This window comes from Spermophilus citellus (assembly GCF_964194105.1).
Source record: "Spermophilus citellus genome assembly, chromosome: 11".
NCBI lineage: Eukaryota > Metazoa > Chordata > Mammalia > Rodentia > Sciuridae > Spermophilus > Spermophilus citellus.
In genome coordinates this window covers 84148730-84437087 of record NC_138192.1, presented here as the reverse complement: position 1 = coordinate 84437087, position 288358 = coordinate 84148730, and the positions used below count along the sequence as shown (strand labels likewise).

General features: G+C 36.6%; 3 protein-coding genes across 4 annotated transcripts; 2 read left to right on the top strand and 1 right to left on the bottom strand.

Moving 5' to 3' along the window:
* Nucleotides 1-39088: 39088 nt before the first annotated feature.
* Nucleotides 39089-40159, top strand: NEUROD1 (neuronal differentiation 1; the record flags this gene model as incomplete). Its single annotated transcript, XM_081262367.1, has 1 exon — nt 39089-40159. The coding sequence occupies one exon, from the start codon at nt 39089-39091 to the stop codon at nt 40157-40159; it is 1071 nt and encodes a 356-aa protein (XP_081118493.1).
* An 18678-nt stretch (nt 40160-58837) lies between these two features.
* CERKL (CERK like autophagy regulator) lies at nt 58838-183965 on the top strand (the record flags this gene model as incomplete). The annotated part of the gene is made up of 12 exons (XM_081262467.1): nt 58838-59075; nt 106879-107121; nt 133841-133972; nt 140847-140910; nt 150054-150196; nt 171285-171359; nt 172151-172328; nt 172404-172468; nt 173186-173294; nt 176408-176504; nt 182797-182972; nt 183860-183965. The coding sequence occupies 12 exons, from the start codon at nt 58838-58840 to the stop codon at nt 183939-183941; spliced, it is 1602 nt and encodes a 533-aa protein (XP_081118593.1). The 3' UTR covers nt 183942-183965.
* A 140-nt stretch (nt 183966-184105) lies between these two features.
* Nucleotides 184106-267564, bottom strand: ITGA4 (integrin subunit alpha 4). Of its 2 annotated transcripts, XM_081262465.1 has the most exons (28): nt 266837-267564; nt 266339-266460; nt 246469-246575; nt 246248-246377; nt 244142-244209; nt 242784-242913; nt 241460-241545; nt 240588-240650; nt 240362-240499; nt 237014-237125; nt 231207-231301; nt 229917-230007; nt 229318-229363; nt 228784-228938; nt 223583-223737; nt 207453-207602; nt 205603-205679; nt 197522-197672; nt 196298-196393; nt 195552-195631; nt 195092-195178; nt 193353-193443; nt 191185-191292; nt 190168-190293; nt 189371-189490; nt 187699-187797; nt 187217-187336; nt 184106-186805 (listed from the first exon to the last, which is right to left on the bottom strand). In XM_081262465.1, the coding sequence occupies exons 1-28, from the start codon at nt 267031-267033 to the stop codon at nt 186707-186709; spliced, it is 3099 nt and encodes a 1032-aa protein (XP_081118591.1). In that variant the 5' UTR covers nt 267034-267564; the 3' UTR covers nt 184106-186706. The 2 variants fall into 2 exon arrangements, with proteins under 2 accessions (XP_081118591.1, XP_081118592.1); XM_081262466.1 differs by lacking the exons at nt 184106-186805; nt 187217-187336; nt 187699-187797; ... (14 more) ...; nt 231207-231301; nt 237014-237125 and having other exon boundaries at nt 240366-240499; nt 241465-241545.
* Nucleotides 267565-288358: the final 20794 nt, after the last annotated feature.

Below are 288358 nucleotides of genomic sequence, written 5' to 3'. Positions count from 1 at the left end.
TCACACCATCAGAGTTGGCAGAAACATTGTTTTCAGCCTCTTAATTACCAAACAAGATGGAGTCAGGCTCACTGGGTAGAAAGTGTTCTGGTAAGACAAGCTTGCAGTTCAGTCCAAGATGAGCTTTTAACAAACTGTCCTGAAGATGGCGCCACGTGCTTAGCTATGGGACAGCCTGTAGCTTCCTGATCTCTCTAAAGCTAGTAAGTAACAGGACAGATTTGCAGAGACCTGTAAGGAATGCTCCCTTAAAATGATATTCCTGTATGGAAATATAAAGACAAAAAGAAGTCACCCACAGAACAATATGATTAGATCGTCTCTAATTTTTTTTCAGCTAGGAGAAAGAATTACAGAAAATAATACAAGGAATGCTATTTTGAGTTAAATAAATGGCATGTTCTGAAAGTCAAAGCCATCTCTGACCTTGTTGCTTCTCCTTTGTTCCCTACTTGCAGTCAATGGCACCACCATCCATCAAGTTGTCCCAGCCAGAAATCTGAATAACACACGTCTTTGATCTTTCTTTCATTTTAACCTTCTCCATCAGCAACTCCACATCCAGTCACCCCTAAACGATAACCCCCAAATGTCTTAAACATGTCTGTATCTCTCCATTCCCACTGCCACCAGTGAAGTCCAAAAACCCAGTCACCTGCTCCTGCACCCCTGCAGAAATGTGCTGTTTTCCAGATCACAGCATGCTCCTCTCAATCTGCTCCCCCACTCTCCATCTAGAGTGACCTATCAAAGAGACAAGCTTGGTTCATCATTATCCGTAGCTCTCTAGTGCTCCCAGGTAAAGTCCAAACCCTTATTTTATAATATAGCTACCCTCCACTCCCTAGATTCATCTTGAACACTACTCTTTTACCTTAGCCACAAGACTCCTTTTCAATTCCTAGTATGTTCCCAGAATGGCTGTTTATTCTTCCTGTTCCTGGGTGTGCGCCCAGCAGCAGCTGCAACCCACTGCTTGCCTACATGACCAGCACCACACCTGCATCCACCTAACTCACGTTTGTCCTATAGATCTCGACAGAAACGTTATTTCTTCATGGAAGGAGACCACTACAGTGCATTAGGACCTGCCATTCTAGGATTTTATAGCATCCTTTACTTTCCTGATTTTAAATAATTTCATCATAATTATTTATTTTTTACCCTACTATATTATAAACTCTGAAATTAGGCAAAGTGTCCTTATGCAACATTCTAGCCTTATACCATCTGCCTCTCATCTTAACCTTTCTGACTTTATTACCTGCATATATTTCTCATCCCTTTGTTTCAACCTCCTTGATCCTTCCTCTACACTGCTACCTCTGACGTGGCCTCTTCACTGTTCCTCTGGCTTTCAGTCACAGTCCTGTCTCAGGGACTTTGCACTTGCTCTTTCTTCTGCCTAAAATGTACCTCTCCTAGCTTTCTGTATGGCTAGCCCCCTAATCTGCTTCAAATTTTTAATTCACATACTAGATTCTCAGTGGAGTCTTTTCTGACCATCTCACCCATTCCTATTTCTCTCCCTGCTTTATTTTTCTCCTTAGCTCTTGTGGTTGTTTAATATTCTTTAATAGTTTATTATTGGTCTCTCTCTACTGGAATGTAAGCCCCATGGGGACAGGGACTTTTGTCCCTTGGATTTGTCACTGTATTTCCTCCAGCAGAGTAGCATGAAGTAGTCAGTGGAATTGTGCAGCCCAGTCTCACCCTAGAGATTTCACAGACTAATTCTTTTCATCTATTTTGGTACTAAATCATTCTAATATTTGGGTTAGGAGAAGTTAAGTTCAGCTGGAGAGTCTTCTCTCTCCCTGATTAATTTCCTGCCTATGAAACTAATCTATCTTTTGGGGGAACAGGAAGCAGAAAAGGTTTGGAGAAATCAGAACTAAAAATAAATCTTCCTGTGAAAGTATAAAAGTGAAAAATTTCCAGTACTCTTGAAGTTTCATTTTCTTTCAAAAAATATTTTCTGAAAACCGAGAGAACATTTGATGTGAGGTCAGAGCTACCAGTCTTGGTTAAAAATGTTATAAACCTGGACAGCTCCTAGAGCAATGGTTCCTTACATCTCAGGAAATGGATTCCCTCAAGTCACTGGAGCAGCTTTTGTATTGAAGCAAGCATAGTTGCCTGGCTCTATGACCAGCTTGATTGTTTGGGTAGAAATGTGAGGTTTCTAAAACCAAACCAGATGTGCATTTGGACAGAGCCCAATTTCCTAACAAGGAAATGGCAAAGAAGATTCAGGTTTAATGACTACAAAATGGGTATACAGTTATTTTCTAAAACTCCAACAGCCTGCAATGATCAAATCCAGAGGAAAACAACATTCGGTCTCACAATATGTAAGGCTGATTCATGGCTAATGATTTATCAAGGATGTTTGATTCAACTTCCACTTTCAGAGTTATAAGATAAGCTAACAGATGCTCACGACTCTTAATTTCAAGAGAATATCATCGCAATTGCAATTAAGTACAGTTTCTATATGAATATGCAAAGTATTTTATAGAGAAACAGAATGATCATTTATAATAGGGATTTTTTTTTTAAAAATGTATTCTTTTAACTAATGCATAAAAACATACAATTCTACATATTGATGGGGGGTACCATGTGATGTTTCCATATATGCATACATTGTACAATATTCAAGTTAGGGTAAGTATCTCCAGCTCCTCACACATATATAATTTCTTTTTGGTGAAAACACTCAAAATTCTTTCTTTGGTAGAAGATAAATATCCTAGTTTATTAAAGCCAGAAGGAAGAGGGAAAATTGGATGCAAGGTCTAAATGACCAACTCATGCCATTTAATCATTACAAAATAACGTAAGACTTACTAACAAAAAGGATGCCATGTATATACGGTGAGAAAAAAAAACAAAAAGAGCTGAAGAGGCTGCTACTGAGAGGTATTCTGATGGGTGATATTTGGGCTATAAAGAGTTAAGACAAAGTTTGAGGAACAAAACAAGAGAACAGTAGTTATCAATTGGGTATTTCTGGACTGTGGAATTCAAAGTCTATGTGGTAATTTAATTAACATGAGCATCCAGACATGCAAAAATGGAGGAAAAGAGAACTGTGGGATTTAAAAGGATGACATCCAGAATAATCCCCCATAAATTGGAGAGATCAGATCAGAAGGGAAAAATTGTGGTCAGAGTTCAAGAGAACAATGAAATAGGTGGTCAAGGAGTGCCCCAAATTACATAAATTTATATAATTTTCTTCTTCATTCCAAAGGACTGATCTCTGGAATTGGTTAAAAGGAATATACTTTCAAAGATTCTTTATACACAGAGAAAGATGAAGACCAGGCAGAATGGGACAGAGCTTCTGGAAAATAAATGTACTTTAAAATTCTAATGGAGATTCCACTTAACAGACACCCAAATGATAAAACTAGAATTATAACTAATGGCCAGGAAATATAATTATTCCTATTTGGTCTTGAAAGTAATTATGTAAGGGGGAAAATATATGAGTCCCAGACTTGGTCCAAAGACAAACCAACCGGAGGAGTGTGTTAAGTCTTGGAAAATATCGCCTGGCTGGTCTCGTGATGGGAAAACTTGTATTGATACTGTTTTTTTAAACCCACAGTAAAAGCTAAAATGAAACACTCTGACCCTTTCTACCATGTGGAGTCCAAAAATGTGACCAAATAGAAATCAACTTTACCAAAATATATACCACTGAATTTTATTGTCCGGTCAAACATATTGAGGAATTCTGAATTAAATAAAATTTGAAAGGTTTTATTACTATTAGAAGAATACAGTCCTGGAGCATCCCTGTATGTTTTTGTGGGCTATGCTGACATTGCAAGATCCTGATTACATTTTCACCCACTTTCTCTTATGGTTGTATTTTCCATGAGCAACATAGCAATAGGCAATCTTGAGGAATGAGGTAAAGTCTTCCTGTGGGACAAGAGCAATCTTGTAAGAAAAGAGGTGTAAAATTTCTCAGCTCAAATGCAAACCTACTGTATAAACAGCATCCTTTAGGTGCCCTCTGCACCTTCTTTAGAGGCAGGGGAAACGAAGGTGAATGTGACATTTATACTTATTGCTGTGCTATAATAAAAGTCTTTGTCTCTGACTCAGTATTCTCATGTTTTCTGCCAGCATTCATGAAAAGGTGACAGAACATCTTGTTAGCTGAAAGTGAGTTAAGTCCCTGACCCTGGTAATAACTACAGGGTTTCCTAGGCCTTCTCTATTCAAGCCATTAGGACCCAAGAAATGGCATGGCACAAACCATTTCCCAAATTTATTTGATCAAGCAAATTTGTTCTCTATGACAAAAAAAGCTAAGATTTTGCAACACATACCTCAGGGAACCCTAGTCTGAGAAGACTGGTTCAGATCTAGGTGGACCAAGGACAGAATTTGGAAAAAACTGCCTTCCCAAATACATCTTTCTAAGGAATGCTATGCTACCCATGATTCTTACTACTATGTGTTATTTCCAAAGGCCCCTATTAAAATGCAAACATGGTACCCGGAGGTGCAAAGTACAGGAATATATTAACATGGTTGGAGGTGGACTCTGTGGGAAAATGGAAGGTGGGCTGTAGGTTAGGAGATGTCCTGAAATTTGTGTCTGGGTCACAGACGAGGCAAAATAGAAGTACTGTGGAGATGAGTCCACCTTTTCCTCCCATCTCCTCTCAAAAACAGTACTCTGGGTCAAGACTCATGTTTAAAATAAATTGCAAAATGCTGTGTTGTTCTTTTTTTCCTGCTTTATTAATTTTCTCTTTGTGCTTAAAATTAAATGTAAATTTGTCATTATTACCAAGTGGGTAGGTAAAGATTTGAATATAGTTTTTTAAAGGGATGCTTGAACCAGCATCATTTTGGGGAACAGGAGAAAGGATGGAGAGACTGTATGACAGATATTTCCCTGAGGACACCTTTGGAGGTGCCAATGCAGGACAAACAGGACGCTGACTTCAGGCTTATATTTCCTGACTCTGCCTGATGCCAGGCCTGGTGGGGTGTGTGTGTGTGTGTGTGTGTGTGTGTGTGTGTGTTTAATTGATGTTTGCTTCATTATATTGGGGGGTTTTTGGTCTTAAAATAGAAACTAGGAGATTTACAGTAGGTACAACTTGATACTGCTTTTAATTATGACCATTTCTGCTTGAAAACTGCATATTCTAATGTTCTTACTAGACTCACAACTTTCTAGAAGCTATTTATCACAGTTACTTAACTTGCACTTGATTTTGCTATGTTCTCATCACCATTTTGGAAAAGTTATTCAGAGTGAATGCACTACGAGTTTTTGTATTTGCTCCCTTTAAAAAAAAAAAAAAAACTTGTGCATAATCAACATGCAGGGCATTGTGCTACAAGGAACTGAGATTTTTCCATTTAAAAAGTCTTTCCCTGTTCTATACATATCAGGTTTTATATCAGAGCAAGGTCCAACACAGTATTGATCTGACAATGGTATCTTAAACATTACCATGCCAGATGGGCTGTCACAAGAAATATGTAAGTTGTTTCAGAATAGCCAATTAACATTCTTTGTGTTTTATAGTCAAATCTAACATAATGTATTTTCTGCTGAAGGAAGTATCTTTGGATCAACCAGCTTTCAGTTTTTCTGTCATGTCAGGGTCATTTTCATTCACAGGAATCCTCTGAAAGTTCAGCAAGAAAGCATGACCCTTGGGATGGACAGAATAGCCAATGCTGGGGTCACTGGACTCTGATGTATTCCAACTCATCAATACACATCAGCATCTATCAACATAAATACTCTTTTGAATTCCTACAGGTTAAAATTTCAAAAACAATGAGAAGTAAATATGACTGCATATGGGCTAACTGGTTATCAAAGCAAACTTCATGAGCATGTTGTGAAAGTTAAGAATATCTGCAAGGTATTTTCATTTTCTGTTGCAGGTGGCACTCCTTTGGATCAGTGTAATTCACATGATAATGTACTAACCCTTACAGGAATTTAACTGCATTTTCTGACACTGGAATGCCATATGATGTTGGCATTGAATCTATGATAAATCATCCACTGAGAAATTATTATCAAATATAAGTACTTTCACTTTACCCTTCAAAATCTCAAGAGAATTTTCATTGAAAATCTTCCTTCTGCTGAAGCAAATGTAACAAAGAATTTAAACAGTGGATAGAGTTTTTGTTGCTTTGTTTCATTTTCTCTCAAGGACTATTTTTTTTTAACAATAGTTTAGGTCTATTCAGAATTGAGTTAGTAGTGAAAGCGAGAGCTGCTTTTCAAATGCCGCTGAAGTTTCAATTCTACAGCATGATGTTACTGACTTTGAGGACAGGTTAAGACCTCAAAATCCAGTATGGCTGATGTCTAAGGCTGCTGGAATGCTGTAAGTCACTGCAAATATCTTGTTTGGTTCAGAATCATCCCTCAGTTCTGTCTCCTCTTCTGTTTCTTCTTACTCTTTTCTTGAGACACCCATTTTCATCCCGTAGCCTTCCAGGCTTTGATTAAACTTCCACAAGGCCGTTGATGCTTGACCCATATCTTGCACCTTATCATTATGGTGTGTGCTGGCCAGATTTCCCACTGCCAGTGCTTGTACCTCATTGCAGAGTCTGCTCTGCCCACGTGCATGGGGCAGTCTTCAGCAATGACTGACAGAACTTGAGGTCCACATACCCCAGTTCTCTCACACTTACATAGAGTAACTCTGAGGTATTAGTTTTATAATGGCTCCCTGGTTTCCCCAGCAGTATGAAGCTCCAGTTATCCACAGTAGTGACTGCCTGATAACACATCCTTTATTAACTTTCTTTATTTTCCTACATAATTTTTCCTCCCCTTCCACCACCACATATTTCTTAAAAGTACTTTCCAATTAACTAAATTTTTGTCTTATGGTATGCTTTCAAAGGGAATGCAAACCAAGATACTGATGTTAGATTTCCAAGATTATTGCATGATTTCAGCCTACATTCAAGTGATAACATACCCTATTGTTAAGCTAGGCAGCCGGATAACTTACCTGCTCTACTTATCTTTGGGTAATACTGGGAGTTACATTGTCACATTTGTACTTGAAAGGTATAATTCTATATGCTATATTCATTGCTTTTACTGTGTCTTTATCTCTCTAGATAAAGTGTACTAATGTGCTAAAGACTCCCAAGTCTGTGTCCCCAGGCCTGAACTCTTTGTTAAATTTTGAACATGTATATCATATGATCCATGTGTCATCTGGATATATCCATGTCCATGAAACTTGGCATAAACATCCTTCAGCCCAACAAATTTCCTGTTAACCCTGCTCTACTGCCAGGCTTCCCTGTACCATTGACCAAATTTTCAAGTCAGAGAGAGAAAACACTTGAGCACTTTCATTCTACCATGTCAGATAGACATGCTTGTCTGAAGTAATAGAAAATTCAATTTGCAATAGCTTAAATGATATGACTTTCTTTTTCTCACATAACCTGTAGGTTCAGAGAAGGTGGCTGTGGTATTGATTCAATAACCTAAAAATGTCCAGCCATATTTCCATAACTCAGATGGTGCTCCCAATGGAATCAAAACAGAACCACATCAATTTCACCTTCAAGGAAAATGGAAGCAGAAAGAAATTACAGCACCCAGGTGAGTCTCTTTTACCAGGAATGACAGCTGTGCCCACAGAACCTCCTGGCAGACTATTTTTTGCAGCTCATTTTTCAGCACAGGCTAGTAACTGCCCCAGCTGCAAGGGAGACTGAGAAACAGAATTATCATGATAGAATTACCCCAACCAAGATCCATTGACTTCCCCCAAAACTAGGGTCTCTTTAATAGGGAAAAAAAGTGAAAAGAGATACTAATTAATAATTTATAGCATCTGCAACAAGCCCCATCTTCCTTCTACCCACTAAATCATTTCCAGTCTCCCTATGAATATCTCTGAAGTGTGTCTATTTCATCACTACTGAACCCACTTTATTGTAAACTACTATCATCCATGTTCAGGACTACAGAAGACTGCTGTTAATGGCTGTTCTGCTTGATGTCATAATTATTTCCCTCCAACTTCATGTAGAATGATGTTTCTTGTAGGTAAACCTGAACTTATTATTTATTGTCTTAAGCCCATTCGGTGACAAACACCAGGCTACTCTTTACCTCTGCTCATCTTCTCTCCACTACTTAGTTCCTGCTACACTCCTTCTCCTACTCCCACTTACCCACATGCACCTGATTCCTACTCATCCCTCATGGTGCTTTCACTCTTAGCCTCACCCCTCAACTCTAGGTTGAGAAAGGTGCTCTCTTATACCTTCTTAAGTAAATATTTGTACTGTGTAATACAATATTCTATCATCACTATCTCATTATAAAGATGTCCCACCATCAGAATGTTGCTTTAAAAGAAAAGCATTTGTTTCATTCACATCAGACTCTTCTTTACTGAGGGTTTAATTAAAACTCATTGAATAAACAGATTGATAAATTAAAGAACATTTTCATACTGTTGCTGATTGTGAAATTCATGTGTTGATTATTTTCCTAATCCCTGTGATATGAGAATGAAAAAGAGACAGCATAACAAGTTATTGAGAGTATGGACTCTCTGTTTCCCCTGTAGGTTTACTAAACAAGGTCAGTCCTGTGACTTTGAGCTAGTTAATCTCTTTGTGCTAATTTCCATATGTGTGTACATATATATAAACTGTTGGCCAATGATACTTAAAAGTTTGTTATAAGTATCAAAATATTTAATGCTTATAATTCCAAGTTAATACATAGATTAAAACACAGTAAAATATAATAAAAGTTTTTTCAATAGGTAAATAAAACAGTCATGATTCATGTACCAACGGAATTTATAGTCTAGATCAGGGCTTTCTAATGATGTATAAGTTTAGCCACATATTTCATTAAAATTTCCTAGTAGTTACACTTAAAAATATAATTATAAATGAAATTAATTTTAATGATTTATTTAATCCAACATATTGAAATAGTATCATTTCAGCATATAATCAACCTAAAAAGTTATTGCGATACTTTACATTCTTTATTTTGTACTGTCCTCAAAATTCAGACTATTAAAAAGAAAGAATGTAGGTAGACAATTTGTAAAGACTCATGGTCGGTTTGCTCAGGATCACTAGGCAATGCTGAGCTGATCTGGATCTGGGGCGAACAGTCTGGGCCTCTCAGAACACACACTGAGCCCGGATCGGCTGAATTCAAGCTCCCATTCGCCTGCTTCCCGCAGACAAACAGCTGTGACTCAGCACTAATCCATCCTGCTGAAACAACTGGTCAGCCCTTCTTATCCTACGGAGGCAAAGGGAAGCGAACTGTCACCATTTGCAAGAGATACCACCATGGCAGAGAACTGACATCATCAGACTGCGGCGGAGGAGATAACTTCATTGAAACCTGCTGCTACAGGTGTGTAATTCCCTAGCCTTCCCTCTCCACACATCGGGGAAAACTTAAGGGGCCCTCCCAGCTCTCCCGTGAGCATGATAGCCAGACCGAGGGAATCAGAGGTGGCGCAGGACCCATGGCGCGGAACTACCGCTCCCACCAGTGCTGACACCTGAGGTCTCTTGCACCAGCTACCCTTGAACCAGCTACCGGGGATGTGGCTACCGGAGGGCAAGTAAAATTCGCTGAGGATTCTCAGCCCCAAGCTCTACAAACTTAGGGTCTGAGGGAATGGCAAACATGGAGAGTGTGCCCAGTCGTTCATGAAAACAGGGCTCCCGGGAGCAGCAGACCTGGCGTGTAGCCAGTATTGTGGTGAGCAGCACCCGTGAGAGGGACCTGGCTAGAGGAAAAGTGGAAAGTGACTAGACACAAGAGGAGGCCCTAGGCACTCAGGATTGGAGACTCGCCCAGTCTGGGAGGAGCTGCTGCACAGTGATTGGTTCCCACGTATTGACAGGAGAAACTTGACCTGGTGGGCACAGCGCCACCTACTGGAAGAGAAGTTAATCAAACTGTAAGACTGCATTTATTAGTTTTTTTTTCTTTTTTTTCTCTTTTTTTTGATTTGGGTTTTTCTTTCATTTTCATTTTTCTTTCTTGTTTTTTTAAATTTTTTTTTACAATTTTTTTTTAAAATTTTTTTCTTCTAATTTTAATTTTAATTTTTTTATTATTTTTTTTTAATTTTTTTTCTTTTTTTATTTCCTATTTTTTTCTTCTTTTGTCTTTTCATTTCTTTTCAATTATCTTATCCCCCCTTCCTTGAATTCTACCTGCTTACTCTCATTCTCTTTAGTGACTTCTTCCCTTCCCTTCTAATACCTTTCCTCCCAAGCATCTAATAAATTTATAGGAGTAAACAGTAACTCAGCAGTCAAACAGAACAAGAAGTAACATGAGCAGCTTCAAAAAGCAAGGAAGAAAAGGAGTACAAACAATGCAGGACAGCCTAAATATTCAGGAGGACCTAGAGTCATCAGAAAAATGGTCATATAAAGAACTCAAGGAACACCTTAGACAGATGGAATGGAACCTTAAAGAGGATATGAGACAGCAAATTCAAGCAGCGAAAGAACACATTGAGAATGAATTACATAAACAGATAAAAGAAGAAGTTAAGCACTTTATCAGGAGATAGAGATTATAAAAAATAATCAAACAATAATTCTAGAAATGAAGGAAATGATAAACCCAATTAAAAACTCAATTGAGAGTATCACTAACAGAGTGGAGCAAGTAGAAGCCAGAACGTCAGATAATGAAGACAAAATATATCATCTTGAAAAGAGTCTAGCCAACTCAGAAAGGCTGGTAAAAAATCACGAGAAAAACATCCAAGAGTTATGGGATAACATAAAAAAAACAAACTTACGAGTCATTGGGATAGAAGAAGGTACAGAGATTCAAACCAAGGGAAGGAGTAACCTGCTGAATAAAATAATTACAGAAAACTTTCCAGAAATAAAAAAGGAAACAGATATACAAATTGAAGATGCATACAGGACACAGAGCACACAAAATCACAGTAGACCAACGCCAAGACACATTGTTATGAAGATATCCAATATACAGAACAAAGAGAAAATATTAAAAGCTGCAAGAGAAAGGAGACAGATTACATTCAGGGGTAAACCAATAAGGTTAACAACGGATTTTTCATCACAGACACTGAAAGCAAGAAGGTCATGGAACAATGTATTTCAAACACTGAAAGACAATGGATGCCAACCAAGAATTCTGTATCCAGCAAAATTAAGCTTCAGGTATGACAACAAAATAAAAATCTTTCATGATAAACAAAAGTTAAAAGAATCTGCAGCCAGAAAACCAGCATTGGAAAGCATTTTGAGCAAAGCACTACACGAGGAAGAAATGAAAAACAATAACCAAAACCATCAGTAGGAAGTGCCTCGGTAAAGACAGAGGGCGAGGGGAAGGATAATCATGGAGAAACAAACTAAATTTTTTAAAAAAAGGATAAATAATCAAACATGGATGGAAGTACAAACCATATATCAATAGTAACTCTGAATGTTAATGGCTTAAACTCTCCAATAAAGCGACATAGGCTGGTATGATGGATTAAAAAAACAAATCCAACAATATGCTGCCTCCAGGAGACACATCTGATTGTAAAAGACATAAACAGGCTGAAGGTGAAAGGATGGGAAAAAATATACCATGCACACGGTCCTCGTAAGCAAGCAGGGGTGGCCATCCTCATATCGAATAAAATCGACTTCAAGACTAAGTTAATCAAAAGGGATAAAGAAGGGCATTATATACTGTTAAAAGGAACCATTCACCAACAAGACATAACAATTATCAATATTTATGCACCAAATAATGGTGATGCGACATTCATAAAACAAGTTCTCCTCAAGTTCAAGAATCAAATAGACCACAACACAATAATTATGGGTGACTTCAACACACGTCTCTCACCATTGGACAGATCCTCCAAACAAAAGTTGAATAAAGAAACTATAGAACTCAATATCACAATCAATAACCTAGACTTAACTGACATATATAGAATATATCAACCATCATCAAATGGATACACTTTTTTCTCAGCAGCACATGGATCCTTCTCAAAAATAGACCATATATTATGCCATAGGGCAACCCTCAGTAAATATAAAGGGGTGGAGATAATACCTTGCATTTTATCTGATCATAATGGAATGAAACTGGAAATCAATGATAAAAGAAGGAAGGAAAAATCCTACATCACATGGAAAATGAACAATATGTTACTGAATGATCAATGGGTTACAGAAGACATAAAGGAGGAAATCAAAAAATTCTTAGAGATAAATGAAAATACAGACACAACATATCGGAATCTATGGGACACAATGAAAGCAGTTTTAAGAGGAAAATTCATCGCCTGGTGGTCATTCCTCAAAAAAAGAAAAAAAAAACAACAAATAAATGAGCTCACATTTCATCTCAAAGCCCTAGAAAAGGAAGAGCAAAACAACAGCAAATGTAGCAGAAGGCAAGAAATATTTAAAATCAGAGCAGAAATCAATGAAATTGAAACAAAAGAAACTATTGAAAAAATTAACAAAACAAAAAGTTGGTTCTTCGAAAAAATAAATAAGATCGACAGACCTTTAGCCATGCTAACGAAGAGAAGAGAGAGAACTCAAATTACTAACATACGGGATGAAAAAGGCAATATCACAACAGATGCTACAGAAATACAGAAGACAATTAGAAATTATTTTGAAAACCTATATTCCAATAAAATAGAAGATAGTGAAGACATCGATAAATTTCTTAAGTCATATGATTTGCCCAGACTGAGTCAGGAGGATACACACAATTTGAACAGACCAATATCAATGGATGAAATTGAAGAAGCCATCAAAAGACTACCAACCAAGAAAAGCCCAGGACCGGATGGGTATACAGCGGAGTTTTACAAAACCTTTAAAGAAGAATTAATACCAATACTTTTCAAGTTATTTCAGGAAATAGAAAAAGAGGGAGCTCTTCCAAATTCATTCTATGAGGCCAACATCACCCTGATTCCGAAACCAGACAAAGACACCTCAAAGAAAGAAAACTACAGACCAATATCTCTAATGAACCTAGATGCAAAAATCCTCAATAAAATTCTGGCGAATCGAATACAAAAACACATCAAAAAAATTGTGCACCATGATCAAGTAGGATTCATCCCTGGGATGCAAGGATGGTTCGATATACAGAAATCAATAAATGTTATTCACCACATCAATAGACTTAAAGATAAGAACCATATGATCATCTCGATAGAAGCAGAGAAAGCATTTGACAAAGTACAGCATCCCTTTATGTTCAAAACATTAGAAAAACTAGGGATAACAGGAACTTACCTTGACATTGTAAAAGCTATCTATGGTAAACCTCAGACTAGCATCATTCTGAATGGACAAAAGTTAAACGCATTCCCTCTAAAATCTGGAACAAGACAGGGATGCCCTCTATCACCACTTCTATTCAATATAGTTCTCAAAACACTGGCCAGAGCAATTAGACAGACAAAAGAAATTAAAGGCATAAAAATAGGAAAAGAAGAACTTAAATTATCACTATTTGCAGATGACATGATTCTATACCTAGAAGACCCAAAAGGGTCTACAAAGAAACTACTAGAACTAATAAATGAATTCAGCAAACTGGCAGGATATAAAATCAACACGCATAAATCAAAGGCATTTCTGTATATCAGCGACAAAACTTCTGAAACGGAAATGAGGAAAAACACTCCATTCACAATATCCTCAAAAAAAATAAAATACTTGGGAATCAACCTAACAAAAGAGGTGAAAGATTTATACAATGAAAACTACATAACCCTAAAGAGAGAAGTAGAAGAAGATCTTAGAAGATGGAAAAATATACCCTGTTCATGGATAGGCAGAACTAACATCATCAAAATGGCGATATTACCAAAAGTTCTCTATAGGTTTAATGCAATGCCAATCAAAATCCCAACGGCATTTCTTGTAGAAATAGATAAAGCAATCATGAAATTCATATGGAAAAACAAAAGACCCAGAATAGCAAAAGCAATTCTAAACAGGAAGTGTGAATCAGGCGGTATAGCGATACCAGATTTCAAACTTTATTACAGAGCAATAGTGACAAAAACAGCATGGTACTGGTACCAAAACAGGCGGGTGGACCAATGGTATAGAATAGAGGACACAGAGACTAATCCACAAAGTTACAACTATCTTATATTTGATAAACGGGCTAAAAGCATGCAATGGAGGAAGGATAGCATCTTCAACAAATGGTGTTGGGAAAACTGGAAATCCATATGCAACAAAATGAAACTGAATCCCTTTCTCTCGCCATGCACAAAAGTTAACTCAAAATGGATCAAGGAGCTTGATATCAAATTAGAGACTCTGTGTCTCATAGAAGAAAAAGTTGGCTCCGATCTACATATGGTGGGGTCGGGCTCCAAATTCCTTAATAGGACACCCATAGCCCAAGAGTTAATAACAAGAATCAACAAATGGGACTTACTTAAACTAAAAAGTTTTTTCTCAGCAAGGGAAACAATAAGACAGGTAAATAGGGAGCCTACATCCTGGGAACAAATTTTTACTCCTCACACTTCAGATAGAGCCCTAATATCCAGAGTATACAAAGAACTCAAAAAATCAGACAATAAGATAACAAATAACCCAATCAACAAATGGGCCAAGGACCTGAACAGACACTTCTCAGAGGAGGATATACAATCAATCAACAAGTATATGAAAAAATGCTCACCATCTCTAGCAGTCAGAGAAATGCAAATCAAAACCACCCTAAGATACCATCTCACTCCAGTAAGATTGGAAGCCACTATGAAGTCAAACAACAACAAGTGCTGGCGAGGATGTGGAGAAAAGGGTACACTTGTACATTGCTGGTGGGACTGCAAATTGGTGCGGCCAATTTGGAAAGCAGTTTGGAGATTCCTGGGAAAGATGGGAATGGAACCACCATTTGACCCTGCTATTGCCCTTCTCAGACTATTCCCTGAAGATCTTAAAAGAGCATGCTACAGGGATACTGCCACATCGATGTTCATAGCAGCACAATTCACAATAGCTAGACTGTGGAACCAACCCAGATGCCCTTCAATAGATGAATGGATAAAAAAAATGTGGCATCTATACATAATGGAGTACTATGCAGCAATAAAAAAATGACAAAATCATAGAATTTGCAGGGAAATGGATGGCACTAGAGCAGATTATGCTTAATGAAGCTAGCCAATCCCTAAAAAACAAATACCAAATGTCTTCTTTGATATAATGAGAGCAACTATGAACAGAGCAGGGAGGAAGAGCAGGAAGAAAAGATTAACATTAAACAGAGACATGAGATGGGAGGGAAAGGGAGAGAAAAGGGAAATTGCATGGAAATGAAGGGAGACCCTCATTGCTATACAAAATTACATATAAGAGGTTGTGAGGGGAATGGGAAAATAAACAAGGAGAGAAATGAATTACAGTAGATGGGGTAGAGAGAGAAGATGGGAGGGGAGGGGAGGGGAGGGGGGATAGTAGGGGATAGGAAAGGTAGCAGAATACAACAATTACTAATAGGGCATTATGTAAAATTGTGGGTGTGTAACCGACGTGATTCTGCAATCTGCATTTGGGGTAAAATTGGGGGTTCATAACCCACTTCAATCTAATGTATGAAATATGATATGTCAAGAGCTTTGTAATGCTGTGAACAACCAATAAAAAAAAGACTCATGGTTAATAAGCATATTTTCTATTAAATATTCAGTCTGTATTTTATACTTATAATATCTAAGTTCACCTCGCTTAATTTCATTTGTATTTAGATTTCATAAACTTATAGTTGAAAAAAGCATACTCACATACCTAAGTTCTTACATATGTACTTTAAAATTTTACAATGTGATTTAGTTATCAGTTTTAAACTTAAACTTTCTACAACTAAGTAAAATCAAGAACTCAATCCCTCAGACACACTAATTACATTTTAGTGTTAAAGAGTCACACAGTGAGATCAGCATTATAATGATGTACACCTATAAACCCAGCAACTGCACAGACAGAGGCAAGTTCAAGCTAGATTGGGCAACTTAGCAAGACCATGTCTCAAAACAAGAAATAAAAGGACTGGGGATGTAACTCAGTGGTAAAGCACCCATTGTTTCAATGCCAGTACCAAAATAAATACATAAATAAAAATTTTTAAAGAGCTATGGAGTGGACACTTCCAGAGCAGAGGAAATGTGATAAGTACACAGATAACTATAAATTAAGTGCCATGTCAGGGTGAGGATAAAGTGCTCTGGGAGCATGTTAGAGCTACTGATGTAGCTTGGCAGAGGAAATTTACCAATTTTTGAGAAAATGCTGTCTATCCTGAGACCCCAAAGGCAAGCCAGAGCTAGCCAGGTGATAAGGAAGAAAGAGCATCTATCAGAAGAAATCATGTCGCAAATAAGAAAGAAATATAGCATTTCCACAGACATGAGCAGGTTTAAGAGTGACTGATGCATAGAGTGCACATGTGTGTATACTTAGTAGATGAGGGATTAGAGAGGAGGAGTAGGAAAAGCAGCTGTTGAGAGACTAGGAAAGTTAAGCAAGGGAGAAAATAAAGAAAGTTTTCATAAGACATATTAAGAAAGTCAGACCATCCTGAAGGCAATGGAGGAGCCATGAAGTATTGGAAAAGCGTAGTTGAATGATCCTAATATGTTTTATTAATGATCTTTGAAGCTATACTATGAAGATAGATCATAAGATGGAAAACAAAGTTTAGAATCTCACACCCATTAAGATGGGTACTATAAAAAATATAATTAGGATGTGAAGAAATGGGAGTGTAAAACAGTCTAATCACTGGAAAATAGTATAGCCGTTGCTCAAAAAGTTACAAATATAATTACTAAATGATTCACCAATGTCAGTTCTGGGCATATACCAAAAATAATGGAAAGCAAGATCTTGAAGAGATACCTGTACATGCATGTTCATATCCACGTTAGTCATAATGCTAAGCTAAAATGAAGAAGCAAACCAGGTGTTTATTGACAGGTGAATAGATAAGCAAGATATGATGTCTGTCCACAATAAAACATTATTCCATCTTTAAAAAAAGGAAGGAAAATAACATATGTTCCAACATGGATGCATCTTATGAACATTGTGCTCAGAGAACTAAGCCAATCACTAAAAGGCAAATATCACTTAACTTCACTTACATGAGGAATCTAGAGTAGGAAAATTTGTAGAAACAAAGTAGAGTGATGATTTCCAAGGACTAGGAGGGACAGGAAAAAAGAAGTTATTTGTTTAATGGTTACAGAGTTTCAGTTTTTCAAGATGAAAAGAGTTCAGAGATGGATGGTGGTGATTGTTGAACATGGTATGAATGAAGTTAATATTGTTGAACTGTACACTTAAAATGGCAAATATGGCAAGTGTAATGTTTTGTGTATTTTAACAAACTTTTTGAAAATTAAAAACAATGGCTATTTATCAAGTTAAAAGAGGTTATTGCTATGATATAGGCAAAAGATAAAGATGGGAGCTGAAGTGGGGTAAGAGAGAAATTTTTTTTTTTCCAGTGATATTAGGGGTATAATTAACAACGTATGAGAAGAGGAAGAGTCAGAATTTAAGCTATTTCCCAGCTTTCTAGTTTAAACAATGGGGTCCACCAGGGCAGTGATGATATTTGTTGAGAGAGGAAACAAAGAAGAGACATCAGCTTGGCTGAGGTTGGGGATAGAGAAATAAGGGGTTCACTCTCAGATATGTTTATTGTGAGGTGCTTGCTGGGAGTCAAAGAGGAATTAGCTAGAAAGGAGTTGGGAAACAGGTCATTTTCTAAAGCCAGATCTGAGAGCTACTCTCATGTGGAGAACAATTAAAGCTGTAGGAGTGGATGGCCACTAAGGATATGCCATGGACATCTATAGTTTGTCTGCCACACATTTCCTCTGATTTTCTGCTGAGTACTTTAGACTTCTTCACCAAGAGCCTGTGTGATTAGAAGACAACTATCAGATCCCATATGCCTGGCTATAGTCATTGGGGTGTAAGGAAGAGCAACCTGAGCTGGTAGAATAAGTGCAAGTCTGAAGACATGTACATGAGGACTGATTTTAAAATGAAAGTTCTACTGAATTCAACTTCACTGGACTAGAACCTGGGAAAGTATGAACATAGATTTTTGAAGTCATTTTGCTACTATGGGGTGAGGGCACTGGAGGCCATCACATGGAACCCCAAAAGGAATTCAATACATAAATTTACGGTGAAGAAAAACTGAGTTCATTTTATTGCATTTCAACCCTAAATCCAGCCATGTTTGGACCAAGACAAAACATTTGACATTTCAAGTATGTAAGCCGATTAAGTGCCTTTTTTTTATTTTTTAAATGCCAGCACTAGGGTTTTTTTTTTGTATTTGCATCATAATCAATACAGGCAATCCTAGCTTTGCATGGTAGCTCGGGACTATAAGAGTGACTTTGCAAGCTGAAACATATGAAGTAATTTTAATAATCAACTGGAAGTTACAATTAGTCTGTGACCTTCAATTTTTTTTTTGACAAGGCATTGAAAACTCTCTTATTGTTGGGAATTGAAAAAAATATACAGCTAATATTTAGTATATTTAGTAGACTGAAATTTAGAACATTAGATACAGAGAATTAAAATATTTGATTTATTTGTAAAACAAACAAAGAAATAAACAAAGACAACTTACCAAAAGTAGTTTAAATACTTTGGGCCAAATCTTCTCATTATACAACTTAATACAGAGATGAAGCATCTTTTCTATGCCTTGTTGAATTACTGTAACTCTTATAAATTTGTATCAGCTTCTGGCATTTTGCATTTTTCCACATTCAATGCCATGAAATATCCCTGATATTTCCTTTAATTTGAGAGGTTTTGACTTGGCTGGGTCACTTCTTCAAGCACATCTTCTTTTTTGTTAAACCACTTCCTCACTTGTGTTAATGTATTTGCCTTCATTGAGTTCCTGTGACTGCATGTCTAGTCTTTCCAATAGTGATAATATGATAATATCGACATCCTCCTGGTAAGAAATATCTACTATAACTTCATTTATATTCAATTTGAATTCTGTAAAGTCTTGTCAATTTCTGAAATGCTGAAACCAGCCTTTACTAACAGTGAAATGTCTCTCTTTAATCTTGTAATTACTGTTTTCTTTCAACACAGCATCTAAATTCAATGCTTGGCCTACATGGTCGTCATACTGATTGGTTTTTACTTGCATTAGAATCTTTAATCCAAAATAGATGCAAATGCTTCATTTTCACCATAAGTGGATTTCTCTTCTAATACAACTTAACCTAAACTATATTGAGACTTCTTTACTATATATTTAATTTATCTGACTTTTTCATTATCATTGGTTCAGCAGCTTCATGCAGTGCTAGGTCTTGTCCTATCTTTACTTTCTTATCTGTTTTCTCAAATCTAATCACATCCAGTTTCACTTTGAGCACTATCACTTCAAACTTCTTCACTGCACTTTCACTTTTCCTCACCAATTTCTCTATTATTCATTTTTGTAAAATGTCATATGAGTTTAATACTGGAAGACAAGAATGTAACCCAACCACAGCCTTTTGTTTTATTTTACTTATCCAGTCTCAGTCTATTTGACAGAGCACATTTTTCCTTGCATCTTTCATTTGCTGAAGCTGTATCCTAACCATGCAAATAATTCATTTTCTTTTACTATAAGTCATTATGGTCTCCTTATCCTACATTATATAGAATTCATTAAAATTATCCAGAGCATTAGACCTCTCTTATTTCAAGTCATTTTTTCAAGCTATTTATAAAATTTATATTAAAATTCCAAGTAAATATGCATAGGAAAAAATGCCTGTATTTACCTTCCTTTCTTTTTAAATTGAATTTAATTATTCCAATTTGATAATTTTTGGATGAAAACTATTAATCTTAGCCATCGGAGGTACAAAGTGAAACAAATTGCCTTTTACTTTGGAAGAAATGTCTGTTTGCCCCATTCAACTCTAAACGTTCCTCAGATTCACTTCTCACCCACTAGCCATCATGAAACATTTTGATGGAACCAGAGTATCTGCTACTTTCTACATCCAATATCTATCACTATAACATCATTGGTATAATGATAGAACATCAATGGTCATTTGTATAATGGACAAGCATAATGTTTTATGGACTGGTAAGATGACCAAAAATTTCAAGGCAAATTATTACATAGAGTGGAAGAATTAGTATAACTAAAGTATAATGCGTCGAATCATGCTGCTCTGGTACTCTCTGCTCCCTGGGGAAAAAGAAAACATTTGTCAAGAACAATAGCTGAATACCAAGAGTCAGGAATTTACTCAACTAGAGAGATCATAGAAATAATACTGACCTTAAATCAAAGGCATTCCTGTATATCAGCAACAAAACCTCTGAAATGGAAATAAGGAAAACCACTCCATTCACAATATCCTCAAAGAAAATAAGATACTTGGGAATCAACCTAACAAAAGAGGTGAAAGATTTATACAATGAAAACTACAGAACCCTAAAGAGAGAGATAGAAGAAGATCTCAGAAGATGGAAAAATGTACCCTGTTCATGGATAGGCAGAACTAACATCATCAAAATGGCGATATTACCCAAAGTTCTCTACAGGTTTAATGCGATGCCAATCAAAATCCCAACGGCATTTCTTGTAGAAATAGACAAAGCAATCATGAAATTCATATGGAAAAACAAAAGACCCAGAATAGCAAAAGCAATTCTAAGAAGGAAATGTGAATCTGGAGGTATAGCGATACCAGAGTTCAAACTGTACTACAAAGTAATAGTAACAAAAACAGCATGGTACTGGTACCAAAACAGGCAGGTGGACCAATGGTACAGAATAGAAGACACAGAGACTAATCCACAAAGTTACAACTATCTTATATTTGATAAACGGGCTAAAAACATGCAATGGAGGAAGGATAGCATCTTCAACAAATGGTGCTGGGAAAATTGGAAATCCATATGCAACAAAATGAAATTGAATCCCTTTCTCTCGCCATCCACAAAAGTTAACTCAAAATGGATCAAGGAGCTAGATATCGAATCAGAGACGCTGCGTCTGATAGAAGAAAAAGTTGGCTCCAATCTACATATGGTGGGGTCGGGCTCCAAATTCCTTAATAGGACACCCATAGCCCAAGAGTTAATAACAAGAATCAACAAATGGGACTTACTTAAACCAAAAGTTTTTTCTCAGCAAGGGAAACAATAAGAGAGGTAAATAGAGAGCCTACATCCTGGGAACAAATTTTTACCCCTCACACCTCAGATAGAGCCCTAATATCCAGAATGTACAAAGAACTCAAAAAATTAAACAATAAGATAGCAAATAACCCAATCAACAAATGGGCCAAGGACCTGAACAGACACTTCTAAGAGGAGGACATATAATCAATCAACAAGTACATGAAAAAATGCTCACCATCTCTAGCAATCAGAGAAATGCAAATCAAAACCACCCTAAGATACCATCTCACTCCAGTAAGATTGGAAGCCATTATGAAGTCAAACAACAATAAGTGTTGGCAGGGATGTGGGGAAAAGGGTACACTTGTACACTGCTGGTGGGACTGCAAAATGGTGAGGCCAATTTGGAAAGCAGTATGGAGATTCCTGGGAAAGCTGGGAATGGATCCACCATTTGACCCAGCTATCGCCCTTCTCGGACTATTCCCTGAGGACCTTAAAAGAGCGCACTATAGGGATATGGCCACATCAATGATTATAGCGACACAATTCACAATAGCTAGACTGTGGAACCAACTTAGATGCCCTTCAATAGATGAATGGATAAAAAAAATGTGGCATCTATACACAATGGAGTATTATGCAGCACTAAGAAATGACAAAATCATAGAATTTGCAGGGAAATGGGTGGCATTAGAGCAGATTATGCTAAGTGAAGCTAGCCAAGCCCTAAAAAACAAATGCCAAATGTCTTCTTTGATATAAAGAGAGCAACTAAGAACAGAACAGGAAGGAAGAGCATGAGGAAAAGACTAACAGTAAACAAAGACCAATGGGGGGAGAGAAAGGGAGAGAGAAGGGAAAGCATATGGAAATGGTAGGAGACCTTCAATGATACACAAAATTATAAGAGGTTATGAGGGGCAAGGGGGAGGGGGGAAAAAGGGGAGAGAATTGAACAACAGCAGAGGAGGTAGAGAGGGAAGATGGGAGGGGAGGGGAGGGGAGGGGGGATAGTAGGGGATAGGAAAGGTAGCAGAATACAACAGTCACTAATATGCCATTATGTAATAATGTGAGTATGTAACAGTTGTGATTCTGCAATCTGTATTTGGGGTAAAAATGGGAGTTCAAAACCCAATTGAGTCTAATGTATGAAAGATGATATATCATGAGCTCTGTAATGTTTTGAACAATCAATAAAAAAATTATTACAGAAGGAAAAAAAAAGAAATAATACTGACCTTTATAATCACCACTTGATTAAGTTTATAGCATTCAACTTACATTCTCCAAGAGCCATTTGTCTTTTGCATAAGGCAAGGAAAGGGGATGCAAGCTTTTAATGGGGCTATGAGAAGAATTGCCACCTCTACTTGTTAGCATATAGATTCAATTCCTGCAGAGATCCAAATGGTACAGATTTTAAAATAAATAAATAAATAAAGACTTATCTCTCACTCAAGTGAAAGTTCTTGTGTACGCACACTAGAGCTTAGGGGCTCTATGATGGCTCAAATTCTTCTATGTTGTTGACACATTGTCCCTACAGTGGTGCTTTGGTCTATATTTCAATCAGCACAAAAGGAAGGAGTAGGCACATCAATCCACTTGATTGACAAGATCCAGAAATTTCTCTCATCACTGTCACTCACATTCCCTGAGTCACAACTTAGTCATATGGCCCCATGTAGTGTCATTTGGCAGGAAAATGTAGTCTGTTTTTCAGAATGCCTATTTTCCTAGCTAAAATTTGAAGAAATATTGTTATGAGATAAAAGGGAAGCAGAGCTCTTGGTAGACAATTAGTAGCTGCTGCCATGTCACCTAGTATCTTTTGAATCTTTGATGATGGACTGATCTCTGCACTTCCTCCAGTGGGCAGTTTTACTTTTGGTAAGGGCAAGAAGCTCAATATTTGGCCCTTGGTTGCATCATAACCCACATTTGAGGGCCAAGGAGTAAACATGGATATTCAGTCATTTCTATATGTGGGAAATGTGAAAGAAATCACAGTATAGATTTGCAGACCCATAGGTACTGTTGTGACAGAATTAGAACCTGCTGAATCTAATCATCTCCTAACCTTCATATATTATGATTCTTTCAGGTAGATCATGCTGAACATTCTTTACCTTATTAGTTCATAGTTAGGAGTCAATACTCCATGAAAGACCTGCCTATTTTCCTTTTCCCACCATATTGTTACCTTGGCAAATGGTCAAAGATACTTTTAGAGGGGGCTGGTAGAAAGATTTTTTTTTCGAAGAGAGAGTGAGAGAGGAGAGAGAGAGAGAGAGAGAGAGAGAGAGAGAGAGAGAGAGAGAGAGAGAGAGAGAATTTTTAATATTTATTTTTTCGTTCTCGGTGGACACAACATCTTTTGTTGGTATGTGGTGCTGAGGATCGAACCCGGGCCGCATGCATGCCAGGCGAGCGCGCTACCGCTTGAGCCACATCCCCAGCCCCATGGTAGAAAGATTTATGGCATGTGCTTGTGATGACATCACAAGGTTCTTCAGATTTCCAGGCTTCCTTTATATTCAAGGCTTAGACTTAGGTCTAAGTCTGAGAATTGGGTGATCGGCCATTAAGACATCATGGTGATTTGTGACAACCAAGGTTTTAACCATTCATGTGTTATTATTGTTTAGATCTAATTTAATTGCAGAAATCTCATGAAAGCTTAAGATATTGCTTTTCCTGTGTTAAATCATTCTAATCACCAGTACTTTTCTGCAGTGTGTTAGGGTAAAATTCCCAACTTGCCTCTGACTCTTATGTGATGCTTCCTAAAAACCCAAGTCCATAATTACTATTAAGATTCCTATGTAGTAGTAATATTGTCTATATCCTTTCTCTTCCTGAAGAGATTTTTCAAAGATGCTGTCATTTCCAAAGCACACATTAGGCATTGTTAGGGGGTGAATGAGAAGTTTGCACAAAATTAATTCACTTTTCTGCTTTAAACTTTGAATTGCTTTTTTCACATCATGTCAATAATTTTTTTTGGTACTTGAGTGCCATGCAATATAGGTCATCTTTTGCTCATAGTACATTAACTTTATGAGCAAACACTGGGAACTAAACACAGAGGTTTCATCAGCACTTTGAATCCAGAATTACTAATGATTATAGCTATGTTCATAAATTTAACCTGATTCTCCCTAGGCTAGCCTCTTCAAAAGCTAGTTTTACATTTGCTCCCACCATTTAGGGCAGTAAAAATGAATAAGACCTTGAAATTACTTATTAGCCTTCTCCTCAGGATGAAATTGTTCTTGTCCTAGCTGAGCCTGGTTGGGATCTGACACTAGTCATAGGTTAGAGAAAATGAGAAAGAGGAAGGGAGGGATATGAATAGAATTCACATCCTCCTGCATGTTGAGTACTTTAGAGGAAACCCAGACCCTGACTCTAAAGATACAGGACAAGGGAGTGTTTATTTTGAAAAGAAAACTTTCCAGTGGAATATAGGAATTTAAAATAGTTGCAGCCATTTTAATCCTCCCAAATGTTGTCCCTAAATTTCTCAGTTTTTATCCCTTTCCCATCAGCAGGAGGATGTGGTGGGGCCTTGGAAATCATTAGTGTTTCTCAAACTCTAGTGTGTATCAGAATCACCTGGATGTCTTGAAACTGTGGATTTCTGGGCTCCAACCCCAGAATCTCTCTTTTCTTAGTTCTGGAATGAGACTCAAGAATTTCCTCTTTCAACAAGTTTCCAATTGTTACTTATGCTGCCAATCCAGGGACCACAATTTGAGCATCAGCCAACTTCTCTGTAATTCAGCCACCTGTTTGGTAACAGGCTACATCAATTCTATAAAATGATTAGAATTTACTTTAGAGAATTTATAAAAATTTCCCAGGATTTTTTTCTTTTCTTTTCTTTCTTTTTTTTAATCGTGCTTGAGTGAGATGTGTACTTACCTGAAGTTATTCTGAGTAGTTGAAAGCCGGTAGCCCACCTCTATGTTCCTTACATAGTCCTTGCCCATCGCAGTAGCCACTCAGTATGGCACTTTGTCCCATATAACCATGGGTGATAAATTAATCAACTAGTTGCTGGGTACCATAGATTAATAGCAACTTCTCCTTTAACACTTTTGAACCTAATTCATTTCCTTAATCAGTTGATCATATATTCCCATGTTCTTACTGTTCTGTTACCTATAGCACTTCTGGTCCCAATTACCAAACAGGAAAAAATTCTTAATTGCAGACTATATAACTCCTTCTGAAATCCATACAAATATATTTCATGATAGGTATATATAACTCAAAGAAACATTAGAAGACTTGAAGAAACAGGCTTTAGACTGAGATTCCAGGTATGGTAGTATCTAAAACCATATCATAAAACTAGGTTGTTAAGAAAGTATCTGCCTTTGCTAGAGTCAAGGAACTGACATATCAGAAAGCCAGCACCACACATTCTGGCTTCAGTACTTTGTAAGCATACCTGAGCCAGCCAAATAAATCTGTTCTATCACTCCCCCATGTAAACTGGTTCTAAACTAAAGTATAACACATCTGATTGCAAAATATATGCCATATTTAGGGAGCATAGGAGATGTTTTGTATTAATTTCTTTGTTTTAGTTTTCCAGCCTATACATTCTAGTAAAGCATGCAAGAATGTTAGTATGGGTGTTGAGTAAACCAATCCATAGTGTCAATTATAGATGAAAAATACAGCATGTATTTTGTGTGACTGTGTATGTCTGAATGAAAGTACAGGATTGTAAAGAGAAAAGGAAGGAGGATCCAGAATATAGTGCATTACAGTTTCCCAATATGCATATTAGTCTTCACTCTTAATTAGATTGGTAGTCACTTCATCTAAATAGAATAAAAGTAAAAAGTTAAAAATGCTCCACACTCTTCTAGATATGTAACTTTGGACAAGTAACTTATTCCTTCTCTGTGTAATGACAAAGATAGCAGCAATACCGATTCATAGAACAGTTTTGAAGTTTAAATGAGATAAACTTTTCCATAGTATTTAGTGTAATCCCCAACAGATGAATCGCAGTTTAATGTTTACTGTGAGGCGTAGTTCATGTTAAACTTGTTGAAACACTGTATGTATAGGATATTGATAAAAAGTCTCACTTGTAAAGATTTTTTAAATTAATCAAACATCAAACTCTCAAAGCAATCTGGAAAAAATGATTTTTTTAATAATAGCATATCATGTATCTATTGTTCTTGGTAAACCACCTGAAAACTAGTGGATTAAAGCACAAATATTTATTATTTCCCATCCATCTATGGTCAACTTAATGCTTCTGCAGGGCTTGGCTGCATTTGCAGCATTCTCTTGTGTTCCTTCTCTGTTTTTATGTTCCCTGGTATACTTAATTTCACAGGACTTCAAAATTAATGGTCTGTAGGACTCTCTTCCTTTGTGTACTGATATTGATGATTGATTATATGCAGTAGTTTGTGTATACTCATATAATCCAAATAAGTTAAAATAGCCACAACTACCAAATTTTAATCTTAATATTCATTCAAAATATTTATTAGCATGGGTTAATCCTTAAATAGAAAAATGTACATGTAAAATATGTTTATTTCCAATGAAAGAATTTTACTACATTGAATACAGAAATAATTTTTTAGTTCAATCATGAATGTGAAAAAAACAGTAATTCCTCATATAGTATATACTGTAGTTAAGCAAAACTTTTTCTGAAGTGGTGGTTTATTCAAATATTTAAGAATAAAAGTTATACATGTATTGAAAGATTAGCCTTTCCTGAAAAGATCATGGAATGAATGTGAAAATATCCAAAATTTTATATATATATATATATATATATATATATATATATATATATATATATATATATCATAAATGTGTGGAGAGAAAGTGGATGAAGGGGGCCTGATGTATATAGGTGTACATGTAAACTAAGATAAACTGGTACTTAAGGTACAATATGACCCTGAAGGTCACATTCAGTGGACTTTCTGAGATAGACAACTTTTACAAAATGGTTTCCATAAAACTGAAAATGACTATCTTCAGAGCAGTAAAGATAAGCTTTAGTTTTCTTCTTTTAAAATGATTTATTTGAGCTGGGTGCTGTGGCACACACCTGTAATCCCAGTTGCTTCAGAGGATGACGCAGGAGGCTGCTGAAAGCAAGCCTCAGCAAAAGCAAGGCACTAAGCAACTCAGTAAGACCCTGTCTCTAAAAAAAAAAAAAAAAAAAAAATACAAAATAGGGCTGGAGATGTGGTTCAATGGTTGAGTGCCCCTGAGTTTAATCCCCTGTATATTAAAAAAAACCCCAAAACTATGTATTTGACACACCTGTTAATCAACTACCCATATTTAAATGCATGTATTATTGCTTATTTCCCATGTTTCACATGTTTAAAAACTAAGAAGATAAGCAATAAATTAATAATACTGATAAGAGTCTTTCCCTTTCCCCATCCCAGGTGAAAAAAAAATGTTCCTTTGTAAGCTTTTAGGCAACAAATATGCCTTTTAATAAGTGTTGGGTTGTAATTAAATAAGATTTATTTTACTAAAAATACAAAAATATTCAGTTCCTTATTAAAGCCATACTAATTGAATATTTTTTTTATTTTGAACCAGATATGACCAGAGCCAAAACAATCTGAACCCTACCAGAATAACAAGTTTGAGTAAATTTTTTTCTTTTCTGGTACTAGAGATTGGAGCCAGAGGCCCACTACCACTGAGCTACATCCTGATCCTTTTTAACATTTATTTTGAGACAAGGTCTTGCTAAGTTGCCTAGGGTGGCCTAGAATTTGTGATTCTTCATCTTCCAGATAGCTGGGTTTAGTAAATTCTTGAATAATGAACTTTTAGTAGAAAGGTTATAATGTAGAATAATTTACTGTGTTGTATCATCCAACATGATAATTTCTCAACAATTAAACTAATTTACTACAAAACACGAACAGATGTCATTGACTCACTTTCCCATTACCATTTCCCCATTTTTATTTTCAGAAAGACTCGGCAACTGATATCACAGTTGTGTGTATTTTTAGATTAATGACCACAAAACGTCAAGCTTAAACTATTTCTTAGAAACAAACAAAATGATTTTTACAAAACATAACTTGTCAGTAAATCCTGGTCAGATCCTTTCCCTGGTCTGACATAAAACCTCAAAGGCAGAAGCTTTGGAGTCTAGCAGAGTATACCTCTGCACAGATTAGCTAGGTGGCATCGGGCATGTTACTTTACTGGTGTAAACCTAATTTTTTTCAACTTTCAAATGAGATAACCATAACTGTTAATTCAGTGTTCCTAGAATGTCTTATGTAGATGTGTGCTGTTGCTGTTGTTATTTCCTATTGTGCAAAGTAGTTATGTTGTGGGTAATTATTGGTGATCTAAATAAAATTTGGTATGTGATTTCTGAGGAAATAATAACATTCACCCAAGATTATAGATAATCATAGATTTTTGGAAGGCCATTTGGGTAACTTGTACAAAATTAAACTGTGCTTTCAGGGTCATCTTTCTAAATATCTCAGAACTACATTCTCTAACTTTGTCCATCTCCTCTACAACCAGCTCAGTCCAAGTACCATCACCTCTTGCTACTGCAGTAGCTTCCCCAAACCAGCCCTGTAATCAGTTTTCTACACTTGGGTTAAAAAAAATTCATAAAAATATAAATCTTTCCAAAGTCTCAGCCACACCCAGTTCAATAGCTCAAATCTCTTCAGTGGGAAGCAGGTCCCTGTCTTCCCTGGTCATCTCTTCTCTTCCCATTATCCTTCCTCTTCCTAATGCTATACTGGGTGAGTATCAGGTTCTCGAACTCCCTAAACTCCTCTGGCTCAAAGCCTTTACAGTGTTTTGCACCCCAGCTCAGCCCCCTTCACCTGGGTAATACCCCTCCCCTTTCCTTAAAGCTCCACTGCCAGCAGTCTTGGCCAGGTTCCTTTCTTCTCTGCTTTTGTGTACTGGTGAGTTTGTTTTTCTTTTCTGTATTTGCTTCAATTTGGGTGGGTATACTCTCAGTATTGAGTGAACCTTATTAAATCTTTCTCACACTAGATGGAAAGCTTTAAGAAAGCAAGATCTAATGTCTGTATTTGCCCCTGTGCTCCTAACAACTAGCAGCATAGTGCCCGGCACATAGAAGCATGCAATACAGATTTGCTGCATTACTTGCAACCTAGTGAAGCAACTGTTTATAAAAGGAGGTGACTGAGAAGACAAATTCTAGAAAGAAAAGAAAGGAACCTTAATTGAAATCAACCCTGACTTTCTATGTAACTACTATATTCCTGCATTGTGGGAAAGTATGAAAATCTAGGCTATTTTTTCTCATCAGAGATCATCAATCTTGTCCATGTGAAGCCCTAAAAAATAGGATTCAGGAATCAATTCAAAGGAGAGAGAAAAGCATATTCAACTTAACTGATTTGAATTATAATCTCTTTTTTCAACTTTTGGAAAATTTATTCCTTAAAAGTCTCCACCTTGCTAGGGGCACAATGGCACATGCCTGTAATCCTAGCAGCTCAGGAGGCTGAGACAGGAGGAGTTCAAAGACAGCCTCGGCAAGGCTCAGCGAGCACTATGTGGCTCAGTGAGACTCTGTCTCTAAAATACAAAATAGGGCTGATAGGGCTGGGGAGGCTGGGGATGTGGAACAGTGGTCAAGTGCTCCTGAGTTCAATCCCCAGTACCAAAAAAAAAAAAAAAAAAAAAAAAAAGAAAGAAGAAAAAAGAAAAAAGAAAAATCTCCATCCTCCACCTCTAAGATAAATAAATTAAAGGATCACAAAATGCATAAACATTCCCTTACAACATCAAATCATCTGAAAGATTAGGGAGAGAGAAGGGTGGGAAGAGAACCTCCCTAAAAGGCTACCTATCATCACCCCAACCACATCCTTAGTCACCCAAAGACAGGTCTTGAAGGTAGACAGAGGTTGTGACCTTTGTAACACTAGAATGGAGTATCATGCCCCAGCTTCCACCAAAAAATATATCTCCTTTAGCCTTCATCATGTTGAATGTCAATATTACATGTTTATTCTTTTTTCTTTGTGCTCTGTGCAAGCACTCCAGATAGAGACACCAGATCAAACATCACCCTCTTCCACCCTGTCCCAACCTCTTAAAATGCATGAATTTATGGGTTCCTTGCAACAGGTAAATGGGCAGGGAACAGAAAGAGCTTAAAGGAGTTGAGAGCACCTGAGAGGTCTTGGGACAGCGTCACCAATAGTAGGATTTACAAGGGCATGTAAACAGTTGGGGAGCACAGAAAACACCTGGGTTCAATTCATAATCTTGGCAACACTGGTTGTAATCTGCCTCATCAAATTAAACAGCTTTCAAGGGAAAGGAAAGGAGTTGTGTAGATGCTCACACAGAAACCAGTGGGGAGAGGAGAATTTGCCTGACACCAGGCAACTGTGAGTGCCTGGTTCACAACTTCTCATCCTATGCTAAGATGGCAGGAGTAGCCAGTTCCCTCTGTGATGGCTTCTGACATTTATATTTCTCTTCCTCCAGCTTTTATGGACCGTTTATTTTTTAGAACTAGCTTGAGTGTACAGGGACAGAATAAACCAGTGAGTTTGAGTTATGAGTCTCAGAATATCAGGAGTAAAAATATCACAGGAAGAAAATAGACAATGGTGTTTATCAACAAATTGGGAAGTTGTTTTTAAATATCTAGTCTTATTACAAACAGATTCTCTGTCATAACATTTTTGTCTACAAAATGAGTAAGCTTAGGCACATTTATGTCAAGTATATATGTATGTGTTTAACTATTTATCTGTTTATTTATTATTAGAACTTAACCTCATAATCAGATTGTTCTGTTTAGGCCCCAAAGCAACTTGTCACTGACTAAAAATAATTTCCCATGGCAGGTGCTCCCAGCAGGTGGCTGCTCATGGTACCTGCATTGGAAAGGTAGATTTAGTCAGAGATTTTATTTTAATATGAAATCTGTATTGCAGCCTGAGCCACCACTGGGTGATGTGCCAAAATTCATGTCTGCAGCATGATTTATTATGTGAAAATACCACAGAACTAATCAGTGGAGTTACTAATTAATACAAATCTGCATTTTTTGCATAAGCAATTAGTGCAAGGAGAGAGCAGTGAAAGAGGAAGTTCAACTCCTTTAATCTCAGTGCCTACTCAAGCGGAAAGACCCACCAGGGCCAAACTCCAAGATCTACATTTGGAATTTTCCCACTTTGATTAGTTAAAGACATAAAAGGTCAAATTATCAATATTTAATTCAAGTAGAAATGCATTTGTTAAAAGGAAAGAAAACATTTTATTTAAAGAAGGTGAGACTCTAGGGGTGAATTCTTGAATCAAAAATAATTATATTTTCCATTACAGTGAAGTCTGAATAATCTAAGAATTTTGTTTGCTAATGATGACATTTTGAAAATTACATAAATTGTGTGTGTGTGTGTGTGTGTGTGTGTGTGTGTGTGTGTGTTGGGGGGATATGGAATATATTTATAAGATATTTAAATTTCTAAAGGTATTTGCTCTTCTTAGAGTCAGATCTCTACTATTCTTCCTGTGTATTCTGGATAAGTCATGTGTACTAATATACAATGTTTGAATTTGGCATGATTTAGATAATTGTGTGGTTCACTGAGGAAATAATGACATTTAGCTTCTGTAAGTTTATTTTCCCCATTAACTTAAAAGAAAGTATTTATAATATAAAATAACTAGAGAGGTGATAGGATGATAGTGATAGGGAAAGATTTGTATTAATGTATACTCCATAAAACAAAAGCAAAATTTAAAAAAATCATTCTAGAGATATTTTGCTATTTCTATGGATAGCAAAAAATAGATTTATTTCACTTTTAGAGCTTTATAGCAAATGAGCACAAATGTTATAATGACATTTTAAAAAATTGTTCAATTTGTGATTTCTTTGTTTCAGACTTCATCAGCTTTAATTATAGTTTAACTCAAGCCCCTAAAACCAGATATCTAGTGTTATGGGAAACTTATTCTGATAAAGTGGCTAATTAGATACAGACTTACAGGGCTCTCTGACCAAAAATTCGGGCATGTTGACCAATGGTTTAGCGAAAGAAAGTGAACTGGAAAAAGCGAAAGACTGCCCAAAGGGGAGTTGTTGCTCCTTCTCAATAGGACGAATTTCAGGGCCAGCGTGTGGGAATTGTCCACGGTGCTGATTCTTTCAGGAAGTCATTTGCCCTCCAAGCTGCTCTAAGCCTGGCTTGCCTGCGTTCTTCTCGTGCCTTTAGGAACTTGTCCAGGTTTTCTTTCCCAGCCCATGGTAATAGTTATTGTTCAGGGGACACCCAGACTCCGTCAGTGTGACTTGACTCCTGAACCTGCCCAACTACGGGGGGATTTTTGTTTGCTTAGTCTTTTTTTTCCCCCTGTTAAGGCAAAGGCTGGCAAACATTGGGTGCTTGGCAAGTCCCCTTTGGACCACAAGCTGCTTCTCATTTCCCGAGAAACAGGTGCAGACCCTCTGTTCACGTTCCTCACTGGTGAGTAGGTATGGCCATGAGCACACACTTACTCATGCACACTTAAACCCACACACTTATACATGTTCCCACAAATACAAATATAGTCACTAATACAGCATTCACCCGCTCAAATGCTCACATACACACTAACAATCACGTGTATATATTCACATACACCCACGTTCACATTCACACACAATTTGACACTGGATTATACTCACAGATTCACACACTTTTACACTCAATTACAATCACAGGCGAACATACATTTGCATACACAGACTTTCTGACGCACAGGGCCTTAGACAATTGTGCTCCAGACCCACGTCTGCTTGCTCCGTCTGTGATTATTGAATGTTGTTGATTCTGTGTGTTGAACGGTTTAAGGAAAACCCCTCGATTCTGACAGGGAAGCAGAGATGAAGTCCCTTAGAGGTCTCTGGACACCAGGAGGGGAGCCACCAAGGCCCTGGTGGGAAAGAGAGGACGTAAATAATAAATAAAAGGGCCCAAGCAGGCGGAGCTGGGGAAGCCCAGCACTAAATCACTCTCCAAATCACAGCCGCGTCGTGCTCCATCCAATAGCTCTAAGCAATTTGTGGGGTTGGGGGTTGGAATCAATTTTTTTTCCGTTCTCGCAGGTGCAATATGAATCAATTATCTTAATTAAGATTATGCCGCAAGCCCAGGAGATTTGGGGAGGACGGGTTTTGCGCTCGGGGCTATGGCGAGGCATTTTAATAGCGTCTCTTTTGCTCCTGGCTCTCCCCCGCCGCCTGCCTGTCGAGCTGGGGTAGCTCTAGCCTCTGGCCGGGACTTGGGAGTCGGGAGCCCAACCGCCTCCCTGGAGGCGAAGGAGCAAAGCCCACTCTGCGCCAGCTATCTAGTCCTTACCAGCATCATCCTTCTCTGGCTCCCAAGAACCTTCCAGATAGTGGGCCTGAGAGGGAACGTTCCCTATAGCTCTCAGCTCTCAGCTCTTTGGCCCTCTGAGCCCCACGATATCCAAATACCCTCAGTGCCCTGCATCCCCGGCCTCCTGCCCCTGGAATGCGTGGAGCTGGGACGTATCCCCTGCTGCGAGAGGCCAGGAGGGGACGCGGGCGCCGCTCGAGATCCTAGGGGCCACCCTGGTCACACTAGGTCCTTTCTTTGAACGCAAACCTCTATTGGCAAGAGCAAGCATCTGTTTCCCCGGGAAACAGGTCACCGCCGGGTACGTCGGCCGGCCTCTGCTCTCTTTATCTTAGCTCTGCGAATGCGTCGTCCCTACCCCACCCCCACCCCTAGCCGCCAGCCACACGCTTCCCACCTCCTACGTCCGGGCCACACGCCTCAGTCCCCTTTCTTCTCCCATCCCTGCACGCGACCCCCTCCCTTCCCCTCCGCCCCACCCAGGACGCACTCCCCTCAACACATCCCGGGCCACACGCCTCCTCCCGCCCCCCTTCCCGCGGGCGCTCCGGCTGCCGCTCTAACGGCCCCGACGCCTGTCCCGCGCCGCGCGGTCAGTGCAGGGACCCGGGGGGCGGCAGATTTAGGGCATTGCTCGAGGGCAGTGAGTCATGAAAGCGGCTTTTGTTGCCTGCGCGTGCGGTTCGCGTGCCGCTCGGCAGCCTACAGCGTCCAGTGGGGCGGGAGCTGGGGGAGTACAGCTAACCAACAGCGTGGAGAAAGGAAGAGAACTTGGGAAATCAGGAGGGTGAAAAGTGTGGAACCGTCCAAACAAGTCCAAAGAGAAGGAAATTTAGGAGGCGTGGCGGGACCACGGAGACCCATCTTCAGCGCTGAGCTCTGCGGAACCTCGGTTCAGTCTTCTCTAAGCATCCTAGCTACCTCTATTCTACTTTCTTGCCCCTTCCCCATACAAGAAGCACCTTGATCCAAGTTCTTTTGGGCTCCTCCCTTACCCGCCTATCGCGGGGCGGCTGTCTCCCCGGCTTTGCGAGCACTTGCCGAATGCCATGGTACTGGTGCTTTGGGTAGCCATTCTCTGCGCAGAGGCTGGTGCACAGCAGTGGCTGCAGGCCGGGAAGCCCAATAAGAGTCACCGTAACACCAGACTTCAGCCAGATCTCCGGAACTTCCCGGAGTGACTCTTCTTTTGTACAAAAACCCAGGCCTCAGTGTAAGGACGCGTAGAGGGAATTCCAGGTGGATTTAATCATTGGCAGAGGGTAGAAACGGGTCTAGCATCTCCCGCACTTACATTTGAATCTTGTAAGGGAAACACCCGGGTCGTCTTCTTGGCCAGGAATATCTGACTCCACTAAGATTTTCCTGTATTCCACAGAATGTCTCGAACTGGAGAAGTTTTTACTTCTGGGGGTGGGGAGGTCTGTAAGACATCTCTGGGCCTCCGGGTCACCTGGAATCCTCTTTCCCACTCCTCCCACAACATCTCCTCTCCAGCTCCCCAAAAATAGATAATAGGGAAAGTGGCAGCTCTTAGGCACTGCAGCGAACCTCCTCAGACCTCCGGGTTGTGGACCAGCCTTTGCGAGTCGTCACTCTTGACATTTAAACCCAGCACTGAAGGCACAGATGGTATCAGAGTAAATTCCATGCTCCTTAGTGAATTCTTTTATCTTTCTGTGCGCTCTTTGTCAGCTGACGAATCAAAGTAGAAAAGCAAAAGTCCATACAATTCTTCTCCAGAACCTCAGAAAGATTCATTTTATGCTTGTGGCCACTGGTCAGACCTTACAACTGCTCTCTTCTTTTGGATTTGTGCTGGACAGGAATGGTTGCAATCCCCCACCATCCTTACACATGCAATCTCGTTAGGACCCTCTTCCCCCATCCTCACCCTTTCCCAGATGTACCCCACTTCAGCAGCTCAACCCTGACATTGTTTGCAAACTCGAGGGACATTTAGGGCAATTGCCTTTAATAAGCAATTCAAGTCAGATGCATTCATTGAGAAGGGCTTCAGGTTTTCGAGGGAGTAAGAAGTTAATGGAGGATTAAAAGAGAACCTAGGGGAGAAAGAGTAAACCCGGATTAGTCGAGCTCTTCTTCCTTTTTTCTTCCTTTTCTTTCCTTTCCCTTGCCCGTCTTCTTTCTTTCCTCTCTCCTCCCTTCCAAGGGGGGGGGGGGAACAACTATCATTCTGGAACATGTCATGGTCAGAAACATTAAATAATTGTTGTTTAGGAACAAACATGACTTCTTCAGAATTAATCAAATTTATCAGGAAGTCCAGTAGTCTTTGCTTGAAGGGGAAGTGGAGGTCATGTCAAATGGAGGCTTGGATGCTACAGAGCCATTCCAAGGGTTGTTCTAATGGCCTTTTTGGAAAGAAGGGAAAGACCTGTTTAACATAGGCCTGTTGCAACTTTTTAAAAATTTTTTTTAATTTTTTTTTATTTTTTTAAAGAAAGCTCTACTGAACCAAGTACCTACTTACAGACCAGAGATTAGATACCAAGAGCACTGGCTGGGCTGTGATAGGGTGCCTATCATCTCACTAGTGGTCAGTGTTGGGCAATAAAGCTGAGCCATGGGAAGTCTGCTCCCCTGTCAACCACAACTTCCCCCAGGACTGGCTTCTTTGCAGCGACCTAGTGTCCCCTGTAAAAAGGTAAAATCCAAGCATCAGAGAAGCCCAATTCCCACACTTGACTGCTTGATGCCAGGGAACTCAAGACCTGACAGAACGAACTAGCTTGCTTTGAGCACAAAATCCTAGTAGGTGGAAGGGGGAACTGAAGTAGAGAGGGGTCTCCGGAGAGGATAGCTAGCTGCTGGTCAGAGCACACAGATTGGCAATATATAGTGGGAGTAAAGTGGAAGGCACAACATTTCTATGCCTGTAGGGGTTAGGTTGGGGTGATCTGGCTAGCGAACTAGTCTCAAAGCTGCTTTTACAAATGAAGTAATTTTTATATGGAGTATGCATTTGCCTGGAGGGGGCTGATGGACTTCAGGAAAAGCCAACCTTTGGTGCCAATGAGCAAAATGTTGGCCAAAGGGCAGAAACTAAGAAATGGGCTTCTCGGAGAGCGCAGAGTCATGCTGCCCCGGAGGCTGGTGCCAGGGCGAAGACTCTTCACTGCGTGCCTCAGTCTCCCAGCTTTCTGACCTTTTCTCTTGTGCCTTAGTTCCCGCGCGAACTCAGGCTTCTCTTTCTGACCTAGACCCGGTCATCTTTAGCTTTCCCGCTCCTTTCCCTCAAATCCCTCTCCTCTCTATGCCCTCTTCCTTCTGCTGCCAGAAAGGGTTAATCTCTCCTGCGGGTAAAAACAGGTCCGCGGAGTCTCTAACTGGCGACAGATGGGCCACTTTCTTCTGGCCACAAAGGGGCCGGAATGGAGCGCTCTGCGGCATACAAATAGGCAGGTCACGTGGTTCCCGGCTCTTGGCTGGACTGGGAAGACCATATGGCGCATGCCGGGGAGGAAGAAGAAGGGGAGGGGGTTAGGGGTAGAGGGTGAGGGGAGCGGTTGTCGGAGAAGGGCGGGAGGAGAGCAAGGCTGAGGGGGGAAGTGGGGGCGGGGGCAGGGAGCGTACAGCTTGGACGCGTGCGCAAGTGCCAGGCGCAAGGACCTGCTCGCTGCTCAGCTCATGGCCCCGCCCGCTCTCAGCATCACTACCTCGCCTATATAACCTGAGCACCAGCGCAGCCGGGACATGAGGAATTCGCCTACGCAGAAGACACGGCGTCCGGAGGCCCCAGGGTTATGAGATCATCACTGCTCAGGACCTACTAACAACAACAGGTAATTACAACCCCTTTTCCTTTTTTTTCCTCGAGAATAAAGCAGTAATTGAAGACCTGATGTACCTACATACTGTGTATGTGCGCATTTGAGAGTGTGTGTATGTGTATTGAGACGAGTATCCCTCCCTATAATTGCCCACAAGTACTCACTAATAATGAATCTGTGTTTAAATACCCCCTGCAGGCTTTCTAATTAAATTTAAAATTTTTAATAGTATAGGAGTTTCGTGGATTAAAAAAAAATAAACAGTAACTGATTATTTGCTGGCGGTGATTTGTTTAAAGTCCTAGAAACAAATAATTATTTCACTTGCTCACTTCTTTTAGTAAGGAAAGAAAGGGCGGGGGGAGGGGGGAAAGAAAAAGAAAAAGAAAAGGCAACTGCTCCCAAAATTTGTGCTTATATATCTTATGCACATCGGGAGGGTCAACCTATCTTTTCAGTGAATGAAAAGGATGTGGGCATCTTGCGTATACACAGTCTTGAAAATAAAGCTGGGTCCAAGTTAAGTTTAGTTGAAGCGGGGAAGTGGAGAAAGGGAAAGAAACCACTACTGCTACCTGTTACTGCTCCAGAGGCGGTCAAGTCACCATCATCCACTGCTGGAGCCAAAAATTCAGTTGTTTTACTAAAGGCTCTTTATATTCCGTATCAGAAGCGGCAACTTTGTCATTGCCAATCGCTGACCATTATAATTACTCAATCTTTTAAAGGCAGGTTTGAGGCGAACTTTGAAAAGCCCCAATAAAGAGCGGGCGGCCCTTTCAATGGGCTGTTTATTAGAGAGGAGCCTTCCGCACCTGATCCCCAGCGCGTGGGAGAGCGCTCTGCGCCGCGCCCCCAGCCATCGCCTAGTTGCGAGAGCTTTTGTACAAGGTGGAAATTTAGCGGAGGGTGAGCGATGGGAGGCGAGAACAGAAAGGCGAGGGAGGGAGGGATGACTCCGGTCCACGTTTGTTGTAAATCTTTCGTTAGTGGTGGAATAATTTTGTAGAAACTACTTTTCCTCTTCCGTGCATTTGCTCTTCAATCTCTATTCGATATAATCTTCTTTAAAAACACTGCCAGTGTTAGCAAGTTATGTAATCGCTCTTCAATTTAAACCACTAAGTACCCAGAAGCCAGAATAGAGATGGGAACTGAAAGTGCGATTTTTCAGACTCTCCATTTTTTGTAGTTATGAGTGATTTTGGACACCTGCAGATAAACATGAAGTTACTGAAATATATGCTCATTTCCACACACATTATCCTGCCGAGAAATCCCCATAAACAGTTGAATAAATCACTAGAAAACATAAATGCATGAATGATAATCACATATATGTATCCAGCACTATCACCACCCATGCCCAGTCCTGTGTTCTACGTACCAGCGGGGCACGCACAAGCCATTATGAAACACAGCACTTAACTTTTCTTCAGAGTCATCCATTTTGTAATGGAGTGTACTTCTGTTCACTTGTATTTGTGCAGGATTAGGGAGTGGAAGCTGAAGGCTTCTTTATCTGGCTTTTGAGTGTGGCATTTTTCTCCTTTTCTTTCTACTTGCCTCTCTCCCCTGTTGAATATAGGAAACTGAAACATGACCAAATCTTACAGCGAGAGCGGGCTGATGGGCGAGCCTCAGCCCCAAGGTCCTCCAAGCTGGACAGATGAATGTCTCAGTTCTCAAGACGAGGAACACGAGGCAGACAAGAAGGAGGACGACCTGGAAGCCATGAATGCCGAGGAGGACTCCCTGAGGAACGGGGGAGAGGAGGAGGAGGAAGATGAAGACCTGGAAGAGGAGGAAGAAGAGGAAGAGGAAGATGATGATCAAAAGCCCAAGAGACGCGGTCCCAAAAAGAAGAAGATGACCAAGGCGCGCCTGGAGCGTTTTAAACTGAGGCGCATGAAGGCCAACGCCCGGGAGCGGAACCGCATGCATGGGCTGAACGCGGCACTGGACAACCTGCGCAAGGTGGTGCCCTGCTACTCCAAGACGCAGAAGCTCTCCAAAATCGAGACATTGCGCTTGGCCAAAAACTACATTTGGGCTCTGTCGGAGATCCTGCGCTCAGGCAAAAGCCCTGACCTGGTCTCCTTCGTACAGACTCTCTGCAAAGGCCTGTCCCAGCCCACCACCAACCTGGTTGCAGGCTGCCTGCAGCTCAACCCTCGGACTTTTCTGCCAGAACAGAACCAGGATATGCCTCCGCACCTGCCGACGGCCAGCGCTTCCTTCCCAGTGCACCCCTATTCCTACCAGTCTCCGGGGTTGCCCAGTCCGCCCTACGGTACCATGGACAGCTCCCATGTCTTCCACGTCAAGCCGCCACCGCACGCCTACAGCGCAGCGCTGGAGCCGTTCTTTGAAAGCCCCCTGACTGATTGCACCAGCCCTTCCTTTGATGGACCCCTCAGTCCGCCGCTCAGCATCAATGGCAACTTCTCTTTCAAACACGAACCATCCGCCGAGTTTGAAAAAAATTATGCCTTTACCATGCACTATCCTGCAGCGACCCTGGCAGGGGCCCAAAGCCACGGATCAATCTTCTCGGGAGCTGCTGCCCCTCGCTGCGAGATCCCCATAGACAATATTATGTCTTTCGATAGCCATTCACATCATGAGCGAGTCATGAGTGCCCAGCTCAATGCCATCTTTCACGATTAGAGACACGTCAGTTTCACCATTCCCGGGAAACGAACCCACTGTGCTTACAGTGACTGTCGTGTTTACAAAAGGCAGCCCTTTTGGTACTACTGCTGCAAAGTGCAAATACTCCAAGCTTCAAGTGATATATGTATTTATTGTTACTGCCTTTGGAAGAAACAGGGGATCAAAGTTCCTGTTCACCTTATGTATTATTTTCTATAGCTCTTCTATTTTAAAAAATAATAATAATACAGTAAAGTTAAAAAAATGCACCTAGAATTTGGTGTAGCTGTATTCAGATCGTATTAATTATCTGATCGGGATAACAAAATCACAAGCAATAATTAGGATCTATGCAATTTTTAAACTAGTAATGGGCCAATTAAAATATATATAAATATATATTTTTCAACCAGCATTTTACTACTTGTTACCTTTCCCATGCTGAATTATTTTGTTGTGATTTTGTACAGAATTTTTAATGACTTTTTATAATGTGGATTTCCTATTTTAAAACCATGCAGCTTCATCAATTTTTATACATATCAGAAAAGTAGAATTATATCTAATTTATACAAAATAATTTAACTAATTTAAACCAGCAGGAAAGTGCTTAGAAAGTTATTGTGTTGCCTTAGCACTTCTTTCTTCTCTAATTGTAAAAACAAACAAAAAATTGCACAATTTGAGCAATTCATTTCACTTTAAAGTTTTTCCCTTTCCCTAAAATAAATCCCAGATCCATAATTTTCAAGAGGATGGAAAAAAAAACAAGAGATGCATTCCTTATCAAAACATATCAATTCAACAATTACTTGCACAAGCTTGTATATACATATTATGAATAAATGCCAACATACACTTCTTTAAATCAAAAGCTGCTTGACTATCACATACAATTTGCACTGTTTCTTTTTAGTCTTTTACTCCTTTGCATTCCATGATTTTACAGAGCATCTGAAGCTATTGATGTTTCCAGAAAATATAAATGCATGATTTTATACATTGTCACACAAATGGTGATTTGTCATATATTCATGTAATAAATCTGAGCCTAAATCTATTCAGGTTGTTAATGTTGGGATTTATACCTATTGTAGTCAATTAGTACAGTAGCTTAAATAAAATTCAAACCATTTAATTCATAATTAGAACAATAGCTATTGCATGTAAAATGCAGTTCAGAATAAGTGCTGTTTGAGATGTGATGCTGATACCACTGGAATTGATCTGTACTGTAATCTTGTTTGTAATCCTGTATATTATGGTGTAATGCACAATTTAGAAAACACTCATCCAGTTGCAATAAAATAGAATTGAAAATCAGACCAATTGTTATATTTCTTCCTAAAGTAATTTTTACAGTATAAAATTATTCTTAGGGGAAATAATTGTTTTATTTGCTGAATTAAAAAATAATAAACATTATTTGTAGAATAAAGTAAAAAGAAAAAAATACTTTGGTATATTTTCTAGTCTTTTTATCCCCATTAAAGAGTCAGCAGTTCTTTGTAGGTAATGAAAAGACCTAACTAATGTTTCATGATTTGGATTATAGGGTTGCAGGATGAGGGGGATGAACAATGTATTTTTGCTTTTCTTTGTTTAAGCACCTTCACCTTTGGTGGGGTTGGTTCTTATTCTTTTAAATGATTGTGTTATTCTTTCCTTCTCTTTTAAAAAAGTGAATTAGTTAATTATTAACAAGCAATACATAAATAAGTGCCCATAGTTAGTCTACACACTTAAAATATTAAAATCTTAACTATTTTATTAGTGCTCTGTTACCTGTACATTTTCCTGAACTGATCAGCTCAGGATATGTTTTGCAAAAGATACTGTCCCAAACAGAAAGTTACACCTTAGAAAATACCAGGGGGAAATTGTTCAATTAATTGAAAGAAATAGAATTTTATAATTGTTGTATAAACATCTTGCAATATTTCAATAATTTCTCAAGAAAAAGGGTCAATTATTTATATGTATTTAAGAAGACATTGTTTGTACTATGTTTTAGGAAGGTGTAATTGTTTCCCATCCCCCAGTGGGGCACTATGCTCTTGTTTTATAAACACAACTCACTGGAAAAACTTACAGATAATTTTGTTCATTGTTAAGTCCACTTAAAAAAATAGTTTGGCATTTCCTTTTTGAGAAATGACTGACAGTCATGATTCCTAGGGAATAACATTTTGGCAACTGTGGTCTGGCTCTACCATGGTGCTCTGATTACTGTCATTAGTAACTCCATTGTTCCTCCTCGGATTTGGATGCCACATTGGATGACTACCTCCCTTCCCAAGCTTGTTCCTTTAATCTTCTTCTCATTGGTGATTTAAGGGTTCCAGAAAGCTGACCTCATTTAGCAAGCTGCTCCAGAAAAATGTGAGTAATCTAATGGACAGGAACAATTAGCCATACTAATAACATTGCCAATGGGGCTGCATCAAGCTGTGACAGTAGCAGTAAGGAACATTTCAACATTAAAAAAATGTTTGAGTGCAATTTAAAATATATCATTTTAACATGTTTTCCATCAGCCTTCATCACATGACAGAAATACATTTAAGTTAGTCCCAACTTTATCCCAAATGCAGCAATCTCATTCCAAGTGAATCAGAGTTGTTATTTTGGAATCAAGCTGTTGCTTCCACTATCCCGGATTGTTCTCACTAATCTTACTTTAAGAGACATAACACTGATATTTAAACAATGCCAGTCTTCCAGCATAGATCACAAAGTGAACATTCAGATTTGATCTGATCTATTAAGCAGCTCAATTTCACCTGTAATTAAAAGTAGATGTATTCCTGCAAGTTAAAAATTGTTGGTGTAGTGAACAGAAAAAATAATGAGAGAATGACATTTCAAAAATTCCAGCTTCTAAAACAGCAAGTGGAGAAATCTAGACCCTGAATTAATTCTTCTTTCTTTCTTTCTTTCTTTCTTTCTTTCTTTCTTTCTTTCTTTCTTTCTTTCTTTCTTTCTTTCTTTCTCTTTCTCTCTCTCTCTCTCTCTCTCTCTCTCTCTCTCTCTCTCTCTCTCTCTCTCTCTCTCTCTTCTTGGTAGAAATGATGACTGAAAGTTAGTTTTAAGTGATTTTTCCCCCTATATTGCCTGCACAATTTCATTCTAAAACATGGGGATTCTTTCAGTCAGTCAAGAAGTAACTCACATGCCACCATCTTTTATTCAAAGGCAGGCACAGATGTTCCTTCTGCAGGGGAGGTTTTAATTTATGAAAATGATATTGTTTATGCATGAATGAACTGCATGCACTCTGCATAACACATAGCACTTCCATCTGATCAGAGAAATACCACAGAACCAGTGCCAATGTCAGAAACATATTCTACAAATTTACTCACTTAAATGTTTAATGAATATTTGGAAGGCATTTTCAAACCACAAGAAACCTTTTAAATGATCTTCTTTCCTTTTATGAATTACTACCTATATTTAAAAGAGACTTTTATAGTTTTTACAATTGGCTAATGCTTTTATCTAGCTAATAAGAAAATGTTTTGCTTACTGAAAACCAACCAAAAAGAAAATGCTGGCAACTTTGACTTTATTAGGAAAAATATTGTTTTTAGTTTTGCCACATAATGCTTGTTACAAGTAATATGTAGTGTCTCTCCTTCCTTCATCTTGAACAATTACTATTTCAGTAAAATAAGATACTTAGACCTATATATTTAATGTTAAATCCTGAGCTAGTTCCAGAAGAAGGTGGCATTTAAAACCTGTAGGCAATTTCATAATAGGAGAAGAAATTTGGGTGAATATTTTAACTGGTGCATCATTTCTGGTGTTGAATAGGAACACTCTGCATAACTTAAATTTCATTTATATCATCAATTGCAATTATACAACATCATCTATCTACTTTAAGTCCTTAAAAAGACAGTTATATGCAAATTTAAATGGAGATTCATAGTATCTCTGGAATAGACTACTAATTTTAGGTTTATAATATGTTCCAGTAAGATAATACTTGAAGCAAATTTTAGGTGTTGCAATTTATTGATTTTAAAAAGATCTCCTAGTGTTTTCAACATTTGAAAGTCTATATGCATTTTCAGAAAATTAATGCATTTTCTGATAGAAGCTAGCAATTACTAAAATAATATATGGATCATTAGCTAACAGTTTGAAACAAGCTGTTTTAGTTCTATAATTATACAAGAAATTTAAAGTGAAAAATCTATTAAACAATTAATAAAACTAGATTTCAAATCATAGGCTGATTTTGTCCTGATGGGACATATAAAATAGCAAAGCTGTTTCTTAAATTATACTAAAACCTCCTGTCTTGTCTTTTTCTCTTCATCTAGTAACATTTATTTCCTGAAAACAATCTGAATAAAATCTTTAATTCCAGGGTCTGATGAAAAATAAAAGAGCCAATGCAACATCTTGTGGAACACCAGGACTGAAAACTCTTGTTACCATTGCAAAGAGGAGTTCTGGCGTCAGATGCACAGTGATTTGTATGGTGGCATAATCACTGGCTCCTGGCCAGGCATTATGTTTCTGAGGACACTATTGTCAAGAACCATTCAACTAGAAATCTGCACTGTATGCACTCAAAAGTTGAGATCATCTGCCTTTCTATGTCAGGAAGAATTCTGTGCTGGCAATTGACTCATGGACTCTCTTCACACACACCAACACTTGGTTCAATGGCTCTGATGGAATTAACTGTGTAACCAAACTAGTGGCGTTGACAAGGCCACTGACTCTGGGGACTTCTGGTTAAATTGCTAATTTTAAAATGCCTTAAAATGCAGAGTATTATGTTAATTCTGGACTAAATCTTCATGTATGTGGATTTGGCCATCCAGATATTATTGTGCTATTTATCCAGCTAATTCAGAGGTAGAAAAATATTGACAACATCCATCTTCATAGATCTCCATGTTTGGAGCAGTCCAAAAGGATGGATTTGGTTATGAAATTACATTGAGAAATAAGAGAATAAGTATAATCTAACATATATATATATATAGGATTTGGGGCAATTTACTCTTAACAAATTAACCCTGCTTTTGATTTTCATGTGTAAGGATACCTAATCAGAAAGATGGCCTCACACACTTACTAGGTCTGTGTTAGGTGTCATGTCATTTACACATGACATCACCAAAACTGCCTTGTGCCTTATTTTACAAATGGGGAGATTGCAAGAAGCTGGGATACCCAGATATTTGCATTCTGGCTTTCTTTCTACAAATAGATTCTTTTTCCAATGCTACTTCCTCAAAGAAGCCTTTTCTGATCCCCATCTAATGTAGCAACCACCTTCAACCCCACTCACAGCACCAAAATATCACCCTTCCTTTTTTTCAGAGCATTTATCTATCCAGTGTTATTTTGTGTACTTATTTGTTCAGTTCATTTTTAATCTATCTCTCATAGTAGGATGTGGGCTTCACAAAGATAAGAATCTGGTGCTTAGAAGATCTGTAATAAATATTAATTTCTAAGAGAATCAGGTAATTTTAATCTGATGCCAAAGCCTGTTGCCTTAACCACTATGGTATAAATCAAATCAGTGAAGGAGTATCCCAGATTTTCAGTTTCATGAATGTTGTATACATTAATTCTATAAAAAAAGAACCATTGAAACTAATTTCTTATCATGCTGCCTGGCATTGAACTCCCTCCTCCCTTTTCAGGATCAGTAATCATGAATTATCCCTTATCTTTTCTTTATTTGATACAAATTTGTTAAATATAATTTTGAATCAAAATAAAAGAACTCAAATACTATAGGCTTTTTCCAGACCGTGTCTCTTTTTCCCCATTCATTAAGAATTCTCTTGAGTGCATGCTACCCTTTTCCTTTCTGTTCATCACTCTTTCAGCAATTGCTCTAGTTTTATTTTTAGTGGTGTATAAAATTACCGTGCCTGTGCTTTTAAGTGTTCAATGTATAAACTTAGCACATTAATACTATTTTTTCAGTGTTCTCTTTCAATGATGTCAGTTGGGGTTTCAGTGACGTCAATGAAAGGATATTACAATGCTTAAGAGAGCTGTTAATTGCTTTCCACTGGCATTAACAGTTGTAGGGCTGCTCAACTCATACTAGGGAATATAAAGTCTTAATCTGTTGTAAGTTGCAAATACAAGACCAAATAATGTTTACATCAAGAACAAAGAAGATAATAGAATGTTCTAAAAAGATGGGGGAGAAGATTACTTATTGTTAACAGATAACTGAATAATCTTTATTTCAGCCAAAGACAAAATATATAGTTAACAGTAACAAATGAATATAAATTATAACTAAATCTAAGTAGTAATATTAATTACCACTATTTTTTAGAGAGAGAGAGAGAGAGAGAGAGAGAGAGAGAGAGAGAGAGAGAGAGAGAGAAGGAGAGAGAGAGAATTTTTTAATATTTATTTTTCAACTTTCAGTGGACACAACATCTTTATTTTATTTTTATATGGTGCTGAGGATTGAACCCAGCACCTCACGCATGCTAGGTGAGTATGTTACCGCTTGAGCCACATCCTCAGCCCCACACAATTTTTTTTTTTTTTTGAGACAAGGTTTCATTAAGTTGCCGAGACTATCCTTGAACTTGCAATACTCCTGCCTCAGCATCCAAGTCAGGGATTTCAGGTGTGCTCGCCTGGTTTTACATATTTCTGTACTAAAAGAATTTCTTAGTTACTATTTGTTTGTATATTTTAAAATGCCAACATGAGGTTTTTGGACAAAGGAATTCTATTTTAATGTTTCTTTAACTTAAACTAGTATATTAAAATGAAGTAAAGGGATATTTTACTTCCCAGGGTTTTATTTTTGCCTAATTAGCTTGGAAACTCGGGGTAGCAGTCTGCTCATGCCTTCTCAGGGCATAGAGTCTGCTCATGTCTTCTAGGTTTTGGTGCATTTATCTTATTTAAATATATATTGCCAATGGGGGAATACATATAATATATATTATATAGAAAAGAATATTATGACTCTTCTCACCCCTCTTCTACCTAAAAATCCAGAACCTCAGAATGTGAACTTTTTGAGAAATATTATCTTTCTAGATGTAATTAAGATGTAAGATGAAAATTAGGATGAAGTCATGTTGGATTAAGGTGGATATTAAGTCCAATCATTGATGTCATTATAAGAGGACAGGATATGTAAATGCACAGTTTGAAGAAAGAGTGGCATGTGGAGATGAAGAAAGAAATTGGAGCAACTGTCTATAGACCAAAAGACTTCAGGGATTGTGGGTGACCACCAAAAACTAGGAGACAGGAATGAACAGACTCCCACTCTCAGTTTCCAAGAAGAACTCACCCTTATGTTGGACTTCTGGTCTAAACCTATGATACAATGCATTTATGTTGTTTTAGGCCACTCAGTTTGTGGTAAATTGTTATGTCAGCCCTTGCAAGCTAGTGTATATGTTAAGTCTACCATAACTGATATTAAATGTAGGGAAATTTGTTCAAATTCTTTTAAAAATGTCACTGGGAACATTTAATGACATGAGAGATAACTACCATCATATTTGAGTGAGTACTAGGTTTGATATTTGAACAAGTTGGCCAATAATAGCTATTTAATAAACATCCAAATTACATTTAAGTATTTTTATTCATATGAATAAACTTAAATTGACATCTAGATTTAACCAAGGGTGACATAAAAAATCCCTATTCTGTATTTTTAAAACATACAAGGGCTGGGGATGTGGCTCAAGCGGTAGCACACTCGCCGGGCATGCGTGCGACCCGTGTTTGATCCTCAGCACCACATACAAAGATGTTGTGTCCACCGAGAACTAAAAAATAAATATTAAAAAAATTCCCTATCTAAAAAAATATTTAAAAAACATACCAAATATCATTTTTCATTTAATCTTCATGTGAAAAATGCCACATATATTTGATTTGTGGGACAGCATGTATATAAATAAATAGAGCCTCTGAAAAAACAAAATTTAACAACATGCAAAATTATATAATTGTTTACAAATAAATTTAAAGTGCCACCACTTCTAAAAGTTGTATTCCCCTTTTCAGGTCTTTTAGGAACTCGAGTCAGTACTCACCTCATAAGCATAAAATCCAGAGGCTAAGACTCCATCCTCAGTTGGGGGCTCTACATATGATTATTTGACTGTTCCCATTGGTCTAAACACAAGTTGGTTTTTATTTTCTCTGAAGACATTCACTTAATCAGAAGTGTTGCTTCTGTCTCTCATTTGCTTTCTTTCTAGTTTCTTGGTCACTCTTACTCAAACATGAGTAAGAACATGAACAAGGGGGAGGAGTTGCTTCTTGCTTTATATTATTTGAGCTGCTGAGTCTCATCTTTGTCCAATTTGGTTTTATTTTTTAAGCCGGTTTGAGTTGGACTCTTTTTTTTTTTTTTTTTTGCCACACACAATGAGAATTGCCTGATAAAAGAGAGACTGTAATTTTACTGTTGCTTGGTCATCTTTGTACACTAAGATGAAGAAAACACTGGATCAAGGGAAGATGAAATTGAGTTAAGGTGTGGGTATGATTGATTGAGAAAAGTGTTGGGTAATGTAAAGGACAGGCCATAGGCAAACAATTACATGGAATAAGAAGAATACTTACTTCAAGAGACAAGTCAGGATGGGAAAGAGAAGTTTAGGAGAAGAGGTACGAAAGTAGTGGGAATTTATGCTTATGAAGAATTTTATAATAAAATTTCATGAAGATAGAGGCATGTTCATTCTCTAAGTGAGATGGAGTTTGTCAACTTTTCATTACTGTGATCAAAATAACTAAAGAGAATAAGTTGGAGGAGGAAAATCTTATTTTAGACCATGGCTTCAGAGTTCTGAATACGTGCTCAACTGACTTCATTGTCCAAGTGAAGCAGAACATCATGGCAGAGGTGAGCTACTCAGGTCGTGGCAGCAAGGAAGTAGTGAGAGAACAGGGGGGTGGCAGGGACAAAATGTAAACTCCCAAGCACCCCTGGTGACCTACTTCCTCCAGCCATACCCCGTCTGCCTATACCTCTATTAATCACCCAGTTAATCCACTCAAATTATTAACCCCCTCATAAGGATCAATCCATTGATTAGGTCACAGCTCTCATAATCTAATCATTTCACCTCCTGCATTAGCACAGTAGCTTTAGGGGGACACTTCATACCCAAACCATAATGGGGTTGAAGGAGAACACCAGAGGTCTAGTTTATCTTCTCTGGGGATCAGAAGGGGAGGCTCCATTAAGACTAATCAATATTAGTACAATAGGGCTTAGGGCCAAGCAAAGTTCAGAGACCATGATATTATAGTAGTTTGTCATAACCTCAGTCTATCTTCTACAATAATAGCTTTCAGTGGCCCATATTTCAGTGTGAGAAAAGCAGATAGATGCAGTATTTTATGGAGTTTGGACAAGAGAGATAAAAGTGCTGCTGAGAGTGAAGCTGAAGTGATATGACACAGGACCCAGTAAAGGAGAAGTGAATCCATCTGGTATACGGACAAAGATGGCCCCATCAATTCTGTAGTAACTTGGAAGACAAAATATACCTAAGGAGCTTCTATATCCAGCTACGGATATTTTCAGCAGAATATTGCAATTGCTAAACAGTTTCTTTTAGCCACAAAAGAAAGTTTTTCAAGAGAGAAATGAGCAAGCATAATATAGATGTAGAGAGCACAGGATGGATTCCTCTGGATAGAAAAATATTCTAAAAGCAAGAAATGACCCCAAAGATGAAAAGCAGGGTGCTTACTGATAAATATGTGTCCAATCAAGCTCCAATCAAGGGTGCAGATAGAACACACAGCTTACCTCTTCAAAAATATTCCTATGAATTCCTATGAACATATACCACAATAACCTGACTTGAACCCAAAGTAGACAGAAACCAGTCTTGAAGAGATTTGTAGTAATAACTTTTGTATAATATGACACTTTATATATTTAAATGCCACATTGTATATGTTTGTCTTCAGTTTTCTCATACAATAATCTGACACCAAATGTCTGGGTACTTTCATACCAACCAGTTTTCCAATTTTTGGTGGACACTGACTGGATGTCCTACAATTTAACTTAATTCTAGCACTACTCAGAATCAGTGCAGAACTACAGTCTAATGGTTCAGTCCCACCAGACTGCCCTCCCCTGCAGATGTCATTTGCAAGTCCAGGTTTCCTGTACTCCAAACTGTCTGGCTACAAATTGGAGGAATGTCCTCCTTAGTTCAATAATTTGCTACAATTGCTTACAAGACTCAGGGAAAAGTTTACTTATGTTTACCAATTTACCATAAAGGATACAACTCAGGAAGAGCCAAATGGAAGAGACATATAGGGTCTGTGTTAGGGGAATTTCCACATCTTTTCCAGGTGCATGGCCCTCTGAGCACCTCCATGTGTCACTAGCCCAGAAGCTCTCTGAACTCCTTCTTTTAGGGGTTTTATGGAGGCTTTATCATGTAGGCATGATTAACTAAATCACTAGCCAATGATGATCAATATTATCCCCTGTCCTCTCTCAGAAGTCAGGGATGAGGCTGAAAAGTTGCAACCCTCTAATCACATGATTAGCTTTTTGGGTAACTATGCACTGTTCTTAGGGGTTTTCCAAAAGTCATCTCATTAACATAAATCAGATATGGTGGACAGAAGTTTGCTATAAATAACAAAAGACAGCCCTTTAACCTTTATCTCTGTGAAGCTACATCAGGAGCCAGATATAAAAGTCTAACCAAATAGAGAGCTCAAAGCATTTGACAATAACTGCTAACAATGCTCTACTGTAGAAACTCTTTTTAAAATATTGTTTTTAGTTGTAGATGGACACAATACCTGTATTGTGTGTGTGTGTGTGTGTGTGTGTGTGTATGGTGCTGAGTATTGAATCCAGTACCTCACATGTGCTAGGCATGTGCTCTACCAGTGAGCTGCAACCCCAGCCTTGTACTGTAGAATCTTAAGTTAGGTATAACCAGGCACACAAAGGAAATAAAGAAAGAAAAGAAAGTAAGAAATAAAACAACCTCTTAAGAAAAGTTCCCATTTTTGCTTTAAACACTTTTATAGAGATGATATCCTAGTACCCTAGCATATTTCTGGAAGCCACCAGAAATATGTGGAGTTCTTTTTACCACATGGGGATTTTAAAGTAGACAGTTGCAAAACCCCTGATATCTTAATGACATCACATTGGATGAGCAAACCCAGGAACAGTCTGACTCCAGACTTCTTGATAAATAGTTTTTTTTTTTTTTTTTTGCATTAGAGATTGAGCCCAGAGCCTCACACATGATAGGAAAGCAACGAACCACATCCCCAGCCCTTTTAACTTTTTATTTATGATAGTGTCTTTCTAAGTTACTCAGATTGGCCTGGAACTTGGGATCCTCTTGTCTCAGCTCTCCCAAGTAGCTGGGATTACAGGCATGCAACACTATGTCCAACTAATATCTTTTTATGTGAGAAATAAAATATTATTTAAAAACCACTGCTATGTATATAAGTGGTATACAGATTCACACCAAATGGTGACAGATTAATGAAGTAATCATCAAAGACAGTGAATCCAGGATAAACTCTTAGATGCCCAGGAGTGAGAAGGCTGAAAGCAATGATCCATTTTCAATAGTGAGTAGGGGCATTGCATCTTTTCTATAATGCATTTTCATAGCTATAATATAAACTGTACCCATAGTGTGGAAGTTGAACATAGGTCTCTTATTTAAATTTCTGATTTCATTTGTGTGCCTGGTTATATCTAATTTAAGATTCTACAGTACAGTATTGCTAGCAGTTATTGTCAAATGCTTTGAGCTGTCTATTTGGTGAAAATACATTTGAAATTTTGACTACAAGTTTATGAACATCAGAACCCACCTAAGAGGGGGGATTTTTAAACACTCAAGAAAGGGAGAGAGCCTATTTCATTGTTGCCCATTGAAACGCTAAAGATCACATTGGGTGAGTGAGGTATATTCTAGAACATTGCTGAGCAATTTGTTTTAAACAGAGTTTCAGTCTAAGTACAAAAAACTGGCACATGCAAAAATTTTGATATTATGACTGTGGGATTCTAGGATTTGTTCTATTTTTTTTTTCCTGCCATTGTTGCAGGGACATATGGACCTGTACCTTTTAGGCAGCAGGAACAGAGAAGCAGGAACATTCTGACAAAATCTCCACTCAGCGTGAGAAGGAAGCTGTCCCCTTGATACCTTGACAACATGCCCATTTAGCATCAGAAATAGCCAAGAGGCGGACACAACTAAAACTCACCTCACTCAAAATAGATGTTGACATGGAAAAAATAAATATGGCCTGCTGTTGTGAATTTTTATTCTCACCCATAAGGCATAATGGGCTCAGCAATATCAAAAATCAATACAGGAGTTCAATTTGAAAAGTTAATTTATTCATCACGCATTCAACACATTTATTGAGCATCTGTTATATCAAAAGCATTGTTCTGAACACAAGAGATAGGGCCATAAATAAGCAGACGAGGTCATTGCTTTCACAGAGTTACTGCCAATTTGATGGAAGAGGGAAGACAGAAATAAGTAAACAAATAAATCAACTGCATACTTTTATGTAGCAAAAAGTGAAATGAAGGAAAAAACATTAAATAGGGATCAGCTTTTACTTGGTTGGACAGGGAAGATATTCTGAGTGGATAAGGTGACATCAACCCAGATATTGAGCAAAGCCGTCTGATGTGTGTTGAAGGCACTACCTGGTGCATATGCTCATGTCAGTATATACTGAGTCATAAAATAATTTCAAAAAGAGCAATGCAACATAGAAAATGAATGGGACTGTATTCTCTGAGAAGAACCATGCCCTCAAAGGAAAAGGAATTTAAAAAGCAGATTTCCATAACAATTAAAGATTTCAGAATAAAGTTAGTGATGTAGTGTGGAAGTTGTCCATCTATTTTGGACTATCTCTCTGCAATTGCCCATAATCTATCACTATGACACATTTTTCCAAATGTTGAATTTTCATTTTGGTTTCCTCCCTTTTTTAGTTTTTTTCACCTATTTTAAATTTCTAGTATTACTCTTTGTAATTTTCTCCGATGCATGTTTTATCTTTACATCATTTTCATTGCCATACGTATCCATTTTGTAAAGATTTTTAGAGACTTCTAGTTTGTTTACACATTTTTAAAAAATTGACTACAGTTATCATAATGTTGACTTTGTGTGTAAACATTGTGCACATAAAACATTGAAACTTCCTCAAAAAATGAACAGCTCTCTGTTTTGTACATCTGCATTTGGGAAAGATTTTCCTGAGATCTCAGCTCTTTGGGCAATTATATATGTGAAGCGACCCATTGTAGTTTTCAATTGACATCATCGAAAGACTTAGATTGTCACAGTATTTCAAATGACTGCAGTCATAAATCTAGGTGCTCACAATTACGAGTTATAGTGCTAGACATTTGTACATTTCACTTTTTTCATGCATTTTATTATGAATATGGTTTGTTTGCTCATAAGTGCTATAACTGTGCAACTGTTTTTAGTACACCTGTTTATGCTTGCCAAAGTGTGTTATTATTATCTATTTTATTATAGAGTGGCCTATGAAGTATTCACTCATATCTTCATGTTTCTCAAATACATCCCTTTTAAAAATGTAAATAAATATATTTAAAATTCTTTGAAATTATTTTTTTCCAAAATTATACTTTTGGGATATTTTAGAATTTAAGCCTTTAGGAATTTTCATCTTTTAGGAATGTCAACATTCATTTCTTTGTCTTTTGGGATTTGGGTCCAAAACTGATTCATATAAATAACATGTGAATGCATAAAATTATTTTCAAAAGATCTTTCAGGGAGCTTCCTGAACATTGTTTTTCTTGCACTGGTTGTAGCTTGAGTATTTGTTTCCAGAGCATTAAACAGCAAGGGTCCTAGTTTAATAGTCAAATAGTCACTTTATGTTTAGGGATTTGGTGAAGTCAAGAGACAGTGTCTCCATCCATGTTTCTTAGAAATCCAAGTCTAAAAGGAAGACCATGAAAATCTCTGCTATTTTAACATTAAGTATGCTCTGCAAACAAAACACCCAAGCTTCCAGGAGAAGCAAGGCAAAGCTCAGGGACCTTACGCCATGAGTCAGCCTCTTGAAGTCACCTTCTCAGTGCCACAGATGGAGGCTGATGAATCTGCACCCAACAGAGATAGTGCAATGGGAGAAGTAGGTGTAGTTCTGGTCCAGACCTACTGGTATAGATCTGCACTTTGGCCAGTGGATATTCAATCCTATGTCACTCCCTTTGGTCTCCCAAGTCTGTTGGCTTCCAGGTTTGGAGTTTGTAAGGCAAACAATTGAATGCTTATGGTTATCAAATTACCATCAACATAGATCCTTTTCAAACTCTAGTCAACAGTATGTATTTTATTAAGGAGTGGTCACTGGAGGTGGAATAAAATCCAAGCTCACACCATGACCTGTGTGACCACATGTGCTTTACTTCCTGCCCACCTGCTCAAAACCCATCTTCGATTATGTTTCTTCCATTCTTTCCTACCCATGTGTCCTACCACACTGGCCCTTATTCTCTTCAAATAGCTAAGCCCATTTTCATTCAGGGTCTTTGCTGTTGCTATTTACTCTGTCTGGTACATTTTTCAAGTAAATTATGTAATTAACTTTTCATCTTACTGCATGCATTATTTTTGAAACAATAACTTTGCTAGCTTTTTCAGGCAAGTGTGGCTTTAATTCATTAAAACTTCCTGGAGTTTCCTCAGCTAGAAGAAATGGCAATGCATACAAATGACAAATTCTAAAACCAAAGATTTTGTCATTGACATAGGCAAGAAAGGAATGGACAATCCCGTTCTCAGAGTTTGGCTTTCTATTCCTTTTTATGCAGCTCCCCCCACCACACACACACACACACACACACATTTTTTCCCCATGGGAATTATGGTCTTGGGGATTTGGGGCTTTCAGGATTTATCATTTGGGATTTTAATCTTTCAGGATTGTGATTTTTGGGATTTTAGTCTTTAGGGATTTTAGACTTTATAGATTTTGATCTTTTAGGATTTCAACATTTAGGATTATGGCATTTGGGATTCTATCTTTTGGCATTATGATTGGCACCAGCATGGATCACTTATGGGACAACTTATCTTCAGGAACTAAGGGGAAAAATTGAGGTAGCTTGGCTTTATTGTTACATATAAATGTTGTAAGAGTTCATTCATTCTTTCAGAATTTTTTTTTTAGCACTCACTATGTATTAGGATCTGTACTAGATTCTGGGAATTTAACAGTAAATAGGATAAACTCTGTGCTATTAAGGAGTTTATACTCTATCAATAACAACATTCGATGCTTATATTCAATACCCAGTACATTGACTCATTCAGTAGGGAAGCTGGACCAATAAAGAAGTTAACATACAAGAGATAATAATAATTGCTGTAAAGAAAAAATAAAGAAGGGCATGGTACAGAAATGAATACAACCTGAACATGTTTATGTTCCAATCCTCAGATCCTGTGATATGTTATTTTATATGGCAAAAGGGACTTTGCAAATGTAATTGAGTTAAGGATATTCATGTAGACCTCATGTAATCACAAGATATCAGAGGGAGAGAGAATGGCCAAAGTCAAATGTCAAAGAAAAAGAGAACTAAGGACAGAAACAAAGAGGACAGAATGTGATTAATAGGTGGCTTTGAAGATGGAGAAAGGGACTATGAGCAAAGAAACACAGATGATCTCTAGAAGCTGGAAGGAGTGCATTCTCCCCTGGAGCCTCCAGAAGGAATGCCTCTTGGCTGACACCTTGATTTTACTCCAGTGAAGTTGATTTGGATTTCTGACCTCCAGGAATATAAGATAATATGATTTTTTTAAGCCCTGAGTTTGTTGTAATCCATTTACATCAGCAGAAACCCAATACACAGTGTTATAGAAAGTAGATTATCGGGGTTACTCAGAAATGGCCTCTTGAGGAGGTGAATTAAGCAGAAAAGTGTGCAAAGTGGGGAGTAAGACATTTGGCTGGCTATGGGAGTGGACAGAGGGAGCATTCCAGCCAACGGGAACAGCAAGAGATAATGCTCCAAGAAGGAAGTATGCTCAGTGTGTCTGAGTACCAGAATGAACAAGAGGAAGAAGTTAGTAGATACCTTAGGGAGGTAGCTGGAGGCCAGATTATGTAGAACTTTGTAGTTTTGCTAAGCATTTTGATTATATTCCAAGAGTGATGAGAAGTCACTGGAAGGTTATAAGCAGGGAGTGACATGCTCTTGTCACTATTAAAGACATGATATAAATGCTAAGTGGAAAATAGATTCTGAGCTGGAAGTATCAATACACCTGATAGGTGCAGAACCATAGGCTAAGATGAGAGGGGGCTGAAAAGAGTATATATTGAAGATGAAGTGGACCAGGTTTGCTAGTTGATTGGAAGTGATATATAAGACAAAGTGGGAGATAAGAATGATATCAGAGAGTCTGATAACACTATTTGCTGATTCAAAATATTCTGGGACTATGATGAAAAATCAAGAATTTTGTTTTAATGCTATTGGATAAGTCAGTAGAGGTGTCAGGTTGGCAGTTGGACATAATATCTGGAGTTTAGGAGATTAAATTGGATGGATGCCATCTCTTTTGCAGCATAGGTAGTGTATAAAGCATGGAACTGACGTCTGTAGATAGATCTTGAGCACAGAGCTCTGGGGCATTGCATTTTAGTTCCCTGGAAGAGGGCATCTCATCTATGGGGGAAAAATGGAACATGGTCCTTATTACTTCCATATTTAAGGCAATTCAATGCCAATTTTTTTGACTTCTGGGCTGACGGAAGCTTGAAAAATGGCAACTTGGCCCTGTGCAAAGGTCTTAAGAAGTAGTCATTGCCTTGGCCTATTTGCCCTGGCTCTCAGTGAGCTTTTAAAATGCCAGTGAGCTCTAATCCTGTTGATTGACCCACAGCTGTGAATACAAGATGCTGACTCCAGAAGTGCAACTCATTCTGGAAAGGGCACTATCCCTTTCCCACTAAGGACTGCTGAGAGAGCCACCTGAAGTCTGCATAGGCTTAGCAGCAGCTGCACTTCTACTCAATCAGATCAAACTGAAGTTCTTTTTTGCTTCCTGAGGAACCCTGGGTATTTGTTTTTAGAACACTGAACAGTAAGAATCCTCGCTTAACTGACACACAAGTGCTTTATGTTTGAAAAGGATTTGGCTAGGCCTATGTCTTACTAGAATGGCTGGAAAAACTCCTGTTATGGTTAGGTCTTCTTTCTTAATTTGCTGTTTGATGGTGAGGACAAGAAGAGAAGTGGCTGCCTGTCTAATGGAATTATTTTGGCACTAGCACACCAGTACTAGATTCACAACTCTCTTTAACTCCTGATTTTTTCTTAGAATTATAATGACCCTATATAAAGCCTCCTGCTTTACCTCCCAGTCTGCTCCTCCACTGGGGACTAACTTTCTCCCTGCATGCTTCCCCACCACAAATTACTCCCTGTGTTGTTACATTTCTTAAAGCAGTTATTCTCAGCCTTTGCTAAACACTGGAATCACCTGGGGAACTTTAAAAAATCCTGAAGTCTGGGTCCTATCCCCAGAGATTCCAACTTAATTGTCTTCCACTATGGCCCAGACAATTGGATTCTTAAAAGCTCCCTAGGTGACCCACATACAGCCAGGATTGAGAACCACAGGCCTCCAGACTCTATGTTTTCTAGATTAACAACCACCACCACCACAAAAATCGAATTTTAGGAACTCAAACTATGAAGGTTAAAAGTGAAGGCCCCAGGGATCCTCCTCTTTTACAGATGACATTACTGAACAGCAGTAGCCTTTTGGAGAACAAATGATGCTGCTTGTAATCTCTACAGTACTGCCAGATCCAAACAAAGGCAAGAGTGCAGAGAAGGTAATATCTTGGGAAAAGTATGACCCTATATGCTAACAGCATGGGGACAACTTCCTTTAAAACTAAATTTGTCAGAAGCAAATTTGTGTATGCAAAGCAGAAGTTTCAGGAGATGAGTTCCCACTCTGTCCCAACTGTCTACAGATCATCTCTCCTAGGCATGCAAAAGGAGTCATCAAGTAGCACCTCTGCTCTTCAGGAAGCTCACTGGAAAGGAGGTGGACAGAGCCTTCCACGCTTCCAACTCGAAATGTGCACTATGGCCAGCAGCCCTCATCTTCATCTAGTAGCTTCTTAGAAATTTAGTATTCGCTGGGGCTGGGGTTGTGGCTCAGTGGTAGAGTGCTCGCCTAGCAATTTAGTATTTGGGGCCCCCTTCCAGACCTACTCAGTAAGAATCTGCATTTTAACAAGATGCCCATGCAATATGCAATTCAAAGTTTGAGGAGCATTGGTTCATAGGACTCCAGGTAATGCGACGCGCCTAATTCTTTCGAACACCCAAGGCCCAAATGGAGGCCGTCACTTATTTCTCCTCCCGGAGTGGGTAGTCTTGTGGTGAGTGGTGGAGAAGCTTGGCAGGGCAAGGTGCAGACTAGGTCCAGGGCGGTTCCTCCCGCGCCACGCCTCACTCCTGGGTCTCAGCGGGACGCGCCGTTGCTGTGGCAGCGCCTGACGCAGCAAGAGCAGTGGCTGCTGTGGCCTCCTCCTCTTTCTCCAAAGGCCTCCCCGGACCCCAAACTCGGGCCCAGCCTAGGCTCCTCCATGCCACGGAGGAGACGCCACAGCCGGGTGAGCGCCCAGGAGGGCGGCCGGGAGGAAGAGGCGCCCCCAGAAGTGGCAGCCTTGCTCTCAGCGCAGTCGCAGTCCCCACAGAAGTTCCAAGAGACCGCCGATCCGGTTTTGCTCCGGGGCATCTTCGAGATCCGGAGGGGCAGCTGCGACGTAGTACTGAGCCAACGGGCCCTGAAGTGGCGGCCCATTCAGCCTGAGCGCCCGGCGGGCGGGTGAGTGCCAGTCCCGGTGCCACAGTCTCCCAGGCAGCATAGCTCGGGTGCTTCTGCTCCGCCTCCTCTTCACTCCTCTGGCCTCCCCTCTCCTGCTGTGCCCGGTTGGCTACAGTGTCCTCCACAGTGCCTCCTCCCTCCCAACCGGGGAAATGTGTGCAACTCCCCTGTCTCCACCAGCTAGGCTTTCCCTTCCAGGGCACTTCCCGACAGACGTCACGTCACGCTCAGTTCCTGCAGAGCGCAGAGAAACTTGAACCCGAAAGGGGAGGTGATTTACAAGTGTGGGGGGAGGTGATTTACAAGGGGGGAGGACGCCAACTACTCCACCCCCACTTAATTGATGCTTCAGTCCAACTTCTGAAGGTACACTGATAGTATAAACCGTTCACAAAGTGTCTACCACATGGGTTCTGAATTCAACTCTCATTTTAATGTCTCATAACCCCAATATTTTGGGGTTCCGGGATTTGCCCACCGTCACATTCGTTGCCACTGTGGAGCTTGTTCAGGCTGTCTAGAAACTCGATTTGGGGTGTTAACTCAAAATCTGGTTTCCTTGGATTTGCCTTTATTCATTTAAAATTTTAGTGCTGTAATGCTGCAGTTTACAATAGAAATATTTCAAGTCTTAACCCAGAGACGACTCAGTAGAAAATGTTGGAATTTGATACATAAGCCTGTTTTAGTTAAGTAAAAAAAATTTAAAAATTGCCTTTCCCTAGTGGTAAACTAGACATCATGGGCTGTTGATGTTATAGAAAGCAGCAGTCACTGTTTTAAAGTTTCTTGTTCAAAAGTCTAACAAAATGAAACCCTCTAGTTGGAACCCAGCATGGGTTATGGATGGGAATTCTGTATGTGCTGTCTGTCATGCCCCTTGCTGAACTAAATCTGTCTTTGACTTTGATTAAAATGTTTTCAGGTGTTTTGAAAACCAAAGTGATTTATTTTCTCCAACCTTTGAAATTAAAAGCCAGCAAGATGATTATGGAATTATTCTGTGAGTCTTTAAGTTAGCTTAAGTTGTGTGATATAGAAGTTTATAATCAGAACCCTAAGAGCCAATTTAACCTACAATAAAGCTAAAATACTATAGAATTAGAATTAGACATTGTGTGATGAGAAACCACACAAATCAATGTTTCAGTACTGGTACATGGAAAAGCAAATAATGACATGAAAAAAGAAATGTCATTTTATATTGAGTGGTGATTGAGGAAAAGTAGGTTTAATTAGCTCTCCTGGTAATGGAGTTTAAAAAGACAACTTGACAGTTTCATAACTCTAAAGGTTTCAATACTGATTCTTTAATTTCACCCGAAAACCTTTTGGTTTTCTTTCCTTTATATGAGTGTACTACTTTTTCTTTGTAATTAATGCCTGACTTTTAAACCACTTTGGTCCTCTAAATTTGGAGCCACAGAAGTTGAATTAATTTAAACTGAACAATGAAAACTAATGAATGAATTTGATTGGAACTGGTGAATTTGGTCAGAAAATGGAAGATAAAACATATCAAAGTTATGGTACTTGGGAGGACATGGAATAAGGTGGGGGAGACCATGTCCATTGATGGTTGATGGGTGACTTGCTGTCCCAGGAAAGGATAGGATGAAGATGTAGAAAGGTCTCTGGGCATTATTAGATCAAACATATGGAATATTTTAAGACCACCCAGTTTTAAACCTCATAGTGTCTTAGTTGTTTTCACTGAGATAAGATACCATGCAATCTTTCCCTGATTTCCTATCTTGAGCAATGTGAGCAAAGACACTGAAGTGTTTTATGAGGGCTATCACGGCCAAAATTGTGACTAATTGATGGTGTTGCTGGCAGAGTAAATGAGGATAACTATAGTGATTTATATGCTCTTTATTGGGTTCAAGGGTAACTTGGAATAATGACTATTACCCTTCCTCACAGAAGTGAGGCTTGTGTGGAGAGCATAAGTCAAGGTGGGAGGTTCAGAAGCATAAACACTCATCTTTGGTATTATTTTTTAATGGAAGCAATGTTTCTAGTATATTAGTTCTAGTCAATGAATATGTTAACCTAATCAGCAGTTACTCTATTAATGGATATTTTGGTACTTATGCTAAGGTGCTTTGCTAGATGCTGTGAAGATGAAAAATGACCTGGTATATTTTCCTTCAGGAAATTGTACTTTTCAGGAAAGACATGTGACTCCAATAAAACTCTGTGTCACCAAACATTAGGAAACTAATAACTTTTTTTGTTAAGTGATATAAAGATCCATAAGTTGTGGGCCCTGCCTCTAAGTATTTCAATGTGTTTAGAGGGGAGGAATATGTTTTTGACAGGACTCTGATCATGCAGAAACAATTTGCTGTTTAAGTCACTACTCTCCCCCTCAAAAAATAGCTGAAAACTGTTTCATGAAGGGTTGTGGTTTTGTATTATTTTCCTAGGGTTGTAGTAACAAATCAGTACAAATTTGGTGGCTTAAAATGCAGGACTGTATTTTTTTTCATAGTTTTGGAGGCTACAAGTCACTTAAGATGTCATTAGGGAGCTGAGTGCAGCTTGGGTTAAGTGCTTGTTTGGCATGTGTGAGGCCTGGTTTCCATGTGCACCCTCCTTCTGAAAGCTTGAGTGGGTCCTCCTTTGCCTCCTTCAGTTCTGGTGGCTTCTGGTATTCCTCTGCTTGTGGAAGCAGAACTGTTGGCTGTGTCTTCACAAGGCCTTCCCCTCCTTCTCTGCATGCCCTATTTTTAAAGGCAGAAATTATTGAATTTAAGATTACCCTAAACCCAGAGTGATCTCATCTTAAAATCCTTAATTACACGGCAAAGATTTTCTTTCCCAATATGGTCATATTCTGATGTCCAACTGCATTGGAGTTTTGGGGAACACTTTTCAATGTAGTAAAAAGATGTAATGGGTATGGGAGAAAAATTTTAGGTTGAAGTAATAAAGGAAGAAAATAAAAGGCTGTCTTCTGGGAATAGTGACTGATAGAGCCTGTCAAAATGTAGGAGTAAGAGAATATTTTACAGGCAAATAGACTCCTGAAGACACAGGTAAGAAGTTTGAGTTTTATTAGTAGGAAGCAGGAAGTTTTCTCCTGGTTTTTCTTCTACATTTATTTAAAACTTTTATCTGACTTTGTTCCCTCTTTATCCCAATTCCTGTCATTGCTGATGGCCATTGCTCTCTGACCTTCTACATCTCTTCCCTTTTGGTGACTTTCACCTTCATTCCAGTTTGCTACCTGGCTCCATCTTCCCTGGGACATGGATCAGCCCCCTGTGCAGCAATACCACTAGTCAACCTAGTAAGCATGGGTGATTGTCATCTCTCTTCAAAACCAGTCCATCCCATCTCTCCCACCTTTTCTAGGCAGTTGTCTCCTCTCTTGTGCTCTCCTTCTTAGGTCTGCAGCCTTTTTTCTCCTCTAGCTCTTTTACCTCCCATTTTGACATTCCCTACCTTGATCTTCTAAATTCCTCTAGCTGATGCTCTGCCCCTTCTCACTTGCTTTGAAAAAAAAATGGTTTATTCTCACTGCCTCTTACCTATTTCTCTACCATCTGAGACCTGGCCTCCTTCAATCAAATGAGAAATTTCAGGTCCCACCTATTTGGATTTTTATTTCATTTAACTTTGACTTGGCTCCCTCAGTTCTGTGACACCAGGAACACCTCACTTATTGGTTTCAGATGGGATTTCTTTCTGTCTGCTTGTCAAATGTGGCATTACCAATGAACTTGGTTGGATCTGGTTAATTGTGTACTTTCTGATTTGTGTTGCCCAAAATTATCAACTACCATTAGTTATCATCAGAAGTGCTATAAATTTTGTATATCCATAAGAAAAACAACTTTTCTTGCTCTTGGTCTTGTTCCCTATCAAGAATATGGAAGTCAGTAATCAGTTGTCAGTATATTTAACTTTGTTTCTCAGGTTTATGTAAGTTGTGGTGGAATGTTTAGATGGAGAACAAGAATTTCTTATACCTTACATTGGAATCATGAGATTCCATATAGAAGTAATAAATACTTTGGTTCAATATGTAAAGGACTGTTTAGGCAGCCACCTGGAATCTAAATGAGGATTTCAAAGGTAATCCCAGCTTGGATGTCCCTCACTTACTACTTTAATCAATCATCAATCCTGCTTCTTCTGTTTGCTAAGTGTTTCTCACATATACCTTCCTTCTCTGTCCAGTCAATCATAACCTTAGCTCAGGCCTTATGATCTCACTTGGGCTCCTCCTTTACCTCCCTTGAGCTTGTGCTTAAATGTTACCTTAAAAAGGTAACATTTTGTCTTTTGCTTTTTGCCTCAGGTTGACAGGAAAACCTAAGTGGTTTTCCCGATGCCTATCTAAAATTCCCTTTTGCACATTTCCTGGTTCCTTTTACTGCCTTACATTATTTTGATGACATTTATACTCTCATATATGATATGATTTCTGTTGTCTGTCCTTTAAGACCACCCACTTTAAGAGGACAGGATTTTTTTTTCTATTATTGACTGCCCTAATAACAAACAAATGGCATTTCATATTAGCGTGATTTGAAGAGTTTTTAAAAGGTAGTTCAGTATTTATTCTTCCCTTATCTGAGTTTTGTTTTCATGGCTTCAGTTACTCACAAAAATACTAAATGGAGAATTCCATAAAAGATTCATAAGTTTTAAGTTGTATGCTGTTTTGAGGAGTGTGATAAATCACGTGCCATCGGCTCCATCTTCCCTGGGACATGGATCATCCCTCTGTGCAGCATATCCCTGCTGTTCATACTGTCTAGCCAGCAGTCACTCAGTAGCTGTCTTGGTTATCAGGTTGATTAGTAGTATTGCAGTGCTTGTACATAGGGTTCAGGATTATCTGCAGTTTTAGGTATTTGCTGGGGATCTTGGAACATATTCCCCATGGGTAAAGGGGAATGACTGTATTTTTAAAGGTGTAGGAAGAATATAAGAATCTTGAAATACTCTTGGGACTAGTGATAAATTGACAAGTAATACCATTTGTAGGCCCAAAATTGTAAACTGAGAGAGCAGGTGCTTGAGCCTGGATTCAGAGACTATGTGGAGAAAGTTACCAGATAGCTCCTTTTGGCTTTTGCCTCAGGTTGACAGATTTCCTGAGTCAATCCTGCAGGAAGGGAGATAGGAACTAAATTCCCAAGCTTCTTCTCTTCTATCCCATACCACAGACTATAAGCCAACTAGAAGGCAGAGCACAAGGGAACACTTGATGACTATATAGAGTGGCTTGCCAGGACACAAAGCAGGTGAAAAAGCATGGAGACAGTCTGGCTGGAAAAAATATATATTCAAAACATCTGTTATGTTTATTGTTGGTACCTTGAAGAGTACTTGGCACATAAGCAATATTTGTTGAATGAATGAATTTGTGACTGACTTACTGGTCTCCTGAACTTTAGTTTTACTAATTGCTTTGTGACTTGATTACTACACTCCTACTTAATACTGACCCATCATCAGTATTAAGCAATATCTTTTCCCTCCTCCCAATTTTTACTAAGCATAGGAACAAAACATGGATCTCCAGTATATAACACATGAAGGCAGAGGTCTCTTGATAGCAGTGGATTTCCTCTTCTCCTAGTGGAGATATGATCTCTATTGAGGAAGGGAGTGGGATGAGAGATATTTTGCATGTGATCTTCATGCTTGGCACCTGCCTATCTCTGCATCTTTATTCCCTAGTACTTTTCTCATTGTACCACCCCATAATAGAAAGGATTACAAAAATAGTTCTCCATATACTGTTTTTTCTTAGCTTTTATAGCTACAGGGAATTGGCTTCCTTTGTGCTGTTTTTTGATGCTTACATGTTTAAATTCATTAAAACCAATAAATAAAGGTTTATTATAGATTTCTTTTTCTCTTTAGGCATAACTGGATCTCATACACAGACACTGAATAAAACTTTGTTGTATTTTCAATTAGATGATAAGCTCCTTGAGGGTCTTTCAAATTTGTATTATTCTTGTACTTCTATTTTAGGAGTTAATGTTGGTCCATTCTCTACTATGAGGGACAGGGCAGGAATGTTCCATTTTGCTCAGCTACAGGGTAGAACGCAAGGAGCAGGAAGTAGACAAGAATGCCACCACTATAATAGAAATTTTCTACCAAAATGCTTTTATTTAATTGTCTGCAATTGTGCCTGATGATCTATTGGAATTCACAATTATGGCCATTTTGCGTGTGGATCTTACATGATTTTATTCACAGTAATATAAGTAGTTGTCAAGCTGTCTGTGACCTAGGAGGGAGAAAAGTTCTGAAGAGATGAAAGAAGCATCTGATGATGTTTTTGAGGCCAAACATGAAAGGTCAAATCAACCTGGGTCAAGGGATTCTAAGGCAAAGCAGGTCAAGTACAGGGCCCAGGGTGCACAGCTCCCCATGTTGTGCCAAGATTGGATGTAAGGTACCAAAAAACAAGAAGAACGTTTGGACAGGGTACATGGGCAGATGCCACAAATTAATTTGTATATTTCATGATGTAACTGTTAGCTTGTGCTGTTACTGGATCCAGTGTTTTCAGAGTTCAATATTTTAAAAACCACCAGTGGTTGTCTATTGCATTATCCTCAATCTCAACCAAGGACAAATCTTCTGAAATATGTCCTTATTAGGAAGTAAGCTTTTATTTGAAATGTAAGATTGAAGCAGAATATAGCATCCTCAAAGCTGCACGTGTTTACTGTCTTATGTGACTGATTGTTTTTACCTAGGTCCCATAAAGCCAAAGCTATTGATGGAGAGAGGAAGGAATGGGTGGGATTAGATGTTAAGCTTGTATTTTAGTTCATTTAAGAATGATCCACTTAGGGATCTCTGTGACACATGTCAAATGTCTGCAATGCTGTCTCACGATGGTAGCATGTGTCTCCACACAGTCCTCTGAAGTGAGAGCCCTGTAGGGACTAAAAAGTACTGTACATATTTCTGTGCCAGCATGTGATTTTCCAAAACAAAAGTTTCACAAAACAATTCTCACCATTGCTACGTGAGTCACTCCGATGTTCTGTTTTCATTATAAACATGCTGATTATGACTCACTAAATTAACATCATAATTTCATAAAAGACAGCACCTTGAAGTATGAAAAAGTGCTTCTGAGTGTTTTATAGCCTCTCTCCCCCAGCTGTCTGTAGTCTGCTCCCATCTGTGGTGTAGGACAGATTTCAGGAGTTGGCAAAGGCCCTGAGATCATGTCTCTACAAATAGCAAGGTGTGCAACTGACTCAGGCAAATGACCCTCTGAATTTATTCACCAGAAAAATGAGGGATTTGTATTATATTATGTCTAAACATTATCAATTTTGACCACCTGTGAAGTTGCATTTTAAAGAAAAAAAACTGGGCATGTTGTCAAATAAGAGTAATCTGAGCAAGGTTTGAATGGTCAATGGGGTCAACCGTCTGGTGTGTGTGCAGGGGTGTTGTATTTTACAGAAGGAACTTCTCAGCCCTAATGAGTTTCTAATTAGAAGAACCCCATGGGAAATATGGGCCCTTTACTTCTCTGCCTCAGCTTCAGGGCCTTCTGATGAGAAGTGGGCAATGGCTTCTTAACAGGTCTGGTCTTTGGAGCAAAGAAACCACTTTCTGGAAGAAAAGAGCTGGTCAAGGCAAGTTGTAAGCAGATTTTTTTTTTCATGAACAACAAAAAGGACTAGGTCGTCTGTTTTTGCATTCCATTTAATTTTCCTGTAATCTTATAATTTCTGAGCAAATTTTTTGTTTAGTATTAGAATATTGTTTCAAATATTTTATTTTTAAATGAGAGTTTCAAATCACTAGCGTGGTTTACAACTCTATTTTTTAACCAGGTTGCACAACTTCATGATGTAATTTTAAAATAATTATTACCACCACAACTTTGAGTTCAGCTGAATTGGAGGAGTGACCAGAAAATCTGAGAAATCTAGGCTTCAAAATATGGTCTTGAAAATGTTTCTTACTGCTATGAGTCAAAATTGGTTTCTTGAGCTTTGGGTTTATACAAACATATTTACTTTCTAAAAAATTGCAACATGAAAGGTAATGTGGAAAAATGTGAAAATGAGAAAAAATCAATTTGAGAACAACAAGAGTTAGTGATTATGTGGGACTTAGCAGAGCAGGGTATATTCTAAGTATTAATCTGCCTAAGCTGTTTGGGAACAGATGTACGTGAAACAGATACCCGGTGTTCTGTTGTGTACATCCAAAGTGAGACATCTGTCGGTATACCCTGTGGTCAGAAATAATGGAAGCAGGGGTTAACCCCCCAAATGACCTATTACTCATGTGAATTATTGAAGAACTAATTATTCAGTAAGACTTGATGCTTTGATTCATCAGTCCACATATTAATAAGAAAGTACCTACCTAAAAATTATTAGTGTATTCCAAAGCTGTCAAATTTGAAGGAATTTTTAAAAGATGATGTGAAGATTCAAGTTTACCTAATAACTGCATACACTGTACGCTTACAAAGTTTTAAAATTATTAATAGTTTTAAAATGTTAGAAAGGTCTATGCTCAAAGGTTTTACTTTTTATTTAGATAAAATTTTCACAGAAAAGCAAACATAGAGTGACTTTTCTCAAGCAGGCCTGCTAGTTAGGCTTCCTATAAGTATAGCAGTGCTTGCATCTGAATTGGTCAGTATAGGTGCCACCAGCCACTCGTGGCTAGTTGAGAAGCAAAAATATGGCTAGTGTGACTGATGAACTGTATTTTAAACAATATTTAATTTTAATTAAATTTAATAGCTACATGCAGCTAGTGGAAACTGCTTTAAACAACACAGCTCTAATACATGAAAAACTTAAAGTGTTTATTTCTGGACTGAGGTTGTAACTTAATGGTAGTGCACTCAACCAGCATGCAGGAGGCCCTGGATTCAATCCTCATCATGGCAAAAAGAAAACAAGTTCATTTTCCTTTATTCCAAGGTTTTAGTTTTAATCTTTATTTCTATATAGAATGGAAGATATAATTTTCAAAAAAAATTAACCCCAGTGTAGAACTGATGAAGTTGTACAATTTGAGCAACCTATTTATAGACAAGCAAATGAGTTCAAGAGCTATCAAAGAGATAGAGCCCTTTAATATATTTTGTATGTACACAAAATATTATTTGTGAATTAGTAGGAAAGTTGGTTTTGTGTACAAAAATCACTGTGTTTTTCACAATCATTGAGATTTATTGTTTAAGCTGAAATATGGCAAATGCAATCTCTTTCAAGGATTGTTCATTTGAAATCATCACTATCTTAGCTGGTACACTCTGACTCCATGGAAGTTGCAGACTAATGTTATTATTAACTGGGCCACATCCATGTGGCACCATATAAAGAATAGTACTTCTAAAAATGTATTACCACTTTTGTTTTCCTTTTGTCTCTCCTCTCTTCCTACCCCACGGGGCCCTATGTGCCTGGAATTGGTACAGAAGTATCCCACTAGGAGTAAGGAATAGCACTTTCACTGAAACCAAGGGACAGGCAAATGAGACTCTGATAGGCTGGGCCAAGGTCATTAAACCAGAAAGGGTGATCCAGATGGGACTGTCCAAAGCAGGAGGTCCTGGAGTGAACAGCAGAAATATAAACATGATCAAAGAGGCAGGGCAAGGGATGTGGAGAACAGAGCAACTGAGTATGCAGGAAGATACTATTGCCTACTCTGGCCACTTTTTGTAATTTGGAAAAGTGGACCACTCTTGTGTAAACTGCCAAGAATGTGGTAGGTACACCTCACTGCAGTTGTGTCATCTCAGTATCAGACTATTCATCAGAACTTTATTGTTCTTAACTAGGTTAGTGTATTACTTAACTAGGTTATTAGATTACATTTCAGACAGTGACAACTACTGCTAGGAGCCACAAGCAAATATACGATGTATGGCACCTTTGGTTGTAAGTGACGCCAGCTAGCCACTGAGATATGATTATGTTAAGATTTACATTCATTTAAGGTCCTCAGGGAATAGTCCGAGAAGTGCAATAGCTGGGTCAAATGGTGGTTCCATTCCCAGCTTTCCCAGGAATCTCCATACTGCTTTCCAAATTGGCCTCACCATTTTGCAGCCCCACCAGCAGTGTACAAGTGTACCTTTTTCCCCACATCCTCGCCAGCACTTGTTGTTGTTTGATTTCATAATGGCTGCCAATCTTACTGGAGTGAGATTGTATCTTAGGGTGGTTTTGATTTGCATTTCTCTGATTGCTAGAGATGGTGTCCCTGAGGACCTTAAAAGAGCGCACTATAGGGATACGGCTGCATCAATGATTATAGCGGCACAATTCACAATAGCTAGACTGTGGAACCAACCTAGATGCCCTTCAATAGATGAATGGATAAAAAAAATGTGGCATCTATACACAATGGAGTATTATGCAGCACTAAGAAATGACAAAATCATAGAATTTGCAGGGAAATGGATGGCATTAGAGCAGATTATGCTAAGTGAAGCTAGCCAAGCCCTAAAAAACAAATGCCAAATGTCTGCTTTGATATAAAGAGAACAACTAAGAACAGAACAGGAAGGAAGAGCATGTGGAAAAGACTACAGTAAACAAAGACGAATGGGGGGAGAGAAACGGAGAGAGAAGGGAAAGCATATGGAATGGTAGGAGACCTTCAAGGATACATAAAATTATTCCCTGAGGACCTTAAAAGAGCGCACTATAGGGATACGGCTGCATCAATGATTATAGCGGCACAATTCACAATAGCTAGACTGTGGAACCAACCTAGATGCCCTTCAATTGATGAATGGATAAAAAAAATGTGGCATCTATACACAATGGAGTATTATGCAGCACTAAGAAATGACAAAATCATAGAATTTGCGGGGAAATGGATGGCATTAGAGCAGATTATGCTAAGCGAAGCTAGCCAAGCCCTAAAAAACAAATGCCAAATGTCTGCTTTGATATAAAGAGAAAAACTAAAAACAGAACAGGAAGAAAGAGCATGAGGAAAAGACTACAGTAAACAAAGACGAATGGGGGGAGAGAAACGGAGAGAGAAGGGAAAGCATATGGAAATGGTAGGAGACCTTCAAGGATACATAAAATTATAAGAGGTTATGAGGGGCAAGGGGGAGGGAAAAAAAAAAAAGGGAGAGAATTGAACAACAGCAGGGGAGGTAGAGAGGGAAGATGGGAGGGGAGGGGAGGGGAGGGGGGATAGTAGGGGATAGGAAAGGTAGCAGAATACAACAGTCACTAATATGGCATTATGTAAAAATGCGAATATGTAACAGATGTGATTCTGCAATCTGTATTTGGGGTGAAAATGGGAGTTCAAAGCACAATTTGAGTCTAATGTATGAAAGATGATATATCATGAACTATGTAATGCGATAAATAATCAATAAAAAAAAAATTAAAAAAAAAAAGGATACATAAAATTATAGGAGGCTATGAGGGGCAAGGGGGAGGGAAAAAAAGGGAGAGAATTGAATAACAGCAGGGGAGGTAGAGAGGGAAGATGGGAGGGGAGGGGAGGGGAGGGGAGGGGGGATAGTAGGGGATAGGAAAGGTAGCAGAATACAACAGACACTAATATGGCATTATGTAAAAATGTGAATATGTAACAGATGTGATTCTGCAATCTATATTTGGGGTGAAAATGGGAGTTCAAAACACAATTTGAGTCTAATGTATGAAAGATGATATATCATGAGCTATGTAATGCTTTAAATAATCAATAAAAAAATTTTAAAAAAAAAGATTTACATTCATATGCAAATTGGACTCCCGCTGTTCACCTTGGCCTGCTACCGGACTCATGTTACGGACTCATGTTACGGGACTCATGGAGAGTTCCCATTGGTTGGGGAAGGATAGTAGGAGGAAATTCCGGGGGAGGTCCGGGGGACCCCCGGTTCCAAGAGACGTGAGGTTCCCGTAGACGCCCGCGTGGGAGGACCGGGTTTGGCTTGCCGGCGCCTACAGAGTATTGGCCACCTTTTCAAAATAAAGTTTTGTTCCTGCTTGAGTGGCTGGTGATTCTGTGCCCAGCCAAGACTGCGGCAAACTACAACTCTACATGTATCATCAAACTCATACACACAAACCTCTCGAAGGCCTTCCCATATAACTGAATTTATGCCCCCATTTTGGAGGTGCTGTGCTGGTGATGGGGGCTGTATCTGCTAAGCAAGTGAGTTCCGTGCATGAGTGTATATGTATGTGTGTGTACATGCAGGTGTGTGCTCCTGTGTTAAGTAAAGGGAAGGAGCTCACAGTAGCTCTTGTGTTTTTCAAAGATAAGTATGTGCTGTAGGAAGTAAAGGAAAGAAGGAAAGGAACAGAGTACTGGGAAATTACGCCCTATACTAACTTTTGCCATACCAACCAGTAGTTAAGATCCTTAGTGTAATAAATGACTGGATCCAGAGGTAGCAGGCAAGTAGGTAATATACATATAAAACTAAAACAAGGAAAAAAGACACAGTTGGTAATTCTTTCTTTTCTTTTTTCTTTTTCTTTCTTTTTTTTTTTTTTTTTTTTTTTTGTATAACTGGCATGGTGCTACGGACTTATGGTAAGCCTAAAGATAAGTCTAAAATAATGTACCAGCTGGCATCAGGGAATTCCTATGTATATTCCAAGATTTTTATCAGAAACAGTATCATGGAAACTACCATTGCTGTTACACAACAGTGCCCAGAGCTGACTGAAAATACTGAACATGTATTGGTGTTTACTCTGCTAGGTCCTATGTTAAGTATTTTATGTTGTTTAACCTTCTACTCTAGTTCAGATAGGATTTTTACCCCTAGAGCCCTGAGGTATTAAGTAACTTGTCCAGGGTCATACTTGTAATGGAATAGCTGGGATTCAAATTCTAGTAGTCTGACCAGAGAGCCTGCCCAGTACCTGTTAGGTTATGCTGCTTCCTCAAGATGAAATTCTCTTACTACCTTCAGGAGCCTATCCTTCATCCCAGTTAGTAATAGTGAAGCATCATGGTCTAAACCAAAATTAAAAAACAAAAACAAAAATTAAAAAAAAAAAACCTTTAAAATAGAGTCATCTGATTTCCTGCAGCCTCTGAGACAGTTGTACCAAAAATAGATAATTCCAGTTCTCTGGTCTCTGAAAATTTCCTAGTAAACAAACAAACAAACAAACAAACAAAAAGGGAACAATAGATGGCATTTTTTAAAACAAGATTTAAAAAAAACAAATATTTTTTGAAATAATTTTTTAGTTGTAGATAGACACAATACCTTTATTTTACTTATTTATTCTTATGTGGTACTAAGAATTGAACCCTCTGTTCACACTTGTGAGATGAGCACTCTACCACTGAGTCACAACATCAGCCCCCAGACCAAATATTTTATTATAGAAACCATCATGTTTTCCCCACATACAGCTCTAAGAGGGGTGAGGCTTTATGTAGCACACTATGGAGTTTAAACAATTTTCAATTTATGGCTACTTTTGCTTCACTTATGCCCTATCCATATCTCTTCTTTCCCTGGAATCATTGGAAGCTATTACACAGCATCATAAAATTTCATCTGTATACATTTCAGCATGTATTTCTAGGAGATGAGGATTTAAAAATGTAACTACAATGCCATTATTCTAGTGTATATAATCTTTTATATCTTTAAATATTCAGTTACTATTCAGATTCCACTGATACTTCTTATTTTTTATGTTACCACTGAAAAGAGGTTTATATTGTAGTTGCTTGCTGTGTGTTTTAAATCTTTTAATTCAGATTGCTCTTCCTTTTTTTTTTCCTTGCAATTTATTTTTTGAGCAAATGGGTTTGTCTGGCCCATAGTTTTCTGAAGGAATATGAAATGTTTATTGGCAGCAAATGCCTATAAAAGAGAAAATGATGGGGAAGCCAATTGGTCAGGGATTCCCTTCAGACCATTGGCAACCTGATACCTATCAAGAGAGAGGAAGCAGACTGGGGAAGGGAGAGACTCAGCCCAACATGCAGATTTGACAAAGTCTTGGCTTACCTGTGGAGAGAGCTTTCCAGAAAAGCCTGCCCATTAGGAGACTCATCTTGGTCATAAATGGCCAAACTTCAGCTGTATTAACCCATGGCCTGGAAAGGTGTCACCTGAGGCTCTGGAGCTCAAGTTGACAGCAGCTAACTGTACTCCCTGCAGTGGAACAGGGAGTCTCTCCTCAAAGAGGATTCCAGGAGCCACAGTGACCAATGAGGTTCATTACCATTATCATTATCATGAACTCAGGGAGTTAGACATTTTAAATGTACTATATTTCAGTTCACAGCAATGACTATTCTGACTGGTTCTCAGATGTATCCAACTTTAGATTTTTGATTCAAAGGGAGCCTCTTCAACTTCTGTTTCATTTTGACCTTCTCTCAGCTGTCTTTCTGGAATGGTAAGATATTCCAGGCTCATATGGGATATTTCAAGCCTCAGACAGGGAATTTCCCTATCATGGAAGACTTTTTGGGTAGTGGTTTGAATACTAAGTTTGAGTACTAAGCGCACAGTTTGAGTACTAAGTATACTCATTGCTAAAACCTTCCATGTATGAGTCTTGTTACCAGGTTTTATAGACAACAGAGCTAGGAAAAGTGTTTTGGGGTGTGTGTGTGTGTGTGTATGTGTGTATGTGTGTGTGTGTGTGTGTGTGTGTGTGTGTGTGTGTGTGTGTTGGCGTGTGGAAGGTACTAGGGATTGAACCCAGTTGTTTTGTTTTTAAAGAGAAAATACCTCATGAGATTATGGTGATACTTCGAATTCCAGTTCAGGACTAAAGTGTTTCTTACTGTGTGTCCTTTCCTCTATTAAAATCCTAACTCCTAATGACAATACTCATTTGTTTATCCTGCCTAACAAACATATATACCTAATAGAATATTGTTATATCAGTGTTATACAATAATATAATTACTGAAAACCATTTAAGTTCTGCAATTTTTGTTGTTGTTCAGAGGTGTAGTCAAATTACTGAACACACTTGGAATAATTCCTTTCTGAAGGTATAATTGTTTCACTTTGCTTTTGAGTTTTACACACTGCTTTTCTTAAAATCCAGTTTTATTTTATAACTATGTGTAAAAGATTTTATTATTCCAAAGTTGAATTTATTTAGATTCGAAAAAGTATAACTTTCATCCATGCCCTTCTACTCTTTTTCTTCCTCCTTGTAATAGGTAAACTTATTTGTTTTGTCAAGTATTTGGTTTATTCTTTCCACCTCAGCCGCTACTTTTGAGTTCTCATGCTACTTTGGAGTTCTCGTGCAGATTCCCCGAGAGTTCCCATTGGTTGGGGAAGTGTAGGAGGAGGGATTTCCGGAGGAGATATTTCTGGTGGCTGGTTCTTGGATGAGCGGCGTGGAGTTCTGGAGAATTCCCCGGGAGCGTGTGTCAAGTGTTTTCTTGCAGTTCAAAAAAGTTTGTTCCTGCTTCAGTGGCTCGTGTTTTGTGCCCAGCCAGACTGTGGCATTCATTAGCCCAATGTCTCCCTCTACGGCATCGTGGGCAAATACCTACTCCTTCGAGACCTAGCTTTGTTAAACCCTCCTCCTATGGGGCAATTCCTTTTAAAATGTCCTGTTTGTTCACAATTGTAGCATGTTTTTGGCCTGGCATCTAAAGCCTGTTGTACTGCAGCTGCCAAGACTTGCCCTTGTTCATTAATGTCTCTACATAATTTAATATATGTGTTTAAATCTCCATGTTTCCATGGTCTAATGACCTCTCTGCACCAACGATTTGCTTGCTCATAAGCCAGTTGTTTTATTAATGGCATTGCTTGTTCTGTATCCCCCAAAACTCTGGTAGCTATTTGAATAAGCCAATCTACAAATTCAGCGTAAGGTTCATTAGCTCCCTGTATTACCTTAGATAATTGACCTTGCAAATCTCCATGTCCTTGTAAAGTCTTCCATGCCCTAACTGCATCTGCAGCAATTTGTGCATATATAGCAGGATGATATTCAATTTGTCGCCGTTGACCCTCATAAGGTCCTTTTCCTAACAACATACCTAGATTTCTTTGAGGGTAACCAGCTGCTGCATTTCGCCTAGCCGTCTCCATGCAAAATTCCTCATTGGCAACCTTCCATAACAAATATTGTCCTCCATTTAGCACAGATTTACACATACTAGCCCAATCTGCTGGCATCATGTCCAAGTTGGTAATGGATTCGACCATGCTTACAGTGAAGGGTGCTTGAGGACCATAGGTTGTTACAGCCTCCTTTAACTGCTTCACTGTTTTGAAATCTAAAGCATGGTGAATTCACTGCCCTCCTGCCTGCTCAAGTACAGGGCATGCTAATCTTTGAGGTCCTGTCTCAGGATCCCATCTATCAACTATGGGGGTTGAGGGCCACTCAGCTATCTCCATAGGTGGAGCTATTGGCTGAATTACACCCTCTGGTGATAGAATGGTGTTAGTAGCAGCCTCCTGTTGTAGCCTTTTCCCTAATAGCTGTTTCTCCTCTAAGCTTTCTTCCTTTAAATTTTCTTCCTCTGTCTGACTGGCTCGAGAGACCTTCTCTTTTGCTTGATCTAAAATGTCTTTCTCCATGGTCTGAACCTCTAACAATTTACTTAACACTCTTTCAGTTTGTTTTTTTACTAATTTCTAATCTGTTATAAAGATAACGTAACCCAATAAGATAACATAAAACAAAACCGAAACAGAATGAAACAAAAACGGAACAATAATTGTTGTATCAATTTTCCTATTTTCTTGATATGTGCATTTGTGGTCTATTTCTATCTCTTCCTCAGGGGCGAACAACTTCAAACCTTGAGCCAACCACTTTTCCCAGTCTGCCTGAGAAAGTTCTAGGGATAGGCAGCTTGAAACAAAAACAAAACAAATCAAAACAAGAACACATTGTTTTTTAAAATGGTCACCCATTCTCTTGCCTTCCCTTAGGGGCGAGCAATTTCACTTACCCCCAAGCTTCAGATGTTCCCCGCACGGGCCACCAAATGCCGCAGTCTGGCTGGGCATAAACCATGAGCCACTGAAGCAGGAACAAACTTTATTTTTGAACTGCAAGAAAACACTTGACACACGCTCCCGGGGAATTCTCCCGAACTCCACGCCGCTCATCCAGGAACCAGCCACCGGAAATATCTCCTCCGGAAATCCCTCCTCCTGCACTTCCCCAACCAATGGGAACTCTCAGGGAATCCCCGGGAATCCCCACGAGAACTCCAAAGTAGCGTGAGAACTCCAAAGTAGCCACCGAGGCGGATAGTAATGCCTTGCCTGTCAACCAATACTGTTGGCAAAATGCCAGGGGCCATACAGACTCGGCCGTGGCTCTCAGCAATTCTTAAAAATTTAAAATATAGACATGTATATATTCTTTTTATTATCCACCCCCACTGACCTCCTTAAATACATGACAGAGTACATGATTTTTCTACCTTGGTTTTTCCTTCATTAACAATATACCCAGATGATCACTCTTTTGCACTATACACTGATTTCCCATTTCCTTTTATAACTGCGCAATAATCCAGTGTGTACTTTAGTTCACTGAAGCAGCTCTCTACTGAAGGGGTTGGGTTGTTTACAGTCATTTTTGCTATTGCAAATAGTGGTGTAATGAAAAACTTCATGTGTCCTTTTCATTTTTTTTTTCAGTGTGCTTTTAAGGCAGATTCCTATCAAAAGAATTGTCTGACACATAGTTTTCTGAAGGAATGTGAAATGTTTATTGGTAGCAAATGCCTATAAAAGAGAAAATGATGGGGAAGCCAATTGGTCAGGGATTCCCTTCAGACCATTGGCAACCTGATACCTATCAAGAGAGAGGAAGCAGACTGGAGAAGGGACAGCCTCAGCCCAACATGCAGATTTGACAAAGTCTTGGCTTACCTGTGGAGAGAGCTTTCCAGAAAAGCCTGCCCATTAGGAGACTCATCTTGGTCACAATTGGCCATACTTCAGCTGTATTAACCCATGGCCTGTAAAGGTGTCACCTAAGGAATTAAAAAATAAATGCCTATGTAATTTTGATCAAAATTGTCAAATTACCTCAAAAGGATCTTGCTATTTTGCTTTTCTATCATCATGTGTTAGGGCACATTTGCTGAAAGTTTTTGCAAAAGAATATATTGTCAAACTTAAAAAATTCCAATAAGCAAGAAATGCTTTATCAGCATAGCATTGTGTTATTCTTATTAAATCATTTGTTTTTAGTTTACTCCTGCTAACATTTAGGGAGCACCTGCTATATGTTGGGTGTCTGGCAGATTCTAGGGGTGCCATAATCAATATAACATAATTTCTCCCCCAAGATATTTGTAACTTCCAGAAGGACAGTCAGCCAAAGAATAACTATGTGATCTATTTTATGTGCAATTGAGGTATCACTTATAGGGCATTTCAAAAAACCATGGGAAATTGGCTAAAGGGGGAAAAAGAAGATGTGGGTCAATGTAGAGCTCTTCCCTGGCATGCATGAGACAGTTTGGCCCCAGCACTACAAACAGAAGGAAAGAAAGAAAAAAAAATCATTGTATGAAGTGGGCAGAAAGGGATTTCAGGAAAAACAACAGAAGAGTTTGAAGGAAAATTTGATTGTGGACCCTGGCTCCTGAGTAGTAGATAGCAACATAGACAAAGGAGTGAGACACTGTTCTAGGAATAACACTTGGAAAAAATAATCTCATTGAGTATGTTTTGGTCTATTTGGAAAATAGCATAGTGTGAGGGGGAGGGAATATGTTTGTGGAGGGCCAGGTGCTTTGTGATTAGTCAGTAGTATACAGGACCTCAAATACCATGGTAGAAAATTCTTAACTTGTGAGTCAAATAAAGGATAACAAAGTCTAGGTGTTAAAGGAGATAAATTTTTGTTGTTATTTTTTTGGTGAGTTTGGGTTTTAGAAAGGCAACTGTGGTAGCAGGATAGATGATCAATGGGTTTCACAATGAAGAAGCCAATAAGATGACCAACATCCAGAAGATCAGAAGGCAATGTGTATGTGACAAGGGGAATAGAGAGGTGAGAGTAGGAGGAAGGGATATTGTCCAAGAGAGTTTGAGGATGTGGGGCTAGAGCGAAAGGGATGAAACACTGGTGATGCTGAGCTTTTCAGCTTGGGCAATGGAATGAATAATGGACACTATCAACTCTCAAATCTGCAGAATAAGAAGCATCTTAGTTGAAATATTTTCTACTAAGGTTTAGCCTCAAATGTGCCAGTGACTGCCATAATGTCTAACAGAGGGAAATTGTTTTAAAAAATGCATAAGCTGAAAATGCATAAACAGCTCCTAAAGTTGTTGGGCTAACAACTATGATTTTCTACAAGGCTCTATCTTTCTCCTTCCATCCTTCCATATCCTGTTTCTTAGTAGAATAGAGGCTGATTAAGAATAATCATAGCTTAAGACTTTTTTTTCAGACAATATTCATTAGATATTGGTTAAAAAAGTTGTGATCTTTGTACATTTTCAATATTTTGGAATTATTGAAAAGTAAAATAGCAAATTATAAATGTCAATTTCTACATGTAGAAAATAGCTAACATTTTAGACTTAAAAATAATTCTTCATTTTTAAAATCTCCATTGGTATATAGTTGGTCTGATGCAAATTATTAATATTTACCCCAACTGAGTTTAGTTTAATTTTTTTGTAATTGTAGATGGGCAGAATGCCTTTATTTATTTTTATGTGGTGCTAAGGATCAAACCCAGTGCCCCACACATACATGCTAGGCAGTGCTCTTCTACTGAGCTACAGCCCCAGCCTCCCCCAGTTGAGTTTTTAAGTTTACTAAATGTTACAAACATGATTCAAAGTATTTTTAGTGTCCATTTGTGCAGGCAGAATGGAAAAATAAAATCAATAAAATTGAACAAATGTTAGTATATATTGGTTTTCTTATATTTTAAGTCTATTTTCATGTTTTGAAAATGTGAAGGAATGATAGTATGTTTTGCTTTTTCACTATATAGATCAAAACTTTACTAGAGTTAAAATCTTGGTAAATGAAATATATTTTAAAAAGTCCCATTAATAACTCACTTGTATTTAACATTTCATTAAAATACTTAGGTAATATTTTATTTGAATACTTTCAGTAGGGGTGTGTGTTTTGGGGATTGAACACTTTACCACTGGATTACATCCCCAGTTCTTTATATTTTTGAGACAGGGTCTTGCTAAGTTGCTGAAGCTAAATTATGATCTCTTGCTTGAGTCTTCCAAGTATGACAAGTTGTTGTTGTTGTTGTTCTTCTTCTTCTTCTGGTTAGGTAGAAATAAAATTTTCTGTAAAAATAATTTTTATTAAATTTAGAACTTTTGTATTCAGGAAAATAACTTATGTCTTGGAACCCTATCTTCCAGTTAAATGGAGCTAGACCAAAAGCTACTTTCATTGGAAATATCTTGGAAACAAGAATATCTCTCATAGGTGAACTTTATTTTCTAAGAGCCTCTTGGTATTTGAGTACCTTTTTATGTGCATGCCAAAATCTTCTTTCATTCACTTCTTCTGCATGGAAAATAGGTGCATTGAAATTCTGTGTGTATAATAAGAATCCCAACAATTAGTGTAGAAAGCTATAGAATGCCTTTTGGCTTTGACTTTTTAAAGACCCTTAGTCAATAACATTTAGTTAGCAGTCATTGTGTACACTGCCATCTTTTGGGTGATGTGACTAGATAGATCCAAAGGAAAATTGTAGATGATCTCCACCATGTGAGATTAAAGATGACAGTATGCTTACTAAGTCATATGCTACTGTAAGATAAAATAATGATTAACTAGTAGATATAGGACACCAGGTTGAAACCATTAACGTTGCAATAAAGAATTCTATTCATTTTCATATTCTAAACTAACCAAGTATTATTATTGGCTTTGAGAATGCAACTAGCTTCACCATTCTTGGGTAAACTGAAGGGGGAGAGGACCTTGTTGGAAGTTCCTATTTAAAAAAAGAACGATTTTTATTTGGTTAGTGATCTATCTTTGTAATAGTCTCAATCTGATTGCTTTAACACAAACTCTAAACATTCAAATTGTCTATCATGTTCAATGTTCAATTTATTGTTAGTGATATTATGGCCTGGATAGAGCCTAATTCTATTTTTTCAACTTAGTGAAAGCACCGGTCATTTCTGCTGCTCGGGCTGCTCTTTTGTGTGCACATACTGTTGCAACATAATGTGTTGTGCATTTGATACGGATATTACCATATTGCCATAAGGAGCTGCTATTATTTTAGACACCAACTGATTCCATGATAGTGTCAGATTTCTTTAACATATGCTTTTGTTTTTGTACAAATGACCCCAAGAAACATCTGCTAGTTTTGTGGTGGTATCTACTGTTTCTTTTTTAAAATTTGACTTGTCAGTTGCTTTTTAAATGTGAATCTACAATATTTCATTAGGTTAAATTCCTTTTCTTGTTTTTATGTTATTGATATTAATTAATAATATTGAGTCAGTACTTTTATGGCATAATTCAGAGATAAACCAAAGCTTTCAAACCTGTGCATTTCATTTAAAAAATACATTTTCATGACAGTATGTTTATTTTTTGTCATTGGGGATACTTTAAAAAGTTCCCTTTTTATGCATCTTAAAGGATCCAAGATGTTAAGCCCCAAATAGATTTCTATTGGACCTGAAATTATTCTTTGAATATGACAAAGTGTGTTATAATTGGGATGTATCATTGGTTGGTTTATACTCTTTCTTAGTGTCTTTGATAGGTAAAAGGGAAAAGAAAATGGAAATAAAGTTTCTGAAATCTTTGCTCTATGAGAACTAAAGAAATACGTAGATAACAGAAACCATTATTGTACTACAGTTGGAATCCCTTCTTTAAACTCACTTTGGTATGATCTTGATTAAGAACAGTGACAATCAAGGATTTTAGTTGTCTCACTATTTTCTGTTCTACTTCCCTCTTTGTAAAAATAGCTGTTTATTCAAAGAAAGTATTTTTGAACTTTATTGTAATCAATTAAATCTGGGATATTAATTAAATGAAAACAAAAACTTTCTTTGATTAGCAGTATGGATCCATGTTTTCCAGTGCATGTGAATAGATTCTTTCTACCTTCCTTTATGACAAGACATGCTCAATAAAATTTTGTATTACCTACACACTTAATACCAGACTTAAATCCAGTGAATATACATGAAAGGTATAGATCTTAATCTACAGTCTACATTCCAGTCTCTCCCTGGGTTAACTAGAACAGTGTACTTTGATTTTCTCCTCATCTCTTTTCTATGCACTAGCCATTGCCCCCCTGCCCAAGACTCTAATCATGTCATCATTTACATCTCCATGCTCATTCATTCATCCTGGCTGCTCTCAGTCCTCCTCTGTCCCTTGGGTGACTTATGTCATTAAGACAACCTTCTGTCCCCCTGCTTGCCACCACTTGGCTGAAACTGAGCTGAGGTCTTTGCCAGTTATCTTAAGTGCTGTGCCTTTTGTGGCTCCATTTTGGCCTCTGTGTGTGCCTTCTACTCCAACACTCAGTTTTACCAGGGATGACAGGATTACTGAAAGCCTTCGTTTTGATGATAAAACCCAAGCAAGGTTGTGCCAAGTACCTAAGAAGCTTTTCACTCAGGCCTGAAATAGAAGAGCGAGGGGCCTCTATGTCCCTTGAGAAAGAGGGATTTACTTCAGCCCTCTGGGCCCAACACTCAGCCATTTAAGTAGACTGGATCCAAAGGGGAATGCAATTTCCCCAAATTGTGGTTTAGTTTCCCTCTGTGTACAACTGAAGTAGGACCAAATAAGGGAAGTCCCCAGTGACTTTTGTCTCTTGTAGAGCAGGTCATTTACTTCATCAAGGCTTCCCACCTCTCTGTTCTCTCTCCCCTATTCAAGGCAATTGAGGAGCCACAGGATGTGGAAGGACATTTTTGAAAAGACACATTAGGCACTGGGTGCATCTGGAGTAATATTTGGAATTATTATTTGAATGACTATTTAGCCATTTTAATTCAATGTCTATTACTCTGTATACTATTTGGTGCTGGTTTTTAGTAGAGTGAATTTTGTTTGTGCTATCGAAGGGTGGGGGAAATAGAAATATATTTCCATTGACTTTGTGTTGTGCCTCGTATGACAGCCTGAACAAGTGGGCCCATAATTGTTTACTTGATGCTCTTTCTAAAAAGTCAATTTTATCTTGGGAAATTGAAAAAAATGGCAAAATTAATTTGTTTAACATTCTTTAGGAAATCTCACATGCGTGTTCACTAGAGAAACATTGAGCTTCTCCCTGAAAGGACAAGGCTTTGTTTTGTTTTTAATAAGACACACTCTTTATAATTAAAACAAAATCCCAGTGTTAAGGGATTACTGTTTTAAATAATTGGATTTCTTTCCTTTGTTTCTCTGATCCCTATATATGAGAACAATAGTGACTTAGGATAATAAATATTTCCAAATTAAAAGTTCTCTTAACCACTGCATTTTAATAATGGTGCTCATAGTTTATGGATGATGATATAGAAGTAGTATAAGGTCAGGAATTTACTTTAGGTTTGGGAAAGGCAAAGATGCAAAAATTGGTTAAGAGCAACAGAGATGTAGAAATATATCTAAAATGGTAATGTATCTTTGCAATACATTTTTTAAAATATGAAAACTCTTTATTCATATTCCTCAAAATACTAAATTTAGTACTTCATATTCTTCATTTCAGATAAATGCCTTCTTGAAATGGGATTTTAATGTCTGAAGATGGTTTAATTTAAAAACGATTAGAGCTAAGAGGATATAGGAAGAAGCAAACTATGAATCTAGCACTGTTGCTTTAAGGAAGAAGTTGCAACATAAGCTCCAGTGCCCTTCCCTTTTCTTCTTTCCATGCTGGAGCCTTTATTAGACTCTTCAACCTTGTGTGTGCCTGTTAGGGTGAGTGGTAAGAAGTGGAGAGAATGCCTTGCTTGAGGCAAAGTCTGCCTCCATATGGGACCTTCTTAATACCGTCCCTTCAGCCCCTTAAACCAGAACTTGAGCTCCCAGGAAAGACACAGTGCCAAGAGCAGCACTATCAGGGGAGGGGAATGAGTTGTGGTGGCTGAACTTCACTTTTCTAGTTGGTCCCTTCTGGGCTTCTGTGTGCCTTTTCAAACTGACCCATTTCTCTACTCAGTCTGGAACTAGTCTTGACTTACAACTTTTCAGGTGTTAACTATCATAGCTGCTTCTGGGTTTGGAAGCTCAAAAAAGTACTGGTTTTAGTTCTAGTGCAAGAATTTTATTAAAGAATCACTGGAAACCTGAGAGGAAAATATAGAGACTTTTGACAGATTTTCAACTTGACCCTTCAGGTGAGCAATGTGAGAAACATTGTAACTGATACTTCAACTCTTCCCCAAGTTTCTCTCCATTACTATTGTCTGTCTCTCCTTCCCTCAGACTATATTGCATCCCTTGCTATCTTGATGAATTGCTACCTAAAATAATTTGGTGGCCTCCCAAAACAACTCCAGTATTTTAATTAATCATAAATTGATTACTTAAATATTTTTTCTCCCTTTGGTATTAAATAGTCTTCAGTGTCACATTTGGAAATATTGGAACATGGATGTGAAAAAGGGAAATGATGAATTTCTTTGTTAGATTTTTTTTTTCTTGATACAATGCTATGACAGTAGATCACCCAGGGAAGAAAATTCAGAAATGCCATAGAAGAAATTGAAACTGAAGACAAGTCGAGGAAGGATGGTGTATGAGTCTGCTTGGGCTGCCATAACAAAACACCATAGACTGGATGGTTTAAACAGAAGTTGATTTACTTTCTCATGCTTTGGGAGACTGAAAGTCTAATGTCAGGGTGCTATTGGGTGGTTTCCAGTGAGGCCTGTCTTCCTGACCCGCAGAAGGCTGCTGCTTGTGGTGTCCTCTGCAGCCTTTTCCCTAGGCTCACCTAGATCTGATGTCTCTGTCTCTTATAAGGACACCAGTTCCTCAGATTAGGATCCTGTTCTTAAGATTTCATTTAACATTAATTACTGTGTTAAAGGGTCTGTATGGAAATAGTCACATATGGGATTAGGACTTTCATGTGTGAATTGGGGAATGCAATTTGGTTCCTAACAGGTGAATTTGCTATAGTACTGCTTTACCTCAATCTTTTGCCGATCCTAAAAGTGGTTTTTATTCCTCCCTCAAATTTCTGTTAACTATGAGGTGACGCTTTTTTAAAAAATTTTTAACATAATGGTCAATGTACAGTTGCTTTATGTTTTGGTAGATAGAACCCAGGTGTGCTTTACCACTGAACTATATCCCCAGTCCTTTTTATTTATTTTTTATTCAGACAGGGTCTTGCTAAGTTGCTGAGGGTCTCACTAAGATACTAAGGCTGGCATTTAACTTGCCATCTTCCTATCTTGATCTTCTGAGCTGCTGGAGTGAAAGGTTTACATTATTTTTCTGGGCCAATTACTTTAAAAATATGTAAACACCAAGAAATAATCACTAGAATTATTAAATGAGATAAAACACTAAGATGGGTTGGAAAGTAGGGTTATATTTTTTATTTTAAGTGGGTCTACTTAACTCTAAATTTCTGTGGAACTTGGTCAATCAGTCTAAATGTAGCACAAACAAGACCTTTTAGTTATACAGGCTGGAGAAGCAGAAGCAGTAACAACTTTCAATGGTAATGAAATAACAGTGAATACCACTGACATGTTCATGAGTTTTCTTGTCCTCATAAAGTGTTCTGAAGGACCGATGAATTCATAACTGCAGTTCTTTGCCTATGATTATTAACATCTGGGGACAGATTATTCTCTGATCTCCCCCAATTCATTACTAATTTCATATTTTGGTACTAAAATCAATGTTCACATTTTTCATAAATCTTGCCAATATTTACCGTGTGTATTAGGACATGCTTAGGACCACCAAGTTGTTGGGGGCAACCTGAAAAGGCCATGCAGAGAAGTGACTTCAGTAGATAATGCTCTTCTTTATTCAAATCTGAGCCATTCATTTTTCTAGTGCAATCAGAACACTGACCTATATTCACACTAACAGCCACGTGCTATCGTTATCTAAAGCCACTGTGCTTTTGAGGGGTGAAATATAGAAAAGAGGCCACTAGTGTTTTTTTTCTGTTGCCCTTGATTATAAGTGATTGCCTATTAAAGGTGCTCCATAAAAGAGCAACCTATGAGGTGCTCTGTTTCTGAAAGATAACTAAAATAGAAAATTTACTCAAATTCTTATATGAAATCATAGGAAAGAAAAGTTTCAGAATTAAGTAAGAGTATTGAAAAATAATAGAAGAGCCATGTCAAAAAGTGATCTAAATAGGGATTCAAATGAGTTATTTCTATCTGGAAATAAAGTTAGCTTCTACTATTGATGAACACTGCTTTTTTTGTTTTGTTTTTTAATCTTCTGAGTATTTAAGCTTTTACTACTTCAGCTATTCTCCCTAAAGTAGACATCGAAGCGTGTGTGCTTATCTTGGTTTTTTAAGGCTCTGAAAATGCAAAGCAACAGATGTTATACCCAGTGTAATTATATGTATCCTGGAAACACATCTATATAGAGTGGGATTGGTTCTTGGGAAAACAAAAATTTGGCAAACAAAGGGTATTAACTTGCTGATCTCAGCAGTAATTACTTGGGCTAGATTATAATAATCTTGTGTAGGTGGCAACTGCGTGCATGTGTTGGAAACATACTCTAAAACACATTAAAAGGAAAATGAACTCAAATAAACTTCAGCTCACTTACCCCCCAAAAGACCAGAAAAAGCTCTCGCTTTTATTTCTTCAAAGTTCTTTTGACAGCCTTTTTGAAGAGGTTTCCAGGATTCCAAATCCTAATGTAGTCAGATTGTGGCTTTTGACTATATCCCCTGTAGGTCACTGCTTCCAATAAATAAATACATACATACATACATACATACATACATACATATATAAATACATAAATAAATAAAACAAAAATACAAGGAATAAAACCTTTATCCACTGGGGAAAAATAGCTCCCCCTCCTCACGAATAGCTTAGGGCCTCACTAAATTGCTGAGGCTGGCTTTGAACTTGATATCACCCTGACTCAGCCTCCTGAGCCAATGGGATTACAGGTGTGCACCTAATCTCTGATATTCAAACATCCCAGTAACTCTGAAACAAATTTGGCACTATGAGATCCACAGTTATTTGTACCAATGGCTGTACTAGAGCAATGATTTCTCTAAGTTTTGGTCTCTTCATTCCAGTGACACCCTATTTTTCATCTCCAAAAGATAAAGCAAAGTAGAACCGCTTAGATCTGTTATGGAAGAATAATCTGAGAAACACTGTGTCAACCATTTCTTAAATAGGTAGGTATAGAACTGTGAAGGCCCTTCCAAATTTCCGAAGTTGATAGTGTCAGTTTTTGTAATCTGAAATTTAAATAATTAGATTTCTCAATGGTCATGGTCTGCATAGCCACTTAGCACCAAGATCATCTAAATATAGAATTGTTTAGATTTTTTTCTTACAGATTTTGAATACTCATATGCATGTACAAATATGTAACAATGAATCCCACTATGATGTGTAGTTATAATGTACCAATAAAAATGGAAATAAAAGATTTTAAAAAATGAAACCTTTCAGACATAGATTTGTTTGCATTATGAAAATATTCTGAAGCACAGTGTATTTCTATACAGAACTTAGGATCCACAGGAGAACACCAAGATGACAAAACCAGGTGATTGTAAGCAAGTTTCTATTCCAATCACATGGTCATTAGTGTTTGTCAAAAAGCTAGCCATCCCTGGGTTGGGATTCATGAAAAACTTTTCATTGTGGGTAGGGTGTGACATGCCCCCTCTTTTTTTATGAATATAAACTATACTCAATGAATTTCTTAGAATCCTTTTACCAAGGGAATTTTCTAGTCTGCTAGAAGCCCACCACCCTTTTTTTGTAGAGATAAGAGTCTGGAGTTTCACATGATGGTCAGCTACCTATGGTACTTCTGTACCCAGAACTGTTCCAGGGAAAGAAACATATCTAATCATCCTAAAATCATCAATATTTAGGTCACAAAACACCTAGCATATAATATATACTAAAATCTTGAAACTAGATTATCTATAGAAGGTGCATTTCTTGTCTTTATAATTTATAAAACAGTACGATCTCTAAATCTTCAGAATACTGGGAGAAATACTAGCTATATGCACAATTCCTCACACTGAGAAGTCCAGTTACTATAATATCACCATTCTCTGTTGAAAAGGAGGAAAGATAAACCACCACCCATCCAAAGAGGGTCCACAAGTGCCCAGTCCTGGCTGGAGGTACAAATGCAAAGGGAAAAGCCAGATACCATTGGCTCAGGGTGACTTCAATGGCATTAAGTTCAGGCAACTCATCTCTGAATCATTTCTCCTCTCTATTCTTAAGAATTTCACCTCTTTTTCCCACCCTTAAAAACTGCTTTCCTTTTTAACAGGTTGTACCAACATGTATGGGCAAAACATCTAGATCTCCTCTCTGAATGTTTAGGGGGCATATTAAACATACCTGACAGGCATGTGGTATGCACTGGGTCACTCACCACAGTTGCCATCCACAGGGATATTGCTTTCCCTGCTGTGCCCCCCCCCTCCACCGCCCAGCCTCTTTTTTGTTCATGTTACTCCACAACGATGTTTTAATTTTTTTTTCTTTATATGGCTCTTTACTTCTGCAATTTCTCTTTCATTATTCTTTTTTCTCTTGTTTCCCATTTTAAATAGAGACCCACGGAGTGGGAAAAAAACAGATGGGGGAGTTACACATGAGTACAACGAGGTGTGATGATAGTGTACTCTGTACTGTTGAGAACCATTGAAGGATTGTTTTGTGGAGTTTGACTCTTAGAATGTAAGCTTTGTCTTCCTCTATGTGAAAGTGCAGAAAGCTATTTGAGTTCAGATCATCTGCCTCTCCCCTCCAGTCTATAAAATGGGAGGTACAATGGCACCCATTTTATGGTATAGTAAGCATCCGGGGACACTATGAATCTAAACCTCTTTGTACTACATAGAACAGAATTTTTGTCTATTAATATTTAATAAACAACCACTATAGCATTATAGAGATGAAAGAATCTTCAGATCAAGTTTAATATTTTGTCATCTTTCTTATTAAAGGGCAAATTTCTGCTTTGTTCATCACTATTTCTTTAAATCCTAGAACATTTTACAGAAAATAGGGACTCAATAAAATTTGCCAAAAGAATAAATTAATCCATTCTAATCCCCTTATTTTAAGGATAAGCTATCAAGCAAGCTAAAATGTTAGGGCATTTCCCTAAAAATTGGTGACAGAAAAGGGTACTACGATCTTCTAGTTCCACGCTAATGTCCTTTCTGGGAACACATGCTGTTTTCTCAGTAGTTATTTTTTTTGTGTGTGTGTGTAAAACTGATAGGAAGTTATGTGGTCGTATAAGAGGATAAACTGATAATCAGATATATTTGGAATAAAATTCTAGCTTTTTCATTAAAATTATTCATACACTAGTTATAATTTCCACATTCCCATCTGGGAAGTAAGACAGTTTCTACCTGATAGAACTATTATGAGAATAAATTGAGGTAAATCTTTGTAGAATACTTGCTCCCATTTCTTTGCCACTAGCTAGATTTATTTTACATGTGCTTTGTCTCATTCTTTCTTAAATTTTCTATGATATTCCATAGCTTTCTTGTCAAGGTAAATCTCCATTTGACTTGACCTGTTCAGAATTTGACAGTCACGCTGTACTCTTTTGATAAAACTTTCTTCACTTACCTCCTAACATGGCATTTTTTGGTTCTTCTATCTCACTGAGCTACTCCTTCCCAATCTCTTCTCTTGGCTAGCCTCTTTTTCTCATGTCTGCCCTTTGACCTCTTATTGTCTTTTCCCAATTCTCTCTGTTTGAACCTCCTTTAGTTTCTGGCTTCTAATACTATCTAAATACTGATGACTTTCTAATTTATATATCTAGTTTATACTTCTCCTCTGAATTCCAGGTGTATAAATCTAACTGCTTTCTTAAATACTGACTTTGAGTTCTAATAAACTTCTCAAACTTATGTTCTATAGCAAACACCACATTTCCTTGTGCAGCCTCTAAGTATGTACCTCCTGTCAATTTTCCCATCTCAGTAAATGGGACTTCATTCTTCTAATTGTCCAAGCAAAAACACTTGAAAACCTGCTATATTCTACTCTTTCTTTCTTCTACACCCAATCCATTAGCAAAATCCTGTTGCTTCTTCCTTTGAGACATATCCAACATTGAGCATCGTGATATTAGATACCATAATTTCTCACCTGGAATATCATGCTATCTTTTTACTAGTCTTTCTCCAACCATGTCCCTACCTGTCCATTCTCTATGTAGCAACTAGATGTTTCTTTTAAACCTGATATCAGATGCATTATTATTCTGTTTGTTCAGGGTAATATGCATGTCTTTACTGTAGTCTACATACTCCTATGTATCTACTTAATTCCAACCTTTCTAATCTCATGTCTTGAATCTCTTCTCTCTCTCTCTCTCTCTCTCTCTCTCTCTCTCTCTCTCTCTCTTTCTTTTAAACTAGCACCTGTCACATTTTGCTGTTCCTTGAACATTACAATATGCTCTTGGCACAGGACAATCTTATTGTTCCCTTTACCCCAAAACCCTGGAACCTGCTGTGTGTTAAAATTCAGATATTTACTGATTTTAGAAAGCTAAATATGGAGTATATGTGATGTATTCCATAACCCAACTGGCCTGGGTAGCATCTTATAATCAAATAGCACTATTTTTTGAATGAAATATTGAGAATACTCAGGCCAAGTGGGATTAATGAAGACTTACAATCTCATAGTCTGTTCAGGTCCAGTTTTGCTACAGAATGGGGTCAATTTAGGATTTTTTGCTCCCAAATGATTTAAGAAACATATGGACAGTTTTCAGAGTTTGGGGAACTTTGGAATTACATATGAAAGACCTTCTACATGGCTTGTTTCTTTATTTTTTTCTGATCTTTGCTCAGTGATTATTTGAGTAGTTAGGGGAGATCTTTAACAAAAAGGCTTCTTTCTGTTGTGTGTAAAGTGTCCAATTAACAGTTTTTGAAAGAAGGAATAGAGCTTAAATCAGTTTTCACCCAAATGTGTTATTTAGAAAACATTGTGACCTATTTCAAGATAGGAACCCTTTTGGGAAACAAATTACTGTTTGATTAGTGATAGTTATACACTTATCAGTACTAGGAATATCAGAAATACTTAATGGGCTCCGAGTCCATAGATGACTCATCCATTATCTCCTTCAGTGCCTAGTAGCCTAACCAGTTGGACTCTTTCATTGATCTGTTATTGATTTGACATGAAACTTTAAGTTTCATTTTAGTGGAACTTGATACTTTTCTGGTTACTGTGGTTTAAAGCATTTTCAAACACATTAATAAAAGTTCTCACCATAATTAAAAATAATTAAAATTTATAATGCTTAGATTTATTTTAAGTACTATTTATGTAATTAATTGAAAATAAAAGATGGTATAATAATTATCTGTAAAGATTATGTGAAATTTTAACATTTATCTATATCCCTTTACATAAAGGAACTTATTTATCTCTAAAAAAAATAAAGTACTATAATGACATATGTCTTGTTTTGGTTAAGAATCCATAGAAGAATTTAGATCTGAGTAGTAATTTTTGTAATTCCACTTTTTGAAAAGTCTTTGGCAAGAAGGATTTTAAGTGCCTCCAGAAATTAATATTTTTTTTTCTTTTTTAGAGCGTTGGGGCCATAATTGTATTTAAATTGCTAATCTGTTTTAAGGGTACATAACAAATCATTTACCATTTGTATTCAATCAACTATCACTAGTATTATTTTTTTCATAACATTTAAAAACTAAATTCAATAGAATAAGGAAAATGGAAATATTATAGCTTTCCCGTATCCTAAAACCTTGGCACCTGATCTACTGACAAAAATCCTCTTCATAATATTTTTTGTTGTCTTTCTCCCAAAGACTAGATAGAACAGGTGTGATTTTGTTTTTTAATTCACAGTATGGAAAGAACTTTGTTTTGGGGGGCTTTATGAAAAGTATTTTATGATGGTAGTTATACTTCAGTTGCATAAGAAAATATTACTGAATTTTAAATATGTGTTAATTTTCTTGAATCTCTAAAGTTAGAACACATGCCTTAAAATAGTCAATATTTTTTGAAGGGCTTTATTTCTGATTGCCTGATTGCATGGATTATATTCAATGGTGCTCATATTAGTGAAATACAAATGGAAGCCTCTTCAGCCACAGAGGCACAGGTGGGCATCTTGGTAGCAAGCCCCATGCAGTGTGACACATGGCACAACCCCACATGGGGGCAAAGAGCATGCAGCTTGAGCTAGGAGTCATTTTATGGCTACTTTACTGTAGATTTGTGTTTTTCTGTGGAGTAGTGATTTTTTTTTAAATTTATATTGTATTTTTTTAAATTAAATGTGTTTTTATTTTAATCCCATAAAATAGTCAAGACATGATTAATAGACTCTATTTAGAAACCAAAGTTCCTCCACCCCACCCCTTGCTATCTATATAAATGATATTTTTGACTCTGTCCTTTATAATGTTGGCACCCTGTGCATATTAGATGTAATCAGGGCTGAAAGGAAACTTGAATCCATCTGGAAGCAATAAACTTTTCTAAAAGACTGCACAGTGTTATTTAATCCTGTGACTTCTTACTGTGAGTGAAATTAAGGTTTGATGCAGTTGTGTCACATCGTATTGATATCAAATTTATCTTTCTAAAAAAAGTGACAGTAGTATTACAGCACAGTGGAGAAGATGGCTTGCTGTAATCCTCTAAGCTATTTTATGTTGATTACATGCTACATGGTGTAGCTAAATATATACAGGACTTGATCTAGATTGTTTTAAGTTTTCTCTAAATTTTTCACATCATCAGGTGATACTTCTTACCTTCGCCTTTAAATTTGGCTTCTTATCATAGGACTGTGTGGTATAAATCATGATGAAAGTCATGGAGAATAAACTATTTTAAAACCATTTTTAATTTGGAACATACTTGTATGAGTACCATATATATATAGAAAAGCCAAATTTTAAACATTAAACTTCTTTGAATAACTAGACCCTTTTAATCAATTTAAGACCTTTTCACAGGGGAAAAAAATGACCCCCTCTAATGTCTTCTCCAAAATGGCTTTAAAATTTTCATTTTAATTATTAATATTACACTTCATACTTATATAGAAAATTATCACAATTCCATTGGTTTACTCATTTTTTAATGTTTTATTTCTTACTCTTTACTAAATTATAGAACATCCCAGGGCAGGGGCACTTCATAGGCATTCAAAATATTTTTTTTAAAGAAAAAATAAATGTCTCCCAACTTTTACTCTAAAAATTTTTTTTAAATTTTATTTAAAATATATATGTAAGTAGGGTAAGATATTATGTGTGACTAGGAGCCTAAATTGTATCTATCAAAGGACAAGTAGCATAATTTATGAAGTATGTGTTTATTAAAACAAGTTTTAATAAGACAAAAACATTACTTTATTAAGAAATTTTTTGCCTCACATTTGCTTAAGTCCAATTGAAAATAATTTAGAGAAAATTTGACTACACTTTATAGATAATTTCCTTATGCTTTTTCTTGGTGAATCATTCTTACTGCATTTACTTTTTCCAATGTCAAAAACAAACCAAAACCCAAACATATTTGTCAATGTTTTAAATAATGGAAGTGAAACAAAGGATCATCACCCATGTGCCTAGCATATTAAAAATAAACATGAACTTTGTCTTGAATGTTATTAAGTTGGGTTTTTAAAATAAAACCATGATAAGCTATATTAAAATTGCTTATCTCTTTGCCCTTGTCTCCAGCAAGTCTAGGCCTGAAAATACTCATCAAATAAATAAATGCTTACAATACTTTTTAAAACATCTTGAATTACATGTATTTGTCTGACATTTACTTTTAATTTTTAGTATATACAGCCTCTGGCAATTTCTCTTTAATCTTCTCTTTATCCTCCCTCTTCTCCTGCCACCCGATCCCCACAGTGATCTCTTGTCACAGTTGCTCTGCCCAGGTGTCAGGAAGGTGGACTACTGAGATCAGGTGCCCTGGATGCTGATGAGGTGAATCTTTTCCAGTTCTTTTCTGTATTGTTGGGATTTTGGCATTATGTTCCTAGCTGTTTTGGCTTCTCAAAGGAACTTCATTCTGGTACTAGAACCAATTTGCATCAGGGAAAATAAACTACTTCTTTAATATGTCTGGTATTGGTTCTGCTCCCTCCAGCAACACTGATCTGCCTCTGCTGAGTTCAAAAATCCCTGGACTTTAACTATTTGGAATACTTTTTACCTTAAGATCAAATTAATGTCTTTAAAGGAGAGCTGAAGGAAAGTGATATAAAAGTGAGCCTTTTAGTGTTTCTAACAAAACCCTCTGGGTAATCTAAAGGGCTATATGATATACTAGGATATACTCGCTGTGACTACTGTAAGGTACTCACTACTGCGAGTACCAGCATAGGTACTGCATTGGTTGGCAGGAATGGGCAGAAGTAATAGCAAAGAAGCTGTTACTATTCTTGACCTCAGAAAGAAAGCACCTCAATGAGCTTAGACTGAGATGTAAGCCTTTACCTAGCAGGAAGCCCATGCTCAGACTTTGTCCTTGGACCCTATTTCTAGAAGCTATCATTGTGGCTTAGGTCACAGTTAGGCAAGTTCTAGGCCACAAAAAAATTAATAACTCTTTATTTGTTGTTCTCATATAGACAGTTACCAATGGGTATTCAATTACAATAATATGAGCATTTAAAAGTATACACAAAAGTGCCTGGAATATAGCAGGTGTTCAAGTATGTTAAATTAAATAAACTTTTGATCTCAACTTAAACGACTAGTCTCTACACCTCTACCACCACTTTTAACCACCACAAATTAGTGTGTAGAGTGTTTGTGTTGTGTGTTATGTGTATGGCTTTCAAAGATTTGTGTGCCCTAATTGGCTAAGCAGTTGGTAACTTCTGATATGTGACTATTGTGTCAACTGAGCAGTACTTGGTGGTGAGATTTAAAGGGATTCATAAATGAAGGATATTTTTTGGGAGAATGGCTTAATATGCTTTGACATTTGGTTAATGTTTGAAAAGACTGGAATCGAGAAGTCCTTTCATTTGCCAGGAAATGAAGGAGCAAAGGTTCGGAGCTAGAAGTACACATAGTGTGATTAAAATATCATCTGTTCTTAACTGTTTACTATCAAACTTTTGTTGGAAGCCTATTCTGTGTTTGAAAATAGAGCTAGGTGCTGGGATACAGAGGTGAGAGGTGAGAATAATAATAACTCCATTGTTAAAGGAAATTGTTGAGAAACTTGGTGAAAAGGAAGACCAGTTACCATTCTTCATGAATCTATAATGGTCATCTGGTGTGATATGCATGAGCTGCCTGTATAAACTGATATACATATCTGAAAATATAAAATGACCACATTTTAAGATTAGGATGAATCCTTCAAGGTCATGTTTACTGTTGGTACCATTCTCAGAGCCTTCCCACACTTCCATTTAGAAGTGTTTTTATGAAGGAATTAGATATATAAAAGAGCAGGCATAGATAAATATGTAAGCACATAATAGCTAAATAATAAGTGGTTCCAAAAGAAATAGCACATTAGTGTATTTCCTCAAGTGAAAATGACAAAACAAATCACATTCAATGATAAAGTCATGTATGGAATCTGAGATATTTTGATCTTCTATTTCATTATATTTCAGATATAATAGGGATTTGCTACACCAATCATCCAAAAAATAAATAAAACCTTACAATTATTGATCAAAAGTGACAAAAGATAAACTCATGCCATTTTTAGGCTATACTTTCTTAAGGTTATGCCTGTCTTTACTACATTATATACTAGGAGTTTTCACACTTTTGGGTCTTGGGACCCCCTTAAACTCTTAAATTATTGAAAAATACCAAGAAATTTTATATGTTATTCAAATTGATATTTATTATGATAGAAATTAAAGGCATTTAAAAATGTTAAAAGGCTGGAATATGGCTCAGTGAAGGAGCTTTTGTCTGGCATGCACAAGTTTCTGGGTGCAGTACTAGAATGCAAAAAGCAAAAATAAAAATAAGTTAATATAAATGTTAACATAAATAACATTTTTATTAAAATAACTGTTTTTCCAAAACTATCTAGAAAAGAAAGCAAGTGCCACTCATCTCACTATTTTCTATTTTTGAAAATCTCTTTAATGGTTGGCTTACTAGAAGAGCCGACTTTTTAAATTGCTTCTGCAGTTACTATTTTATGACTTTTTTGTTTTGGTCAAAGTATACAAGGAAAAATCTAGTTTCACATAGATGTACAGTTAGAAAAGGGAAAGTCTTTTAATAGGTTTTTATATAATTATTAATATTCTCCTTTGATACTATAGCAAAACTTGTCAGGTAATTTACTTTTGTTTTGCATAAGAATGTCTACTATTTTTCAGGTTTTAAATATAAATTACATAGGTTTAAGTTATGCAACATGATTTTTTTTCCTTTTTGTTTTGTAGTTGTACTTGTCAAGTAAGACTTTTTTTTTTAAAGTGGCAGGTGTTTTTTTTTTTTAATTTCAGAAGTTATTATCTTACAAAGGAGCATAGTTAAACAGGTAGGAAACAGATTCCCCATTATGAACAAATAAATCAGTCAAATCAAGTACTAATATCTTAAAGGCTAGATATATAATGCAGAATCTGAAAATATTTCAAATTTTTGTAGTTTACTATTTGAAAAATGATCTGTCTTGAGCATGCACAATCTTAAAACATCCTGCATTGGCCATTTGAAAATTTGAGTTACTGAATTGTACATAGCTTTAAATTGTTTTATTGTACAGTATTTTAAAGTCAAATATAATATCACTGCCAATTTTACTGGAAAATTCTCTAAAACAGAGAAGCTGTTGAGCTCATTGTGGCATGCACAAGATTTACAAAATTGAAATTTTGCTGAACCTTGTATTTTCTCATTGAGAACATTCCTAGTTGCTTTCTTTGGCTCCTTTTGTTCATTCTCTAGAGAATATTTGCCAAATAGTAATGTCTGAATATCGCAATCAGTCTTGCCAGTGGATATTCTGAGTAAAACAATGTTCCGTGAAAAACAGGTAGGTAGCTGCAAATTAGATGGTCCCTGGCTTATCCTGGAAAAAGCTACCACTTCCACCCATGGCAGAGATGCTATCTATATACTTTGCAATAATATTTAAAAGAAATTCAGGCAAGGTAGAGATTTTTAAAAACTATATTACTGCTTCATCAAGGACAAGTATGTGAAATTAATTCTTAAAAAAACTGAGTTGAGGAAATGAATGCAGTGATTATTAGTAAAAGTTGATGTTAGTGATTTTATTGGTTTTATCCACCATGGCTTTTGCACCATCAGTACAAATGTCAACATGGTAGAAAAGACAAATACCATCTTCAGTGTCATAGAAATCATCTTGCCCATATGTACCCTGTGAAACTACACACTGAGAACTAGAGGTAATTTGCTTTGTGTTAAACAAAATGATTTGTCAGTTTCCCAAAGATTGGTCTATATAAAAATAGCACTGTAGGCATAGACAGACCTTTTTGTAGTGGTAGATATTTAGGGAAAAAAATTATCTCAGAGCTACTTGGAACATATCTATCAAGAAAAAAAGCTTTAGAACACAAGGTCATTTATGATTGCAAGTCAGGTAGCTTAAATTTTCACTTATACTATTCTCCTTTTCAAAATATTATTTCATATGTGACATTTGCAATTGAACAGACCATGTATTTTTAAATTGCTAATAGCACTTCTTATAATGTAGGCATTAATTGTTCTGAATAAAGAATTATCACTCTATATTTCAAAACCCAGAGAATAATATTTGCATGTTCTTGATCATTTCATTAGTTCATTTTGGACCTCAGACAGAAACACCTGCATATCCTCAAGTACTTGGATTCTTAAAAGGAATATCTTAACAATTTATACCTGACAGAAATAAATGGAAAAATTACATATAGAAATTCAACATTAATTTTAATCTGATCTGGTAAAATACAACATTTGTATATGGATTGCCAATTTCTATTTTTCTCTAAAAATATGAATGTTCACTCATTTTTTACTAGATAAGAATGCTATTTACTCATTGTCATTCTTGATATATGTACATATTTAGGAACTTAAGCTTTTCTGCTAACAAATGTCATGTCATAATTCTCAAGGATAGTAATACATTGTGATGGATTTTCAGTACACTACAGAAGCAGCCCTATTTGTTTAAACCCTAGTTTAACCTGATTATTAACAATTAAATTGTGTTTTCTTCTTACAATTAAAGTGTATTCAAATTTATTGGTCCCTTGCTTCACAGATTTATCTCAGTATGTGGTGTATTCAAACAGAATTTTGTATTTTTAATTAGGGGATTAGATAAGTAATTCTGAAGAGCCAAAAAAAATTGTTAGACATCACATTGCTTAACCATCTAATATACCATAAGTGTGTGTATACACGATGTTGTGGAAGCCATCTATCAGGCAGTTCTGTTTTTCAGGCAGTATTTTAAAAAGTGGACATGTGCAGAAACTGTGAGCACAATTAGCACCAAGCAGATAAATCCAGCTCTAATCCTGTTTACGGTCTGCATCAGACAGATGTGCCAAGATTGATTTAGACAAGCCCTAGGCTTACAGTAATATTTTTAAAAGTGCCATTCACTGTTCTATTTTTGTTAAACCTTTGCTAAATATTCTTAAGTGTTGTTGGTTTTGCTCTTCTTGTTAGTCACTGTAACCTACTTTAAGCAGGTCCTGCTTTGCTCTCATGGTGACAGGGTAACCTGCCAGGAGAGGTTATCTTTATTCCCTGTAATTAAATTGACTTTTTCCCCCAAGAAAATACAACAATAGGAAGTGGGTGCTGAATTAAATAAATAGCATGATATCCAATAGACGTATACTTAAATCCCTTGCAAGAACAGATGGTCCCCAGTATCTGTGTAAGTAATGTGAGAGGACAGTTAATGTTCTGAAACAACTAGCAATAACCAATATGATACTAATGAACCAATAGATTTCAAATAATAAACCACATGCCACCAAGCAAAGTTATATAGCATTGGTAAAGATTTAATTTTCAAAATCTGCAAAAAAAGTGTCTATAGATTTCCATATTTTTATCTACTCATCAAATTTTATTCCATACTTCTTACCAGGAAAAGGTGGGTTTTAGTATTAAGATAAAAGTAAAGTGATATTTAAAATGTATGCCTTAAAATAAGTGTTTTATGAACTTGCTTTTAATCTGCAGTCTGTGTGTGTGAAGTCATACATGGAAATGTATCTTCTGCCTACAATTATGAGAGCATTTGCTTGTGGCAGAAACTAATACTATAACAGAGTTGGCTGGCATGAGATAGCAGTTATCCTGTGGAAGGAAATTTAAGCAGAGATAGAAGACCTAACATTTTTTTTTCAGTATTTAGAAATAGTTTTATTTGTAAAAGGTGGGTTTTAAATTCATTTGGAGCACAGAAGGAGTCTTACTTATTCTTTAAGTAATACTGAAAACGGGCATAGATAAGTGGCCAATTTTTATAGACCCAGAACAAAGACTTCTCTTATGGTTTCTTTCCCCCCACCTCTAATTATTTTGTCCTAAATATTTATGTATTTTAGGAGTGTCCATAGAGTAAGTGTTTTGAAGTGAGGGTTGGGGAGAAATAATGGCCTCCTTAGATTTTTAGTTTATCTTATCAGATGCTCTCCAAAACCTCCATCCTTTGCAGAGGTTGGCCTGTGGCTTCCACCAAGAAACCAGAAGATCCTCTTTCAAGCCTAGGAAGCCAGTTGTTCTGCTACCCCACAGAGTTCAAATAGCCTAGGAACTTCAAAAACAGAGACACAAACACAGCAAAGCACCTTCTAGTCTGATGACTGATTAAACAATATTTAGGTCCAGACCTTTAAGTGAAACCATTTTTATTTCAAGTTCACATAATTCTAACAAGTTTTGTCTCTGAAGTGAGAAAAATTTTCCTTAAAAATAATGTTATATGCACCTTCACTTTAGGCCATAATTATATTAAAAAATCAAGTGAATCCTGTGAGTAGAAAAGTAAAAAAGTAGATTTAGTGATACAACATAAATGATTAACATTACTGAAATGAGTAAGAGATCAGAATTTATATGGAAGATATTTACACCTGAGAAATTTACATACCTGCTGAGAAAAAGAGTACCAAGGAACATTTGTCTATTGCTAGACATTTGTAAAACCTTTTTCCTTCACAAGTCATTTATACTTATTTTCATTTCAGACAAAAACTAAACCTTCTCAATCTGTAGTTCTTCCCCTTAGTTCCTTCTTTTCACATTGGCAAAAGACCAATTATGTGAAAAATTCAGATTTTAATCTGCAAGCAAATGCAAGGGAATAGATTAGAAGTCTCTGCTAGCAGAGAGAAGAGGAAGTGCCACTCAGATCCATACAGGGATTTTTAGAATCTCACTGCTGGCTGCTCCTGGTTGCTACAGTCTAATCGACTTTTTCCTTGAGGGATATAATTCAGTGTCTGATGAAACTCTACTCAGTTAATTTATACATTTGGTGCCTTGCTGTTTTCTTAAGGACTGACTGACCTACTGTTTTGAGTAGATTAAAAAAGGGATAATTTCACTTGTAAGTAGACTCTAAGTAAAGTCTAACTCATAGAAGGAAAGAGTTGGAATGGCATTACCAGGACCTGGGAGAAGGAGAGGCACTGGGGAGACATTGGTTAAAGGGTATATAAGCTTCACTGAGGATAAATGAGTTCTGGGTCTATTGTATAAAAAGTTGACTGTAGTTAATGTATTGTATTCCTGAAAATTGCCACAAGATTAGATTTGAAATGTTCTCACAACAACAGAAATAATTCAGCTTGATTTAATCATTTTACTTCATACACATGTTTCAGAATATCACATTGTATACCATGAATTTATACATTTTTAAATCTGTCATTCATACATTAGTAAAAGCAGGAAAAAAAAGAAATCTAATAAGAAGCATTCTAAAACCAACAGTTGGATATTGGTCTAGGTCAGATCAATAAATTCTTGAAGGAGAGGCATAAATAGTTTTGTTTTTAATAACATGATCCTTCCTTATTAATCTTCTTTTTAATTTCTATAATTATTGTTCCCATCAATCCAAATATTAGAGTGAAGTGAACCAGATGCAAAATAAACACTTTCTACAAAGTTCTAGAAAAAAGCAAAATAAGTCAGTAATAATCTAAATGGCGATAGTGAGGGATTAGCTGGAAAGTGGCTTGAGGGAACTTTCTAGAATAATGAAAGATTATTTTTATTGAGATAATGATTGTAAGTGTATATATTTGACAAAATTCAAACTATAACCTTAAAATATCTGCATTTGATTGAAATGAACTTGTGCCTCAATAACGGGCAGGAATGATGAAAGGGCCAATAAGTGTTTCCTTGAAGAAAGTCCTTATTGTCAGCCCGGCATTGTAGAAAACTTGTAAGGTCAGCCAAAATGCCTGTGTTCAAATCTTGGCTCTGCCCCTGTCATAAGTATGACCTTGGACAGTTACTTCAATTCCATCTTGAGTTTCTTCCTTTTCAGAAAAATATAAATACTTAATAGGATTGCTGTAAGGATTAAAGGAGATGATGCATGTAAAGTACTTAGGGTATTGTCTGGCTAATAGCATGTGCTCATTAAATATCAGCTACCCTTCTTAGGGAATGGGATTTTTTAGATTAAAACAAAATGATCAGAAACAATTTTAGGATGAGCAATTACAACTAATCATAACTATTTCATTGTAAAAATAAATTTATGTCAGCAAAATTAAACACAATCTCATTATATTACCAAGTTCTCTCATGCACATTAATATTTATAAGCATATAAAATGTATTACTCTTATGTTTTATATTCAATATACAGAACAGAATGGAAATGTATTATGCTATTTTGGATACTTTTCTACAAGTAATACATTTTAATTGATCTGTAGCATTCTGTTATATAAATATATTTTACAGAACCAGTACTTACAGCACATTTAGGTTGTTTCCAAATTTTGCCCAAATAATGCTTGGGTAAGCTTTCTTTTAGCTAATTGTGTGTATTATTTATTCTCTTCTGGTAAATTCCTGGAAGTAAATTGCTCGACCAAAACTATGCATATTTTAAAGCATTTTTATTTTCCATATTCAAATATGTAATGTTGATTATTGGAAGAGAAAATTATAGAGGTTTATAAAAAAAATCTAACCTCACATTCTCTATCTCATATCTCCCTCCCACTTTCTCTCTCACTCTCAAAAGAAAATTATGGAGGTTTATAAGAAATCTAACTTTATATTCCTTTCTCCCCCTTCTCCTCCTCCCTCCCTCCCCATGTCTCCCCCTGGGATTTAAATGCAGTGTCTGATACATGATAGGAAAAGCTCCATCACTGAGCTACACTGCTTAAAAGCTACATTTCTCTCTTTTAATAGGTGTCAGTGTTAAATTTGTTGTGTAATTTTGCTTAGATTTCTTTTTAAAAATCTCTCGAATGAGAGTGTGATCAAATATCTCAAACTACTTTTATAACTTTTATTCCTTTTATTCATTTCTCTTAGAATTAATGCTTTTCCAGACCAGCGTACAGAGCTCACACTGGCTCATTTGAGTTACAGAAGACGACTATGATTTCTTCAGCCATCCTCCCATTGAAGGACACAAATGTTTCTTTAAATATTTTTGCTATCATAAATGTTGCTGTAATTAACATTTTGAAATCTTTTGATACATATTCCCAACTTGTTATTCAGTAGTTACCATTTTTCATTCCTAGCAGCACTGGGACTGCTTCCCTTTAGCTGTACCATCATTGAGCCTTATTTTTGATCTCATGCCAATCTAAAAGGCAAAAAGTGGTATCTTGTTGTTTTAATTTGCATTTCTTTGATTACTAATTAGGTTGAACTTTTTCATATGTTCATTGGTCAATTTGCATTTCTTCTTTTGTGAAATGCCTGCTTGGGTCTTTTATGTGCTTCTCCATTAAAGTGTTCTTTTCTTGATTAAATAGATTATATAATCATCATGTGTTGCAAGTATTTCTGTTCATTTGGCCTTTGCTTGTGACTCCCTTTTATGGGTCTTTAGGACTTTGTAGGCATTGAATAATTTTTATGTTAATTATCTTGATCTTGGAATATCTGTCTGCCTTTGCTGTTATGCTTAGGGCTTTTTTATTATGGTTACATACATTTCTAATCTGGAAATACTGGTGCATATTATGAGATGGGGCTCTATTTTTTTCTTTACAAAAAATTAAATCAATTTTTTTAAAGCCCCCTTTACTTTTTCCCAGTAAGCTTAGATTCTACCATAACACATTAGAGAATTTTAAAAATCATATAAATGTTTCTCTGGTCCATTCATTTCTCTACTTAAAGACGTTTTTAATTATCATAACTTTATAAAATATACTTGACAGGGCACGATCTTCCCTTCATTATTTTTACAACATTTTTTTTTTAGTTAATGTAAGACATTTATTCCAAGAGAATTTGCAAATCACTTGATTAGGTTCCTTGTTCCTCCTTACATCAAAGAATATACCATTGAGATTTTGATTAAAGTTATATTATAGTTATTAATAATGAGATTTCTGTCATATAAAACATGTAATTTTGGAACTTAATACATCTCCATTTAATTCTTTATTCTTAGTAAATTATAAATGGCTTTTCTCTCATTCAAGTCCAGCATCATTTCGCTAATTTATTCCTAAGTATGATATGCTAATGGATATGGTATCTCTTTATATCCATTATGTCTCCTTGAGTATAGACACATTTGTAACGAGCTTCCTTACTGAATATGTTTTATTAGGTTTAATGATTAGGTTGACTCTTTTTGTTTTTACAAATATATTGTGATATAGTTACAATTTCAGCTTCCTCTCCCTCTACCACCAATTATTGTCTTTTATTTCATTTTCCTTATGGCATTGGCCAGAATGTCTAGAGTAACTGGGAACAGTGAAGATGATTCTATAGGTATTCTGTTAGGTATTCTTATTTCTGGAAATTAGTCTGTTTTTTATTGTCATGCAATATTGGCTATTGGTCAATATCTTTAAATTTTCAATTTTTCTAAGAGGTTTTAAATTGGAATAGTTATTGAATTATTTGTTAGCCAAAATGAAGCACATGCATATGAAATAATTCCAGACTACACTACAAAACTTCAAATTAAAAGAAAAGAGTTTATTTTGCCCTAATTTTTCTTTCCCTCAATGGCTGCTTTTTCTTCTCTTACTTTTCTTCCTTTTTTCCTTCCTCTGTGTTCTTGTTTGTTGTATGTTTTCCCACATAAAATGAAATTTATATGTGACACAAATTGTTGTAAGATTAGCCTAGAAGTTATTACCAACATAATGTGTATAAAGGGTTTAATTTTGAGATTATTTAAAGGATTTCTGCAAGTGACTAAAAAAACAGACAACTAAATAGAAGTAGGGAAAAGCACATATAGAGGCAACTCTTGAGAAACTAAAATGGAAAGCACATGAAAAGATGTTCAACTTTGCTAATTGCTTGATTTTTTTTTTGAAGAATACCCACAGATATAGCCAAAATCAAGTTTATTTAGGCAGGACTATGGTGCAGCTTATCTACACATCCAGCTGTGTGAAGCAGACACCCAGCAACATCCCCATACTCAGACAAACTTCCCCAGCTTCACAGGACACTGTTTACCACATACTTCTTTATATACTACAGAGTGAGGAGTTTCCAGGACCTTGGACAGGCCTGCTCCATTCATTGTTGAGAGTACTGGAAGTAGGTAAGATATCACTGAACTTTCTCAAGTGTTCTGTGAGGGAGGCCACAGGCCTCCCGGTTCGGAAGCATCTCACATGATGATCATCAGAATGGAGAGAGAGAGAGAGAGAGAGAGAGAGAGAGACTCTGCTTGCCATATACAAAATATATATCCCTAAGGCACACCCCTAATGACCTACCTCCTCCAGCCACATCCTACTCACCCTCAGTTACCACTCAGTTAAACACTGATTGTGTTAATGCTATCATAAACCAATCATTTCACTTCTAAATATTCTTTCATTGTCTCACAGATGAGCTTTTGGGGACACCTCACAATCAAACCATAGCAATATTACTAACTTATTGTGAATGAGTTAGGTATCATATCCCTCTGGCCAGCTTTTCTAATATATTCTTCCTTATTAGAACTGGGACTCCTTGAAAAACTCAGATGAACTTGAAACCCTATGCTGTTATAAGAGGCTATTTTCAGAGATAGGTTACCAAGGTGCTCAACTGGAGAGACTTACACTGATCAGTGGGTGATATTAAGAGGGAACCAAAAATTTTAGTTAATTGGAACATTATCTGGAAAAGGACTTAACTTCATAATATGATTAAAGGGCACAAATGATCTAAAATATGCTAAAGCAGTGTTTTCAAAGTGTGTTCCAGGGACTTTTTCAGGGATTAGTAAAGTCAAAGCTGTTTTTATCATATTACTAAGAATGTATTTGCAATAGTCACTCATTGTCTCCCAAAGGTACAGTAGAATTCTGCAGAGATGAATATGTCTGACATCCTTGCCCTGTAGGAGTGTATGCATTGTTTTCTTGTTCTTTGAAAAAAAAAATCTCAATTTCAATTTCTAGTACAACAAATACAGATACTTATAACCTACACAAACAAGTTATCTGGGGTTTTTCATTCTTTAAGAGTACAAAGGGCTTCTGAGACTGATAGCTTGAGAACTGTACTAGAGAAAAGTCAATCTTACAATACAGATTAATTGATTAGTATTTATAGAAAAGGGAAGTCAGGGTGAATCATTCAATTCATAAAGGTATAAAAAGGTTTTGGCTCAAATACGTGCACTCCTTTGGTTAAAGTGATTATAATAATAGTGATGATTATTTTCTGAGATTATGAAATGTTTTGCTACACAAAGAAAAGCCTGCTGAATTGATATGTTGGGGGTCTTGTGTCCCTGAAGGATGGAAGTGGATTATAATCAGAGCTGAAACCTGAACTTTCTAGAGAATGTCAGGCCTGAAAAATGGACTTTGGGTTCCCCCTATCCTACTAAACAATAGGATAATCTTTGAGTGAAGGTTTTTCTATTCTTTTCTTTTTTAGTGGTACCTGTGCTTCATAATCAATCAGGCTATGATTTACAGAATGATTAGAGAAGGCCCAAAACTCCCAGAAATATGCAGACAATGAGTATCTTGGAGTGCCTCAAAGTCCTCACTCCAGTCTGAAGACAATTGCATACTTAAAGGAATGAAGAAGCTGAGACAAAGCTTCTACTTTCTATTGTTTTATCTGGTTCTTAATCTGTTTTTATTCATTACTTTTTCTATTGTGGTACACATATTTTGCATACCTAGTTATTGGAAGTTGGATGAAAAATATTACAAAACTTGCAGGACATTGTTACATTTCTATGAATATTCTTGTGCTTTGTTAAGTTACTTGGAAGCAGAGTAATGCTTTTGTACCTTGTTTTTTAGGCTTGTTAGGTGGCAGCCTTTGGTCAGCTCACTGATGGGACATTACTCTTCTAAATATTCTCCCCATTCTCCCATGAATTTCCATGATTTTCCACTTTGGCTGGTTGGATGCCTATATAATCTGAACACTGTTCTCATAGTCCTGTGAGTAGTTCTTTCCCTGGCCTCACGTGTTGACCAATACTTGCTGAAGACTTGACACCTCTACAGATATTAAGTGCTCTCTGTGAAGACTTTTCCTTTCTGGTAATTAGCCTTATGAATCCTTGTCACCTTGATATCTTGGACCCCTAATTCCCTCTCAATCAAGAAAGACCACCAGGGTTCCCCTGCCTCCATTGTGGACTGGACACACTCTCCTGTAGTAGATTGGGGCAATCATGTGGTGCATTTTGTTTGTCTTCTCTTAGGGACCACTGTCTTCCTTTATTACCTGAGGTCCAGTGTCTTAAACACTGCTTCTTCAGGTATCGCGTGTGGTTTTGTGGTGTTTCAGGTAGAAGTTATAAACAGTCCATGTCATTCCATATTGATCAGAAGCAAAAGTTTTGAAAGTTGCTCACACACACACACACACACCACTTTAAAAATAAAGTCTGATTGTGGTTAAGATTTTTGAGTGCTTTTCTAGATTGGCAGGAATTCCTATGTTTCCTATTGACAGTAATCATACATGTACATCTTTTTTGAACATGTGTTACTTTTCCAGGAGGGTTCATTTCCTTTTCTTTAAGATTGCCTTCAACAAGTTGGCATAACTCACTTCTGTGAGTGAATTCTGTGGGTTTTTTTTTTGCATTACTTTGTCACAAATAGTACAAAAGAGCCCTTGCATGATATTAATTTATTACTACAGTGTTGCTCAGAATTCTTCATACATTAAATGTTCTGATTCTGAATATTGTAGGCCTCATGTGGCAGAAATGCCCTTCATTCATCCTATTTTTCCCCCTCATTTTGGAAAATAGACCCATTTTTTTTCTTCCCTTCCTGTCTCATGCAGGGACAGATGCAAAGGGAAAGCCACATAATTAAAAATGATAAAGATTTTCTGGGTCTTAACTATTGTGCATACATAGAAGATATGGATGTAATGGTTTTGATTGAAGAAAATAAATTTTCTTTTCAGGTAATTATAAATTTGATTTGCTATGTAAAGAAGAATCTCTTGAGCTCAAAAACATATTCTCTGTGAAGCTGAAGCGGCGTTGCTCTGCTAAGCAGCCAAGAAGTGGGACTTTACTAGGCATCACACTTTTCTTCTGCCTGAAAAAGGAACAGAACAAATTAAAAGATTGCACCCTTGATCGTATTAATTTAAGTGAAGACCACTGCGATGTATGGTTTAGACAGTTCAAGAAAATTTTAGCAGGTAAGTACTCCTGGGAGTTGTTTGTTTGTTTGCTTTTAGTTGTAGATGGACACAATACCTTTATTTATTTATTTATAAATGGTGCTGAGGATTGAATCCAGTGCCTCACATATGCCAAATGAATGTTCTACCACTGAGCCACAACCCCAACCCCATCCTGGGAGTTTTGTCTATTTGATGTAGATTATGAATATACACATGTTATATTTATGGGTACAAACAACACTTGACTCTGTTGATGGCATCTTTCTATTCCTAGTATGTTGAATGTGTTTATTATAAGAGGGCATTGAATTTTGTCAAGTGCTATTTCTACATCAACTGAGATGATTATCTTTTCCCCCTTTATTCTGTTCATGTGGTATATTACACTGATTTTTCATGTATTTAACCATCCTTGCATTCTAGGAACAAATCCCAATTGGTCTTGGTGAATAAGCTTTTAATGTGCTATTGAATTTATTTTGCTCAAATTTTATTAAGGATTTTTACATCAACGTTCATAAAGGATATTGATGTGTAGTTCTTTTTTAGTATCTTGGTCTGGATTTGGCATCAGGTTAATGCTGGCCCAATGGAATGAGCTAGGGATTGGCTCTTGAGTGACCACATTCACAAAGAAGCTTCTATAATCTCAAATAGTTTTTAAATAATTTTGTTCACTTTCAAGTTACTTTTAGAAGCATATTTTTATATTCACATCTTTCAGCTTATTTTAGAACTTTTTTCTTCTAGGCACATATTGACAGCATAGTTTGTATTGATGCCTTGGGCATTTGAAAATAAGAATGTTTTGAAGATAATCTTTAAGGGACTTTACTTTTTACTGTGTCAATTGAGAGTTGTCTATCTTAGGGTAGATTTTTCTGAAGGTGAACATCTAAGAACATGCTTATTAGAATATATCTCATAGATGGACTCTGTATCTGAAATTTCTAAATGACACTATTATATTTTGCACACTAAACAAAATAATAAATACAATGCAATTTGGATTTTTAAATGTTATCTAGTTAAAATATGATCTGATTTTTAGGGTTGATTTATTTTTTTTGTCCTCATAGGTTTGAAAATATTGCTTAATTTCCTTTTAGCCCACTTTTTTTCCTTTTTGCCAGATTGACCAGGGTAGTGGCAGCTGGTACTGCTGATGGTTTAGTTTGGGCTTGGATGACTCAGGAGAAAGATGGGTGCCAGATAACGAGCATGCACACAGAGATGTCAGAAATATTCAGGTCCAACATCTATGATCAACATCATGAGGACCCATGCTGGTCACTGGCAGGCCACTGCTAAGGTTATACCCATAGAAGATACCAATAAGCTGACATGACTGCATTAAAACTGGGAAACTCTGCTGCTAAGTAGCCCCATCCTTCTTCATTATCCCCTTTGGGATCTTCAAAGAGACCTGATTCTTTCAAGAGGGCAGGAACCCACAGAGGCCATAATTTAGTTCATTCCTGAAAATGGAGAAAAATCAGTGTAATTAACTAAAAGCATTCCACTTTAACAGTGGGACTTTTACACTGTTATTCAAATTCATGTGAAAAGATAAAAGGTTAAAAATGAAAAATGAATCATTTCAATTACATTTATTAACATGACTAGTTATTCATTGGACTTGCATAGTCTGTAAAAGAAGCATCAAACTCTTCCTCACTCTGAAATCCTGATAAATCTCCCAGGGAGCTTATAAAAAGATGGCTAAAGCAACTTCTTTAATATATCTCACCAATAAAGCCAAAAGCAAGTAGCAGAAGATATCACAACAAAGCTCAATTCAGTAAAAGCAATTTTATAGGAGTGTGCCTAGCCATAAGCAAACAAAACAGCCCCCGATACACTGTCCAGATATTCAGCTTAATGATGTTTTGGTTTAATTTAATGTTAAAATCTAGACAGATTACAGAGATCACTAAACAACTTATTATCTAGGCTATCATCCTTTGGGGATATTACTTCTTGTACTTTTGATTTTGATAAGAGTTGGAGACAGTAAAATATATAAGGTCATAATCTCTGCATTGGTCCTGGAGTAGAGTTAATTTGCTGATTAAAAGCAAATAGACTGACTTTTAAAACCAAGCAGTGCAAACAAACAACACAGGATTGAAATATTCTAATGAAAATGAAAACCAAGACTATCTGAATAAATGACTGTCTCATCTCTACATCCAAGGAACAGGGAGTCCTTATAGGAGGGGTCAACTTCTTATCTCCACTCAAAAGCAGTTCTGGGTCAACTTCATTGTGCACAAGTGAACAGCTGAAGCACCAAGACTCTCTGCCACTCATTATACTATATTGGTACTTCCTTTTAAAGATTTTATCCTCAGTTTTTCTTGCTATTTCTTTCATGTTCAGATCCATGAACTCCAGGTGTTTATTAAAGTGCCTATCATCTGACAGTCAAATACAACTGGATCAAACCTCTTTCCCTTAGTGGAGGAAGCCCTGAGTCCTTCTCAGTCTGAGATAGGACTATTGCGTACCTTTACCTGGTCTTCTCTGGCTCTGCTTTCCAAGGAGTTGGGTCTCTGTTTGTATTATCTCCCCCTCTTATATCCACTGTCCCTGTTATTTGATAACAGTGCATCAGATTTAGCAAATGGTGATTGATCAGTGTTTAGCCATCCCTGCCCCCTGAAAGAATTCCCCATCTAAATAATTAGTGTTTAGAGCTAACTTAAATTTAGGAGGTGATGAATTTTACACCACAAAAAATATATTTGATTCACAGTTAAATATTAGGCAATTCTATTTTAGGTACAAAGACCTTGCTTTTAACTGGTTTTGTTGATGAAATCAACAGGTTGTTTTTAAAAATTGCATTGACTTATTTTGGTTTTTATCTTTATGTAGCAAAGAGATTTTTTCTCCTGCCAGCCTTTATATCTTGTCCTTTTTTCACTCCAAATATGAAAAACATGAAGAAGGAAGGCCTTCATACCTCAAGGGGTTGGTCTTTTAGTCTAATTAGTGTAACAATAATTTTAGCATAATTTAGATATTATGGGTCATTTTCAAATATGCACATTTTCTCTTTGAATCAGAGCAATGAATAGGATGTGATGAATTTTTAAGAAAACAGACTGGCAGTACTGGCGGGGGGGGCGACAAAACAATCCTCAAACACTTGTGATTTTAAGACTTAATTGACAAAAGGTGACCAGATAATTGTAGGCTTATAAATATAAAACAATCTTAGAAGTCTATTTTTACCAGAAAAAAAGTTGGCTCCTTTCATGTTCAACAATTCTGAGTGCAGTTGAGTATAGCATCTTTTTTTTTATTCTTAATAATAGAAAAGTCATCATAACTTTATGACAAGTGGGCAATAGAGGTTCATTCATCCAACACACATTTTGTATTAGACTCTGTGTTAAGAGTTGGAAATACAAAAATGAAGATGTACTCCTATATAGAACTCTAATTCTATATTCCTGTATAGAACTCTTTTGCCCTGGATACAGAATAGACAATTCAATGTATTAAAAAATGTATTAAGGGCAACAATGATGATATGAACAATTGAATAGGGACCACAACAATTGATTATTGATTTAGAGATTCAAACATTTTTTAAGTAGTTTATTTTATTTTATTTTTTTTTTAAAGAGAGAGTGATAGAGGGAGAGAGAGAGAGAGAGAATTTTTAATATTTATTTATTTATTTTTTTTAGTTATCGGCAGACACAACATCTTTGTTGGTACGTGGTGCTGAGGATCGAACCCGGGCCGCACGCATGCAAGACGAACGCGCTACCGCTTGAGCCACATCCCCAGCCCATTTTTAAGTAGTTTAGATTATGTAGTTGTGTGGTGAAAGCAATTGAACATAGTCTTTCTACTTTTTTATATACCTGTGATGCAAAGATAAATATGCATAGATTTTAAATATAGCGAGAGTGTACAATAGGTAGGTTGACTTTTATCCATTTAGTGTATGAGCCAGTTTCTGCATATTTGAGTTTCCTAGAAATAGTGACTTATGAGCTCCTCTGAACACACTGAACCAAGCTTTTCCTTAGAAACAATTACCTAAATGTTAATGGATATTCATAGGCTTTCTGGCAGGCACCCTGTATGGGAATAAAAAACGCAGTATCCTGCAGGTGATATTTAGGGTCCTCAGAATTTGGCAGAAGTCAAAGAGAGAAATGAAACAAAATAATGGCAAAAGAAAACAAGAGTTCTAAAGGATTTGCTCAAGTGACTTGGAGAATAAAGATGCAGTGCATTGTAAAACACAGTTGACTCAAAAGAAAATATTCTATTCTTGGCCCAATGGGATGTACTACATGATGCAACTGGGGATGATGAACCACGGAGCACTTTGAGAGGAATTTATGAAGAAGGGGAGAAGAGTTTGTGAAAATAGATGAAATCACAAAAGCAAGTAGTATAGATTTTTTTTTTAAAAAGCAGAGTATTACATACAAAATCTTGGGGACATGCTTATATATTAAAATACAAAAGAAAAAAGAGGAAAAACTGAAAAAAAAGGTAAAAAAAAATTGAAGAACCCTTTTAGCATAAGACTGTAGAGTTTTTCAAAATGGATGAAGGACCTAGGAATTAGACTAGAGATTCTATACCTACTAGAAGAAAATGTACACCCAATCCTCCGTCATGTCAGCTTAGGAACCAATTACCTCAACAAGATTCCTAAAGCGCAAGAAGCAAAAATCAAGAATCAATAAACTAAAAAGCTTCACAGCAAAGGGAAAAGTCAAGAACCTGAACAAAGAGATTACAGAATGGGAGAAAATCTTTCAAACCCATACTTCAAAGCATTTACCTCCAGGATATATAAATAACTCAAAAAACTTAACATCAAAAACCCAAATAACCAAAATCAATAAATGGGCAAAGCAACTGAACAGGTACTTCAAGAAGAAATACAAATGATCAAAAATATATATATATGAAAAAAAATGTTCAGGGGCTGGAGTGATGGCTCAGTGGTGGAGTACTCACCTAGCATGCATGAGGCACTAGGTTCCATCCTTGGCACCACATAAAAACAAACTAATGTATCTACCTAAAACTAAAGATATATAAATAAATAAATATTTCTTAAAAATGTTCAACATCTCTAGAAATTAGAGAAATGCAAATTAAAACTACACTGAGATTTCTTTGCATTCTAGTCATAATGGCATTTATTAAGAATATTAGTGACAATAAATGTTGTCAAGGATGTGAGGAAAATGATACACTCATATATTGCTGGTGGGACTGCAAACTGTGCAACAACTCTGGAAAGCAGTATGGAGATTCCTCAGAAAACTTGGAATGAAACCACTGTTTCACCCAGCTATCCCACTCCTTGATTCAAAGGAGTTTAAAATCAGCATACTACAGGGTCTGGGGTTGTGGTTCAGTGGTAGAGCAATTTCCTAGCACAAGTGAGGCCCTGGGTTTGATCCTCAGCACCACATAAAAATAATGAATAAGTAAAATAAAGGTATTGTGTCCAACCACAACTAAAAAATAAAAATAAATATTAAAAAATAAGCATACTACAGTGACTCAGCCACATTAATGTTTATACCAGCACAATTCACAATAACTAACCTCTGTAACCAACCTAGGTACCCTTCAACAGATGAGTAGATAAAGAAAATGTGGTTTATATACACAATGGAATATTATTTATCCATAAAAAGAATGAGGGTTTTTTTTTTGTATTTTATTTTTATTTATTTATTTATTTATTTATTTTTTATTGGTTGTTCACAACATTACAAAGCTCTTGACATATCATATTTCATACATTAGATTGAAGTGGGTTATGAACCCCCAATTTTACCCCAAATGCAGATTGCAGAATCACGTCGAGTTTTGCTGGTAGATGGATGGATCTGGAGACTATTATGCTAAGTAAAATAAGCCAATCATAAAAAAAAGTTGAATGTCTTTAATATGTGGATGCTACACACAACAAGGGAAGAGAGGGAGAATAGAAGTTCATTGGAATAGACCTATGGGAATGAAGGGAAGGAAGGGGAATGAGAATATGCAAGTCAGTAGAATGAATCAGAGATACTTTCTTATGTTCACATATGAATACATGACCAGTGTAACTCCACATCATGTACGACCACAGGAAGGGGAAGTTAGCCAGGCGTGGTGGCACACACCTGTAATCCCAGTGGTTCTGGAGGCTGAGACAGGAGGATCATGAGTTCAAAGCCAGCCTCAGAAATGGCGAGGCGCTTAGCAACTCAGTGAGACCCTGTCTCTAAATAAAATACATAATAGGGCTGGGAAGTATTCTGGTACCATAAAAAAAGGGGGGAGGGAGGAGTTATACGCCATGTATATATAATATGTCAAAATACACTCTACTTTCATGCATATATAAAAAGAACAAATTTTAAAAGCCACAGCTGAGAAAACAGCCATGTTTTAGAATAAAATCACCATAGTGTATTACAGAAGAATCCTCATTGATTGAGTATATTTGCAATATAATGTGCTAAATTCATTGGTCAAGAGTGACATTACAAGACTACTGCTGGTTCCTAGTAGCCAAGTGAGTATTGAGCAATAGAGTATATATGTACATTAAAAAAAAACTGTTTTGTTCAGATTTTTCTAATTTTAACTAAATGTAATAGTTACTCAGAGACAAGTAACAAAGTATTTTTAATACACATTTGGAAGAGTTATTTCTGACGCCATATTTTTGTTTCATTTCTAAATGCTAATTTCTTTTTCTTTAACTTGTTCTAATTAGTTATACATGACAGTAGAATTCATTTTGACACATTGTACATAAATAGAAGATAACTTCTCATTCCTCTGGCTATACATGGTGCAGTCACACCAGTAGTGTAATCATACATGCATAGAGGGTAATGCAAGCCAGATGTATTTAATTCATTTTGTTCTTGTAATGTATCCTACTCTTCTATATCAAAAGCTCAATCAGCTTTGAAATATAAAGCATAAAGGAAATGGGAAAGTTATTTGTTTTTCTTTCCAAAGATGTTTCTCTAGCTTATTAGATGTCAAATCTGTGTTCTATGATTTCGGACTCAATAGGATGCTCTCTCCTTGAGAGCAAAGATCACAGCTTCTTAAAAGCATTGATTTTGTTTAATACTTACATTGTAGTGTACAAGAAAATTATAGTAATTTTTTTTGTTTTTGTCAAAGTTGTATCATTGATTAAATGAACAAGGAAGATTTTTTTCTTAGGACAATGGAATAATGTGACACTCTGACTTAATTATGCTGCCAGGCAATGTGCTTACAGGAAAAAATAAACTGGAAATCAATATCGTAATGAATACTTTTAAATGATCAGTTGTTATATGTCAAAAGAATGGTAGCTTCAGACATTTGGTTGTACATTATTTGAATTGTCAGGGCTTGTCTCCTTAGGGACAAGTTATTTTCTGCAAGGATGTTATATTTGAACTACAAGTAGTTTTTCTTTTGAAGTTTTGAAAATGAAATTTATGACTCTGGTTTTTTACCAGCTGAGTTGGACATTTAAGTGACATGTTTCATTTTTAAATATGTTTTTTACGATAAGTATACATACATGTTTATTAATGTGGAAACTGAGTAAATATTTTTTGATCATGTGGTGTCCACCTCTTGCAGTAACTCAAAACAGGGGTCTGTGGACTTGCTTTTGCAGTGTAGGCTACTCATATACCACTCACTCTTGAGCTAATTGATTTATATTTTCTATTTAGTGAGGTTTGAATGTGGCTTTATTTGAATACACCTCCCCAAAACTAAAGCACTTGAAAATCTCAGATTAAGTCATCCTAAGAATGCCAACCTGTTGGCTTATTATAACCTGTTAAGCCTTTTTATTTACCAGCAGGCATATAGAGACCTCCAAGTCTTCTAATACCCAAATGCACACTTTTGGCAACTCCATCATTGACACCAGCAGAGAATGTCTATTTAATTTTATTCTTTTCAATATATGTTTATTCTTATAAATTTTATTCTTATAAATATATGTTTAAATGTGTCTTTTTTTATAATTTTACAAAATATTGCTTATAAACCAATTTGCAAATAAGAAACCTACATTTCCTTAAACCACTACTGAAATTGAGTTTAAAATTTTTATTCAGTTATTTTTTTTTCCTTTGAATTTTCCATCGCTTTCTGAACTGGACGGAAAAAAAACAGTGAAATTAAACTAGTTTCTATTAAATTCTGACTACTAGCACCACTTAACTTTTCCAAAGTTATCAAAATATTAAAAGAAATTTTCCTTACTCCAAACCTCTAATATTATAAAATTTGTAGTATAGCATATACTTATCTAAAGTATAAAAATATGGAAACATAGTTGTCATGTGAAATTTGCTTAATAAAGGAATAGGAAGAAATTTCTCTTTATGATGAACCTAGAGCATGCTAGTTTGACATTGTGACCCATTTCCATTTCAGCAATTAGCAGTGTGAGAAATTTGCCAAAGGAAGAATCTGCAGACACAGCAAATAGTAGCATTAGTTCCCTGAGAACTTCATGTAATAGGAAAAGGGGAAAAGAAGAGAATATGAAATAAGTACATTTTAAAATGATCAAAAAAAGAGAAATTGAAAATATAAAATAGGGTACTATTGAAAATTGTTTTTTTTTCCTTTTACTGTGGCATACATATGAATTACTTTTATTAAAAATTCTTCCTTCTCAGGACTTTGCCATTCCTGACAGTTTTCAGAGGTTCTGACTGATAGGTCTGGGAGGGCACCAGTTATTAATTCCTTTAGAAGACCCCTCAGTGAGTGTGAAGTGTGGCAGGGCCATGAGCCATGGAGATTGATTGTTTGAGCCAACACATTTTGATTTAACAAACATGTAGAAACCTGCATGCCACAGTCACCAAAGACACTTGCTGGTAGGTTGTAGAACATTTTATTTCCTCATCATTTGACATGTTCTTAAAGGTCAACCAGTACCCATTCCTGACAGAGTCATATAAGGTTGTCACTTGTTTTCCAAGACTTTCCTATTTGTCTGTTTAAGAAGATTCTGGTAGAGGCTGAAAGAGCTCACCAGGGGTTTCCTTATTTTTCCCCCCTAGCATCAGCTCTGACTTACAGCTACTACGCTTTTAGTGGGTAGCAAGCTCTAATTTGTCCTCTAGAAGCTACACATTCTATGGATACTTGGGATTAGTGACACCAGGCAGTTTTGCCAAGGGCTTCTCACCAGCCTCTGTAGCATTTTTATCCTGATAAAGGACTATGTTTTTGTATGTAATTGATTGTAATTATATTGAAAAGAATAATGGATATGTCATACAAGAAAAAAATATTCCTGCTTCAGTCATTTATGGAGTATCTTGAGAATAGAAGTGGAGTGCGTTCATTCTCAAATATGTTATATTCAAATCTTTTCCTAGAAAGAGGCCCTTTTGACTATGTTTTTTGTATAACTGAACTTCTTTGAAGTATTAATTTAGTAGACTTTCTCAGATCTTGTCATGCGATTATATTCAAAGTGCTAAATGAAGATTCTCTAAATGTTTCCAGTAGAGTGTTGAATTAAGTTTTCATGCTGTTAAATAAATTAGTTATAATTTCTTCCTTTACCGAATATTAAAGAAGTCATCATTTTAAAAATTTAAATCCTAATGATAATGGCTGACATTTATTAAGCGTTTACTATGTGCCAGACACTTCCGTAAGCAACTTTTATGAATTATCTCATTAAATCCTCATAATAGCATCAAGAATTACAAATATGTTCTCATATAAAAATGGGAACAAAATTACTTACTTTATGAGTTTTGTTGTGGAGTTTGAGAAATTGAAATAATGCATGACTGGTAATAGTGAAATTAAATTATTATAATTATCTATTAGAATAATTTTCTTATTTGATAAGAAAACTACAATAATTTTTTAAAAACCTAAGTCTAAAATAGTTTTAAAATTGTTAGTCTAAGGTTTAACAGCTAGTAGGTGGTGTAGGAACTTGGTGCAAATCCATATATATATGAAAATCCAGAGCACAAACCCTTAACCAATGTGTCATTCCTGCCAGGATTGTGGTCTACTCTACAACAGTTTCATCACATTCATGGTACTGTTCAGATTCTATCCTAAAAAATAGATTTCATGAACTTGTCAGGTAGCATCTACCTCATCCTGTCTGAAGAGTATTCCTCTCATGTTCTTTTCCCAACATTGTGATTTAGAACTCCATTGTGATTTAGAACTCGGAGCAGGCAACATGTGGGGCAATAAGTAGCATAATGTGTTTCTTAGTACTTATACAAATGTCTCACCATGACTGTCACTGTTAAGATTTCTCAAACCCCTTGCATGAATGTCTTGGGCATTATGTAAGAGATGACAGACATTTCTTTGTTAACCTAAAGGAATTTTAAAAGCACATGTAAAAACACTGGTTTATGACTGGTTTTATATTTATCAGAGTTTCCTAAACAAAATACAAATGCTATAAGTTGATAGGAGAGATTCAAAGTTGAATCAATCCTTACATGAGAGTGTAATGTATACTCACTTTTTCACTGCAAATAAATGAAAAGTAACAAAGCAGCATTCTCCCAGTGTGTGTAAGTAGGAAATACATGTTTCATATTAAATAACAAATTATTAAGCCCCCTGGCATCATTAGACCCATTAATGGTAATACAATTGTGTGGTGTTTATGTAGATATTGTATGTAACTTCAGGAGTTTTATTACACTCATCTAAGAATATATTTATTGGTTTCCTAGGTAGGTAGTTGAATATTTGCAATGGGTACACATTATAGTACTGTTATAATAGTGATTTTCAACAATTTTTTTCTTTATCATCAAAGACAAAAACCATTTTGTTAAAAAAAAAAACCTTAAGTGGAAAACTGTGCATTTTGAAAATGCTAATTTTGTTTCTAATAGTCTTACACCACAGTTTGTTTGTTTTCCCCAATGAAAAGAGGACAGACAAAGCCTGTTTGTGTGGTCAGGTTCCAGGGCCCTTTGCAGTTTCTAATGCCAGGCTGTGTTCTCCGGTTCCTCAATGCCTTCCTATATGTTAATTCAGTTCATATCATGAAGTCAGCTGACTGGAGAGAGAGAGAGAGAGAGACCACAAAGATGACTCTGATATCCTGCATTTGCGGATGGGAGTATCTGGAACTAAAATAAAAGAGTGGTTTTAGGAAGGAAGATGAGGAGTTCTCCTTCTACATAAGATGAGTTAATGTTTCCTTGGGGTTGTAAAGGAGATTTTAAAACATAAACCTGCTTTAGCTGGCTCCTACAGTCTTTCAACCTATTTACAGTAATTTGGGGATATTTCTCCAGACTGTTAAAGTTTGCATCTTGAATAGCTCCCCAGAGTCCATGTGTTAGAGATTTGGTTCCCAGCTTGGTACCATGGGAAGGTGTTGAAAACTAAAGAGGTGGAGCCTAGTGGGAGCTTTTAGGTTATTGGGGGTATTGCCTCAGGGAAATATGAGATCTTTATCTCTTGTTCTCTTCTTTTTGCATTGGGCCATGAAAGAAATGGGCTTCCTCTGCCATACATTTCTGCCATGATATACTGTGCCCCCACACATACAAAACAATCGGGTCAATTGATCATGGACTGAAACCTCCAAAACTATCCTGGGATAAATTCATCTAATTTGTAAGTTTCTTATCTCTGGTATTTTGTTTCAGTGACAAAAATCTGACTAACAGAGAAAATTGGTACTGAGGGTAGAATTGTTGCTGTAAGTATACATGATGGTGAGGAAAAGCCTTTAGAATCAGGAATCATAAGGACCACAGCCATCACAGGCTCAGAGAACTTTTGGGCAGAATCTTTTGAGAAGTGAGTCTTATGGTTCCCTTCTTGCCCAGGACTGCTGAAGCCAGCAATACACTGAAGGCACTGCAGTCATGGTTCAAATGGACCCAGGTATGGCTCTGTGCTGGTGGCAGACCTTTGCACTGTTTATGTGCTGCTGGTGATTTGCAAACTCACAGAATGCAAGAGGCTTCCACCAATATTTCAGCGGATAGCCTAGGAGGCCAGGAGATGTGTGACAGGGTCAGACCTTGACAGGTCTGTGAGAATAAAGCTGTAGTGGAGACCCCAAGAAGCTGGAGCTGCCAGAAACATGGAATGTGTCTAAGGGAAGCTGCAGATAAAGGTAAAACCTGATGGAGAGAAAGGCCTTCAGGGCTGCTGCAGCGAAGTAGTAGGGTGGGAGCTCCCTAAGCCTTTGGAAGCCCACATGTTGCTACAGTGTGCCCCAACTGCCAGATCTGGAGACTAAAGGATTTAATGTTTTCCCTGCTGGATTTCAATTTTTGGTCTGATTCCTTATTATTTCCTGTTTCACCTTTTTGGAATAGGAATATTTATGGTGTCATAATTTCTTGAATGTTTATGACTTTCTTTTTGATATTTGCAGGGGCTCACAACTAAATTTGCCATGAGTCTCAGAGGAATCTTTGAACTAGGACTTTTAGTCTTCATTCGGATAGTGAAGACTTTGGGACTGTTGGGGATGGACGCATTTTGCATAGTGAAATGTACATGATTCTTGGGGACCAGTGTGAAATGCTATATTTTGGCTCTAGAATGTCTCCCAAAAGCCTATGAGTTAAATCCTTGGTCCCCAGAAGGCTATTGGAAGATGGCAGAAATTTAAGAGATAGAGCCTAATGGGAGGTTTTAAGTCATTGCTGGGATGCCCTCAAAGAGGATTATGGGAACATGGTCTCTTCCGCTTTCTTTTTTTTCACACCTGGCCATGAGATGAATTGGTGAAGAATTTGATGTGTAATATACATATAAAAATATAGATAAAATAAAATATTCCTTGGAAACTGAGGATGTAGCTCATTGTACTTGCCAAGCATGTGCAAGGCCCAATGTTCAATGCCAGCACTGACATGATAGACTATGCTACCGTAGGCCCAAAGCAGAAAGGTCAATTGGTCATGGACCAAAAACTCCAAAATCATGAGCCAAAATAAACCCTCTTTATAAGTTAATTATCTCAGGTGTTTTCAGTAACAGAAATCTAGCACACATAGTATACCTTCCCGACCCCAGCCCTGGAATCCATTGTTACTCCCTAAGGAGTTTCTTTTGGTGGGGAATGGTATTGGGAAATCAATATTTGTGAGTTAGGTATGCTCATTTTCTTAAAATGTCATACATTTTATGTTCTTGCAGCAGATAGAATTAGGAAATAGTTATCAGAAATCATGAGTTTACATTGATATCTCTAATTTCTGTACTATTCTGGAAGTGACTTTCTGGGTTAAATGTTAAATACATTAGATATATGTTAAATATTGACAAATTCTCTTCTGAGGGATTTATACATTTTTCATGCTTATTAGCAATGTTTGAAAGTGTCTTTATTCACAGTCTCACTAACAGTCTATTCATGTACCAATATTTAGAGAGGCTGTGTAGCATTGTAATATTTGGTAGAAATAGTTCCTCTCAGTTTTTTTAGTGCTTTATGCTCATTTTTGCAGGTTAATTTTATTTATTTATTTTACTTATATATGACAGTGAAATGTATTATGATTCTTATTACACATATAGAGCACAATTTTTCATATCTCTGGTATACATAGTATATTCACACCAATTTCTTTCTTCTTATCTATACAGGTTAATTTTTTTATATATACTTCAGTATCAACTTATCTAGATCTAGAAACAGAACGTGGGATTTTAATTGAGAGAACATCACACTTGGAAACTTAGGGAGAACCAATTTCTTAATGTTGAGACTATCTTGCCAAAGACAATAGATATCTTTCCTTTTTGTACAATTCTACTTTTGCATACTCATGGTGTTTTATAATTTTCCTCATGTGTATTTGTATATTGTTAGTCTTATCCATAAATATTTTACTTTTTTTTAGCATTTTACTTTGTAAATGGAGTTTTCTCTTTCATCGTACTTTCTAGTTGGTCATTATGTATAGATGAAGGCAATTGAATTTCCTATGTTATATGCTGTAAATTTGCTTAATAATTTGATACCATCATTGGTCTCTAAGATTTTCCTGGTATACCATTGTCATTTATACAGGAATGCCTTACTTCTTTTTAAGCTCTTACAGCTGTCCCTATAACAGAACACCTGAGATAATCAAAGATAAAAATAAAGAAAAAAATTTATTCTGGTTCACTGTTTTGGAGGTTTCAGCCTATGATCAGTTGGCTCCATCACCAATCCATAGCGAGGCAACACATCAGGGGGAGCATGTAGCAGAGCAAAATTGCTCATCTCCTGGAGAGGGAGCAAAAAAAGGAGAAAGGTTTCTGGAGTCTTAAAATCCCTTTGAAGGGCACTCCCCCAATGACCTGAAGACCTCTTACAAGACCCATCCTCTTCAAGGTTCCCCCACCTCCCAATAGTGCCACCCTGGACACCAGTCCTTTAACACAAGGGTTTGCCAAACCTCCAGTGGCATAAGAAGTATCTTTGAGGATAATAAAAATCCTTGCCTTCTTCTTGTGAACAAGTAAGTGGTAATACCGTTAGTGTTTCTGCATTGAGTTGGTGTGGTGAGGGCTGCAGAACAAACTGCATTTTATTCACACTACTGTAATCTGTTCCTTCCTATTATCTTGAGAGTTGACCACCTGCTCCAGTAGTGGATGTTGAATTTGTCAGATGTGTGTGCTTGGTGCTCTTCCTCAGGGTTAGGTATCAATTCTGAACCTGCTTCGCTAATAAGTGCTTGGAAGTTCTCCTTTGTTTTTATGCTCTGGATCAGTTTTTATAGCCTTGGGGCAATCCGTGCTCCCAAAGTTCACCACAGTACTCCTGCAGAACAATCTCTGTGCCAGGTTCTTTCTGTATATGGTAGATTTTTTTTTTAAACTTATTCTGTTTATTTTACGAAAACTGATCTTTTTAAGGTACCTTGTCAACTCATATAAGTTATAGAACCTTAATTTTTTTTAATTTTAAGTTTCCCTTATCAATGGAAATTTCCCCTTATCAATTATTATGTTGCATATTTGTTCTTCTCCCATTTTTATTGATCAACTGAGTTAATGGCTTATCTATTTTTTCCTCCAAGACTAGAACTTTTTAGTTATTAATGAATGGATAACCTGTTGTTAATTTCTTCTTTCATTTTTATGTTGTTCTTCTACTTTGTTAGAGTTTATTTTGCTGTTGTTTGTCTAGCTTTTGGATTTGGAAATTTATTTTCACTGACTGACACAGATGTTGAAGACCTTTTTTCTTCTAATCGTTATTTCAAATGTATCTCATAGATTTCAAACTGAGGAGTTTTCATTAAAATCTTAGAAATTCTGTGTTTTTGTTTGTATTTCACCGTACACCCGGAAATTGCTTGACAGTAGTTTAAGTTTCCAAGGATATTACCTTCCCCTTCCCCACTTTTTCGCCTTTAATTTCTGTATTTATTGCCTTGTGGTTAGTATGACCGAATAAATTACCACTTATTTTGTGAATATACCATGAGTGCATGAAAAAGGGTATATTCTTTTTTAGTTCCATTTTTCTTTCTTTATTAAATATTCATTCACATCTAATCTCTACTGCATGATACACTTAGGATATGTAAAACTATCACTTGAATCAAAGTGTTTTTGTACATTTATAATTTAGAAGTAGAATATCAAAAATATATAAAGCTACTTTTAAAAACATGGCAACATGACCTGTTAATTCATATTCTTTCATATGAAATAGTTTTAAAAATCATCATGGAGCCTGGAAAACAATGTAATAGCAACATAATATATTTTAGAGATAACAGTAATAATGACAAAATATTAAAAATGTACTTCTGTGGCTTAGGTTCTTTGTTGATGATGCTATTTCAATCACAGTAAGTGCTACAATGTAGATGTTGATACATATTACACAAAATACATTAACGTTCATTCAAGTGTAACTTGTCATATGAGAATGTACACCTCTTTAATTGAACAATTAACTTAAAATTATTGGTAATTAATCTTTAGCATATATTATGGTACACAAATCTTTCCAAGAATCTTCATTTTTAGATGGAACATATGTTCTTGATATGCTAACAACAATGTGACTTATTTTTTTCTCCAGGTCTTGCAGATAACTAAAACCTTCTGTTGTAAAAGTTTAGTTACTTATATACGATCCTGAGAGGATATGTTGAAAAAGCTTTCTTACTGGATAAAATCATTATTAAAACATGTTCATGGAATTAATCACTAATATTTTTATAGTTTCCTAGTTTGTGGGAGATTAAATATACAATTATGCCATCAAATTAGATTGTTGTGAAGCTGATCATATTTAAATGTTCATTATTCTAGTTGACTTTTGAGTAGGGAGGAAAAGTCTCCTTAAGGCCAGCAGCATAAATTTCTTTTCATTTTGTTTTGGGAAAAATGATATACTTAAAATATGTCTACTCAATAACAACTTCCAAAAGCAGCAAAAATTCATGATATTTTTTTAAAATGATAAAAATAAATGAATGGTGTATTTGGAGGAATTTTCTCTTTGCTTTCTACTACTTTTTCACTTTTGCTCTCTGAAACTTGTCTTTGCTCCTTTATTATTTAAATGTTGAAGTATTGAAGTGATTATTTTGGTAGCAGGTGATTCTTCCTACTAATTGCTTTTTGGTCAGTTTTAGCTGTTAGAAATGAAGACTTGTTTACGTTGGCAGACTGAATGTGAATTTAGAAGTTACAAGGTTTAGTTTACATTTTAAGTAGGTTGTGGCATTAAGATTATTTCCATCTGTACATGTAAAGATCAGCACACATAAACTTTTGTTGGCAATAAAGCGAAACTGATGCATTTTAGTATAAATTTCCCAAGATAAAATATCTGCAAGTCTGACCTTTTCTGGAAAGTTGTCAAATCTTATGTGTGAAAGGCTTTTACCATCACTGTTACACATTAACAGGGCATAGTTTAATATTAATAGCTACTGAGAGTTATGGTTAAGTGAGGACATTCTTGTGTTTAGGTTTTATCTTTGCAACCCTTAGCTGCTTTTCTGTGTGAAATAGTTGTGAATGCCCACAAGGCTGTGACAAGGTTCTGGGCTCTTAACTTTGATGAACACCAAGCCATTTCTCTCGTGCTGCACTCAGAACAGCACAGATGTGAGTCTGGGAGTGGCGTCCCTACCGCTCCTGTGAGCCTTTGTTTGGAGAACACCCCGATTAACCCCCACCCTTCATGGTTCATTGACTCACTGATAAATCAAGTTTAAACTAGTACATATTAGCACATTTGTTACTAACCGAGGAACAGTTGGTCATTCTGTTTTACTTTGCTGGTTCATTGCAAACTGGCGTGCTAAAAAGGTCTCTACTCCAGAGTATGAATCGAGAGGTTACCAAAGGACTGAGAACTGAGTCAGTTGCATATTAATATTGAATCATACTTGTATTTAAATCTTGGATTATCTATTTGGGAGATGATTATACTGTTGTAAACTTATGAATAAATGATCATTGCCACTTTAAAATGCATTTTTCAAGAAGTTTGGGGATTTATGTGTCTCACTATAGCTTTTGTATTAAACAGTTTGTCATAATTGGATGCGAGGAGACCAAGGTCACGGTGATCAGATGGCTGGTGTTGCTGCATTCTAAAAATATTTTTCAAGTTCTTTGCAGCTGATGGTTTTATATAAGTCCTCACAGTGTACTGTAGTATTTCTGTATCACATGGAAATGTTTCTGTTCAATCAGGGACTGGAATGTACATGTCTATTTTCTCATAAAAAAGTGCTTGTTTATCTAACTATAAATTCATTTTTCTTAAAATTTTAAGAACTTTCTCCTCTTTCTAACCCTCCTGACCTGGTTTTCAAACTCTTTGAATGCTTTTCTTACTGTTTCAGCTCTCTTCATGAGAGAGAGAGGTTTATAGAATCACCTGGTACTTTCTAGTGCTGAGGACTATCTTGGCTTCATCTATGGCCCATCATCCCTTAGACACCTGCTTCTTTGCATTTTCCTTTCTCTTCTGAGTTAAGGAAGTTTGAGTGCAGGACAACACTCTGAGTCTTAGACCAGGATAAGAAAATTGGGATTGCTTTACAAAACCAGCTAGTGTCCTGTAGACTAAATGCTGTTGTTTTCGGGTTGTCTGAGTTTTATTGTAACTGATAATTTGTTTCTGGAAGGCGAACTGATTTAAGTTCTAAGCAAGAGGCTCAGTATATATTTTCAGTGCTGCTCTAAATTTCATTTACAAATTTAACTTAGAAAAGATTTTGCCAGGTCTTAATTATAATGTTTTGTACTCACTTTAAGATTGTAAATGCAGGCTGTAGGTAGGAGATAGGGATCAAATTACTTTCATAAAACCTTAACGTAGTAGCTAAAAAAGGTAGTTATCTTTTCCATGCTAAATGTTTCTTCCAGAGGATTTAGATGTCTATCACAAAACCTATTTTTGATAAATCTTTTATTCTTCATTATTTGCCTTAGAGTTTTTAAAAAAATTTTAGGAATTAATGTAAATGTTTTATAACTTTGGATTTATTTCATATTATGGTGACTTAAAGATAAAAACTTCTTTCTGAACTAAATTGTTTTTCAGCATTTAGTTCTTGCTTTCTCTAATACAGTTCTCAATGCAGTTTCATATTTTTTTCTTTAAATTTTATTCTTTAAAATAATACTAGTTTAGTATGTATATTTACTGGGCATCTACCATATGTGAGATTCTATGCTAGTAAAGATGGCAGAGAGCAAAATCATAAAGTTCTTGACTGCGAGGAGCCTGTGCCCTCGTTCTAGAAGAAGAATTGAGGAGGAGCAAATAAAATGTATCTGTCAAGTGATGGTGTGTACTACCAGACCATGCAATGAATTTATTTGCTATTGTGGACAGAATGGACAAGGAAGTCTTCATTGAATGCAAATTTTAAAAGAAAGCGGAGAGTAATAGGAAAAGGGAGTTCTATGGATATCTGAGGGCAAAATGTTCCAAGCAGAGTAAACGGGAAGTATATAGAATTGAGCAAGAAGTTCAGGTTGAAAGTGAAGTCAGCACTGGGCAGAGAGCTTACAGAGGTGGCTCAGAATAGGTCATAAAGGGCCTTGCAAGCTTTGTTTGCTTCTTGACTTTTATTCTGAGAAAAATAGGAAGCCACTTGGAGGTTTTAAACAGAAGAGTAACATAAGTCCATTTTCAAATGGATATTCTGGCTGCTAAGTGTAGAGTAGAACAAGTGAGTAAAGGACAATATTGAAGTAGGAGGGAAGTTAAGGGGAAACTGGAATAATCCAGGCAAGAGATGGTGGTTTAAATCATGATGGGAGTAGGAGAGGTTGGTGAGAAGTGGCTAGATTCTGCATTAGTTTTTGAAGGTACAATCAGCTGCATTTACTCATGGAGGCTGCTAAGAGCAAAAAAGTCAAGGATAGTGTCAAGATATTTTTTGTTTTGTAATGAAAAATGTCAAACATATAGAAAATACATAATGTTATAATAGATACCTATATTTGCACCTTGATTCTATAGGTCTTAACATAATTTTTTCCATATTTGCTTTATACATTATATTGTGTCAGTGTTCAAAAGTAAATTGGAGACATACTTCTTCCAGAAATATTTCAATACGCTTCTTTAAAAACATTTTACAAATAACTATCATTATCCTACTAAATGAATGAACAAAAATTGCCTATCATCTAATCCCTGGTTCATACTCAAATCTCCTAGGGTTTCTATAATGTCTTTTAGAACTAATTTGTACCAACTAAAGGAATCATTTAATTGAATACACTTAAACTACAACATTACAACATTTCCTTCCTCATTTGTCTTATTCTGACATTGACTTACAGAAGAGACCAGATTATTATGCATGCCTTAGTGTACGCGAAGGTCACTTGGAAGTCTTATTTAAACATGAACTGCTGCTCCCCAATCTAAAAACCTGATTCATTGGGTGTAGCATAGCTTTTTCTAAGGAGGTACTGGGTGGAGCTGGGTTATCATTCTGAACACCGTACTTAAAGCAGTACTTTTGTATCACTATCTGATTACTTATTTATGGTATCATTTAACTTGTTCTATTTCCTGTATTTCCTATAAACTGAATTTTCAACCTAAAGCCTTAATAAGATTCATGTGGGATATTTTGTGTTAGAATACAAAGTAGTACTGTGTAGTTCATTTTTCATCATGTCAAGTGACACGTAATGGTAAGTATCCCATTATTAATGAGACTAAAATATTCCTCAGTTAATGGTTTTAAGATACATTGATTATCTTTGCCTGAAATAATTATCTAATTAGGGGCTACAATATGGAGATTTCTGGTTTGATTGTTTCATCTAAATTAGTGATATTTCTTATGAAAAAGCATGTGGCTTCTGCAACTGGGGCTATTTGGCTATCCAAGATACATATTAGATAAACAGGATAACTACTTAATTTGTTAGCTTTAATTATTATTTTTAAAGTAAGGAACCAATGTTTCTGATTGGAACAAGTGGAAGGTAAGAAGTTATCATTGAGTGAGATTGGGGGGACTTTGGGTAAGAGAGGTCAGGTTTAATGGAAAAAATCAGAATTTCACTTTTGAATATGTTAAGTTCGAGATGTCCATTATACATATGAGTTGGTCAGATTTCAGTTGAATAGAACATAAAATGTTCTGTCTATTTTAGGTAGAGGAGAGTTTCATGCAGGTAATAAAAAATGAGAGTGTGTAATACATCAAATATACTGGTAGCCTATAATTATTGTGGCTTTACTTTTTTTGTCTTTACCCCATATACACAGTCTCATGAAAACGTCCTATTACCAGTCTTCTGAAGGGAACAAACGGGACCTAGATTAGAGAGAGTTCTTCATTAAAAAAAATGAGCTACTGAAACACTGCAGTCCTACTCAAGAATGTTCCTGAAATATAGAGAAAGGAAATCTTTCTGTGGGGCAGGACTCCTCACAGTTGATGCTAGTTGTCAAGGAGTAACAGGCAGAAGGTTTGATGCATGCTGATGTCTGGACAGTGGTTAAGAGCTTGGCCAGTCAGGGTCTTGGAAGAAAAAGGTTGGTGACAAGGATATTGAGGTAGAAAATATACTTTTTGCAGAAAATAATAGACTATGAAGAGATGTATATTGTATGTAAAAGCTCACCAAGGAGATTTCATTCAGAGGAGGGAATTCACAAGATATCACATTGTAAAAATGTCAACCAGTGTCATTGCAGAGCATCCCTGGGGCTTGCACAGTGAACAAAGTGGCACTGGTGAAGGGATAGAAGGAATATGTGGTTTTCACAGTAAGTGTTTCTGCTCACCAGGATTGTTTGGATTACTATGTTTACCCACAAACAGATCAAACTTGAGCCCTGGATATGGCAACCCAGTCCAAGGTAACCAGCCAGTCACTTGGTGGCAGGCTGATTGCACTATGTCCTCTCTATTGTGGAAGGTCAATGGTTTGTCCTTGCTGTTATGACTACTTAATCTAGGTATGGATTTGCATTCCCATCCACCATGTTCTGTCATCACTACCCTCTATACCCTTCCTTACTGAAGGCTCATTTCAATAGATTTACATCCTTTATGATATTGCTTTGTAAAAAAAAAGAAGCAGAAAATAGAATAATATATAGAGATGTGGCTGTGTGAAAAAAAACAGAATATATGTCTGCATGTTGGCATATGTGTAGAATATTTCTGGAAGGAGTTACATAGTATCATCAGTGGTTGTTTCTGTGAAGGAAACTGGGTATCAGAGAATGGGCTGAAAAAGGAGATTTTGGGTTCTGTAACTTGTTTATGCTTTAATCTGCATAGCAAACAGCCAAGCATGTGATTCTTAGATACAGAACATTTGCACTAAAGGTCACCTGGTGAAATTTGAGGGAAACCTAGGACCTCATACAGATCTGACTTCAAATTCAGACATTGCCCAGGCTGAGAAGGGAAGTGTCTTTGAAAATCCTCCAGCTCTGGGTAATGTGCTCCTTCCCCAGGTGTAAGACAAGTTCTTCGAGCTCTATGTGCCTGGGGAAAGACCCCATCCTCTCCCACCCTCTCCAATACTAACTGCTACAAACCATTCTCATTCCCTACACCATATCACCGCCAAAGGCTCTTTATCACCTGGTTCCCAATTCCCCTAGGGCTCAACTGACATCATCCCTACTGTCTTCAGCTGCAAACACCATTTTACTTTACCCTCTGAATGAATGGTCCATTATTAGCAAAATCTATGTTTTCAACCACTTTCCCAAATATTAACACTGCTTTCTTGCTTTAATAGAGAAACCCAGGTCTGCCAAGGGCTCATAGCTTCTCATGCAGTCATCTCAAGTGCTGGCTGTTTTCTCTGCCGTACCTTCCTAACACTGGTCTTCAAGGTGCTGCTGACATCTTCCTTCTATTTATCTGCTGTTTGGGGGCCACCTATATTTCATCCTATCATCATTGTATATTTTATGCCAATTTTTTTTCTTGCAAAAAGTAGGATGTAATCATTATGTGAAATTTTTTATTACTAAACGCTCTTTGATGTAAGATTGGGATGCACAGCAGATTCATGGATGTGCATTACCATGGTCACAATTATGAAGTAAAAATATGGCATTTTCTTTCCTTTATCCCTTAAAAATTCTCCACAATGATGCTCAGTCCATTGGACACCTTCATTTAGTGCTACTTGTGCAGCCCTATACAGACTACTAGATCCTTCCTTTTACTCCTTGAAGACCTAAGCCTGTCACACCATCACTCTAACACTACTTGTTAGAATCTTAGGTGTTTTTGTAAATGTTCAGTTGTTAGTCTTTGGTCCGTCAGAGATCCTAACTTGCATTTTAGTTTAGCCCCCCTTCTCTTATGACCATACTCCCAAAGTACTGGTTCTTAAAGTGTGACCCCCAGACCAATATGACCAGCATCATCTGCCGTCTGTTGTAAACAGGCCCCACCTCAGGCTACTGAGTCCCAAACTCTGAGACTGAGGCTCAGAATCCAAGGAAATTCTGATGAATATGCCAGCCCATGAGGTCTTATTGTCAGTACCAATCTCTCTGAATGTGTCTCAATTTCAAGTATCCTCCCCATCCCTGCTGCCTTTCTTTGGTCTTCCTAGATCCCTGATCTACTCCCTAAATTCTTGAAATCCTTCAACCCCACTGATACTACAATTTAAGGACTCCGCTGCTTTGTCACTAGGTCTTACTCATCTTATGTCCTCAATTTCCCCTTATCCAGCCACTATTTGACTACTTCTTGACACTTCTCTTTCAAATACCATATTAAAAGGGTCAATGAAGCCAGTCAGCTCCAGGTTCTTTATTATTCTTGAAACTTCCACTGCACCCATTCCAGTCCAAGAGCAGTATCTGCCACCTGGAATGACACAACTCTTCTCACTTTGTGATACTTAGTTCTGTTGTGTCTAATTCCCACACAGCAGCCAGAGGGGTCCTTTGAACACCCAAGGCTATGTTGCTACATTGCTCAAAATTCACCATGCTTCTCCTGCTACCCAACAAAAAACCAAGTCCTTGGAAATGCCTCCAAATTCTGGGTGATCTGACCTTTCCTGGACAGAAAGTCCCTTTTATGTTTGCCTTCCTCCTTTCCTTTCTTCATTTTTTGTCCTTACAAATTATGACCACCTGACATGCTCTAAATTCTGATTTGTTTCTGTCTCTTGCTGTTACAGTGGAAGCTTCATAAAGACAGAGGCTTTTCTGGTTCAACTGACTGGGCTCAGTTCCTGGACTCCTGTGTGGTATATAGCAGGCATGTAGTTATTTGTGAATGGATAAATGAATGAATATAGGAAGGAGAAATAAAGTTTGTTTTTATGATAACAACAATCCTTAATAGGACTACTTTTGCTTGAGAAATGAAATAAAGTATTCTGACAAATTTTCTGGGTAAAACAAATGTCATCTGGATATTTTATCTGACCCTTGGTGGCTGGGGTTTAGAGTAAGTTTCTCTTCCCTGTCATTTTAATAAAAGCAATTCTGGATTTACCTGCTTAGTTTCTCTTGCTTATAGGATGACAATATTATCTTTTTTTTTTTAAGAGAAAGAGAGAGAGAGAGAGAGAGAGAGAGAGAGAGAGAGAGAGAGAGAGAGATTGATTTTTAATATTTACTTTTTAGTTTTCGGTGGACACAACATCTTTATTTTATTTGTATGTGGTGCTAAGGATCGAACCCAGTGCCCCCCACATGCCAGGAGAGCGTGCTACCGCTTTAGCCACATCCCCAGCCCGACAATATTATCTTGACAACAATTTTTTTAACCTTGTCTAGAATCATACATTGCATTTATTTATCAATGCAATGATAAACTCTCTTTAGTTTTCTTTAAAGAGAATAACAACTAATGACAAGGGACACAGTTTAAGAGTAATACATAAATATTTTGTCCCAAATGATCATCACAGGATAGTTTTAGCATCCATTACTTGTTTCCTGTCTCAATTGGTTATTACATTAATGAATTAAAATAGTGATTTTCTCTTCCTTTACAATGTATTACATATTACTAATTATTCTACAAAACAGCTTTTCCATTTTTGCCCTTTATTTGTTTGATGTGAGAGTTACTCGTGGAATTGGGTGGTCAAGAAATTCAATGTCCGAAGTGGAATAAAGGGAAGGGAGGGAAAATGGGAATAGGAAAGGCAGTAAAATGAATTGGACATTACTTTCATGTGTTCACATATGAATACATGACCACTGGTAACTCCACATGATAAAAGAAATAGTTCTTGGGAGCCAAGAACCGAGAGGACTGAATTCAGTTGGTGATTAGGAGAGGCTTCAGTGAGGAAGTGACATTTGGAACAAGCTCTGAAAGATTTTGATTAAAAATAGGAATGGGGTAGAATGGAAAGGGAAACCATCTAAGGGAAGGCCTAGTAGACTTGGTATTTGATGACAAATACAGTGGTCTGGACCATGATAAGGAAATTAAAATGAAACATAGAAACCCTTTAGATTAACTTCATGCATTTGCTCAGGCCAGTCTCACTGCCTAGAATTTCTAACTTTTCCCTTTTGCTGAGGAGTGGGATGAAAGGTAATAAAGGAAGGAATTCTAGGCTGTAGAAACTGCATGTGCCAAAGCCCCACTCAATACTCCTTTCTTATGGAAACCTTTTCCAGATGCCTAATGAGAACTATGCATCTTGCTCTCACACAGGCCCACCTTACGCATGCTGTTCTGTTAGCAGTCAATACTGTCTTGAGCTGTTTGCATTTGTGGATATGTCTTCTTCCTCTGAAGCATGAACCAGGTCTTAATCACCTTCCCCATCTTCCCAGCATGGATGCTCAGTGTTTTTTGAATATGCCTGAGAGAGAAAGGAAAAGAGAAAGGTTGGGATTGGGGAAAAGAGGACTCAAAGGACTGTTTTAAGGGTTTGGTGTGCTCTGCAGGCTGTGATGAGCTGTGGCAGCTTTTGCCCTGTGAGGCATTGATCAGAGCTGTGATGCTGAAGGGTGCAGCGAGGGGAGAATAGCCAGGGTGCCCGTGCTGTGACCCCTGAACTAGAGGATGGCAGTGAGAAAGTGCAGAAGGCATTAAAGCAAGTAGTTCCCTGTGAATCTGAGCACTCATTCAAATGCAGGAACTTGGAAAAGAAAGTGAGAGTGGTTTTGAGGTTTTCAGCCTAGGTGACTGGAAGCCCGACAGAGGCTTCCTATCACAGTAGAGGCCCTGGGCAGTTTGATGGAAATGTTTAAGAAGTTCAGCATAGCTCTGTCTAGTTTTTCCTCTCAAGTGCTCCCTAAACTCAAAACAATATGTGCTGTCAAAAGATTCTCATTTTATCAAATATAAAATATTATTCTACTTGAGGTAGGAAGCACTAACTTTGCATTTGTGATAGATATTTTTTCCCTTCTCTTTATTAAAACCGGATGTTAATAACTGCTTTTGCAGCCTTGAATCATGGCCCTCTGAGAGCAGCTTACCATCAAAGAAACGGTTGTCAGCTTTCTTTTGGCTCCTGCCCCTTCCTAACAACAGAAAATTTGCTTTGCACCTGCTCCAACTGGGTTCTCAGTGATAAGCATCTTGCAAGCCCAGAAAATTGTAGTATCAAATCTCAGCCCCAACTGTGAGGCAGCACCATCAGCGACTCCCCGCTGAGAGGCGTTGCTTTCCCAATTCCCTGGAGAAGATTTTTTTTCCTCCCTTGGCTGCTTTTTGGGCTTGAACTCTGACCTAAACCACTCCTTTTAGCTACCAGTATCCAGTGCTGTGGGTGCCAACCATGTCCCAACTCTGCTCACTCTGCTCTGCCTGGGGCCCATCAGTAGGTCAGACGTTGGTAGCCCTGGGGTCACCAGGGCTACCCAATTCCAATAATGAGCATATTTATCTAAGGAGAGGAGATGTACCCTTCTCTTTGTTACAGTTCATCACTTTTCTCTAGGAAAAAAAAATGCTAACATTTGATATCTGTGATTTGATAAATGTACATAAACATTGCCTAATGTTCACAGAGTTGCATTTGCTTATACCTTCCTTCATAGATAAGTGCTTTGTGATATCTCATGATGTATTTCAAGAGAAATAAGCCTACTTTGTTATTAGGAAAACATAAGTGTTTGAAGATGGTCATATCCAGGAATACACTTATAAGCATTTTGAATAAAAATAGCAAATACTATTTAAATATGTGTATAACATTCTAATGGACTTTCACATTGTCATTTTAAATGGAAGGAAAAATTGTTGACAATCTATCTTTTTCTTCTCAGGTTTTTCAAACAGGCCAAAGTCATTAAAAATACTCCTTAACCCCCAAAGTCACAAAAAAGAAGCTACCCAGGTCTATTATGAGAAGGCGGAACCTCTGCTAAAGCTTGCAGGGATAAAGACTGATGTCACAAGTGAGTCACTGTCATTGTGGAATTTTATCATTGAAAATCTCACTTATGAAAGTCAGATAATCTGAATTTGTTTTTAATCCAAACTTGCAGAGCTGTTTGTAATATCTAAAGCTTTTGAAGTTGTTCCTATAATTCTGGTCAGTTCCAGAAGTGTAAGTGGTTATGTTTCCTTATTTAATAAGCTATTTTTATTAAGATATCAATGTCTTCTCTTTAGAATGTTTCCAGTCTTCCAACAATTATTAGGATTGATTTTAAAGAAAATTGTATACTTTTTTGTCTTCAATGAGATGTTTACTATTTATACATGATTTCTGCAGTTTGGCAAGCAATTGATTTTTGCTCCCTTATATAGCTGATGTCTTTCCATGGAATCTTTCGGTAGGTTGTTTTTGTTCTGACTCTGACCCCTGCTGGTTAGGTCAAAACTAAGCAAGTAGTTGCTGGTTTTAGTCAGACTTGGAGAAACCAGAAGCTTAAATTCATTGTCTAAAATAAGAATGTTTCCTTAGCTTTATACTAAGGAAAATAGAAATTTTCTAATGTTAAAATTAATAGAAAGGAGATTAGTAATACTCTTCGAGTTTTTATATGTGATGACCAAATTCTTTTGTTTCCTTAAGACTCGTATCTTTCCTGCTGCTGGACGCTGAGAATAAGTGTTTGATACTATCAAGAATCACAATTTTTTCTAGCTTTATTTCTGTGTAGCTTCATTAACATAATGGAAATTTGCAATAATTTTTTACTGATGAAGAATATTGCACAATAAACCTCCCAAGAAATAAGCCCAGAGCACAATTGGAGTCTCCTACTCCTAATTCTGAGTTCCTGGGGAAGGGATTCAGAATGACAGGACTGTGCTCAGCTGTAACCAAGGGAGATGGGTTGCACGATGTAAATAAGGTCAGTGAAGCCCAGTGACTTGATGGATTGGGTAGAAGGAAGTTCCTGAAAAGGGGCAAGCTTTGGGGGAAGTTCAGTCACCCCAGAAAACATCTGTTTCAATGGAGGTTAAAGAGAAACTGTCATGAAAACCTGGAGTGGAAAATTTCTGAATTAAAGTTGTCATAAAAGTTAACCTTTTGTGTTTGTGATTTGGGACTCACTTAGAAATGATATATGAGGAAAAGAGAAAATTCAGAGATCTATCCTTTTTACTGAAAATTTTTCAGGTATTAGATAAAAGAAAAATTTGAAGATTCTAACTGGAATGAGACTGTATTAAAAGTTGAGTAAACTCATTAAAAACTCAATAACATTATCTTGTATGTTTCTATGTGAACACTAAAGTACAATTTGACATGGATATCACATACAGTTCAAGAATCTCTCATTGAGGGTGCACGTCCACAGTCCAGATGCTCAGAAGTCTGAGGCAGGAGGATCACTTGAACCCAGGAGTTCAAGTTCAGCTTGGGCAACACAGACTCCATCTCAAAAAACAAAAAAATTGTCTCATTGAATGTTTGCTCTGTGTTAAACACTGCAGGATGTAAGAAAAATAAAGCTGTCATGTCCCTTCTTGAGTTACTCTTATAGGGATTCAAAAAGACAATTAAAACCAGATATTATAATTGTGGTATATATAAGAGAACTATAGTATCTCAGGGTGATATTAATTTTGATCAGAGAACTCGAGAAAAGCAGGTTCACTAGACAGCTCTTGAGAGACAAAGGAGGCAAAAAGTGTAGAAAGGGAAGACAGGGGAGAGAGAGAGCATGCTTTAGAAGTTTGCTCTACCTTCCTAGTTTTGATCTTAAATCTAGTTCTTTCCAGCATCCAAAAATAACTGCCAGTGAATTGGATCTTTTCTTATCCATATCTCTCAGAATAGGGAGAAGTAAGTGTACGTGAAAGAGGGAGACCCAACATGCTTCAATCCTAAAGATGGATTAACATGTCTTTCTTCAGGGTTGGTTGAACTAATATAGTATTTGCACCCAACCTGGAACACTCATTCTTCTAACTATCAAGACTCTCGCAGGGACTAAGTGTAGACTTTTCCAAAAGACTGCTGATGACTAAAGGGAATTTGGGTTCTTCTGGGGAAACACAAGGCGTGATGGCTCCTGGGAAGTCTCCCAACCATGTGTCCCATGGGAGGCTAGTCCAGACTGTGACTGGGTCGGGGTGCTACACATGGTGGTTTGTTCATGCATCCATCCACAGTTGGTGTCAAGTGTCTTTAATCACAGAGTTGTAATCAGGTTTGCTAATGATGACTCCACTAGCAGAATAAAGATTAGAAAGGAAAAGAGCTCTGGGAGAAAAGGAAACCAGTATGTGAAGTCTGAACCAAGGTAGAGGAAATAAAAGGAATGTGCTTCTTACCAGTTATATTGGAGAGAATATACTATGTTCTGTTTTTTTCTCCCTTAAAAATTTCAAAGTATTGCCAAATATTAAATTCAGTTCAACACAAAATTAGATTTTTTGCATAATGGAAATTTAGAATTTGTTTTTATATTCATATAGAATGTCTAATTATTAGCTGCCTAACACTCCTCCTACAGGCAAAATTATAAAATTGCATCCTTTGCTTATTAAGCCATGTTAGCATGAATATTGGCTAAATATTTACATAAAAATTATTCCTATTTTGCTAGTCTTCCTACCTTAAAATGTTATTTGGTAGAACTACTTTATGTATTATAAAATGCTATAGAAATAATGGTTGCAAGATTATTAGTTTCATTTTCATAAAATTGTGTAATATTTAATTCACTTTATTTGAAAGAAAAACATATGAAAAGTAATGTAAAAGAATGCATATCTTCATGTTGATTGTTTTAACATATCCTTTTTGGGCACTGGTAAATCCAAATGGAATATGAATTAACATTAAAAATTTTTTGTATGGTAATTAATTCATAAAGAAATAGTACTATATAAATAGGTGGCATGGCTAGAAAAATTGCTGCTAGATATATACATTAAAAAGTCTTTTTCCCATAAATTTCTTTTTGAAATGAATCTCATCGCATTAATAAAAATATACTTATTCCTTTTATTTTGACTTATGCTGAAACCCTAAATGCTTCTGAATATAGATGGACGTCTTTTGAAATATTCGAGTGAAAATGATCCCCCCTCCCTGATACCCCATATCCCCAATGTAGTATCTTATCTAATAACAGCTGAGGTGTCATGAGCTATAGGAGAATTCACAGAACAATACAGTGCATAAGTCAAGGCAGCAGAAAAAACCAAGAGTAAAGAAAACTATAGCTGCCACACAGCTCAGCTTCCCCATGTAGTGGAGTGCAGGTGTGTGGCACTCCTTGTGGATTATGATTATGCTAAAGTCAGAGTACACTGTTACTGGACAGTTTTGTTTGATGTTCTTGTGTTCACATGTACTGTGCCTTTGAATGCAGTAGAAAAGCCATTCCTCTGAACTGACTTACTAAAAGGTACCTTTTGGGGGGGGGCGCTAATTTAGCCCACATTCACCTGGCTTGTCCATTAGTAGCCACTGTGTTGCAAGTCACCTGCCTCTACAGCCATGTTTCCTTGTTGGAGGCTAAACTGCACACTGCACACCATGGGGAACTTGAGAGCTGACATCCCCCTCCTTCTGTCATCTACTAGAGTTAATGTTTGTTGTCTTTTGCAGCATAATTATATCCTACCTACTGTATAAGTATCATTGAAATATAAGACAGATATCTGTCTGCCCTTGATCTCTCTTGTTCTTGACAGGCACATCCATCTTCTTCACTATGTATTAACAGATGACAGAACTTATTGTGTTCAAGACACTTCTCTGAATGCAAACATGACCTCTGCCAGCTCAGTGCCCATGGGAGTGCCTGGCCCCAGATAATTTTACCTCTTGGAAAGAATTGTCCAGAAAGTGGCTAAGAGGTGTTCCCTTTTCTTCACCTCTCTTCCTTCCTACCCTCCTTTCTTTCTATCATTTTTTTCTTCTTTCTCCTTCTAGCATAATGCTTCTAACCTTTAACCCTTTCACTGAGACTCTTTGTGTTGTTTCTCTTGGGCTCTTAATGACTGTACTTGAATCCTTTCATTCCTTGGAGATACCTCTTGTCATTCCTGATCACACATAGCAGAATGCTAAGCAGTCTGAAGAAACCGAGTTAAAAGGTGCTAGAGGCCTGGAAACTTACTTCTTTTCCTTTGACCAGCATTTTAATAAAAGTACACATAGTGGGTGTTCATGCATCATATCCAGCTAGAAAAAGAGAATTCTGAATGAAAGGTTGTTCTTTATAAACTTAAATAACTGTAAGTGCATATGTCCAATCCTGTTTCTAACACTTGTGTGGGTTAGAAAGTTGGAAGTTTGAAATATGGAATATTTCAAGGATTTGAAAATTTGGAATATAAAGAGTCATCAGTGACGTTTATGCCATGAGTGATTTAATTGAAATATGTTCAATGAGGCCATTCTGACTAGAGTGGGACAGAAGTTGGAGAGAAGAGGCTGTTGTAGTACACACATGAACTGATAATGCCCAGACTGACGGCATCAGCTGTGAGGGAGAAAGGAGCATGGTTAATAGACAGTGTTGGCCACGGAGTGGTTCCAGAGAGAGGAGGGATAACCAAGGAGGAGTTGTTTCCTGCCTTGGGGGTGGATGACAGAACACAAAAAGAATGCTATACTTAAGGGGGACATGTTGAGTTCACTTCTTAAGTGAGTTTGAAATACCTGTAGGACAGGAAAGACATTGACATCTCAGTATCCAATTCCACAATAGAATTTTATCTCCAGAACAAGAAATGTTTCCTGATGTCCATATCAGATCACATCTGATTTTATTTTCAAATTCAGTTTAAGCACTTGATGTCCACCTCAAGACACCACTCTCCTCTGTCTTCCTGTAGGAGTAATACCTACACTGAAGAGTACGGGTCCCAGTAGGAGACTGTGTTAAAAACCCAGTCAATTATGAAGACTCCAAATCCACATGTAAAAAGAGCCCAGAGTGCCAATAGGAAAGGGAAAGGATCTTAAAAAAAAAGAGAGATTAGATTATATACATTTTTGAAATTTATTTTCCTAGCCATCTACTCTTTATATTTATTTGGTGTAGGATGATTTGAATTCAGCTCTCTGATTCAACAGTCCTTAACAGCCTGTCTAAACATAGATTTTGGTTCTTTTAACTTCAAATAGTAGTCCAAATCATGCATTATTCTTCTGCACTACATTTATTTTCTTTATGATCACTTATTTCTACTTCATATATTTGTTTTATAACTAGTGTATACTGTTTATCTCCAGAGTGTAAACTCCCTGAGGCCAAAGACTCTTCATTTTGTACCTTCTGCTAATATATTTTCTTGTAGTCAGCTTTCGTTGATTTTTAAAAAATTAGTCCAGATAAATGATTTTATTTAACTTATGTAATATCTCTTAAAACTTACTTTTAAAGAGGTTGCATGGTATATAGTCAGCTATCACCTATAAGATCAAAGTAAATTATTTAAAATGTTCCCAAACAAAAAATGACATACAACTATAACATAATTTTAGGCTAATTTTGTATTGGATTTGAATAGTGTTACCAAAAGTAAACTTGATAAACTGATTCATCACCAGACCAAGAAAGACTTGATAAACTGATTTTCAATATAAATATTTCTTCATAATATCCTTAATTATTTTTAATGTGTCTATGTCAGACATTATTTCCCATTGTTAGGTTTCAACTACTTACTGTGGTTATAAATGAATTATCAGCACACGTCTTTTATGATAACTTAACCTTCCAACTTTATTAATATTAATATTTTATATTTAGCTTTATTATAGTTTTCTTCTGGTTAGAATTTAATATAGAGAGGTTTTATTCATGTGAATGTTAGCAGCATTTTGAATAAGCTGTGGGAGAATTATAATGTAACACTGCTGGATACAGAATGATTCTCTTAGACACCAAGACTAATAATTTTTAACAATATCTAAAATCATCGCAGGAGAAGCTTGAACCATGCTGGCACCAGGGACAGACAGGCATGAAAGATTAATGTAATCTTGCATATAATGATGCACATTCTTACACAAAAAATCCATCTGCAATGTCATGTCAGTCAGCAGAAATCTTTGATGGGTGGATACAGCTGGGCTGTCTCTTCTGGCAGAGCTCCCCTAGAAAATGCTAAATGTGGTTGTGATGCTTGGTGCCATCTGCAGTGTGCCCGTTTATCCTGTCTTCACTGGCATTTACAATACTGCACAGGGCATCAGTGACTGTGGAGACAGCGATACGGTGTGACAGACTCATTTCCTTGGAGGATCCGGGCTCTGGTGGGCCTGTGTGCCACCCTCCTCCTGGACTGGGTCTCTTATCACTGGTGTTGGCTTGACTTCATATTTTCACATCCAACTCCTCCTTTTTTCAGTCTAGCAGTTCCAGATACACATTCTTCTGGTATGTAAATCTTACACTAACCTTTCAACTAATTTATTCATGTAAGGTTGCCAAAGTGATTTTACATTGACTGTTCAGTGCCAGCTAATATGCTGTATTTTCAAAATACTCCTGCTCGTAAGCTTCTGATTTAAAGGAAATGTGTCTTATTTGGGGAACACTAAACAGACAGGCACCAAGATAAATTCTCTAACTACTCTGTGTTGGAAATCACCAAATGACTTATGTAGTTGGAACAAATATGTGACCCTCTTTTGCATAAAGCTATAAAATACACCAGGCAACTAACATGTAAGCCTCTTTTCTATGATTAAAATATAAATATTCAAGAATAAGTGTTGTTTTATGACCCAACCATATGTTAATCATATTATTTTGCCAAACCAAGTTAAAAAAAGTGCAGAACATTATTTAAAGCTTTTATTTTGTGTGTGTGTGTGTGTGTGTGTGTTGTTTTTTTTTTTAATAGTAATGGAATATAAAGGACATGCTCTGTCCCTGCTTAAGGAATGTGAACTCCAGGGATTTGATGGGTATGTTATATTATTAATTTTAATATATATATCATATAGCTTATGTTATTCCATGCTTTTGTTAGGTTTTAGCTGCATATTTGGGAGCCATAATTTTTAAACATTTCTGATATGTATGTATATATAATATATATTCCATGTCACTATTCTATTTTAATCTATTTTACTCATATCTACATAAAAATTTTTGGTGATATGTCATGGTCATTCCACCTCTCAGGATCTAGCATAGAAAAGCAAAAAGAAATCTCATTTTAAGTTTGAAAAAATCACAGTGTATTGCCCTATGCTTATTTAATGTGCATACATTTGCATATATAATACTTAATTCTATGCTTTTACCATGTGAGTATCTAGAAAAACATTGAAAGATGATATCATACTGGTTATATGTTATTAGTGCTATGGCTCTCTCCTGTAAATTTATTAATAGTTTTAATATCTACCTAGTAATTTATTTTGCTATGACTGGTTGAGGTAAATATTTTGGAAAAACAAAAAAATTATTTCCAGAATGATGTATTTCCAAGTTTCCAATGCATTGTGGGAGTATGCAGGGTTTGTCATTGGTATGTCAACCTTAAAAATATTATAACATTGGAACAAGGCAAACAACACACACGTAATAGCCCTTTTTAAAAATCAGGTAAATTGATTTGTGAAAGTGCTGGGTTGATGAATAAGACTAAAACATATTACTTCAGGGAAGAATTATTTAGTTTTTACAGGAGGGGCTATCTGAGAGTTTAAAAGGGTGGGGTGTGACTAATCTGTGTCACATTGTGATGAGCAGGGGGTGACAAAGGATCCATAAGGTCAGGAAAGGCAGTTGGGACTCCGTTTTTATGAATGTGAAAGACTAATCTTCCTAAAGAAATGTTCATATTTGTAGAGGGAAGAGATGTGCTCAAAATGAAGCATTGGCAGTATTGTTTTCAGAAATGCTTAATATAGTTTGATGAGAAAACAAGTAGCTGATGAAGAAGAAAGTTTGGTAAGTAAAATATGATTTAGCACAAAGACAATAGAGAAGACTAAATCTAGATAGCAATATCACATAAGATCAAGAGTATGGATAGGCAGTTACTTTAGAACTTTGTACTTAAAAGCAAACAGAAGGAGCAATAAGCTACATTTAGGAAATTATCTTAAAAGCTATTTAAGCTAATTATCTTTAAACTGTTTCTTAAAACAGTTTAAAGGAAAGTAATTGGGAGAATCATGCCCACCATCTCCCTCAATATGTTACATAGTCCTGAGCCAGGAATACATGAGGGTAGCTGCATTACAAAAAGAGTCTTTACTTTAAAACTTGAATATGTGAATGATAAGAGTAACAGGTATCATAGATACTAACCCTGGAGTTGCCCACCAGTGATATGGAATATTCTGTCCAATGTGGCATCTATAAATATGTTCTATTGGTATGGCAAGGATTAAGAAGAACTTTGCTGAATCTGAAGAAATTGCTCAAATGTGGTTTAGGAATATTTTTCTCTTTACCTAAACATATTTAATTCTTTATTTCCCATGCAGTTTTGAATTGTGGTGCTAAGAGATACTTAGATCCTTAGTTATTACTTGTATATTCTTCAGCCAAGGGTGTTTGACCTGACCAATAAATGAGTTTGGTGATTTAACTATTTCCAAACCCTATAATATGCAAATACACTTTGGACTTATAATTTTTTTTACTGGAAATCTATGTTCCTAAATGCTTCAAATAATTCATTTGTTTTCATGGGTTTAGTTTTTCCAGTAGGAGCTGGTGATCGGGATAATTACCTTAATAAAATGGTAATTTTTAAGTTCCCATACTTAGAAATATGTAGAGAGGTATATGGGGAGAAGAATAAAAACATAATTTCATTCACTATGTGTGGTGAGCCGTTTCTGCGGACTGTGGTCGCCATTACAAGATGGCGCTGGCTCCGCTGTGGTCTGTAACAAACAACTCCTTATTTGGGAGAGTTGGCGCATGGTTTTTTAACACCCTATGAGAAAGCTCCACGTGGCAGCTTCGCATTGGGGCTTGAGATGCTTTATTAAGGCTGGGAGAGGCATCCGAGGGAGAGAAGAAGAAATATCAAGGACCTGAATAAACGGCTGAAAGAAGATTCCTGTTGTTGCGTCTTCCTTGCGGGCAAGGGGGTCGCGACAAGTGGTGCCGAAACCCGGGAACCAGAACTTTCAGACGTCAGGGGTGGTGCACCGGATAGTCCCAGGTAAGTGGGACCCGCGACCAAAGCGGGGTCAGCTCCTCTACAAAGAAAGAGAGAGCCTCATATTTTATTGCAGCTGCAATGTGTACTTTCACTTTTGTTTTCTGTGTTTCTTTTGTCGTCTGTGTCTTTTGTTTTCTGTGTTTCTTTTGTTGTTGTGTCATGGGTGCCGCATCTTCAAGTCCGCTTCTCCTGGCCCTAGATGGCCTGTTACGTTCCAAGGGCCTGGAAGTGAAGCATCGTACTTTACAGAGATTTTTACAGAAGATAGATATTGCTGCACCGTGGTTTGCATTTTCGGGCAGCCTTACCATACCTAGTTGGGATAAATTAGGCAAAGATCTTGACTCTGCTTCTGAGCAGGGCATATTAGAGGGCGGGGTGATACCCCTTTGGAGAATAGTCCGTAGTTGCCTCACAGAGGACAGATGTCATGACGCACTTACTAAAGGACAGGAAGTTCTAGAACAATTACATGAGGAGAAATCAGAGACGGCAGGAAGTGAGGTATCTCGGGAGGATGGAAGTGTGCGGAGCGTGAAACAGGGGAAGAGGCGATTGTATCCAGATCTCAGTGCGCTGCGCACACCTCCATGTGAAAGTGGGTCAGAGGAAGAGGAGAATGAGGAGGAGGAGCTTGGGAGGCTGTCTCGCCAGCTAGGGAGTTTAGCTGTAGGAGAAGGGAGCAAAGAAATGTGATCCTCCGGATCCACCGCCGTATGGTGGGGGTGTTTCGGGGAGAGCTTTCCATGCTCAAACATGGAAGGCTGTTCACGCTGAGATGGGTCTTGCTTATCCAGTTTTTCAGGACGATAATAGGGGAAGATTCCATGAGCCTTTAGATTTTAAAATTGTGGAGACCCTGGCGGAGTCTGTGCGCACTTATGGGGTGGATGCCGCCTTCACACTAACTCAGGTGGAGAGTCTGTCTAGATACTGTATGACTCCCTCTGATTGGGCTAGCCTTGTTCGGGCTTGTGTTTCCCCAGGTAAATATTTGGACTGGAGAACATTTGTGTTAGAGGGCGCAATAGAACAGGCCGCCCAAAACCATGCGGCGGGACATCATCATTGGGATAAGGACATGCTTTTGGGGCAAGGTAGATTTGCTAATCAACAGACAGGATTCCCTCTTGAGGTATATGATCAAATTAATAACATTTGCATTCGGGCATGGAAGTCACTTCCAAACAGAGGAGAGGTATCTGGTAATTTGACCAAGATTATACAAGGCCCTACAGAACCCTTTTCAGACTTTGTAGCAAGGATGGTGGACGCCGCTGGAAAGATTTTTGGGGATCCTGATAGAGCCATGCCCCTTGTTAAGCAATTGGTCTTTGAGCAATGCACCAAGGAATGTAAAGCAGCAATCGCTCCTTATAAGAACAAAGGCATAGAAGCATGGATGAAGGTGTGTAGAGAGATTGGAGGACCTTTAACTAATGCAGGTCTTGCAGCTGCTGTCCTTCGGATTGCAAAAGGGGGCGGTCCTGCCGCCGGAACGTGCTTCCATTGTGGTCAACCCAGTCATGTCAGACGTGAATGTCCCAAAAAAGACAATTTTACTGGACCTCCTCACGGTGGCCCTTCCAATGGCTTTCGTCTACCGGGGTTGTGTCCAAGATGCAAAAAGGGGAAGCATTGGGCAAAAGAGTGTAGATCAGTGAGGGACATTCATGGACAACCTATTTCAGCTGGGCCAAAAAACGGCCGACGGGGCCCTCGACCCCAGGGCCCACAAATATATGGGGCAGTGGAGAATGTTACACCCGAACCCGAGACATGGCCATCTCTACGCCATCCCATGAAACGCGGAGAGCCACTACAGGTGCCGCGGGATTGGACCTCTGTTCCACCTCCAGACTCGTATTAACACCTAAGATGGGAGTCCAATTGGTGGAAACTGAGTTCAAAGGGCCTTTACCACCTGGCACTGTAGGTTTGCTAATTGGACGTGCATCCTCTATTTTACAAGGTCTTCGTGTTTTCCCCGGAGTCATAAGTCCTGATACTGTAGGGATAGTAAAGGTTATGGTGGAAGCTCCAGGGGGCATTGTGTCCATCTCCCCAGGAGATCGGATTGCTCAATTACTAATTTTGCCTAGTTTGCATAATCACTTCCCTGCTGACTCAAGGTCACGGACAGGGAATGAGATTGGTGCCACCGGAGGGAATTGTGCTTGTTTGTCACTAGATATGAGCAATCGCCCTACTTTGGAATTAAGCATAGAAGGTGAATCTATTGTGGGATTACTTGATACAGGATTATTGGCTGCTAAATTAGAGCAGACAATTCATGAGGCCTATAAAGACCTAGTGAAGTTGTTAGCTCAATATGGACTGCATATTGCACCTGAAAAGGTTCAAACAGGGGATTCTATTAAGTATTTGGGAGCAACAATTGGGTATGGCAAATTACGACCACAAAAAATCACCATACGAACTCAGGATCTCCAAACTCTAAATGATTATCAAAAACTGCTGGGAGATATTAATTGGATACGAGGATATTTACATATTTCTAATGTTATGCTACAGCCTTTGTATGCTACTCTTAGGGGTGATCCAGATCTTACTTCCCCTCGTAGCCTCACTAAAGAGGCTAGAGCGGCCCTTATGACAGTAGAAGAAGCTATACAACATGCTACTTTATGCAGGCTCCAAAGTGATAAACCTTTCCAATTATGTGTGCTTGCCACTATGCGGCAGCCTACTGTTGAGCGTGCTCATCGCACCTTAAAGGAAACTTTACAAAAACAAAAGGGGGGAATAGGAGCTGAATATACTCCTAAAGAACGCCTGTCCTTAGCTCTCTTTACCATTAATTTTTTGAATTTGGATATTCACGGTCGCTCTGTGGCCGATAGACATGTGTCCCCTCAGCCCTCTGTGAGTGGCTATGTTAAGTGGAAAGATGTTCTTACGGGCCAATGGAACGGCCCCGACCCCGTGCTGACATGGGCACGAGGATCTGTATGTGTTTTTCCCCAGGATCGCACGGAACCATTGTGGGTCCCTGAACGCCTGACAAGAAGAGTCTTGACGCCAGCTACTCAGCAACAAGAAATACCACAGCAATCCCGTGATGAGGATCTTCATTCTGCTGAGCGCTCTGGCTCTGGTGCTGGTGCCGATGACATGGATGACACCAATGCAGTGGTGGGCAGCGGCACGGGCTTGGCCAATGCCGATGCCGGTTCATGATTTAATGATTCCAGGAATGCCTCCCGTATCATTGGCGAATATTTGGCTGGAAATTGGTCCAGATAAAGCTATGATCATACAAGCTCTTGCAGCTTTAGAAAATGGCATCTCACCTCAAGTCTGGCTTGCGCAGATTAAACAGTAAATCTTTGACATGGTCGTTGCACCCCAAGTTTTATGAACATTGCACTGGGATCGACATGTCTTTCTTTGTTATTCTCTTAGTGTTGGAAAGCCCTTGCACTCTGCCGGCTTTACTGCCATTGCACGCAGATGGGTTTCCACACTAGTGCTTTTCTATCGCCTTAAGACCCGTGCCTTTCTTTTAGGGTGTTGCCAACTTGTTTGTCGTCGTATTTCTATACAGCCACAGTTCAGCCTCAGCCATCCCCCTTCGTCCACAGAAACAGCACATCAGCATGCGTGACAGCTAGTGCCCACTCTGGTGTGTTCTAGCAAACACTTAGATCCACTGCTAAAACTTGGAGGAACTTCATATTCCATATTGCCTGTTTATGTTGGTCATGAAGAGGAAGTAATATCAACTGCACATACTTGGAGCACTAACAGTTACATTTACAAATGTGAATATACTTAAACCAATCTGTAGATTTTACAACCATGTATTTACTATTTGTTTCAGTGTATTGAGTTTGTTGAATTAGTTTTTTCTTTGGTTCCTTCTACTATTAACTAGACCCACATAATCTAGATTTTATTTGGCTAATGTTTACATTTTATCAGATCGACCATGATATCTGTACTACTTAAGTAGAAATAAATCTTTCAGAAAAATGAAAAACATTGAATCAAAAACCAATACTATCCTCAACATTTCAAAGATGTCAGTTGATAGATCAATTTATAAACTGCTATTTACATTTTTCCTTGTCACCATTTCAAAAGAGAAATAAAATATTAACCCTTCAATTTTACTTTTCTAGACTAAATCATTCCACATGGAGCCATGGCAATAAGGAGTTTACTTACTCTAAAAACAAGAAGATGTTCCATATGGAAAGTAATAATTACTATAGGGTTTATATTTTAGAGTAACTTTTAAGTGTGGTTAAATTAAATTTATATAGAAATTTGAATATTTTTTTCTCTTAGGGTATGCAACCTCTTGTGATGTTTTTGTACTAAGCCTTAATTAAGTCTATCCCTTAGATTGAAGAACTATACCGGAACATAACCTTAATGATCTAGTAGTAGTTGACATAAATAAATATATATCTTCCTGAGTCATTCAATTTTGGTCTGGTTTTATGGGTTTTCAAAGTAATTTTCAAAGTAACAAAAATTCTCCTGAGGCTACTTTCATTGTTTTTTCTATGTAGAAAAGAATATAGTGAATAATAGTGCTGTCTTTAAGGGCAAATTTTCTTGTTTCAAATCCCTGTTCTACCACTTACTAGTGATATGACCATGGAAAAAGTACTTAATCTTTCTATGCTTAGTTTCCTAATCTGTAATTGGAGGCCATAGCATTTCTTGTATACATCTATGGCTCAAGTTAAATGAGGTAACACAAGGCGAGTGCTGAGAACAGTGCCTGATTTTATATAGTGATGATTTACTATTAGTTTCAAAATATTTAACAGTGCATGTTATGACAAAATTTCAAAGATTTTTGTAGCAGAGCATACTATGGAAAGGCCATCTCTGCTAACTCCAGTAATGAGTTAACAGATGCCCAATGGTATAACTGTATGCAAGATTCCAGGAATTGAGTATTGCCATCCTGTGTATGTAGGAGTCAAGTTCTTTAGTGCAAAATTAAATGCTTTTTGGATGATTTTATGTGGTCCTTTTAGATCACACATAAATATCAGCATGTATACTGGTATGGATCATATGGACTATACTAAATTCATAGAATGTTTGGAAATCTAATGGAGATTTTTGAAATCAATGGGAAATATTCAAACCACACTTTGTTTTCTCCATTTATAAAGATGGAGTCAATGGCTAGTGCACAGAATTATGAGGATTTAATAGTAAAGGATAAGCATATCTGACATATAGTTTGTCCCTAGTAGGTAATTATTTTAGTCAGCTTTTTTTGTTGCTGTGAACATAAGTCCCCAAAAGAACAATTTTAGAGGAGGAAAAGTTTCTTGGGTGCTCAAAGTTTCAGAGGTCTCAGTCCAAGATTGACCAACTCTATTTTTCTGGGCCCAAGGTGAAGCAGAATATCACTGTGGAAGAGTGAGGAGGAGGAAAGCAGCTCAGGATATGGCAACAATGACAAGCAGAGTGCTCAGTTCATCAAGGATAAAATATATATCCCAAAGGCATGACTTCCATAAACTACCTCCTCTAGCCACACCCTATCTGCCAGTTAATTCCTATCAGGGGATTAATCTACTGATTTCATTATAACTCACTTTATCTAATTGTTTCACCTTTGAACCTTATTTCATTGTCTGTCACAGGAGCTTTTGGGAAGCATCTCACATCTAAGTCATAACAGATAGTATCCCCTTTCTCTGAATCAGTCACCACATTGTAAAAACCTGGAATTCATTCAGACATAAAACAGTAAGGACAATGCCATGAAGGAAAAAAATAAAGAAAGAAAGAAAAGAAAGAAAAGCTGGATCTTTCTTATAACCACAGTGGACCTGGATTGCCTAGCCCTTGTGGGTGTTGACCTCCATTAGGAGAGGGGACTGGAAGGTGGAAGGAAGTGATGCTTTCAGTATATTTAAGAACCTCTCTCTGATTATACCCCATAGGCTGTTTTGTTTGGCACTTGGTTTTTAAAAATGTAACAAAGGCTTCTTGCTGGTATTTATAAATTAGGATATTTACTAATTTAAATTCTGATTCACTAAATCAGAATCCTTGGTTTCACTAGAAAAATCCTATCTGCTTTTGCTAGGCCTCCCACATGATATGAATGGACTGTAGTAGAAAAGCTGCCACCTCTTCAGAATGATCACGTTTTCCCATTCTTGCTGACCCTTGTAGGCCTTAAGTTGTGACACCTACTTTCCCTAATGAGAAATCTTCCTCCTTTGGGGTAAATTGATGGCATTTTGATAGTGAAGATTATTTTGCATCTTTTAAATAGAAGTACTATGAAAAAAAATCAGATATCAGTTTTGTGTATCTTTATCCCCCCAAATCTACTTACCATAATACTTCAAAAAAAAAAAATTAGCAGTACTATCTACAATCAAAGGGTAGTGACAGTACATTTAGAAGTGCATATATCAGGAATGTAATGAAAACCAGGTCAGGTTTGCAATTAGTATATTCATGTACTAGTGATAATTAGCAGTTCCTTCAATGAAAGCTTCATATTTTACATGATTTTTTTATTGCTGTCATTTCAGAGTTTTATTGAGAATTAGCTGAATTTTATGACATTGGTTGGTGTGAAATGAATTGTAGGTGACAGTATTATTAACAAACAGAATGAGAATTATATGCTTTTGAAAGATGTGAATTAACATGTTCAAAAGTTTTAATGCCTCAATGCACATAAAAATATTTTGTCTGTGGGGACTATCTAGGTTTTCCACTTAGAGTAACTTTACCTTTTCAGTGCTTGTGTCTTCTTAGCCATTGATTATACTACAAATTGAAGGTGAGTATGAGGCTTGCATATGACTATGTAAGATTAGTAAAATATTCAGAAGTCTAGATTTTGTGAGTAATTACCAATTATTTTTAAATTCTTGCTTTTGCTTAATTTCTTTTTTCTAGTGTTGTATGTGTTGGTGGAGATGGATCTGCTAGTGAAGTAGCCCATGCTTTGCTTCTCAGAGCCCAGAAGAGTGCTGGGATAGAAACAGACCAAATCCTAACTCCTGTCAGAGCACAGCTTCCACTCGGCTTAATACCAGCAGGCAAGGGGTGGCCATGTATATGCTAAATTGACTCTCCTCCATCATTCCCTTTCCTACTTCCTAACCTAGTCAATATGACACAAGATAAATGTATAAACCTTGAGTCTGAAAGACCCAAGCTTAACTTCTGGCATCTCCACTAGCAAATGTGAGTCTTTGAACAATGCAATCTCTTTGAGCCTAGTTTTTTTTTTTTTTATCTATAAAGTGGGGATAATTCATAATATTTACTTCATTACAGATTTGTTGTAGTACTAAATAAGATGGCATGTACTATGGGTTAAGAACATAGTTTAAACAATCAATAGATGAAATTAATATTATTCTGCCTTCCATACACAGGTCTAATGGTTACATAGTACTAGATAGGAAGTTTCAAAATGGGGCTCCCATCAGTCAAAATGTTTTTAATTTCATACAAGGTAAAATGTGAAACTGAACTATAATTGAACTATAATCAGAAAACCTTGAATATCCAAAGATTCCTTCCAACTAGAAGGAGGATCCAAGCCCTAGAGGGTGAGCTCCATCAAGGCCAGACTGGTTATCTTTCCATCCACTACCTTATTTCCAATGCCTGGAAGAGAATATAACACAGTGCAGGATAGTTTCTCAAGTGAATGAATATAAAGATGGCTTTCTAGAGCAAATAGCAATTGAATCAGGCCTTAAAGTGGATAGGCTCTCTGGCCTAAAAAGATCACAGTAAGCTATTTATTTTTTTAGCTAAAAAAATAATAACGGCAAAACCCAGAAGTGTTTATAAAATGGAAAACTGGCCATTGGATGGGAGATATTAGTGTCAAAATGGGCCAGACTGAAGCCATAGGGTCTAAATTGTATTTAAGAAGCAGTAGGGGACTGGGGATGTGGCTCAAGTGGTAGCACGCTCGCCTGACATGCGTGCAGCCCGGGTTCGATCCTCAGCACCACATACAAACAAAGATGTTGTGTCTGCCGAAAACTAAAATAAATAAATAAATAAATATTTTTAAAAAATTATTAAAAAAAAAAAAAAAAGAAGCAGTAGGGAACAACGGATTGCTCCAGATCAAGGGAGCAACCTGATGGAGTTTGTTCTAGGAGAATCCATTTTGTAGCAAGACGTGGAATCATTACTGGAAGTGGGCACGAAGAGATGGAAGCCAGGGAGAACTGCTAGAGCCAAACCCTGGTCCAGAAAAGAAAACACTTTCTGCAAGCTTCACCCTAAATTATATTTAAATAAACAACAATGAAGGAAATTGATTTTTTTTCATTCTTAAAACATCATGCCTTGTTTTTAAAAGGAGGAAAAATATTTTCCTTCTGAAAATAATGCACATGGTTAGAAGAAAATTTATTCTATTCGATAGCCATGATTTTTAGAATATTTAATATTGCTGCTAAATTGACCAAGGACCAAAGATAGCCAAATGTCTTTTGAGAGTATAAAATCATAAAAACAATAATGTAAAAATGGAGATTATTAGGATAAATTATGATATAATTGTAAGTTATATGTAGAAAAATCTATAATGGTCCATAAGTGAAAGATAACAAATAACCTCAATTCAAAGGAGGAAAAAGATGAATTATTTGGGGATTTTTTTATGTCTTTTGTTGTTGTTGTTATCATTTTTGTAGTTCTGAATGCAGTTAGTGTAACCCTTCCAACATGTACCTCCATGCAAAATGGATGTATTTAGTAAGTCACTGTTTTTCTAAATTCCTGAGTTCATGAGCTGCCATGCATCAAAACTGGAAAAGGGTGTCCCAAGAAATATGCATTTGGCATAAAGTGGGCACTTAGCTACGCTAGCTATGCTTATGTTTTTAATATGCAGCTATGATTTAATAAAGAAATAGCATTACATTTTTGTAATTTTAAAGCAAATTTCTAATTTCAAAAATAAATTGTATTCAGTGGGTATCTGTGGAAACACCATTGTAATGCTTTTTGTTTAAAAGATGACAGCATGCTGCCAAAATTCTGGTTGTTGGATAGGAGTTCCAGTTTACTAATTCCATCTAATAGGAGGAGAAAGTCATGTGTGGGCTGTATTTAATATGAGGATGCTATGCCTAGTCAGGGCTTTTGATAGAGAATGGAAACAAGAGCTAGGCAGGAAGTTTCCAATCTGAACATGAGGAAACAGTCTGCCTTTGAAGCCATTTGCCTCCTGGAGAGAGACACCCAGAGGGAGAGTGTTTAGTAAATTACTCCACTGAGCCAACAGACTAAGCCGCTGAATTATGGTCAGATTCAAATGGATCAGATGTGGGGAAGCCTGTATTTGAACTGCTGGCCATTAGGAATGGTGTTTGTTGCTATGGGAACTGGTGCTAAGGAACTATACAGAGATTCCGATTAAAACTGGGGAGGGAGGGTAGATAGAGGAAAAAGCCTGAGAGGACATAAAAATAAAAAAGCAATCCAGTTGTTGTAAAACAAGGCTCAATCCACATACTGATGGCTGTGAACCATATATTCCTATAGAGTTTGCATTAAAAAATTCATGCTTTCCAATTAATTTGAGGAGAATAAAATATTGCCGAGGGACTGTTAATTTCTATGATATTTCAGGCAGAGAACCAAAGTGTAGGTGCTGTTTTCATGAGAATTTTAGATATGCTTGACTAGGAAGTCATTACATCACATTTATCTGTTTGGATGTGGGAGACATTAACAGCCTTATGAATATTCATGATGTCTGGTTAATTAAGTTAATTGTTCTGCAGAAGTGCTTGCACTTCCAAGGACATTTTTTTTTCTCTTTTCTTTTCCTTGTCTTTCTTTCTTTTTTTTTTTCCCCCAAACCTCTGTAGTGTCTGCCTCGTAAACATCTATCTTGCTTTACATGAACTGCTACTTCTGTCCTTACACTTTGTATTTGGCACATTTTAGCAGGTCTGGGGAGGGGGAGGGTGGGCAAAGTTGCTGGTAGTGTTAAGAAAAATAACTTTTTAGGCTAATTAAAATGTTTACCTTGAGGTAGAACATTTATAGCTTTTGTGAGAATGTTAAAATTACACCGTTGTTATTTATGTGAGTAGCATGTTCTTTTGGCATGTAGATATCTTTTCAAATAGAGTACAATTTTCTGAAACAAAATGTGATCTTTCAGATTTTTCAAACAAAAATCTAAAAGCCTCTATAATTTTGGAGTTTTACATGTACTTTCTCGTGAACTTTTCTTTTTTCTTCAGAATGTTAAAAAAACACCCCATTCAAAGATCAAGGTATGCACTAATGAGTAGGTGACCTAAATAATGTTCTGGTTTCTGGTCATGCCTAGTATCTGCTAAATTCTACAGAATTAGGAAGAAGTTGCAATGTTGCAAAGTCTAAGAGGACACAAAAATAAAATCCCTCTCTAGCATTCTGAAAGGATTTGTGCTTGGGCAAACTCAGCATTCTTCAAACTTACAGGGAATAAATAGTATTTTATTGAGTCATGATATGTGTCATTCTCTATTGCACATGACAACATTTCACTGTTTTTAAATGGCCTTTCTAGAGGAATGCTTTTATGGTTTACTCCTAATTAACCATGGCAATGGAGGAAATGTATTAAGTGGAGTACTATAATCCATCGATAATCCTAAATATTTCTAATTACATGGCTTCCTCCAAATTCTTTACCATACATCTGATTGGGAAGAAAATATTGATTAGTTTCTTCTTTATTTTTCTTTTTCATTCCAGATGAATTAGCAATTAGATGACCAAAAGGCAAGCTGTAGAAGGTCAAAAGTCATTGGAAAGGCCTAGATTAAAATCCATAGAGTAACAGGTTTCTAACCACTTTGTTCTCAACCTGGAGCATGTATAAGTCACTTGAAGAGTGCAGGCACACATGAACACCCATGCTACATGCCTTGGAGGTGAAACAGGAATTTTCATTTTTAAAAAGCTCCCAGGTAATCTTAATACTGCACATAGACCACACGTTCTATCCATACCTCAAGACACTATGCACACAAATCACCTGAGGATCTTAAAATCTTCAGTCTCCGATTCAGTATGCCTGGAGTGGGGACCAAGGGTGAATATTTTTTTAAAATTAATTTGTTTCCATTAATAACTATCTCAAACTACTTATCTTCATCTACTTTTAAATTGACATAAAATTGTATACGTTTAACAAGTACAACGTGATATTTTGAAATGTGTATACATAGTAGAATGGCTAAATTGAGACAATTAACATATGCATTACCTCACATACTTATTTTGGGAAAACACTTCAACTCTACACCTAGCAATTTTCCAGTATGTAACACATTCTTAACTATAGTCACCATTTTTTACAATAGATCTCTTGCACTTAATCTTCCTAACTTAATTTTTTCCTCATCCGACAAATATGTCTTTGAGCTTCCCTTCCTCCAGGCCTTGGTACTGTGAACTCTGTGCTTCTCTGAGTTCTTTATTTTTTTTTTCTTTATTTCTTTTTGTTTCAAGATCCCACAAATAAGTGAGATCAGGCAGCATTTGTGTCTCTGTGGCTTTTATTTCACTAGAACATCATCTTCCAAGTTTAACTATGTTGTCACAAAATATGCAATTTCCTTCTTTTTTTAAAATTATTTTTTATTAAATTATTTATTCTAATTTGTTATTACATGATGGCAGAATGCAATTCATTTCATATTACACATATAGAGTACAATTTTTCAAGTCACTGGTTGTATACAAAGTATACAACTTAGCATTATGTTCACTTAGCATTATGTTCTCCCACGCCATCCATTTACCTGCAAATGCCATGATTTTATTCTCTTTTAATGCTGAGTAATATTTCATTATATATATATATATATATATATATATATATATATATATATATATATATATATATATATCAATGTTTCCTTATTCATTCATCTACTGAAGGGTATCTGGGTTGGTTTCACAATTTAGCTACTGTGAATTGTGCTGCTTGTAAACATTGAAGTGGCTGTGTCCCTGTAGTATGCTGTTTTTAAGTCCTTTGTGTAAACCAAGGAGTGTAAACCGAGGAGTGAGATAGCTAGGTCAAATGGTGGTTCTATTCCAAGTTTTCCAAGGAATCTCCATACTGCTTTCAAGATTGGCTGCACCATTTGCAGTCCCACCAGCATTGTATGAGTGTGCCTTTCCCCCCACATCCTCACCAATACTTATTATTGTTTGTATTCTTGATAGCTGCCCTTCTAACTAAGGTGAGATAATATCTTAGAGTAGTTTTGATTTTGCATTTCTCTAATTGCTAGAGATGTTGAACATTTTTTTCATATGTTGTTGATTGATTGTATATCCTCTTCTGAGAAGTATCTAGAAGTTTTCTGGCAGAATTTTTTGAGTCTTTTAGGTATAGAATCATATCATTGGCAACTAGTAATAATTTGAGTTCTTCTTCTCCTATCCATATCCCTTTAGTTTCTTTTGTCTGTCTAATTTCTCTGGCTAGAATTTCAAAACTATGTTAAATAGAAGTAGTGAAAGAGGGCATCCATGTCTTGTTCCAATTTTTAGAGGGAATGCTTTCAATTTTTCTCCATTTAGAATGATGCTAGCCTTGGGCTTAACATTGATAACTTACAATGTTGAGATATGTTCCTGATTTCCTAGTTTTTCTAGTGTTTTGAACATGAAGCAGTGCTGTATTTTGTCAAATGTTCTATCTATCTATTGAGATGACATGACTTTTATCTTTTAGTCTATTGTTGTGATGAATTACATTTATTGATTTCTGTATGTTGAACCAACCTTGAATCCCTGGGATGAACCCTACTTGATAGCGGTGCACTATCTTCTTGATATGTTTTTGTATTTGATTTGTTAGAATTTTATTGAGAATTTTTGCATATAAGTTTATTAGAGATATTGGTCCAAAGTTTTCTTTTTTTGATGTGTCTTTGTCTGGTTTTGGAATCAGGGTGTTATTGGCCTCATAGAATGTGTTTGGAAGTGTTCCTTCTTTTTCTATTTCATGAAATACTTTGAGTAGTATTGATGTTAGTTCTTCTCTAAAGGTCTTGTAAAACTCAGTTGTGTATCCATCCAGTCCTGGGCTTTTCTTGGTTGGTAGGCATCTGATGGCATCCTCTATTTCCTTGCTTGAAATTGACCTGTTTAAATTGTGTATATCATCCTGATTTAGTTTGAGCATATCAAATACCTACAGAAACTGGTCCGATGCCTTTGATATATTTTATTGGAGTACAAGTTTTCAAAATAATTTCTAATTATTTTCTGTATTTCTGTAGTGTCATCATGATATTTCCTTTTTTATCACAGATGTTTGTAATTTGAGTTTTCTCTCTCCTTCTCTTTGTTAGCAAGGCTAATGGTTTATCAATTTTGTTTTTTTTCAAAGAACCAACTTTTTGTTTTGTCAATTTTTCAGTTGTTTCTTTTGCTTCAATTTCATTGATTTCAGTTCTGATTTTAATTATTTCCTGTCTTCTACTGCTTTTGATGTTGATTTGTTCTTCTTTTTCTAGGGCTTTGAGATGTAATATTAGGTCATTTATTTGTTGCCTTTTCCTTTTTGAAGGAATGAACTCCATTCAATGAACTTTCCGCTTAGAACTGCCTTCATAGTGTCTCAGAGATTTTGATATGTTGTATCAGTGTTCTCATTTACCTCTAAGAATTTTTTAATCTCTTCCTTGATGTCTTCTGTAACCCATTGTTCATTCAGTTGCATATTATTTTGTCTCCAGGTGTTGGAGTAACTTTTATTTTTTATTTTATCATTGATTTCTAATTTCATTTCATTGTGATCTGATAGAATGCAGGGTAGTATCTCTACTTTTCTTGTATTTACTATGAGTTGTTTGTGGCATAATATATAGAGAAGGATTCATGTGCTGCTGAGAAGAAAGTGTATTTGCTTGTTGATGGGTAATATATTTTATATATGCAGTTAAGTCCAAGTTATTGATTGTATTCTTGAGTTCTATAGTTTCTTTGTTTAGCTTTTGTTTGGAAGATCTATCCAGTGGTGAAAGAAGTGTGTTAAAGTCACCCAGAATCATTGCATTGTGGTCTATTTGACTCTTGAACTTGAGAAGAGTTTGATTGATGAACGTAGATACTCCATTATTTGGGGCATATATATTTATAACTGTTATGTCTTGTTGATGTATGGTTTCCTTAAGCAGTATGAAATGTCTATCCTTATCTCTTTTGATTAACTTTGGCTTGAAGTCTACTTTATTTGATATGAGGATGGAAATGCCTGCTTATTTATACAGACCATGTGAATGGTATATTTTATCCTAACCTTTTACCTTCAGTCTGAGTATGTCTTTTCCTATGAGATGAGTCTCTTGAAAGCAGCATATTGTTTGTTTTTTTTTTAAATCAAATCTACCAATCTATATCTTTGGATTGGTGAGTTTAGGCCATATTCAGGGTTATTATTGGGACATGATTTATATTTCTGTTCATTTTTGTTTATTTTTGGTATTTAACTTTGGTTGACTTTTCCTTTATTGTAGTTCTTCCCTTTTGCATATTTTCATTATTATTTTTCATTTCCTCCTCATGGAATATTTTGCCTAGAATGTTCTGTAGTGCAGGCTTTTTTATAGTAAATTCTTTTAGCTTTTGTTTATCATGGAAGGTTTTAATTTCATCATCAAATCTGAAGCTTAATTTTGCTGGATATAACATTCTTGGTTGGCATCCATTATCTTTTAGAGCTTGGTATATGTTGCTCCAGGATCTCCTGGATTTGAGGGTCTGAGTTAAAAAATTTGCTGAGATCGGAATTCATCTTCCCATATGAGGGAAGACAAGTTCCCTCATATGGGAAAATGAATTTGGATCTCAGCAGATTTTTTTCTCTTGTGGTCTTTAAAATTCTACCCTAATTCTGTTTTTTTTCATTTTTTTCATTTTTTTATTGATTATTTAAAGCATTATATAGCTCATGATATATCATCTTTCATACATTTGACTCAAATTGTGTTTTGAACTCCCATTTTCACCCCAAATACAGATTGCAGAATCACATCTGTTACATATTCACATTTTTACATAATGCCATATTAGTGACTGTTGTATTCTGCTACCTTTCCTATCTCCTACTATCCCCCCTCCCCTCCCCTCCCCTCCCATCTTCCCTCTCTACCTCCCCTGCTGTTGTTCAATTCTCTCCCTTTTTTTCCCTCCCCCTTGCCCCTCATGACCTCTTATAATTTTATGTATCATTGAAGGTCTCCTACCATTTCCATATGCTTTCCCTTCTCTCTCCGTTTCTCTCCCCCCATTCGTCTTTGTTTACTGTAGTCTTTTCCTCATGCTCTTCCTTCCTGTTCTGTTCTTAGTTGCTCTATTTATATCAAAGCAGACATTTGGCATCTGTTTTTTAGGGCTTGGCTAGCTTCACTTAGCATAATCTGCTCTAATGCCATCCATTTCCCTGCAAATTCTATGATTTTGTCATTTCTTAGTGCTGCATAATACTCCATTGTGTATAGATGCCACATTTTTTTACCCATTCATCTATTGAGGGTCATCTAGGTTGGTTCCACAGTCTAGCTATTGTGAATTGTGCCGCTATAATCATTGATGCAGCCGTATCCCTATAGTGCACTCTTTTAAGGTCCTCAGGGAATAGTCCGAGAAGGGCGATAGCTGGGTCAAATGGTGGATCCATTCCCAGCTTTCCCAGGAATCTCCATACTGCTTTCCAAATTGGCCTCACCATTTTGCAGCCCCACCAGCAGTGTACAAGTGTACCCTTTTCCCCACATCCCGCCAACACTTATTGTTGTTTGACTTCATAATGGCTGCCAATCTTACTGGAGTGAGATGGTATCTTAGGGTGGTTTTGATTTGCATTTCTCTGATTGCTAGAGATGGTGAGCATTTTTTCATGTACTTGTTGATTGATTGTATGTCCTCCTCTGAGAAGTGTCTGTTCAGGTCCTTGGCCCATTTGTTGATTGGGTTATTTGTTATCTTATTGTTTAATTTTTTGAGTTCTTTGTACATTCTGGATATTAGGGCTCTATCTGAGGTGTGGGGGGTAAAAATTTGTTCCCAGGATGTAGGCTCTCTATTTACCTCTTTTATTGTTTCTCTTGCTGAGAAAAAACTTTTTAGTTTAAGTAAGTCCCATTTGTTTATTCTTGTTATTAACTCTTGGGCTATGGGTGTCCTATTAAGGAATTTGGAGCCCGACCCCACAATATGTAGATCATAGCCAACTTTTTCTTCTATCAGACGCAGTGTCTCTGATTTGATATCTAGCTCCCTGATCCATTTTGAGTTAATTTTTGTGGATGGCGAGAGAAAGGGATTCAATTTCATTTTGTTGCATATGGATTTCCAATTTTCCCAACACCATTTGTTGAAGATGCTATCCTTCCTCCATTGCATGCTTTTAGCCCCTTTATCAAATATAAGATAATTGTAACTTTGTGGATTAGTCTCTGTGTCCTCTATTCTGTACCATTGGTCCACCTGCCTGTTTTGGTACCAGTACCATGCTGTTTTTGTTACTATTGCTTTGTAGTACAGTTTGACCTCTGGTATCGCTATACCTCCAGATTCACACTTCCTGCTTAGAATTGCTTTTGCTATTCTGGGTCTTTTGTTTTTCCATATGAATTTCATGATTGCTTTGTCTATTTCTACAAGAAATGCCGTTGGGATTTTGATTGGCATCGCATTAAACCTGTAGAGAACTTTGGGTAATATTGCCATTTTGATGATGTTAGTTCTGCCTATCCATGAACAGGGTACATTTTTCCATCTTCTGAGATCTTCTTCTATCTCTCTCTTTAGGGTTCTGTAGTTTTCATTGCATAAATCTTTCACCTCTTTTGTTAGGTTGATTCCCAAGTATCTTATTTTCTTTGAGGATATTGTGAATGGAGTGATTTTCTTTATTTCCATTTCAGAGGTTTTGTTGCTGATATACAGGAATGCCTTTGATTTATGCGTGTTGATTTTATAACCTGCCACTTTGCTGAATTCATTTATTAACTCTAGCAGCTTCTTTGTAGACTCTTTTGGGTCTGTTAAGTACACATCTCTTGGAGTTCTTACCTCAAAAAAAGAAAAAACCAACAAATAAATGAACTCACACAACACCTCAAAAACCTAGAAAAGGAAGAACAAAACAACAGCAAATGTAGTAGAAGACAAGAAATAATTAAAATTAGAGCAGAAATCAACGAAATTGAAACAAAAGAAACCATTGAAAAAATTGATAAAACTAAAAGTTGGTTCTTTGAAAAAATAAATAAGATAGACAAGCCCTTAGCCATGCTAATGAAAAGAAGAAGAGAGAGAACTCAAATTACTAACATACGGGATGAAAAAGGCAATATCACAATAGACACTACAGAAATACAGAAGATAATTAGAAAGTATTTTGAAACCCTATATTCCAATAAAATAGAAGATAGTGAAGATATCGATAAATTTCTTAAGGCATATGGTTTGCCCAGATTGAGACAGGAAGACACACACAATTTAAACAGACCAATAACAAACGAAGAAATAGAAGAAGCCATCAAAAGACTACCAACCAAGAAAAGCCCTGGACCGGATGGGTATACAGTGGAGTTCTACAAAACCTTCAAAGAAGAATTAATACCAATACTTTTCAAGCTATTTCAAGAAATAGAAAAAGAAGGAGCTCTTCCAAATTCATTCTATGAGCCCCACATCACTTTGATCCCAAAACCAGACAAAGATACTTCAAAGAAAGAAAACTACAGACCAATAGCTCTAATGAACTTGGATGCAAAAATTCTCAATAAAATTCTGGGGAATCGAATACAAAAACATATCAGAAAACTTGTGCACCATGATCAAGTAGGATTCATTCCTGGGATGCAAGGCTGGTTCAATATACGGAAATCAATAAATGCTATTCACCACATCAATAGACTTAAAGACAAGAACCATATGATCATCTCGATGGATGCAGAAAAAGCATTTGACAAAGTACAGCATCCCTTTATGTTCAAAACACTAGAAAAACTAGGGTAACAGGAATTTACCTCAACATTGTAAAAGCTATATATGCTAAACCTCAGGCTAGCATCATCCTAAACGGAGAAAAACTGAAGGCATTCCCTCTAAAATCTGGAACAAGACAGGGATGCCCTCTATCACCACTTCTATTCAATTTAGTTCTCGAAGTACTAGCCAGAGCAATTAGACAGACAAAAGAAATTAAAGGCATAAAAATAGGAAAAGAAAAAATTCTACCCTAATTCTGTATGCTAGGCACTTCATTATAACGTGTCTTGGTGTAAATCTGTTGTAATTTTGAACATTTGGTGTTCTATAGGCCTCTTGTATTTGATTTTCCAATTCATTCTTCATGTTTGGGAAATTTTCTGATATTATTTCATTGAAGAAATTGTGCATTCATTTGGTTTGAATCTCTGAACCTTCCACTATCCCAATAAATTTTAAATTTGGTTTTTTGATGGTATTCCATAATTCTTGGATATTCTCTTCATGGTTTCTCTTATTGTTTCTTTCACTTCAATGATTTGATTTTTTTTTCTTTTTCTTTTTTTAAGAATCTCTATGTCTTTCTTGAAGTATTCTTTTGCTACCTATATTTGCTCTCTTATCTCTTTTTTGCAGTGATCAATTTTTGCCTGTATCTGCTCATTTAGGTGGTTCTTTAATTCCCAAATCTTTTTAGTTATGTATATTCTGAACTCCTTCTTCAACATTTCACCTACTGCTCTATCTATGGATTCGATTGTTGTAGTATCTTGGTTTGTTTGGGGCACTTTTCTCGCTTTTTTTTTTTTTCATGATGTCTATGTGTCTTTCTCTATTGCAGTGTAGATCCAAGGTATGGCAGCTTCTGCCCAATTGTCTTATAGTGTCCCTACAGGTCACCAATACCTTACCTTTAGGTGGGAGATCAATATTATAGCATCCAATGTACCCAGTCTGCAACCATAGATCAATTAGCTTCTATTTTAACACTTACAGTTTTATCACTATAATCAGAAATGATGAATTCAGGTGTCTTCTACAATATAGTCAATAGGTCTGTGTAATTGTTTGCAGTTTCTAATGGTAGAAGGAGATATTGAGGGTTTGGCTGAGATGCTTATGAGGTAGGATGGGAGAATATAGAATTAGATTATATGACGAGTGCGAGGGTAATCATGAGAAGTTGGTTGTTAGTAGGAGAAACAAGAGAGAGGCAATCCCACACAAGACTCCGTTATCTCAGCAACAGGATAAATGTTAGCACCCCTAGTAGAGATACCTCTGCTGCAGCTAGACCCACAGGGACTTTGGTGACGTCTTACCAGATCCTTATTGTTGTCCCTTGATAGAAACAGCAATATTCCAGTTTCGTGGCAGCGACAGCCTCAAGCCTATATTTACCCTGATGTTGGGCTGTGAAGCCACACTTTGGTGCCTCCCCATGCAGGTGCTGGGGCAGGCCTCTCTCTGGGTCTTAAATATTATTTTTAGTTGTAGTTGGACATTTATTTATTTATTTTTATGTGGTGCTGAGGATCAAACCCAGTGCCTCACACATGCTAGATGAGCCCTCTACCGCTGAGCCACAAGGCCAGTCCAGGATTTTATTCTTTTCAAAGCCTGCATAATATTCCATTGCAATGTTTATACCACTTTCTTTATCCATTTCTTTATTACTGGACACTTAGGTTGACCCCATATGTTGGCTATTGTGAACAATGCTGCAATGAACAGTATCTCTTTGACATACTGATGAAATGAAATATCCAGTAGTGGGATTGCTGATTCACATAGTAGTTCTATTCTCTGTTTTTTTTGAGGAACCTCCATAATATTTTCCATACCAACTATACCATTTTGCATTTCCAATAAAAAGTACATAAGATTCAAATTTCTTTACATCCTGGACACTTTTTTTTTATAACAGCCATCCTGATGGGTGTGAGGTGATATCTCATTGTGTTTTAAATTTCATTTCTGATTAGTGATACTTAACCTTGTTTTTCATATACCTTTTGGCTATTTGTATGTCTTCTTTGGAGAAATGACTATTCTAAATCTTTGCCCATTTTTTTAAATATTTATTTTCTAGTTTTCGGCAGACACAACATCTTTGTTTGTATGTGGTGCTGAGGATCGAACCTGGGCCCCACCCATGCCAGGCGAGCACGCTACCGCTTGAGCCACATCCCCAGCCCAATCTTTGCCCATTTTAAAGACATTTTAAATCTTCTTTTTTCTTGACTTATTTTTACTTCCTTGTATGTAGTTAGTGTGCTATATATACCATGCTTTATATACATGATTACATGCATTATATTTATAAATATATGATGGAAGTTCCCTACTATTATAATGGAGCTGAAAAATTCCTATTACTTAGTGAATATGCAGCTGAAAAGAGAGGCAGAAGAAAAGAAACTGCAGGAGAAGGAAAAGAACCACCTCTAAATTCACAGCAAAGGAGGAAGTATTTGCAGATCTCAATAAGCTTCTCAAAAAGTTTGAAAACATGGACCCAAACCCCCAAAGGTTTATATTAATAGAGATGGATCTTCATGGTGCATTATATTACTTTGGCTACTTGGTGTCTTTGGTGGTTCCATATGAATTTTAATATATTTTTCCTATTTAAAAAAAAAGCTATTAGAATTTCAATAGGGATTACTTTGAATCTATAAATTGCTTTGGGTAGTATGGACATCTCAGCAATATCCATTCTCCCAGTTCATAAACATGAGGTATCTATTTGTCTCATCTCCAGTTTCTTTCATCAGTGTTTTGTAGTTTTCAGTGTAAAGTTTTTTCACTCCCTTGGTTTAATTTATTTCTAAGTACTTTTGGAGGGCAGATATTGTAAATAGGATTATTTATTTCTTTTCACGTAGTTTGTTGTAAGTGCATATAGAAACACTACTGATTTTTGTATGTTGCTTTTTGTACCCTGAAATTTTACCAAATTTGTTCATTACTTCTAAGATTTTTGGTGAAGTCTTTATGTGTTTTCTATGTATAAGATCATGTTCCTAGCAACAGTGACAATTAAACTTTTTCCTTTCCAGTTTGTAATTTCTTTCTCTTAAATAACTGCTCTGGCTAGAACTTCCAGTATTATTTTGAATATAAGGGGTTCAAGTAGGCATCCTTGTGTTGTTCCTGATGGGCATCAATGTTTTTTTTTCTATTTTTTTTTATTGGATGTTCACAACATTACAAAGCTCACGACAAATCATATTTCATAGATTAGAATCAAGTGGGTTATGAACTCCCATTTTTACCCCAAATACAGATTGCAGAATCACATCGGTTACACATCACATTTTTACATACTGCCATATTAGTGACTATTGTATTCTGCTACCTTTCCTATCCTCTACTATCCCCCCTCCCCTCCCCTCCCATCTTTTCTCTCTACCCCATCTACTGTAATTCATTTCCCTCCATGTTTGTTATCCCATTCCCCTCGTAAACTCTTATATGTAATTTTGTATAACAATGAGGGTCTCCCTCCATTTCCATGTGATTTACCTTTTTTTCTCCCTTTCCCTCCCACCTCATGTCTGTGTTTAATGCTAATCTTTTCTTCCTGCTCATCCTCCCTGTTCTGTTCTTAGTTGCTCTCATTATATCAAAGAAGACATTTGGTATTTGTTTTTTAGGGATTGGCTAGCTTCACTAAGCATAATCTGCTCTAGTGCCATCCATTTCCCTGCAAATTCCGTGATTTTGTCATTTTTTAGTGCTGTGTAATACTCCATGGTGTATAAATGCCACTTTTTTTTTATCCATTCATCTATTGAAGGGCATCTGGGTTGATTCCACAGTCTAGCAATTGTGAATTGTGCTGCTATGAACATCGATGTGGCAGTATCCCTGTAGTGTGCTCTTTTAAGGTCTTGAGGAAATAGTCCGAGTAGGGCAATAGCTGGGTCAAATGGTGGTTCCATTCCCAGCTTTCCCAGGAATCTCCATACTGCTTTCCAAATTGGCCGCACCCGTTTGCAGTCCCACCAGCAGTGTACAAGAGTACCCTTTTCCCCACATCCTCTCCAGCACTTGTTGTTGTTTGACTTCATCATGGCTGCCAATCTTACTGGGGTGAGGTGGTATCTTAGGGTGGTTTTGATTTGCATTTCCTTGACTGCTAGAGATGGTGAGCATTTTTTCATGTACTTGTTGATTGATTGTATGTCCTCCTCTGTGAAGTGTTTGTTCATGTCCTTGGCCCATTTGTTGATTGGGTTGTTTGTTTTCTTATTGTCTAATTTTTTGAGTTCTTTGTATACTCTGGATATTAGGGCTCTATCTGAAGTGTGAGGAGTAAAAATTTGTTCCCAGGATGTAGGCTCCCTATTTACCTCTCTTATTGTTTCTCTTGCTGAGAAAAAACTTTTCAGTTTAAGAAAGTCCCATTTGTTGATTCTTGTTATTAACTCTTGTGCTATGGGTGTCCTATTAAGGAATTTTGAGCCCGTCCCCACAATCTGTAGATCGGAGCCAACTTTTTCTTCTATCAGACGGAGAGTCTCTGATTTGATATCTAGCTCCTTTATCCACTTTGAGTTGACTTTTGTGCATGGCGAGAGGAGGGGATTCAGTTTCATTTTGTTGCATATGGATTTCCAGTTTTCCCAACACCATTTGTTGAAGATGCTATCCTTTCTCCATTGCATGTTTTTAGCTCCTTTATCAAATATAAGATAGTTGTAGCTTTGTTGTTTAGTCTCTGTGTCCTCTATTCTGTACCATTGGTCCACCCGCCTATTCTGGTACCAGTACCATGCTGTTTTTATTACTATTGCTCTGTAATATAGTTTGAAATCTGGTATCGCTATACCACCTGATTCACACTTCCTGCTTAGAATTCATTTTGCTATTCTGGGTCTTTTATTTTTCCATATGAATTTCATGATTGCTTTATCTATTTCTACAAGAAATGCCATTGGGATTTTAATTGGCTTTGCATTGAACCTATAGAGAACTTTTGGTAATATCGCCATTTTGATGATGTTAGTTCTGCCTATCCATGAACAGGGTATATTTTTCCATCTTCTAAGATCCTCTTCTATTTCTTTCTTTAGGGTTCTGTAGTTTTCATTGTATAGGTCTTTCACCTCTTTTGTTAGGTTGATTCCCAAGTATTTTATTTTTTTTGAGGATATTGTGAATGGAGTGTTTTTCCTCATTTCCGTTTCAGAAGTTTTGTCGCTGATATACAGAAATGCCTTTGATTTATGTGTGTTGATTTTATATCCTACCACTTTGCTGAATTCATTTATTAGTTCTAGTAGTTTTTTTGTAGACCCTTTTGGGTCTTCTAGGTATAGAATCATGTCATCCGCAAATAGTGATAATTTAAGTTCTTCTTTTCCTATTTTTATGCCTTTAATTTCTTTCGTCTGTCTAATTGCTCTGGCCAGTGTTTCGAGAACTATATTGAATAGAAGTGGTGATAGGGGGCATCCCTGTCTTGTTCCAGATTTTAGAGGGAATGCCTTCAATTTTTCTTCATTCAGAATGATGCTAGCCTGAGGCTTGGCATAGATAGCTTTTACAATGTCGAGGTAAGTTCCTGTTATCCCTATTTTTTCTAATGTTTTGAACATAAAGGGATGCTGTACTTTGTCAAATGCTTTCTCTGCGTCTATCGAGATGATCATATGGTTCTTATCTTTAAGCCTATTGATGTGGTGAATAACATTTATTGATTTCCGTATATTGAACCATCCTTGCATCCCAGGGATGAATCCTACTTGATCATGGTGCACAATTTTTTTGATATGCCTTTGTATCCAATTCGCCAGAATTTTATTGAGAATTTTTACATCTAGGTTCATTAGAGATATTGGTCTGTAGTTTTCTTTCTTTGAGGTGTCTTTGTCTGGTTTCGGAATCAGGGTGATGTTGGCCTCATAGAATGAATTTGGAAGAGCTCCCTCTTTTTCTATTTCCTGAAATAACTTGAAAAGTATTGGTATTAATTCTTCTTTAAAGGTTTTGTAGAACTCCGCTGTATACCCATCTGGTCCTGGGCTTTTCTTGGTTGGAAGTTTTTTTATTGCTTCTTCTATTTCATCTATTGATATTGGTCTATTTAAGTTGTGAGTTTCCTCCTGACTCAGTCTGGGCAAATCATATGACTTAAGGAATTTATCGATGTCTTCACTTTCTTCTATTTTATTGGAATATAGGTTTTCAAAATAATTTCTAATTGCTTTCTGTATTTCTGAAGCGTCTGTTGTAATATTGCCTTTTTCATCCCGTATGTTAGTGATTTGACTTCTCTCTCTTCTTCTCTTCGTTAGTATGGCTAGGGGTCTGTGGATCTTATTTATTTTTTCAAAGAACCAACTTTTTGTTTTGTTAATTTTTTCAATAGTTTCTTTTGTTTCAATTTCATTGATTTCTGCTCTGATTTTAATTAGTTCTTGCCTTCTGCTACATTTGCTATTGTTTTGCTCTTCCTTTTCTAGGGCTTTGAGATGAAGTGTGAGCTCATTTATTTGTTGGTTTTTCCTTTTTTTGAGGAATGACCTCCAGGCGATGAATTTCCCTCTTAAAACTGCTTTCATTGTGTCCCATAGATTCCGATATGTTGTGTCTGTATTTTCATTTATTTCTAAGAATTTTTTTATTTCCTCCTTTATGTCTTCTGTAACCCATTGATCATTCAGTAACGTATTTTTCATTGTCCATGTGATGTAGGATTTTTCCTTCCTTCTTTTATCATTGATTTCCAGTTTCATTCCATTATGATCTGATAAAGTGCATGGTATTATCTCAACCCCTTTATATTTACTGAGGGTTGCCCTATGGCATAATATATGATCTATTTTTGAGAAGGTTCCATGTGCTGCTGAGAAAAAAGTATAACCACTTGATAATGGTTGATATATTCTATATATGTCAGTTAAGTCTAGTTTATTGATTGTGATATTGAGGTCAATAGTTTCTTTATTCAACTTTTGTTTGGAGGATTTGTCCAATGGTGAGAGAGGTGTGTTGAAGTCACCCATGATTATTGTGTTGTGGTCTATTTGATTCTTGAACTTGAGGAGAGTTTGTTTTATGAACGTCGCAGCGCCATTATTTGGTGCATAAATATTGATAATTGTTATGTCTTGTTGGTGAATGGTTCCTTTTAACAGTATATAATGTCCTTCCTTATCCCTTTTGATTAACTTAGTCTTGAAGTCGATTTTATTCGATATGAGAATGGCCATACCTGCTTGCTTACGAGGACCGTGTGCTTGGTATATTTTTTCCCAACCTTTTACCTTGAGCCTGTGTATGTCTTTTCCAATCAGATGTGTCTCCTGGAGGCAGCATATTGTTGGATTTGTTTTTTTAATCCATGTTACCAGCCTATGTCGCTTTATTGGAGAGTTTAAGCCATTAATGTTTAGAGTTACTATTGATATATGGTTTGTACTTCCTGCCATTATGATTATTTATCTCTCTTTTTTTTTTTCCTAATTTAGTTTGTTTCTCCATGATTAGCTTTCCCCCCATCCTCTGTCTTTACCGAGGTACTTCCTGCTGATGGTTTTGGTTATTGTTTTCCATTTCTTCCTCGTGTAGAGTTTTGCTCAAGACGCTTTGCAATGCTGGTTTTCTGGCTACAAATTCTTTTAGCTTTTGTTTATCATGAAAGATTTTTATTTCGTTGTCATACCTGAAGCTTAATTTTGCTGGATACAGAATTCTTGTTTGGCATCCATTGTCTTTCAGTGTTTGAAATACGTTGTTCCAGGATCTTCTCGCTTTCAGCATCTGTGATGAAAAATCCGCTGTCAACCTTATTGGTTTACCCCTAAATGTAATCTGCCTTTTTTCTCTTGTAGCTTTTAATATTTTCTCTTTGCTCTGTATATTGGATAGCTTCATAACAATGTGTCTTGGCGTTGGTCTACTGTGATTTTGTGTGCTCGGTGTCCTGTATGCATCTACAATTTGTATATCTGTTTCCTTTTTTATTTCTGGAAAGTTTTCTGTAATTATTTCCTTCAGCAAGTTACTCATTCCCTTGGCATGAATCTCTGTGCCTTCCTCTATCCCGATGACTCGTAAGTTTGGTTTATTTAAGTTATCCCAAATCTCTTGGATGTTTTTCTCATGATTTTTTACCAGCCTATCTGAGTTGGCTAGACTCTTTTCAAGATGATATATTTTGTCTTCATTATCTGACGTTCTGGCTTCTACTTGCTCCACTCTGTTAGTGATACTCTCGATTGAGTTTTTAATTTGGTTTATCATTCCCTTCATTTCTAGAATTATTGTTTGATTTTTTTTTATAATGTCTATCTCCTGATAAAGATGCTTAACTTCTTCTTTTATCTGTTTATGTAATTCATTTTCAATGTGATCTTTAAGGTTCCTTTCCATTTGTCTAAGGTGTTCCTTGAATTCTTTATATGGCCATTTTTCTGATGACTCCAGGTCCTCCTGAATATTTAGGCTGTCTTTCATTGTTTGTACTCCTTTTCTTCCTTGCTTTTTTATGCTCATGATACTTCTTGTTCTGTTTGACTGCTGAGTTACTGTTTACTCTTATAAATTTATTTGATGCTTGGGAGGAGAGGTATTAGAAGGGAAGGGAAGAAGTCATAATTCCCGGCAGGTCTCCTTTCAGCGGAATTTTGCTAGAAGTTCCTCAGTAGGAAGAATCTAGGTGTATTAATGGGTCTTTCTGATCCCGTTAATGTGGAGATACTGAAAGTGCTGCTTCCAGAATCTGGTGAGGCATTCACATCGCAGAGCAAAGAACGGCATCAATGTTTTAATAAGCACGTGGGTGTTGTCATTTCTCTTTCACTGTGGGCTATACTTTGATAATAAGGATTAGACAGACCCTAGTTTGCCTTTTGGTGAATCATTTGGAACCAATCTAAGAACTGGTTAGGGCAAATTTTCTTTGCATCATTACTAGAGATCTGGCTAAATTATGTATATTTGTTATTAGTAATTGAAATATGGTTTTTAATGATTAATGCTTAGATAGAAACCTAATAATTAATAGTAATGATGTCTTGGTGGATAATGGCTGAGATGCCTCAGTTTCTCCAACTGAGCACTTAAGAATATAGTTTCAAGTGTTACAAGTAGGATCCTGTCTGACAGCACAGGGAAGCATCCAATAACCCAACACAGGAGCAGGCTAATTACTAATTTTGTAATTAGTAATTAGCACACCATACCAGTGGTTTTGAAACTCTCAGCTATTATTGGACTTATTATCTGTTATTTAATGCAAGAAAAATCTGTAGCTTAATTCACTATTTTTAGTACTTTTAACCCCTTTGAGCCTCTTGGAAATGAGAAAGGCTAGTTAGTATTTCTCCTCCTGAGATAGGCCTTTGTACCTGATTTCAGTCCCACATAGATGTTATAGGGGCCTAATTTGGGGAACTCTTTTTTTCTATAGGCTGGTGGGGGGAAATCCTTGTGAGTCTTAAATTATCCTAGTAACTGTGACAATGAGAAATTTATTACTTATTGCCTCAGATATAGATTTTTATACCTTAGAAAATAATCCAAAATTAAATACTTCCTTCATATAGGACACCATCTTTTTTTTTTTTTTGGTCAAATAATAGGTAGGAGTCCCATTTGGGTGGTAGCTTATCTCTAAGGCTCATTAAATATATTTAGAGAATACCCATTCAAGTTTATAATATTAAATTTTTGTCTTATCTATTATTTGGATTTTTAAATTTATTTATGCATTTGTCACTACTCTCTAGAAACCCTTCTGCTGTTGGTGCTCATTTTGGTATAAAAGCTAAAGACCATTCATTAAAGTTGGGGGTTTGATGTAGCAAGAATTTGGGAGAGGGTAGGAAAATGGGTATTCATTTTAAAAAAAAACTAAGTAGGAACTGTATACTGTTTGCTCATTTTAAAATCATTTGAAAGTTCAACAAATAACACAGTACATATTTGATGCACATTTATGCAGTCAGGGGAAAGCAGTACTTTCATTGATGTTTCCATTAACTTTTCTGATGTTATAAATTTCCATTAATTTTTAGTCTGAACATTACATAGTGACATTTATATAAAATAAGAGCAGATGTTAATTTAAAACATATGCCATACTAATAGTGCATGTTTTAAAAATTGCTTTGGCAGGATCTACTAACATATTGGCACATTCTCTTCATGGGGTCCCTCATGTAGTAACTGCAACTTTGCACATTATAATGGGTAAGAATTCTTCCAAAGAAGTTTGTTTTATAAGGAAGTTTTTATTTATGTAAGAAACACTGTTTTATTTCTGCCAGATGTATCTAAGGAATGGCAAGTTCTTTGTCTCTTGAGATCAGAGAAATGTTTGACTGAAACCAAGAAGTCAATTAGGCAGGGCTTCACTAATTTGGATTACTTATTCAATATATTGTGTTGTAAAGAGTAGTAAATTAAGCTTTACTATAATCTTGATAGAAAAAAAATACTAATGATGTTCAAAACCACATTTTTATAATCAGATCCAGAAGAATCTATGGATATTATTTTAGTATATAACAAACTGTTTTTTTTTTTTTTTTTTTTTAGTATATCAAGACTCTCGGGCTAGGATTATGTTAAAATAAAAAAATTACAAGAAAATTATTTTAACCAGAACACGTCTGTAGTCTATTAATCATCCCAATTTGGAACATTTTATTTTAGAAAAATACAACGCAAAACTACAGTTAAATCTAAGTTTACTTTGTGCATCAACTTCAACATCACTTCCTTAGCTATGTTTTATATGAAATAACAATAAGCTGGCAAATTTACTGCTTTAGGTTTTTCACTTAGAATTTAGAAAAGTTTCAAATGATGTCTATAGTAATTATAGGTAAAGAGAGATGAAGAGAAAGCAAGGATATTCATTGTGGTGTACAGTACCTTGAGATACTATCCCATAGATAAATAAATGTGGTCTCTGATGTTTGCTGCTTTGATAACTACATGTACTTCATTCACTGACTAATATTCAATACAATACTCAGGGCACATACAGCCAGTTGATGTCTGCTCCTTCAGTACCACTGGCAAGCTTCTTCGCTTTGGGTTTTCAGCCATGTTTGGCTTTGGTGGTAGAACTTTGGCTCTTGCAGAAAAATATCGATGGATGTCTCCTAACCAACGGAGAGATTTTGCTGTAATAAAGGCACTAGCAAAACTTGAGTAAGTATTTTTCTTAAACCAAGAATTTTGTTTCATGGGGTCAATGACTATTAATAATAAATTTTATTATTTTAGGCCAGAGGATTGTGAAATATCATTTTTACCACTTAATGGCTCTCAGGATGATCCAAAAAATGCAAGTTAAAACTCAATGTAATAATATCTGTATCCTTTTTTAAAGCATAAAACATTTTGAAATAATTTACTAGACTTGTGATCTTAGGTTATTTTCTTATATACTAAGAGTCAAGAGTATAGGATCACAGACTCCTGCACGTTCTAGTAAGCATATAGTTTGGCTTCTGTCTTCAGGACACATACAACCAGTCGAATCCATTCATTTATTCATTCAACAGCTGTTTGAGTGCCTACTACGTGCTAGACACTTTGGATATATTCATGAGCCTAAACCCAAACAAAACTCGCAATTTTGACCCTCATGAGAATTTTAGTCTAGTATGGAAAACAAATATTAATCAAAGCCAAACTGAGAAAGGGTTCTACTCATGAAAGTAATTGAAAATCATTGTTCCTTATAATACTGTTCTACCATTATATGAATTAACACATTATCAGGTTGGCAGGACAAAATTGCTCATATATTTTCACTTACTATTTAAGAAAATCTTTAATATATACAAGGATGGGTTCTCTAATTTCTTCATATCTAATAGGTACCATGTGCATGTGTGTGTGTGACATGTTTTGTCTCTGTTTTGTTCTCTTTCTTTCAGGAGGGCCCAGGGATTACTCAACTCTGGTAAGTCCAAGAGCAGCACCTCCTTGTGACCTGAGCCAGGCTGTACTGGCATTGTGCTCTGGTGAGGAAAGTAACTAGTCACGTTCATTGCCTTTAGACTGTAATGATCAATGGCAAATTATCCAGGGTCAGTTCTTGAATGTCAGCATTATGGCAATTCCCTGCCTGTGTTCAGAGGCACCTAGAGGCTTGGCACCTAATACCAGGTAAGTAAGCATTTTTATTGAGTTCTTGATATTCTTTTTATAAACCCAATTTTTTCTTTCATGATGCCCAGTTTACCTTTGGCTAGCTAGAAACTGCCTAATAGGTAGTGTCTCTTGGCACGTAAGAGTTTCTAAAGGATTTCTTATCTTTCAGATAACAAAATTTTCTGTAGTAGGTTGAGAAAAACTGTTGAACTAGATATTTTGCCAGATAATCACTGACCTTTTAGTATCACTAAGGCTAAAATCATATTCCTTGGGTTTTCTTGACTTCATCTTGTTATTTCATGCTTACCTTATTTCCTTTGCTTATTTACGTTTTTACTGGTTGTTGAAAACATTACATTCTGATGTTTCTTGTGAATGTCTCTTTCAATCTTAAAGCAAACAGAAATATCCTTAACATGAAAAGGATAGCACATGTGTTTTCATTTGAAACTTTAAAGGAAACATTTCAGTTCCACTTAATGTGAACTATGATGCATAGGATTCCACTACACACATTTTTAGTTAAATAAATTATGAGACATTTTATAAATTTCATCTATAGAGTATAGAAATTGTTGCTCTTGAACATTTTTTGAATCATTGTGCATTATGAGTATGAAAATATCTCTCCCACATTCCAATCTTGTATAGAAAAAAGGATCATGACTGTTGTAAAATAAGGTTTTGTTAGCTTTTCATTGCTGTGACAAAATACCTAAGAAAATCAACTTAAAAGATAAAGATTTATTTTGACTTATGATTTCAGTCCACAGCTGGCTAGCTGGCTTCATTCCTGTAGGCCTGTGGTAAGGCAGAGAATTGTGGTGGAGAATGTGTAGTAGAGAAAAGCTTCTCACTTCATAGTGGCCAGGAAGGAGAGAGAGAAGAGATAGGTAGGAAACAATACATACCCTTCCAAGGGGTGCTCCCAGTGATCTGTTGCCTCTAACTCGGCACACTATCTATATTTTCTACCATCTCCCAGTAGTCCATTCAATTATGAACCCATCAATGGATTAATCCATAAATGAAATCAGAGCTCTGGTGATCCAGTCATTTCTCAAAAGCCTCTGAACATTGCTGAGTTAAGAATCAAGCCTTGGACACAGGAGGCTCTGAGAGACATTTCACACCCAAACTGTAACAACATCAACTCTAGATTTTCTCTGTAGTGGAATAAAAGGATGACTTCTGTACTTTGGCAGTTTATGACATATTAATGATTAGTTTTAACTTCCCTGCAAAATATTTAACCAGAAAAATTAATATCTAGAAAAGGGAGTGATTTTAAAATTCTTCCTTGGTAATTGCTACAAAGGTAATAAACATGTAACCAAAGATAGAGGGGAAAAAAAAGAGAAACTAACAGCATTAATAATAAATACCCAGATGGCAAGGTTCACATTAAGCATGTCTAGTGCAGAAAGTTGGAAGGAGGGTTTTTGAAGCTTGTGTGATTTGGAAATGGAGCCTGGTTGTTTCCTTTCCACATCCTCAGAAATCCTAGACAGTTGTATACTTCCCGAATGGCAGTTTCCTGCTAGACATGAAGATGTGGCTAGCTGGCCCAGAAGCTGCATCCCGCAGTCCTTGAAACAGTGTTTTTCTAACCCTGCTTGTTCAAGGACTTCCAGGGGAGGTAGTCCGGCTGTTTGGGGAGCAATTGATTCATACCTCTTTCAAAGCAACTCCATAAATGTTCAGCTTTCCTGGGACTCTAATGCTGACTCTCCTAGTTTAATCAGTATCGCTGAGCTTTTCAAAGAAGGATGACTAATTATGGATTTCTTCTGTGGCTTATAGGGAAAACATTCCAGTTTTTGTGAAGGCCTTTAGACCGGGCCTCAGGTGACCAGAGATATTAGAGATATAGCTTCTGAATGATTCAGAATAATCAGAGATCCTACTTTCAGCTTTTCTTCCACTTGCAATAAAATATAATATACTGCAAAATAACCTTGGTGCAAATTGGTGTTAGGAACTAATTTTCTTCTACATATTCTAAGAGTAAACACATTGGTATATATGAGACATTTGGAACAGTGCCAGGCACACTGAGTATGTTTCCATTACTAGTAAATATCGAAAAGCAGACATAGGTAATACTTCTCATGTTTATTAAATGACACAATTAGAAAAACAAAGATGTACAATAACACTACCCTGAACATTTTGTTGCTGTTTCCGAAGGGGAAGAGGTGGCATGATAGGTAGAAGGGACACTGGACCCTGGCAATTAAGAGCTTTGGGGCTGGTGGTGATTTTGTTTTTCTCTGTGTCTTTGAGCACATCATTTACACTCTTGTGGTCTTTTTCTTCTACATAAAATGAGTAAACAGTAAGATAATCTCTAAGGTCCCTTACAGCTCTAACCTGAGCTCCCATAAGGCTTAAAGAGCTGTTTTTTTTTTATGTCATATTCTTGGGAGAACTTCATGTTTGCACTGAAATCAGGCTTGAAGTCGTTTGCATGGATTCTGCAAATTGCTTTCTTAAGCAAATGCATTTGTGCATGGCTGTTCTGGCACTAAATCACACCTCTGAATCTCCAGTCTATCATATTGGATGGAATGGGTTAGGCAAGATTAAAATGCTCAGTCATTTAACTGAACATGTGTGGCACAGTTGTTCACTCCATTTCCTCCACCCAGGACCACTTTGATTTATTTCATTTCCTATGTCACTTAGACCTTCTGCCCACAAAATGAATATTTAAATAACACATTAGATTTTAGAAAATGTTGAGCTATGTGTTATACCATTTGTACATGTTAACTATTTTATAATATATCTTTTAAATAAATACAGTGGATTTTAAATTGTGACTTCATAATGTGAATAGGATGCATGATGGTTTGTTTTTTAAAGAGCCCTGATGTAAGAGCTTGCTGAGAAGGAAACAAATGGTTTAGTAAAACTAATTTGAAAAACTCCATCTTTTAAACAATAACACAGCAAGATATGACTCTAAGAGTTTTAGGTAAATTTAATATGGTGATGATTAAGCTATCTTGCCCAATATTTCTAGTAAACAGTATATTTGTTATAAGAAAATGATATGGAGTAGCTTCTGAAGAAGTCTTTTAATAAACTTCTTAATGTCAAATGCAAATGTTTAATTTCAGAATAAACAATGGAAGTATGGCTCTTATAATTGCACGAAACACTTCTCAACCACAATTTATAAAACACCTGAAAAGATATGCCAGTATAAAAAATCAGGTATGGTGCCTTCTTTTTGTTATTTATTTGCAAAGCTATTAATCATGGAGTAAAAGATGCTTCAAGAGTTGACACCAAGCCTTGCCTCATAAAAAGGCTTTATTTTCTTCTGAATACATTAATCTTTTTTTCTTCGATCTGCATTTCATCCAGAGTTTGAAAAATATCCACCAGTGTTAATATAAACTGACTTTTATGAGATATGGGTTATACATTTTTTCCAAATAGAAAATATTGTATTATATTGAAAAGTGAAGCAAATTAAGAATATAATCACACACTCAGTCTGTTCTTCAGAGTGAAAAGTAATGAAATCTGAAGTTGTATCAGCAGTTTTGAATGTATGGTAGCAGGCTGTCCTAAGTTATGCACTTTGGATTTTTCTGACATTTATTTGCAGGTATGCCTATGTTCACTGGTTAAAAAAGATTTCCAAATATGTTTCATAATACACCACTTTCATGCAGACATTATTTTATTCAAAACAAGAACACATAGAGATATATATTTCCACTTAAGTGGTTTAACTTTGAAGAGACAGTAGCTATATTCTTTTGCCAGATTTTTGGACCCAGTATGAGTCTTGAGGTACACAGGTGTGGTTGTAAAACCCTATCTATAGCCTTTTACATTCTAAAGGTATAAAATAATGTTTAGATGTAGTGGAAAAACAACAAATGATGGGAGGATGTAGTATATCTAGCCAATGACCGGCTACTGAATCTTGCTTCCAGACCAGAGCCATTGCCACTTATTAGTGAGATCCTGAGAAGCTCCCATTCTTCCTTCATAATTTCAAACTTCCTTAGGAAGTCCTCAAGCAGTGAGTTTTCATCTATCTATTTTTTTGATAAACATATTGAGTAACCAACTGGATATTTTAGGAAATTCAGACACAATCACACTTTCCTTAAATATAAATCTCTAAGAAGACAAAGGAGACAAGTAGATATAAGACAAGTGATTATAAGCCTAAGTAATATATGTGTGTCTAGGAGAAAAATGTGGATTTAATGATTTTTTAAAGGAATTTATGCATTTTCTGATTTTACTAATTTTTAAATTTTACTTATTTTTAATTTATTACATCATTTTATTTGTTTATTTTAATCATTAAGTTATAAATTGACAAAGTATAACTATCTGTATTTATGTGGTAAGAAGTGATGTTATGATTCATAATACAGTATGGAATGCAAAGGATTTAAGTAGATCTCAAAACAACAACAACAACAACAAATATATGAGTAGTTGATAAGCACATGAAGATACTCAACATCAGTAGTCATTACTGAAATGCAAATTAGTACCACAGGGTGATATGATAACACATGTCTCAGAATAACTGCAAAAGACTAAAGATTCCTGGATTAGTGAGGATGTGGAACAATTTGAACACTGATACATTGGGTTTGGAAATGGGAAACACTTGGGCATTCCTTTAAAAGTTCAAAATGCTTTTACCGTATGACTTGGCAATTTTACTCCCATTCATTCCATCAAGAGAAATGAAAACATGTTCACACAAAGATTTTACTAAATTTTAAACATTAAAATCAACTTTATTTTTCTTACTCCAAAAGCAGCACATATTCCTTGTTTTTGTTTTTTGTTTTTTGTCAGAAAACAGAAACAAGAAAACAAAATGAACAGCATTCAACATCTCTTTTTTTCTAGGGATAATCAACATTATTACCTTGGTATAGATTTTTTTTCCTAATCTTTTTCTATGAAATAAGTACCTGAGAAGTGAGTATTAACTTATTAATGAGAACCTGAGAAGCTCTATTTTAGGGGAGCATCTATTGAATAAATTGTGTATGGAAGATCTCTTTTAAAATTCCCTAAGGAGCAAATTTCTGAGGCAATTTTTATAGACATATTTTTTTTCTCTAGTGAAAATAACTGTCTTCTGATTTCAAAATCAAAGCTTACCTAAAAGAATAAGATATACAGAATATAATGAAAATAGTTCTATATCAGTAGGAAAATGTTTTTAAATGAGATTATGTTATGCAAGATATAATATATTTTTCCATGTACTCAGCCAGTGATTTTTTTTTTTTTTTGGTGGAAGAAATTACGGCCTGTGTGTTTTATTAGATTTTAACTGATTCACATTGCTATTTCCAGAAATTAAAGTTTATGATATTGCTCTATAATTTTTTGCAAAGAAATTCCAAAATGTCTTATATAATGGTATACAGGAAAATTAAATAGAATGATTCCCAAGGCAACTGCTGTCAATGTTAGTTTGATATATTTGTTAAAAGTTATCAATACATATCATACTAACATTGGGAGTGTGTGTGTGCATGTGTATTTGGTCTCTTTCCTTCATAGTGACGTTTTCCAAAAAATGTAAATTACATAAGATTATAAAGACTAGATGAATGTGGGTTTATATAATCTGTTGTATAATTAATAGTAATGCTGGTCTTTAGGAAGGAAAAACATGGTTCTTCCGTCTAAGGAGAGCAACATCTGGATCCCTGAACTCTATTTACCAGGTTAAACAAGTGAATTTTACTATATAATCTGTTGTGGAACAGATTGAGAATCACTTTTGCTTTCCCCATCTTTATAAAATATAGAGTAAAATAACCTAAGTCCTTTCAACTCCATCCTATTGCTGACCCCCTTATCAAAGTTGCCCCATTTCTCATTTTTTTTTATCATTTGGGGTAATTTAACACCCTTAAGTGTTAGTGCTTCCTCAGGATATACTTGCAGCCCTCTTGACATCTCAGGATACACTCTTCTGGGTGATTTCCTTACTCCCTGCTATTTGAAGTGTTCATCTGTGCATCATGTCTCCCAAGGGTCCTGTCTTCTCTTCTGATCAGCAGAGCCCCTATGCCTTCTGTGTGCTGCAATGATTATGGAACCCACAGCATCCTGAGTCCCCATGTCCATAGCTGACCTTATCACTTTCCTCTAGCCACTCCTTCCATATTCCCTGTGCAGGTCAGTGGCACCCCTGCCACCCAACCTGAAGTTACTCTGGACTCCTCTTTCACTCCTTCCTCACAATCTCCCATCAACTACTTCTATTGGATCTCATCTTGAAATTTTTCCTTCATTTGAATTTAAACCTAATCCCTTCTTGCTCCTATTGGCTTCCTTGTTTTGTTTCTCTGGTCTGGTTTTCTGTACTTCCGAGAGGGAGTTTTCTGAAACACATTGGATTTCTCTTCTGCTTCTCCTTGTCATCAGGCTGAGGTCTAATTTTCTCAGTATGGAGTACATGGCCCTTTGTATTCTAGCCCCTGCCTGTGTAACAACCTCCCTCCCATCCGCCACCAGATTCCCTGTGTCTTGGTCATTGTGTTAGTTTTCTAGGACTATCACAACACATAGAATAGGTGGTTTAAACAATAACAAAATTCTGTTTCACAGTTCTGGAGGCTAGAAACTCAAGGTGTCAGCAGGTTTAGTTTCCTGAGAGGCTGTGCTTTAGCTTGCACATGGCTACCTTCTCACTGTGTCCTCCTGTGGTCTTTCCTGGGGATATGTGCATCTCTCTGTGCTTTTGTAAATATTATTTCCTCTCTCCAGAGCTCCTTTCCCTCTCCTCCAGGGCTAAGTCTTCTGTGTTCTCAGCTCACATGGGAAGCTTTCCTCACATGCAGAGCCTCCTGGCCTCTTGTCTTTCTGAGCTCCATGACCTCACTGTCATAGCACTTCTCTGTATAATTTTGATGGCTTCTCTTCTCCCCTTCACTTCAAAACATACCTCACATTGTTTAAAGTTAATCTTTTCTTCCTGCTCTTCCTCCCTACTCTGTTCATAGTTGTTCTCATTATATCAAAGAAGACATTTGGTATTTGTTTTTTAGGGATTGGCTAGCTTCACTAAGCATAATCTGCTCTAGTGCCATCCATTTCCCTGCAAATTCCATGATTTTATCATTTTAGTGCTGCGTAATATTCCATGGTGTATAAATGCCACATTTTTTAATCCATTCATCTATTGAAGGGCATCTGGGTTGGTTCCACAGTCTAGCAATTGTGAATTGTGCTGCTATGAACATCGATGTGGCAGTATCCCTGTAGCATGCTCTTTTAAGGTCTTCAGGGAATAGTCCAAGAAGGGCAATAGCAGGGTCAAATGGTGGTTCCATTCCCAGCTTTCCCAGGAATCTCCAAACTGCTTTCCAAATTGGCCGCACCAATTTGCAGTCCCACCAGCAATGTACAAGTGTACCCTTCTCTCCACATCCTCGCCAGCACTTGTTGTTGTTTGACTTCATAGTGGCTGCCAATCTTACTGGAGTGAGATGGTATCTTAGGGTGGTTTTGATTTGCATTTCTCTGATTGCTAGAGATGGTGAGCATTTTTTCATGTACTTGTTGATTTATTGTATATCCTCCTCTGAGAAGTGTCTGTTCATGTCCTTGGTCCATTTGTTGATTGGGTTATTTGTTATCTTATTGTCTAATTTTTTGAGTTCTTTGTATACTCTGGATATTAGGGCTCTATCTGAAGTGTGAGAAAAGATTAACTTTAAACAGAGACATGAGATGGGAGGGAAAGGGAGAGAAAAGGGAAATTGCATGGAAATGAAGGGAGACCCTCATTGCTATACAAAATTACATATAAGAGGTTGTGAGGGGAATGGGAAAATAAACAAGGAGAGAAATGAATTACAGTAGATGGGGTAGAGAGAGAAGATGTGAGGGAAGGGGAGGGGGGATAGTAGGGATAGGAAAGGTAGCACAATACAACAATTACTAATAGGGCATTATGTAAAATTGTGGATGTGTAACCGACGTGATTCTGCAATCTGAATTTGGGGTAAAATTGGGAGTTCATAACCCACTTCAATCTAATGTATGAAATATGACATGTCAAGAGCTTTGTAATGTTGTGAACAACCAATAAAAAAAAAAAGGAAAAAAAAACATACCTCACACATCATACTGTTGGCTTCCTGAAGTCCCGTTTAACAATGTCTGTGGCTTCATCATTAATAAATTTGAATGGATGACTGGTGCTTCATTCTGAGAGGTGTGATGATTTAAGTTCATAGACTTACTGGCGGTGGATTCAGTTCTTGGCATTTCATAACTTACAGCTTGATCACTCCTGCCTGTCATCATGTGGTGTTCTTTAAGAACATCAGTCATGTAGGGTTAGGACAAACCCTAATGGCTTCACCTTTAATTGAGGACACTACTTCCAAGTAAGGTGACATGCACAATTACTGGAATTAGAACTTGATATTTGGGGGGTGGGTGTAATTTAGCCAATAACAGCCAGTTATATAGATGACTCATTTAAATCACATAATCCTTAAAATAAGTGATTATGTAGAAATCTCTGCAAGTATGAGTCATGTAATTTCTGCCTGATGTGGAAGGTCTACTGTAGTTCTTACAGAGAACAAGCCCCTCGGAGCCTCTCACTCCACCTCTATCAGAATAGCTGATGCTTCCTTATTGTACAATATGAACTGCACAATCTGTTAGATCTTGCTTTTGACATATATAACAATGTTGTGTAAGATATTAGTTTTTTTATTGCCTTTTAAAACTCTGCTTCATTGAGGTTTATATGTGGAATAAGGGGGAAACTATGAAGATAATCTATTAGGGATAAATTTCCTGTTATTTGTCTGAAAACTAAAATGAGCATTTTGTAGTTCTCTTGAAATTATTTGGCTCTTAGTTATTTCAGAGAATACATATACTTTTTCCTTATAGCTTCCTTAAGCAAAGAAGAAAAGTTGCAGGTTTAAGGTTACCTTGTAACATTCTCAAGTGGTCAGTAATCAGTTTTCTTAAAACTGGTGTCATTTTCAGAGTGGGAAGGAGGCAGGGTAACACCTGTGAAAGTTAGATTGTGTTGGCTCTTTGAAGAAATATATACTTCATATTTTATTTCATAATTCTAAGTATGAAGCTTCATCATTGGAGTTTGATTCACCCCAGCTGAACTCCAAGTTAATAAGTCAATGGATTATAAAACTCTTTGGTATCAACAGGTGTATATTAATCCAGTCTTTTATTGGAAGATATACAATATTATGTGCAATTTTTCATAGATAGGAACTATTTGTCATACAGGGTCTATACAATAGACCTAATAGTCAAACCAGCTTCAGGAAAAAGACTCCTTCAACCAAAACAAAAAACAAAACTGAGGATCCCTGGTGGTAGTTTCAAAGCTGTAAAAATATTATCTTGCATCATTTTTACCTGTGAGAGGAGCCACAGTAGACCTTCTTGATTTGCAGTAGCAGTTAGAGATAAAGCCAATATCATGATTATTTGCATTTGTTTTATTTAGTTCAATTTTCCATTTGTTGAGACTTATACTGTTGGAGAAGTAAAAGTTCATCCAAGGAACACCACTAGTGGCTACAGCCCAGAGGAGGATAGACCGCATGAAGCTACTTTAGAAAACAGTTTTCCTTGGAATGTAGATGGGGACTTAATGGAAGTTGCATCTGAGGTCCATGTCAGGTAAGCCTAACTATTTCACTTTTTGTATGTCACCAGTAGACCCAACATTAGTACTGCAGGTAAGCATTATTTCAAAAAGTCAAGCAAGGAAGGAAAAAATGACACATACACAACTTTCAATAGAAAAGTATAACTTCATATTTATTCAGCAACTCTTACATAGTGCAATGGCAATTTTTTAGTTGGGGTTCTATGTTGGCATTCCAAATTATTCTGCATAAACTCCACAGTTAATGTGTCTATAACTTTTATAGTAGATTTTTAATATTTATTTTTAGTTCTCGGCGGACACGACATCTTTGTTGGTATGTGGTGCTGAGGATCGAACCCGGGCCGCATGCATGCCAGGCGAGCACGCTACCGCTTGAGCCACATCCCCAGCCCCTATAGTAGATTTTTAAAAAATGGTTCAAGATCTCAAGGCTTTGTGAAGTCATCTGAATGGTGTATAGTCTTCAGTTTCAGCCATTTTTAATACCATTGCACCTTGTTCAGGAGTTTGCTTTTATAAAGTCTTTACAAAATATTCAACATATTTTACAGAACACTTTTACATATTGGTATATGAGGAGAGCAAATGATACAAACAGATTTAGGAATATAAAAGCTAATTCTTGGTTAAGTGTTATGTTTTAATGGGCAGAAGTGTGTAGGAGCACCTACTAAATGTATTGTTGCTAGAAGGACAACAGACTGCTCCACAGAGACAATATGGAGCACATTAGTCTAGGTGGCTTTGGAATAGTTACCAGTGTTTTTTGAGGCACTCTAAGTTTGCATCTCTGCCATTAGAAATTTGTAGGTGGTATTACTATGTACCATACTCATTATGTATGTGTTTGAAATCAAAGGTTGATGAAATAATAAGTTATGTATATTCTTTACAGATTACATCCAACACTTATCAGTCTTTATGGAGGAAGCCTGGAAGAAGTGAATGATTTCCAAGTAACATGTAATTGTTTATAAAAGAAATGTGCAAACTAGAATTTTAATATGAAGGAATTTGCTCATTCTTTAAACAGATATCTTAAGAAAATGTTTTAAAAGTGAAATTGCTATTTTTGATATTAAAAAGCTTCTAGGTTTTTGAAAATCAAGATGAAAATATGAAATATCAAAAACAATTTAAATTCTGGTTTGTATAAGTGTTTATTGGAACTGAAACATTTCATACATTTAACCTTTATGATATCAATATTTAATCAAGATAATTCATTTGGACTCTTTTATTTTACAAGATTTGAATCCATCATGTACTTCCCTGATTTTATGAATGAGGTAACAAATTTAGAGAAGTTAAATTCCAAAATGACACATTTAGTTGTGTAACCAGAAACAGAACCATGTTTTTTGAAAATCTTTCCAATACTTAGCCTGTCTGCCAAAAAAGAATAATCCCACCTTTGAGAAAATGTTGTTAAGTGGTGGGATTTATAAATTCATCATATAGGTAAACTCAAAGTTGATAACATTTTATTTAGAATTATGCAAAAGCCTAATTGGTAGCTGTGTTACTCTTGTACCTGAGATGCATGGATCCAGAAATCATAGCTCTTGATTTCCAATGTAGTTTCTTTAGAGACCATTCTTGAGAAGACAGTTCTAAATTGGTGCTTGACTTTTTTCATGAGGGAGTGATCCTAGACATATTTCTAAAAGAGTTATTTGGCTTTTTAAAAATTAGTTTAATTAATTATACGTGATAGCAGAATGCATTTCAATTCATTGTACACAAATGGAGCACAACTTTTCATTTCTCTGGTTGTACATGATGTAAAATTGCACCATATGTGCAGTCATACATGTGCCTAGGGTAATGTTCATCTCATTCCACCATCATTCCTGCCCCCATGCCTCCTGCCCTCCCTCCCCTTTGCCCAAAGTTCCTCCATTCTTCCACACCCCTCCTGCCCATTAAGAATCAGCATCCACTTATCAGAAAGAACATTTGGCCTTTGGTGTTTTGGGATTGGTTTACTTCACTGAGCTTGGTATTCTCCAACTCCAACCATTTACCTTCAAATGCCATGATTTTATTCTCTTTTAATGCTGAGTAATATTCCATTATATATATGTACCACAGTTTCTTTATCCATTCGTCTGTCGAAGGACATCTAGGTTGGTTCATAGTTGAGCTGCTACAAACATTGATGTGGCTGTGTCACTATGGTATGCTAATTTTAAATCCTTTGGGTATAGACTGAGGAGTGGGATAGCTGGGTAGAATATTACTTGTCTTTTTATAATGATGTTAAAAGCATAAAAATGTCTTTTTGACAAAAAGCGCTCTTAAAATATATACATTTTAGTTTTGCTTGTACACAGTTAAGGAGGCTTTGTGTTCAACTTTGCTCAAATAAATGCCTTGGCAAATCACAGTACATTTCTCATTCTCCAGCCACCAGTCTCAGGCTTGTGAATAAGTAACTTCCATGAATCAGAAAATCTGAGGAATGGGACAGCTGGCAGCAGAGCCCTTATGCAAAGCAGTATTTCCCACAGTAAAGACTGTTTTCTTATTTATCTACTTGATTGCTTCCTAGAACAGATGTTCAAAAGTTGGCCACAGGTTTCTTATACACATAAAGAGATCCAGATGAAATTATATTCCAAAGTCACCAGCATCTAGATCACAGGCATGAAAATAAATATTTAAAATTCAGAAAGCTATTTCATTTTAAAATAGATCTGAATATCAACAAACTTTAAACATTATTAATGTTCACTGTATGGAAATATTCAGTGAACTATGAATTTTGTTTCTCCATTTCCCTGGAGAAGTGAATGCTGTTATATACCTGATAAGAACATATTCAAAAAGAGTAATGAAATATTACAACCAGGCAAATGTTTGCTTAATTTGGGACAGTGACTATTTAATACAGTACCCAACAGATGAAATGTTAGCCTCCTAATCATTCCTGGAACAGCTTTTATAAATCACTATGGAGGCACAGTTTTCATATTTCTTATATCAGTGTATAGCAGCTAAAGTGCAACATTTACAATCTGTTTCAGAATATAAATTAGAATACTTGAATAGTTTTATAAACAAAAAAGTTTGAAGATTTAAAAAAATTTACTCCTGGGTACTCTTGACAAGTGTATTATAGGAGGCTAGTGGATTTATACCTATAGCAAAGTTTATATTCTTTAAAAAATGTATATATACAGGGGGGAAAATCCGTAGCTGTATAATTCTCCACAAGTCAGTCCATTAAGCTGAAACCAGTGTATCATTTCGGAGTAAAACAGTTGCCATACAAAATGTGTTACAAATGCAGATCTTTAAAAATAAAACATGCTTTGAAGTAATGGTCTTCCTCTTTCATTCATTAAAAGATTCAGGGACACTGCTTTAAAATTCTAAATTATTTTTAAAAATATGCTTCATATAAGTCTCAAAGATGTATTTGAAATGAACCAATGCCCATTCAGTGGATTTCCTTGGCCAAAGTGAGCACATACAAAGTTCAAGATGATTCAATTCAGATGTACTTCATATATCTGTAAGGGTTTAGTTTTTTTTTTAATAATTCAAAGGCTGTAGTGTTTTTCTACTCATTATATCTAAAGTTGACCTTTCAGCTATTAAGTATTGCCTTTGCAGTTATTCTCTTTCAGTGATCACTGCTTGAATTATTCCCTCCAATTAAGACAGAATTCAGGTCCAAAGCAAAGGAGTATATGGAAGAATCTGAGAAAAATTCATGTTTTCTTGTAATCTATTTTTAATCACCATCATTGCTTTTACTGTTGACATAACTCCAACTATCTCTTCTGTTTTCTTCTTGTAGGATAGATTTGTATTGTCTTTTAAAGAAGCCAGCCTGAAAAAATTAAATAATTGTGAATAGTTATGAACATGCTATTGAACATGTTGACATCTCAGTCAACACCAGTACTCTTAAACTGTGTCCCAAGTCACTCTACATGAGGGCTTTTACCAGATAAAATCAGTAAAAATTCGTTAAAAATATTGGCTTACGGAAGCATTTTTGCTGTTAGTACAGGACTCCTCAGACCCTCCCCCGAGTTGATATTCAACATAATATACAACGTTTTACAAGTCTTTATTTAAAAAAATGTTCAGAACTAGTGTACTAGTTCTGTATCCAAACTATAATATTAGTTCTGAACATTTTTTTAAAATAAAGAATATATACACTGTATAGTAAAAAAAAAAAAAAAAAAACTTGGGAGATACTGGCTTTGAAAAAACAGCATTTTTAAAGACCTACCTTCCACATAACATATGAAATCAACAAAAGTACAATAAGTCCAAGTAGCAAACTAGTTGAAATAATCACTATTGTGAAATGACGTTTGGGTATTTGATGATGTACTCCTTCTAGTAGAACCTATGTGAATTAAGCAAAATAAAGAAACACCAGTTAGGAACTTTGAAACTCCTTCCAACCACCTACAATAATTAAAACTAGCCACCCCATTCTCTTGAGGGTTCCACACAACCCTAGATACACTAGCGGGAACAGTGAATGAAATGGGCTTTGTGACTCTTCCTCCAGTTCATCCTGTTCTAACTGCTACCTGATTCATTCCCTAAAGAGCTCTCAGTCATTTCCTCCTGACAGCAGTGTAAAATGCCACCTCTCAGTGAAATGTTCCAGGTCCTCTATGACACATTGATTTCCTGACTCAGCTATGCAAAAGGAATTATGAACACCCTAACTGCAGTGGACCAATTAAAAGAGTAACTTACATGTGCAACATTCTCATCCTTGTTTAGCTCAATAACTCTTGGATGTGATTCTGTAAAGGCTGTTGCTCTTATTTCAAATTTGAGTGCTGACGTTGCATCCTGTTTTTAAAAAAGTAGTCATCATCACCTGTTTTATTTCAAGACATTAATTTCTCATGGTCTTTACTATCTAGATATTTCCACAGTTTGTCTTTCCGAATTTAATTGTAATTAATTGCAGTGCTTCCCTTTAATTCTAAAGTTGTAATCATATGGCATCATTTCATTGAAATACTTTTGGTAAGTATGGCTGTGCTACAGATAACTTGACTGAGATAGTATTTGTTAGACTGTCAGCAGTTCGTTATTAATGTAATTTTTCAGAGATTAAATTTTTAGCCACAAACAAGACTTTTTTCACCTGATAAACATTTCCTCAAACTAACATTTTTTTGGAAATTTTTTTTCTGAATGAAATATATTTGGACTACTGCTATAAAATTATATTAATCTTAATTTATATTAATTTTATTATAATTTTAATCTGTGGAGGAACTTCAGTATCTAAAGCAGGTACTATATAACCCAGATTTCATAGATTGGGGATCTCTGGATGAACCTTCTAGATTCAGAGGTATTTTCATGTGTGCTGAGAATATTAAAGAGGTCTATGACCCTCAAAAGCTACAAACTGCTGTGTAAAGGTTACTTTACACTTTCAAACTGGAAATAAAATCATCTAGAACCAGTGATTTTTAATAAGGGAGGATTTTGTCCCTAAGGAATAGTCAGCAATGTCTGGAGACATCTTTGACCATCAGAACATGGGTAGTGGTACTATGGGCATCTGTTACTGTATTGCAGCTGAGGATGCTATTAAATACCCTACAATGCACAGGTTAACCCCCCTATGGTTCAAAATGCCAATAGTGCCTACTATTGAGAAACCTAGACATGGTTAAAAGACTTGCTGATGGTCCTATGACTTTTTAGCAAAATTGAAACTAAAATGGACATTTTTTTGATGTGTCTTCTTCTTGACCACTATGTGGTAATTTCAGAAATTCCAGTTAACACATAAGAGCTGTTATTACCTTTGGCTTACTATGTGCAATACTGTAAGTATGAACAAAAATCATCTCATTTGGCCTGGGGATGTAGCTCAATAATAAAGCAACCCAGTGTTCAGTCCCAAGTATCATTTAAAAAAAAAATCTTTAAATGAAGATTTTAAAAAATTTTTAAAAATATATTTAAAAAATCTCTAATCTGAGATTAGAGATGTTTAAAAAGATGAGGAAACTGAAAAAAACTAGTTTTACCTCTAAGTATTCTTCATGAAAATACACACTTCAACAGGAAGTAGTCCAAGATGTATGTAATTCAACTTTTCAAAATTCATTGTTTTTGTTGTGGAAATTTTGATGTTTGATTCTATGAAAATCTTAATTCTATGAGATTTTTAAGCATAATTTAAGGTTATATGAAATATTAAGATAGTCAATAAAGGTTCATAGGCAGGTCTATACATTTTCTAAACTAAACCTTCTAGTCATTCCATGGTTTTACACAGCTTGAATGGTAAATAAAAGTTGAGATATTCCAAAATATTTATGCCTTAATTCGTTGACAGCCTTCATATGATCCTGCTTCTATAAGATGATTGGATTTGTAAATTCAACATGGAACTTACCATTTCCAAAATGGATGGCCGGCCTTCCAACTGGATGTGAACACTGGCTTCTTTTCCACTTTCCATTTTTCCAAAATGGCATAAGAAATTTAAACAGTGTGGATCAGCTTTCATGCAGTACTTGAAAAGAATAAAAATTTTCAACATTTAAAAGACTGTGTAAATATTTTATATAAAATTAAATATCCCTTTAGTGGCATTTAGAAAACTATCTTGCTGTAAACACGGAATTAAACATCTGCTTTCTCTGGGGCACTAAGAAACTCACTTTGCTTTAAATAAAATAAAAATGTTTGTTTTGTAAATTACAACAGAAATACAGTGTTAACATTGGTGCATGTGTTCTCATCTTTGTTAGTAACATTCTTCTGAAAAAGAATGGAAAAAACGATGACTAACCAGAGTCTTGCTAAGTTACATGTTCTACGTTTGTTGTAAAACCTAGATCATTTGAAGGTGATGATTTCTTCCCAGTTTCTTTTCATTAACTAAGATGAAAAGCATGAAAATCTTGAGCCACAAGACTTCTGGGTGATTTGGCGTCCTGAGTAGATTAGAATAATATCTGCCTGGCAGATAATGAGACTGTATGGTTTCTATTTATCAATGAATCTGCCTCCTCCTTCCAAATCATGTTTGCTCACCCCTCCAAATCATGCCTGTACCTTATATGCAAGATTATTACTTAAAGTTGGACCCTCTCCTCCCACTCGAATGACAGCTCACAGCCATTGACTGGTTTTAAGTGTTTCACTTCTGTTGAGGAGCAAAATCTACACCCTGAAGAACAAACTTACCAACAGCCTCTTTTCAGTCTTCGACAAGAATTTGAATATGCCCCTCAAGGTCTCCAGTGTACCCTTTTGCAGCTCTGATACACACTGTCTTTCATAATTTTTAAAATGGCATTGTCCGATAGTTGTCTACAAACATAGAAAGCGAGGAAATTATCTTTCACTTTGGAAGGAATAAAATGTGGTTACAATAGTTCAAATTGCTTTTCTTTCTAAAATATATTAAGTATATCTGAAATTGTAAAAATAGTTTTGATAGAATTATTTGGGAGAGAGGATCTGTGGCAAAAGCACATACAAAAACTCAGAAAACTTATGGAAAGTTGGATAGGTTCTAAGTTGATCAAAATGGCCTTAACCTATAGAAATGTGAGAAGTGAAAAAAAAAAAGACCTTTAAAAATTATACATGAAACAATAGCATGAACTATCTAAATCTGGATTTTTTTTGGGGGGGGGTACTGGGTATTTAACCTAATGGTGTTTAAACACTAAGTCACATCCCCAGCCTTTTTTATTTTTTAATACAGGGTATCACTAAATTGCTTACGGCTTCACTAGGTTGCTAAGGCTGGCCTTGAACTTGTGATCCTCCTTCCTGTCTTCCAAGTTGCTGGGATTACAGGTGTGTGCTTCAAAAGTAGTGATGTAAATATTGCTTCCTATAGAAGGCTCTGTTTCTGATTTTCCAACAGTTGGCTTCAAGCTTTATAGAAAATTCTACTAACTAAATTTCTTCCACAGGTCCACATCACAAAGAATGCATCCTCAAATAGTTACTCAATAAAGATGGGGGGAAGGTTATATTAATTTGTAGGTCAAACCCAAAGATTTTGCTGCTATTCTATAGTTCTAAAGCAGTGTATAATGTTCAAAGTATACTCAATGCATGGTGAATGTATAGTTGTGCCTATAAGAGAACAGAAATCTTCATCTTAGCAAAATGACAGAAAAAAGGTGTGGTTTGCACTTTTTAAATATTTAAGACACCTCAAAAAGGTCAGATGGAATACATTTTTACCTGGACATCCAAAATGTTGAACAGTTTATCAGTTTGAGGAGTAAAAGAATTTGGTACCATTATTTCCACACTCGCATTTGGAGCCATGCTAATGCCAGTGTTGATAACCTGGTAAGGAAAAAATTTCAAGCAATTTAAAAATATTTTTCATGAATGAAGAACAGAAATCAATGAGCTTTGAGGTGACCATGCAAGATTTACAGTTGTGGAGGTTTGTAGTTGGTAGCCACATAGCAAAGAGACAGAATATTCATATTGAGAATTTTAAAAGTTTTTAGTGATTTCAAACTCTCTTCACTATTCCTAGCCTCCTCCCCTCCCCAAAAAGTCCAGGCTGATGGTTTATTGTAGAAAGTCTTAAGAGATATTCTTATCAATATATTTCCATTCCACATTACATATTTTTAAAACATGACCACTTGGTTCTCATGACTATCCTGTGAAGTGGGCCAACATTCTACTATTCTCCAGCTAAGGAAAAAGCTAAGGGGTATATATGATGTTCCCAAGATGAAAGCTAAAGAGTGGCAAGTGTTGAGATCTCAGTATTCTATCTCTAAATCCTATAATGTTTTCACAAAATAACTATCATAAGAGGATGATATTGGCAGTAAGGAATAAAACGTACTTTTATTCAGGATAATTATAATGCTAATGCATTCAGAAAGTTGGAAATGGGTATACTACTGAATTTTCAAGAAAATACAATATTCTGAATACTTCTCAAAAAAATAAAAAGGGGACAATGTATCGTTATTGATAAATTTAGGGATTACAGATCCCTGAAGAAAGACATTGGGCCAAAATATTGCCTAGTGAGAGCTTAATTATAAAACCTGTAAGTCAGAAACAAGATTTGCAGCAATACCTGCATGAGAAAGGATGAGTCACAGACCTAAATGCATATGACAAAATGAAGAGACTGTCCCTAGATTTGGGACAGGTGGTAACTGCTAAGCCACAGAGCTGCTGCAGGAAGAAACATCAGCAATGGGTACCAAGCAGCACCCAGGACTATAGACCAGGTCTTCCTGATGCCAGTAAATAACAAAAGCAAATTGTAATTAGGCTACTAACCTTCAGACCTCTAAGAACATCTGCATACTTGAACAGACTCACCACAACTTCAAACTGCATTTCTCCAGTCTGATTTACTCCATTGTAAATTAGAAAATCTTTATTAAACATCAAAATTGTCATTCTAGAATCCAGCTTGGTTCCTGTTTTATGAAACTGCAAGCCCCCCTAACTTCTGACAAGCATTTCTTAGGACTTTGAAGAACAGTTCTGACATTATTACATATCAGTGTAACGAAAACTTGAATAGACACAGAATTGATAGGATTTCATTCTTTCTCCAGATCTGCACGGTAATCTGCATTTTGGTTAAGAACCACAAGTGATTCTCAAACATTCTGAAAAATATTTTATAAAATATACCTAATACAAAACTCACATCCTTAGGTTGTTATATAACTACGAATGTCTGGATAGTGCTTTTGATTCAAAAAATATTTTTGTAGACATATTTTCTCATCAACATCTGTGATGCAACCAAAACTTGTTTGACAGTAGAAATTTTATTTAAAAAGATTTATATTAGTATATTAATACTTATAGTATTATACTTATAATATACTTATGTATAGTATATTAATACTTATAGATCATGATAATATTTACTTTTAAAAAATATTATTCAATAATTAATAAAGTGCTTATCACAGGTCATAAACCTGCGGTCCAAAAGGCTGACCAAGTTGATCCTAAATGGAAAGGGGCGGCATTATATGGCTTTAACTGGTAATGTCAGGGCTATTATAAAGCTTGAATCAAGAAGAGATTTCACTGATTTCCTCCTAAAGATGTCTTCCCCCAGCCTAACTCCCTTGTATGCATCTCCAGTGGATTCGGCTCACCCCCTAACTTTGCCTGTTCCATGTGTTACTTCTTTTCCTGCATGCCCTCCCACGTGTCCTGGAAGGAGATGAGGACTTGAGTACCAGGGATAAGAGAAAAGGGACAAGAGCATCAGTAGCCTAGAAGTAGCCCTGTAGTGAGCTACGGTGGAGGCTATGGTGGGGATGGGACGTTCCGTTCCCTGGAGCAACTCATCAGTAACATCCTTCACAGTTGCTACAAATATCCACACAATTAACTTTGCTTACGTGGAAAGTGAAGTTCATTTTCTCTGTCATACATGCTTCAGGCTCATTTTCCTCACTTGATCCATACACAAATGAAGTTGGGTTCACAAACCTGATAGAAATAAAATCAAAGTTAATTAACTGTCTTCTTTGAAGAGCCATTGTAAATAATCTTTATAGGTGTGTTATAGCACATTAACATGCTGTAAATGTATACTATGGAATAATTCTGGTTTCTTGGAGATAATTTTATTTAAAAATTAATGGAATTGGAAGGCCATGTGCTCTGACCTGAGTGACAATGTTTGTTCTCACCAATATCCTCCTTTTATCTTCCCCAACCCTGCCTGGTTCATTCTTCTGACTATTCTTTCTCTTCAGCCCTTAATGATTCATGCTATTTTGGTAACTATAGGATAAATCTTTAGCTTTCTGCTGGGGCTCTTAATATATAAGTCTAACCTATTTTTGAGTTCTTTTTTTTTTTCATCCCCCATTCTTGCTGGCTACTTGTAACCCCAAGACTGGGAAACAAGAAAAACACTGGTAGGTTTGGTAAGTTTTTGTTCAGAATACAAGTTGCCCCCTGTCTAAACTTGTGATTAGACATGTACATAGTTAGCTAAGGACATTGACAAAGGCTCTTCCTACTCCATGAGTCTATTTGGCATTGCAAGTTAGATAATACCAAATTAGGGACCCATTAAACAGGAAAGAAATGAGAAATAATCAAATGACATAGTCTTATGAAGTTCAATAGTCGTAGAATATTCCTTGCTCCAAATAATGAGACGTAAATAATAGAAAAATAGGAATGTACTCAATATAAGAAAATTGAAGTGGAGCAGTGAGATAAACATTCAAAACCAGAAGCCATACAGTCACCTTTCATTAGCTTATCCACTGACTCTCGAGGTTCTGCTCTCCTGTGAATGGCCTTCTTTCTCCTGTTCAGTCTCACAAACTTAGTACTCAATTCCACTGGACACTGTCATGTTATGCTTATTTCAATGGATGTCATCTTTATGGGTGGTTAAAGTGACTGGGAAATTGTTTATATTTAACATAAAAAGTAAAGCTCTGTATTTATTTTGTCCTATATCTCATCTCTTCTAGTGCTTTAAATATGTGGCAGTCTGTCCAGTAAAACAATTAGAGTGTCTTAATCCCCTGTCTTTCTTTCCACACACCCCTTCCTAAATCAGGGCAGTCACAGCTCTGTAATTAGTAAACTCATAAGGAAGCAATGAATGATGGCATGAAGGCTGACTGCAGAACTCCAGTCTCACGGGTGTGAAGGGTGGGCTAGGGACACCTGGCAGCTAGCTTTCTCACGTCTCAGTCCATTTGCTACACAGGTAGACATGGTTGTGGACAGTGGTGATTTGGCCAAACTCACACTTCTTTAAACTTCACACTTGCCATGGCCACTGGGGATGTTCATGCAAACTGCACACCACGTGTCTCTGGATGTCCCTAGATTGCAAAGCGTACAACTGAAAGGCTGAATGTGCCCTGCTAGAGGCTGATGGGGGCTCTTTCAGTAAGCAATCTCCACCAGCTGAGCTGGGGTTTGATATACTATCAGTGATGATTATAGATTAAAATAATGAACAGTGAAGCCAGGAACTGCAACACTGAGATAACTGCTGAGGACATAGTATCCTTTTAATTTTCTAAATATGATTCTGTCATTCATGTAAGCAGCAATGGAATTGAAATTCCCTCTAAACTTTCCACGGGCCTCTGTATCGACTTACCCATGAGTAGTTAGCATAACCTCATATCTCAGAGGTATTGCTAAAGTCACTTTGTTATCTTCTAGCCTGTCCACGTCTTCATTTTCACTACAAAAACCAGAAAAACATCTTGTTAAATTCATCAAGCACAAAAATCATCTTCAGAGAGTACTCATTACATATTATATATACCTAATAAACTTAGAGGTTTAACTAGTTTGGGGGATAAAAGAAAATGTGGTAGTTAAAAAAAGAAATTTAGGATGGAGTTAATAGAACTTTTTCTCATTATTTAAGCTGCTATCATTTGCTTCTAATCCTAGAGGGATTTTTGTTTGCTTTTTAAAAACAAAGCATGTAAGAAAAGTTTGTTCTACAATTAATTGAACACAGATCCATGGTTCTCCTCAAATTTCTCTCAAAATACAGGGGTTCATTTCCTCTACTAAATTTTATTTTATTTTTTAATAATCAAATATACCAGGAAGCATGCACTGTGATGCTGAGATCCTCTTCTGCTCTGTTGAGTGAGCTCACATCCAGGAGAAAGCTAATATCTATCTGCAAAACATACACAGAAAAGGGCCATTTTAAAATAATCTAAAATACATCTTTTTGTCATCTGAATTTATTTTTCTTAGTAGTTTATTTTTTATGGAACACAGAATTGAAACTATTCTAGAGGCATAAACTACCCTCACTTGGAAGTAAGATATAGGGAAACTGTTTAATGGCAATTTTCAAGTGCAAGCATTTCCATAAGTGACATTCAGAAACAAAGCCGACTCTAAATGTAAAGACAGGCAGGTCCAGACGGACAAAATTAGAAATGCTTTAACAACTTGAGTGAGGACTCTTGCCAAAAAACACCTTTTCATACAGCAGAGGTAACATGCCTGGCAGACAGGGCCACCTGGGGTGGGTGGGGGGAGTGTTGGGGAAGGGGGAACGGGGGTGGGGAACAGAATTCTGATTGACATATTCACTTGCCCATCTCGACATAAACATGTTCCCCTCCCCTTCCTAAACAGTGCACATTGCCAAGAATATAAACACAAAGCTCAAAGATCTTAGGCCTGGTTGGTTTTGCTTTCTTTGCATCACTTAGCTACCTACCCTACATAAAAAAATAAGAAGAAATAAAAATATATACACACGCATATGCAGCATAATAGAAAAATACAAATTTATGTTACTAAACAGAAACCATTAATGCTACACACTTACCTGTGAGAGATGATCTACATATATGTAACCAACGCTGCAATCAAGTTTCACTATGCCAGAATTATCTGTTACTTCACAGTTTATTTGCTTTTCTTCCTAAAATAAAAAAAAAAAAATGACTGGTTTGGGTAGGCAGGGAATAAGAAATTTATAACATATGTTTAGGGATGGTTTTTGAAAAGCAAGTCATCCTGGGAGTATTTACTTTCCTAGGAAGCAATTTTCTGTTTACTTTGAGGATAAATAGAAATACAAATAAATGGTGTTTGTGTGTGTGTATGTCCTAATATTCATATAAATTATCCATAAAAATCTTCTAGACATGTAGTTTTCATTCACTTTAGTATATTTCCCATTTAATCTGCAGTCTAATTCCTTGAATAATCAGAATGAAAGGGATCCATAAGGTCCCTGTTTGTGTCTGATATGTGAAAATGTAGAAGGTACTTAAGCACAATAACTGTAATCACAATTGGTATGTTTTAAAAACATATTCCCTGAATACCTGAAGTTTTTCAACTCTTTCTTTTGAAATAAGTTCCCAATGCTCTAGAGAAAGGGGTTAATAGATATTTGTGAGAGGTCAAAGGCCTGGCTCAAAAGCCCTTGGTGTGAAGAGGTGGTCCCTGGATATGATGTGGGTAAATTTGCTAAAGGTTAGAGAAATTGGGAGAAAGTAATTGAGCCTTTTCTCTGAAACCCAGCCTTATTACTATCTCACTGATGAGTTTAAGTGCCTGTGACTGAGGCACAACGGTAAGGAAAGGTCTCCCCCACTACTCTAAATTCTTGTGGAAAAAGTAAAACTTGTCTAAAACCTGGCTTGACAGCAGGATTTCAGAATCTGTGGAGGACTGCAGCCTCTGACATATTAAAAGTCCTCTGGGAAGCAGGCAGAGAGCAGGCACTTAAAATGCAGCACAGTAACTCTGGGTGCCTGGCACAGAGGACCAATATTGCTCATGCAAGGACCCCAGACAAGAACACTGTCACAGCGCCTCACTGGCCTTCTCCCATAGCACCTGGGAGCGGGAAGCTGATGCCTTTGGACTTAGAGATCATAGAACTTTCCTTTCTGGTCAAGGGCATGGAGGGGGTCTTGATATGATTGAGAGTCTAAGTGATAAGTCTAAATATTAAAAGTTATGGTGTAATATCACTTATGGTTTTTTTAAATTAAATAAAATACATGTGCATTGTACTTTTGTGATTTTTAGTACTTACCAGTTCTAAAATCTTAATGAAATAAAGACCTGTGGGTAGCTTGACATGCAGAGTGGTCTCAAATGCGTCATCTCCAGCATTAAACAATGACACATTCAACATTAACGTTTTCATGCCCCCAACAGCAAGGTAGGTTTTATTTTCATATGGCCTAAAAATTAAGTAACATTCTTTAGTTCTTATTTATAAAATAAAGATTCTATCTTTATGTCTATAGAATTTATGCTGAACACACAATATTAATTTAGAAATAATACCAACCATGGGAATGAATCCATAAGTAGTTTTAAATCCATATTAAAAGGAATTCAATTCATCAAGTTTCAAAATTATAGTTGGTTATTAATAAAGAAAAGTTTGCTTTTTAATTACAATGGAACAGTGTTTACAGTTTATTTCTCTGCCTAACTTCTCCAATAATTTAAATATATACCTCATTATTTTGTAAAGTTTTCTAAAAGCAACACAACTTTTACTTCTCTGTCGATCTTTGGACAGACATTGAACTAGCTGCTAAACCAAAAGCTTAAGAAAAAGAGAGAACTGGTAGAAAAGGAGAGTGAAAAACAGAGGGCATGTTTGGGTAGAAGTAAAGAAGGCATGGTAAGAAATGCTGTGCCCAGCAAAGGTGTGTCACTAAAATCTATTAGACTAGAATTAATTTCTGAGGTAGGATGGTCGAGCACATCTACAAGAACCAGGCTAAATTAGAAATAAAATCGCAGAAACACTCCACCATCTTGGAATTATGAAGAGAAGACTGCTTTAAATCCAGACAGGTAAGTTCAAATTCTGGCACTACACCAGTTCTTTGGACTGGGGTGTCCTTCAGCATTTCTAAGCGTTGGCCACTCTGTCAGTAAAATTTACTATTCAGGTCTTGTACCTTCCATGAAATCCTCAGAATGTCTTAAATATGAGGAAATTTAGGCTTACAGAATTTATTCAAAGATCACAGTTCTAAAATCTCAAAGCAACTGCAGGTTTTTACACAGCCCATTTTCTTTCCCAGCAAGACAGAATAGCTTAATGCAAAAGAAAACTTTCAGTTCCAACATGTTATGATTTTATAAGCTTTTCCCAAAGACGGCAAATTCTTAATTATCTAGTAATTTAAAAATTAGAAGAATTAGTTCAAAATAGAGAAGGATCTGACCCAAAGTAAATAATCAGGTGAAGATATTCCTAACAATAAAACAGGTAAATATTCATCTAGCATTTTAGAAATTTGAAGTTTCTTCAATGATGTTAAAATTGTGCTGTTCTAGTCAATGTTTATATAAAAGCTTAGAATTTGAATAAATTACAGAACAGCACTTATTAGTTGTTTTGAGAAATGATTAAAGACAAAGAATACATAAGGATAAGAACATGTTTCAAAATTTCTGCTTTTATTTATTATTTGAAGATGCATGAATCACTGACTATAATTGAAAGTTCATGTATAATAAATCAGGTGTCATATTTGATGTTATATAAAATAATTAGAGCACATTTCACTCCCTCCTGATCTGATACAGCAAAGGACATATCTGTACATAAGTGTAAATAAATATAAGAGAAAGTTATGAACAAAGGGCTCTGGGAGTCCAGGGAAGGAAACCACTTTTGCCTGGGAGTAGTCAAGCGATATTGTCCTTTGATTTTCTATCAATATGATCATCTAGGTTGGCTATTCCAAAGATCTTTTTAAAATTAAACTCTGAAAAATGTCATGATTTAACTTGAGTTAATCTGGATTATACCCCTAATAGATCTCTGTTTCAAACTCTTCAATTGTCACACTGTCAGAGGGTTGTTTTCAACAAAGCAAACCAGACAATGTATGTGGAGTAGCCTAAGGGCTTTTGAGATGAATCTTAACTCCTTAGCTTAACATGTGAAGCCTCCAAAAGCTGGCCCTGCCTCACTTTCCACTGCACAATTTATTTTTTTACTTTGGTTATATTAACCTACAAACGGATACAAACCCATCATTCATTCATATTACCCACCCCCCACCGCCTTTAATACCTTCTTGGCTTCATGCACCTGGAGAACCTGTACTTGTTATTCAAGATTCAACTTCAATACCAATGACACTAAGAAGTTCCTCCAGCTGCACCCTGTTCTGGATGCAAGATGCAAGGTGCAAGGTGATGGTGCCCTCACCCCTGGACACATATACACCCAGAGGCACCCTAGGTGCCTCTATAACATAGTCACATTTCAATGTCAAGTCTCTGTCTGGTTCCCCTCTCCATGTACTGTTTTCTTGAAGAGAAGTTACCACATCATGATTATCACAATTTTTTTCAGAGCCTAGAATCAGTGTGTAATGTATGTAGGCACAGATGCAAGCATTGGACATACAAATGGGTCGGGCTACACTCAGAGAATATGTATAAAAAAACGGAGAATTACTGTTAATGACTTTTAAGTTTATGAAACAATATAATTTTTGTCAAATTATAGCTGGGTAGCCATGTTTATCTGTTCTGTGAGGTACATAAATTTTAAATGTTTCGCCAAGAAAAGAAAGTAAATATCTAGCACTACCACATTCATGTGATCTGTGCCCCACCCCAAAACTTCACATTTTACAACTCCTGATAAACCTACTGAAGGCATCATCATGCGACCCTGGCAAAACCACTACTAGAAATTGTTCATTCAGAATTATTAATTCTCATGAACCTGACAATGTATATACAAAATTATAATTTTGGACATTTTCCCCCACTTCTGTAATTCTAAAAAATATACCTCCAAGAAACGGAACAGTTCACTTAATACTTGAAAGTTCTTCCCCTCTTATTCTGATTTTCTCCCCCTTGAAACTCAATTTGTTAAAGTATGTGTATGGAGAAAAGCATATAGCCTAAGTCTACAGCCCAATTTTTATAAACTTGAATACACACATGAGACTGGCACCCAGATCAAGAAAAATGTATTAGCTACACAGGAAACTGCTGTGTCCCCTTCCTCCTGGCCAGCCACTGAATTCATTTTTAGTAGTAAAACTGGTGTTGTCCATTTTTTATATTTCATCTAAATGATATCTGAATAATCCTTTATGTGTCTTTTTTTTGTATGTGTCTTTTTCAACTCAAATTGTTTTAAGATTAACTTACATATCTGGGCATTAACTGGGCATATTTCCTCCTCTCCCTTTCTATATATCTGTCTGTCTTGGAGCATATTTTTTAAAAAGTTTTGTTTTTTTAAACCCAGGATTAATTACTTAAAATGCCTGAATCTTGGTTTGATGATCAGCTTTCAAAATAGATTTAAGCAACAAAATATACTAAAAGGAACTATTTTAACATAAAAAAATAAAAGATATATAATTATCATAGAAAAATCAAGAATATCATAGAGCTCGTGAGTGTCCTGCAAACTGCTGCCTAAAGGTCAAATTCATACCTCTGCCTGATTTTGTAAATAAAATTTTAATCAACGACGCCATATTCCGCTCTTGCACTTCAATGACAACTGAGTAGTAGAGACTGAGATCTCAGTTCCCCAAAGCCTAAGATATTTACTGTCTCTTCACAGGAAAAATTGGGTCAGCTTCTGCTATAGAGCAATCTAACTGATGAGAACTTAAATACAAACATAATATTATACAATATAATATTTACTCTAAGTAATTAAAAGTTACTCTGTATTTTTCTGACAATAGAGGCTTCACAGCTTCGGGTGACATAGAAGGTAGTCATCTGTCCTCAGAAGTCAAGCAGTTTTAGAGAAGGGGATGCCTGGTCTTTTTAACTCCACAGCACTCTAAACGTGGAAGAGAAAGGAAAGAAGAGCACTTCCGTGGGTACCATCTGTAGCTTCTGGTCCTTGGGTTTGAGAAGCTGACTTCCGGAGAAGAATGTGGAATACCTAATAAAGCAGTAATCCTAAACTTCAGGGAGGAAGCATTGATGGAGCGAGGGTGTGTTCTTGAGGATGTGGGCAATGGCTGTGACTTAGTCATTCCTGTCGCAGCCTTTGGGTTAAGTTCCGTGCAGGTCTGCTTGATGGTGCATGTTGAACGGGAGGGGGGACGTGTGTGGGAACACAGCCATCCTACATCCCTCTACTGTCCTGTAAACGTGTTATAACTGACGGAACCTGAGAGGTTCCAAAAGTGAACTTCAGCTTGACATTAAAGTCTAATTAAGACTTGTAGAAGAGCTGCCTAGAAATAGACGTTTATAAAATATTCTGGCTTGTAACCAAAGCATTAGTCACTGAACACCTTTGGGAAAGAAGTTGGCACTTCGACAAGCAACAGAAGGTGAAAGCACTGCATAAGCAGCCAGGTTCCAAGACAACAGCAGATTAGAGTGAGACACACGTTCACATTTCTGCAGCGAGAAGTGACTTATTTTCCATTTTTAAGCAATTCTGCTAGATTACCATAATTACAATTCTACTTTTTGAAAACGTCCATCTTACTGTATCTTGATTCATTAACAAGATGCCACAGGAAAGATGCCCACCAGCTTTCTCTGTGAGACACAATAAAGGACCAGGTGCACATCTGGAAGTGCGACAAGACTGAACCAGAGCCGTCCCCGGGACTCATAGTTCATTCTTCATTAAAACATGCATAATACAGACCTGAAATTTACAAAGCAGCCTAGAATCCACATAACTTCCACAAATCAAGGTACTGTGTGCATATGGAATGATAACTTAATAAGTGAAAGAGGAAAAATAGAAAAATGATATACTGCAGCACCTGGCTTTATGTTTCTCCCGAGTGAACGATATACTTTTATTTTGAAGGAAGTGTTTGTGTCATTATAATATACTTTGCCTTGATGAAATGAATTAGGGATTCATAGATAACTGTTTTTTAATAAAGATACTAGAATGAGATATAATGTAAACTGATATCACACTCGCTTTGCTTTGTCAAGATATGTGATGCATTCATTTAACCAAGTAGCCTGCTGCCAGGGGCCTTTAGTTCTAAGTGAAATTTTATCCTCTGTTTTGCTTTATTATTAACATAAAGAAAAAAATACTAAAAAAATTATTGCCTACTGGAATAGATTAGTTAATTGTCATTTAAGAAGATTTTAGTGAATAAAAGTTAAACTCACTGAGGTCCAGGGGAGGACAGCAGAAGAGCTTAGAAGACTGGACTAGCGATGAGCTTATTTTAGTGCAAAAAGCACACGATTACTCCTGCCAAGGCTCTGTGATGTGAATGAGGCATGTTTTTATTCGAGTTGCTTTTATAGGTGCTAAGACCATAGTCTATATACAACAGTGATTTCCAGGATTGCAGCCTAATAGACCCTGGGTTATTCAGGTAGTAGGTAGCATTCCCTCGACAATGCAGAAGACAGCTTGTAGGTCAGCTTTAGAGAATGAATCATGGCTGATCTAATATGACCATGATGACTCCATTTTCCTTCAATCATGATACGTTCTGGGGAAAGCACATGATTAAGGGACTTGGTTATCAGAATACATCTGATAAGGCTTTCTTCCGGAAGAAAGCCTCAAAAAAACCTCAAAAAGCAAAAAGCACTTTTGGTTTTGGACCTTTTCTTCTTTCTGGGAACCTTTGTGCTGCTGCAGCCATTTTGTAATCATGAGGGAAAAAAAAAAATCGAAGCAGGAAAGATAACTGTCAATGTCTAATCTCTGGTAGTACTTGCCAAACCTGCAATAATCTCCTCTCTGCAGACTGTTTATTATATAAAATAAATTTCCTTATTGTTTAAGTCACTATCAGTCACAGATTCTTTTACTTGCAGTTAAAAGTGTTTTCAATGGATATGAAAGTGATCACTTAGGGAAAACTGGCATCACTTACCCTAGACGTGTGACAGAACTACAGAAGAGCAGTATTATCATTTATATCAGCAATCTATATGAAAGATTTGATTTTAAAACTTCCAATATGATGGCTAATATCTGCTGTTATGTTTGTAATCTTCATAAAGTCTTATTTGTTCATCATTATTTTGCAGTGAAAATCCATTTGAATGTGAGTTGTCATCTTGAGAGTTTAGACACACAGGAGGAAGCCTTCACTTAATGAAAAGATGAGATGTCGTGCATAAGCACCATTTAGTGTACTGTTGGCAGTTTATTATTATGGGCTTAAGAAACGCATGTTCTTTACCGAGTAAATACACTTACCTAAAACAGCTTTATGGATCTGAAGCACATAAACACCATAAATGCTAGTGAAGTTACAGCCAGGAGATCTGTAAAGCATATGGTCTCAGCTTACGGTTACTGAGAAGGGACAGAGGACACCAAAGTAGGAGAGGCATATTTTTGCCTGATAAAGTATAATTTACTAAAAAAATGCAAAGCAGTTTGTCAGAAGCTTTTACTGTGAGTCTGAAAACTTAAATTAGAAGAGTTTTCATTTGAAATTTCCTTAAATCCTTTATCATTTACCAAATAGAAATAGCTTATAACTTTCCTAATTGATGCAGAAAGCCTGATGCCGGCTATTCACACCAGCACTGGCGCCCCTTAAACCCTCCTAAGCCCAAGGACCTCACAGCCAGCTGCATCCTATGGAGGAGGTCATTTGGGGAGCCAAAAGCCAAAGATCTTCCAGAGGGGGGGAAAAATGGCGGTGGCAGATAGGAGGAGAAGGGGATCAGGATGGCATCTTGGAGACAGAAGGAAAAGGTATTGAGAAGAGGAAATAAAGAACTGCCAATGCTTCCTGCTTCTGAGGGGACTCAAGCAAAGACCGAAAAGCACCTCCTAGGCTTTAAGTTGAAGGTTCCTCTCCAATGTATTCTTTGACCCTCTCCATGGTTAAGTAAAAAACATTAACACACAAAAATTCTTCAGTTGAGCCTACTTGTTCCCTTAACCAATAACTCTCATTTGGCTACCTGCTGAATTTATTTTTATCTTAAAATTTTTCAGTGAGTCCCCTTTTATCCCGCCTTTCAGATGCTGACTCCTATGACCCCTCTGAGACATGCTATTTGATCTCCAACTTGCGCTGCAGCACTAAATCCACCTTTTTACAATCTCCATTGATTATTTGACCACAGACGTGGTTTTCTTCTTAGTTCTCTAAAGATCCCTGTTTGATCTCTGAAAGGGGTTCCTGTGCTTAATAGGTTCTTTAAATAAAATTGCAGTCCAAGATTTGATCCTTAGTTTGTTCCTCTTTAAAATTCACACTTCCACCTACTGGGCAATCTCACAAGTCACCAATACGTAGAGGAACTTCCAAATACGATCCTGATGTAGATTTTAAGTGGACAGTTGTATACAGAAGTCTCCCCAAATTCAACACGTCTCAAACTAGACTACTTCTTTCATATCCCAACCTCCAAAAACTAGTTTATCATTTTCCTGCTGTATTAACCCTCCATCTCCTTCCCTTTTTTATGTTCCATAAATGTAAAATCAACCCTCAACTTGAAGTATGGACTCTCTCTGGTCTTCATTTTCACATCTTCCCCATGATGTGCAAAACAACTTGAATACAGGAACTATCGACATGATACAAGACCTCAATGGTTCATCCTTTATCATAAAATAACACCAGCAACCAATATTTATTTACTTATTACATGCTAGATGTGGTTCTCAGCATATTACATGTATTTTCTTTTTACTGGTTCCCCTTCTATGAACTTAGAAGACCACGTTGGTTATGTCTTTTCAAGTTTATTGTATATGTATCATTTTGTATAAAAGTTTGAATAGTAAGACCAGTTTTCCAGGTGATAAAAAAACTAAGCATTATGTAGTAAATCCCTGTTTTGCACCCAAAACTCTATTAATCAGTACTTATAAATGTTAAAACATACCTACAACTATGATAATAATATCCTAAGGCACAATTAAATTCTGAAATGCATTCCAAGTTATCAATAAAACATTAAAACATGCTTTGTAAAGCCTCAGTGCTAATATATTCTCATTCTTTGAAAAATGGTAACTCTTGAATGATATGTAGATTATTTAATCTCTCTCAGTAAGACACTGTTCCTTCATAGATATTTAAAGGATGCTAGTTCCCAAGGGTTATCCCTTTCTCTTTAAAACCCATATGCATGTGCCCATTGCACCCTCTTCATGAAAAACAGAGAAAATGCTAAACTTACTTCAAAAATCCAATTTTTCCCGAAACCTGTAAGTCAGCAGAACAATTTTCATGGGCACAAAACCTTGCAAAGTTTATCTGGAAATAAAATTTGACAACATTTGGAATTTTAGTTCAATCAGTAGATATATTTCTACAAAGTTAAGAACAAGGCATCCATGATACACGAGGAAAACAAATTTAATACATCAATTGGTAACTTCCTCTTTTATCCCTGAGGGTTCAATTTGAGACTCAAGTCGGTAGATTCAAATGACTACTGCAGTGCTAAAGAAACTTAGTGCTTCCAGAGGTAGATTTAAAGCCTAAATTTGTTAACTGAAATAAGGTTTGGGTAAAGTTAAAGACACTATACAGATAACTGAGGAAAATTAGCTTCCAAGATGTTCTTCCTCAGTTTCCTTTCCAGTTTTTGGTGCTCTAGTTTGATCCCACTTATTACACATATGCATGACACTTGTTTATTTTGGCAGATGGCAGGACAGTGATTTTATATTCATTGAAAATAATTTCTAATAAATGTAGAAATTAAGACATTTTACTTTGAGGAAATATTGAAAAAATTAAACGGTAGTCTGTAGTAAAGGGGCCTGAATTTATTTAACTCTGAACATTTTCATAGGATCCACAAGGTACAAAGGAAGACCTGAAGGATAAGATGGACTAAAGAAAAAATTAAGCAGTAAACCAGAAGAAAGGAAAACATCAAAAATGGGTGAAAGAAAGAAAGATGCAGAGAATGAGAAATCTAGAAGGTCAGAGAAGGAGCCAGGCAGAGGCAGCAGGAAGTGACTGGGGACTGTCCAATGGCCTGCTAGACCATAACCTGCCTATGTGGGGCTGGTGGTGGGTGGGGGTGGTAGGAGCTGAAGTATAAATCTTCCTCTAAATGGTTAAGTAAATGCAACGTTTTTCTGCCACTCTTATTTGTAAAGCAAGATGTTCTGAGAACCAAAGTATAAATGAATAAAATTTGCTCCTAAATTATTATATTCATTTGATCTAGTATTTTAGACATTGGTGATTATAAGCTTGAGTATCTAAAATAGTTTAGGACAATTTTCCCTGGACAGCATATGAACTATACTTTTAAACATCCCTGTTGTCTTTTATATTCTGAGTTCTACTGTGTTTCAATGAATGCTATTACCATGCCCAAACTCAATTGACAATATCTTTGTGCTGCTGGACAGTAAATGTCTGAACAGCAGGATTCCTGAGAATAAATGCATCATCAGTGAAACTGAAATATTCTCAGACAACTTTGAAAAAATCAGTTCACTGATTCGAATCAGGATCTATCTTAAAATACAGTTGATCTTGGAATGTGGTTAAAAAAAAGCATGTACTGAAATTTTAAAAGGAGAAATTATTGTTTAACAAATTTGTGTTTATAAATGAATAAAACTCAGCAAAAGAATTGGATTAAGAAGAGAGAGGGACTCCATGTGTAGGGAGAAAGACACAGTGAGAGAAAGTACGACAGAAAATGAGCACACAGAAGACAGGGAATAACTAAGCCAGAACTGCAACTTAACTTCCACTAGGGTTCCTCTCTAGTAATATATTTTCCTCACTGGCAAGGCATCGAGGAGAGAAAATTTACTTTCTATATAGAGGGGAAACTACTGCTGTGCCTAAATACACATTTATTCAGTTCAATACCCTAAAGAGAATATAAGAAAATAAACATAGAAAACAAGACACACCATAAATCTGTTTTGTAAAAAACTCCACAAAAGGTTTACAAAAATTCAAACTTCCAGATCATTGCTTCCAAATTATGCCATTTAAAAAACTTCTTTAATTAGGTCACCCAGCATTTTAAACAAAAAAAAAAAATATCCCTACCATCTTTTTAATCATGTCCTTTTCTTTCTTCTGCTGAAGGATTGGCTGAAGTGGTGGGAATTCCTCTGTGCTACGCTTACTTATCACGTGATGCCCAAGGTGATAAGCAGCTTGGATTTGAATGGGGGTGAGGATGTCCCGCACATCTTTCTAAGGAAATCAAAAACCATGAGAATTCATAACAAAAATAGCCATGAAATAAAAAGACATATAATACTTCTTTCCTGCATAAGAACAAATACAACACGTAGAAGCAAAAGCAAATCCTTGTCTTTTATCTAAATTGCTTAAAAAACAGTGAAACACAGGGCTGGAAATGTGACTCTGGCGAGAACACGTGCTAGTGTGGCTCAAGGCTTCAGTTCCCAGAACCATGGACAAAAATGCAATGTGTCTATTTTTCCCACAGCAGAAGCATTCATATTTCTTATGAGAAACACAAAATGAGTATAAAATGAAAAACTATCACCATATAATAATAGTCACAAAAGTTTGTATTTGGGTATATTCCATTCTATTTTCTATGTATTTTTTATAACTTGGCATATCAATATAATTTATTTATAAATTCTTTGTAAATTGTACAAAGTTCTAATGAATAATTTATTTCATCTAACATGACCCTATAATGAACTTGCTGTGAAATGATATAACTCTCTGTTTTTTAAATCAAGGTTTTTTTTTTTTTTTTACATCTTTTGGTAATATTAGAATTCAAACTGACTCATCTGACTCCATATTTATGATGAAACATTCTTTTTTTTGCCATTCATTATGAACCTCTTCTCATTATACTTTCTAATAGATTATGACTAATATATATATAAAAATTATTAGTTTTGTATATTTAATTTTATATGATAGCCAGTTTATTGAATTTCATTATTAGTTACATTTTAGGTTTATTGTGCTTTTATACTTCAAAAAGAGGTTTTGAATTTATATTTGTCAATATGTAAGAACTGTAACACATCCAAAATCTATTCTGTTCTGTATGACATTCTTTTAACTTTAATATCTACTAGTTTCTATACAGCATTTCTTATCCCTATTTCTACTGATAAGTGGCCAAAGTATTTTTATAATGATTAGATTTTTTTAAAATTTATTGTCTGCTGTCCTCAAATAAATAGCTCTTGAGTTTATTATAAAATTCTTTGATTTTAATCTGTATTTCTATAAACAAGCACTATTTCTCTTTTAAAAAACAATTTCCATGAGCTTAAAAATGATTCCTTTCAGTTGACTATTCCATATTCTCTGCACTAAAAGAAAACATACCTATCAAAATTACTTGTTAACACACATATGCACAGTGAAATAATCCACTAGAGAATAACTTTGATAACATTCAGGATTCAATTAAATAAGCACTTCACCAGATAGTAAAGGTGTTCTGGCATTTCTAGTCTATGGAAACAAATATACAGAATCCAGATATACGACAGCACTTGTCTAAGACCTCTCTAGACAGAAATGCAGCTTCCAAAGTATATTGAACAAAGCAGCTTTCTTTTTCTCCTCATCTACAAGGGTAAGCTAATAAAACTTTACAAATAAAATAATCCATGAAGATTTATAACTATTCAATTGACAAATTACATGAAATGAGACATGGCAACAAATCTATAGAACAAAATCTAAAGCAGAATGAAAATTGAAAGTAGACATGATCTCAGAATTTGAGAGGGCAGGTCACAACCAGCAAATACATTCCACAAACACGGGAGTTAGTGTAGAAATTCTGTGCAGTCTTTATTTTTCTTGGTATTATAATTGTTACTATACTTGGAAGATAATTTGAAAAACTAGTCAGAGTTTAATATATTTCCTACAAACTTTAATTTTTTTCTAACAATTTTCACTTAAAGATCAGTTTGACTCCAATTTTCAAATGCCCATTTCAACTTACAGTTTCTCTTTTCAAACAATAGATTCAATAGAGTCCTTCTTGGCCATTTAAAAAAAAAAAGTCCCTAGTGTTTTCACCCAGGCTAGACGTATCATCTTAAACCACACTTGAGGTTTACATCTATGCTTGAGTTCCTCAGGGTAGACCCATAATGCTATAACTGACAAACTTCTTACTGAGTAATGTCAGTGGACCAAGATTTCAGGTCCACATGTCCAATCATTTCAAGATTGGAATACGGCTTAAATATCACTGCCTAAAAGCAAATAAAATAGATTATTTTAAATACACCTCAATCAATAATCCCTAATGGATAGGAAAAATACCAATGGTATAGATTATTGTATTATTTATATCTATAGTAACTTTTCATTAAAAATGTATGAAATAAATTAATAAAGATGACACATGCTACATAACAGACTATACTTATTCCATGTCTTTATATAATTCTACACAAAAAGGATGTAATTTTTCTTCTCTTCACATTTGTCTTATCAATAAATAAAGTGGGGCTGGGGATGTGGCTCAAGTGGTAGCGCGCTCGCCTGGCATGCGTGCGGCCTGGGTTCGATCCTCAGCACCACATACCAACAAAGATGTTGTGTCCGCCGAGAACTAGAAAATAAATGTTGGAAAATTCTCTCTCTCTCTCTCTCTCTCTCTCTCTCTCTCTCTCTCTCTCTCTCTCTCTCTCTCTCATTAAAAAAAAGACTATTAAAATTTAAAAAAAATAATAAATAAATAAAGTGGCTGAAACTAAGTGGTCTGGAGGTAAAGAACTGGTTTTCCAATCTGGAGACCATTACTTATCTGTAACTTTGGGCAAGTTACATAATCTATGGCATGGTTATCTCATCTGAAAATGGAAACAATGATGGTAATAATACCTACACTATATGCTGTGACTATTAAATGACCATGTATGCAAAATAGTTAGACATGGTAATTATTACATATATTATGCCCCAAATGTAGCTATATAAGCCAACTAAGGAATTACTGAATTTATTTCTTAAAATAAGAACACTGCTGAACATTTGGAGGAAATAAGAAAACTGGACTATTGCCAACCAATGAACATTAAATAGAAAATAAATTAAATAGCAAGTGTTAGACTTCTATTAATTAAATGGTATCTGGAAGATCAGAGCCTGAATTAGGGTACTCAAGGTCTGATTACTTTTCCATTCTTCTGCATAGAGATACTTTTATTAAATGACTTGATAAGTGATCATCTCCACATGAAGCCTTGACCATATAGGAATGCTGCAAATCAAGACCCAAATCCCAAGTTATCCACTTGTGAAAATGGAACAGCTTGAAGCCCTGAGTATTACAATAGCAAACTTGATTAAATTATTCCCCAGGTGTAGGAGCTAGACAGCCACTGATTCTCCCTCCACATGTCCACTGTTTTAATTCTTCTCAACAAGCTTGCATTGACCAAATCACATGTTATCTAATTCATACTAATTTTCCACAAGGTCTTCTCTACATCTGGTGTATATTACTTTCATTATCCTAATTAGCTATTAATTATGCTTTTCTTGCAGTATATAAAATGTACGCGCACTCTTGCAAGAACTGTATTTGATAGGTGGAGATATTAAAGTTAAATAAGTGTGAATATCTAAGGACAAAAGCAGTAATGTCAAAAATGTCCCAAAGTGACAAAGTATTTGGGAAGGGAATATGTAGATTTGCTTAAAATTTCTAATATGGGCAGGCATGTGCTAGTATATTTAAAATAATGGAAATTCCATGCCACATTTTTATGGACAATTACATAAAGCAGGGCACCCACAAGCATGCAGATTAGCACATGCCTGAAATTACCCAAAGTCTATCTTCTTGCTTGACTTTCATGGAATTCTATGTCTGGTCAATTTGTAAGCTAAGCTGTAGGCCCCAGAATCTCCTTCTGTATTTATATACTGAAGGAATTTATTTAAAGGTTGGGGCCAAAATATTTATAAAATTTTAAATGGAAAATGATGTAATGGCACCAATATTTTAAGGTATATATTCACTGGTCTACTGTGTGCAAGAAAAGTTCTGAAGCTACAAAACTACAGGTCAGAACCCACATCTCAGTCTATAATCCATAAACCCAGATGTGTGAGAAATAAATATTCTAACGTGCATGCACAAGCACAGAAGAAGAAGGACCACCTAATAAATATAGATGGTTTTTAATTTAAAAAGATGGCTATATTTGTATTCATGAAATGCCCCTTTAGTGCCAATGTGGTGCTGAGGAGGGAGAAGGGGAGACCAAGGCATAGGTTGGAATCTAAGCCAGAACCATAACATGCAATTCTAACCACTTTATCTGGTAAGTGGTTCAGATGCTAGAGAGCTACTGGGCTTTAGGCACTACAACTTCCTGAGAAAAGATCCCTCTCAAGACAGTTGCCCCAACATTGTACCAATAGAATACTCTCAGATTTTTCCTTGTAGAATTCTTTAAATAGCACTAAGAACACAGAGTCCACAATTTGTTAACTATTTATCAAGTTTCTGCCCTTGGTAATGAATTGTGCTAGCTCCAAGAATACAAGAACACAAAAATGTGAAAGATATTATCCTGCTTCAAAGACTTAACATTCAACAAAATATTCAGATGTGCCAGAATAATCAATTCTCTCCTTGAAAAGCATAATATCAGTAGTTACTTAGCTTATTTGCACTTAGATTTTCAGCAGAATATGTTCATATATAAATCAATTCATCATGTGCTATGATTAAAAATAACTGCTTTGCAGCAAACAGTACTTCATTAAATTATGTGCATATATTGCTCAATAATACAAGCAAATAGGCCAAGTAATAATATAAATAAAATACCATTTACTAATTAAATATACATTCATTTCCTTGAAATTATGGATGAGATGAGTTTTAGAAGTTGTCTAAAGACTTATATAAAAAATAAAGTATTTGCATTTCAGAAACGCCAAGTTCAGAAAATTAAGAAATGAAGGAGAAGAAAAGAATAAACCAATCTACTACACAGGTAGGCATGTGATTTCATGGTTTTAATTTCATGGTTTTAACATGCTAAGGCCACTGAACTCACTGGATCTTGGAATACTGATGGGGAGAGGTATTCCTGAACCAGCAACTCAGTTAAATATTTCTAGCTTTAATGGAAATGTTGCAGACAAGCAATCTGTTTGGTACTTCAAGCTAGCATCTATCTCTTCTGCAAATATCAGTGACTATTTTAATGCAGAGATTCCACCAAGATCAACCAAGATATATCATCTACCAAAATATTAAGAGAAATCTCCTACCATGGCTGTTCTAAAATTTCTAAACACTGTTGCAAATTGTTTCTTGGGTTTCCTTAAAACAAAATTGCTTCAAAATTATCTTGTCTTAATAAATCTGATAGTTCTAATAAGTAAATTTGAATACAGTAAAGGCAGATTCATTTTCATACACTTATATGAATGCGGAAATAGTTTCTCATAGAGGAGAGAGTAGCATCTAATTGAAAAGGATTTCCATAGGTACAACACGAAGATAGAGATTTCAAGATGTGGAATTGAGAAGGTCACTTTCCTGTCTGCTCTGTAGGATGAAACCAAGAAAGCAGATAGGCAGTTTCTCAGTAAGGTGGGTGAACCAAAAAAAAAAAAAAGTGAGTGTGTGTGTGTTTGTAGGGGGGGGGGACTTTAATGGAATTTAAAACTGGACATCCAAAGCAGATTGGGGACTCAGGAGGTTCAATATAATAAAATAAGGAAGAAAGCCCCAGGGCCAACAGCTGATGCCATGGCAGAAGGTATTAGCCAGAGCAGTTAGTCCTGGAGCAAAGTGGAGGGACAAGGGAATGAAAAGAACCTGCATTTTTAGGAGACCTGAGGCATGTCTGGGTATGGAGAGTTTAGAGATCAAACACACTGCCCAACTAAACTGAAAGGCAGGCTGCACCACATCCTTGTGTGGAAAAGAAGCCAAATCTCTCCCAGCTGTGTGCAGAGGACACAGGAAGGAACCATTCTGCAGCTGCAGCACAGGGGCCAGCACCTGGGGAGCTGATAACTGGTAACCCCAAGTTTGGCCTGAAATCCAGGCCTTGCAAACCACACTGCATAAGATAGAGTAAGCCTAAGTGACAAGAAGGAAAAAAAAAAAACATGCAGAGTGGATTACACAGGGGAATACTAGTCATAGAAACCTTCTCAGCTCTACCCCACCCCATCCAATCCAGCTGCTTACAGATGGGCTAGGAGAGATGAACCTGGCCGGCAATTCAAAAGAGGAGGGACAGGAGAGATTGAATTTGGAGACTGAACCTGAGACTGGGAAAACGTGTGTTCTGCAGGTGACCTAGTGGACTAAGAATTGGATCCTCCACCACATGAGTGGAACCCAGGGGAGATCCTTGGGGTACAGTCTTCCAGTATGGACCAGCAACCACTGATTTAAAGTCTCTAGACCAACTGGCATTCAGCAAAGAGCCTAGAACCCACCTAAGCCATAAACCCACCTCCAGGAATTCTGCTACAAGTTTACCTCTCTTACTCCAGCAATCCAGAGGGTGGAGCATCATGCTGAAGATGACCCCACTTAACACTGCTGGGAAGAGAAGCTGAGAATCACTTGAACTCCAACGGAAAGAATTCCTTTAACTTTCACCAAGAGTTTTTTGTTTTTGTTTTTCTTTTCTCTGTTTTATTGGGACCTTAATGGATTATAGAGACTTATACATATTCATATTTTTTTCTCATTTCTAGTATTTTTGAAAACAGCTATTTTTCATGGAGCATTTTTTTGAGGACTAGGATGTTCAATTGGTATATTAAACTTTTGTTTTGGATTATTTTAAAATTTTTAAAATTTTTACTTTACATATTTTTTCTCACCTGTTTCCCTTGATTCTCTTTCTCTTTTCTTCTGCTAACAGCTAATATCTATTGTTCTCTATTTCACCCTTCCTCTATTACTTATATCTTCTCTCCTCTTAGTAAATATCAAATCCTAAATCACTTCTCCATTCCCTTTGTCTACCATTCAAAACTGTAAATGCTTTTGCAAGCTTCCTGTTTTTACTGTAAGTAAAAATTATATAATTTCTGTTTATTATGACAGTTAACAATGTAGACATCATTGCAGGAACCATTTGGTATAATGCTGTATATTGTTTTCATTAGTTGTTGTAATAATGTGTTTCCTCCTAATTGGTGAGGTACTGAAAAACTTCAGGGACACTATAAGTCCATAGGGTAGAAACTCTACTGCCACAGATCCATACAGTCAAATGGGTAGACACACAAATAACAGGAAAAAGCAATAGAACAAATCACCCCAAACAAACCAAAATACTCCAATGACAGAATCTATCCATACCACCATGGAAGAAATGTCAGAAAAGGAGTTTAGAATATACATAGTTAAACTGATTAGCAAGGTAAAAGATGATGTAAGGAGTGCAATTAGAGATAAAATACAGGAAGTAAAAGATCACTTCAATAAAGAGATAAAGATTCTAAAAAAAAAATCCTTGAGATGAAGGAATCAATAAACTAAATTAAAAATTCAGTGAAAAGCATCACCAACAGAATAAATCACTTGGAGGACACTTTCAGGAATAAAGACAAAATATATAATTTTTAAAATAAGCTGACCATGGCGAAACAATGTTAAGAGACCATGAGCAGAACTTCCAAGAAATATAGGATAACATGAAAAGACCAAATTTAAGATGTATCAGGATACATGAAGACTTGGTGATACAAACCAAAGGAATGAACAATCTATTCAATTTGATAATATCAGAAAATTTCCAAAATGTAAAGAATGAAATGAAAAATCAAATGGAGGAGGCTTACAGGACCCCAAATATACAAACTTACAACAGACAACACCAAGGCACATTATTATAAAAATGCCTAACATACAGAATGAAGATAGAATTGTAAGGATGACAGAGAAAAATGACAGATCACAAGTAGAAGAAAAACAATACCAACCTGAGCTGATTTCTCAACCCAGACCTTCAACGCTAGGTGGTGGTGGAATAATATATACCAAATTCTGAAAGAAAATGGATGCCAGCTAACAATACTGTATCCAGCAAAATTAAGCTTCAGAATTGACAACAAAAACTTTCCATGATAAACAAAAGTTAAAAGAATCCCCAGCTAGAAAGCCTACACTATAAAACATACTGAATAAGATATTTCATGAAGAAGAAATGAAAAATAAATGAGAAAACCAGCAAGGAAGGAATTACACTAGAAGACCAGTCAATCAAAGGAGAAATTAATTCTAATTAAAAACCAGAAATAAATCAAAATGACATGGAATAAAAATCATTTATCAATAGTTCCATTGAGGTCTGGGATTGTGGCTCAGTGGTAGAGCACTTGCCTAGCATGTATGAGGCACTGAGTTCAATTCTCAGCACCATATACAGATAAATAAATAAAATTTAAAAATTTATCAACAACTAATAAAAATATTTTTTTAAAAAATAGTTACACTGAATATAAATGGCTTAACTTATTAATCAAAAGACATAGACTGGCAGATTGGATTAAAAAACAAGAAACAAAAATATGCTGTCTCCAAGAGATCCATCCCATAGGCAAAGACATCCACAGACTGAAGGTAAAAGGACAGGAAAAAAATATATCCAAGCAGAGATTTCCATCGTAATAGTAGATAAAGTAGACTTCAAACCAAAGTTAGTCAGAAGGGATAAAGAAGGACATTTCATACTGCTTAAGGGAACCATACATTCACAAAACATAACAATTATAAGGATTTATGCCCCAAATAATGGACCATCTACATATATCAAACAAACCCTTCCCAATTTCAAAAATAAAATAGAACACAACACAATAACACTGGGCGACTTTAACACACCTCTCTCACCACTGAATAGATCCTCCAAACAAAAACTAAATAAAGAAGCTATAGAACTAAAAATATAATTAATAATTTAGACTCAACAGACATATATAGAATATTTCATCAATGACTGAATACACTTTCTTCTTAGCAGCCCATAGACCCTTCTCAAAAAGAGACCATATATTAGGCCACAGATAAAATAAAAAATAGAAACCACGCTAACACTTGGAGACTAAACAGGACGCTATTGAATGACCAATGATAGCAGAAGAAATCAGGGATGAAAACAAAAATTACTTAGAGGTAAATGTAAACAGCAATATAACACACCAAAATCTCTGGAACACTATGAATGCAGGGCTAAGAGTAAAGTTCATTGCATTGAGCTCTTTCATTAAAAGACTAGAAAGTCATCAAATAAACCACCTAAACCATTACATCTCAAAGCCTAGAAAAAGAAGAACAAATAAATACCCAAAGCAGTAGAAGACAGGAAATAATTAAAATCAGAAGTAAAATCAATGAAATGGAAAGAAACAAAAAATTGACAAAAAGGTGGTTCTTTGAAAAATTAAACAAAATTGATATATCTGTAGTCAAGCTAATGAAGAGAAAGAGAGAAATCTCAAATTACTAAAATTAGTGATGAAAAAGGAAATATCACAATGGACACTAATGAAATACAGATGATAATCAGAAACTATTTTGAAATTTTATACTCTAATATAAAATAGAAAATCTTGAGGATTCATCAACAAATTCCTAGAGACATATGACCTCGAAGATGTCATCAGAACCCTACAAACAAAGAAAATTCCAGGACCAGATGGTTTCTCCAGATAAGTTCTACAGGAGCTTCAAAGAAGAGCTAACACCAATCCTTCTTAAATTATTCCATAAAATAGAAAAGCAGGGAACCCTTCCAAACTCATTCTATGAAGCTAGTATTACCCTGATACTAAAACCAGACAAGCACACATCAATGAAAGAAAATTTCAGACCAATATCCCTGATGAACATAGATGCAAAAATTATCCACAAAATACTGGCAAATTGCATACAAGAACATACTAAAAAAGATAGTGCACACCAAAATAGACATGTAGATCAATGGTACCAAATAGAAGACACAGAGACAAACCCACATAAATACAGTTATCTCATACTATACAAAGGTGCCAAAAACATACATTGGAGAAAAGATAGCCTCTTCAACACATAGTGCTGGGAAAACTGGAAATCCATATACAGCAAAATAAAATTAAATCCCTATTTCTCACCCTGCAGAAAACTCACTTCAAAATGGTTCAAGAACCTAGGAATTAAACCAGAGACCCTATGCCTAAAATCTTCATCATGTTGGCTTAGGACCTGACTTCTTTTACAAGACTCCTAAAGTGCAAGAAATAAAATCAAGAATCAGAAAATGGGATGGATTCAAACTAAAAAGCCACTTCTCAGCAAATGAAACAATAAAATGAAGACAGGGCCTACAGATGGGAGAAAATCTTTACCACATGCTCATCAGATGGAGCACTAATCTTGAGGACATATAAGATCTCAAAAAACTTAACCTCCCCCTGCAAAACAAAAAAAAAAAAATCAATAAATGGGCTAAGGAATTGAGCAGACATTTCACAGAATAAGAAATACAATCAATTAACAAATATCTAAAAAAATGCTCAACATCTCTAGCAATTAGATAAATGCAAATCAAAACTATGCTAAAATTTCATCTTACTCCAGTCAGAATGGCAAGAATATCAAGTAAGAGTAAATGTTGGTGAGGATGTGGGGAAAAAGGCACACTCATACATTATTGGTGGGGCTGAAAATTGGTGCAACCATTGTGGAATGCAGTATGAAAATTCCTTTGAAAACTTGGAATGGAACCACCATTTGACCCAGATATCCCCCTCCTCCGTCTGTACCCAAAGGGCTTAAAATCAGCATATGTAGCCACATCAATGATATGGCAGCTCAATTCACAATAACTAAACTGTGGAACCAACCTATCTGCTTTTCAATAGATGAATGGATAAAGAAACTGTGGCACATATATACAATGGAATATTACTCGATCTTGATGAAGAATGAAATTATGGCATTTTCAGGTATGGATGGAGTTGGAGAAAATCATGTTAAGCAAAATAAGCCAATCCCAAAAAACCAAAGGCCAAATGTTTTCCTCTGATAAGTGGATGCTGATCTATAATGGTGGGGGGGGCAAGGGAAGAATAGAAGAACTTTGGATTGGGCAGATGGGAGTGAGGGAAGAGGAGGGGTATGGAGTAGGAAAGATGGTAGAATGAGATGGACATTATTACCCTATGTACATGTATAACTGCAAAACTGGTGTGACTCTACATCTAATATATGACTAGAGAAATGAAAGTTGTGCTCCATTTGTGTATGGTGAGTTGAAATGCATTCTGCTGTCATGTACAACTTATTAGAACAAATAATAATAATAATAATAATAATAATAATAATAATAATAATAATAATAATAATAATAAAAGATAGTGCACCATGATCAAGTAGGATTCATCCCAGGGATGCAAGTTAGGTTCAATATATGGAAATTGATAAATGTAATTCATTACATTAGTAGACTTCGAGGCAAGAATCACATGATTTATTTCAACAGATGCAGAAAAAGCATTTGAAAAAATACAGCATCCATTCATGTCCAGAACACTAGAAAAACTAGGCTAGGAATTAGGAAAATACCTCAACATTTTAAAAGATATATATGCTAAACCCAAGGCCATCATCATTCTAAATGGAAAAAATGTTGAAAGCATTTCATCTAAAAATTGGAACAAGACAGGGACGTTCCTCTTAAAACTTGGCATACAACAGTAATGTGGCCATATCAATGTTTATGAAAGCTCAATTCATAACAGCTAAGCTATGGAACCAACCTATGTACAGATGAATGGATAAAGAAAATGTGGTTTATATATACAGTGAAATATTACTCAGCCATAAAGAAGAATGAAATTTTTATGGCATTTGCTGATAAATGGGTGGAGCTGGAGATTATAATGCAAAGTGAAATAAACCAATCTTCAAAAAACAAAGGCTGAATGTCCGGATAGTTAGATGCTAACACACAACAAGAGGGATGGTAAGGGAAGAATAGAAGTTCACTGGGTTAGACAAAGGGGAATGAAGGGAAAGGAGGGGAGATGGGAATAGAAAAGGCAGTGGGATGAATCTGACATAACTTTCCTATGTACATATATGAATACACCATAGTGAATCTCAACATTGTGTACATCCACAAGTCTCAGTCTCAAGACTGAGATCCTAATTAGAATAAGATGTACTCCATGTTTATATAAATACATTTAAAAATAGACTACTTTCATGTGTAACTAAAAAGAACAAAAATTTTAAAAAATTCAAAGCTCAATATAATTGTAAGCAACTAAACCATGATGAATTTAAAATTTTTTGTGCAGCATAATTATAGAAAGTAGTGGGATTCATTGTGGTATATTCAGACATGCACAGAATGTAATTTGGTCAATTCCATGCCCTCCTTCTCCTCACCCCAATCTCTATCCTCTACTCTTTAGGTCTTCCTTCCATTTTCATGGGAATTCTTTTTTTACGTTAACTCTTTCTGCCTTCCATGTGAGAAAACACATAGATGGCCTTCAACTTTCAGTCTTACTTAATTTACCTACCATGATGTTCTATAGCTCCATCCATTCACTGGCAAATATCATAATTTCATTCACCTCTATGACTATGTAAAACTTCCACAATGGAGTATTCTTTAAGCAAAACTTTTTCAATAAAAAAACAATTTCTTCTTTCTCTTCTACATTATGAAGAACAAATTTTGACCATGTAAAATAATCCTATTTGATATTGTTTTAATTAAAAGTAGATGGGAAAATAAATGTGCCTGCCAACTAGATAAATGAACACATAAGCCTTGAAAAATAACATGTCAGAAGATGTACATGTTAGTGATGTAGATACTTACTAGATTGTTTAAACTGTCACTTGTTTTCCAAGAAATTCTAACATGAAACTAGAGAACATGTGATTAAAAGAAATATTTAACAAAAGCTCAAAGTTTTATAATGAGATCTACAGCCAAATTCTTCATCATCAAATAATACAATGGGTTTTAAAAAATATATAAGTGAGTTGAAAGACTTCCATTTGCATGAAATGATCAAAGAATTATGAACAAAACTTTTTTTAAATCAATCTTTTTCTCACTTTCAAGTCTCCAAGGTTTTTTATGTATTGTATTATTTATCTTTCCAACTCCTTCCCTCAATTCCAACAATTAGCTGATCCCTTGGGAGTTAGGGGAGGGAGGCAGTGAGTGACTCTCCAAATCAATTATTTTCCTATTTTCTCAGCCTCTTGATGTCTTCCTTCCCTTTTTACCCTGATGAAATGTCATGACCCCAGATATGACCATTCTCTTACACACTCCCTCAACTCATTTGTCTCTCACTTGCTTCACTCTCCTGGCAAAGCCACAGCCCTGGCTAATTCAAACTCTTCATCTACCTCCCGGGTGACAGGAAGGAAACCCCGGCCATACTTACTAGCCACTGTGACCGTGAGCTCAGCACCATTGGACAACTATACCATTCTCCCAGAGTATTTCTTCTTCCCACACTCCAAACACCACTTCCCCCACCCCTACACAAGATGATGACTTTAATTCTCACTTCAATGAGAGTATGAGAACCTCCAGCCCTTAGCTCCACATCTGCCCAGCATCTGCTGGCACATAAATAGAAATACGCATGTGTCTATGTAGATAGCTGGTCTCTCATTTTGTGCAATTAACCTCACCCCTCTTACGTTCTAAAAATCTTGTTCAAATTATTTTCATTCTATTGGGGTATGCTTGTTGGCACAAACATGTTATTTTTTTATCTCTTAAAGGGGGGAAAAAAAGCTTTTCACTCTACTTCTTTTTTCCAATTTTGGAAAGGTCAAGATGTGACCTGTTTCCTTGGTCACCTTTGGAGCAAAACTTCTTGAAAGAATAACTTGTAATTTTTTATCATTCCTTTCCTTCTTTCCCCCTGCTACCCTTCTGAAATGCTTTTATCATAATCACCCAAAGCCTCTACATTGCTAAACCCAATGATAAGTTCTCAGGCCTCATCTTATTCTACCAAGCAGCAGCTCTGAAAATGCTATCATGCCTCCTCCTCTGTTTCGTTCTCTTCACTTCCATTTCCTTTTTTATCATGTTATTGTCCCATCTCACTTGACTAAACCCCTTGGAGGTAATAATCTTTTTATGTTTCGTTCATTGGCAATACGTAAATGTCAGACTGTGACACAATGTAGGTTTTTAGTAAGTATCTATAAAATTGGGTGAATATAAAAGTTGAGCTTAATTGGTATACACAGTAGGGGCAATCATAAGAAAAGCATGCCCAACCAGCAAATAGGGGAATCCTCTGAGAGTTGGAGGTTGGAGCCCTGAGTATATGATTAGCAAGTGCTACCTCATTTCACTGTAACAGGTGTTGAGTTAAAATGCATATGCATATTAACATCTGATACTGGGCATGTTTTATGGAACACAGGAACCAGCCCCATAAACTGACCACTATCCAACTTCTTTTTCTATTACTATTAAGAACATAGAACAATACAGGTAGCCATCCTGTGCTTTCATGTACAGAAGCACAGGAGTGCTTCCTAATGCCTCTGGCTGCCATGCTGGTGGAGATGGGAAAGGATAACTCTTGACAGTTGCACACCTTCCTGGTAGCAGCTAGAGCTCCTTATAGAACTGGGGCAACTGTGTCTGGATCCTACATCCTCCTTGGGCTGGCTACAGATGAAAGGGTTGACGTAGACTTTTTGTCTTTCTATACGGAAGTTTTAAAAGTATTTCAACCAAAGGCAAAGTAAGGTGGGAAGATAAAATGATACTAGAATAAACACTTTTTTTTTTCTTAAAGTCCTTGCTTAGTGTAAGTACCAGCACTAAGTCCCCATTGTCTAACATTCACGACTTAGCCCCCAATGACTGAGCCTGTCTCCTTTGAACCCATCATAATACTATAAGTATATGTGCCACAAAATGGAAAAACCTGAAGTTAATTGTAATTTCTATTATAAATTTATTATGAAAAATGTGTACAACATGGATTATTCCTTATTCATATGAATGATGCCAAGAAACCGAGGGCTGAGTAAACCAGAGTCAACTGGCTGCCATTTTTACAACTTAGCACGATGTGCATTTTTGTGAACATTTAATGTTGGCCCTTTAATCATCTTTAAAATAGTCTTAGCAGTTGTCTCTAAAATTGACTAATGTTAAGTAAAATCACATCTATGAAGGATGCCAAAGGGGGAAAAAAAAACTCTCCTTCCATAAAAATGATGGTTACATTAATATCATTCTGTACTTCTGGCTCTGAACCATCTAATAGCTCTTTTCTAGTAAAACAATAAAAACCGTTAAGGGAAATGAGGAAACAGCACGGGGATTATTGCTGTTAGTACTGCACAGTGTATTGGAGTCTTGATGCTTGTTTGCATTTGCTTGTAATAAGTATCCAAGGGAAAATTAAGTTCTAAGCTGAGGCTACCTATTTGAAATCCCAGAAAGAGCTCTGGGGAATAGTTTGGCTTTGGGGGGACAATAGATTTCTGATGAAGTACACCATTCCCTAATGAAAAAGACTGGGCACTGCTTCATATGCTAAAATTTGACCAATGTGAGGAGTGTGATGATCAGTTTGGGAATGAGTGTTTTAATAAAAGAAACATGAAATCGGCTGTGCTTTGGCAGGACATACCCCAAACCATCATGAGAGCTGTCATCCTGGCCCACAGATGATCCCTACCGTGCCACAACTGTGCAAGTTCCCACTGACACCACTGACAAAGCTGGCGTGGAAACAGGGGCATCATCCAAAAGCAGTCATGTTGGATTCTGCTTTGCTGGAGTCATAAGAAAAACAAACCACTTCCCCACCTCCCCCACCCTTAAAAAACCTGCCACCAAATAGATCTGGGGCTCTGCAGAACTACTCTGTCTGTACCTTTCTGAACAAGTGAATAAACAGAGATGGGAAAACAGCAATTGTGGAAGGAAAAAGGCATATATTTTGAAATAATAATGTGGTGTAAGAAATGTGACATAAAGATGCTGCAAAAAGTGAACTTTGAACCGTTCAGGTTGGGACTAATACTTCAACTGGAACAGTAGGCCACAGCTCAGAAGGAGAGAGCATTAACTTTTAACTATATTTTATAAGAAGATACCAAATGCAATAAATCTCTATGGACAGTTCTGAAGTTTACATTTTCATTAATAAAAAATAATTACCCGCATAAATGCTTGATGTGTCCTGCAATTAGCTCTTTTGCTCGATACTTGAATGCTTCCTGTGATCACGTCAGAAGTTCCATTAGTAGAGAAGTAAAATCTGGATGGAGTCTCTGCCTTTCTGTTCACATCCAAACTCATGTTATAAAACAAAACTGAAAAACATGTCAAGAACTGCAATCAATTTAAGGAACTATCTAAATACATTTATCATTTTTGAGGAAAAAGTTATATAAAATACTGGAATACTTTAAATTTACTTCATTAGATAGCTTTTTTTTTTTAAGAGAGAGAGAGAGAATTTTTTTAATATTTATTTTTCAGTTTTAGGTGGACCCAACATCTTTATCTTATTTTATATGGTGCTGAGGATCCAACCCAGTTCCCCGCATAAGCCAAACGAGTGCGTTACCACTTGAGCCACATCCCCAGCCCCAAGATAGCTTTTTAAAAACTAAATGAAACATGAAAGAAGGAACAGCTAAAAATATAAATTTCAAAAATTAATTCCATAAAACCATTTTGTAAACTACTTTCTAGGTTTCTATTATTAACAATATCAGCTTCTTCAGTTATTTTCTTATTCCTCCTACTTATAAAAGTTTCAAAAGTACAATACCAAAATTGTTACTAATAGTAAAAGTGAGTAAAACTTCTGGATTACCTTCTGTCCACATATCCTGAATTTATAAGTGAATTCTTCACAAACTAAGCTAAATCTAGCAGTCTGCTGAGGTGTCACTCATTACACAGGAACAATAACTCACAAGTGGCATTTAAAAGATATATATTTCCTGGAATTATTTACTCTTCTAGAAGTAACTTACTAGGAGTAATTTACTCTTCTAGAAAGATTGCACCTACTTATTTCAAGGAAACATAAGCATTAACTCTATAGTACTCTTACACATTTCAAATAAATCTTTCAACCATCCTTTTACTTAAGAAATAATAAAGTACAAGTCAATTGACTTCAAAATTACAATAACTGAGATTCAATAACTCAAAGAACAAGAGAGCTGCAATTGAAATAGCCATCTACAAATTCATCTCCCAGAGTTCAGACAAAAAAGAAAAAGGGGAAAATTAAAACCTACTCCTGTAAGAGGCAAAATGTCCTGGTTTTATTAAAGATGATTACAATGTGAATTATCTGCCCCAAGGAGTCATTTATGACAATTATAAAGCAGGCTTCTGCAACAGCGCTGTAATTATTTATGAGTTTCGTGTACTTGTTTTCAACTGTTTTTTCAAACTACCTAGTACACTGGAATTGGTGGCATAGGAACACTGATTTTGTATAAGGGAAACAACCCTATCCATTCAATGTGCTTCTTTCAGATAATCTATCCATTTGTCTATGCTAATGTGTAATTCATTGGGGCCATGCTCTGAAGGTGCCAGTTCTTCAATCAATAACCAGATGAAGGTTTTGCACACCTCCTTGATAGTGAAGCTTGGCCAGGATCTTCCAGACCACTATTTAAAATGAGTCTGATGAAGTAGAGATACCAGGCTTATTCTGTACATCTTATTATAAGCTATTCAGATGGAGATCTCTATTAAATATCCATAGTTTGGCTCACTAAATGTTTGCAGCCCTTGCTGATATTTGTATGAGAGTGGTCTGCAGGGCCATAAGTACAATCACCATAAGTCTCTTGGAGACCAGAACTTCTGTGAATTGTTAATATCCAAATGATGAACGAACCCAGTAATGCTTATCTCCCACCATGGGTTGTTTCCACTAGCTGTTATTCTAATACTACCTTAAATAAAACATAATAAGGGACATTCATCTGCTGACAAAAACATGATACTTACAAAGTCATATATGTGTGTGTGTGTGTGTGTGTGTGTGTGTGTATATATATATGGAGTAACCACAATTTTGGATGAATCATATTGATAGGTGGCAGACAGACATGAGCAATCAGCACAGGAGGTTGGCAGGATGGCTCTGTAAACTGAGCCTATGGTACTAACCCCCACATGCTTTCTTTTGAAGGCAACTTGCCTGAAGCCACTCTGCCCAGCCTGACTGAAGTCAATAAGATAGGCTACATTCCTAAGCAAACCACCTGCTTTCTACATAGAAATGCAAGCTGAAAGGCTCCTCCCTGCTGATAAGAACACAAGGTACTCTGCAGGGGGGACTTTGGGGACCTACACAGAGACCAGATTCCAGTTCTCAGGGAGACAAGATAATTAGGAGCAAAGCCCCCACAACCATAGAATCTGTAAGAACAAGTTTCAATTAGAATTGGTCAGCATGGGGCAGGTGATCCAGTCTTGCATCTTTAGCATGTCATTATAACCATAACATCTCCCCTCCCTGAAGTAGGCCCTGCACAGTGGGGACTATTAGTAAGTCTACTGCAATCCTGCTGTCAGTCAAAAGTCAAAAGGTGCCTCTGGGCAAGACTGTGGAAACTTCCCTGGGAGTCCCAATAAAACAGTGGGACAGGAGAAACCACCAACCCTCTTCCCTCTGAGCGGAACCTTTCTCCATTGAGAGTAATTCCTTCAGAATAGCTGACCAGTTATTTCAGCGGGATCCTTAGTTAGTGCTGAGTCACCAGAAGCAGGCGAACCAGAGCTTGAATGCAGCCAATCCAGGCTCAGTGTGTGTTCTGAGAGGTTCAAACTGTTCGCCCCAGATCCACCTCAGCTCAGCATTGCCTAGACAGTTTACGACTCCCTATGCCCACGCAGCTGAAGAGGTCAGAGACTTGATCTCTCCGCGCCCGCAGCCATGTTGGATCTCCCATAGCATCTTCAACAAATGGTGTTGGGAAAACTGGAAATCCATATGCAACAAAATGAAACTGAATCCCTTTCTCTCGCCATGCACAAAAGTTAACTCAAAGTGGATCAAGGAGCTAGATATCAGATCAGAGACTCTGCTTCTGATAGAAGAAAATGTTGGCTCCAATCTACATATTGTGGGGTCGGGCTCCAAATTCCTTAATAGAACACCCATAGCACAAGAGTTAATAACAAGAATCAACAAATGGGACTTATTTAAACTGAAAAGTTTTTTTCTCAGCAAGAGAAACAATAAGAGAGGTAAATAGGGAGCCTACATCATGGGAACAAATTTTTACTCCTCACACTTCAGATAGAGCCCTAATATCCAGAGTATACAAATAACTCAAAAAATTAGACAATAAGACAACAAATAACCCAATCAACAAATGGGCCAAGGACCTGAACAGACACTTCTCAGAGGAGGACATACAATCAGTCAACAAGTACATGAAAAAATGCTCACCATCTCTAGCAGTCAGAGAAATGCAAATCAAAACCACCCTAAGATACCATCTCACTCCAGTAAGATTGGCAGCCATTATGAAGTCAAACAACAACAAGTGCTGGAGAGGATGTGGGGAAAAGGGTACTCTTGTACACTGCTGGTGGGACTGCAGACTGGTGCGGCCAATTTGGAAAGCAGTATGGAGATTCCTGGGAAAGCTGGGAATGGAACCACCATTTGACCCAGCTATTGCTCTTCTTGGACTATTCCCTAAAGACCTTAAAAGAGCATACTACAGGGACACTGCCACATCGATGTTCATTGCAGCACAATTCACAATTGCTAGACTGTGGAACCAACCCAGATGCCCTTCAATAGATGAATGGATAAAAAAAAAATGTGGCATTTATACACCATGGAGTATTACGCAGCACTAAAAAATGACAAAATCATGGAATTTGCAGGGAAATGGATGGCACTAGAGCAGATTATGCTTAGTGAAGCTAGCCAATCCCTAAAAAACAAATACCAAATGTCTTCTTTGATATAATGAGAGCAACTAAGAACAGAGCAGGGAGGAAGAGCAGGAAGAAAAGATTAACATTAAACAGAGACATGAGGTGGGAGGGAAAGGGAGAGAAAAGGGAAATTGCATGGAAATGAAGGGAGACCCTCATTGTTATACAAAATTACATATAAGAGGTTGTGAAGGGAATGGGAAAATAAACAAGGAGAGAAATGAATTACAGTAAAGGGGTAGAGAGAGAAGATGGGAGGGGAGGGGAGGGAGGATAGTAGAGGATAGGAAAGGTGGCAGAATACAGCAGTTACTAATAGGGCATTATGTAAAAATGTGGATGTGTAACTGATGTGATTCTGCAATCTGTATTTGGGGTAAAATTGGGAGTTCATAACCCAGTTGAATCTAATGTATGAAATATGATATGTCAAGAGCTTTGTAATGTTTTGAACAACCAATTAAAAAAAGAAAAAAAAAAGAGAATAATTCCTTTTTCCCTTTTGCTGTCCCTTCTAATAAATTCATGCTGCTATTCTAAACAATTTGTAGGAAATCCTTCCAGCATGATTGTGAAGAACAGATGACGGAGGATATCCATCAGTGCTTGCTTTGGCGTTTACAGACAACCTGGCTCTGGAAGAATATCAGCGCTACTTTCTTCAGAGCTGACAACTAAAAGTGGCCCCTCTCTCTCTCTCTCTCTCTCTCTCTCTCTCTCTCTCTCTCTATATATATATATATATATATATATATATATATACACACACACATATACATAGAAAGAGGCAAATTTCACTATGGAAATATATATATGGAAACGTACATGGTTCTCAAAAGCTGATGGCATCAGTAAATCATTAAGATCTCTGTATCTATAGATTTATCAATTTATCAATTACGATCAGAATCTAGACTCCAGATAAGCTTCTTCAATTTTTCAAACAGGACAAATTAAAAAAGGAAACTTCTCCCTCTTGGGCCTTCCAGCTTAAGCCAGCTCCAGGTTTTAAAGAGTTCAGTAGGGCGAGAGCAATAGCACTTGCCTAGTACCCATGAGAGGGAGTTTGATCTCTGGTACCAAAACATAAGGAGCTAAGTAAACCAGAGGAGCTATAATGATTCTCCCTCTATCTTAGAGAGATTTCACAGATTAAGCTCAGGGGGTTTACTTTTAACTAGTACAGTTAGCAACACTCTTGCTCTGATCTGTGCCACAACTTCTAAACAACTACAGCTTTATGATGTGCCCTACTCCTTGGTTAGAACAACTTGAGAATCGTGCAAGATACGTGCACAACAATTGCTGCTCTTTTCTACTCTAAAGAAGATCTTCACAGTGACAAAGAGTGAGGGCTCAAAAGATGACTGCAATATTAATCAGTGAACTGAATATTGTCAGGCATTATTTGTGCAGGCTACACTTACCAATGTAACCTGAAACTTCTTTGCCCTTATATGAGAAACAAAGTGTTAGATCCATGCACACAGAGGGCAATCCATTTTCAACACAGTCAAATCTCGTTCTGTTTACTGACTCAGGGTGGCTTAAAGATGCTTCAACAATCACAACAGGTCTTGTCCTAAGGAGGAAATAAAATAAGCAATTTTAATTGCAGAATTATTTTTCCTTAGGAAGATAATTACACTTATTGTCAGTTTTCATTGACTAAGAAATATCATTAATCTGTTCTGTTACCAGTATGTGTGTATGCACTTAACTCAATGTCTGGGCACAGATCAAGAGAAATTTTCATTTAAATGTCTAAAAACACTGACTTCAATGATTTGTTTAATTATATCTATGCAAGGTGGGAAACATACACTAAAGTTCAATAATTAAATTTCAGGATACCAAAAAGAGCATTGTGAGGCCACTATTACTGCTGTTTTTAAAAACTGTCTCCCATCATTTACAATTAAGCCCAATTGTCATTAAGCAATGAAATGTATCCACCTTACCTTAGCAACACAGCAGAATCAGACCGAAAAGCACCAACTGCCACATCTGGAGGATAACAAACAGCCACCCAGATTAATGATCAGCATTACTCAAAGAGAATTACTTTTCAGCCATAAATACTTAACTGCACATCACCTTTGGACTTTATCAAAACACTATTTATAGAAAATTAATTGGAAAAGACATGCTATTACCTTGAGATTCATTGTACATTTGTCAGAATCTATTCACTTAAAACAGCGTTCATTCCTTGCTAATATAACTTTATAATATAAACTTATAAAGATACTCATGCTAAAAATGTGATTTTTAGGCTACAAATATTCATCCAGAAATTTCTTTTCATTATTGTATGTTTGATTGATTGTCACGGGTACTTAATTTTTTCAAGAACAGGCATGTAATATTAAGGAACTAACAGTATAAAGCTGAGAAATTACTTGATTATTTCTGACCCAACCTTGAATTTAAGAAAGTTTTAAAAACATAAGAAAAAATAATCAGTAAATTGACATCTCCCACAATAGTTCTCCACAACAAAGCAGTATCCACAATGAAGTTTACTCCAGTTTATAAAATATGATGATTTTATACTCACCCATGTATCCATTATTATCTGCATCAATTTGTCCTGATATAGACTGTCCAAACATACTTAATGATTTACTGATTTGAAGTCCTTCAATTCTCTGAAAAATAGGCAAGTTGTGTAGGAAATAGTTTTTGAATACCTACTATTCCAGAGAAGCAATGGTTTAGCTAAATCATAAGTCTTGCCAGATGATTCCTGGCACATTGACTAACAAATGCATTCTAGTTAAATGCTTGTAAAAGAGGCAAAATTTTCTACCTTGAAATAGGCAGTTAACATCTATATTGTGACTTTAAAATTAAAGTTCTTGGTGAACAAAAGGAAAATTATATGGCACAGATTTTTCCAAAACCATTTTTACTCCTTTTCCTCAATTTTTTTTCAGGTTCTGTATTTACTTCTTTAACCAACACAAATAGCTAAACAATATATTTGGAAAATAAAATATCTATAATCACATAGTGGAGCCTATTACTCAGCCATAAGATGAAAGGCTACTTATGAAGCCAGATTGCTCCCTAGCATTTGAAAAGAACAGACCAAGTGAGTTATCTGCCTCCTATTCCATATCTAATTCACATTCAGATAGTATTTGGAAATATCAGGCTGTTCTTCCTACTAAGAAAAATCAGGATCTGTTCTCTGGGCAAGAACATGTCATTCAGGTTAAAAATACAGATGTACATGCCCATTTTTGCCAAAGCAAACATAACAGTACTAGCTAATGTTTCCATAAAAATGTCTTTGGAGAAACTTTGCTTCTTTGCCTGTGATTGTAGTCTTTTCTATGCACTGAAGTGCCCTGATTTTTCAAGATATAAAAGTAAGATCAGAGTTCAACCATGAACATTCATTAAAATGCTATCATCTACACTGAAAGAAACACAGTATCATATGCACGTTTGATCCCCATGCACAATTTTCACAAAATATGAGGCGTTAGTCACAAGGAAAAGACAGTTAATCAAACCCAAATGGGCATATTTCAGAATAGTGTGGTATTTCCTGAAGAACACAAACTTGATGAAATGCAGAAATAAATCTTTAATAGACTAAAGACAAGCTAGAATGGAAGTGAACTAGAACTCTTATTTATGGGAAAAATGGCTTTAAAGGGTTATTAATCCCTTGCAATAAGACCTTTTATCATTACTGTAAGAAAATGGTGAAATAAAATTAAATAAAATGCATTTGAAAGAAAGTAAAAAAAAAAAAAAACTAAGTCTATGAAAACACTGGAAATTTTCAGGGCACCTTTGTCACGATGCTTCTTTTGAACACAGAATAGTATCTTACCTGTGAGAAGCTTCCTGAGATCCCGTCTACTCGGCCATTGTAAATGTAAATAGCACCTCTCAAGTCATCTTCCTGGGGAGCCCCAATAGCAACATCTATTCAAGGATGGAAGCAGTGGGAAAATAAATTCTTGAAAGAAAGAATTATCTTTGAAAACTAACCTTCATGATCCCCAATCCATGACATAAGAAAGCTCTCTCTTAGAACTAACACTCTTCTAAAAAAAAAAAAAAAAAAAAGAACTATTATCATCATAATGTACAAGGTTACACAGAATAGTCTTTACATGGAAGAAAGCAGAGGAGACAGATCTGAGAGACACTCTTCACAAAGAAGCTAAGGATGTCTGCCCCATAGTCAGACCCCAGAGTCCAACCCTAGCTACACTTCTGTACTAAGCTCTGCTCATTTCTCAGCTTCCATGTCTTGGCTCCCCACCTAAAGAATGGGATCAACATGAAAGTAACACTATAAAAGTATGTAACTTGTGTCAAATGCTTAGACTAGCATCTATGGAATAAGTTGTTATAACCTATAAATATTGTAATCACTAGAATCTTGATTTCAAGCTTCTATGTTTTATTTGTAACATTACTTTTAAATTAATTAGAATTCCAATGAAAGTGATTAAAGTATATTTCAGGATTTCAGTAAATGGATTTGTGCTTTATAATAATGACAGCAACTCCTTTATGAGTTTGAGAGTCACATCAGATTATGACACCAAGAACAAAAATTCGGTCAACTGATAAAAGACCCAAGAATAACAAACAATTGACACAATTGTTTACATGCTATAAATATATAGCAGAAAGGGGGAAAATGCTAATCTACAGTTTCAAGAGCATTTCATTACTTTCTCAAGTATGATGTCTGCTTCAATTTATTCAAATATTTACTTATATGCAGTTTTTAACTACTTTCATTGACACCTAAAGTAGAGAAAGTTTGTTCTTGTGATATTTCTTACTGTCCATCAAATCAAAAACATTTCTAACACCTAGAATGGTAATTTTGTACAATTTCAATGGGAATAGAAACATATTTGATATGTAACTATGTTAAATACTGTACATTTTTTTAAATGCAAAAGCTTTTCTATTTTCATCTAAAAAGAAATGGTAGACACTTATCCTTATTTTTTTTTAGACATGCTAAAACCATTCTCTTTTGATGAGTGTGAACTATTTTGATATACTATTTTGATATAAACTTTGATATACAAATATACCAATTAATTTATTCATTCATTGGACAACTATTGAGCACCTACTGTATTCCAGTACAGGGCAAAACTGCAAAAAAAGGAACTCAGTCTACTGGTGAGAACAGAAGTAAAAATACAGCAATAACACAGCATACGTGAAGAAAGTGGTGGACATTAGGAAAGGCTCCTCATAGAAGATGATGCCAGAGATGAGATTTAAGTATTGTTAGGTCACAGCTAGGCTAAGAAAGGGGAAATGCAGTTTAGACAGAAGGAAAAGCCTCTGCACACAAGGTGGGGGGGGGGCATTCATCATGGTACACATGATGAATGGCAATTGGGTTTGCAAGAGCTGGAGTCACATTAGCATAGACTAAATGCACAGAGGAACACAGTGGGCGGAAAAGGAAGAGAAAGAGGAGGAAAAAAGGAAGGAGGTGAAGGGAAGGGCTGGGGAGAAGTTCCTCTGGCCACAGCAGTTTCATTAGTCAGGGTTGGGTTTATATTCCAGCATGTGGCCTAAGACCATAAATAAAATTCTATATCTTGATTTATGATAACCACACAAGGAAAAATAACAAGCCTGCTTTATGAAGTGGTGATACCAAAAGCCTTTCAGAATCAGTTATTAGCACTAGTGATCTAAATTAAGATTACAGACAAGCCTTTTCAGCTGAGGTATACAAAAGGCCCAGATCAATTTTCTTTCTGTGCAGAGGACATTTGGGGATATGAAATCTCTGGCTAATACAGATTCAAATTCTTACTTCCTAGGATTATACATAGATATGATATAAAATGCACTAAAGTTTTAGCTTTCATTAAGGGAATGATAAAACATTTTAATAAATAACAAAATGTTTTTCTATGCCTTTGCAACTCTATTTAGGACACAGTATACAGAACATTGAGATGTTTGATAACTGGTTTTGCTTTGCATCTAAACAGTTATTTTGTTGGTATAAACCATAGCAATTAATAGTATGAACATAATCATCTCTATTTACATAGTGTCTGCAATGCAGACATGGTGCTGGGGATTTATACATACTTACTAATTTAACTCACAGAATAACCATATCAGATAAGTATTTTTTAACCCACACTTTATAGATAAAGACACTGAGGCACCAAGTGTAACTTGCTCAAGTTCAGAGCCAGGAGGTGGTGCAGTAGGGATCAAAATTTTCAGTCTGGCTCCAGAGTCCTGCTCCCCATCACCACAATACGGTCATATACAACAGAAGTGAGCCCCAGAGTTTCCCCTCTTAGCACCTGTTTCTGCTCAGTGTCAAAGCAGTGCTTAATGAAAGGTGTGATAATATGCCAATATTGATTTCAGGGGCACATAAAATAATAACACAATATCTTATAATTAGAGAATATTAATAAGGTTCTACTCTAAAAAATACTCAAACATAATAGTATCAAAGCCAGATGAGTATCAAGGTGAAGGGAAAAAAAATTTAAACCAATAAGTAGTTTTGCCAAATCTATCTTATATGATCCAAAATGTTACCTATTTGCCTATTAGTCGTGTCAGTCTGTCCATCTATGTACCTACCTATTCCACAACTTTTTATTTTTGATTCAAGTTTTACACTATACTTTCCAAATTAGCCAGTCATCTCCTTAGAAAATGGCTTGCTTTGCTTTTCTAAGGAAATAGGATCATCAATATTTTTCCTTTTAAAGAACGATACAAAAATGATGTGACAAATGTCAAAATATGCTATGCAAAGCATCACAAAGTTTTGCACAAAGGGCATTGAGTATGATTTAGTCCTAGTAATAGAAAAGAAAGAAAAAAGAACAGGTTGGGTATTCATTCCCGGTCTACACAGTCTCACAATCCCAGCCATGAACACAAAGGATCTGCATCTACCAGAGAAAAGTAAGATAGAAGATGGGGGAAAGGATAGGGAAACATAAAAATAGTCTAGAGCTGGGGACTTAGCTCAAAGCAGAGTGCTTGCCTAGCATGCTTGCAGCCCCAGGTTCAATCCCTGGGACCCACAAAAAAAATTTTTTTTTTTTAAAGAAAGATAACATGTAGATTCCCTGCTGTGTCTCTCAAGCAGATGTGGTAGAATGGAATTAAGACCTTAATGAAGAGCTTGAACACACTGAGTCTCCTTCCAAATCACCATGGTCTTGCTAATATTTAAGATGTAGAAAACTCTTACTTATGGGCAAAATAGAAAATAAAATTACACTGGACTAAGTAGAAAAAGATATGAGGTGTTATCAACATTCACTAAAGTGTAAGGATAAATACATTGTGGGTTATAAATGAGATTATAAATAGCACAAAAAAGTATAGAAATATTACACCTACTGTAATTATAGTCTTCTAGAAATAGAAGCAACCTTTAGGAGTAGAGGGCTGAGCCAGGCATGGTGGCACACACCTGAAATCCCAGCAGCACGGGAAACTGAGACAGGAGAATTCGTGAGTCCAAAGCCAGCCTCAGTAACTGGTGAGGCACTAAGCAACTCAATGAGACCCTGTCTCTAAATAAAATACAAAACAGGACTGGGGATGAGGCTCAGTGATCGAGTGCCCCTGAGTTCAATTGCTGGTACCAAAAATAAAAAAGGAGTAAAGAGCCGAGGACTCTAGGAAACAAGTGCCATCTGAAACCTTGGTTCTCACACACTGACTGAAAACCTGCACTATCTTTGGAAGGTCCCCTCAAAAATCCTCTTCCTAAGTCTCACCAATAAAACACTTTGTCCTTCACACCACTTAGAAATTGGGACTTTCCCAGGTACTAGGGTGATTTTGAAAAGGAAACTTGCTTACTGTCCATAACAGCTTTACAACTCTGATAAGAATATAGGTTTGAAATTTTAATGCACATAATTTCTTATTTACATGCACATGTATTTTAGGATATTCCAAATGGGGAGTGGCCTTCCTTGAATGTACCAATTAAAACAAGTTGTAGAGGAATCATAACTTAGTATTTAGTAAAAGGTAGTTTTTGTTTTTAAAAGAACCATTATCTCATGATACATATAAAATATTAAGGTGCATTAACATAGCATCATCTATAGATTTTTATTAAGTAAGGTCCTTAATTCACCACAAATGAGATTTACTTTTATGCCTTATTTTAATTTGATTATATAACTATAAGAAAGGTGCCAGTACTTCCTTCATTTTCATTTATTATGGTGCATACTCAATACTGTACTCAATAACTGATTTTTTGCAGAATTATGCATTTAAACATTTAAAGTAGCATTTATGTATAAGAGGAAATTGAGGTAAGTACACAAAACTCCCTCACTTATTTTTAGTAACCAAGTTTTAGCCTCATATAACCAAATAATGTTAATGACTACATCACGAAGACTTAATCTTGATCCCTGAAAAGACCTAGTGGCTTGGAGACTGTGCATTCTCCTTTCAAACTCATTCATCATTGTATGCACAATTTTTACAGACTTGGCCACCACTCAGTACTAGAGTGAAAAGAGCAAAGCAAAGCAAAGGGAATACTGGTAGAGGCAGGTACCTGTATTAAGTCATCACAGACTTAATGCCATTTTTTTTTCTTTTTTTGCGAAAGAGTGGGGTATGACCATTATGTGATTTATAAAAAAAAACAACTGAGCAATTATTTTTAATAAAAAATAATTTATTACTAAACTGTGCTTGGTGCAAGATTAGGATGCACAGAATACTTGTGAATATATGTTAACGTGCTATGATGATTATGCAGTGAAATATGATATTTCAATAACAGGGCTGACATACAGGATAACATGACAGTTAAGACAGTATAATTAATTATGGAGATACCTCAGTAGCAGTTGGTAAACAGCCATTGTCCCCAAGCCTCCCAATTGACCCTCACCAGTGCTCAGGACATTTTCCTGGAATTCCCCAAATCCTACCACAAGGCAGCAGTGGAGCAGGAAATTCCCAGCATAACAGGGCCTTGGGGGATCTGCCCCAGCCCTGCAGCCAGGCTCTGCTGGGTTTGGTTGGTGTCTTTACTGCACCAAGTGTTAAATACCATGGTCCAATGATTTATCAAGCAATTTTCCCCTGCACATTTTATTTCTGAAATCAGGAGATTTTTCTTAAAATCGAAAAGTAGTAGGTGTCTCAGTTTATTAGGCAGCATTTTTCAGGGGCAGCTAAAATAATAATGCAACTTATAATCAATGGTGCCTTAGAATCAGTGAAGTAAAATATTTTAAATATCATCATTAATAATGGTAAAGGTCAATAATTGATCCAGTGGTCCTGGAGGCTGAGGCAGGAGGATCACAAGTTCAAAGCTAGTCTCAGCAAAAGCAAGGCGCTAAGCAACTCAGTGAGACCCTATTTCTAAATAAAATACAAAATAGGGCTGGGGATGTGGCTCAGTGGTTGAGTACCCTAAAAACAAACCAAAACAAAAGATCAATAACTGACAATTAGGAAGTCATATGTAACACTAAGAAGGAAAAGAAAAAAAACTTAGCATACCATTCTGGCTCCATTTTCAGGAGAAAGGCAAACACTATAATGCTCTAATCATATTCCAGCCCATGAACTATTTGAAAGTGGAAACCAAATACCAAATTAGATACTTTTAATTACCTTCAAAGCCATCATTATCAATGTCGCCAAGATTAACTATGGATTCTCCAAATCTTGCAGCATATTTGTCACTTCCAATGAGCACTGTTTCCATTTCATTCATTATTGCTCCCTAGATAGGAAGGGAGAGAAAAGGTGTCATCGTAACACTCCCTGACAACTTTACACATGATTTACTGCTATAATTGGATATGGATTTTTTTCTAATGTGTCAAACAAGTTGGACAAACTACAGACTGAGCTTTAGTACACACATCTCAGTTCAATTCAATAAATATTTATTGAATATGTCAACACATATAATAGTATGATTAGAGCTCAGAGGACATAAAAAAATTTGTCAAACTCATGATCCCTCGCTTTAAAAATTCAATAAATCATTTGGATAATTCAATTTAACAAATATTTATTGAGCTCTTACTAAAGACAATGTACAGTACAGAGTGAACAGGTGAAAGAGGACAAGGCAGTGTGTATTTCAAAGGCTCTCTCTTTCCTTAAGAAACCCACAATTATAGAGAGGGCTTAGTGCAGCATGCAAACGATTTGGAAATACAAACTGCTTTGCAATAGCAAGAAGTCAAGAAAAAACACTTAACTGAAGCAAGCACAGAATGTCAATAATGAGCAGCAAGAAAAGAAGATCTAGAAGAGATTTCCTAAAGACAATGGCAAGCTAAGTAGCTACCCAAATAAAGGTATAAACTTGATGTATAGAAAAAACTATGAATAAAACCCAAATTCCAAAGGATTTGGCTATAATAACTGGTTAATGAATAGTATAATGAATGAGACCAAAATAGCAACATATTTCAACCTTACAGTATAGAAATTTGATTGTGTTGGAAAATTCACTCTCACAGTAGTAAATGATAGGAAGCCACTGAGAGGTTTCTGAGTTTAGTGACATGACTCAAGTTGGCCTTTGGAAACTGATCCCAGCAGCAATGGAGCATGGATTGGTCAACTGATACCTCAGAAGTTAGAAAATGAGTTATTTCAGTAAGACATGTAAAAATGAGCTGTTGTAAGAACAGCTACCAGTTCTCTTGCAAACTCTGATCATCCTAGTCCCCTGTGTTCAAGAAAAAAAAGGTGTACCACTCATCATAAATTCTTTCCTCTTCTCAAGCAAATCTATTATTAGTCATTCCCTAAACACATATAATCTTCCTCTTGTGATGTGTCCTTCACCTTTCAGTTTCTAAGTGAAAAATTCCTTTTCTTGTCTCACTCAAATATTCCTTCCTCTGTGAAGCATTATAGATCCAAAAGGGAATCGCTTGTTCCACCTTGTTTGTACTTACAACATGCCATCTGCCACGTTGCATTCAACTGAGTTTATCCAATGTTTGATGTCCTCACCAGATCCTGAGGTCCTGGCATCAGGACTAAGATTATTCTCAGCTCTTTTTATGGTCTTTGTTATATTCCAGATATTCACAAATGTCATTTATTTTATTCTAAACAAACCAAGAGGATGTAAAGATCTCTATAGATGCAATCACTGACATCAAAGTAGTGAGGGATTAAATCATAGGAGGGGTAAAACTGTTTGCTTCTGGGAAATGCTAACTTGTATAGAAGGGAGAGCAGGGTCCAGGGAGGACAGACAAGATACATGTATAAGACAGTGCAGTTCTGAAGTAACTATCACCCTTAAGTATTCTCCAGTCACAGAGAGCAGTGACCACGGGTTCTCTGGAGACACCCAAGAGCTATTTTAGTAGAAGTAGGTAGAAGACAGAGTCATTCAAGTGTCATTCTTTCTCCAGTTCATTTCAAAAATAATCTTGGAGTACCTACTTGACTAGAGGACCCGGGGAAAGAGTCACATAAATAAGACAGACGATTCCTCTCTACAGAGTGTCTGTACTCCAGGAGAATAGATAATAGCAAACCAGATAAATAAATATGTTATGCCACTTAGTGGTTAGTGCCACTTCAAAGACATAGGAGGGTAGACAGTAACAAAGGTAGGCTCATCTATATAAGAGGATTTAGAAGCCAAATCCAATTACTAATTGTTCAAGAGTGGGACCTCCAGGTAAGAGGGTGGCCTAGTGGGCATGGGTCCTCCCTTGCTCTTTAAGGAAAGGATTTTTGCTTAAAATCTCAACGGGAAAAGAGTTCCTATGTTACTTTATTTTAGGAGTATTGAGCTACTGTTTAAATTTTCCTCAAATAGTCATAAAGAGAGACATTTGCAGCATGAACATGTAGTGGGCATAAGGAAGACCATTTATTGATATGTGAAATGTCTATGGAAGAAAAATTGGAGTCACTATTAATGCATTCTAATGATCATTGTATACATGGCATGCCTTCACTATTAAATTTAGATTTAAACACAGCCTATGAAATCCCAGTGTGTAACTTCCCTACTCTTTATCTTGAGCTCTGAGATTCTCCCTGCTTTACAAGGCTTGAGTGTCTTCTCTCAAATTACACAGATCTTTGTCTGACACTTAGAATAGGAACTTATTAAGTGCTATGAAGCCATTGATTAAACAAGGGCACAAGTACCTTCTTGAAACAGATTTTACTTTTTTGAATCCTACTGAAAGACAATGTGCCCTAAGAAATGAACCAATTTTCTCACAAGTCTGAGCTTGTTTTCAAATCAAAGGAACAGGCCAAGAAGGTCCCATTAAGGCCCTATCAATTCTTTGTTTTGATTTAATGTCAAGAAGCAAGGCTGGCAAGATAAGACCAGCAGAACTCTTCAAATTGAAACATCAAGTCATCAATTTCTATTCTAACACACTGCCTATGATTTAAAATTTAACTATAGTCACTAATCACCTATTTAAAAAATATATCCACTTTGGAATAAATCATGACAATTTCAAATTCTTATCAAGAACATTATCTCCATAAATTGTGCATTAACATTGTATCAAAACATCTTATTTCTAATTGTTTTCAAATCATGAAAAACTTATAATTTTTATCTTCTACTTCCAGTAATATTTTATAATTTCTTGAATCAAAAAGACCTTAACTATAGAACCACTTAAAAGTCCACATTCTGAAGGCTATACAAAAATCATTCTTTTGAATTAGATTTGTGTCAAAATAAAACTAAATGAAATTTCAAGTATACAGTGTGTTCACTGTGAATGGAAAAATTCCATACTGATTCATGTCATATTTCTGGGGTATCCAAATGAATTGGCTGGCCACTCAGAACCATGTTCCATTTGTCTTTTAGACAGTATTAAAATTTTTTATTTTTGTCAATACAATAAGCCTAAGAATCTACAGTCTCAAAATCTTGGAATAAGAAGAATTTCAGTTTTAGTGGTAATTCACATGTGGCTTCCAGTTGCAGGCAATCATACATACCAAACCAGAGTTGAGGTACACGAACACCCTTCCTTCCTCCCTGATGGCACTGTGCATGGGAGCTCCCACGAGGAGGTCTGAAAAGCCATCTGCATTGAGGTCCACAGCACAGACAGATGCTCCAAAGTATGAGCCAAGCTGTCCCAAAGTAAACCATACCCAGTCATTGAGAAAAAAGCAAGTACTTAAAAAAGCCTCTGGTATACCAAAGGTAGAGATATATTACCTTTTTACCTTTCATTTCATATAAGATGTTTAGCTCTTTTGTATCAATGCTGAATATATATGCCTGCAAAATTAGAGAAAGAATTAGGGAAGTTTATACTAATATCAAAGTTTCTCTTTAAAAAAAGCAACTTATTTGAAGAGCAATTTTTTATAACATGTAGTTGTTCAAATATAAAAAAGCGTAGTTTCAAAATTTTTATAAAACCATTTTAGGGGCTGGGATTGTGGCTCAGCAGTCGAGTGCTTGCCTAGCACATCTGAGGCCCTGGGTTTGATCCTCAGCACCCATAAAAATAAATAAATAAATAAATAAAAACATTTTAGTGACAAGAAAAAGTTTAGGAATCCATTTTCACATTAATGTGCCTCACTTAAAAAAAGTGACCCCAGAAATTATCTTACTGATCCCATAGAAGGAACAGAAAATATTGTTTGCTTCACTGTTCAAAGCTAAGACTCAGAAAAACTGAGTGAGCAATGTTTACATAGTTACGAAGCAAAAATGAATCAAAATAACATTTTCTTCTTTCTTCTGGTCTTAGCAAAGGACATGTAGCTGACTCCCATTTCTTTTGGATAAATGTTAACCAGTAAATGTATTCCCTGGACAGCTTTCAAGAACTTTATATTACAAACTATTAACTTATGAGAAAATCCTCATTTAACTTACATAATTTTCTTTAAAGATTTTCTGCTAGATTTCTTCTAAAACCATATCTCTTTCCCAAATCCCATTAATACAATATACTGTTCATCATTTCTAATCTTTTATTCCTTAGAATTTTTGCAATTCCTCCTTTGATATCATATTGCCTCATGCAATTCAGTTGAAGCTTTGTGAAGAAATAAAGATAGAAATGGAATTCTTACTTTACCAATCTGCTCATGTTGAGGGGCTCCTCCAACTACCTCAGTAGTATGCTGACTCCGAAAGTGACCAGCTCCAACTGAGTATCCTTCAAGAAACAGGAGAAAGTACGAGGATCATCATTTATAGTGAGTTAAATAAACACTAATTCAGAGAATTAAATATGAGACCAAATTCAATACAACTGTATGAAGCAGAACATTAAGAAGGCTTAGCATAATGCTGAATACAACATTTATTATGTTTCAAGCAATTTTGATATATGTGTTATGAAACTAATAATATGGTTTATATTTTCAAGTTCTAGAAATTGAAAATATTATCTTCATATTTGGTTTGTTAGTCTCTGTTTAGCATCAGAGATTAACTTCTGGGATGATAGCTGAATTACTGGAGAGGATATAAAACATTTTAAGCTTTGAATAATAATCTTCCTAAATTTCAGCTTTTACCATGAAATCTTCCTACTGTGGTGATTTATAACACTAATGGTAAGATTTTTTATGTGATAAAAGGCATAATATCCAATTGCATTTCTTATAATACTTCACAATATCCTTCAATCATAAGAAAATGACAAATTATTGGTGAATGGGTTTGAGGGTTAGTTACTACTTGTTTTATTGTAATTATTTCCAAGTATAAAATGCTCAAATTTGAAGCATATACAGTTTAAGCAAATCTATTTTCTAAGAATCTACAGGAAAAGTATTTATTTTATTGTTATGAGAATTAACACCAGAACATTTTGCATTTCTGTAGAAACACAGATGATAAACTGTTTGACCACTGACTGATGAAATAATAACGAGTACGGGGAGAACAATGATAAAAATAGTTACGTTCTGGAAAATATCTAAGAACTCACGGAAGGCAAAGGTTAAGGAGCAATTTTTAGATGATGCTTCATAATGTCACCCCTTATCCAAAATGCTGGTGACAGTACTGTTGGCTTTCATTTGGTCTTTCAAGAAACTGCTTTAACATTTTCATACATGTGTTTAAGTGAGTTTACTCAGATACAAGTCTTACAAAAAGTTTCTAGGATATAGTGTGCACTCAGCTGAGACCACCTTTCGAATCACTTTACCTCATAAAAGTACAAATCTGTTTCCAAAAGTGAATTGCAAAGTCACTTAATGTAGAGCCAGGAATTGTAGTCTAAGAACTCTAGCATGACAACTAGAGTCACAAATGTCAATGTAAAACATCAAGTTAACTAAAGTTTCATAGAATGTGTCCTTCAGAGAGTTTCTGAACAATTTTCCTTATTTGAACTTACTACTAACTTTAGGTATAGATAGAGTTTGTCAATTTTCACAGTACCTAAATAACTTCCAAATTTTACTTGATTGCCTTTGTCTAAAAATGCCTTGTATTTATTTGTAGTTATATTGTAGATAAAAAGAGAGCCAGTCCAATAAGATGATCCTGGGGCTCCCATCACAATTAAATCCTGTAAGAAAAAAAATTTATCATCACTTGAAAGTTAAATGTTACCACCCAAAACCTCCTCCAGATATACAAGATTATAAAAGTGAAGAGAATATATTTTTAGAATGAATTTCTGAAATATGAACATTTTACCAAAAACATCAGAGGAAAGCCAAAGAAGCTAACAGATTCCCACCTAAAAGAATTTCAAAGAAGAAACTCTGCAACTCTCACTTCACATTTATCAGTGGGTTTTAAAAAGCAAAGATAGAATCACTGAACACTAGAGTAAGCTTTGGAGAGAAAGGTAATGTGGTTTCTGTTAAAGAAAATTGAACATAATTCATTAATGCTCATTATGAAAATAATCATGTGCTGCCAGAGAATAAAAGCAAGACTTAATTTATTTCAATTTGCAAAAGACCACTGATGATTTCCTTCATGATGCTGGCTTAGGAAATAAATTAGTCCACTGGAATTTGGGACTAAACAGGAATTGAGGCAAATTCCAACAGAAGGAAGGTGGACTATGTCTGGTACATTCTATTCTGAAACCTGCAGTGATCAAACTGATATAGCATATTTCTAGATTTTACAAATGATCATGAACTTTAAAAAGTCAACTTACATATAAACTAAAGACAGCAGTATAAGCATTTATTAATAGTTAACATGTCCAGAAATTGCTAGCCCCAAACTTGATACAGCCTGGTCTCCATGGAGTCAAAAAACATTTATGCATGCATAATGGTCTTTTAAAAGAAACTGAGAGAGTTAGTAGTGAAGTATAACTGTGATCTATCATAGTACACCCTCAAATTTTAGAAGGAGAATAAGAGTTTGGGAATATATCTGATTTAGGAGGACATTATTAAACTCTTAAATTTCTTAACTATTATCATTTTAATTGAAAATCTTGGAATCACACTTCTTTTCCCCTTAACTAGAACTTTAATACATGGATATTCTCAATACCTAAGTTAATAAAACAAATAACTTGGTACTTTTGATTTTCATTAAATTCTAGATGAAAATAATATTCTTTAATACAAATCTTAATTGGTTTTTGTGTTATAGCCATCTAAATATGTATGAATATTTAGCAGTAAAAGTCAAGTTGTAATATAATTTAAGAGACATTATTAAGATGTTACAGAATTTTTACTTCAAAGCCTAACATTCCTCTAACTTTCTGAAGAATTAAAGGTCCAAAAGTAATCATTCATAATAGTTAATTTTTGAATTATTACCTCTGTATAAAAACTAGATATTCCAGCTTGACATGATGCAAAATTTTCTCCAAATTTTCTCACATAATCTAAAATGAGATACAAACAATTCAGTATTACATCTTAAGATAAAAACATAACCCTCCATAATTTTTTTCTTGGACATACTTACAAATATGCCTTTTAAATTATACATTTCATACTACTTCATTAAAACTAATAGTAATTAATGTAATTTAAAAATCTCACAATCTTTTATTAATCTTTAAAATATCACCATGAAATGTTAATAAAAACCCATCTCTTGGTGCTTCTTCTTCATGGGAAGAAGATGAAGCATATGCTAGAAAATTTGTCAAGCAAGTATCTGAGGCAGAAGTAGGCATTGTAACTGAGCCCACATTCCACTTATAATTTCAAGGTGAGCATTATATTCTGATGTACATACACATACATGGTAAAATGGTTGCTTCATCAAATCAACACATCCATTCCCTCATAGGGACCTTCTGTGTGTGTGACTAAAGCAACCAAAATCCTTCTTCTTGGCAAATTTATAGGACATGCTATGCTATGTTAAATATAGTCCTCATGCTGTTTAATATATGCTATATTAAATATAGTCCTCATCGATCTCTGGATTCACTCACTACTGCAACTTTGTCTTTGTTTCCTAGATTATTCCCAGCTGAAACATTCAAGACCTGTAGGGAGATGGAAGGTGTCTAGCTACAAAGCCCTCGTGAATGAATGCTTTCAGAATTCACGAAAGAGACACAGCTGTGCTTCTTCTGAAGAACTGACATAAGAACCTCTCTCTATGAAAAGAAGGATCAGGGAAACATCTTCTTTTTAGTTTTGATAACAGAAATCTTAAAGAAGCTGCTATGGCACTTATATTACCATTTGCTGCTATGATTTTTATCACTCTTTTCATATCTTACCTGATCCTGTACTCTACAATTTTAGGTATGGTTTTAGGTTTATACCATCTTGAATTTTTGGGTAAAATGTGGCTAGATATATCTAAGCAAAACTAAAATTCTACTATGAAAATGTTTAAAAGTGTAAATCATAACAGACAACAGAGGGTAGGTAATGAATATACAGATGATTAGACTGAGTTGTATAATAGAGAATATTTCTTTTTTATTTTATTGTGTCCACAGGTAAAATAGAAATATTTATAATATAAACTTCTCCATGACATCAAATTCCAGGAAGGAAAGATCTCAAATGGCATCAGAATCAGTAACTGAAATAAGTACTTGGCGTACTAAGTTTTTCCTGTTAATACCAATTTTCTTTAGATGCTAGGTTTTTGGTTTTGTTTATTCAGTTAGAAAAATTGGAAATTGGCATTCATATTTCTTGTTTTTTCCTGGTATTTCTTGGTTTTTGTAAAGATATATTTTTAGAGTTTTAGTTTTGTTGCAAATACCATTTTAAAGTGTCTAATGCTTGACCGACTGAACTAGCCAGGTACCTATAGATACCATTTTAAATGGTCTGTTGACATTTGCCCCTCACTTTGTTTTCCACAGTTGTTATATTCTAGTTCTGTATGTAAAATACCTATAAAATAGAAATCCCACAGGAAAGATCTTTCACACTTAAGATCTTTCTCCTGCTATTCAAGGAATACATATGAACTGGAGGGGAAAAAAGAAATGGTGAACGAGAAGGAAATGCTTACACTTATGCTTTGGATCCTTTTGATTACTGCTGGAAGCTTGAGGTAAAGCAAGAAACTACTCTTTTTTTTTCCAACCAGATTTTTTAAATGTAATTTTATAATTTAAAGTATTCAATATTTGCTGGGCATCATACTCACTTATAATGAATTGAAAATAAATTTAGTGCAAAAGTGGGTAATTACAAACTAGCTTTCATCATTTCTCAAATTGAAATGTAGAATTTCTTTTTCTAAAATCAAGAAGTGCAATTGTGAAGACTAATGCTACCTTTTATTGGATAAAGTAAAGGAATACTTTGAACAGTTTAAAATACAACAAATAATTCAAAGACTTCCATCTTCCTTGCTAAACTTCCAAATCTGAAAATTAAAAAAAAAAAAGTTTCTCACTTATTTCTCTTGATCTAGTTGATATCAAAATTATGCCTTACCTTGGTAACATGGAGCCATTCTCTTACTCAGTTCTGTTCGTAAATTAGAAGGCATTCCATAGCAAATACCAGTAGGGAGCTTATTTTCATTCCTAATGTAAAATACATTTTTCCATCTATGCCCACAAGCCTGATAAAATAAAAGTAGAACAAATTATGTGAAAATTGCATCCATGATATCTGATTTTAGAATTGATCAGTGGGCCAATTTCAATACCTACCACAATGGATCCATTCTCTCCTGGTTGTCTGGAAAGTGTGACACCCAACCACTGATTATCTCTCTCTTCCAAACAAGTCTTTCCACAAGGTTCTCCATGAGGGCTACCTAGAGCATTTGAACAGGAGTTTTTCCATTAGTTGTCTTGAAAACAATGTTATTGTACAAGAGCAGAGACAATAAATGTTGACACTCATCCCCAATGTTTTCCCTTCAACTGCTTCTCTCCTCTTAAAATCAGTGCATAGTTTGGGGGTAAATGTGAGTCAACTCTGTGCTAACATATTGTTCTCTCAAGCAAGAGAACAATAACCTCTTCTCTCATACAAGAAGGAATTGTAAAAATTACCTCCAATTGGGAGAAGGGACAAGAAAGGGGAGAAAATGAAAAAGGAACTTAACAAAATCATGCTACGTTTATATATAAACATACTACAATGAATTCCATATTTATGTAAATGTATGAAGCACTAATCAAAAAATAAATACATAAGTGAAAAGACAAGAAAAAGAAATGACCTCCAATTGATAGAGAAACAGCCTTAATGATATGGGTTGGGGGGAAGCCCACTTAAAAACCAGCAAAGTTACCACAAACACAACTGCAGTGTTTGATACCTGGAAAAGACTTTGCATTTTAGTTTTAGTTTTAATCATTTATCTAGTGAAATAAGCAACATTACCAGAGCACTTTGTAAAATGTTTCCTGTATGGTTCTCAGCAATTAAGACACAGTTTATTGAATCCGGAAAGTGATGACTGAGCATGCACAAAGTGGAACATACAATTAGCATACTAATAATGCACAGCAATTTAAAACAAACTGCTCTATGTCTCACATTTAGTGGAAAGTAACTCATGTTTTTGATAAAGATAAAAAGACTTGGGAAGCTAGATTATTTTAAGTATAAAAAAAAAACCTTCCCAAGTCTTCCCAAGTCATCATTTAGGCAAATTCATAAATAGCTAGGGGCTCAAATCTAGATAAAATATGCATGTGCTACTTCCTACTTCTAAAACCATAAATAAAAAGTGATCTTCTTTTTCAGTGATAATCTTTTTTCATTTATTTGCATGACTTCATTCGTAGCTGGATCCTATTAGAACTTTTATTAAACTGATTCTAAATAAGTAATTTGAGGGAAGTATAAGATATAGTATTTTCTCCCTGCTTTCCTTTCCTCCCCACTCCTCTCTCCTATCTTCCTTCCTTCTGTTCCTAATTTTAACACAGAACCTTCTTTGTCCACCTGAACCAGATTTTTTTTTTACTTAATTGCATCTCTCTTAGTTGACTCTTGACAATTTTATTTCATCTGTGCTCAATTCCAATGGCAGATAAATACATTAGGATAAATTTGAATACAGATGTGGGACTTGTGTTTGTTTACTTAATTTTAAACACTGTTACCAGGTACCAAGTTTTGCACATCTATAGTGAAACTCTTTATATCCTTCTCTATATCATTAAATGTTTTCTCTAACCTTATTACCTTGACCCTTAACTACAACATCCAGGGCACACTTGGAATATCTACATAGATAAGGCTAATATTTTGGAAGAGAAACAATGTGCACTAAATCTCCTGGGTAGGAGAGATTTTTGCAAGGGAAGCAATGGGAAGATATTTACGAGTACACTTGTGTACCTCCAAAACATAATTCAGGAGAAATGCTATCTTTAAGCACAGCTGAACTGAAGAAAGATTCCCAGCCACTCCTCCAGAGAGTCTGAGTCAGGGGTTCAGGTGAAGGCCTGGCTGCCCCAGGTGTTGTGATGGTCAGGAACACTGTTAGAAGGGAATGCGGATCATGGTTTTCTGGCTAGGTTTCCTGGAGAATAATGACAACTCCCACTCGTTGGTAATGGCTTCTAGTGGGGATTAAATGGAATGGAGACTAAGGACAGGCCTGGAAAAAGAACCCTGGGCTACCTAGCAATGTCTGCTTCTAGCACAGGAAGGAAGTCAAGCCTTCATAAAGCACAGGGTCCAGGAAGACACAGGTTTCTGTGGTCAATATAGGAACCAAAGGAAGGTAGGAAGGAAAGCAAGAGAGAGGTGAAGAGTGGGGAAGAGGGAAGTAGGGAGGAAAAAAAGAGAATGTTGAGTGGGTAAGGTTTAACATAGGGGGTTATTAGGTCCACATGATGCCAAACCAATAAAACCCAACTGAAAAAAGTTGGCAAAAAGAAATTTTAGTTTTCATCGTGATGCAGTTTTCAGTTTGACTTTTCACTAAAATCACCAGTTTTTATTTTTACTACTATCAAAGACATATAATCAACAGACATAAGTAATTTGAGGAAAGAATAAGATTCATTAATTTTCTCCCTGCTTCCCTTTCCTCCTCCCTCCTCTCCCCCACCTGCCTTCTTTTCCGAATTTTAACAAAGAACCCTCTATGTCCACCTGAACCAGATTTTTTTTTTTACTTAATTGCATCCCTCTTAGTTGACTCTTGACAATTTTATTTCATCTGTGCTCAATTCCATCTACCTGAAGTTGAAGTTCCTGTTATTTAACACAATAAACATAGCCATGAATACCTCTCAGAAAATATCAATCATTTCTAAAATCAGAATCGACGGAGTTAATTTTCTTCCTGCTAATTTGTCTTTGTTAAGGAATGGGAAGGATGGAGGTCACAAATATTGTACATTTAATTGTTATGGGCCAGGCTATAATGGGCAATGACCAAACAGATTCCATTTTACCCTGAGACTCCACATCATGTAAGAAATGCTTCTCCCATGAGAACTCCCCGCCTCTGTACCCATCAATAATTGCATAGCATAGCATGTCTGGCAACACAAAATGGCAATTCTTATACAATGTAAAATTGTTCTCTTTTTGGTTCCCTTTTCTTTAAATTTTTAATCTTAATTTATGAGTTTATATGTCAATTTTGGTACCAAACACATGTAGTCATGACAATACTCCAGTGTACATACATACACAAAACAAAGACATCCATAGCATATTTTTCAAAAACTATTAGCTGGAGAGCTAACCCTTGTAAATTGTCCTGTGAATGAATCAGAGTGTAAAAGAAACCTTCATAGTTGGATAAAATAGGTCTGATCAGAAAAAAAAAAACATATTAATCTAGGTATGGCAGATTAAAATTATGAACTTAAAAAATATAGACTTTCAAACAACAACAAGTGCTGGCGAGGATGTGGAGAAAAGGGTACACTTGTACATTGCTGGTGGGACTGCAAATTGGTGCGGCCAATTTGGAAAGCAGTTTGGAGATTCCTGGGAAAGATGGGAATGGAACCACCATTTGACCCTGCTATTGCCCTTCTCGGACTATTCCCTGAAGACCTTAAAAGAGCATGCTACAGGGATACTGCCACATCGATGTTCATAGCAGCACAATTCACAATAGCTAGACTGTGGAACCAACCTAGATGCCCTTCAATAGATGAATGGATAAAAAAAATGTGGCATCTATACACAATGGAGTACTATGCAGCAATAAGAAATGACAAAATCATAGAATTTGCAGGGAAATGGATGGCACTAGAGCAGATTATGCTTAGTGAAGCTATCCAATCCCTAAAAAACAAATACCAAATGTCTTCTTTGATATAATGAGAGCAAGTATGAACAGAGCAGGGAGGAAGAGTAGGAAGAAAAGAGTAACATTAAACAGAGACTTGAGATGGGAGGGAAAGGGAGAGAAAAGGGAAATTGCATGGAAATGAAGGGAGACCCTCATTGCTATACAAAATTACATATAAGAGGTTGTGAGGGGAATGGGAAAATAAACAAGGAGAGAAATGAATTACAGTCGATGGGGTAGAGAGAGAAGATGGGAGGGGAGGGGAGGGGGGATAGTAGGGGATAGGAAAGGTAGCAGAATACAACAATTACTAATAGGGCATTATGTAAAATTGTGGATGTGTAACCGACATGATTCTGCAATCTGCATTTGGGGTAAAATTGGGGGTTCATAACCCACTTCAATCTAATGTATGAAATATGATATGTCAAGAGCTTTGTAATGTTGTGCACAACCAATAAAAAAAAAAAAAAAATAGACTTTAATAGCCTTCCTGGTCTCCATCCTGATGTGGTCCCTCTCATCCAAGGTGAAAAAAGTTAAGTGACAAAGGCCAGTGCCCTATCCCTCCCTGAAGGAATTTCTGAAGAGGCAGCAAGGGAGTCTGCTTTCATTGGTCTCCTAAGGAGAACCCCCTCAGGTTGGGGTCCTGTTCTAAACCGGTTTTTCTGGTCTCTTGGATGGTGGCCACCAAAATCTTAGCCTGGCATTTTGAAAAACATTTATCAGCTACACTGACAACAGCTAAAAAAACTTTTGAGTCACCTCCAATAGTTGGAAGTTATTCTGAAAACCCTTTAATTTTTGGAGTTTTCTGAGAATATCTGGGGCTGATGGAGAGACAAAAGCCAAATTTCCTAGACAAAATGATGCTTTTACATATCTTAGAAATGATGATCCTATAAAACTCTAATTCTAATCTGCCCTCTAAACTGATATTGTCTACTCTGCTGGCCACCTGGCCCAGTTTCTAAATGAAGGCAAACTGTAGAATGCTTTTTTTACCTTTAGCTTTTACTTTGGACACCTATTGACAGCCATTTACATTTCAATGCAAGCTTTCCAGAGCACAATTAAAACCTTTTTAACCATTTTTTCCCAGGTTGGTTTGGATTAGGTTTAAGGCTAACAATTAGGGCTGGGGTTGTGGATCAGTGGTAGAGCGCTCACCCAACACCTGGGAGGCCCTGGGTTTGATCCTTAGAACTACATAAAAATAAATAAATAAAATAAAGGTACTGTGTCCAACTAAAACTAAAAAAAATGAATATTAAAAATTTTTTAAAAAGAAATAAAAGGAAGGTGAGAGACAAGAATTTAATAAGGCTCTGAGTTTGACTCAAGTCTGAAGGTGGTGGCAAGTCACTGATGGGTCAGGTCTGTAAAAATAAAAGGAAAGTATCTCTCTAGGGCAAACAGTTAAAATAATCTTAGAAACAAACTGAAAGCAAACTGAGGTAGAAACTAACACAAAACAAAAAGGGGACAAACAAAAACAACAACCAAAACAAGTCAAAAATACAGGACAGACATTCTCTCCTTCTTCTACTGGACCCCAATCTTCAGACTGCCCTCACAGTCTATTTTGCAGAGTTCTCTGGGCCTTGACTAAGACCTCTTCAGGCTCAAGGTCACCTTGGGCATTACAGTCAAGCACTTGATACAGTCAAGTGGATTGATACATCCCCAAGCAGAGCCCCTGATAATCAGGTGCTCAGAACCTCTAAGCAATTACAATAAAGTCAAAGGGAAAGAAGAAATGAGGTAGTTCCCAACCCATGCAGTTCCATCCTCCTTCAAAGCCTCTGGATTTACAGATGTGGGCCACACCAGAGCTTTCATGGGCAGTCTCAAATCAGTCACCACAGGAGATCCAGACCCTCACAAAGCAGAGAGTTCTCACAACTAGAGAGGTTGGAGGCTCTCTGTCTGCTTCAGAGGATTTAGGACTCAGGTGTGCCTGAGAGCCACAGCCTTGACTGAGGTTATCATTTCCCTAGGGCCTCCAAAATGTTAAGGCAAGATTGCAATAAATCACTGAATTGATCTTAAAGCAGGAGACTGAACCTTTATTCACCAGCCAGTGGTCTGGATCCACTAGCTGGCGGGTCAAGAGTCAGGCTGCAAGTCTACACACTTCAACCCCCTCCTGGGGTTTGAGTACACCTTTTATAGTCCAAAATCATAGTATTCATAAATGGCTGTTGCTATGATTCAAAACCATAAACAAATGTCATGACATCTAAAATCCTAAGCAGAAGGGGGAGTGGGTCAAAATGTCCCTAGTTGAGTACAAGTTAAAGAATGATTACTAACGTCTAGACAATCTCTGATAGGGTACATTGTCCAAGAAAAATGGGAACCAAAGAGAGAACACTTTTAGATTGTATAAGAATTGCCATTTTGTGTTGCCAAACATGCTATGCTAAGCAACTGTTGATGGGTACAGAGGTGGAGTGTTCCCATGGGAGAAGCATTTCTTACATGATGTGGAGTCTCAGGGCAAAATGGAATCTTTTTGTTCATTGCCCACTTAGCCTGGCCTATAAATAATGGATGCTGTTATTGAGACTGCATTCAATATCTAGTAACAAATTTACTCTTCTACAGATAGCGACCCAAAAGTTTAAAAACAAATAGTCTAGAAACAAAACACTATGAAAATTACTTGATGAAAATGTCCAAAATGTACTTATGTGCAAGAACAGAGTATTATCATCATCCCTTTCATGGCTGAGCTGTTTCCTAAATTTTCAAATGAAGGCTAGACCCCGTGCTCATCAATAGATGGATTAAGAAAATGTGGTGTATGTATACACAATGAAGTTTTAATCAATCATAAAGAATGAAATTAGGGAATTTCCTGGTAAATGGATGAAACTAGAACACATGCTAAGGTAAAATAAGCCAGACTCAGAAAAATCGAGGGTCAAGTGTTTTCTCTCATGTGGAGGATAGAGCAAAGTGAGGGAAAAGAGGCTGGGGTCAGATATCATAAAAATACAGGAAAGATCAGTGGAGTAGGTGAAGGCTGAGAGGGATAGTGGAGGGAAGGAAGAGGGGGAGGAAATATGGAATAAACTTACTCAAAATCACACCATATGCATGTGTGAATATACCACAGTGAATTTTACCTTTCCGTATACCTATAAAGCACCAGTCAAAAACAAATGAGTAAAAGGAAGACCAGTAGTGGAAGGAGAACAGAGGGAAGGGGAAGAGAAGGGAAAGTGGGGGTCACTGTAGTAAAGTAAATAAAATTCCATGCCTGTATGATTTTGTCAAAAAATGAACCCAGATATTATGCATAACTATAATGCTCTTTTTAAATTGAAGACCAGAGACACTCTTGCATTGAGCTGTTTTTCATTTAATACTGTGTGCTACCTTCTCCCTGAATTTGCTTACCAGGTGACATCACAATGTCCTCCCTGCACAGTGTCACACTTAACTGCTACCCAGTCCCACTTTAACATTCCTCCCCTCCAACCTCTTTCTCTCCATGCCTAAGCCTCCCTCAGACCTCTGGGAGAAGGGCTGTTCTGTCATTGGGTTCTCCTAGAATGAGTCTCATAATGAAGTTCTGGGTCTTTATTTCCAATGTAGCTCTTGCCCTTCCCCTTCCCTCCTCCTGATACTGTTAAAAATACTGAAGGCTTTTTTTACCTTTAGCTTTTACTTTGGACACCTATTGGGGAACAGAAGAACAACCCTCCAGAAGCCACAAGAAAGAGATTATTTACCCAAGAATAAACGTAGTAAAAGCTTTCCCATGAATCTAGTGGTAAGGCTGATTTACCCCTGAGAGGAAAGAGATTTCAAATAGAAAAACATGTGGTAGATGTGTATTCAGGGAATACAAAGGTGGGGTTAAATGTCACTAGAAGTAATCTCACGTATACTTGTTACTGTGTGTTTCCAAACAATAAATGCCTTCTAATTCATGGATAAGATTTCTGGTTTGGGGATCAAACCCAGGGCCTTGTGCATGCAAGGCAAGCACTCTACCAACTGAGCTATATCGCCAGCTCCCAGTATTTGGTAATTAGCTGTCACATGTACTGTTAATCTACTCTTGGATAACAGAGATTCCTCCCAGCATCAGCAGGCAAGGGCCCTTAGACACACAGGATGTGATCACTCAGGAAATTTCCATGAAATTAATATCCTGTAGGAAGAACGATTTTCATTTTTGCTGGAGTTAGCCACATTTATTTGTTTACAACTCCTCTGGCCTCCTTCCAAGGTTTAGTAAAGAGTGACCTCCTTTATGTGGGCCAGGACTGTATCTTGTTCATCATTATCTTACCCTCAACACACAGCCCAGAAGTGTGTGCTGAAAGCAGAAGGGTCTGTCACAGGAAACAATTCATAGCTTAGACTGGTTTGAATAAGTTTTTTCCAATTGTGTTAATTCAAAATATGTATACAAAAGTATGACTATGAAGGCAAAAAGAAAATTCATGAAAACAATGAAATTATGAGACAACTGTTCTTTCAACACACATAAAAATAACTATTCCTACTAAGTAATCAAACCCACATTCTCACATGTAGCTGTGTCTCCTTCTTTTTCTCTGCTTCTACCACAGAGAGCCCTCAACAGCAATGGCAGTACTGAGGCTTTCAGCACTGGTTACAAGACAGGATCAGCTCAAGAAACAGCCTACAAGCCCCACTACTGCTTTAGGTCTATTTCCTAATCTCTGAGAATGTTTTCCCCTTTTGTGTGGTCATGCCTGCAAAATCTTGGCAGAACAGGTCAGACCTTCACATCATGAAATGCTTTTCTCCCTTAAACCTGTGAGCTCCAGACTCCACCCTCTTCAGGTGCTCCTCAGCCTTGCCTGGACCTCAGCAACACCTGGGGGAGTTTTAAACAAATACCAACATCTGGGTCCCATGCCCTGTGACTGGGTCAACACCCAGACAGGACAATTTTTAAACCGCTCCCCAGGAAGCTGTACTGTACAGTTGGGCTTCTGAGCAATGATTCTGCAATGTAGATGATTATGGCTTTTCCTGTATTGTATAATATTGGGAAAGTAAGACTGTTCTTTCAAAAATAACTGTAGTATCTTTTCGTCTCCCTAAGCTTCAGATAGATATTAAACTAGAATATCAAATGTAAAGCAAACTTTCTTCATGTAGAGATAGAGTATTTCTAATTTGGTCAAAGATGATGATTATTAGAACTGTCATGAGAAAGCTAATTCTCATGAATTTCCCTGACAGAACACCATAAATAAACTCAGATTATCTCTATATTTTACCCAAATGTCATGCAGCAATGATTTATAATCTGGTTTTCAGTTCAGCTCATACATTACTAATCTAAACTCACAGTAAATCAAATCAGCTCCATAATTGAAAAACTACTTTACATGGTTTAACATAAAAGAGGTCAGCAGAAATTAACATGTGATAATTTTCCATGCGTCTGTACAACTAGAGTGACTAATTCCTAGCATAGTTCAGTGCATTTTCCCAGTAGACTCGAAAATAACAAAGCCACATAAAACCCACTCTCCTTATTCTAAAAATGAAGCCCCTTCTATTCCCCTCCTCCCTTTTTTTTCCCAGTATGGGAAACAAAATAGAAAAAACAAACAAACAAATGTATGCTTACTACTTCAGTTTTTTATTTCCAACTACTGACTTTTATCAGTATATGAAAATGTATATGTAAATGTAAATAGATGGTAATTTTGGGAAATGAATATAAAGAATCTTAGTACAAGACTAGTTAGGTAAACTCTACCTCCAGCCCCATTTTTTTTTTCTTAGTATTCACATCACCATTGCTCCAAATGTAAAAACTGAGATAGGGACCAGGAGAGATGAGATACTCAACCTTGGGTGTCGCCTCCACAGAGGGAAGATTGTTTTGCTGACAGGAGCATTCCCAGGACTCAGTGTCTTACAGAAAGGAGTCAGGAACTCAATGTGTATTTGCTGATGGAGGGAATTTGGAAATACCTTACATCACCAGAAAAATTCCTTACTACAGTGTACTTCTACAAAACTGTCACTAAACTCTCAGGGATGGAAAGAGAACTTTGAAGAGGTCTTTTCCTTTTACTACTATTCTTCTCTACTTCTCTACCAAAACATGATTTCCTTAACTTTCAAGATAGTAACAGATGGTCTGAAGGGAAACAGTGTGAATTTGAAGATCTTTACCAAGTGTGACTTAGAAGGAGGAGGATTTAAGATGGAGAATCAGCTAGAGCCCACAGGATGCGCCTATCTCCAGGTTTCTGCAAGGGCAGCTATGTGTGAAACACTTGAACAAGAGCCTGGCAGAGAAAACCTTAGTTGCTGTTGATATCATTACCACTATTATTTTAAGGCTAAAGCTAAACATTATTAAGCTGCACATATACCACAGCATATATCCACACACATAAAACACAGGTAGCACATCTGTTGGGGAAGCCTTGTCATACACAGTAGCTCATTTTTTTATTCTCTCAGTAGTACCAGAGGACTGTATTGTCAATCCATTTTTATAGATGAGAAAATCTTCTAAAAGTCAAATAACCTGCCAGAACTTATAGTATGGGGCTGATAAATGGAAAAGGTCAGAATAAAAATAACATCTTTGATCTTTAAGTAACTTCCCAGTATTCTAAAACATATACCATAGAGCTCTACAAATATTTCATATGTATGAATTAACTGGTTTTGATTTCATTTCTTATATCTTATTTCATCTGAAAATATGTGAAATATCACAAATCTGCCCCCAGCCTGTAAATCAACTTTCTATTTTTCTAGAAAAATTTCCCTTATGGTGACATATGTCACTTATCCTGCCCTGCCCTTTTCCTCCATTGTGATCAGTTCTCAGCATTCTGGTATTTCCACTGAGGACATAAGGACCAAGGGGAAAAGGTCAGTCTCAAAGTTCTTTCTATACTTGCTCACAGTTCCAGTCATGCCATGAGGGTGGGGTAGCCTGGGACTTTTTGATGCAGTTTTATGTCTGCTCTAAATGCCTGCACCACTACACCATGGCTTCCCCATACGATACTCAGCAGGGGCACTCAGTCTGAATTTCTCTACACTAAGACAATGTGCAACTTCTCTGATCTTTCAAAACCCATGACACGATTTTCAGGAAAACAGCAAAAGCCCTTACTTCCAGAAATTACTTTCTTTTAAAGGTTGAAGTTCTAGGCCATTGAAAGATGTATGCTATGTTTTTCCAACTCTTCCAATCTACATTTCTTTTAAATATCCTGAAAAATGAAAGACTCTTGTTCTATTCTATGTTTTATGAAGAATCACTCAGCTATCTTTTTAAAAGGAGTAATAATCATTGAGGGAAATACTTTTATAATTCCTTTATCTACTAAAAGCAGAATATTAGAAAAAACATACCTGGAATTAAAAATGAACAAATCAATTCAAGTGTGATAACATTATAAAACCTACCACTTCAGGGCTATGAGGATTACAGAAATTTATCCCTGTACATACAAGTCTGTCTGGTTCCTAGTAGGTGTTCAATAAATGGCAAATGTTTCTTGCTCTCCAGGGTATCTACATTCCATTGGTTTGGACTAAGCCAGCAGAGGGTGATCAAGGTGCTATGAGATTTGAACAGCAGACCTCAGGTCTGGCTCTTTCATTTAGCTTTTCCTATCAAATCCTAATTACTACAAAATCTATTATATTATTAACTATGTACTTTTCTCAAAAATCTAATTAAACACCACGGTGATGTTGCTAAGAGATAACAGTGATGTTCATGAATTTGACAGCAATAAAAATAACTTTGGGTAATTAAAAATTAAATACCCAAGTTTTAACGGTGACACAGGACCTAAACGTTCTAAACTTCCAAGACTTTTACTGTCAGATAGTCTCATGGCAAACAAAGAATCAAAAACCACATTAAACATCCAAATGAGAAACCATTCTTGTAAGATTTTTTTCCTTTAGGAAAATCAGGTCTTTAATTATCACCTCAGGTGGACTAAGCCAAATCTGATAATGGCTAATATTCAGATTGTGTGAGCAATAGTTCATATAATCATAGACTTGAAAAGGCCAGGTATTTCAGTTCTTTGTCCTTTTATTTTTATTCTATTCTATTCTATTCTGAAAAGGGGCTCAACACAGAGGTGAATACACTCAGGGTGTGGCATCATGCTTTAAGGTTTAAACTTGATAGATCTGGGTTGATTCTCAGTCATCTGTAGGCCTCAGTACTCTAGAAATAAACAAGGTCCCTGGTGAGCTCAGTTCTAGGTTCAGCATCTCTACCAGAGCCCTTGTTCCCAGACTTCATCAAAATCCTCCAGAAAGCCAACACAACTCTTTAATAACTACAGCAGAAAAAATGTACTCCAACTTATATTTTTGGTGAGCATAATTCAAGGAAGGAAAGTTATTTTCTAATTATTTTATCTTATGTTTGATATGTACCGAGCACAGTTTCACCACATATAAATACACATATTTAATCTTTATAACATCCCTCTGAGATATTATCATCAGTATCTCAGTTTTACAGATGGAAAAGCTTTAACGAGGGGAGACCATCTTGTCCAAGGTCACAGAGCTAACAAGTAGGGGAAGGATGAGTTAAAATTCACATTGGTCACCACCTTACAATGATTCATTAGTATTTCTCCTTGTTAAGGATCAAAATCACAAAGAGTCAATTCATAGTAACAAAAAAGAATCTTAAGATTTACTCATTTTTAATAGAGAAATATTATTTTTAAAACTTACATGGATACTCTTTTGAATATCTTCAAAGCAATAATAATACAAAAATATAAATGGGGGAGGGGAGTTCAAGGGAAACCAGATTGCACTTAATGCTAGGGTGGTCAGTATTCACATCCTGTGTTTGGTTTTGGAAGTCACAGGGTAGGAGAGATGTAAAACAAAAACTTGAAGAAGGTCAGAAAGATAGCAAGGTCTAAAAAATTGTGAAAGAAATAAAAATCAACGAAGGACCCATCACATTGTCCCGACCAATGGAGGGTCACACTAAGAAGAGGAGTTACAGAGGCCTTCTCACAGTTTTAAGGGTAGAATAAGATATCAAATGACTATGATTGGCAGACAAAAATGATCATATCTAATGACTACTAGGAAAATTTTACAAGGAAACAAAGAACAGTATCAGGGTGAGGGAGAACTAGAAAGGTTTCACAGACAGTATACGTATACATTGGCAACAATCTTCTACATAGGATATTAGTTCAAAAGAACAGCTAATTCACTTCACACAAGGAGTCCCAAGGACAGGGCATTGGAAAAATAAGTTTACCATTTTACTGTTTGGACAGGGCATTGGAAAAATAAGTTTACCATTTTACTGTTTCTAAACATATTCATTGTGAATGATTAGATTTCATGCAATTTAGTTGGAAAAAAAATCACATATCATGAAAATAAAAATTCATGGGAGTGAAATGAGGACATCAGAACACTGGCTTTACTAAGCCCAGTCCTGTCACTTGCAAATGCACTTCTATGTTCTTATTTGATGTTTCCAGTTATTCTTTAAAACAAACAAACAAACAAAAACCAACTGTTTCTAAAGATGATCACTTCCAAGGTCGAGTATCAGGAATGTCTATTCTCAGGAGTCCGTGTTATTGTGGGACTGCCTGATAGGAGTGGGTAAAGTCTTTGGAACCCAAGGCAGACCTAGACCCCTTGGAAGTCTTCTCTCATTATTCAAACAATTTCTTCTTGCTTACCTTGCCTCTATCATCATGCTTATTATTATCTCATAATTATCAGTTTACATGCTTCTCCTGTCTTCTGAACTGAGTGAAGGCCTATAACTGTAACTTATTTAACTTTTTGTTTCCAATATACAGTATAATTGATAAAATGTACTGAATTAGTGAGGCAAAACCCAGTTAAAACAGACACCGACTTGTTCTCATTTCTCATTTCTCAACTCTCTGCAGTCTGCCTTCTCTGTTTAGAACTGGTCTTACCAAGGATATTAATAAACTGATTCCCTCTAAATCCAAAGAAGTCATATAAGTTCTTATCTTGTGTGATGTTTTAGCAACTTTTCACATTGGAAACCACTCACTCCTCTCAAAACACACTCCTCTCTGACTTCCACGTTACATTGATCTGATTTCCTTGCTGCCTCTATGACTTCCTCTTCTCTGTCATTTTCAGACTTTTCCTTTCTTCTTCAGTGCTTTTAAATCATGGATGAATGATGGAATCATTCATTTGGGAGCCTCAGAAAATACCCAATGCCCTACCTAGTCCCAGAGATCTTATTAATTTGGGATGGAGCCTCTAGAATTGGTATTCTTTTGTGGTGAGGGGTATCAGGGATTGAACTCAGGGGCACTTGACCACTCAGCCTCTCAAGCCACTGGGATCACAGGCATGTGCCACTGAGCCCGGCTAGAATTGGTATTCTTAAATTCAGTAGAAGAATTTCAGTTGCAGCAAAGTTGAGCACCACTATTCCAGCCACATCCCAAACTGTGGGATTCCTCTGGGATCAACCCTTGGTCCTCTGTGATCTATTCACTTAGAGAGGTCCCAGGTGAAGCTCATTCACCTTTCTGGCTCTGATTATAATTTCCATGTTAATTACTTTCACCTCTGAATTGCCAGTACAAACCTCTCTCCTGCCCCTTAAAACCACTCACCCAACCAATCACTGACATTTACTTCTTTGTTTCACAGGAACCTCGAGCCAGTGAAACCCCTTTTCAGTACATAGCACCATAATGGCTATGTAATCCAATAGCCCAAGTCAAAACCTTGGGTAACATTTTTGAAAACTTCTCCTTCATCTTTCTCATTCAATAATTACCAAGCGCTGTTGAATCTGTCTTCTAAATATCTGTATAATCTTTTTACCTCCACTCTAACTGCCATGGTCTTAGTATAGGATAGTCGCCTATCATCTGCAGCCTAACTTATAACAGCATCTTCCTGTAATTGTCTCACTGCCTTCTTCAGTCTTGAACCACTTATTCCAAAGCATTTACTACCTTACACCTAGAGGAATTTGTCAAACACAGATCAGATCATGTCACTGCCCAGTTTTAAGCATCATAAATTCATATGTACAAGGCTGTACCAGAAATAATTCATGCTTACCTCTCCAACCTACTGTTCACTTCACACAATGCAGCCCAACCATACACATTTTTCTTTCAGCACTTCAAAGACATCATACTCTCAAAGACCTCAGGGTCGCCATGCACACTGCTCTGTCTGGCACACTTTTCCCTAACCTCCTCCTCTGTCTCACTTCTGATTGCTATTCAGTTCCTCATTTGAACAGGACGTCACCTGTTCTCCTAGCTTGCCTTAGCTCTTCTCGTTACTATAATAACTTGCTCTTTTCCTATAATAACTTGCTTCCTTTGTGTGCCCAGGTCCTGGCCCTTATGCACCTGTCAATAAATGGTTGAATGAATACACTACCATTATGTACAAGGGATTACCATATCCAGTCCCAGAACTATTGCTAAGCACAGATATTTCATACTCATCAGGAATGCTACTCAGTGACCATGTAAATTGAAGGCAAAAAATAAATACCTTTAGAAAGCCTAACTTGTCACATTAGGAAAGAACACCACCCTTTGGGAGGTGAAGTTTGGGCTATTGGGGAAGTTCTAGCCATTAGCCTGAGAATTGACTAATGAAGCTCTCTGTCTTGATTTTCTACATAACTGCAAAACTATCTTCAAGGGTGATTTTTCAAAATGACCAATATAGCTTCATAAGCTGTATTTTAAGCATATTTTGAATAAAAAAGAAAAGTTATCAAGAAGAACGTATTTGAATATTCAGCACTGAGATGTTTGCTTTTCAATATTAAGCTAATAACTCCTGTAAATCGGGCAGAAGTGAGGGTGAGGTAATCATTAGCTTAATGATGCAATGCTTATTAGCTTAACCTCTGCCAAATAGGCTGTGGAATATAAACCAGGAGGGTTGCCAAGGCAATATAACTTCCAGAAAGAAATTCAAAGAGGGATAATAGTGACTAACGTATAATGGACCATTGGTCTCTCCAGTAAGGGAAAAAAAAAAGGCACAGGCAGAGTGCTTAAAAGTAACCAAACCACTTAACCCGGAAAAGAAGGTAAAAGTCCTATTCACTTATTCATAAATACTGGGAAAGCACCTGTTTAAAAGGAAGGGTTATGCTGGGTACAGTGGCACACACCTGTGATGCCATCCATTCTGGAGGCTGAGACAGGAGGATCACAAGTTCAAAGACAGCCTCAGAAAAATTGAGGTGCTAAGCACCTCAGTGAGACCCTGTCTCTAACTAAAATACAAAATAGGGCTGGGGATGTGGCTCAGTGGTGGAGTGCCCCTGAGTTCAATCCCCAGTACCAAAAAAAAAAAAGGCAGTATTATTTCACAGGGAAATTATGTTTCTCTCAAGTAGGGCTATCTAATAGAAAAGTAATGCAAATCTGTGTGATATTTTTATTTATTTATTTATTTTTTTAAAAAAGAGAAAGAGAGAGAGAATTTCTAATATTTATTTTTCAGTTTTTCGGCGGACATATCTTTGTTTGTATGTGGTGCTAAGGATCAAACACAGGCCGCACACATGCCAGGCGAGCGCACTACCACTTGAGCCACATCCCCAGCCCAGTGTGATATTTTCAAATTTTAGAATAGCAACATTATAAAGGGAAAAACAGGTAAAATACTTTATTTGGCCTAAAAAATCCAAGATATTATGTAATCAATATTGATTTTTAAATATTTAATATGTAATCAATACCTTAAAATTTAGTAAGATGCTTTCTTTTTAGTTTCTTTTTGAAATCTAGTGTGAAACTTACTGCACTCCTCATTGCAAATATTTTATGTGCTCAGTAGTCAACTGTAGCTAGAGATTACTTTATTGGACATTATAACTGTGAAACTTCAGACTCTATTATCCAGGTAAGTGAGTGTGTGTGTGTGTGTGTGTGTGTGTGTGTGTGTGAGAGAGAGAGAGAGAGAGAGAGAGAGAGAGAGAGAGAGAGAGAGATAATGTCATTACTGATAACCCTGAACTAATGAAAGATTTAGATTATCTTTTGAATAATCGAATAAAGATCATCTTTTTGGTATAATTTGATAATCACATATTTTATTATGTTCTAATTCTTTGAATATTGGTAGTCCATGGATAGACCATTCTGAACTCTATTAATGGTGTCATTATTTGTAATCCCCTGATTCAGGAACAGTTGTGATCAAAGTTTCCTTTAAACAAGACTCAAGGAGGATGCAGAGTGCCTGAGTGGAAAAGTAAGTGGACATTGGAAATCATCACAGCCTTCTCAGACGCAGTTTCCAGGAGCTAGACCAGGCTTGGACCCTCATGATAGGCAGACCACTTTCCTTTGGTACATTGTGAAGGAAGCACCAAGGAAGTGAGAGAACAGGACTCTCTTTGGGTAGCCAAGGAGGAGGAAGGTGGCTGATCACACACAAGAAGAAAAGCACACTGTGGTCCAATCCAGGCAATTCTTCTGATGTCACCTCTGTAATAAATTCACTTTGCCAAAAGAGTGGCAAACATCTCCCATCCTGAGCATTTTAGATAAATGGGCATTGCTGCTCAATTGAAATTATGGCTACAGTGAATATGGCTTCATATGCAATATCATCCACAGAGGTAGGGCAACATGGTAGGGCCAATGACCTTCTCTTTTGAGGAGTTTGAGTCAGCTACTAATCTGACATGCTGCAGAGACTTGGAGAAGGGTTCATATGGACATTTTGAATGCACATGAGATGGTCACTATTTTAAGAGACCCTTCACTCTTAGATTCTTAATAACAAGTTATTCCAAATGAAAGAGGATATTTCATTGACATAACAGTCATAATCCAATCTTTAGCTATCATAACATTTTTGATGAGCTGTTATATTTCAGCTATTACCTTTTAATTTATAATTTTTAATTTTTTAAACTTTTGGTTTAGTTTATTCATTCATCCTCTTAACTTCAACATACTTACTACAGATAACTTACAGATAAAGATTTAAGTAGGGGATAGAACAAAAAAAACACATATTTTTGAATGTTTATTATGTGATAGTACTAATTTCATACTTTTCCAAATATTACACTCTTCCACATGAGACAATTGAAGCAATCTTCTATGGATGATTCTGTGTGTATGTGTACAGTGTGCTTTTCCCCCCTCTCTTATATATGTGTGTATATAGACACTTCTTCTGAATTTGTTTTGAATAGTGTTTCTTTCTATCAACAACATGTATTATTCAAAATGCTACATGCAAAATAACTTCAGTCAACTTTTACAAGTATTCAAAGCTATTCATGTTTTAACCAGTTAACTAACTAGCAATCTTGTATTCTTTTTGCCTTTTATCTCAGTAAATACATTTGTATTGACCAAAATTTTCAAAGACAAAAATATCACTTTGGCTTATCATTTCTAATTCTTTTACTCATCCATCAAGTTGATGACATTCAAACTTTCACTTTACCTTTAATCATCCATCCAATAAATCTTTATTTAATTTATGTTTATAACATATTTACCATGTTCACATTTTTCTGAGGTTATTTCTATAGTCAATCACTATACTCTACATGCCCAATGAAGTTAAGTTTTCCTTCAATTGACAGCAATATTTTAAAATTATATCATATATGACATGAGCTTTCCAGTTAAACACAGACATCCAGAAATAGGCTCAGTCCCCTTCCAGGAAGGAAGTAGGTGCTAAATACCAGTAGTTATAATGTCATAGATCCAGAAACTGGCAGGACAGCAGAAAAGAAATTGTTCCCTTACAGACCTTGTCAAGATCCCCTGGCAGATCAAGGTTGTCTGCTTCACTCCCTAATTCTTCATCCCACAGATCTTTAGCAAATTATGTTTTGCAAAACAATTCCAAATGTATAAATCTGTGAATTTTTTTATACCTCTTGTCTGCTTATTGGGGTGGACCATGCTTAACAAGAGGCTAGGTTCTGTTATACATGTTTACTGCCAACTCCTGGGCTTTTATGGGTGCTGAGTTAAAAGCAAGAATTCCATTATGTCCATGCACTATTTGAATTCATCTGAATGAAGGAAGCCAGCTTTACACTTTGAGAAAAAGTGAAGACCACTATAAAAAGTTAAAGATTCAATAACTAGCTAATCTCAAAAGTCCATTTATAGCACAGATAAATATGAGAAAATACCAGTTGTGAACTTTTATATACCACTTATAGATGATCCATCAGTTCAGCACACAAAATACTGGATACTTCATTTAGTTTAATTTGCACTGAAGATGCATACATGGGATGAAAATGCTTAGACTTGTGCCTAAGCAGGCAGGACTTTGGCTGGAGGGCTCCCACCTACCACTCTCTAGGTTAGTAACTTTAAAAAAAGTACTTGTAACTCTCTGAGTCAGAGCCCTCAGATGTAAATTAGAAGCAATAGCAACTATATCTCAGGATTGATTGGAGGTGGGGTAAGCAACTACAGCAGTATAAGAGTTAGGAACAAGATATGTCTAAACTAATATTAGTTCCCCTTTCTTTCTCCATGCACTAACGTGCAGTAAATGTGCTTTTGTCTTTGAAAAATGAAACTTCTCCCCTTCCCCCATCTGTACACATTTTTTAAAGTGGTCACAAACTTAAGACATTAAGAAATGACTGCAAAAAAAGATATATCTATGTAATATGAGAGTTTTGGGAGAGAAAAATTCCTCTCCAAATTAATGTTAAACCTCATGCAAACTATATTAACAAATGCAGATGCCAATTTTCCCTTGCGACCTTCTTTCACATGGTATATTCTTAGTAAAACTATATAGCTTTCTTTAAAAAGTCCTTAGGCTAAAAGGCAGGATATGGGATCAATGCCAACTACTATTCCTGACCTGCCCCTTAGCCTGTTCTTTAACATAGTTGATAGGTCAAAGATGGAAATAAAATCTTAAGTTTTGACTTAGTTGGATCCTGTTCTTGCCTAATATGCGGAGAGACTTTAAAACATGCTTTACAACGAGGGAGGAAGAGATAGTTAAGAAACATTCCCCAACAGAGTTTGTCTTAGTACTTTTGTCATCAGAAAAAATAAATAAATAAATAAATAAATAAATAAATAAATAAATAAATAAAAATATTGACAGAAAGAAGGAAGCCACTTCTATATTAAGAAAGAAGGGTGGTATGCAGTTAAAACTGGAAATTAGAAGAAATGGGCATCTCCACTTTGGTCAGGATTTGCCCTACAGTGGGGTCTATAAGGGAAAGAGGTCACAAACTCCTAGTCCCAGACCCAACTCACCCAGCTGGAGCTGTTCGCAAGTCCGGTTTGGATTCTTTCCGATCTTGCATCTGTAAATCGCCCCGGGTTTGACCACAGAAGAATTGGCAAGCCAGTTGGCAGTGGGCGCCCCCACGACGAGCCTAAAGTGAGAACCGTGCACGTGCGCTGAGACATGAGCGGGGCTACCTACTCAACTCGGGCTTTCAGCAGCGGTGCAGTATGTAGTGGGGCAGTTTCCCCGCCTCCTCCGCCCACCACCCAGCGCAAGGGGCCAGACACCCCCCGACCCCGCGGCTTCAGGGCCTGGAACCACAACGCCACCCCGGGCGCTGCCACCCCAAGATAAGTTTTCCCGGGCAGATCTCCAGCAAGCTGGCGGGAGCCGAGCTGGCTTCTTGCCTCCTCCAGAAGGGAGGAAAGTTTGAACTGGGGAACTGGACAGACTCTCCCGGGGTGCCCCTTCCTCTTGCCACTCTTAGATGCTGAGGGCGCTGGAATCCTTCCTACTCCACTCACCAGCGGTTCGCCCCGTGACTGTGCAGCACCACTGAGTAACCGAACAGCGTGCCGGGGGGGCCCTGGTAAAGCAGGGCGCTCTCAGTGTCTACGTTGTAGGGGTGGCCGGTCCGGACCCCCAGGCACAGCAATAGCATCACCGCTTCCCCGACGGCGGCCCCTCGGGGACCGGGTCCGCGCCTCGCTTCCGCAGCCATGCGCTCTCGGTGGGGAACATTCAACACCAAACGGCCACTTCACCGAAGTTGCACTGGATGCGACGGTTGGCCCAGGCGAAGAGCGCCCCGAGAGATGAAGCACAGCGTGCCCGGCGCCGGCAGGCGAGAGGGAAGGAGGGACAGCCACACAGACCGAGGGAGAGGGAGTTGGCCAGACACAGGCGCCGATCAAGGGCGGCCTGGGATGCCGCGCGCCCTCCGGGCCCCACGCCCGGTTTCTGAGGCCTGGAGGTGCCGGTGCTTGAGCGGTCCTGGGGCGCAGGCCTCTGGGTGGGGTCCTGGGCGTGGTGTGGAGGCGCAGGATCTGGCTCTGTCTCCCCCCACGTGCAGCTGTAGGGGGCGCTGGGGGACCTTGGCTACGCAGGACGCGCGTCCTGGCCCGGGCCTTCCAGCCCACAAAGCGCGGGATGGCCGGGGGCCTCCTGAGGCTTTGCAAAGAGGGACCTGGAGGTGACACAGGGCTTCTCAATTTAACAGCGGTTGGGACCTGCGTGCTGCACCATGTGGCTCCGACCGGTGCACGCCCCTATTGTGAACTCTCAGCCTCCGCGGCCAACCTCAAACCCGGAGCCTGAGACTACAACCGGGAACCCGCAGATCTTTCTTTAATAGTTCAGTGCTGTATCGCCCCCCCGCCCCCCCCCACACCACCACCCCGTGAAATTACCCAATGGGCTATAAATTCAAAGCAAAATAATAACAACAAAGAACTCCCTGAAGGGGACTGGGGAACTCTATGGCGACAAAGACGTTATGGCTTGTCTCTTCAAAACTCACAGCCCTGCACCCTTTGATGCCCACTTCCTTCCTCCCCACACTTCCTCTTAAGCCCCGTTTGAGCAGGCGAAGCAGCAGCTTCAATCTAAATAGCAGCAGCAAGTCGTGCCGTTGCTGACCCCAATTGAGAGGCTAGGTTGAGGAACCGCTGTGAATAGCCTCACTTTAACAGATTCCACCCCCTGCTTCTCCATGATCTCTTCACAACCATACAGTTGCCAAGAAACACACAAGCCATTAGGGGTGTAGACCTAGTGTGAGGTCAAGGTCATAATGAACCTCCGAGAATCCGCTGTAGACCCACAAAACAACACACCTGTACGGGATGAGAATTCTCATCCTAACGCAATCCAGATGTGCCTTGAGTTGCCTGCCCGACCAACCAGAGACAGACATAGGTGGTTACTTAGGCTGATATTTGCAGGAGAGGCAGGTCCCGTCATTCACTGTTGCTACATGGAAAAAAAAAAAAAGCAAATGAAGAAAGAAAAGGCTTCCTCAAAGGGTTTGTCTGCAAGTAAAACTATACTGAAATAGCACATCTTAAGTTGTGATGGCAGACACACAAGTAAAGCACTTTCATTGGACACTTTGCTGGACCCTCAGGATTCCCACATGAACAGGGTAGGACTTTCCTGTTTCCTTTAAGATTGTCAGTCAAACATAGGCAAACTTTTACTAGCCAGAGAAAGTTCAGATGTGTTAAGGACACTTGCAGAGAGAGTTGAAGGACAAAGAGGCTTGAGTCAGGTTTTGTTAGGAGGACAAGGGAGGGCTCTAGTAGGGCCAGGCAGAACAACTAAGCAGAGTTTGCTGCTGGAGCATTTAGCTGCCCCCACACAAGTTTAGTTCTGTGAGACTGACTAGCGTTCAGGTACACTTGTTGAACTCCAGAAAGCAGGTTAGGAACTTTAACCTCTGTGGTGGGGCTGAGAAGAAGCTGTGGAAGGATTTGTCTTAGTCAGCTTTGAATTTCAGACATTTGAAAGCAAGACTGAATAGGAGGCCCACTTGGACAATTAAGGAGATCCTGTCTACAAATTAAAAACAACAGCAGCAATTACAAAAAGGCTGGGTGTGCAGCATGATGGTAGAGCACTTGCTTACCGTGCTTGATTTTGAAGACTTCTAGAGCAATAAATAAGGGCAGCGGTGGCTTGAACTGAAGTAGCTGGAAGGACAGAGGGGGAAAAACAGATTCAAGAGGTATCTTGAATCAATAGAACTTGGTAGCACCATTGATTAATGAGTGTGAGGTTGAGATGAAGAAGTCAGGAAGAAGCCAAAGGTTTGGATTTGGAAATTAAGTGTGTGGTGCTACCATTCAAGAAGAAAAAAACATATTTAAAAAACCCTCAAGATGTGTTTGCATACACACTATTGGGGGGCATTGTTGGATTCAACTTTAGATATGCAGAGTTTGAGATGTTTGTGAAGTATTAGGATATTCTGGCCAGATCCAACCCAGTTATTTTTACTCTTAAAAAAAAAAACCCACAAGAGGAATATTAACTTTCTCTTATTATTTGCAACAAAGGAAAGGCTAATAATGGTATGTGGTGAATCTACTATTAAAATGAAGTGGCTTCCAGAAAGCCACTGGTCCTGCTCTCTTTGTGCCGTAGTACAGTGTGCTTTGTTTTGTTTCTGAGTAAACTTACTTGCTGATTTCAACCCAGTACTATATCTAGGTAACATTGTCATTATTCTGTATTATGTAAGTCTTTATTTTGCAGTCACAGAACCTGCAATTGAGGCTTGGGAAACAAGGATATTAAAACCACTCACACACCCTCCAGACACCAGTAAAGCCAAAGATGCAGGTCTGAGCTCCCACCTCTTTTTTTTTTCCTGCTTCACCAAAATCTTAAGCAATAAAATTACTCAACACAATTCTTTGCATAACAGAGTTAGCGTGAGTAGGGGCCAGCAAAGTGATTGATAGGAAAGACCCTTATTTCTCCGGTTATTGTTTTGATTCACTACCTATCTAGAAATAGCCATTATTTTACTCACCAGATCAGCCCCAAGTTTTCTTACCCAGGGTGTGAAAATCAGATGGAGGAGGTGGGTAGTGGAGGGAGAGGAAGAGGAAGACTTTTTGAAATGATTTATGCCAACCCTTCACTGCCAATCATACTTATCAGTCATTCAATTCATGTGTAATATTTGATGGGTATGTACTAAGTGCCCACAGTGTGCTAGCAGTTGCATTAAGAACTCAAAAGTAGTAGATAAAATGCAAATGTGAATCCCTTGTAGGGATCCAGTAGAGACAATTCTGCCATGGACTTGCCCAACTTTTCAGTTACCACAAATGAACATTTCTCCTCTTTAAAAGAAATAAAACTTTTTTAAAGCTTTTACTCACTTTCCTTTTTGGCTACTCAGAATTTCCTATGCTGGATTCTTTTCTTCCACCAAAAGTGCTAGAAAGCTCCAGGGCTGAACTCTGGGCTCTCCCTCCTTTCCTATTCATCCTCCCTCTTTAGGAGTTTTAACCTTTTTCCTCTGTTTTTAATTGCTGTCTAAATATCATGAGTCCTCAGTTCAATCTCCAGCCTGGACCTTTCTTCTGAGCTTCAGGTTTATATGTCCTATAGCTTACTTGACATCCCTATTGAGATCCCTAGTTGGTATTGTGCATGTAACATATCTAAAGCTGATTTTTGGAGCTCTCATCCCAACCTAAACTGTCCTTCCACCTAATCTCTTCCCTTAGAGAAAACAGCCCTCTATCTGACTAATCATTCAGGTCAGATATTTGGGGAGTTATCCTTGATTTCTCTCCCTATTCCCAACATTTCACCCATCAATCACTAAGTCTTACTAATTTGACCAGCAAAATATATCTAAAATCCCTTCCCCTTCTTCCTCCTCCTCTTCTTTTTCCTTTCTTCCTCTCCTCCTCCTCCTTCTCCTCCTTTCTTTTCTGTAACACTCCCACTTCTGAGGCAGTATTTGCAGACTTGGTCACCACCCTCCAAAAGCACCCCTTCAGCACTGCGACTAACCCTTCCCCAGATGCTATATTCTCACCTGAGCTCTTAAAAGATTTGCAATTTGGTCTCCCTTTACCTCTCCCTCATCTCAGCAGTGTTCTACATAAAAGTGAACAGTGAACTTTAAAAAAATTGTGCACCCAGTCTCTTGCTTAGATACTTGAGTTGCCCACTGCTCTTACAGTATAGACCACACTTAGCATGGCCTAAAAGGATCCTATGATCTGGTCTCTGATTACTTCACCAGCCTTACTAGTGGCCACCCCTCTCTGGATCCTTTTGCTTTGCCACATCTGCCTTTCTTAATTTATGTAAGTGGATTAAAGTCTTTTCATCTTCCAGATCTTTGCCCATATTAATCTTTCCACCTAGACACATTGCCTCTTGACTTTTGAGGTTTCCTCCTCTTCCTTCCATCTCATCTTGAAGTTCCCCTCCCACCTAAAGAGGGTTTTATGCCCATCCAATTTAAAATAGGTCAACAAATGACAATTCTGTTCATTTTCTTCAGGAATCTTACATTTACAATCTCACACACACACACACACACACACACACTTCTCTCTTCCTTTGGTTTTTTCATCATGCCTTCCTCACTAGAATATGAGAGGAAACATGAATTGAGTTGTTACGTTGTTTTTCACCATATCCTTGGCACTTAATATGCTGCCAGGAAAATAGCAGGTACTTGTTTTTTTTTTTTTTTGTTTTGTTTTGTTTTGTTTTCTTGAGTGTCCATTACATGATTTAAACTTTTCATATCACCCAGTGGCATAAATAAAGGGAAATACGGATATTTATAGATTTGTGCTCATTCATTGTTACATACAAAACAGTGTGGTAGGTCCTTTGATAGATGTAAAAATATGTAAAAAGTAGGTTCTAATCTCAAACAGATTATGATATAAAAGGAAGATATATGTCTCGGAACAATAGCACATGGTCAAACATGAATGTCATGGACAGTGGGCAGAACAGATACAGGTGACTGCTGACAAATGATGTAGGCATGAAGAACAGTTCCAAGGGCTAAACTGAGGGACAGTGTAGAGCAGGAAAATAAAAGATCTGATATACACAATGGAAAGAAAAAACCTGTCATTATTTCAGGTATAGGTGATATGGAGAAGTTAAACATGACTGACATTTTTAGGCCAGGTGCCTGGGACAATGTTGGTACCATGAAACAAAACAAAACCCAGATCAACAGGAAACAAAAACAAAATAACCAAAAGGAAGACTTGGAATAGAAGAAAGTGCAGGGTAGAGGACTGGAGAGTGTACTTGGGTAATGCTAGCTGGGTTCTAGAAATGTCTGAGATACTGGTGGAACATTCATGTAGATATCTAGCAAGTAATGTTTTTAGCTTTTTCTTTATTATTTATCTTTAAATTACTATGGAAAGCAATTAGAGATTCACAAAAATTTATTATTTTTCTCTGCCTTCCTCTAATCCAAACTTTAAAGGCACGATAAGCTACCTGACCTAAGTCTTATCTTAAGGTCGGCTCTTAGAGAATCCAAACTAGAACAATAGGAGATCCCATTGCTCAGTAATAAAGTTCCCAACTAGAAATAAGAACCTCCAGTTCTTTTATCCTAATGATACTATTAGACACTATTCTTATTTGTTTGTATTTATTAACTCATTCAACACATTTAGTGACAGATGCTGTACATAACATGATAAAAAGAGTTGGCATCTTTGTCTTCTTTAGATGTGCATTTCAGTAAGATAACCCAGTGATAAATAATACATATTTCCAAATCTTAATTTTTGTCATTTTCCAGTACATTGACATATACAAGCAGATATTTTTTCCTACACTACAACCTCTGAGGCTCTGAATGGCTCCTCCCCCAATTCAACTCAACCAGTTAAATTTGAATTTCTTGCCTGGGACTTAACACTCTTCAGACTTGACCTCAAAATAACTTTCTACACATCCCAAACATAGCCTACTTTACTTAATCAAGAAATCACCTCTATCTACACCAATATGTAAGTGTCAAATGCCATGGAGGATGTGCACAAGAGAAATTTAACACATGAAGAGTATTCTTCTGGTCGGGGTGTTTAGGTCAATTTTACTTCAGTATAAGGGCAATGTTGATAAATTTCACTTTTTACCAGTCTTTTCAAAACTCTAGAAGCTATTGATATTTTATAACTTTTTAAACCTAATCTATTTCATGCTTCAGTTCAGACGCAAAAACAATTGTTCCTCTTGTTACAATGTACGAAGGACTTTGTATAAAGCCATTCTAGTCTCAGAGCACATAGTTATTATGTGACAACATTGTATCTCATAAGTAATCTGACCTGGAAGATTGAATTTATGCACTGGAGTGATTTAACAACTGCTTCTTGCACCATCTCAAAGGTTCAGGAGACACAGGGTTACAACATCATTCTCTTTTATCAGAGGTTAGAATCCATGCAAACATGCTATACAAGTTTTTATCTCAGGTCTTATGTACTCATGACCCCATCTTTAAACAAAACAGAGTTCCTGGGCAGTTTGGAAAAGAATATGGTATAAAAGGTATAAATTTGGTTGATTGTGGATAAAGTGATATCACACAAGCATTTATGTGTAGATGTCCCATGCACTTTGAAGACACAAAAAGGGTAAAAAAACATGTTCTTGTTTTTGAATAGCTGGCATTCTAACCAGAGAAGCAACACATACAAATTTGAAACCAGAAAACCATTTCAAAGCTACTTGCAAAATATTTTGTGAATACAGCACAAATTTTACAATACATAGTGGTATTTTCAGAAAATAAATTTAGCTTAATCCTAAATCTTTGTTTCTTCACACCCCACCCCCTATTCTTTTTTCTCTGTGCCAGACTGGAAGAATGAGGTTACTCTTTCTGGACCAGATAAGAGATAACAGAGCAGGAGAGACCAAAATATCAGCAGTTGAGAGGAAAAATGTAAACAGCAAAATGAGGATATGCCACTTTGTAAGGACAATAGTGGGAAATAAAAGAAATAATTTAATGCACTGCAGTTCCCTAAACTATTTCAGATCAAGCAGAAGCTTTGGAAAGATACTTATAATGGATTAGTAAAATATAGTGAATATTATTATAAAGGCAAAAAGCAATATCAGCTTTGTCCCATAACTATGCATTGGAAGAGCAGAAAGCTTGGATGTTCTATTTTTGGTGCACACTGTAAATCAGCTTTGTTTATAACAGTTGTATAGTATATTAACCCTGTAAAGTAAATTTCCTCTGTTTACAGAAAGTAAACAAAAACCTTTATTTTTAAAACTGTGTGTTACTCATAAGGAATTTATTATAATTGTGGACAAGACTAGAAAAAAATAATTTTAGAGATATATTTTTATCATTAACCAAAAGGTTGATAACACTAATTCAACACCATAATAATATAAAAATCATCCTTATAGATCGTTAGTGATATTTCTTACTCCTTATATGGTTTACATAAATATCTGCAAGCTTGCTTAAAACCAGTTTTAGAAAGTAAAAAGAGATTCCAGAGATCTGGATTTCTTTGTTACTAAAACGAAGGGTTCACTTAAATTGTCAGTAAAGTTGTATCCATTTCCCAATTATTGTTATTTTTGGTTTCCACAGAAAGTAGGAGAATCCTGCTCTTTCACAGTCTGACACAGGAATCAAGAAGCAACACATAAAAAAAAATAAATAAGCAGATGAAGGGCACTCAATTTATTGATAATCTACTCAAAAAAGTGAGATGATGCAATTGTGAGTAGAAAGAAATGAATCTGGAATGCCAATGTCCAAATGTCTACATCAATGTCTGTAATCAGCTATGTATCTCTCCCAACCATCCATCTCATGTGCTGGCTTAGTTAAATATGTGCAAAATAGAAAAGTTTAGCTTAGCTTCCCAGAACTGTTGGACAAAACTCTTTCCTGGTGACTCACAATCACCTTTCCTAGGATTCCTTTCCTTATGTACTTGCACATTGTGTGGTTTTCTGGTAAATGACCAAAAAACAAATTGCTATTGCATAGATTTTGATCTTTACAATTTCAAAAATCTATTTTACTAAGCTATTTGAAGTAGATACAAAGTTATTAACAATAAAGCTTGAGGGATGGGGATGTGGCTCAAGCAGAAACGCACTCGCCTGACATGGGCAGGGCGCTGGGTTTGATCCTCAGCACTACATAAAATAAAAAAAAAAAAAAGATGTTGTGTCCACCGAAAACTGAAAAATAAATATTAAAAAAATTCTCCCTAAAAAAATTAAAAAATAAAGCTTGAGATAAGAGGTACAAAAGGAACAGACACCAAATGCATGATGATAGTTAAGAGCATTTAAAAAAAAATTGGGGACATGATTTTCATTTTAGGATTAACCTGGAAATTGTTCTTATCAGTAAGTGATCTCATCAATTGGAACTCCTTTTGGTTGGTTTTTGTTTTGTTTCATTGTGCTAACACTATCCCAGGCATCTGGCCTAAAAATGCCAATCATACTTAGTTTCTCCATGTCACTTACACAATATCATGTCAGGATTTTTTTCCATTGTATTATATTAAATCTTTCATTTTCCCTGTCCTTCTACCTGAGTATAGGCTTTGAAACTGTTCTTCATGCCTGAACCATTTGTCAGCAACCACCTACCTCTTCTCTGCTCACTGTCCATGGCATTCAAATTTCACCATGTTACACTGTTTCCTGAGACCTCTACTTTGCATGTAACAATGTATGAACTTTAATTTTAGGCTTTATCTGGAAGTTGTTGTTCTTATCAATAAGTGATCAATAATATCAGCACTACAAAACTCAAGAGACAAAAGAGTCAAAACTAATGGCAGACGGCGAGAATCTATAAGAAGCTCTACATTCCTAAAGCTATATAGAATTGACTAAAGATTACACTGTAGTGTAATTGGAGAATAGTGGCACCTTTTAATGAGGATTGAGCTTTAAGTGACTCTATAAATTATAAGATTACAGAGTCTACGGATTTCTGATTAACTATATTAATAAAAGGAAGTACCACCCCAGACACTATTAATGTAATTCAAGTACAAACTGGCACATGGAGGAAAAGGTTGTACAGGAACGAGTTCAGGAAGACAGATATGAAACAACATTGACCACACTAGCAACAATTTCAGCAAAGTAAAAATTATCACTGATTCTTCAGTGAAAAGAGATGTAAAATTATTATCAGAAGTCTATTTTTAAAATAGACATATAAATCACATGCTGTTTATATTTCCTTGTGAGCACAGTCAATTTTAGATGATGCTTTTATTGCCAGTATGTAGTATTGAGATACCTGTTTTAAAGTATCATCATCTCAACTAAAAATTGCAATCAATACTCTGCTACCCAAAATATATACCAGGCAAACAGCAAATAATGCAATCTTACCAAGGCTTATTCCTAGTTCCTTATGTAAATTTCAGATTATGTGTTTATATACACTAACTTCATTGATACTTAAAAGTATTGAGTAAAGTAGAATTTTTTATTTCATTTAGAGATGAGACAAAGTCTTCCAAAATGTTAACTGACTTGCTCAAGACCAGTAACCATATTCCTGACTCTCTCACAATGCTTTATGAAGAGACTGGATTGGCCCATCTAGAGGGAAGGCCATCACGTGGGTGCCAGGCATCAGGTCTCTGAGAACAGAAATGGTGCCAAAATAGGAAGAGCCTAGACCTTTCTCAAATTTGAGTTAAAGAAACCAAGATAAGTCAGTCCAACCAAACAGTAGAAATAAGGAGGGGGAGTGGGGCGGGAGAAGACGAAACTAAGGCTCAGGAAACCAACCAAACAGGAGCAGGCCCAATGTTCCCAGGCAATTGCTGTAAGAAGAGATCAAGTATGAATGGCTCTGGTGTCTTAAAGATGTAGAGATTTCTTGGAGGGATAATATTAAAGCATGAATAAGTTATAAAAGTAAGTAAGATTCAATGTCTAATCTGAATTTACACTTACTATTTTTTCATTCACTCATTCCAATATAGCTCAGGTTTAATCTATCTGTAGTTGTAGAAAGAAAGAGCTTAGCTCTGAAGACATGCAAGTAAGGGCCCATTGAGTAACCATCCATCGTTACTCTAAGAAATCTGGCCTTCAAATATTGACAGAACCTACTTTTTTAATTCCTAGCTTAGCTTATTTCAGAGTCACAGTGTTTCTGTTATAAATTAAAGAATTCTTAGGAATTAAAAGCTTCACCGTTTTTGTCTATTGGATAGGTTTTAGAAACCAGTATTTCTAGAGAAACAAAATTAGACAGAATGGCTTTCTAGATCCATGTAAGTTTGATTTTAATAAGGAGACTTTTATTAAAAATAATTCCTGAACACCTGACCTACCCATATTCAAGTATAAGTAGAAAATAAATGTATTTCCACACTTAATTCAGGATGATGTTCAGGTTATTCACACTTGAGACATAATTACCTTTTCTATATTCTAGCAATAATTATGAGTGGGTTATAGTAAAATATAATTGAATGTCAATAAGCTAATATTATAATGGCTATACTCTAAGGCTTCAGCAACCTTAAGTAATTCCTTAGGGCCTGCAGACACGGACTAGCAGCAGAGCCCTGGTCTCTGTAGTAGATAAGCAAGGTCTGGGTGGGAACCATCTGAATCTAATTTCACAACTCTTTCACAACTGTCATTTTTATAAGCCTCACATTTTATTTAAGTGGAAAAAGTTACTGCATGGCTTTTGTCTGTTAAGTGATTTTGGAAGTGCCCATAAATCTTTATGAAATCCAATTTGTTTCCAGCTTGTTAATAGTTTAAAGAATGGGTAAAAAGGGTTTTCATAGCTCCATAGAAAAAAATTCATGGAATCAAATTAAATTTTGGTGGCTTAAATGAAATGAATATTTGTTATGAGATCCATGATGGTATTGACAATAGATATTGCCAATGGGTAGTTTTGCATTTTTGCAACTTTAAGTTCCCTAAATGGTGTACAAAATAAAAGCCATACAGCAGAATGAGGATGGGGCAGGACTAAACTTTTCCCACTGTCCAGACTGCTTTTCTAAGCCAGACTATCAAAAGCAGCAGGCATTTTTTTAAGCCCTCAGAACTGTCTTTAGCCAAAAAAAAACAAAAAAAAACTCCCATATTTCATAACCCTATTTGATAATCTTTCACAGACAGAAATCCCAAATGTGTTTTGACTCCAAAGAAGAGGAATGCCTTATTTTCCATGAAAGAACTCGGTTAAGAAGCTGAGAATATTGTTTGAAGTGAGATGATAGTCTGACTTGTAAATGACATCAAAAGGTCTCCTGTATGGGAATTGAACTGAAGAAACACTTCTTTGAGGGTAAGCTTTGGTATTTTATGTCCTTCTGTATTTGTAACTTAGATGCCTTTTAACAGATAAAATCTGGCCTCTCTTCTTCTGGAACCTCCCAGACCACTTATCAGTGCCTGAAACCTCAGGACTGATCTGTCACTTGGAGGATCCCCCATTGTAACAAGAATGGCTCTGATATCCTCCCATTTGCCTGTGCTGTGAGTGCTGTCCAGTCTACCAGAGGTATTTTATTTCTAAACTGCTTTGTCTCGATAAACACATTCTAGGCTTCAGCAAGTAAAGTACAGTTAAGTTCCATTTTCTTTGAATTTATCCATGTCTGTATGTTCATTCTTTCTCTCAGTGATTACCCACTGACACCCACCCTTTCCTGGGCACCATGCTTCATGCTATAAATGCAAACTATACAGGATCCTACACTCAAGGAAATTACTGCATATATACATGAAGTTCATGTAAAATGAACAAAAGTTACATTTAAAAAAAATGCAACATTTCATGTAGGAACAAAGAAAGCAGTGGTCAGTTATGGGAGCCAAAAGTTTTATCCAAGGGGAGAAACTTAAGTTGGATCTTTGAGCATGAATAGGTGCTTAACAGGTAAGCAGACATGGTGGAGCACTAAAGGACGTGAAATCTCATGGTACATTTAGAAAATTGTATACATTTGGCATGAATCACGTATTTCTTGCATTAAATTATGGGTGGCAATTTAGTAACACCGTTCATTGAAAAACTGTAAAGAAGAGGAGCAGATATCCACGGAAAGATAGGTGGGGTTGATAGGGTTGAGTTTGAATTTTCCAGGAGGCATCCATGTGCATATGTTCCAGAAACAATAGTATTTACTGTCTGAGAACTCAGGAGGGAGGCATTTGCTAAAGATATTATTTTGGTAGCTCCATTAACATTTAGGTGGATGGGAGAAAACATGTGGAAGGAGAATTGAAGAGGACCAGGGAAAGAATCTGGAGAATCTGGAAGGACACCAAAGTTTGGCTCAGACAGAGGAAAAGCCACCCATAATTTGATACAAAAAAAACTCATCAGAAGTAAGAGAACCAAGGAAATATCTCTGAAAACTAAGAGTAGAGTCAGAATAAGAAAATGACTGCATGCAATATGTGATTAATAGGCTAAGCATAGTAGGAATTTAGTAATTAGGGGTTCTTTGAGGATATAAGCTATGTAAGGCCTAAAGTGTGTAGGGAAAATGAGCAAGAAATATGAGTCTTGGCAATGACCCTGTCTGCTCTGTCCAAGAGAGGGGCCGGAAGGAGGGCTCTCTCAGATCTCACAGGCTTATTCTCTGGACCAACATTAAAACCAAAAATAAGTCCTGGGAAAGGAAGCCTCCTCTCCATAAGGATTATTTCTCTATATAGCTGCTTCCCATATTTCCTTATTCACCCTTTTCTGCCAGCAGATAAGACCAGCATGTCTCCTCTTCTTCTCCAATTACTAGCAAACACCAAGCCCTCTCACCAATCTCCTCTCTACGGTCCTTTCTTAGATCCTTCTCGCTTCATCCTTAGATGACACCTGACTATGAACAGTTTCACTGCCCCAAATTCCTGCTACTCAGACTCTGAATTTTGGAACAGATGATTCTTTAGAGGAGGTGATGGACGTAGGTATCTTGTTGTCAATCGAGATGATACCCATATTAAGGAGTATTTGAAAAGGCAGGGAAGCAACAGAGTCAGCAAGACATGGGAAGGTCAAGTCGTAGGCTCATCAGGGAAAGAATGAGGACAGCCAAGCAGATGGTGGTATTTGAGCAGAACATGACCACCCCTATAATCAGACTCTCAATCTTCCTGGTGCCACTGTCCCTGTGTCATGGTGCTGGGATGAGCAATCAGCATGTGATTGTGTTGCTTACATTTTAGGTAAGGGATGGAAAGGTCCATCTCTGAGAAGATCAGAAGGAATGGAAATTTTAAGTGCGCTTACAACACCCATGTGATCTGTTGATAGGTTTGAGAGCTCTGAGAGCATGGTGAGTTTGGGACATACATGGGGATTTTTGAGAAACTTGATTCAAATATATAGTAGAAACATTTCAAAGGGATGAACTAAAATCTTCTAATAAAGTGGGGATCTTGTTCTTGAGAACCCCACTGGACAAAGACATGGCTTTTTGCATTTTTGTTAATTGGCAAAACAGACTTGGAGCCAAGGCAGCTTTGTTGTCAACTAGGATGGAGAGTGACTGTTAAACCCACACAAACCCACACACACACAACATGCTTTGTAAGTTAGTGCCCTGTAAAAGTGATTAAAAAGTAGATAAATTGTGGAATTAGTTATCTATCAACATTTGTATATAAGATTTGCACAAAAAATAGAACACAAGCATTGCACTCTAAGCAGTATTTTTAGTTAGTTGTAGATCATAAATTTTTAATGGGTTCTGAGTAAAAGGGGGTGAGCTGACATTTCAGGAATAGGTTCTTAGGAAAACCACTGGGCACCACCAGGTAGAGTCAGAACAGTCCTCAGTGACAGAAAAACACCTGAAGGATGTCTTCTAATTGTTTCTCCAACTTTACCATGTGTATGAACCATTTAGAGATCTTATTGAAATGCAAACTCTGAGTAGGTCTGGGGTGGGGGCCGTGATTTTGCGTTTCTGACAGGTGCCTAGGTGATGCCCTACCTGGTAGGCTATGGATCACACTTGAAGAGTACAATTTTAAGATAGCACTCTTAGTTGAGTTTCATTAGACAGTTACCCTAGTAAAGTATAAAGTCTATTGTCAGAAATACCAGAAAAAAAAATCTGAACTGAGCAGCTAAGTATAAATCATTCTTTTCTGCCAACATCTTGTGGTTAAGAAATTAAATTAGACTATGTAATGAAAATCCATTTTGACATTTAGTTATAAGCCATATTAATCCTTTTTTATGATGAGATAAAATTTCACAGTATGCCATCTTTTACTACCGGAATCAATGAATTGTTGGAAATCATGTCTCTCAGTCTGGATATTGTCGTGGTAAAATTTCTAGTGTGTTTCACACTTTTAAATTAAATTAAATGCTTCTTTTTTCTTAATACCACCAAACTAAACTATTTGTAGAAGACTTTTATCTGTTTCTTTCCTTCCTTCCTTCTTTTATTCCTTCCTTCCTTCCAGAAGGAGAAGGCTGAGGAGAAAAAGAAGAAGAGGGAGAGAAGGAGAAAAGGAGGTGACAGGAGGAGAGGGTAGCAGCTTCCATAGTAACTCAAGTTCATAATGAGTTTAATTAATAATAAAAGGGGAAAATACAGGAAGCAATTTTCTAGCTGTATCTTTACTAGGACTTTGATTTTTAAAAGCCCTCTAATTCTTGATAATGAATAAGATTTCTGATAATTCTAATCTTAACATCAAACGTTTACTTTGGTGGATTCTCCCAAGTAGTTGATCTTTTTTCATCACAGAAAGCTTTATCACCTAAATCTTTAGATGTTGGCAGCCTGCTGTGGTCTCTCTAAGCACATAACTGATGCACCATGATTTTGAAGAATATTATTTGATTCTATAGAACCATTCCTTTGTCTAGTGTTACCATATGGTGTTCTGAAGAGGACTAGTTCTGTGAACCAGGTTATTATTATTTTGCAAGTGGGATTTCTGTGGTCATATAAGTTTGGAAAAATTTACGTACCTGGGTTCTGTCTTGGAGATCCATAGATCACATTAATATTTGAAAATTTCTGAAAATAAAAGTGCTGCATTCTATTTATCACAGCACTTCTCAAATTTGTTTGTCCACAGAGTACATTTGGGGGAATGTCTGCTTTTTTCACTTGTGGGAGAAGGTAACTTTTTCCAAATTGGTCAAGCTTTTGGTTTAGTGGTGAGATAGACAGAATGACTCCCCTCCTATCATCAGAAAAAGAAAACCTTTGCAAAAGTATCCCAGCTGGCTTTCTCTGAGACATATTTTTGGACAATCAGGACATGCTGAGCTGTATGGAATGCCAAGCAGGGAATGGGTAAAAAGAGAAAGGGGAATCAGGATGCAATTGGAGCAGAGCCTTATCTGGTGGAGCTGATGCACCAGATAATATTGGAACAATGATAGAAGGAAAGAGGGAAAGGCTTCTGAGAAGCAACTCACAGTGCCTATAGACTTGCAAAATGAAGGAATCTACTGCTTTCACTACTTTGGTATGGCTTCAGTCACAAAATTAAGTTTCTGCAAAACCAATTTTACTGATGCTTTCATTCTTGTCCCCTTTCATTCTTGTTCAGTCCTCCACACAGCTGCTGAGATGAACCATTTGAAAGCATAAGTCAAGTCAGGTTACTTCCATACCCAAGCCCTTCCAATGCCTTGCCATTTCATTTAGCATAAATTCCATCCCCTTGATTATGAGGAACAGGCTCTGTGGATTTTTGCAACCACAACTCATGCCTTATTTGCTTTGCTCTAGGTCTGGCTTCTTTCTGTTCCTCCAAACTACCAAGCTTTTCTTTTATTTTTCCTTTTTTTTTTCTTAAACCTTGTGCTCTCAGCACTTTTAATTTTTTTTTTTGTCCAGAAATTTTGTGTCTTTAGATTTTCACATTATTTTCTCTTTATTCCCTGCACATGCCACCTCCTTATAGACAACCTCTCTGATCAGGCTAAGGCACCTGGTTTCTTTTCATCATATGCTCATTTTTGTCAGATAGTTTTATACTTTCTTTTCTGTCACCTGCACTAAAATATTAAAACATGAGTTGGTCTTGTTTGGCTCTGGGCACAGTAGGGCACACCTATAATCCCAGTAGCTCAGGAGGCTGAAGCAGGAGGATCATGAGTTCAAAGCAGCCTCAACAACTTACTGAGACCGAAGTAACTTAGTAAGACCCTGTCTCTAAATAAAATATAAAAAAGGGATGGGATGTGGCTCATTGGTTAAGTCCCCTGGGTTCAATCCCTAGTGCCAAAACCAAACAAACAAAAAATAAAACCTTATTGACATGTTCCATTTCATTTAAACCTGAAGATGAGACTGAATTCATCAAACATTGTCAAAACTAAATAAATTGCATTTATATAAAGCTTGATTTTAAAGTTCTATGCATTCAAACCTACTTGAGACTCTATCTAGGCCCTCTGCTGACACCAGTATCTATATCACTATCATGTTAGATATTGGAATTAGAAAGGGTTTTTTATTAATATAAATGATAGCACACTATAAAATATTAGAAAGGACCAATTCTTAAAGAATATCACAAATTCAAGTGGACAAAGAAATACCTCTTGATTAGACAGAGTCTAAGATGCCTTCCAGCTTCTGGGTTTTTGAATTCTAGTTTTCTTTCCACTTACTAAAAAGTGATACATCATTTAGCATTCAAATTCTATTTAAAGGAAACTTCCTTAGAAATACCCTCTAAGAAATTAAAATTCAACTCTAGATTATTCATACTTACCATAAAATTTTGTATGGGTTGTATATTCTTTTACATATAAAGAACCCAATTTTTCTTATATGTAAGAACATGTTGAGTGTAGATGATATTATTAGATCTTAACACTTAGCCTGATTTCTGTTCTGTTTTTAAAGCTTATTGCTTATCTATCATACTTTGTCTATTATTCTATATATCAAATTCAAAGAACAAGATTTATATTAGAAGTTAGATTAAAAATGTGGAACTAATTAAAGTTTTAACTTATGGCCTTAGTCCCAGAAATTTTATATTAGCCATGTAAAGCCTTCTGAGCTACTAGAAAAATTGAATTCAAATTAAAATGAGAGGTTATTTTTCAAAATGCTTTGTAGTTTTGTCAGTGGCCTGATGAGAAATGTTCAAGTGAAATTTGCACCATTAATAATGCTTTATAAATAATCACTGTAGTCTCAGGTTCAGATCTGTTTGTAGATTCTGCTACAGATTATCTTTTGGGGGAAGAGTTTAGGAAATAATTTTTTTTTATTCCAAGGATGGGCACAACACAGTCTTCTTTTGGATAGTAGACACAGAAATGTTCAATAAGCTGGAAATGGCTAGGAAGTGACTGTAGTAGGAGCTGCTGGCTGTTAACCAACAGTCATTCTCCATTATTCCCAGGTACTACAGGTACTACCACCACTCCATTACTCCCAGGTACTTATTTAACATTCAAATTCTATTTAAAGGAAACTTCCTTAGAAATACCCGCTAAGAAATTAAAATTCAACTCTAAATTTTTCATGCTTACCTGAAAATTTTGTATGGGTTGTATATTGTTTTACATATAAAGAACCTAAATTAATTTTTCTTATATGTAAGAACATTTTAAGTATAGATGACATTGTTAGGTTTTATATGATCTAACAATAGATGCTATTTCTAAGGAAGTTTCATTTAAATAGAATTTGAATTTTAAATGAATACCTGTGATATATGCCTCTTCCAGTCCTAGGACTCAAAACATAGGGCATTTGTTCTTTGATGCTCTTGACCCCCTCCCCTGAACTGGAATAAATTCTATTTAAAGGAAATTTCTTTTGAAAACATTCCTTATAGAGATAAGAAAAATAACCCAAAGGATGATGGAAAAAGAAAATGGATAAGATTTGGATTTCTGAATGACCATGTGGAACACAGCAGCCTGCCTACTTGTTCTGGATTGATTTGTGGAATAGAAGTAAATCATTTTTAAAGCTACTCTATTGTTAAGACTCACTGTGATCACATCTTAGCAGCTTTGCCTTTTTACTAAATGACATTGGGCCTCTTCGGTGAACTTCTACTCCACTTTCACGTTCTCCTCCCATCCTGGTACCTGCTCATTCACTAGGCACCTGGGAAGCTACCTGAGTGAATGTCTGTTCTGGATTCTTTTCCTTATGTTCTTTGCCTGTTTTTTTGTTTTTGTTTTTTTTTTTCCCCCAAGTCTCAAGTCTCAATACACTTATATTTAGCTATATGGCTCTTTCAAATGGCTCTGATTAATTCAGTCTCTCTCTCTCTCTCTCTCTCTCTCTCTCTCTTTTTTTTTTTTTAATGCTTAGAGACCACTTCTTCTCCTACAGGGCCTCATTTCCCCTGAGAGTGGTGACTTAATCTAAATGAATGGATTTTTTTTATTGGCAACTGAAGCAGAAGCCCACAGATCATGACACTATCTGTCCAATGTATTCTATAAAGCTAGGCATCCTCTTGTGTATGAAAAAGAACCTTTTCCTTTCAGATTCCCTGGCTAGAGCAGGGCTCAGTCTCCCCTAAAAGAGAAAGAATAAAAAAAAAAAACAGAGAAACTAGGGCTTTCAGCCTTTTTATTTTTTCTTTGCCATTGTTTCTCTAGTTTAATAGAAAGTACGAGATTATTCCAATTTTTAATCTGAAAAACATAGGCTTAATTTATCATTTCAAACAGCCATGAAGTAAATACCTATTGGTTCCTATCCACTATCTGAAAGTAAATTTAACTGAGGAGACTCTGCAACTTACCTTAGGTTTTATAGTTTTTCATTTATTCATTTCAACAAATTTGAAGATGAATGTTTCTGAGTACTGCCTTAGACTTTTCAACTTAATCTGTCTTTATTTGAGTTTGGAAATGAAAGAAATTGTAGATGGCTTGTTCAAAGAAAGTTCATATTCTCTCAACCTCCTGACTTATAAACCAGCGAATAGCAGGTGCTCATTCCACAGGTCATCCTGCGTGAAGCACTATAGAGCTTTCCACATACCAATGCAGCTCTTTAGAGGGACATGTGGTAAATACTGGGTCATGGTCAACAAACAAAGAGGATTCAAAGAATAGAATACCAGTGCTTTCGTTACAATTTCAGTAGGTATTGTTTTGTGAAGCTTTAGTTACAGTTGTTTATGAATGTGAGTATGTGTGAATAGTTGTTTTTGATACAAAATGTCTTACTATTAAAAATAAAGTCTTGAAAAACTTTGCTTTAGTTCACCTCATTTTGGAAACAGGGTTGCTCCTCTTTGTGGGTAACTGCTCATTGTCTTAGCACCATTGAACCAAATCTCCTGACTTAATTTCTAAGCCCTTTAGTGTCATAGAATCATAAACTATACATTTATGTATCAGGGAGTCAGGGCTAAAGCCATCTTTTTACAAAATTATTGAATTCTCTCTGATGCTGTAAAAATAAATCCCCAAGTCTCAATACTGCCGCAGACTGCATAAGAACACTGTTGACAAAGAAAAAGAAAATGTCCCCTCAATATATGTTTGTTGTTGGTCACTAACTGAATTTAACACATGGATTAAACATGTGGCTCTCTAATTTTAAATCTCCTTAATCACAGACAATCCCATGCTATAACTTTTTAAAGTACCAAACAGATCCTTCCTGGGAAAGGATAATACAATTTAACAGCTTAGAAGATAGATTATTTATTTCAATAAAATAACTTTCTCAGCTTCAGGTTCAGGTCTGTTTGTAAATTCTGCTACAGGTTATCTTTTGGGGGAAGAGTTTAGGAAATAATTTTTTTTATTCTAAGTAAAAAAAATACGTTTTATTTGTTGGAACTCAAATATCTTTAGTAAAATTATTTGCATTATACATTTAGGTTTTAGATTTCCATGCATAGTATTGTTCTTATTCCAGATGAAATTACTTATAGCTAGGTGCATTTATTTAATTGTTATACATATTAAAATGTATAAAACATTCACCAGCACACTCAAAAACATAAATCAAAGGAAAGGAGAAACTCCTGACTGATTGCCTTAGTTAAAAATACTGACACACTAGTTTGTCTTATGAATGATCATATCCAGTAGCTGAACTAATAATCTGTATCCCTGTCTATTCTACAATGAGGAGAAAAATCTGAGCACAAACATGATTGAATTAACAGAGGAAAATATTTATAATGTCTGAAAAAGTGATTTAACTTTTTAACTCTCAAATATTCTCTCTCTCTCTCTCTCTCTCTCTCTCTCTCTCTCTCTCTCTCTCTTAGAAATCCATTCTCTGAGAATAACCTGTAAATTCATTCATTTGCTAAAAAGTAGCGATTTAAGATAAAATATCAAAACTTGAGTCTTAAGAATTGGTTAGTTTAATTTATTCTAAAATCGTAATCTTAGTTCTTGAAATTGAGAGCTAATTACTGAGGATTTGAAAGTTTTATCAAACTGTTCTCCCTCTTCCCTATATAATACTATTGAAAAATGGTTCTCAAATAATGTATAAACTTTACATATTCACTAAAACTTCACCAGGATATATATGAGTTGAAGACACTGAATAGGCACAAAAAGTTTTTGAAATTTGCAAATATAAAAGAGTATATTTTTTCAGGCTCCTATAATATAAAATTGATGAGCTCTCACATAGGGCCTAGGGTGCAGTTTATCTTTTCACATTACCTTTTGAGGGGATGGAAAGGAAGAGAGGGGGGAAAGCCAGGCTGCAGGGAAAGCAGCTTGTTAAGCCAATGAATGAGCACACTGGAGGAGGGCCGTTTTCAAGCACTGGATAAGTGTACAAACACCATAATTGTCACACAAACAAAGGCTCCTCGGCTTGCTCTGCCTGCCCTTTGATATGGAAACCACAAATCGCTTCATCTCTTAATAAAACAGGATCTCTAGACAGCAGCCCTTGGGGTCCTGCTGGGTTATAGAGTTAAATACTTCTACTTTTTCACACACTACTGTCCTTCTAATAAATTTGGATCAGAGGAGGAGGTTTTTAGTGCTTTGGCCTTCTTTACAAAGCACCAACGAGATTTTTAGTGCATTGGCCTCCCCACCTGGTAGATCATTAAATCAGTGAGGGTTTGGTGGGTGGATAAGTGGAAGAAATTTCCAAGAATGTAGATTTCTTTTTCTTTCTCTAAAAACATTTCTTAAGTTTGCTTCTGAACTTTGAAAACATTTTTTTGAGTTAGCATTTTCTTGTTATTTTAAGATGTAAACAGTGGTATATCCAGGAGCTGTCAGTTCAGTTGGGCTCAGTAATTTTGTGGTATTCTGGTATTCTCCAAAATAGATTCGAACAAAGCCAATTTACCCCCTTGGAAAGACTAGCCTTGGTGATCTGACAGCAGACTGAGTCCCAAATATTCCAAGGCTCAAGAAACATCAATCATCAGCCCAACGAACATATATAGCAAACAGAAATTTTCTATTAAAAGACAGGTTTCAGTGTATCAATAAAGATCCTGCCAGGAAAAAACATGGCACACTCAAAATGGGTAATTGAAGAGAATTTGATCCAAGCACTATTTAAAGGTGTGAG

Coding starts and splice junctions, on each gene's coding strand:
- ITGA4 (XM_081262465.1), bottom strand. CDS start 267,033: ATGGCTGCGGAAGCGAGGCGCGGACCCGGTCCCCGAGGGGCCGCCGTC. Junction 230,008..231,206: donor TCTCAGGAAGCTTCTCACAG/GTAAGATACTAT, acceptor CCTATTTTTCAG/AGAATTGAAGGACTTCAAAT. Junction 189,491..190,167: donor AGACTGAAAAGAGGCTGTTG/GTAAGTTTGTTC, acceptor ATTCTTTTCAAG/TACTGCATGAAAGCTGATCC.